General features: G+C 38.2%; 3 protein-coding genes across 6 annotated transcripts; all 3 read left to right on the top strand.

Annotated features, from left to right (window-relative positions):
- The first annotated feature begins 462 nt into the window (after positions 1 to 462).
- On the top strand, positions 463 to 17,259 carry LOC145989218 (SREBP regulating gene protein). Its single transcript, XM_083124524.1, has 4 exons — positions 463 to 734; positions 3,972 to 4,134; positions 11,193 to 11,344; positions 16,574 to 17,259. The coding sequence occupies exons 1-4, from the start codon at positions 633 to 635 to the stop codon at positions 16,775 to 16,777; spliced, it is 621 nt and encodes a 206-aa protein (XP_082980650.1). The 5' UTR covers positions 463 to 632; the 3' UTR covers positions 16,778 to 17,259.
- Positions 17,260 to 54,971: 37,712 nt separating this feature from the next.
- Positions 54,972 to 123,800, top strand: LOC145988538 (scoloptoxin SSD14-like). Of its 3 annotated transcripts, none has more exons than XM_083123449.1 (11): positions 54,972 to 55,028; positions 69,835 to 69,890; positions 90,248 to 90,475; positions 92,659 to 92,879; positions 93,696 to 93,888; positions 95,963 to 96,163; positions 116,404 to 116,632; positions 118,251 to 118,441; positions 119,130 to 119,370; positions 121,458 to 121,571; positions 122,753 to 123,800. In XM_083123449.1, exons 2-11 carry the CDS (start codon positions 69,883 to 69,885, stop codon positions 122,897 to 122,899), a joined length of 1,773 nt encoding a protein of 590 aa, XP_082979575.1. In that variant the 5' UTR covers positions 54,972 to 55,028; positions 69,835 to 69,882; the 3' UTR covers positions 122,900 to 123,800. The 3 variants fall into 3 exon arrangements, with proteins under 3 accessions (XP_082979575.1, XP_082979574.1, XP_082979573.1); XM_083123448.1 differs by lacking the exon at positions 54,972 to 55,028 and adding an exon at positions 59,409 to 59,741; XM_083123447.1 differs by lacking the exons at positions 54,972 to 55,028; positions 69,835 to 69,890 and adding an exon at positions 88,300 to 88,467.
- Positions 123,801 to 131,996: 8,196 nt separating this feature from the next.
- On the top strand, positions 131,997 to 250,865 carry LOC145988537 (scoloptoxin SSD14-like). Of its 2 annotated transcripts, none has more exons than XM_083123446.1 (10): positions 131,997 to 132,577; positions 141,359 to 141,592; positions 185,732 to 185,952; positions 191,734 to 191,926; positions 193,820 to 194,020; positions 200,096 to 200,360; positions 202,690 to 202,880; positions 215,700 to 215,940; positions 247,723 to 247,836; positions 250,433 to 250,865. In XM_083123446.1, the coding sequence occupies exons 1-10, from the start codon at positions 132,483 to 132,485 to the stop codon at positions 250,580 to 250,582; spliced, it is 1,905 nt and encodes a 634-aa protein (XP_082979572.1). In that variant the 5' UTR covers positions 131,997 to 132,482; the 3' UTR covers positions 250,583 to 250,865. The 2 variants fall into 2 exon arrangements, with proteins under 2 accessions (XP_082979572.1, XP_082979571.1); XM_083123445.1 differs by lacking the exon at positions 131,997 to 132,577 and adding an exon at positions 138,852 to 139,132.
- The last annotated feature ends 37,493 nt before the right edge of the window (positions 250,866 to 288,358 follow it).

Genomic DNA, 288,358 nt, shown 5'->3' with positions numbered 1-288,358 from the left:
TTCAGCTTACTAAGAACCATCGCAACACTGCAAACAAGAATTCACTTAACCGACCCTCCTCTGCACCTGCAAGCTCGTCCTGCGACCCCTCCTGGGGAGCAGGTAGCAAGTGCACATTGTCACTTTATCCCCTTGTTTCTGCTTTTGGTATGCTGTGTAGACCGAGGCGAATACGGATAGCGTCGATTCCAGGAAATGCGAATCTTTGTTCAGTTGCATTGCATCTGATCCTTGAAAGTTCACAGAAATGTGGTTCGGAATCGACGAATCGTTCTTAACAGTGAGGTTCGTGCGTGCTTGAGTTTCAGAAATTTTGCACCAAAACTCCCAAAAATTAAGAACCAGATTTTTTTTAGTACACAGCAGCACCTTTGTAAATCTAGCCCCTTGGATGTGAATTTTAGCTCCATTTTGGGTGCGATTTAGCCCGTTTTTCTCTCCTGCTGTTGGCAACACTGCAAGCAACTTGTACAACAAACAAATAACAACATGGCGTAGGCATAAAGAAAGCAATGGAAACATCATTACGAATTTTAACTATGTTAACTTACGAAGGCCATCGGAGTTCGATTTTTGTATACGCTATAACCTAGACAAAATGACGTTTTATCTGGAAGAGTGAATATGTAAATATGTGGGCTGCTCTGTTGATGCGAATAATAAGGAAGAGAATTGTTTTGGCTTTGATATTTGGATTTTCCCTTGCGTATTGTATATTAAGTTTTATTCGCGAGGTAAGGATTTGTGCCTGATGTTGTGATAATTAATAAGTATATCACATTTTTTAAAAAAAGTTTTGGTAGTCTGTATTAAAAGATCGTAGTTGAGTGAGAGTACGAAGTTTCCTCTCCAGGTGAACGCTATTCGCTACACAGAGGTGTTACCTTCTGTGTGTACGTACAGGTTTTATATTGGTATAATTAGTGCTCGAAGTGGCCCAAGTTCCGATTGTTTAATTCAGAATTAATCATGGTACACGAGCATTCTTACACGGTTCGATTTGTATCTATGCCTGTTAACACATACTGTAGACCTTAGTGATAACTGACTGTGTCTTGTCTGGAGAACTATTTGTCCCTTCCATACCCTCGTATATGATTCTGTAATCAGCAGCAGACATTTGTGTATTGTCATCTTGGTTGTGGATGTGTATGTGATGGGAAGTGGTAATCCGTGGCTAATGCTTTCGTTGTTAGGTTAGGCGGGTCAGGTTAAGGGCTCTTGGCATTAATAAAACATCCATAATTGCTTCCAACGCAATATGGTGTAAGATCTGGTCTCAACCATGAAACCGCCATCGAGCCTTGCATAAAAATGTTTGTCTGAGATGACCAGAAAACACGAATGGCTGCTCACTGCAAAGGGCGGATGCTCTACTTTCAAATCTCAATTTCTCAGTTAGTGGTGCTTTTAATGTGCTAATTAGTTTCTCCAAGCTTTAGACTTCCTTCCATAATCTTTTCCAGTATTCTAGAGCACTTCCTAATACTCCCGTAAAGAGTACAGAGGGTCAAGGGTACAAAATATCTTTTAAATTTGCAGTTTCCTCTGTTACTCCGAAATGCAGGATTTCTGAGGCCCTATAGGGAAGTCTCGGGAATTAATTTCTGTAACAGTATGGTATAGTGAAAATACATTTCACTCGTTTATTTCCTAATTATTTACATTTGTACTTACCTGTTATGCATAGCGGAACATTTTTGAACGTAGGATTTTGCTTTTTTCACTGAAAAAAGTAATTTTTCACATTACAAGCATTTATTGTTCGTTGCTAATTCGCTTTTGTTACACACAATATGGCGGGCAAATCTTGACTCATGTTGTCTATCGTCAGCTGATATGCAGTGTTTCCAAACTTATTCACTGAAAAATGGCGCACAAACTATTCACAGAAGGTTTTTAAGCAAAAATTGATCCACAAACTATCCACGGAAGGTTAGGTTAGGTTCAGTTCAAACAAAATTAAATTGGGAAAAAAAAACACTCGCACGTCATCTTGGAAAACTACCGCATGGTTGCAACACTAACAGGGGGTTACATAATCGAACGCACGGAACATTTGATTCACGTAGTCGACGGTAATGGTGGCAAGAGCTATCGTGTATCGGAGATATATTAATGTCGAAAAATACATGATTAACTGGCCGAATAAGTTGAACAAAGGGAGAAAACACTTCCCCGAGCTTCCAAAAGTCTACAGAAACTCATTTCCATAAGTAGTTTCTCCTGTAAATTTGAAGAAATGTGTTTTCACTATACCATACTGTTACCTTAATTTATACCTAAATATGATTTTGGAAAGAAAGTATTTATTAATGAAAACGTGTTGTCATCTTTGCATTGCACTTTGAAGTAGCAGGAACATGATGTTCCCGGGCTTGAACCCAGCCTAGGCATTGTTGTTCATTGTGAGCATTCTTTTATCTACCGTATAATCATTCTCATCCTCGCGATTAGCCAAAAACGTCAGATGAGATATGTAAAGTAAAAAAGTATGATAATAGGAGAAGGTTATTATTCTAAGAGAAATGTGTTTGCCATGCAGAAAATGTTCATGCTTCAAATTATGCTTAGCAGGGATATGTTTCAATGGTCAATTATGTTCCAGAGATGAATAAATTAATATTATGTCATGGGCGTGCCAGGCATTTTTGCAGGAGGGGCAAACTTAGGGAAAAACACCCTGTATAGTGGAACCACGAGCAAAAAAAAAAAAAAACAACTCATGTGCAATGTACTCTCGCATGGAGGGGAGGTGTAGAGTGGAGCATGCTTCCTTATGGCTCGAGTTGAACGGAAGAAGGGAAAAGTGCACATACCCTTTTCGCGGAAGGTTCTTTTCCTTGTGGTCGCTTGGTAAGAGTCTATGTCCTTTTCATAAGGAATATGTGTCATACATCGTTGGAAAACTTATTGTATAAGGAATTCAACAAACTAAATCCCAAGTCGAGGAAAAATTTCCTGGAGGAGAAAATCGAGAAAAACCGATGTTGTCCGGATATGCGTGATTGAACGTACTGAGGACATTTTTCGATGATGAAGCACATATTTAGGCATGAAATGAGTGCTACTGGAACTTAACGTAACAGGCCTAATCTAACCTCGTAGGCATACCTCGTTCCCGTGAATGGTTAGTGACAGAAAGTGTAAAAAGAAAAACTTACTTACCCTACTTACCCTGTCTGCTAGCACGGTTTTGTAAACGGGCAAGAAGGATGTAAACTAGACTCTAGCCGGTCGCTCTATAAAAAGTTGACTGAAGAAATAACGGCCATGATGTAGTAAGTAATTTGAATGATTCAGTTTTATACAAAATATATATATTTATATATATATATATATATATATATATATGTATATATATATATATATATATGGAGTAAGCAAGTGTAATTTATATTCATTATTTCTCTTTATGCATGATAAAATAATCAAATTGAAATAAGAGATGGTTTTGTACCATTTTCTAAACTAACAGGCAAGCTGTTGAATTTTTAACGGTAGACTATTGTAAATTTCAAGGTAACTTCTAACACTGAAGCGTTTCATTTATGAAACACTAAACGCAAAGCTAAATGTATGAACACATTATAAAAATATGAGGTAGACGAAAGTATTCTTTTACATTTTCTGATGGATAATTTTCACAATACAGTTGCCGTGAAGTGCTGGTACTACAGGTCATGTTAATACCACATCAATGTGCTCAAAAATTTATTGAACTCGAATGTACATCTCTGCAAATTTGCTGTTGGCATCTTTCCTGTCTTGCAGAATAAAAAAACACCAAAAGGCCAAAGGAGCGTTTGGTGGGTCGAAAATGTATTCACTCTGTCTTAAAAACCTATTACATTTAAATTAGTAAGATATATTATTTTAACAATTTTAATTCATCCAGTGTTGTACTTCTTTTTTTGTTCCAGAATCTCGAATGGATACTGTGATATTTCTAATGTGCACCTTTTTTACAGAACGATGACTCCTCTGCAGATGAAGTGGACACTGTGCCATTGCGTCGACTGAACCAGCCGTTTCTGTGGCATTCTGGGAAGGATGATTCCAACTCCACAAATACTAAAGTTACAACCTGCAGGAATTCTGTGCAAGGAAAAGTCCTGATTGTGGACGACAGAGGTGAAGTTATATCATTGTTTTGTTGATTAAACCAACCATATTTTCAGGAACACAAAATAGACGCCTAATTGTATTAATAAAAGTTAGCATGTGCTTACCTGATTTCAACATCATACACACACATTTGCTATACAAATTAAATTCTATATATGTCTACAAGCACGTATTGAACAGTTTTTCTGAGTAGTTAGTGCATCTGTTTTAAACAGATTGATTTTCCCCTTGACATTTTTCCTTAAGCGTACAATTTAGGTTAGGTAGGTCAAGTTTGGTGCTCTTTGAATTGTAATGAAGTTGCTAAATTCTTACAGTGTTACTGTTATCCACTTTAGGTTAAGAATCTTAGATATGATTGCCTTATTATTTTCATGCATATCTTCTCCTGCTTGTGTACACTGGCGAACTTTAAAAAAAAAGGTCTCCCTCCTCTTAGTTAGATTGGAAGGTAGTTGGAAACACTTCATTACTCCTGTATTGGATAACAAAGTGGGGGAAGGCAGTTGCAGACAAGGCCATCACTACCCTATGCGCACGTAAACTTGTTTCTGGAAAGCTTTCTGTTGGAGTCTTGTCAGGCATGATCTGGCCAGTTTGTGGAAGATTTTTGTGTTCCTACCCCCCAACCCCCTCTGTGTGTGTGTGACACACCCGTTTCTTTTTAAGTTTGGCGTATTTTTATTGCATGGACTAATTGCTGTTATGGCTGGGAATGAACCAGGTTAGCAATGGGCAAATAAAAAAGTATCAAAACTTCTGGCATGAGTTGTTAGTAGTAGCAAAGGTTAGGTAAAGTTCCTCGTGCGTATAGCAACGTACCATGAAGGCACATTTAGGGGATGTGGTAGTAGGGCACCGCATATTCTCGAGCTCGTCCATTTTAGAGGGGATATGATCAGCTCTACGCTCCAGCTGCCTTTTTTTCGCCAGGGTTGTAGTAGAAATGAGAAAATAGAAATGTTTTGCATTCTGCGTATGTGACAGTATTCTTCGGATATTGTCCCTAAGCAGCAGTTTTTTTCAGGATAAACTAGTTGGAAGGCCGCGAATGGTTCCTGAGAAGTAATGAACATATCACAGAATGTGCAATAGTTTAGCTCACGTTTCTTGGGGGGAGGGGGGAGAATGATATACAAATTTATTCTACGAATGCTTACGTCATTGTGACCATGGAGTGTATTTTGCAGTCTAACGAGGATCTGGCATCTAGACCAAGGTCAGTATAATGGTCTGTGGAGTTTGGGCTGTGTTCTACGTTTGTGATTGCCTGTCACAAATTTCATCTTAACACACCTTTCATCCTTATCTATGTAATTACTCAAAAGTGGAAGAAAAGCGAAGTAAAATAAATAAATCAATTGGTCATTGTGTCCCTGCGTTTTTCAATATTTCTTTCTGATCGAAAATTAATGTTTCACCAATGTAATGCATCACTATAGTCATGTGAATTATTATTTTCCGTCATCATAGTGTGCTTAATCATTCCTTAAAGCATAGATTTTAACGCTGTTGTCCTTAGTGTAAACGATCTTATCTGTGTGGAAGTTTTTATGTAGGCAAAAAAATGGGTAAGAGTAAATCCCCATTGATTGTTAGAAATTTAAAATATTATAACTCTGACGTGATGCATATTAACTGTTCTTAGTTCGCTGTCAAGGAACGATTTCTCCTAACTAAAAAGGATTCCGGCCTCCGTGGTAGAGTGCTTAACACAGCTTGCTCATCCTCATCGTCGCGTTTAGCCAAAAGTGGCAGAAAAGTGAAGTAAAATAAACCAAATCAAACATAAATAAGAAGCTGAAGGGAAAAATATTCCATTACCAAAAATAAAATATATAAATATACAGTAATTACTTTGTTGACACTGCAGTTTTTTTGGCAGTGTGTAGCTGTCTTAGGGTCGTATGTTCGAATTAGCTGACCTCAAAATATACGAAGAGTGAACGATTAATGGAAATGGGGATGCACATTTCTATTGCTTTAGTAAGCGTTCAGTCGTAAATCCCGTGGACACAGTGTGATTTTCGTGCAAGGAAGGGTTCCTGGGACATCAACTAGGTCGACGTTTACTTATAGCATTACGAGGGTATGGATTTCTCTCAACAAGTGCAACAAATGTTTATGGCCATGGAAATTATTTATACAATTTGTTTGAGTAACATCGTTTTGTACCTCTTGAAATTAATGGTGACTGGAGATGAAAAGACACACGTGGCAGATTGAAGACAGAGGTCTTAAGTTCGAACCATGATTAAGGCATGTTTGCCCCATCAATTGGTCAATCATTGTCATCGCCACGGATTAACCAAGAGGCAAAAAGGCAACGTAATATATCCTAAATAGAAAATAATACAGAAAAGGGGCAAGGAAATGCACATATCGTGCCGAGTCGAGGTTGTGTGTTGCAAGATGGAAATGTGTAACTATTATCGCAAGTTTTTCTTGTATGTACGCATTGCTTGCATGATAGAATTATTTTCCTGTAGTTTACGGTTATTACAAGCATAAGAAAACAGTTTTTTCTTTGTGACGTTTCAGGAGAACACACGCTCCTTTCATCAGACATTTATTTTCATTTTGACTAAAGATACAGTTATAACAATGGTTAGTAATTTTTAAACAAAAAGAATCTGTTATATAATGGATGTTGTCAATGTTACATTGTTGTAATATAGCAACTTAACTGTGAAAAAAGCAGTCTATTTTATTTTTATTTTAGAATTTTTTTTTTTTTTTTTTTTTAAATTATGAATCCCAAATATCATCAGGTAATTCAAATTCATCATTGTTTTCACAAAGTCTCTTGATGTTTTCTGTTACATTAAATTTTAAAGATGGTGGCTTACTCCATTTGTGAAAAAGAAAACTCCACACTGGATCTATGTTACCATTTTCATTATTTAATTTATTCCAGTGTTCTTCTGCAATGAACGAGGCTTCCCAGACATTCAACTCTGTGTTTCCCGTTAATCTTTTTAAAACCCTTCTCTTTTTAATCAAATGCTTCTCTTCGATGATATGAGTTGACAAACCTGTTCTTGGGTTTAGATTTATAATGTCCAAATCATGTTCGTGCCATCTTATTGCCATTTTCCTTGCTGTTTGTCCCACATAATCTTTTGAACATGAACAACTTATATTATATATTCCTGTGGTTTCCACATCTGGTAGCGAGTTTCTCATTTTGAATTCATTAAATGTACATTCCAAACTTCTTGGTGATTTAAAAACAATTTTGAAATTAAAACTTCTAAAAATTTTTGCAATTTTATGTGAGAATCCCTTGTGGAATGGAATGCACACACATTTCTTTTCAACAGATTTTTCATCTTTGTCTGTATTTCTCTTTTCCTTTAGTTTTCTTGCAACTTGTTTTTTGATTTGGTTTATTCTGTTAGTGTGAAAGCCATTTTCTTTTGCTATATTAAAGAGCCTTTCTTCTTCATTTTTGATATCCTCATTATTAGAACATAGTCTTTGTGCTCTCAGGAAAAAATTTAAAAATATGTTATCCATTGTTATACGTGAATGTTCTGATTTGGCATGGATGTATTTTTCCCCCGCTAATTTTTTTCTATGGACTGATGTTTGAATTGTTGAGTCAGTTGTCTTAATTTGCAGATCAAGGAAAGAAATTACATTGTTATTCATGGGTTCGCAAGTGAATTTTATGCGACGATGTGATTCATTTAACGATTTAAATACGTCCATGATGGTGTTCTCATTTTTAGCAATAATTAGCACATCATCTACATATCTGATGTAGAGTTTGATATCCGCACCTATCGCATTAACAATTGGAGATTCTATGTAATGAAGGAAAATGCTGGAGATGATTCCGGATACTGGGTTTCCCATTGATAGACCATTATTTTGCTGATAGATTTTGCCATCAAATATAAAGTAATTGTAATTTGCACATACAGTAAACCATCGAACCATTTCCCATGATTCTACTGGGTTAACCTTCATCTCAATAAGCCATCTGTGTAATGCATCTGTGGCACCTTCTATTGGGACACTAGGATATAAATTTTCAACATCAAAACTTGCAATAGTTTTATGTTTAATGTAACAGAAAACATCAAGAGACTTTGTGAAAACAATGATGAATTTGAATTACCTGATGATATTTGGGATTCATAATTAAAAAAAAAAAAAATAATAATAATTCTAAAATAAAAATAAAATAGACTGTTTTTTTCACAGTTAAGTTGCTATATTACAACAATGTAACATTGACAACATCCATTATATAACAGATTCTTTTTGTTTAAAAATTACTAACCATTGTTATAACTGTATCTTTAGTCAAAATGAAAATAAATGTCTGATGAAAGGAGCGTGTGTTCTCCTGAAACGTCACAAAGAAAAAACTGTTTTCTTATGCTTGTAATAACCGTAAACTACAGGAAAATAATATTATCGCAAGAACACGTTCAATTATATTAGGGCAGAACCATATATCACACAATACAGGTGAAATTTTTGTAGGTTGACGTGAATTGTTAATCTGCCTAATCTCTTAAAATACTCTAATATCAGGTTTTTTGTTCCACTTATTATTTCAATTTTGACGGCCTTCATGACCGAGTGCTTTGCATACTGCTCTATGAAACCGGAGACCCTATGTTTGGTTGATTCATTTGCTTTATTTTACATCGCTTCTTGTGCCACTTTTGGCTAAATTGCAAATATGGGGGAGGCCTCCCCGATGGCACAGTGGTAGCATCATCGCCTTGTGATCAAGGGTTCCTGGGTTCGATCCCCGGTGGAGGCACATAGTGGTTCGGATCCCACTTTAAACTGTAGGTTCAGTCCCGATTAGCCTTACTGTGCATAAAGTGGACTTCAAACAAAAACTCAAACAATCAAATATGGGGATGAGTGACGATATGATGAAATTGATGAATGGACACCTACAAATCCATGCCCAGGCCAGGATTGAAATGCAGGATGCCTGGCATCGTAGCATGATGTGATAACCACTCTGCCACTGAGGCCGGCATCTATTTTCGAAGCGTGGGTAATATTTAAGAGCTTATTGTGTTTGTCCATTTTTTCTGGTCACTCCAACATCCGTCCTTATCGTTGAAAGTAAACGATTTTCATTTTACAAAAATTCCATTTACTGTTAAAGTTAAATGAGAGGGCAACCATTGACTTATTGTTAATAGCCTGGATGACTCATGTGTGTATGTTTGTGGGGGAGGGGTACCTCTTCTCATGTGCCTCCCTGGTTGTGACATAAACTCTTCTTGCTTCGGATTTCTGTTATTTTTCCCATCGCATATTCAGTGCTGACTTTGCGATTATGTTTGCCAAAGTGGATGGGGAAGGAGTTTATTTATTCTTCAACCCTTCTCCCGGGCTAGGATAACACTGTTTCCAAAAGATTTTTTTTTATTGCATCATCAGCACTATTTCCGCTTCGATTATTCAAATTGAGTTTTTCTTTTGATTATTTAGTGTTGCTTTTCGTCCATTTTCGGCTACTCGCAACGATGAAGAGATACTCAAAAAGAACACCCATGCTCAGGCCAAATTCGAACCCGGGGCACACGCATTCTAATGCATTGTGATAACCACTTCTTCACTAACGTCAAGAATGCATTTTTTTTAAATATATTTTTCGCATTTACATTACTTTCAATGTAGATGTGTTCAGTCCAGTTAATTAATATTTACGCTGCAATCTTTCCGTTAGCCCTTTTCTTTGAGTCTGAGAGAGACAAAATTCCCTGCATGTGGTTAAAATGTTTGATAGTAAGCAACACTGCTGGTTTCCGAACACTTACTTCAACTGTACTGCCAGACCCGAAGCTGTACTTCAACTCAAACGAGTGCCACTTTCTGTCCAGAAGTGTACCAGACAACAACAAAAAAAAACTCTTGTCAATGTGTGAAACTCGATTTCTAGAAAAACACGATTCACCTCCATGTTTTTGTTAAGTTTCTTAAATCTTGTGTGTTAAGCAGAGTTGTCCGAGTGAACCATCACTGATCTTCTAGCTGCAGTTGAAAAGGGGACTTCCTTAATTGCATTCTTTATCTGAGAAACGTTTTTCAGTTTCACTGTACAGATGTCAAAGTATTTAGAGCCCTCATCACAATTTAGCCTGCGTTCTTTCTTACCCAAGAGACGTCACAGAACTCCTTCAGAGACTTCGGGAGATTTCAAATGAAGAGTTCAGTGAAATATTTGATACTGCTTCTGGAAAATGTGAACAGACATTCAATTCTGATATTACAATTCGAAGAATAATAAAACACAATAATAATAAACAAGATAACTATCATCATATTATTATATAGGGGAACACGCCATTGGCCTTGGCCCTGGCTGGACTCCCCCCCCAATTTTCTTTCTGAATACGGCCCTGCTGGAACAATAGATGATATATTATGTAACTCTTCTGTTATTTGAAAAGGTTAGAAAGGGAATTTTAAATCAAATTAGTAAATAATGTATAAATCTGCAATATTGTTTTATCTGATTAAAGCTTGGTTCACATGTGCCAACATCATAATACAGAAAAAGCACTCGCATTAATATTAAAATAGGTGTACTTGCATGTTAATAAAATAAAACCAGGTATCCATAGGGTGGTTAAAATTTGTTGGCTGTGACGCTTGTGGTTTACCATGAGATCTTTGTGAAATATTGGACTCTAATCTTATGATGTGGGTATTTTTTTTAATACTGATTGTGTTAATGCAAAAATTACGCAATGTTCAGACTATATTATGAAATTATGGTTATCGTTGTACAAGTATTAAATTTTAGATGAGAGATTTGAATTTTAGGCTTCTTTTCATTATTCATAATAATAGAAACATGTTTAGTATATTGTTTTTAGTGCCTATTACTGTACTATTTTTTTCCAAATCTATCAAGAAGCACCAGAAACTTGTCTCTACTGATATCTAAACAGCTAGCATTGACTTGTAAAGTCAAAAAAGTACACTTATTGTAACAGCAGTTTCTTTGAAAGATGAAATTTTATTATTATTATTATATAGAATAACTAATTTCAGTTGTTGTGTTTTTGTCCCTGCAGGTTACGTGTGCTCTCGTGCAGATGTTTTGCCGAGCGGTTGCTGTGACACAAGTTCTGAAAGCACGAAACGGTACTCCTGCGAAACGTGCAGGGACAACGGATGCTGCAGCATATATGAGTATTGCATATCCTGCTGCCTGCATCCTGATAAAGTAAGTGGAAGTAACAGGTCTTTGTTTTCAGCAAGATACCATACTAGTTTAATTTTTCACATGCCCAATTTTTACAAGACCCATCTATTGATGCATCATCGTCATCATCCTTTGCCGTTTCCTGCCTCTGGCTGGGTCGACATAGAAGTCAGTTCTCTCTTTTCCATTTCAGTATAAGTAATGGACTAAAACAGGGGCTCTTTCCCCACAGGGGCTCTTCATAATTACAATGGATGCAATATAAAGTTAAGATTACCATGCTTCACCTACTTAATCTTAGCACATTACTACTTATGGTAAAACTTTGATAGCGTCCCAACGGATTTCTTCATTTTTACACAAGAAACTACTTACCGAAATGAGTTTCTGTAGCATTTAGAAGTTCTTGTTGATATTTTCTTTAATCAAGAAAAACCAATGTTGTCCGTATATGCTAAATTGAACAAAATGAGTGCTAATGGAACCTAACCTAACAGGCCTAACCTAACCTCGTAGGCATACCTCGTCCCCGTGATGGTTCGTGGGGTAATCGTGAATTTTTGGGGCTAATGTCAATGGTTTTGTGGGTCTACCCGTGGATGGTTTTTGGGGCTAATGTCAATGGTTTTTGGGGCTACCCAAGGATGGTTTTTATGGCTAACGTCAATGGTGTAATAATTACTCTTTTTGTCAAAAATTCAACTTTTTTTTTCGTGAAAAAAGCAAAATAACACCTTGAAGAATCTTTCGCAATGCAGAATAGGTAAGTACGAATGTTACAAATGGCGAAATAAACGAGTGAGAGGTGTTGGGACACTATCAAAGTTTTACCCTACTTTTAGTATCAAAGATGACTTCCAGTCTTATTTTAAGTGAGTAGGTTTGAGAAGTCTGATTTGATGCCCATAGTTTTGTGTTTTGGTGATATGTGGAGATTACATGTACTAAAAGCATGGTTCCCACTTTTAAAATGCATATGTACATTTTTTAGCTGTATTCAAGAACTTCTTTTTAATTGAATAATATTTGGATAAGAAAACTTCTGTATTTTACACAGATGTCAAGTACTTTATTGCATTTAAAATAAAATGTGATATTTTGGAAATCAGCGTTGACACCACGGAGATAGAGTGGATTGCGATCAACTGGGAAACAGTACAATCCCTCTGAAACATCTTGTGTGAGAGATTTTGAAATGTTGTGAATCAGAATTTTAACAAATTAATTAGTGTTTACAATATAAGTAGCACAGTCCTTCATTTGATTATAAAGTCATTGCTCATCAACCACGTAGTGCTTGTGTTGTAGAATTATTTATCGTGTAATAACCATACAAGAGAAGAGAAATAACCATTCTTCATACAAAATAAGTTTATTTTTAAAAGATAACACAAATTTTGTCAAACTAGTCAAAATTTTTAAAATATTTTCTGAAGAATTTTATTTTCAAAAACTGTTATTCATGTTTGGAGAATAAAAGATGCAGTAGTATAATAAATTCATGTAAGTTAACTATCAACTTTTTCGGTGAGAATTACTTCAACGGCTGTATTAATTTCCACAGTGGGGGGGGGGGGGACAGGAAATTAATAGAACCATCACAAGTAAGTCTTTTGCAGAAAATAGTTAGTAATTTGCTTACATGTATTTTTAAAAACTGTTATGTTCTGTTCATATGGGTACCTGGGGCAACCCTGCAGGGTAAAGGTGGGTGAAGCATTGTACTGATCACATCACCTCCATAAATGGCTGAAATCAAGAATGTGTGGTGCCCTACCACAACACCCTCCCTAAATGTGCCTTCTAGAATATTGAATATTTAGCTCGTTCCAGTCTCCCATCCTTGAGTGTATGCATTTGAATATCATTTTAATGTGACAATCATGGAATCATGCATGAAAAATATTCGTCCTGGTAGTATCACTGTATTGATAAGATAGACTAAACTATATTTTAACATGGAGATGATGACTATGTTCACTTAAGTTTCAATTTCACTGCATGTTTCACTTTACGATCCATATTTGAAGGTCCAATATCACAGACAAATGATGGTTATACATGCACTACTGGGCTTCGAGTGTATACACCTCTTCTTTTGCCTGTTCGAGCATTATTTGCTGAAGCAAAGAAGCTCTCAATTCTATTTTGTGCTCGAGCAAAATCCTCTCACTGGAGCACCCTAGTGCCCTCATGGCACAGTGCAGTGTGCATGGGGACTTTGATTTTTTTGATTTATTTATACTGTAATGTACCATTTTTCCATCCCATAGCAGTATTTTAAAGTAAGTAAAATTCTTCACAATTTGAAAGAAAAGTTTAACCCTGGGGTGGACCCAGAATAAACTTTCAAGGATGTTAAAGATTGGATTGTTCTTACCCTGCAGGAAGAATTTGTAGTGTAAAAAATTCATGGTAGGGTTAAATGAAAATTGTAGCTTTTCTGGTGACGTGATTCGAGCAAGTGTTCTTGGGTTATCAGCCAGGTGAAGTTGATGTTAGCATCCAACGTTTCGAGCGCATACATTGCTCTCATCTCAAAATGGACGCTAACACCGAATTAACCTGGCTGATAACTCGAGAACACTTGTTCGAAGGTTAAATGGTTTAAACACATTGTGTTGCCTTGTCGTTCCTTCCAATTGATGTATATTCATAATTAATTTTTTTGCTTGTCATATAATGGGTTATATGAGTTCCTATTTTACTAGTTCTTGTTTTCATTTTTGCAATTCAATGTTTTTTTTTACAAATTACATGTGTCATGTGAGAAACTTATTTACCTGAAGGGGGCTCAGAGGCCCACACATTTTTTTTATCAGTATAATTCAAAACCCCATTTTGATACTGAATCACTGTTTCCTTTTTTCTTTACATAGGTTCAGTTGCGTAATGGTTACAAAAAATACCATCGTTAATAAAAAATAAGAACCACTTATTGCATGTTTGTCACACACATATTTTATCATTCACTAAACCTGGTAGAAAACATTAATGATTCATCGATGTTTTTTGTTGTTGATATATGTGTAGTTATATAGTAATTTTAATAATAACAAAAAATACCATCATTACCAACCAATTGTACACTGTTACAGGCATGAGTGTTATGTCAAAACACACATCTTGGAGGGGGCAGGGGGCTGCAAGGTCCACCATGGAAATTTTGCCTCCTATGTAGTTACCTTTATGGTTTTATGAACAAAAGAAACACAGAAATATTGGGAAAACACTAGGAAATATTGTAATTTATTTTCAATTTTTTATATAAATATTCACAGGTGAAAAATTATAACATAATAGGTGGCAGGCCTGGCATCCCTCATCCCCCCGGTAAACTAGGGTTAACTAACCCTAAGATGTATAATGGCATCAACATATGTTTTCCACCCAGTAGCATCGATTGGGTGCCTAAACGGGATGGGGAGGGGGGGGCAACTGCTCCCCACAGTAGCGTGCCCAGGATTTTCGAAAGGGAGGGGTTACGTATACTTTTCTTAGGAGTCAGCCTTAATTTTGTCATATTTTCTTGCCTTGGACATTCTTTTTTTTTAGGAATACTGGGACAAAGGGGGGGTTATAACCCCCACCAATTCCCTCGTGGGCACGCCACTGGCTCCCCACACACCCCCAATCGCTGCCACTGTTTCCACCTGTCCCAATATGAGCAAGATCAATTCACTGTTGACTTTCCTTGTTTTTCCTTCAGATCAGTCTTTTTCTTGTTGTGCACAGGAGTCTCTTACCATCAAATTTTCCCAACAAGTACTCTGTAAACTTTTCTATCCTCTGCCATGCATCGAACATGGCCTGTCCACCAGTCTTTTTGACTTCATTATTGCAGGGGATGAATATAGATTATGCAATTCAGTATTATGCAACCATCTCCACTTGTTTATATTACTACAGAGTATTTAAATGTAGAAAGCGATTCAATGAATTAATATCCATAATGAAGTTTAGTTTATTCCTCCCATTTCGTTTTAATCTGTATAGTAACCAAGTACAGAGAAACGTGCCTTAAATGAAATCGGAAGGCACCAGGTAAAATGCATAAAAATTGAGATGAAATTAAATATGTACTATATTCATGTACAGTATTTATTCACAACGTAATTGAACAGCAAACATTGAACAGAACAGAACACTATATTTTTTCTTGTAGTGAAGCGGGTTTTTCTGCACACAATTTACAGTCTTGGGTGCATGACTTTCCACAAACACTTAGCCTGAGGAATCACACTAAGCACATTTGAATCATTCGATTGTAGAGCAGATTGCTTTAATTTCTTCTGTAAGTTTTCTTTCTTTTCTTTTTCCATGAACATAGTTTTCTCGACACCTTAAAAATTTTAATTTTTCTTCTTTAGAAGATCTTACACTTGAATTTTACCGATGTCGAACATCTTCATAATTTGCTCAACAAATAATTTATCTCACTCAGTTGCATGAATCAGTTTTACTCTTACGTTAAGATGAAGCACGACTCTTTGTCTTTGTATTAGTATTCGCAAAATGCAGACATACACTCCTTCTTGGGTAAAATTTCCCAAAAGGGAGAACAATTGAATTTTAATGTGGATGCAGCTTGCTGCTCAATACATGTGGAAGACACGTGACCTGAAATCCACTGGTCATTGGTGTGGAATTTGGGATGAACAGAGGTAACATTTTTTCTGAAGAATGCATTAGAGAACATGGGAAATTTTCCATATAAAGGCATCTTTTGATTTCCGTTTCTGTGTTAGACAGTTTACAGTTAATCCAGGAAATTTAACATATTTTTCAGCTCTAAAGCCATGGGAGCAGGAATATTTCCGTTTAATAAAGGTGCCTCTTAAAGCAGGTTTCACTGTATTTAGTTTTCTCTGCACTATCTCCTTTGCTGCTTCTAAAAGTATTTTATTATTTATCTTAAACATATTTACATCATTCTCTAGTATGCCAACATCATCTGCATATGCTAACATCCGAGTTACTCCATTTTCATATTCTGAGGCTCAATTGGAAAGCAAAGTCAATAAAGCATCTCAACTTTCTGTTTCGTTAAGTTTACTCTTACTTGAGAAACATGTTTTCTTTAATATATATATTTTTTTAAATTCCGAACTCATGTAATGTTTCTCCGTTAACATAATCTATATGCAAACACATTGCAAACCCATAACTAACACCATTTGATTTCTCAAACTGTGAAAGAGAAATCTTGCAAATTCTGATGCACCAACGATTTAATTCTTTTCTTTGCAGAAAAATTTGCTCCAAGGTATCCTTGGGAAAGCATCCGAATCGTTCAATGTACTCTTTGCATCAGTGACGGATCACTTCGAGCTGTGCCTAGCCAAATGCAGGACCAGTTCGCAGAGCGTCCAGCACGAGAACTCGTATCGGGACCCAAAGGCCAAACACTGCTATGGAGACACTCCACCATCGATTGAAAGTGGCACCACATGAACTCTCGCATTCATATTTTGTACAGCGATACGCATTGAACCAATAGAAATAGACTTGATATCCCAGCATCTGTATAAACAATATAAATACATTGTACAGTTTGCAAAGACACCCAAGTAGTATGCAAGGTATGGATTTTAAGGTATATTGTTTTGTGATTCAGTTTTGACTTATTCGTAACTTTTTCTCCGTTCGTAACAGGATCAGTTGAAGATGGGTGATATTGTTTTCAAGAGATGAATCGAATATCCTTTTAGATTCTATTAATAGCTTGGGTTGTATTGTAGTTGTCTTGCCTAGTTAAAAGAAGACTTACTATTCGGTGCAGTCCAGTATTACGGTATTTATAATTTTTACTTGCATTTTTTAACACAAGGAAAATTTATTTTTCAAATAATTTGAAAGGAAGAGCATATTGTAATGATTGTTTAAAATGGTTGTAACATGTTTTATGAAAATAAACTATTAATTCTGTTACTGAAGTAAGTTGTTTATTTCTGTTGACGAAGATTCTCTCAGTTCATTGACTTCATTGTGACAGGGTTCAAAGTTGGGAGCATGATTAGCTCTTGGAAGCTTGGATGATGTTCCATGTCTCACATGGTTGGTGAACCAAGTGGATGGATGCATTCATCATTTGTCACCACGTCAATCTCAAAATATATTTTGTGTCATGTTTTCCCAGGGTTAACTTGGTATCTCAGTTGGTAGAGCAATGGTATGGTATGTCAAGAGTCCCTGGTTTGAGTCCTGATGTTTAAAATTAAGAAAAATTGAATCCAAAACAAAAAAAAAATTGGAATTTTGGCCGGGTTTTAGTGTCATTGGTCTAAAATGTACCAGCATGCAGGGGTGGCTCGAGATAAAATTTTCACTTGGGCAAGATGGATTTTTGGCATCTTTCTACCCTGGTCCCCCTACTTTCTACCTTCCTCCAATAAAATAACATGACCATGTTTTATGTTTACGGTTTTAATGATGAAAAATAATAGCCTTATTTTTTAAATACAGGGTGAGTCAAAAGTAAGTTAACACCCTCTATTAACACATTCGGGTCTGGCCTCATAATACAGCATTTTTACCTCTGGCCTACCGTTTTTGGTTGCTTTTCAAAAAATCATAGAAAAAAAATATTTTTTAATTTGTTTTTATTTACCACACATTTCTTAAATCTACAAAACTTCCTCTTTTCAATGAACAAAAATTTGTTAAATTTTCTTTTCATTTTCAAACATTTTTGAATATTTTTTTCAGCAATGTTTCGTGAAAAAAGAAAAAGAACAACATTGTAACAAATGTTAATATAGAGATATTTTAAGTTCGTAATCTGGAAACTTCAATAATTAACAATGCAAAAACTACATAAACTATCAATACATCTTTTTAATCTTGCATAAGAATACTTCTGATGTGCACATAACAAAAAATAATTACAAATTGCAGGTAATTAGCTTTTGTATGAAGAAGTTCGATACATTCAGGAATGCAGAGAGCAACGTCACAGCTGGGGCAGTAAAATGTTGTGTCTTTTCTTGCCCACTTGCCAGTTTCTTTTTTGTGCCTGTCTCCATAAACTTTACGTGACCTACAGGGCCTTGACTTTTTCTCTGTAAAGGGGATTTTCCTTGGAAAATGGCAGCCTGTTAGCCTATCTGCTGTAGTTGACATTGATGTTTGACCTTGAACTCTTCCAGAGACATATTATGATTTTCCCTGTTTACTTCTTATAAATTACATACGCATTCACCACTGACCTAATGAACAAATGGAATGCAGAATTTCTGCTATGCAGTCTGGATCTAACGACGCCATTCTAAACAATGCAAGGTACATCAACCCAACAACAAACAGTCGCAGGTGCGAGATAAAAATAGGACATGAGTCACCTAGCGGTCCGGAATTTCAACCAAGAGGCTTGAAGGAACACGCACATGAGACGAACTACAAACATAGCACCGTAGTTCAATCGGCAAAGCAATTGGATACCGCAGGATGGGCTATGCCAGTCTTTCGTCCACATTGACTTTAAGTACACTGTGGGTTATGCCCATCGTGAGACCCCAATGTGTTAAAATGTAAAGGGTTTACAATGCGTACAATTGTTCATGATAGAAATATGTCGGATCCAGGGGAAAACTGTGTGTCAAGCTGAGGTCTGCCATATTAACTTCAACTCAAAAATTTTAAATGGGAAAAGGCTGATGCAATGTATTAAATCAGGCTAGAATTTCAAGAGAAATGCAGTGGTAAAGGATTTTTCAAAGTATCTTTAACCAGTAAAACGTTGTGACCATTTCTCATTTTTTTCGTGCCGTTATGAAAAAAGCATTAGAATGCCTCTAATGTGTGAGGAACACATCGATGTCATACTGACATCTAGGGAAATAAGTTCACATGCTATTACAAATTATTTTAATCAGCGACTTTCCCGAAGAGATGAATATTGTGAATGGTGTGTCAAACAATTACAATGTCATGCTTCCTTTGGAATGGAGATTTCTTCACAAAGAGGAGGCTAATTTTTATCTTCTCTGTGAAGTTAATAAGTCATGATGGCTACTCACCGGGAATTCCTGGAATTATACGTGAATTATTGTCTCTGGGAATTATGCATTTTCATGAAAAATTGTAACTTTTACTAATACAAATCCCATTGAATTTATACTTATTTATAAATGTCTTGAGGCAAGTTTTTCACAGTTTAGCATTTATTTGTATCGAGAAAAGAAAATAAAGGTGCATGATACATGGAAAATAAAACAGAATACTTTCAATCCGTTTACTTTGTTAGTGTTGTTTGCAGAAGAATCTATCTGACAGACAGAAGATAAGATATCTTGAAGTTGGTTAGGTAAATTTTAGTTTGAAATTGTAATACAATTAACAATTTTTCATATATTAGTATATCCTGTAACATTTGTGACTTGTGTTTGTAAATGTATTGCAAGTCTTAGTATGTGAAAATATCAAATGTAAATCCAGCACTTTCAATTAAATATTTTAAATATACACTAGCGTGCAAAAGTCTTTGCCCAAAGGTAATGACTGTCAAAAATGAACCAAATATATGGAAAAATGAGATAAACTTTATTTGAAATGTTATATTATATCACATTTGAACAAAATAGAAATGTAGAGGTTCATTAGTTAACATAAACAACGTAAATAAACTTATATTTTGCTCTCATCAATATGACCCCCTTTAGCACGTATCAATGCTTGGCATAACTTCGGCATTCGAGACACTAAATTTTGCAGTGTTTTGTGTCCAATATTTTTCCAGGCATCTTCTAAACACTGCCACAAATTTTGAAAATTCGTTGGAGCCATCATACGAACCTTTCTGTCCAACTCGTCCCACAGCTTCTCAATAGGGTTGACATTGGGTGATTGTGGAGGCCACAACATCACTTTGAGAATTTTTTGCCTCTCCTTTGTTTTTAAATAGTTCGTACACAGTTTGGAGGTGTGTTTTGGGTCATTGTCCTGTTGAAATATAAATCCCTTTCCAATAGTCTTCGTTTCAGATGGCACTGCATGACGTACTAAGATATTATGGTACATGTTTTTGTCCATAGTTGACTTTATTTGCACCAAATCTCCAACTTTTCCTGCTCCAAAACCACCCTAGACCGTGACATTACCTTCTCCATGTTTAGTATTGTGACTCAAAGAACTGTCAAGCATTCGTTCTCCGACCTTTCTTCGAACGTATAATCGTCTTTTTGTTCCAAACAAATCAAACTTCGATTCATCAGTCCATAACACTTTGTTCCACTGTCTTAATGTCCATGTTTGATGTGTCTTAGCCCACTTCAGACGTTTCACTTTATTTTGAGGCTACAAGAAAGGTTTTTGACAGGATATTCGACCATTTAAACCTACGCTACGCAGTCGCCTCTTAACCGTATCAACCGAAATCGGAGTTTTTCAAATTCTGATTCTGTCTTCTACAATTGCAGTTGCTGGAAGTCTTCGATTTCGCGTGCTCATGACGAAAATATGTTTATCTTCCATTGTTGTTGTGCTTTTGGGCTGTCGAGAACGTTTCTTCGTCATATTTGTCCCTGTTGCTTTCAGACAAGCTAACGTATATGTAACACTTCATGCAATTTACGCATGAGTATAACCTTCTTCTGATAAAATTTGTATTTTACCACGCAATTCAGTTGAATATTCGTGTCTTTTCTTCATTTCGTGACTATTATATTATTTGACCTTCAATAAGAAAGATATAATTACAAATCATCTATTATCATTACAAAATGCACATTAAATGTAAATTAATGTTAAGTACATATTTAAAAAAAAAATAATAGAACATATTCGTCAATACACACACCGAAATTTGATATGAAACAAGGAACAAGTGCAACATTCAGGATACACATAAAGGTTCAACTCGTCGTCGTCACGACGTCTGTCTATGTTTTTGTATAAAATACGATTGTGTATGCTCCGAATTAAAATGTAGGCTGTTCTAACTTGTTGATATACATCCAAGACATTCCAGAATAGAGTCAAAACTGATATTTATTTGAGTTTCATAACATAAATCACAGATAATGACTTTGGGCAAAGACTTTTGCACGCTAGTGTATATACCATTTAATTTAATTGAATTAAATTTTTGAACACATTGGAATCACACAGACCCTTCATATTGTTAATATGTTTGTGTGGGTGGTGAGAGGTGGTACTACGTAAGGTTGAAATAGAAAGAACATCTCCTTGAATTTGGAAAGTTCGCCTTGAAAACCGGGAATTATACTTGAATTTTATCATGGTCCTAGAGTGGCCACCCTGTAAGCAGAATATGATACTGGTCATCTGATAATCGACATCAGAAAAATCCCAGCCAAATGGGAAACATGGATTTTCTTATGAACAGTTTTTTCATCCTTGCTTACGAATGCGGTGCTTTTCGAGTTTTTTCAACAGGATGGAATGCCACCACACCATGGGAACATTGCGAGACAGTTTCACGCTAAATTCCCAGTAGATGGGTTAGCAGCCGGGGGAAGCTTGTCCTATTGAATGGTGCCCACATTTTCTGGATCTAACACTTTTGACTTGTATCTCTAGGAATATGCACTGAAAATCCGTGATCTTGGCCATCTGAGAGAACACTTGTGATGTGAATCTGTCCTGCCTCTACATTGTAAAATATTCTGCTTGAGTGGGAGAAATGTCTGCAAGTGTGCATACAGGAACATGGACAGCATATTGAGCAGATTTCATAAGTGAAAGATAAGCATATAACTTTTTACTCGTTAAAGATATGTTGAAAAACCCTTCTTCACTGAATTTCTCATGAAATTCTAGCCTGATTTGACATCGCATCACCCCTTCCCATTTAAAATGTTTGAGTTGAATTCAATATGACGGACCTGCACTTGAGACACACAACTATGGTTCACACTGGTCCTAATATGTTTCTATCATGACCAATTGTACCCAGAATAACTCCTTTACGTTTAATAGGGGGTGTTAAGAGAAATCGGTAGGGATGGAAAAGAGTATATAGAACTTGCTCAAGATTGGGAAAGATGGAAGGCCTGTGTTGCTCCAGCCATGAACCTTCGGGTTTAAGAAGGCTAGAGAGTTAGTTAGGGGGTGTTAAGGGACTTTTGACTCACCCTGTAGTTTAAGTGTTGCTGTTAAAGAAGGTACTTATTTAATACGTACATAATGACACCATAATAACAGTAATCCCTCAGCTTAAATTGCTAAATGATTTGCAATATTATGTTATGCAGCAGTAACTTCAATTAATTCTTGTCAGTAATAAATATAATTCTTTTTAAAACAAATAGCTAGCAACACACATAGTGGTTTGGATTTCACTTCAAAGTGTAGTTCTAGTTTAAAGTGGACTTAAAAGTAAACTCAAATAAAGAAACAAGTAGCTAGGTTGTTACAAACAGTATTTGTTTTTTTGTTTATTTTTGTGTTTGTGTATGATTCTGTATGCTTGGGTTTCTTCCATGGTTCTGTGTAGTTTAAAAGAGCCAATAAGATTTGAACTTTCAGCCCTCCCCCATGGGACGTGGGAGGAAGTATAAACATGGCCTGTGGCAGAGGACAGGGAGAGTGTGTTTTTGAACTGGATAGCAGAAGGGAGAGCGATCTTCAGGCTCCAGTGGCCTCACTTGAGAAAAAGCATCCCGAGGCAGTTCTGCCGAAGCTCAGCTTTCCACTTGGCAGTTCTGCCGTGGGGCTCACGTTAGAGGAATGTAAATAATGTAACTTAGAGAATTATTGGAAGAATCCGAGCCTTGTTTTGTTAAATTGTAAATAAATGTATAAAGCCCATTTCTGCGAGTTTTCAGCAATCACCCTGCAACATTAATTTCAGTAAGTTCTTGCCTGTGATTGATTCTTTGGTTCCGAGCGCTCTGGTGAGGAACGGGATGGGAACCCAGGACTAACGAGCCTGTTTAGTTGTTTATTTGGGTTTTTCCTGCCAGTAGCGGCCCAGGAAGGGTGGAGTGTTGCGGAACAAGGTTTCAGTAATCAGAAATAAGGGTTTGGCACTGCCTCTTCCGAGTGCTCCCATTTACAGTCACCTCTGCCAGCATGTATACAAATACTTGTGTAAATTCCATACCATTGTTGTGTATGTAGTGTACATCTCAGTTCAAGGGTCTTTCAAAATAGCTGCTGCATATCAGAAGTGTGCTTTTGGTGACTGTCAAGGCCAAGACTCACTTCTAATCTCAAACGACTTAACACAGCTCTGTGATGCAGGTTCATTTGTTTTGTGTGCACAGTAATATCCATTATCCACAATGATATAGGCAAGGATATGCGATAAGCTACCAAGGAACGTCAGTATGTTTCTACTCTCGAAAGATGAAGTATTTTTTTAACGTTCAGACTTTTAGAAGCTTGACAATCGGATTTCAGCATGTTATTCATTTCACCTAATGACTTATCAACAAAGGTTACTTATCACTTGAACACCATTTTAGGCGATCTCAGTTTGCCTTCTCTAGTTGAAATGGAAAAATATTTTAAATTAGGGATTTTGTGGGCAGTAAGAGGGAATGTACATTTATTTCAATATGATTTCTTGTAAAATGCATGTCTCTCTTCTTTACACAAGGTAATACCTTAACGACTTCAGCTGAAAAATACATTTCACTTAAAAGTATAAACAACATGTGAGTTTGTACTCATAAGCAGAGTCCTAGCTAGAGATTATATTGTAGCAGATGGGTAGCAAAAAACGATCACACAATATTTCAATACTGTGCAAACGCAGGCACATATATTCTAGACTTGTTTTGCTAATGAAGTAGCAAATATCTTCTCCTATGACGCTGCAGCCAGATATCGAGCCCTGGCCTCCATAATAGAGCCCCTCCATGCTTCTCTGTCCGAAGCTTTCCTCCTCCAATTTCTCATTCCTAACATTCCTTTCACATCTTCCTCCACCGCCTCCATCCATCTTCTCCTGGGTTTCCCTACAAATATTCTACCTCCTATTGTACTATAAGCCACTATCTTGGGTATACGATGTGCATCCATTCTTTGGACATGTCCTGCCCACTCTAGTCTTTTAAATTTAATATAGTGGGATATACATAATTTTTTGTATAGATGGTACAATTCATTGTTATTGTCTCCATCCATCTCTGTCTCTTACTGGTCCCCATATTCTTCTCATAATTTTCCTTTCAAAAGCATCCAGGTCCATCTCGGATTTCTTATTGAACGTCCAGCTCTTGCTTCCATAGTACAGTGGGATCCATGAGTATTACCGTGCAAATTGTCCATCACCATGTTTGTGCACTTTATTTGACCCAATAAGAGCTTCAAGAATTAAAAGAAAATTCAAAACAAGCTGTTGACAACTTCTGCACCAGCATACATGAAAATCCATCGCTTATGAACACACAGGATGTAAGAGAATAATTAATGAAAATAGTCATGGACAATTTGCACGGTAATACTCATGGATCCCACTGTACAATGTTTGTCTGATTATAGATTTATATAGTTTAACCTTAGTTACTCTGTGTACTTCCCTGGTTTTGAATATCGCCGATAGGGAAAAATAAACTTTGTTTCCCTGATTTATTCTCCTTTTGATTTCATAGCTTTCATTTCCATCTTTATGTATTTTTGCTCCCACGTATACAAATTCTTCTACTAGGTCAATATCGTCATTATCTACTGATATTGTTTTTCTTGCATCATATGCCTTGGTCTTTCGACTCTGGATCATCATTTTTGTTTTATTTAAGTTTATTTGTAGGCCAACTGTTTTAGCTGCTTTTTTAAATTGAGTATATGTTTCTTCTGCTGCAGCCATTGTTCTTGAAATGATAATTACGTCGTCTCCATAAGCCATTATCTGAGTGGTCTTATATACTATAGTGCCATTTCTGTCTATGTTAGTTTGTCTTATTATATATTCTAAAACCATATTGAAAAGTAAAGGAGTAAGTCCGTCACCTTGTTTCAATCCCTGGTTCACTAGTATGTCTTCTGTGAGTTCATTCTGTATTTTAATTTGGCTTTTGGTTCTTGTCATTGACTAATCAGTTTTTCTGGTATTTTAAATGTCCGTAGTATGTTTTCCAATTGCCCTCTCAGTACACTATCATATGCCTGTTTAAAATCTATAAAAATCATATATCCACATTGTATTCCCAGCATCTCTCAGTAATCTGTCTTAATGTGCAAATTTTGTCTGTTGATCTTCCTATTCAAAAACCTGATTGGTATTCTCCTATGCATTTTTCCGCCAAGGGTTCCAATCTCTCTTTAAGAAGTCCTGATAATATTTTATATGCGGTTGACAGAAGTGGTATACCTCTGTACTTGTTACATGTTAGCTTTTCCCCCTTTTTATAAATAGGGCATATAATATTATTCTTCCGGCATATGTTCTCCTTCCCAGATTTTATATAGGGTGTTACTAAAGTCTGTTTGCAACGTTTAGGAGGTGATTCCACAAGTGAAAATTAACCGATAGCAGACACCGCGGGGTTGTTTGCTCGCACTAGACAATAGTTGATTCGGCGTTGTCATCTCTGCGTGGAAGTTAATGGCAGACAGTTTGAACATCGTCTGTGATGTGGTTCCCTCGGCACCTCCACTGTACGCACAGTGAACACATATGCAACCTAGCGCAGCACTACCACCATCTTTGTTTTTCTACATAATGGTGATGTCCACTACGGATATTCGCTTTCTTCTTAGTTGTCAGTCTCCACATATCACTTTCCGTGGATAACATATCTCACTAAATCCTTCCCTACCCCCATGATTTCAACACAGTGGCGTAGCGTGATTCTATGAAAGGTGTAAGGCTTCCTTATATAAACCTGATATGAATATTGGATAAAGAAAACCCAAAGATATTTTAACTAAATAGAATCTATTTGAATGTAAGTCATGGATGGACATACTCAATTTCAAACACAAAATGCACACACTCTATGTTAACAATAATAGCATATGTATGTATTACTTAATGAAAATTCTCATTTATACTGTAACTCGATCCTACGATCCTTTAGTCTGAACACCTCAATCACGTCGTCGTAAAATCGGGAGTTTCTGGTCAATGTCTTTAGCAGCTCCTTTTCAATGGATATCAGTCCAAGTCAGATTTCCTTGCCTGAGTGTGTGTGCTGCTTTGAAATGTGTGAATCCTCTTCAGTGCAGAAAACTACTTTTCCACCGACGAGCTTGAGGCAGGAACAGTGAGGAAGAATTCTGTTAGTTTGAACACTTGTTCAACAGCTTCATTCAAATGGGTAGTACGCAAATCAGTGGCGATTTCTCTGGGTGTGTAAGTCGTGTGTCAACGGCCAAAGGAAAATGAAATAAAGAAAGTATCTGTACTTTTATAAATTACGATTTTGAGCGTTTTTTTTTCAATTGTCAGTCTCGAGCGCCCGGTAGTTTTCGAACGCGGCGCAGTGCGCAGTGGTTATCAGGCAGGCAGATCGGTCCCGCACTGCCAGGGCGTTGGAGAGGAAATACAACGTCTTACCCAAAAAGTAATCTTATTCTCTTTGGTCTTACCACTGCCAAAACATAGGATGACCGCGCATGCGCATCCTGCCACCCACCACCATGGTTAGCTTCTCAAGGCGTTGTATTTCTTCCCAACGGTTTGGCTTTCATTCACCCCGCGTTCCGCGTTGTTTTGCGTGATTGTTGTGCATTATTTTTTAAACGTGTGGTGTGAATTTCTGTGATTATTTCAAGGTGGATAATAGTGAAAGTGTTGTGCAAAAGTATTTAAATAATTCATTTTCTTCGCTTTCGTATTCAGAGAAGAAACAAGTGACTGACAATGGTCGACCACGTCCGAATCTCACGATGTCAAGATGTGTTAAAGGAAAAAGTGGTGCTGGAAAAGGTTTTGAGAGCCATTTTCGAAAATAACTCTATGAAATTTCAGACTGGCTTTGCGAGTGTGATGTGGTGAATAAATTTTACTGTTGAACATGTTTATTATTCTAGACTAAAAAAGGTGTTGGGAATTATCAAGGGTATGCGGATTTGAATCATCTCAATACTGCAGTGAGAAAACACAGCGAGCCTGAATTGCATCTTTATAGTTTCTTTAAATTTAGTGGTTTTGTTGCCACCCCTACTAGAATTAACGTTCTTTTGGATACTCAACGAAGAGCTGAAATAGAGCTACACAATGAAAAAGTAAAAAAGAACAGGGAAATATTAAAGAGGTTGATTAACGCCGTCTGCTATTTAGCAAAGCAAGAACTGCCATTCCGGGGCCATGAGGAAAATGCAGCATCTCTAAATAAGGGCAATTACATGGAATTCCTTATTGCAAGTGCCGAGTTCGATCCCTCATTAAAAGAACATTTATTAAATTCTGCAGTTTTTCGCGGTACTTCGGCAGGCATTCAAAATGATTTAATAAATTCAGTTTCGGATGTTCTGAGAGATGAAATGTAAAATGAAATTCAAAACACAGACTTTGTGGCTATCATGGTCGATCATCAGACATTAGCAAAAAATCCCAGGTGTTAACAGTGTTACGTTTTTTTTTCGGCCTCACAGAAAAAAAGTCATTGAAAGATTTCTTGGATTTCATGACATGAGCGCCGATAAAACTGCAGGAGCTCTTTTTAGTCACGTGACTGAAATAATGGATAAATATAAGTGTGGGGATAAATTAATTGCCCAGACATACGATGGATATTCTGTAATGAGTGGTAATTTGAATGGCCTTCAAAGTAAAGTTTTGGAAAATTATCCGAAAGCTTTTTTTACGCATTGTTATGTTTATGTCATGAACTTGGTATTGCAACAATCGTTAGAATGTAACAAAGAGCTTAATGTGTTCTTTTGTGTTCTTAAATCACTGTCTACGTTTTTCTCTCATTCTCCAAAGAGGTTACACAAACTTTCTTCTTGCAGAAAGCTCCCGTCATTAGCTCCTACCAGATGGAATTTTACCTCTAGTCTAGTGTGGACAGTCAATGACAACAGAGAAGCACTGCTTATGTTTTTTGAACATGTTAGTGAAAGTGGAGACTTCGATCATTTGACTGCAGTGACTTCAAGAGGATTTTCTAGCTTCCTAAAGGATTTCGAAAATGTATTTTTAATAAAGGATTTATCCAACTTGCTTGCCTTTTCAGACGTATTATTCAGTATATTGCAGTCTAAAAAATGTTGATATTTTGTATTGCAGTAATAAAATAACTGAATTTCAACGACAGCTGAAAAAGAAAAGTGAGAATTTCGAAACACTATGGAATTCTATAACTGGTGCAGTAGAAGAGGAAGAGGTTGTTGAAATGAAAAGGAGGCGACTGAACAACGAATCACAGAAAGATCACTGCCAGAAGCTTTACTTTGAAATCATTGATAATATCAGCAACCAGATAATAACTAGATTCGCATCATTTGAAAAATTGCAATATTTTGATTTACTAAATCTCACAAAACGGGGCAACTTCAATAAAAGAGAAAACTTTCCTCACCATCTCGTACATAAATTGTAGGAAACTTATGGCAGTCTGTTTAATTTAACCAAACTGCAGAATGAACTTTATGTTTGGTATGCTTCCACTGAAGGATCGAGAAAACACCAGTTGAGATTGTAAATTATCTACTGGACACGAATCTAGGGATGGGTTTACGGAAATATATAAATTAGCAGTGTTGATCGCAATAATTCCTTCCATGACGCCATCTGTCGAGAGATCGTTCTCATCACTGAAGAGGATCCACACATTCTGCCGATCTACTCAAACTCGGAACCGGATGACGAATTTAAGTCTTATCTCCATCCAGAAAGAATTACTTTCTAAGCTGCGAGAAGGGGATAAATCCAAATTTTATGAGGCGGTGATCAGCGCATTTCTCTCTAAAGAAAGAAGAATGGAGCTGAAATTCAAGTAACTGTAAGTAATGAGCAGTTGATTTTTCAAAATTTACTTTTTGGAAGGATAAATGAAGGGGAAGGGGAAAAACCGGAAATGTGCATTTTAGCGATTTTTCAATGAACGGGTCATTCTTATGTCCACGGTGTTTTTCTAGGGGTGATAGGAGTTCCACCAACCCCTCTGGTTGCAAACTCGTGCTTTAAAAATTAATTGTATGGCGAAGTATTGAACATATTAATTTTCTCCTTACCCTTCAAATATATTAATACTTTAAATGAAGTATTTACTTCATTTACAATAATTTATGTAATTTAATGTTTTTCTAAATATTTATAAAATTACACGAAAAAGGTACGGAGAAAATTTGTAATATTGGTTCACAGAAATGAGGGGGGGAGGGGTTAACATTTCTTCTTTGCCAATGCCTGAAGTTCAGGGTCAGGAGACGCCACTGACGCAAATACTCATGAAGTTCAAACACACTCTTTACTCGATATTCGGCTTCAGAATAAATTACGTGTAGCTCAACTTTCAACTGGTAGCAATTGACAAATTTCGCATACAGCTTAGTTAAGGACACAAATTCTTCTTCTGGAAAGGCCATGTCATATTTTTATTCTTATTATTCTTTTTCTTTCACTAAAAAGCCATTTGTGAGAAATGCGTAGGATACAATTTGCAAATGCATTCGAGAATATTACTCATTATCACGGTTACGATATTTGCGCACATTTTGAAAAGCATATCAAGCAACTTAGTCAAAGGAAAAGGTAAAAGAAATCTGTAAATCATAACGCTAAGTAGTATTACGCGTATGCTTTTAACATTACGGGCAACTGGGATGCACGCGCCTAACTTTGCGGGCGCTGCCGGATCTAGGATTGCCAGACATTCCTCTTTTACCTTTAACTTCGCTGCTTCTAATGAAGGTAACATCCAACATTAAACCATCTCTTTGTGAACTTAATAGTTAGTTTACACATTTAAAATGACACCCGTTTTGTTAGCTACACCTCCCGTCAAGCATTGTTGAAACAACACGGGAGTCGATTTTCTTGGTTCTCTTCCGACCGTGGCAAACAGACGCAGCGGGGACATAAATCTCGTCAGTTAGCACCCACTCGTAATGCGTCTTACAGTGCGTGAGAATCGGGGCGCCCTGCGATTGGTTGAAAAGATACTACGTAAGCAAACACACCCGCCATGGGCGAGTCCAAATCATTTCTTCCATTCACCCGCACGTAAGTCCTCTCAAGAAGCCTTACAGAGAAACAACTCGAATCAAAACAAGTCCTCAATTGTTTCGTTAAGAGTTCTACTTCAAGTATGATATTGCTATGTGTGTTCAAGCGATAAATACGGGAATGAAATACGTTTTCTTCAATAATTTCAACTTGTAAGGTGGACTTACAAGCCTTACGTGGACACTACGCCGCTGCTTCAACAGACCCGTTCGCTTCGTTTGGGGAATCCCTTGCGCATCAACTTCACACATCTTCCATGTCCTCTTTTGAATAGAGCATGTCGCATGTCTTTGTGGAATGCCCTTCGCCGCGGTCATATGTTTGTCCGTTGTGCCACTATTTCCTTGTAAACATAATTTTCACACTTTTTTCCACTTCAATAACTCCGAATGGGTGCCGTTTTCGGCATTTCGTCACATGAACTTTTTTGTTTATTTAAAGTTGTAGAATCACCTCCTAAGCGTTGGAAACGAACTCTAGTAACACCCTGTATATCAACTGGTATATTGCCTTTATTAATTCCGGTCGTCCTTTTTCGAGTAGTTCACTGGGTATGTCATCTCTTCCCAGTGCATTTTTCCTTTTTTGTGTGTCCATTACTTTCTTATGTTCTTCTTCTGTTGGTGGTTCGATTTGTACTTCTATATTATCTTGCTGTGCTCTATTTATCTGTATTTCTATTACATTATCTTTTACGTTCAGGGGTAGGTTTAGTAGCTGCTCAAAATAGTATTTCCATATTTGCATAATCTCCTGTTTTTCACTTACTATTTCTCCCTCACTTTTGCGGATTACATCTGTTCTTGGTTTGTATCCTTCTTTGAAGGATCTAACTTTTCTAAAAGCTTGTTTTATGTTATTTGCCTTAAATTCTTCTTCTATCTGTCTCAGGTTATCATTTATATACGTATTTCCGTTTCTTTCTTCTACAAATTTTATCCGCTGCTCTTCTTGCTTCTTTATACACTTCTTCTTTTCCTCTAGTTGGTCTATCCTGGTATTCCATATATTTTCTATTTCTAAATTCAATCGCTTCCTTACATTCAGTATCAAACAATTCCTGTTGTTTTGGTTTCTATTGATATCCTAGGATTTCTCTCGCTGTTGCTGTTACATTCTCCCTCACTTTTCCCCACGTTTCCTCTATAGAGTCTCCTGGTATTATTGGGTTTCTTTGCATTTTTTTCCTTTATAACTCCTCTGTATTCAGTTAGTGTTTCTTCTTGATATAATCCCTCAGTCTTGTATTTGTCCTGCCTACTATTTTTACTTGGTTTATTTTTGTTCATTCTGCATCTATATTTGATTGTTACTAGGTGATGATCCGATCCACAATGTGCTCCTCGCATGGTTCTTACATCTAATATGCTTGTGGCGAATCTTTTATCTATTAGGACATGGTCAATTTGATTAAATGTTTGACCATCCGGTGATATCCATGTTTTTTTGTGTACATCTTTATGTGGGAAAATAGTGGAGCTAATTATCATGTTCTTACTTACTGCAAATTCCATAAGTCTCATCCCATTCTCATTGGATTCGTTGTGCAGACTATGCATACCTATCGTTCCTCCATATTCTTGTTCATTTCCAATTTTGGCATTCATGTCTCCTAAGACTATTATTGTATCATTATTGGGCGTTGAATCATAGACTCTTTCCAGCTGTTGGTAAAATAAATCCTTCGTTTCCTCATCCTTTTCCTCTGTTGGGGCGTGCGCATTTATCAAGGTTAGGTTAAAAAAACTGGTTCTAATTCTTAAGGAGCATATTCTTTCACTGATTGGTTTAAAATCTAGGATATTGTTTTTAATCTTCTTATCAATTATAAATGCCACTCAAAATGCTCTTCCTCCTCCTTCTTTTCCACTGTAGCAAATTGTATGAGTCCTATGTTCAGTGATTCCTTTATCTTTCCATCGTGCTTCTTGTATGGCTGTTATCTGGATGTCATATTTCTTAAGTTCTTGTATTGAACCTCCTATTGCCCCTGGTTTATAGACTGTTCGGACGTTCCATGTACCAATCTTCATATCCATTTTCCGTTGCCTTTGTCGTTTCCATTTGTGGCTACCATTCCGAGGCTCCTTTTCTGGTTTCGAAACCTTTCCATTTTGCGGTGTGGGGTTGTCAGCCCCACCCCAAACCCCATACTTGGAGGACCAGGATTTTGGATTGAGGTTTACTCCCCTAGAGAGACTGGCTTCACTACGCCATCGGAGCCCTCTCTGCCCCTTTGGTTTTCTGTCAGCGTTCCTTCCCTTAGCCTTTGGGGATCCTTCCCCTCCCTGCAAGGCAGCAGGGGCTGAGTTTTTTTAGTGGCGGCTCTACCTCGCCACATCACAGGATTTTCCTCGGAGTCTTGCAGTATTTACTGGGATGTAGATGCCACTCCACATCTCGCTGCCTCCTCTAATCCTGCTGCTGCTTGTCCGTGACTGTTTCCAGCTAGCCAACATATCTGCTGGCCGTTCCCCTATCCGCAACCTGGGGACGCGCCTGGTGGCATGCAGCTCTGCCTCTGGGAAGGTAGCCCAGCCCAGAAGTAGCAAATATGACGGATGCTTTACCCTCTCATAACGAACGCGGAAGAAACGTTACTTTATAGTATTTACTTTAAACTTCGCGACTTCCGCATGAAGATTTCCTCCAATGTAGTATGCACGAACGGTGACCTATTTGATCGTGGTGTTTAGCACAAGCTCTCTAGACGAGGGAGAAGTCCCATTCGGTGTTGCCAACAACTGGAATCCAAAACTCGCTAAAATTTTAAATCCGTTAGACAGTTGCTAAATCAATTTGTTTTTTGTTTCTTTTTTGTGTTTGTGTATGATTCTGTATGCTTGGGTTTCTTCCATGGTTCTGTGTAGTTTAAAAGAGCCAATAAGGTTTGAACTTTCAGCCCTCCCCCATGCGACGAGGGAGGGAAGTATAAATATGACCTCTGGCAGAGGACAGGGCAGAGTGTGTTTATGAACTGGATAGCAGAAGGGAGAGCGATCTTCGGGCTCCAGTGGCCTCCTTGAGAAAAATCATCCCGAGGCAGTTCTGCCGATGCTCAGCTTCCACTTGGCAGTTCTGCCGTGGGGCTCAAGTTAGAGGAATGTAAATAATGTAAATTAGAGAATTATTGGAAGAATCCGAGCCTTGTTTTGTTAAATAGTAAATAAATGTATAAAGCCCATTTCTGCGAGTTTTCAGCAATCACCCAGCAACATTAATTCAGTAAGTTCTTGCCTGTGATTGATTCTTTGGTTCCGAGCGCTCTGGTGAGGAACGGGATGTGAACCCAGGACTAACGAGCCTATTTAGTTGTTTATTTGGGTTTTTCCTGCCAGAAGCGGCCTGGTAAGGGTGGAGTGTTTCGGAACAGAGAATTATTGGGGTCTCGTCCTTGGATTTTTTGTGTGAAAGAATACAGGCAAACTGATTAACGGTTACTGTAAAAGGGTCGAAATGCTGACAAGAGCTCAGTCTGCGTTGTCGTCCGTTAATGGGGAAACGAGTTGGACGCCAACAATGGGTACAGAAAATAATGCAAGAATAACAAACCGGCCGAGGATTCTTCCAGACGACATTAGAGTACAGTTACCGACTTTTAATGGGGAAAGAAAAGGGATGGAAATTTATAGCTTTTTGGATGAACATACAGGGATCTTTTGGGCATAAATGAAGAGGAATTATTACTTTTTCACCTTCCGTTAGCGTTGAAAGGAGAAGCGAAGGAATTCTTTCATTTTGCAAGCCCGTTTGAAGGATATGTGCAATTCAGGGATTTGTTGCTCAAGAATTTTCATGGGTTGGATCACGAACGAGAATTAGAGCGATTCTTGGATTCTCGCTTTCAGCTAAAGAACGAATCATTGTCAGTCTATATTCGCAAGATAGATAGATGGTTCGAGAGGGCAAAATCCACCGTTACAGTTGAGGAGAAGGTTAATTTCATTCGGCGTAAATGTAACCCTGTGTATCGTGAGAGATTAAGATGTCAGAATTTCAACAGCATGAAAGAGCTTCACGCGTATGCTTTGAATCTGCAGGGAGAGATGTTGGAAAACGCTACGTTTCGTCATTATGAGACAGAACAGGGAATCATTAACTTTGCCTTGAGAGGCGCCACACCTCCTTAGTCCGAGGGACTGGTGGCCGTTAGAGGGGCGAGTACCGCCGCAGGCGAGGATCTGCTATGTGTTCTCGAACCTGGGAAATATTCAAGGTTAGGGAAGGAAACCCCTGCTGTTTCGAGGGAGACAAAAGCGCCTGACCACCCAAGAATGTCTGGCAAAGAACGCAAGTGTTACGTTTGTCAATCAACTGCACATCTGGCACGTTTTCACCGAGCTGCAAGGAAAGATAATGTTTCAGTGTCAAAAGAACGTCATGGACAGGGTGTGGTGACAGTGAGACGCGCCTGTAATTCGACAATAAAGATGTCAAATAGTAAAATTCAGGAACCTTTCGTCATTGGAGAAATAAATGGAATTCAGATCCAAATGTATATGGATACCGGCGCTAATATATCCTGCATGAGCTTGTCTTTATTTCGGAAATTGGAAGAAAAGGGGGCGAAATTACGTCATAGCAAGCTGAATGTACAGTTAGCTGAAGGGAAAACAACAACTGTGGGACATGTCTTTTTCAATGTTACTTTCTATGGTCAACGGGTCCGAGAGAGATTCTTTGTTTTGGAGAATCCCCAGAATGACCTGATCGCCGGTAGAAGTTTTATGGCGAGGGCGAAGATTTTAATTGCACCCGCGTTGAACGGTTGGGCTTTTCTGAATGAGAGGAACGATATTATTCCTTTTGACACAATTGGGAAGAAAGAGAAGAAAACTAGTAACGTCCTGTCTTCCACCGTCATTCACGTAGAAGAGAACCGCGACAAAGAAGTGTTGCAAACCCCCAGAGCCGAAAAAGTCAGGAAAAAGAAACGGTTATCGGCGAGGAAAGAAAAAGCAGATCATATTCCGATTAGCGACCTGAAGGATGAAGGTTATTTCCGTTTTGAACGCCCGGATGGTGGATATAAATATCACCACGAATTCGAGAAGGATGTGAATGAGAAATTCATCAAGTTGCAGGAAAAGGGGAAGAGAAAGAAGCCTACTTGCCTGGGAAGAGAGGACTCTGGTTCGAGTCCCGGTACTTCGGCTGCGCGGGGAACGAAACGAGAGAAAGTAACCTTAGTTAACATTGAGGAAGATGTGATGTCACTAGCTACTTCGGATGATGATGGACGGAACAGCGAAGATGAAGAATTGTATTGCTCTGTTTTCTTTAAACGTCTTTTGAGAGACAACCCTGACACCGCTTCTGTTGAACTCCTTGGTGATATAACACCCGAGCCTCGTGGCGAAATCAACAGTTGCACTCAATCAGCAATAGAACCTAATGCAAAGAAGTTGGAAGTAAACGAAATAACAACCGGAAATATCAACTTGGAAGATAAGCGATTATGGGCAAGAGAGCAACAGAAGGACCCATATTTGTCGTTGTTAATTGCGTGCCTTAAGGGAAAGGAAGTTCAATTGGATGAGAAATTGAACAAGAAAGTTTTCGATTTTCATCTGAGCACTTCTTACCTGGATGAAGATGGGATTCTATACAGAAACATAGAAGAAGGGAAGGGGATGTTTCCCGTGTTTGGACAGCAGCAAAAGATTTGGACACCGGATTCGTTGAAACCGAAAGTGCTGCGAATATCCCATGACGAAGTTCACGCCGCACATCCAGGGGCAGCTAAGACTCTGTTCAAGATTTTGAAACAGTTTACGTGGAAAAATGTTTACTCTGATGTTAGAGATTACTGCAGATCATGCCTCAAATGTTTAAGATACAATCCAGATTCTTCTAAAAAGATGGGATTCATGAGAAGTCGCAATCAGCCACGCCCAGGAGTGAAATTGTACGGAGATTTGTTTGGACCATTTCCGACCAGTTCTAGGGGGCGTTATCGCTACGTATTTCTCATTGAAGATTCTTTCACGAGACACATATTTTTGACACCTTTGACTACAGTGACAGCTAGGACAATTTTCAACGCTTTATTGAAATATTGTCACCTTTACGGTTTCCCATCGATATTTACCAGTGATAATCGAGGTGTGTTTCGTAGCCGCCTGTTTCGCCAAGTACTGAAAACCATCAACTGCAAACCCGTATACATTACTCCATACCGCCCACAAGCAGATCTCGCAGAAGCAGCAATTATGACAGTAAAGAGAGCGATAGCCAAGTTTTGCACGGAGCACAGCAAGTGGTCAGAAAACTTGGATTCGATCGCATTAGCAGCATGGACGTCCGCAGAATTTTTCCCAGGGAGGGGCAAGCAAGGTAAAATTTTTGCAGGGGGGGCAAAGGACACATATTTTCCTCCAAAATAGTGATGCCCCCTCAAAAAACACTATTTCAGTCTGAAATTATCATGTTTCTTCAACGAATTTATAATAATTAACATAAATTCCTGTGATTGAAATGAAATTATGTGTGAAATATATAATTTTTAGGTACACATTCATTTTCCAGGGGGGGCCGTGGCCCCCCCTTGCCCCCCCTTCCGGACGCCCATGATTAGCAGTGAACAACCAGGTGAAAAGATGCCCGAAGCGTGACGTACGGTTTCTGGTGGAAACGAAAGGCGCAGGGAAGAACGGTCAGCTGACCCAGAGACATCCCATGGAGTTTCGGGGGAAACAGCTGGGTAGACCATAACAAACCAGTGTTATCTCCTTTGCCGCATCCCTTAGAAAATAGTTCTAATAGAAATCTCCATTAGTAAAAAGGTTTCTTCTTATTCGGAGGCACATATTTACTCGCGAGTGTTTGCACTTTCTGTAGTAATTAAGCAGAAAAGTGCCACGAATTCACGTGCTGGATATTACTCCTACCCAAGGAGTGGATGGGAAGAGGATCGATCGCAGAACCTCACAGGAAGCAGCCTGGAAGAGGACGTCCTTGCCATGGATGTCAAACAGCCCACACCTGGAAATGGACTTTACGACGATGAATTAGGATGTCACCGGTTCCAGAGATCACCGGATACAGTGAAGAACATTCGGAGAGACTTATTCCGGAAAGTGTAAAGTCAGTGAAGTGAAGTGAAGTGGACGGTGTTAGTGTTTAATTTTATTTTCAGGCAAACCTCACCAGGACATTTGACTCACAGACTTACCTGGGTAAACCCTTTTTTTTCGGTGAGGCGAGTATAATACTGTTACAAACAGTATTTGTTTTTTGTTTCTTTTTTGTGTTTGTGTATGATTCTGTATGCTTGGGTTTCTTCCATGGTTCTGTGTAGTTTAAAAGAGCCAATAAGGTTTGGACTTTCAGCCCTCCCCCATGCGACGCGGGAGGAAGTATAAATATGGCCTCAGAGAGAGATCAGGGAGAGTGTGTTTAGGAACTGGATAGCAGAAGGGAGAGCGATCTTCGTGCTCCAGTGGCCTCCTTGAGAAAAAGCATCCCGAGGCAGTTCTGCCGATGCTCAGCTTCCACTTGGCAGTTCTGCCGTGGGGCTCAAGTTAGAGGAATGTAAATAATGTAAATTAGAGAATTATTGGAAGAATCCGAGCCTTGTTTTGTTGAATTGTAAATAAATGTATAAAGCCCATTTCTGCGAGTTTTCAGCAATCACCCTGCAAAATTAATTCAGTAAGTTCTTGCCTGTGATTGATTCTTTGGTTCCGAGCGCTCTGGTGAGGAACGGGTTGTGAACCCAGGACTAACGAGCCTATTTAGTTGTTTATTTGGGTTTTTCCTGCCAGAAGCGGCCCGGTAAGGGTGGAGTGTTGCGGAACAACTTTAAATCCGTTAGACAGTTGCTAAATCAAATGTATATAAAAATGATGGTAGAGCGTATTTTCCATGTTGACGATAAATTCACGTTAAAGATTGTAGAAGCCAACGTTTTCCTTCGTAACGTAATGAATGAGAGGAAACTGTAGCACTTGTATCCACTTGCAAGATATACATCTGTAGCTACGATATTAATCGAATTCGCTACATAAGTACACTCAAAGTAGCCTAAAACTCACCAGTGCTCAAAGTGAAAATTCCTAGCTAGGGGAAAGTTTTTATGGATCATCATGGAGACAATGCAGTAGGTTGGGGGTTGCTTTGTAAATCATTTTACCTGGAGGAGGGAATGCTTTATGCACATTTTCTTAACTTCCCCATTTCGAGCACTGCTGGTCAGTTTTGCATGTATTTCGTCGCAAACAAACATTACAAATCCTCCAGATTTAGCGATTCCCGCTGAAGTTGGCATATATGTTCCCACTGCACCTTGGAATTCCGGTTTTGTTATTTCAGACATTCCAATTACGTAAGCCGTGTTGTCGAAGTCGCAAAACATTTTTCCCCGTCAACATGTACCCCTCGCTCCCGGTGGGGGTTGACAAGGTACATTCTCTCGGCCCTTTGGCCACCGCGAGTGCAGCTTTTCTTTCTTTCTTTCTTTTTTCTTCGAATTTTCATCTCCTTGCGAAAAACCGCTGTGATATTCCAAAATCTGAAAAATTACATCTGCTTAGATTTCCTTCCAGAGCGTTCACGTGAATCTTCATGTGGTTTGCTTTCGCTCTTGTCTACATATTCAATAGTTTCACGAAAGTATATATATATATATATATATTACTGAATCGTCCTTTCTTATTCATTCAGAACGTTGCTTTCACTTCAAGAACATTTCAAATTTTATACGACATTACAAAATACGTGAATAATGTTGATAAAAGTAAAATCCAATCTTTACCGTTCTGCATAATGTACCTTTATTTTTCAAATTACCAAGGGCAAAAAATGGGATAGAGATAAAATACTTACTCTAAATTCGTAAAGAATTATCATCGCTAATATATAATAATTGCTATTGAATTGCTGTAGAATAAACACTTACGATTCAACATATGCATGCAAGATAATTTTGTAAAAGTTAGGTTGGGGAAAGAGCTTATAAGACTGGAATTTGGTATTAAATAAACTTTCCAACTTTGGAAACTGAATTCCCGTGTGTAACTTGAATACATTTTGAATTTTCTAGAAATCCGGTAAATATTTATTTGGCTGCACAAGTTTGACTGGTCTGGTTGAAGGTTAAGCTTACAATTTTTTTAAAATCATGTCTCGTATTAGAAATTTAACATCAAGCAAAGAGAAGAAGTGTACACATACTAATGTAGCAAACGTACTAGCCTAACCTATTCGAAATACCTGGATGCTAAGAACACTAACCTTAAATGATCTAACAGTAATTAAAGATACGGTTTAAGTTTTAGGAATATCAGCGTGTATTTCATTCATCCCTAACAAAGATAATTTACTTGTAACTGTACCTGGACGTGTATTGAAATCGTACCATGCTGACATATAAGTTCATATATATATTGCCGCTTGTACTTGGGATATTTAGAACAGGTTGGGATAAAATCTCGCTCTCCTACTTTTATACAGAGTATAAATTTAAATAAAGCAAATAGCTTGCATGAAATCACAATGACTGACTGTGCAAGTGTACGAAACGAATCGTTATTCAGATTCTTTATAAACTAGTAAATTTTCACTTTAGCAACTTGTCTACAGATTTTCGTTCTACATTTCCAACACCTTAAATGCTTGTGACGCAAGTACACATTTTTTAATAGTTCACTAACTACATCGCAATAATCATAAAGATTTATTCCTGTCTTTGACAGAAATAACCGACAAAGAGAAAATATAACATATATTACTGAGTATAAAGGTATAAAATTATCCACAATGTATTTGTGAAATAGGTTATTAGAATTCAACGAAGTCGTAAAATTCCATTGATATAGGCTGTGAAACGCCCTCCCTTGCCCGGGAAAACAAATGCTACCACTACCTAGATAGAGGCGGCAAAATCTCCCTCGGACAAGCGAAATAGCGTTACGGTCCAGGTTAAGTTCGTGTGTAGGAACCGGTGACCGACAGTGCATAGTGATAAGCCATATCGAATAAAAACAAAGACATATGTACTTTCAAATAACCACCTCTTTACCTGTAGCCGGGAAGCGGCTAGCTGCATACCTGAAAATCACGGGTAGCGACATGCGTACGAAATGATATAGCCCAAAATTAACATGAAAATAAAAAGTATATTCTATTCATAATCAACAAAGATCAATTTACTACATCTCCCCCTCTTTCACTCTCACTTTCACTCAGAATCAATCCTCACGGGGTCATCGACTCAAAGAATGATACATGACATGTACAGATGTTATGACGATAAGCCCTAATTATTGCATTCTCAACTAATTTTGCCTTACTTTTTGTCTAATCAGGTCATTTGTGATTTTGCTCCAGTGCTACTCAAATCCTAGCCAGCCCTTACTTAAGTTCACCTTTTTTAAAAAGAAACTAGTCGGCGCGGTGACAATACATTATTTGACCAGCATAAACAAAGGCGTCTCAACCAAGGTTATTAGAAGTAAGGTTGGGCCAATCCGTTGTTTACTCGAAATGACGAAACGACGGTAAGAAGTGAATTTATCCATGAAATGAATTCCAAATCTATGCGCTAGTGTTGCACTATGCAGATAGGAAAACCATACCAAAAAACTGAAAACACGAAATCGAGTACACAAATGAGCATTTCCACCCATTTACATTTTGTGGCTTCATACAAATTGAAAATAAATATCGATAGGTACTTATTGTTATGCGGGACAGAATATTATTGATCGGAACGGGAATTTTTTTAAATCCTGACATTCGGGACGGGAAATATTCGCAATTTCTCGACTAGTCGGGAAATTTTCGGGACGGGAAATTTCCGAAATTTTCCGAGGCACTGAAAATTTCAAATTTTACAGGTCATTTTCACCTTAATTGATTGTCTTTGCATTTCTGGAATGAAAACTAACAATTTCCGATAAGTTCCAGGCACTTGCAATGTAGAAAAGAAAAGAATTAATACCGTTTTAAAATGACCATTCGGTATTTCCCGACTGCTCGGTATCGAGAAAAGTAGGGAAGTCATTTGCTGGAGTCGGGATAGGGACGGAATTTTTCTTTCCGATCCCGGTCCCGACTTTTCTAGATAGCGCACACCACTTGTTATTATTATTTATTACAAGATACATCTTCCAAGTACGTTGAACATAATGTACTGTGCATACTAGGAAAGAAAAGTTCAAATGAGCATTTATGTACGCTATATTTACACTAGGCTATGCACTTCTATTTTTTTCTTCAGTGCACAACATGTTTCCGCGAATATATCAAAGTCTGCCTAACATGAAATGTAATATTGTACAACTTTGCTTTCACGCAAACTTGGCATAAAGTAATATTTCATTCTCACAGGCAGTGGCGTGCCCAAGGGGGAGTTGGTGGGGGTTGTAACCCTTCCCGTTGGCCCAGTATTCCTAAAAAGAAAGAACGTCAAATGTAGGAAAAGATGGTAAAATGAGGGATGACTACTAAAAATAGTGTACGTAACCCCAACCTTTCGAAAATCCTGGGCACGCCACTGCAGTCTCAGGTCAACATGCAAGGGCAGATTTTTTCCACCTTTCGATGTGTAGTCTTTAATTTCTGCAGTAGAAACCAAGTGTGGCTTCTTACCGATGTGTAAAATGATTAATACGACAACTTTCGTGTCGGTATTTTATAAGCACAAAATATATACGAAGTTTTGTTCAAAGCTAAGTTGGTTACTGCGAAGCCGTAATTAGATTTTGATAAGCTGTAGGAGTTTAGCTTAATGCTTTAATTTTTGCTTTGTAACTTGGTCATAAAGTACAATTCAATTGCAGAAGTATTGTATTTTTTAATATAGCTTATACGTTCTATGAAATAAATGTTAATGTGTCTGTAATGGTCTTACATAGTAGTATACATTTTTAAGAATAATTCAGTGAATTGAATACGTTGCCACAAATATTAAAAATACTATTACTAATTTGTATAATACATTTTAAACTTATGCTCTATAGAATCCTTAAAAATATCACCAGTATTTTTTTCATATAATCAAAAGAACATCACGTTATGAATCTCCTGTATGTGATTGAAGAGTAATCAAACAAACGCCAAATTATCTATTGTTCCATTGGCCGTTAAGGAACAAACACAGACACGCCCTATTTAACAGACCGCACAGAGCCAAGATACCATTTCCTGTATCATACACTCCCTCTTATCGTCTCCCTCCCCTCGTACAATGGGGATATTATATAGTTTTGCCAGTCAGAGTAGTATTTAATTTTAAAATTTGTGTGTATATGCAAGTTTGTGATCAGTGTTACAGTTCAGTGAAGTGAAGTATAGTATTGCGATAACTATATGACCACAACTACTACTACGTATTCAATTCTATGGTACTCCTCCACAATTCCCAGTGTTGTACACCTTCTTGACCAAGACTGGCACACACCCGGCGGTGAGGGTCACGAAGAAGAAGAAGAAGAATTACAAACGCTGTCTTGACTTTTTTATATTGTTTAATCAGCACTATAGTAACATCTGGAAACTATTGTCATTTGTGATCTGATTTTGTACCGTGTTCTCAGTCCTCAGTATAAAATGAAAAATGCCTTCGTGCGCAATAGTAGGATGCAGAAATTACAGTGCCAAAACAAAAGGCATTATATACCACGTTTTTCCAAAGGATTCTTCCGTCACCGAGCTTTGGATTCGTGTTTGTGGAAACTCTAACGTGAATCATGCGAATGCTAGAATCTGCAGTGCGCATTTCTGCCCACAAGATTATGTACGTGATCTGAAAAGCGAACTTTTAGGTTTACATCGGAGAAAGATTCTTAAGCAAGATGCAGTACCAACGATGAATTTGGTACCACCTGATGAAATTATTTCATTTACTAAAGTTGACAATTCCAACTTTGTGCCCATACATGGAGGAATCATGAGTGAGAAAAAAAAGCAAACAAGAGATAAAGAAATACAGGTAAATGAACATAGCTCGTTGATACAAAAAGCATTAGAAACTAGAATCAGAAACCTAGAAATAAAAAACAGGCGGTTGAAAAATCAAGTTGATCAACTTACAAGACAAACAAGGCGATTGAGGCAAACTCTAAGAAAGAAAAGTAATGAAATCAAGCAAAGTAAAATAAACGTCAAAGAAACTGCAACTAAAACATTGACAAGTATATTTACGGAAGCACAGGTTGACTATCTTGTTAATGGAAAGAAGAATGTTTGCTGGAAAAAGGACGACATAAGCCGAGCCCTAACGTTGAGATGCATTTCCAAAAGATGCTATAGTTATTTGAGGTCCAAAATGCACATGCCATTACCAGCATTATCGACTCTTAAGAGGTGGGTCTCGCGTTCTTTCCATTGTAATACTGGGTTTTTACACGATGTATTAACATTAATGAAGAATCAAGCATTTCAACTAGGGAAAAATGAAATATTAAGTGTTTTGTGCTTTGATGAGATGAACATTGACTCTCGAAGGTCGTATGATCAAGAGGAAGATAAGGTATATGGCCCTTACAGTCAAGTGCAAGTAATTATGGCACGTGGTTTGATAAGTAATTGGAAACAACCAATATATTATAACTTTGATGTGCAGATGACAGGATCATTGCTAAAGAGTGCAATTACAGAGATGCACGATGTTGGATTTAAAGTGGTAGCTGTAGTTTGTGACTTGGGAGGCAAAAACTCTAAAGTGTGGAACGATTTGGCAGTAACATACATGAATCCTTGCTTTACGAATCCCACAGAACCAAACTCACGAGTGTGGGTTTTTTCGGATATACCACACATGATGAAGCTGCTCCGAAACCACTTTGTAGATAATGGTTTAACTCTATCTGGAGGGAAGCATATCGGTAGGGAAATCATTGAACGGCTTTTAACTATCGATTGTGGAGAAATAAAGCTGTGCCCTAAATTGACACAGTATCACCTATCTGTGTCAGGAAGAGAACGACAGCGTGTATCCCTTGCTTGCCAGTTATTTTCGAAACATACTGCAGAAGCAATTAGCTACACAATTCCCGAAGAACAAGAGACTGCAAATTTCTTTCACCTGGTCAACGATGCATTCGACATAATGAATAGCAGAATCCCCCAGAAAGCTGACGCTTCTGTAGGAAGTGCTTTCGGACTTGAATATCAGGCTCAGGATGAAGTGCTAAAAAAATTCTACAACACGTGTCAGCATATGAGAGTAGGTAAATCCTTGTCACTTCTACCCTTCCAGAAAGGATTCATGACATCCATTCGCTCCCTCTTGGGTCTATACAATGATATGAAAAGTTGTAGTATAGATTATTTATTAACATCACGGTTAAATCAGGATTGTCTGGAAAATTTGTTTTCGCAAGTCAGGGCAATCGGAAGGACACACGACAACCCTCTCCCTGTCGACTTCAAAAACCGCCTTCGACTTCTTATTATGAGCAGGAATGTAGGGAGTATAATCCTGGAAAATACTTCGCCTGTTACGATGGAGTGCAACAATAACTCAGACTACTTTACTTCCCAACTTTTCACAGGCCTGGTTCCTGAAATGGCACAGGTCCTCTCTGTGATTGAGAGTGATGAAACAGAAATTCGCGATGTTACTGTGAACAATTTAACCCTAGAGTGCGTACCTTTCCCAGTCGTTGAAAGTGAGTGTTGTGAGGAAGGCTTGCGATATTTGGCAGGCTACGTAGCTTTCCGATGCCGAACAGTAGATAAAACTCTCGGGCATCCTACTGGCGAGGTTCTACAGATCTCACCACGTAATTTTTCTACCAGTGGTTGGATCGAGAAAATATCACGAGGCGGTTTGATCGTTCCATCAGAAAAATGGCTGGAGAAAGTGAAGGAATTCGAAGTTATCTTTGGTACTATGCACGGTAGAACAGTAGCTAAAGGACGGGGAATAATCAAAACACTGGCCAAAGCGTTAGCAGACAAGAGCCCCGAACTTGATCCTTGTGTTATAAAGGTGTACGCACGGACAAGAACCTTTATCCGTATTAGGCATTTAAACGTCGCAGATAAAGCTAAGAGATGCAAAGCGTACCACCGGAAGAAAGCAAGGAAATGGATAGCTTCTACGCGTTCCACTGACCTTGACGTGCTCTCTCTTGGACCTCAATGCAAGAAGCCGCACTTGGTTTCTGCTCCAGAAATTAAAGACTCCACATTAAAAGGTGGAAAGAGTGTGACATTGCACGGTAACCTGAGAGAATGAACTATTTTTTTGAGCCAGATGTGACTGATATTATTGTTGAACAATAAATGAGAAGAGAGAAGTTGTTATGTTTGGTTCCGAAAGTTCAAAGTTCTCATCTTTGCCCTACCTACCAGAAGTGACCCGGGTAAGGTCGGCGTGTTTACATAACACCTATAAATACTGCAGATCTTCGATACGTTATATTTTTTAGATTTAATTTCCAATCAAAGTTGTATTTTTGCTGTTTAAGTTGTGTTATGTTAATTTACGTGGTGATATTTCTTTAGTTTAGAGTGAGTGAGTGATTCTAACATTTTGTGTGCATCACATAAGGACAAAACACAGGACAGCACAAACACAGTCCTACGAGGATTATACGGGCTTTAGGTCCAGACACCAGAGCCTCGTTAGTCTGCAAAATGCAGTCCAAGATGTACTCCGTGGACGTTGGGTTGTTGAATTGGGTGTACTAACCTATAGTCTAGTTATATCTATTAATTAGTAAAAACAATAATACTTTAAGAAAGTTAAGAAGTAATTTAGTGTATTTTGTAATGGAAAATGTGACACAAATAATCTTCTATAAAACAAATGTTACATTAACAAGCTCTTTACTGTGGTTCTAAATTTATACGCATTTTTATTCATGAAGAGATAGATAATAGTAGGCAAATTGTCCATCGCTATTTTCATCTTTTTTGTTCTACATCCTGTGTTGTTTTAAAAAATGGAAAGCGGGTGTTTACCTCTGCTTATTTCAATTTGTAATCACCAGATTGGGGAAAACAGACTGGAGGAAAATGGTGATGGGGAAATTCGCCTACCATTTCTTTGCCATTGGTGTACAATTCTCTCTCGCTTTTCCCTACATATTCACATAAAGCAATAAAAATACAAACTGTTAACTTTTCATTCCATTTTGGTTATTTATTAAACGGTACGTGTTTGTATTTATATTTGATAAATTTACTTTGCTCTTCCGGCCATTTAAGTCAATTGAGATGATGAAGAAGTGATAAAATAGATGAATGGAAAATCACAGTTCCCCTTACTTATAAGAGCGACCACAAGAAAAAGAACCTTCCTCCTCTTTCGTTCAACTCGGGCTACAAGAGAGCATGCTCCACTCTCCCCCTTCCCTCCACACTGGAGTACGGTGCACAGGAGTCGCGAGTCTGCGCAGGTTTCTCTGCTTGTGGTTCCACTATAATAGTAATATAAAATTGTACACTGACCTCACTTACTTCTCCGGCAGTTTGTTTCTTTATACATCATATTTGGAGAAGATACAATCATATACAATTCAATCTATAGTTGTACGTACACTGTATATAACACACCTGGATGTACAGGGTCAAGAAAAACAAAGAAATGAGCATAATTTTCTCTTCGGAGAAGATGTTGAACCTAAACCAAAAAAAAAGAAACTCAAATAATGAATTCGACAATGTAAATTGATGAGATTTAGTAAATCATTTGATGAAGTGAACTAATTCTGAGTGGACTAGTCGCAAATGACATAATCAGCTCAGATCCTATTACTTCTTCATGGTATGTGACGTAAAGTTCCCGCCCAACCGTTTGACGGCGTTAGTGGCTATCGCATCTCCTTTTCCACAGCCTGTAGTACACATCCTCATCTAGACATTGTTCTTGTTCTGGTGTTTAATATCTGCATACTGCAACACTGTCGTTTTGTCATTTCACGTGACTTCACATTGAAGTGATGCATTCACTTGGCCGGTCGCACGTCATCGAAAGCAAAAACTTCAACCGTTACCATGGTTTTGGGCCAGGGCTGGTCTCAACGGCAATTACATTCACGTGGGCGGACGTTTTCCTTTTACAAGACCTCACGTGGTTCAAACATAACAAATAACCTCCCTTGAGTGACGCAAACATATACTCTCTAGCAGGCGGGACTTAAACACTTCGCCGCGACGAGCAATTCATATTACCAGGCAAATACTTTTAACAAATAATCACACATGCGGCCTGACATAGCTAGCAGCGACACAGCACTGACACATAAAAAATGAACAAACCTCCAGTAGATTAAACAATTAAGTGGGCGGCGCTTTACTCTAATGGTACGCACTTTAAACAAATACAAAGGAGCACAAACAACAATGAATTTAAGATCATTAAAAAAAATATCACAAGGAATAAGAAAAATTGACCTGAGACGAATAGATTACAAGTGACAAGCGCGACGGGAGTTTGATATGAAGTTTCGAGTTGAGTGGGCGTTTTCAAAAATGTTGACGAATTTCAAGGGCATTCTCTAAATCAATCGGGCCGTCACGTGCTGACAATCACACAGATGAATACATTACCATCTCTCAGCTTCCGAGGTGCATCCTGGCGTCTTTATGGGCGATTGAAAAACACATAGTATTCAAGCGAAAGGTTTCCTTGGTCGCGACGATGAAGATGCGAAAAATGTTCATACTTCTGGTTCCTCGGTTTCTCTTCCCCTCGGGATCGGTGAACATCTCCGTGGTCTGGGCGTCGGGACGTCAACGTGGCGGCTGGTAGGCGTCGTCGGAGTGTCGACAGGGCGGCGCTCGACGTCTCTCTCTCTCTCTCTCCGTGGCGGCGGGTAGGCATCATCGGCGTGGCTCGTCGTCTCTCTCTCTCTCCGTGGCGGCGGATAGGCATCATCGGCGTGGCTCGTCGTTTCTCTCTCTCTCCGCGACGGCTGGTAGGTATCGTCGGCGTAGTCTCTTCTGATATCGGGCGAATCGACGGTAATGCCCTCATCTCTCTTCTTCCTCTAGCCCGCCATAGTTTCCGGTGTTCCTCGTTTCTCAAAAATTATAAACGGCGTAAGGTAATCACGGAAACACGGTCTCGCTTCAATTTCTCCCAGCGGTTGAGGTAGGCGCACTCGTGTAGACTTACTGCCTATCACACACTGGTGTTCGCAAAACACAACAAAGTCCACTGTACACGAAGAGGTAGCACGAAGGTGCTCTCGTTACAAGAATCGCGGCAAAACTGTACACGGAGAGGTAGCACGGAGCTGCTCTCGCTACAAGGATCGTGGTAAGACTGTGTGTCGAAAAACCATGTCCTTCGTTTTATTTGGATTTTGAAAAGAGACGCTAGGCGTTCGTTGAAGGGACGCTTCCGAAGAGGTCATTTCACTTTGCTCTATTGTCTCCCAACTTGAACGGGCCGTGCTCGAAGTTGAGTTTCTGCGGATTAAGCCTCCGCCTCGCTGTCGCCATAGCTCAATTGCAACCGGTGTCCACAAACTGATCAATTACAACCGATTTGATCTGGCGTCCGTAATTGTTGCTTGATCGCGACGAAACTCCACACATCCGTCCTTGCACACATGCCGCTGCGCTGGTATAAGTTTCACATGAATCTGACCGCTGGAAACCGAGATATTTAAATGTTTGTCACTACGGTCGAATTTCCTAAGCTTTAGACGCATAACGTGACCCTTCAGGTAATCACCCTTGAGACACGCGAACGTCTCGTTCCTCCCGTCGGCTTGGCAAAAATCAAATATGTATCCTTACAAATTAAAACACTCAACACTTTGAATCAACACATCTTTTTACCGCTACAGACATGAATAATAATAATAATAATAATAATAATAATAATAATAATGACGGTAAATCTGACTGTCACAAGGCTATGTACATTACATTTCTTTCACGTGATGTATATCATCAAGATCGTAATTTTTGTAAACCGGAACATAGCTTGAAGAAGTAAGTGAATACTCCTCTACTATGGCTAGATAGTAAATTAGATGTTTAAGACGTGACTTTTGAACTTTGAACTACACAATTTCAGAAAACTCATGAGCATAGTAGTTACAAGTTCGGCATCTGTGTAATTAATATTACCATACACAAATTCTTAAATGTATCTCACGCTGATTGAACACACTTTTTTTTTTACTAACGTGTAATTAAATGTCGTATTACATATAAACGCATACATTTACGTATAACTGATCAGGACATAACTATGTTTAATTTGCGATAATAATAATTATTTTTACTGAAAATTGAAGAAATGTGTCTCCCCAATGTATGAAACTGTTACCATACCAAGGAACTCTTTTTAGAACAACTCGCTCATTCAAATATACGTATTTCGCCAAAACACACGACTAATCTTTTGACGTCATCAGGTTGCGGCCCGCATATACTGAGTATACACGAAGTATACGTATCTCGGAAGTCTTGGCCTACATCGTCACAACCCGAAGATTTTGCTAACAATTTTTTGTCACCATAGCAACCTAGCCACTACCGATTTTTCCAACTGTCCCCACCATCTCAAGCAGTGGCGTACGCAAGGGGGGTTACCGGATTTACCCCCCCCCCCCTTTTGAGCTTTTGAAATATTATGGAAAATGCTGTAGAAAAATTAAAAATTGCTCATTTATCACAGTCAAAGATCTGCGACAATAATAATAATACTAATAATAATAATTTGATTATTATTCCCATGCAGCATGGAGAAAAACACAACATTTCAAACACAATCTAAGCGGCCGCAAAGTTCAATTTTGCAATTTTTTTTTGCAAAAAGTCGCGCAGTGACTCTCGCAAGAATTGGCAAAATTCCTTGCTTCGTCGCAGTGTGCCGACCTTATTGCAAACGTTCTTCCCCTGTACTGATTTCACATCCCCTTGTGAACTCTCAAGTAATGCTGAGTCTACATCCACATCATTAAATAATGTTGAAGAAGTGCTTTGTGAATCACCTAGAAGTGATAAATGTGTTGAAACGTCTATTAACTTACTTCTGAACGAAAACATAGACTCAGTGGAATTTAGCAACCTGTACTCTCGCGCCTCATCATCATCCTGGGTGAGTTCCACAGGTAAAGGTAATGTAAATTTCGCCGTGCATATAGCACCGTGCCATGAAGGTACACGTAGTGGTGTGGTGAGCCCGACACATTCTCGATCGCGGCCATTTTGCAGGTGATGTAATCAGCACCATGCTCCGGCAACCTTTATCCCCCAGGGTTGCTCTCAGGTACCCATTGATATGAGGCTGGGTGCGGAGACAAGGCTGGATAAATTCCAACCAATTCCGGGAATCGAACCCGGATCTCCCACGAGGTTGTCAGACTAGACCACCGCGGCTCCTTGAATGAGTTTCATATTTCGATTATTTCAATACATTTAATATATTTGCTTGTTTTTATGGATTTTCTTCACACTTAAAATGTCTCACCTATCATACACAAATAACAGTTGAGGGTCATTCCATGTCAAATCATCCAGGCCATGTCACCCACCATCCCCGATTTTGATGAAATTCGGTATGCTTATAGAACTTTTGATGCTGATTACAATAATGACAACTTTTTAAAAATTGGTCAAGGGGTTCAGAATGGTATAAGCTTTCATTTAAATAACGTTTCAGATGAATGCATCAGTAAACATGTATTTTTATATATAGTTTTATGTATTTTTTCAGAAAAATAAATGTCTAACTTCAAGAGCGAATTTCATGCAATGCCCCCCTTCAATTTTCCACCAATTTTATATGTAGGTAGCTCAGAGTGTGTACTAATGCCTAATGAAAAAATTGGGATGGGCGGTTCAGAGACAGGGTGATAAAAAAATCATTTGCATAAAATTACATTAAAAGTAAATCTTATTAAAAATGCTTATGTATTTAGCACAAAGCCTGAAGTACAATATGTTTCAAGTTGCAATATTCAAAATTTATGTTCACTAAGCATAGGCGTAACCTGGCGGGGGCAAAGGGAAGCTTTTGCCCTCTCCCAAATTTATAGATTAATTTAAAATTTGGAACCCCGATTTAAGTTCCTCGATTTTACATTTTCCTTCATTTCGCATTCAATCTTGATGGTCTGGTTAGAAATTTTCCAAGATTTTACATTTTCCCGCGTATTAAGTTTTTTCAGCTTGGTCTCCTGGATAACGTAAAATTGAGGTTCCACTGTATCTAAGTTAGTTTCAACAGTCTTCATTTTTTAAAATTTTATATATTATATAATTATATATATAATTATTATTAACATTCCCAAGTTTAGCAAATTTATTTTCGAGAATATTCTTTTTGTGCATTTTATCTCAATATGGAAGTTTTTTTTGGCTACTCTTCATGGGGATACGTAATATGAAGTAAGAATTAATACTACACATTTGTGCTGATTGAAGTTTTTTCAAATGGAGCTTTTTCGCCACATACTACAGAAAATATCCTTCTGACGGGATGGTTGGAACAGTAAAAATAGATGTAAAGACTTCTATAGTATAAAGCAACAAGTACGGCAATTATGTAGAAATAGTATTCAAGGCATAAATTTCTTAGTATCATCTAGGGTGAAATGACAACAACCCACAGTACAATGTGTCAGCGATTGCAAAGTATTACAACAGTATCAGGAAGTATGCACTATTTTGAACTTACAGGTTCCGTAAGTTACTTTTTACAAGTAACTGAGTTACATTCAATCATTAAAAAAGTTACTCAGTTATTGTTACTGATACTTTGAAAGTAACTGAGTTTCTTTTACAGTTACTGTAACAGTAACGTACTGTTAATGATCATTGATTTGTGTAAACGTTACACAAAATCAATGATCATGAAGACTTCCGGGTTTTACTTATGTTTCTAGTACATAATATGTATTCATATATTTACATTATTACTGCTAATAAATGATGAAAAACTCAGTCAGCTTTACTTGAACGATTATAATAAAAAATCATTTGTATGCTGACCACGGTATTTTGAATGTGGTGTCATTGATTCCACTTGCACCTATTTCTTTCTCCTCCATTCCAAGTTCAACAATATCCAAAGATCCACTCCCTCGACAATGACTTTTCCTAGCTGGACAACAACATTCCAATCGAACGCAGCAGTCTACCAAAAACAATGGAGTTTTCACATGCAATTAGAAATGAATTACAGTAAAGCGTGGATGTTCTAAATTTAGCATGCAACAAAGTATAGCTTCCTTGCCAGCAATTCCAAGAAAATCCTTTCACGTAGCATCCGGAGAAGGTACATATTTTATTATATAGTCTGGAACAGAATTGTCCAATTTAGCTATTTCCCTACTGCAAAAAGTAACTCTGTTACCGTTGTTAACGTTACAGGTACTTACTTTTAAAAGTAGCAAGTTACAGTCAGAATTCATAAATAAAAAGTAACTGTACTTGTAACTTTGTAACTATTTACTTCGAAACACTAGTTGTTTAACAGTCAGAGCCAAAATAGTAAGTGCTGATGTGATATGTTTTGTATAACTGTATGGTTTGACTTTTGTGAAGAAGTGGCTTTCCGAAATCCAACAGTAAACAGTTATGTAGTAGCATGTGTGTGCGTGACTCAAACTTGTTTGTAGGATTGCTTCAAAAGTCCACGTGAAAATGGCGATGCAGCTATTAAATTCTTGCATCCACTTGGTCAATCAACTTCCCACTACTGGCCAAAAAGTATGCTGTGTCCAGTGGACATTAACAACACAAATGGATGGACATATGTAATTAGTGATAAGTCAAATACTTTAGCGTGTTTGAAATGGTCAAAATATCCATCTAAAATGTGAACGGCACAATTTATAGTACATGAAATTTTGGCAATGCATAGAGTACAATTTCTAGGTACTATCTTAATGGGTCACTTGGAAACTATCTTCGGGTTGAGATAATCACAAAGTTTTCCATCGCATAAAAATAGTGTCCAGGATTATTTGATAAATACATTTGAAAAATCACAATTATTACTCTTTATTCGTTTGTTCCTCAAGTACCAGGAGAATCACAAAATATATTTAACTTATAAATTTTCGAGGGGCAAGTGCTTCCCTTTGCCACCCCGCCAGGTTACGCCTATGCTTAGCGAACATAAATTTTGAATATTGTAACTTGAAACATATTGTACTTCAGGCTTTGTGCTAAATACATAAGCATTTTTAATAAGATTTACTTTTAATGTCATTTTATTCAAATGTTTTTTTTATCACCCTATCTCTGCACCGCCCATCCCAGTTTTTTCATCAGGCATTAGTACACACTCTGAGCTACATACATATAAAATTGGGGGGAAATTGAAGGGGGGGCATTGCATGAAATTCGCTCTTGAAGTTAGTCATTTATTTTTCTAAAAAAATACATAAAACTATATATAAAAATACATGTTTACTGATGCATTCATCTGAAACGTTATTTAAATGAAAGCTTATACCATTCTGAACAAAAGAAAACAAACTTGAAGTTTCTACGGCAAACCCGAGGGAAGATACGATCGTGTATAACCTAATGCGTGTGATTCAAAGTGGAGCCGCATGTGGCGTACACGGAGATCTTAAAAAGCGCGTAACTTCTGAACCCCTTGACCAATTTTAAAAAAGTTGTCATTTTTGTAATCAGCATCAAAAGTTCTATAAGCATACCGAATTTCATCAAAATCGGGGATGGTGGGTGACATTTTCACAAAATCCTGGATGATTTGACATGGAATGACCCATGACTAGATAATTGTTTCGTAACAAAGAAACAAAAATAATGTTATTTTGTTCTATTGCTTTCATAAATATACGTATTTACTTACTCTCTACTACTTAATAATAGTAGTGACATAAATATTAACAGCAGCTGCATTACTAGAATTATTAGTAGTAATTAAACTAATTAGTTAATTATAAGTATTATTAATTAATTATGATTATTATTAATTAATTAAAGTATAATAAAACAATGGTAATGTGAATTTGTAGAAAGTTTTCGAAATAACCCCTTCCCCTTGATGAAATCCTGCGTACGCTCCTGACTCAAGGTTCAAAAAGAGAATTTATCCAATGTCTTGTTGCGTGTGACGACACGAGATTGGAAAGTATTTTTTTTTTAAGTGACCGATGCCGTGTGTGAATTGCTGTACCCTGTAGGCCTACTTGTGGTAACTGAAAAAAAATGGATCTAATTCACGAACTGGTGCAAAAGACATCATCATTTCTTCTTCCTTACGGAGATAGACTTGCAATTGTAAAGACAAGCAGGCCTCTCCCATAAAGAAAATAATAAGATACATAAGATATCAGGTTAAAACCTGACAATCCGGGCCCTAATGATTAGATATGGTATCACCGAAACTTTAACACTTTCTGCCAAATTTTCCTCATTTGCCTTAATGGGTGGAACTTTCCAGTAGGTTTGCACGTGACCTTGTCCACTCCATTCATCCCGTCATCCCGTTCCGTTTTCTAATGGGAAAACCGGTTTTTTGTGTTCTGTTTTCTTAGAATGTGCATTTGGTCCTTCTTGTTTTTCATTTTTTTCGCCAGTCATCTTGTCCTCATATAATTAGGGATAGTCAAGGGAAGTTACCTGTCTTTCAAGTTCTGGGAATGCAAGATGCATGTCCGAACACAGGTGCGTCAAACAGAAGCAGTGACATGGCATTGGTTGACGAGAATTGACATTAGAAAGGTAAGTGACAAACATTAGTAGAAGCGCAACATAATTTACTTGGGATTCAATACAATGAGATGTGTAAATCAAGGCTACCATGTTTTCAAAGCGTGAAATCGGGACTTTTTCCGGAAATTCACCGCAGTGAAAAGCGCTCTCTATAATTCCGTATAGAAAATCAATCGCGGAAGAAGAAAACGCGATGACAGTCCGCTCCTACATTAAGTACATTACCAAACAACAGGAAGACCTACATTTATGGTTTCAACTGCTAACTTTGCAGTACGGAAGAAGTAATAAATTGGAAATCCTGAGGCGTGAAGTAGGTATATAAGGACATTAATGATTGGTCCGTGCCAAGTGAGATTTCCGTATACTTTTCTTGTCTCAAACGACGAATAGTATAAGGAACACGGAGCGTTCTTAATGGCTCTCCCAATTCCAAACACAGCGGGTAGATGAAAAAAAAAGTTGGAGGGGGAGCACAACTTAGAAACTCCATTAATAAGTCTAAGAGAACACATATATGACCAGAGCACGAATTGGGTTGAAATTTTCTTTACGCTTACCCTATCAAAATATCCAAGAAAGTTCAATAATGCTCTCTGTGTGTGTGTGCAAAGATAAAGCTCCCGTATAGCCCCTGAACCCCTTATATACGTCCTTGGACACGTACGGTCACCGGCAATAGTAATGGGACGATAAGTGGATTTTAATAGCAAATTTTCAATGACAACTTCTACCACCTCCTTAGAGCTAGGCAACACACATAACGCCTTGCAGGAAGCGAGTGTTTCAGGATGTACGTGTCCCTTTTTTATTGCCGGTGAGCGTACATATCAACTCTGTAAGAGTGCAAGCTAAGAAAGACCTGAAGTTGCTGTTTCATAATACACTGTTACAGTAGCTTATTTTCTTGTTTGACTTCAACTTTATACATTAGTGATAGTTCAATGCTCTTTTCATCGAATATTAATATTATTATCGTAAAAAAACATTTGGTAATTCTTTAATATACATAATGGTTGTATCGTGTTTGTCGTGAGGTAACATTGTTTTGTTGGTGTTTGTCAGAAACATAGTGGCAGACTTTTGTAATACTTTTTTGTTTTCCTTTTTGTGGCATGTGTCCTTAACACCATTCTCAAGGTTGAAGATGCTTTGTCTAAAATCTTTCCTCGCTGCAGAAAGGGCATGCTTGCATTCCCAGCAGTGATGTGCCGTAGACTATAAGTTTACGTCTACATGCGTTGTCTAAGCGTAATCTACACGAAGATTACATTGGCTTATTGTTTACATAGTCTACTGTGGACAATGAAAATAACAGGGGGAAAAATAAATCCCAGTAGTCTTTGAAAGAGAAATATTTTTTTTCTTCAAATATGTCGATAATCTGGGCCTATAACCAACTTAAGACCATTGGACGTAATCAAAGTTTTTGAATTTTCACTAACGAGGGGAAAAGGGACTACCGGAAGAAAAACATGACAGCCATAATGAAAGCTGACATTATTTTTTACACTGACCAAAGGGAAGACTAAGAATATTTTTTTGTCTTATTACTGCATATGAAAGAACATTTGTCTTTAAAGTAGATTTTTCCACGCGTGAAATGGTGGTAATAGAAGTAAAACAAATCTTATCTTTTTGGGGTATGTCGCGACAAGTTTATTTTGCAGTTCAATTAATACCTAGTGAATTGATTGAACGTAAATAAATACTTAAAACACTTATTTGTGGAGAGTTTAATACTTCACGCTCTCCATGTCCACCTGCTGATGCTGTTGCTGCTTCTAAAACGATGCGTGTGCCTTGCACGGAGAACGCCGAGCGCCATGTTGTCTAGTTAATTACGTAGATTACATAGTCTACATTGTCTACACGTAGAATGTAGACAATCGTTGTTAACGCGTAGACGCGCATCACTGCCTGACCCGTCACAATACACGAATTTAAGAGAGAAGAGCTTGTTTGATTTTGTTATTTAACGTCCCTTTTCTGCCATTTCTGGCCAATCGCAAGAGAAGAGAGAGAAGAAAACTGTGTCTAATGCAAACACACACACACAAAACTGCACAACCAGCAACTAGCACACTATCCATAGCCTATTTTTCAAATCTTGTATCTCGCCTATTCTTGAACGCTGCTCTCATATCTGGACCATGGCTTCTAAAACTAATAGCTCTTCTATTGCAATTCCTCGCTAGAATGCCTTCTCTGATACACTTCAATAAAACAGCCACCACATTTTTAGGGTGAACTAGCAAACATGAAACGTTTCCATAAAATTATCAATGGTAAAATTATATCTGAATTTGTAGTCAATTTAATTATCCAGTTCCTAAACGACCAACCAGAAACGTAAAACTTTTGCCGAACGCACTTTCCGAGCATCGTTAATAAAATGCATGTGTAATAATTTCTTCCTGTGTCATCTTTTGTTATTGTTGTTATACACTATGTACTTGCAGGGCCGGATTAAGACGAAATTGGGCATGATGCTGCATGCTGATAGCATTAACTTGAAATCGTCGGTGAACAATAAACACAACGACGTTATAGTTACGTGACAGCGCAAAGAATAATAATAATAACTGTATAATAAGTAACGCTGTGCCTAGGCGTCCGAAATTGGGGCTCCAAATTTCAGTCTAAGATTTATTTTCAGGTTAATATAGCAAAAGAAAACTGTCCAGCTTTCGGAAAATTCTCGTCTGTGACTGTGTACTTGTTACAGTTTCAGTGTAAAATGGTCGCAGAGTATACCGTATCTGAAACATTCAGTAAATAAATAAAACACCATGCTTATTCACATTATTTTACGCAAATACGAAGTTCAAATATTGCAATAAACCCTCTCCCCCAGTTCACAACCACTGAGCCAATATCAGTGAGCACAGTCCCATTTCTTTTGTGACTTTATTCCTGCCTTTTTTTCTTTTGCTGCAGTCGGGACGTAAAAACATCCCGGTGTTATATGTATTTAAAAATAAACGAAAAAACCGAAGAAAGAAAGCTAAAAAAAATATTTGAGGTGGAACGAAAATGTAGCACTCGATTTGGCGGGGAATTAATACACAATATTATATATATATATATATATATAGATAGATATACAGGGTGTTACTAAAGTTCGTTTCCAACGCTTAGGAGGTGATTCTACAAGTGAAAATAAACACAAACGTTCATGTGACGAAATGCGAAAACGGCACCCATTCGGAGTTATTGAGTTATTCGGTTTTTTCATCTCTGCGTGGAAGTTAATGGCAGACAGTTTGAACATCGTCTGTGATGTGGTTCCCTCGGCGCCTCCACTCTGCACTCAGTGAACATGTCGACACATATGCAACCTAGCGCAGCACCACCACCATCTTTGTTTTTCTACGTAATGGTGTTGTCCACTACGGATATTCGCTTTCTTCTTAGTTGTCAGTCTCCACATATCACTTTCCGCGGACAACACATCTCGCTGAACCCTTCCCTACCCTCATGACGTCAACAGACGCATTCGCTTCCTTTGGGGAATCCCTTGCGCATCAACTTCACACATTCACACACATCTTCCATGCGCTTTTTTGAATAGAGCATGCCGCATTTCTTTGTGGAACGCCCTTCGCCGCGGTCATATGGTTGGTCGTTGTGCCACTATTTCCTTGCAAACATAATTTTCCCACTTCAATAACTCCGAATGGGTGCCGTTTTCGGCATTTCGTCACAAGAATTTTTGTATTTATTTTCACTTGTAGAATCACCTCCTAAGCGTTGGAAACGAACTTTAGTATCACCCTGTATATATATATATATATATATATATATATATATATATATATATATATATATATATATATATATATATATATATATATATATATATATATATATATATATATATATATAGGCGTTGTAACTATGTGAGATCATGAAAATAGTAATCCATGTGTTAACTTTGGGATTAGTGCACAGATTATGAAGGATAGATCGTTTACATTTGATATCTTAACCACAATTACTAGGAACTTTTTGAAAGTCTTATACTTATACAGCTAGGTTAACCACAACGACAACCAGGCTATTATGATGATGATATGGGAGGCATAAACGAATCGAACGGAACGTGACCTTTATGACGCTTATCTGTCCAGATACACGTCATTTATGCAGGAACATTGCTGACCGTTGCACAATACGTTCTAAGGAAACCACAGGATGCTACGAAATATTAGCAATAGCTATCTCGTGTTTCGTACGTGGCAGAAGGAAAAACCGCAAAGAGGATGAGCAACAGCGATTTATTTACTCCTCCGAGAGACAAGTAAAAACATCAAAACAACAATTAATTCTCAATCACGATTGTCAGACGCTTCAAAAGTGCTCCCGTTGCTTTAAGCTCGACGCGCATGCGCGAACCCACAGATGTAAAATTGTTAAATGGTTCAGAAACACGCCGCTTTCCACACAGGTGTCGCTGCCGTTTAAAACCCCAGGTCTCAGAGAAGTGCAACATTCTACATTTGACACATCGAATCCTCACCGGAATTACAATTGCACTTGAATCTTGTTTTTCATGAGGTGCGCGAGTACGTTGTCACAGCTTAATATTGTTTAAAGAACAATGTGAGGTGCAAGGCATTTCGTAAAAGTTTGGCAAGAACCGTGGGATATCCTCAACTTTCACTAATCTTCGGACATTCACCCGTCAAGTCGGCATCAGCGAATTCACCTGTTGACGCGGTAAGTAGTGTTTTGTTTGCTTCGAATGTGGGTCAGCTGTCAGCTGCTGTAAGCATTTTAGGAATAATATACGTACAGCAAAAATATACTGTAGCGTAAGGCAGAAAATGTGTGTTCATTATTAGCTTATCTACGTGTGCTATTAGGTACAATGTTCAATAACATAAATCACAACTACAGACGACTTTTTGAAATGAATGTGCAAGGGGAATAAGGATACACAATTTGACTAGATTAGTTGTACATTTTCGCCATTCGAATTCATTCATTTTGTATTGTACAGACACCCCAATAATAGTGTTGTTCCCTCAAAAAACATTGTTTAAATTTGAATTTATCATATTCATGAAATAATTAACACATATTATTGTGGCTGAAATGAAATCATACGTGTGAATGTGAAATATATAATATTTGGTTGACTTTCATTTTCCAGGGGGACCACGCACCTACCCCCTTGCCCCCCTTCCGGACGATCATGGAAGTGTTATGATTATACGGTATCAAACTGAGTAAACTATAACAATCTTCACTTCAACCATAATTATTCGTAACGTTCTTTATGAGCATGCAATCGTTGAACTTTTGTATTATTGTCGCTTATTGTATATAGTGAACAGATTACATCCATTTATAGAGGCAGTATAAAAGTAGGATACTAGACATAGCTAGTTCATTATCTGAGGGTTCGAGATAATTGGTAGCGTAAAATTGAGAAATTCATAAACCGGTGTGTTGAAAATCAATGGGGTTGGTTGTTAAGGCAGGGAAGTCTGGACCCTCCCCTCCCCCCCCCCCCGTACCACGTTAGTTACACCTATGTATAACCGATATTACAATATGCTTTGCAAATTTATGCAATACAGACATTATATATACGTAACGCTGGTAAGTAAGGGAAAATTCAAAACTCTGTTTTAAGAGGAGCTAAAGGGCTCATTACATTTATATGACCATGCGTTGGGCCATAATATACCAATCTTCCGTGTCATTTAACCGCAAAAGCACAAGATTGGCGATGTAACAACGGGATGACGCGGAAAGTGACAGTAAAACTTTTTTTTAAAAAAAAAATAAAAAATCGATTGATTTGCTTTATTTTGTTCGCTTTTTGTGCCACTTTTGGCTAATCTGCGAAGATGGGGATGAGTGAAGATATGATTAAATTGATGAATGGACACTTGCGCAAACATTCATGCCCAGGCCGGGATTCTAGCCCGGAACCCCTGGCGTCGTAGCACCACTCCGCCACTGTGGCCGGCAAAAATTATTATACATTCGAACTCGTCACTCAAGGTTCCATTCGAGTCCCGGCAGAGGAAGGGAGAAATTAGTTTCTTCATGTATTTCATCTAATCATTCATCCTTATTGCACTTATCAACTTAGAGAGAGAAAAGCGATGTTAAGTAACCAACATACAAGTACGTCACTTATATTTTAGAAGTAGAAGTACGTATTTCTACGGGGAAGATATAATAAACACAGCAGGATCTCGATAATGAAGTCCCGGGTTCGAATCCCGGTCGGGCTTGGTTGTTTGTGAATGTCCATTCATCAATTTCATCACTCATCCCCATCTTCGCAAATTAGCCAAGCGGCACAAAACGCGAAGTAAAATAAACTAAATCAATCAATCAATAATGAAGTGTTTATTTACTCTTTTAAAGTTTTCGTTTATCTAAATTCGAGCTTGTGCCCATTGCCGTATTATAAGAGAAATAATTGGAAGTACCGGCACCCGTGGCAGAGTGGTTAGCGCAACGCGCTACGACGCCAGGGGTCCCTGGTTCGAATCCTGGCCTGGGCATGGATGTTTGTGATCTTCGCAAATTAGCCAAAAGTGGCACAAAAAGCGAAGTAAAATAAAGCAAATCAATCAATCAATCAAATAATTGGAAGAATTCAACTTTCAGCAATTCAAGGATAGCACAATTTTAGTAGCTAAGACCACCACCACAACCACTACTACTACTACTAATAATAATAATAATAATAATATAGTAATAATAATAACTATAGCTTGATGATAATGATTACATTTGCAAAAGGATTACTAATTATAATAATTATTATTATACACAGTTTACAATTAATCAATAATTTATTTCCTTTTAAACAGTATCATCGTATGTACTGTGTGCCTGTTCAGTAACAAGATAGCAATCATTATTCCAAAACAAAAAACAGTGTTGAGATTTGGCAATTACACAATAATCTCCCTGCAACTCCACACAATGTTTACATCTGTCATGTGTTCAAAGGCACGGTGGAAGTCCTGAACGGTATCTCCTTCAGTCGCTCTGTTAAATATCCTCAATGTCATCGAAACGTTCCCCTTTCAAGGCACACTTTATCTTGGGGATAAGAAAGAAGTCTGAGAGAGCCAAATCTGACGAATATGGTGGATATTAGAGCACACAGATCGACTTCGAAGCTAAAAACAGCTTCACAGGCAGTGCACGTTGCGCGGGACTTTTGTCATGCAACAAAAGCCAGCCAGCTATTCCTTTGGAACAGTTCTTTCCTGACACGTGACATGCGGTCGAAAAGACGTTGCATTACACTTAGGCAGTATTGTCAGTTTACTGCGGTGCCCTCAGGAACAAATTTGCGGTGGATCACTCCAGCAGCATCGAAAAAATCAAAAATAATCGTCTTGATGCGTGATTTTTGCAACATGACTTTTCTGCCGAGGAGATTATTTTCCACGCCATTCCATGCTTTGATGTGTATATCAATGTGACATATTATTCCTGATAATGTTTATTGTAGTAGTGCATTCAGTTTTCAATTATTGTACTTTTGAAAAATCTATAAAATATGTTTGAATTTTCACCTTTTGAGACTGCATACAATTAATGATTACCAATTACACAATATACTTTAGATTAGGTTAGGTTATGTAGAAAATAACATTATCGTAATTGAAGAATCTGTGACCACTTATTATAAATAAACCATAAATAACTTTATCAAAATTCTTCCAAGTAATATAATTAAATGGTTAATTGTTGATTTCATTATGTAATCAATGCAATGTGAAGGTGTGTAGAGTGGGACGCATAAGTATTACCAAGGAAATTGTCAATCACCAGGTTTATTCTCTTAGCAAACAAAAACGACAAACTGCGTAAAACCTCTGCACCAGCGTATAATAATAATAATCATGGACAAATTACCGAGCAATACTTGTGCATCCCACTGTACGTGAATCTTTTTCTCATGTGAATCAAATTCGTTCCCTGTAACACCCTTAACTTTGCTGAATCGCCTCCTTGCACTATTGCCCCAGTTTCTTAGCCTGAGGCAGACTGCCGCAATGCCTTGACCTTGAAAGCACTAACGATAGCCTTGAAGATGTCTTCTCATCGCATACGAAAATGTTGCAGATTCATTCTCACAGATGGCATTAGCATCGGTTAGATTTCTCGCCTGCAGGTGACTTCGGGCGGATGCATGAAGGTTGGTCATTATTAGTTGTTGCGGAAAGCATTGATTTGACAAGGAAATGGAAGCATGACGTCAGTGAGCAAAATAAATAGCAGTATAGGAATCGCAAATGGAAATACATTCTTAGAGATGAGACGAGTATCACTTTTGAACAGAACATGCGTCAGATATCTCAAGCTGTAGATTTCAGGAATAGGGAATACAAACATTCCTGGCACTACAGTCAAATTGACCCTAAACATGTATTCCAACTCAGCTGTATTTACTGCCGCATCTACTCTCGTGGACAACATAAAAAAAAATAATTAAAAAAACTGTGGCGTAACTAACAATTTGACCCTCCTTACATACACTTTCCTTAACATATTTAAAAATTATAATGTTTCATAAACGTAACCAAAGCAAATAAATGCAGCTGCTCTAAATTCATGGTAATATGGTAAAATGCGCTGAAAATTTTTGCTGAAATCATTTTTCTTATTTATTTGCTCACTTTTTCTGGTATCTGGCATGGGCCTACGGGCCCATTTATTACGCCACTGAAACAAACCGTAATAACACGTGATAATAAAATATATTTTCCCTCAAATCTAAATCGTTTCCCATATTTTGAGTTTGGTAGAAAGCGGAAAAGTGTTTCTGTTTGCTAAAAATAATGACATTCCATGATTTCTAACTAACTAACTCTGTAGCCTTCATAAACCCGAAGGTTCATGGCTGCAGCAACACAGGTCTTCCATCTGTCCCTATCTTGAGCAAGATCTATATACTCTTTTCCATCCCTACCGATTTCCTTTAGGTCCATCTCAACGTTGTCCCTCCATCTTCGTCTTGGCCTTCCTACAGGTTTCTTACCATCAGGTTTCCCAACAAGAACCCTGTAAACTCCTCTTCCATGATTTCATGATTATTTATTTCAAAAGTTGTAAAAAAAGGTGTTCCTTTGCTAGTGTCCCTTCCTTAATTCGTCTAATCATCATTCATCCTCATCGTCGACATTAACCTGAAGGGGAAGAACAGCGACGCAAGAAGATAAATACGAATCTAACCTGGGTGGACTCGGTACATTGCACAGTAGTTCGGATTCCCAATTAGCGTATCTGAGCATAAAGAAGACTTAAAAACAAATTTGACTTTGGAGCAGGTTTGTGTAAATTGTACGTACAGTAAAAGAAAGGGGGGGGGGAAGCATATCTGCCTGCTTCTGTTCAAGCTAAAAAAAATCCAAGTTTCTTTGTCCTCGCGCTTTCGACGTCCGGGGTAAAGAAGAACAAACTGGAAGTCGAATAGAATATCCTTTCCTGTTGAAACGGCGTAGTGTGCTATGGACTGTAGCGTGACGAATGAAGCGATATCCATACAAATGCTTTATCATCAGTGGCGTCACTGCAGGCATAAGAATGGCGCTGAACTTGGAATCACTGGCGTACGAGGGGGGGGGGGGGCTGATAAGGCTACAGGCCCTCTGAAAATTTTAAGCAGTAATGAACTCGGGAAAACGGAAACAGTAAATGCAAATCCCACTTATAATCCCCCCTGACTGCAATTTTTGTCTTTGAAGTACTTTTGAAACGAAGTTTTAAAATTGAAATTACGAAATATTTTATAGTGTATCGCTCCTACTTGGAACGCAGGTATATGATATCAACTCTTACAATTTCAGCCTCATCCCCCGAAAAAATCCTGCGTAGACCTCTTTCGCATGACGTACAGTGGGATCCATGAGAATTACCGTGCAAATTGTCCATGGCTATATTCATTAATTTTTCTCTTACATCTTATATGTTTTTAAGCGATGGATTTTTATGTATGTTGGTGCAGAAGTTGTCAACATCTTGTTTTGAGTTTTCGTTTAATTCTTGAAGCTCTTATTGGGACAAATAAAGTGCACGAACATGGTGGTGGACAATTTACACGGTAATACTCATGGATCCCACTGTACATTGGAGAAAGTCCAATCGAAATTGTGCAAAATGGGTGTTCGTGTGGGTATCATTTTTCCAATTAAGTCTTTCCAAGGTTAATCAACAAGTTAAGCTATTGCTACGTACGTGGTAAATTATTTGCATATATACTGTTGAAGTTATCATGTCCTCATTACTGACCAGGAGCTCAAAGACCACTACGTGACTTCAGTTCATTATTCCCGTAGTCAACGAAAAATCGTTAGCTACAATTATCCTCATAGAAATCTCATCGTGATTAGAAACAATGTAGCCTAAAATTTTAATATCTTAGTCCAAGGCTGGTACATAACAGGTGAGTCGATTAAGCTCTTCGTGTGTTTGCTTATGACATAATTGCATCTATCGACAATTCTGCAGCAATGTTTATAATTACAAGGTTCAGGAAGATAATTGATCAAAGTATATGGGAAATTTGTTGCATAATATTGTCAAAATTGCATTATAATTACTCTCTTGCACGAAAAATGAAACGGGTTAACAGCAGTTGTTAATTCCTTCCGCTACAAAGAATGTCATTTGTATTTTTTCTTATTTCACGTTATTTTTCTACAACTTCTGGCTAAGCGCGACTACGAGGATAAGTAGGAATCAGATGAAGTTATTAAAGCCTCACAAAGGAAACTTATACCGCCACTCGAACTCAGAAACTTCAGTAGCGAGATCGATATTCATGCTCAGGCACCGAGCCGGCAGCAAAAATTGGGTAAAAAAAATAAAAATACGATAGGTCTATACACACCACAGTATATCGTTTGAGGATATTTTGGACAATGTGTATTCGTTTTATACATCATCACGATTAGCCAAAAGTGACAGAAAAGCGACGCTAAATAACAAAGGTCAAATTAAAATCAAATTGTTTCTTACACTTTCTCTGATCTAACACTCAGATTTCTCCAAGAGGGTGCCCGTTTTGGAAAATACACTAAAAAGTATAATCAGAGATTTGAAGGAACTAGACACAGAAAACGTTTCAATTGTCCTGTCGAAAAACACAATCCTTTCACACATATATTGTTGTAGTGTGAAGCAGTGGCAGCAATTTGGGGCCAAAACTGTGGGGCGGGGGGGGGGGAGGGGCAAGGACAGTTTACTTTATCTTGGTAGACAATGCTTAGGATTGTGTATATATCGCCGCCACTGGTGTGAAGTAACAACTTTATCTGTCGAGACTTCCAAAACGACTTTGATACAAGATGGCTCAAACGTTTGAAAATATGAATATGGTAACAACAAAAGTTACTAATGTAACACTGTTAAGCCTTGTTTCCATGTTAAAAAAACACTAACATGCTGACTAAGGCATAGTATAAATAAATTATTTATTTACTTTATTTGTCTGAAGAAGACCCTGTTATAGGGTGGAAACGTTACGTTTTTATGTATATTTTTTATACTATAAAAGCTTGCCTTGGTCATCATTGTAGATTCTTTTTCAAGGGTTTTGTCGGTTTTGTGACATTTCTTTCGGTACGGTTTTTTTCTGGACTATTCGTGTTTATGATAATACTTGCTTATCTTCGAAGCATTCATAAACGTGTCTAGGTACTCTACATATGGCCTTGAATTCAGCGTTGCAACCCATGAGATTATAAAACCACTATGTAACAGTATAAAAATCACTAGTTTTCGCAATCGTGAGCCTGGGAGAGGAATGAAGCCACAAAATTCGAGAAATTTTTGAAACATTATATAAAATACCTTTTTTAAGAGAAATTCAATCACTCTCATTGCATAAAATTACTTCTGAATTTAAAAACTAGGAGGAATAGCCCTGCAGCTGCCATATTGGTCACAATATGATGAAAGCGCAGAGTTTTTGCTTTCGAAAATGGAAGTCGCTTCAAATTTTTTTAATTCCCATTTTCACTGTTATAATGAAGTGCAGTGAGTGTCGGTATCGGGAAAGTGGTGGTGGCCGCTACTGAGATGGGGACAAAGAGGGAGAAAAATTTTCAAAATTTGTGAAAAAATTAATCTTTGCATTAACTCTTGCTATTGGGATTTTGATCTCTATAACTTGTATATAGTTGATTATGGATGTAATTGCCGCTATGTTGAATGGAGATGGTGGAAATGCAAATTAAACAGCCTTTTGTGCATCTAAAATTAAAATTAATAAACTGTATAATCCAGAGGAATATTTCAATTTTGATTGATATTTAGCTCACAAACATAAATAAATAAAAATTAAACAAATACTACTCTACACTACGAGGTGCTAAAAAAAACTAACATGGCGTTTGAAACATTTTGTATTAAGTTTGTGCACAGAAACTGCAAATTATCGACTTAGTTTCCAAGAAATTTCAGTTGCAATTGTAGTGCCACGAAACCAAGAAATTATTCAAAAATGTTGGGTTCATTTAGAGGTGAGTCCACGTATCTATTTTTTATGGAGCAGAAATATCTATATTTTCATCAGCAATTACAGAAATTGACTTTGCTTTTTTTACCTCCTTAACTTAAAAAAAGCACTATAATTTTCACAAAGAAAAGAGAAAAGGAAGTAGCAGTGGATGGACGGAGAAGGAGAACCGGAGAGAGTGAGTGAGTGAGTATTTGTAGTCTGCACCACTGCGTTACTTGATCTAGTAACAAAATGTCTCAGATGGCACCTCTGATTGAAGTTGCTTCTATCACAATGTTGAACCGACCACATGTACGCTGCGTGAACGTGATTAGGACACCATTGCAATCCGCTTGTGCAATACAACCGTCCCAAAGTAACGTGTAGGAATTGACTACAGATGATGTGTACGTGTTTTATTTCTATGTTATTTAGCTAGCATCGCTTTTCTGCCACTTTTGGCTAATCATGAAGATGAGGATTCGTTACGATTATCTTGAATTCATGAAGAGACAATCACAAAGAATACCCATGCACAGGCCGAGATTCTAACCCGCGAACTTCGGTATGCACTCGACCAACGAGCCGGCTTGATGTGTACATGTAAAGAATGGGCGTCGTCAGGAATTTTTGTCGAAGAAGGGTCAGACCGTTGTCATAAAACCGAATACCAGCAATAATAATAGTCATTTTTTTATTATTATATGCTAATAATAGACTATCATTTTAATTCCAGTTTATTATTGTTACCATCATGATATTTTGGTAGTCTTCTACTCAATCCACCAGATGAAATGGTTTTGCAGATCAACTGTATCCTTGTGTCTTTCATTCTTATACTGAAATGCTTAGTTATTATGCTTTGTTATTCACTTTTACACATTTTTCCATTAAGTTGTGTGATCTCTTACATACAAATCTTACTTCTGAAATTTTAAAAATTCATTGAACCAACCATTTATTCTTTGGATTCAATGGTAAAATACGAAACATGAAGTTCTGTCTTGATTCCATTCGATTTATTCGATTTCTCGACGTAACATATCTTTACTTGGGTTATTCTGTTAGAATACCAATTAACTGGACTTTATTTCTGTTATAAACACAATACGCTTTTCACAAGAGAGTTTCTGCAACACTAACAGTGTATTTCCAAAGGAAGGTGCATTAAAACAACGTAATTTGCAACAGTGGCGCAATTTTCGCTAAAAGAGCAAGGAGTGGGGGGGAGAAGAGACAAGCATTTTATAGACTGAGGCCGTGTCCCAAAGGTGCAAGACCGTACTTGAAGCGAACATCCTCCGAGTATGGTCTTGAAGTCGTGGACTGGAAGTGAAAGTCTTTCGAATTGCACTTCGACTGCAGCGCCAAATACAATCCGTAGATAAAACTGAGTACTCGTTGTTTTCCCCGCGTTTTAAACACTTGCTTTTCACCATAGAAATCACGTTGCATTTTCAAATGTTCGTACACATACATTTTAAACACATTAGAAGCACTTTAACCAACAACTTGCTGACCCATAACGTATCTTTAACCTGTGTTGCTGGCTTTCTACCTCCGCGATTTTAAACAAACGAATAACGAGTGTGGAAATCACATGACCGAGTCAGCTTCCATCTGCACTGCGAGCTATGCACTTGCGTACTCCTGTTCTTGGCGCTTTCGAACTGTATTAGGTGACGTCACTTCCGCCAAAACGATGCTTCAAGTACGTACTTCGTACCTTTCGGACAGAGCCTAGATATGGCCTTGACTGTGAAACATCGTCATTGCACGTTGTAAATAGAACTTGCATTAAAATCCTCACTCCCTTGCCCTCAAGTCAGTCAGATCTATGAACATACGTCAGTAAGGTAAAGCTCTAGAGTGGCCGAGGCGTTCTTCCGGTTGAAGCAAATTGGTCGCCAAATCTTGCCTATGTAATGGAGCAGCTGCAAATTGTCTCCAAACCAAACTTGAGAATAAATTGTAATTAAGGCTATAAGATAGCCGACTCATATTCATTTTTCCTCAACAAAACACTGTCGATTTCAAATACACCGCCGCTCTGTCTAGTCTTCTACCTCCTTGATGTAATCCGAGTACAAGATCACCTTCCAGACACAATTTACCTTATCTGGAGCTTACAACATTGTTAAGGGAATTACACCCTGTCAGTTAAACAGGATTTTCAGAGATTATCCTGTTGTATTAAGATTAAAGGGCTGTTAATATCAAATTCCTTATCACATGCATTACGAGTGTATGTAGGTATAATTCTTGTTTTTGTGTATATTCTGTAGTGCAAGTTCGTAGTAAAATCGTGAAGATCTCTCTTTTCAGGGCAGTACTGGAACAAGGACGCCATCTGTGAAGAGGCTGGAGTAAACTATGAGGTGGTAAGTTTACCTTGAACTCAAGATATTAATATGTCTTGCTTTTTCTAGTTAAGTTGCGCAATTGAATTTTTATAAACTGACAACTTCTACGTGGTTAATGGTTCATGAAATAATACATAAGTAGCAGTAAAAAGAAAAAAAGGTAAAGTGCTCCCCTGTGCTTAGCACCACGCCATAAAGGCGTATAGGGGGTGTGGGGGTAACGCCCCACACTTTCTTGATCCGGTCCTGAGTGGGGGTGATGTGATCAGCATCACGTCCCTGACCGCCTTTACCCCTCAGGGGTTCTCCCAGGTACCCATGTCATTCGCTGGGTGGGCACCGGGGCCGCTGGCAACGTTAGAAAATTTCCCGGATTTGAACCGGCCGGGGATCGTACCCGGGACCTTTAGTATGGTGGTCAGACGCGTTACCGCCTGACCGAACCACTGCGGCCATTACATAAGTAGCAGTATTCTCGTCATTTAAAATCTCATAATGGGTTAAAACCATGGCCGTATTCAGAGGTTTTTTTTTTTAGGGTTCAACCCTCCCCTCACCCCTAAACTTCTGGCATGTTGGATTAATGGAAGTTCAGAAACCAAAATTCGTAACACATTTTCAAAAATGTATTCAATTTTACAAAAATACAACAGGGAGACAATGCTGAAATGATCGAGCTAGAATTTTCAAACATTTTTAATTATGAAATGAAATTTGATGGAAACGGGTTTAATTCTTGCAACTCAGCTGCAACCCCTTCATTTTCACTTCTGCTGTCCTCTTTCCAGTGCTGTTCCTGAATTTGACTGAAAATTCCCTTGTGATTGTTCCAAAATTTCCAATGGTAATACTGTTAAACCTTGTTTCCATGTTAATAAATCATTCAAATGCTGACGAAGGCATTTGAATGATTTATTTTTTACCAATATTCCCGTTCCAACTTTTTAATTCCGTGTTCTATATGGGTTTAAATCCCTCTTGATAAGAGTTCAAACCTAGGATATCCAGCTTCGTAGCGCGTTACATTCACTATCCTTCACCCAGTGGTCGATATAGTACATAATTTAACCTTTAAATGGTTACATACTTCTATAGTGCATAGTGGTTGTACATAATGCTGTTTGGTAAGTATATGAACAATATGAGCGTCGGAAAGTGGGATCGAACTGGTCCATAGAAGCCCCCCGCATCCCCCCGAATTGACATCGTTTATATTGCAAGATACAAAATAGCAGAACGTTTGTTACTTTCATTGTTAATAACGGAAATAAAGTAGTTCAGTTAGTTAGTGTTCGAACAGAATAACAAAAAGAAAAAACAGCGTTAGATCGAAAAATTGAGGTTACAATACAGGCTCCAGTTTACGTTTTACCATTTAATCCAAAGAATTACTGGTTTCCAGTTTCCAAAATTCCAAAAATTATGTTTTGTGAATGGTCAAACAACATAAACTTTATGACTAAAATTTCCCTCACTTTTAAAGCTTTTTCCTGAAGGTATCTAAAATTTAATAACAAAATATAATAACTGTGCATTTCAGTACACACTGCATGAAACGTACAAAAATAATAATAAAAACAGTTGAGCTGCATATTCACACTTCTGATCGATAGAGTAGAAACGTCTCCTCAAGGATATAAGGACAGCAATAATAATAATACATTTGAAAAAATAGTTTATTATGATTTTTTTATTATTCCTATTTAATAATAATTAATTATTTCTATTTTTCAAATTTCTTGCGACGCACATGGGAACAATTATGAATTTTTTTCCTGCCTACGGACATGGTTTTTGATTGATTGATTGATTTAGTTTATTTTACTTCGCGTTTTGTGCCTCTTGGCTAATTTGCGAAGATGGGGATGAGTGATGAAATGATGAAATTGATGAATGGACATTCACAAACAACCATACCCGACCGGGATTCGAACCTGGGACCCTTGGCGTCGCAGCGCGATGGCCTACGGACATGGTTAAAACTATATATTTACATAGATATCTTTGAATTATATTCCCCATTTCTACAAATTCTCATTCTTATTGAATAAAGCCTTCGTATAAACTGTGCAAATGTGACCTGCATTAGGACAAAACACACACACACACACACACACACACACACACACACACACACACACACACACACACACACACACACACACACACACACACAGACAGAAAGAAGGTACTTCATTTTGTATGTTGATAGTAACATGCAAAGAGGATTTCCAATGAAATTCAAGCAACTAAGAGTTCCGACTTCTACTGTATTTTGCTCTCGACGCGAAAAATGTGATGACATTCGCAAACAAACTCTATATATAAACTTATGTGAAATGTACGCATATTTTGCGAAGTAGTTGTATTTACGGTGGGATAAACCCGGGAAAGGAAGAGCTCTTCTCCAGCAGCTTTGCTATACTTAAAACAAGCTCAACATGAGCATATGAGCTTTTTGCTCTAGTGTGGAACTTTTCCTAACCCAAGATTTTTGTAAAAATGCCCTCGGGAATTTTTCAGAAAGGAAGAGCTCTTCTCATGCAGATTTGCTATACTTAAAACTTGCTCAACATGTCCATGTGAGTTTTTTGTTCAAGTGTAGCACCTGCCTAACCCAAGAGTTTTGTAAAAATGCTCTTCGGAAAGTATCAACCCCCCCCCCCTCAAGCAGATTTGCTAACATTTACAAAAATTGCATCAGCCAGATTTTTGTCTATAAACTTGTATCCATACCCACCTATACATATTTACTTATGGTTTAAGTTCAATTGGATACCAGGTTTAATTTGCTTATCTAATATTAAAACAAAGCAATATGTAGAGCCCCTCTAGAATTGCTTTGTGTTTGCATGTTTCCCCCTCTGTGGCAATGTGTGTAATTCCCGAGACGGTAGTATTGATTTTTTTCCTCAGCGCCAGTATTTACAGAAATTCCCGAGTATTGCATCAGCCAGTATTGTGAGACTGACTGAGGAGAACAGATGTGTTGATACAGTGCTTCTCATACTTACAGGCCTGTTTGGTTTAAATATTTGTTGTAATCCACCCATATTTAGAGTCAAGCTTATATTTGTCCCATGTCCTGCATGTTTGTGCTGGGTCAGTGTGAATGAATATTTCCACTTGTAAGCTATTGGCTTTACAACCTGTCATAATAAGCATAGAGATTAGATTTGAATCCCAGGAAATTTTATATAAATACCAAAGCCAAAAATATTAACACACCTACACACATATACACACACATACAAAGCACACAGCTGAACCCAACTGATATTTTTTATTCAGTATAAAGTTTTGAATTGAAACCCAGGAAATTGTATATAATAAACAACAGCAAAAATGCCGAATCAAAAATATTGTAATCAGTGCAATAAAAATATATTTAGCTCTAATTGGGCCAGACACCAAAAGATTTGTAACCCAGACAAATACAGAACTCCCACAAAAATTTGCCCCAAATGCAATAGAAAATACAGCATGCAATACTTCACATATACACATAAAGATACTTGCTCTGCACAATCATCAACACAACCATCCACTTCTGGTCTGAAAAGGAATCATGAAGCACCTCTTAATGCCAGAGCAGCAAAGCAGCCACGCTATGCACCCATCCGTAGCAGTTTTAATGCCCAACTTAGGGATTATCGCTTTGTATCAGAGCCAAGATGTGGCATTGAGAATTTCTTGAACAGTATAAATTCTGATCTGCAGGCAATTCTAAATGCACAAAATGGCTCTTATAAGCTCTCCCTTAAATTGTTTGTACAATATAAGAAACCAAATGATACAAAATTTACACAGCCCCACATAACAGAAACTGTACCGGTATATTCAAATGCAAATTCAGACAAAATAATAAGCAGATTAATAGTTCAATTAAATATCAAACACTCTGAATTTGCAGCAAAAGAGTCAGGATGGAGCCTATGCGGTTCATCACACAAGTTATATGTTAATATTTCTGAATTCAGCCCATTACAAGGTTCCACTTATGTACCATTACCTGCCAATATCAAAAACAAAAGAGCCGTGGTCAATATAAAAAATAATGACGCGAAATGCTTTTTGTGGTGTATTTTAGCTGCTTTGTATCCAGTTTCAAGGGATTCTCAGAGAATAACTTATTACAAGCAACATGAGCACGATTTTGATGATGCAATGGAGGGTTTGGAATATCCAATGTCAGTTCAGAATATTGATAAATTTGAAAAAAAGGCCAGGCATATCAATGGCAAACAATTATCTATTAATGTATTTATTTGTTCCACTGGCAATTGCTTGATAGCACCTCTCAGAATCAGTACACTTGATGATGATTCTGCAATTCCGATTGATCTGCTCTTAATTGAAGGGGATGATACATATCATTATACTCTGATACATAATCTTGAAGCTTTAGTGAGAACACAACTAGACAAATATAAAAAAATATTTAAGTTGTGCAGAAGATGTTTAACTGTATTTGATGGTCAAAAAATGGTGAAGGGGGTTCGGGAAGAGAATGCAGAAATTGCCAAAAACAAGTTAATTGAGCATCTGAAATACTGTGGCAACCATAAACCTGTTCATATGGTGATGCCAATGCCAAGTGAAAATTGCAAATTCAAAAAGTTTGAAGCCTTGTTGGAACACCCAGCATATATTGTCTGTGATTTTGAATCGAACGTCAAACCTCTTGAATTCTGCAATCCAGATCCCGAGGAATCTTCAAGTACACCATACCAGCTACATGAACCTTCCAGCTTTTGTTATACAGTTATACAGGATGGTGTAGCTAGTGAGCCACACTTATACATGGGACCAAATGCCATCAAAGAATTTGCACATAGAATAGAAAATGTGTGCCGTGACATAGCATCTAACATCTTATTAAAATCAAAGCCTATGTTGCCTTTAACAGAGAAACAGATTGAAGATTTCAACAATGCAGAAAAATGCCCGGTATGTGATTCTGAATTTTCAGATACAAATATCAAGGTGAAACACCATTCTCATACAGATGGTAAATTCTTAATGGCCCTGTGTAATAGCTGTAATATTAAGATCAAGAGACCAAGATTTGTCCCCATATTTTGCCATGGAGCATCCAATTATGATTTCCATCATCTGATTAGATACGAGGGGTTTGACAAGCAGAATTTAAACATTTTAGCTGAAAATGATGAAAAATATATATCTATTAGCAAGATAATTAAAGTTGATGGTGTTCCTATTCACATAAGATTTCTTGATTCTTACAGATTTTTATCTGCTAGCCTAGATACACTGTCCACTCAATTACCTGATGATCAATTCAAAATCACACGTGCCTTGTTTCCAAATCAGGACCTGAAATTAATTAGGCGGAAGGGTGTATATCCATATGACTATGTTACAGATTTTTCTAAATTTGATGAGTGTTCTCTGCCACCACAAGAAGAGTTTTACAGCAAAATCAGAGGATCTGGAATCACTGATGAAGATTATCACCATGCCCAGTTGATGTGGAACAATTTAAAATGCAAGACATTTGGTGATTATCACATGGCGTATTTAAAACTTGATGTCACCCTCTTAGCTGATATATTGCAGGCATTCAGAAAATCTTCTATGCAAAATTATAGACTGGACCCAATGTATTTTTACAGTGCCCCAGGTCTAGCATGGTCTGCAATGTTTTTGAACACCAAAAAGCAATTGGATCTGATCCACGATCAAGATATGTATCTGTTTATGGAGAAATGTATAAGAGGGGGGATGGTGCAATGTTCCCAGAGATATGCCAGAGCAAATAACAAATATATGCCTGATTATGATCCAGCACGGCCATCAAATTATATAACGTATGTAGATGCAAACAGCCTCTATGGTCATGCCATGATGCAAAAACTGCCATATGCAGAGCTTGAGTGGGTTGAAAATTACAATATTGAGGATCTTAAAAATTATGATGACCGTGAACATGGCCTCTTCTTAGAGGTTGATCTGATAATTCCAGATCATTTGCACAATAAATTTTCTGATCTGCCCCCAACTCCCGAGGTTCAGTGCTCACCTGGCTCTAAACAGAAGAAGCTCATGACGACTCTGGAGCCAAAACAAGGCTATGTCACATATTACAAAAACCTCCAGTTCCTGATGAAACATGGTGTTCAAGTGACCAAAGTTGGCAAAGTCTTAAGGTTCAGGCACTCAGAATGGTTGAAACCATACATTGATACAAATACAGAGCTTCGAACATCTGCAAAGAGCCAATTTGATAAGGGCTTGTTTAAATTGATGGTGAATTCAGTGTATGGCAAAACTATTGAAAATGTCAGAAAACATACCGATGTTAAAATAATTACTGACCCCAGCCTGAGCAAAAAATTGGTTGCAAAGCCCAACTTCAATTATAGAAGAATTTATGATGAGCACATGGCACTTTTCAACATGAAGAAAACAAAGATTAAGTTTGATAAACCTATTTATGTAGGGGCTGTGATATTGGATTTGTCCAAATTACACATGTTAACATTGTTTTATGATGTGTTGAAACCTTTTTATGGTGATCGTGTAAAATTGATGTACATGGACACGGATAGTTTTATTCTTGATATTCAAACAGAAGATGTTTATCAAGATATGTCACAGCCTGAATTGTTTCAATACTTTGATACCAGTGAACATACAAAGATTCAACCCCACAACAAAAAGGTGCCTGGCAAGTTAAAAGATGAGACACTTGGTGATGTTATTGTGGAATTTGCTGGGTTAAGTGCCAAGATGTACAGTTTTGAAACATGTGGTGGTGTTGCTGCCAAAAAGGCCAAGGGCGTTGGCAGAGTGACTGTGGAAAAAGATCTTGAATTTGAAGATTATAAAAATTGCATCAAATCCCAGAATTTAATCAAAACATCAGAAAATAGAATTCAGAGTGAGGATCGCTTATTGACTTCAAATGTTGTAAGAAAAGTGGCCCTGGACCCACACGATGATAAGAGATGCATTTTATCATGTGGCATACATACTCTACCTTGGGGGCATTGTGATTTGAAAAGTGGGAATCAATGCCCAATTACAGAGCATGATTTGAAATAAATAAACATGCCTATGAACTTATTTGGGTTCAAAAAACAGGCTATTATGGAGCTGCCAACACCACAACCCTCTTCTGATATGATATCTAAACTGAGTGGCTTGTTAATTATTCATCTGAACAGCATACTTACAGATGTTGATGATGAAACAGGCAAAATATTGTACATATTTAACAATAATTTAAATCATTACCAATTACCTGTAGGTGGGCAATTGCAATTTATTACAACCCCTGAGGGTGATGTCAAGATTTCAGTAGGGAGAAATATTTACAGAATTAAGCACTCAAACATGATTTCTGGCACTGTATATACTGTTTCTGCTGGTGACTGCTTATATATTGAGGTCCCTGGATCTTATGACAAGCTTATACCCTTTTTTATAGAATTAAGAATCAGATACTCTATAATAAATAACCACTAAAACAAAAATGCCTAATGATATATTTGGACATACAAGACATGAAGATCACAGTGATGAGATTCTGATGCTTGATGTCAGAGTCAAGAAATTAAGAAGTGATTTACAAGCTTTACAAACCACACTCAATGCCAGTCTTCAATTAGAAATTACAAATTTGCAATCACAATGCATGGACCCTCTTCTTAAAATTGATTCTGAACTCAAATTGTTGCTTCAGAAATATACTGATCTGGCCACATTGGATAATTTTCAAAGTTTGGAAGAGGCTGTAGCAGCTCTTCAAGCCAAATTTAAGACCCAGGCCACCAATTCTGAGCAATTGAAACAACAACTGGAAGAGCAGATAAATAATGTCCAGGCACAGCTCCAAACAATTGTCAAAAGCATAAAATCACAAGAAGATTTTGATCTAGTGATTTCCACTCTAAAAGAACAGATTCAGTCACTCCAAATACCTAATCTGGATCCTCTGCACAATGCCATAGCCGAGGTTAAAGAAAAAATTGAGACACTTGAAAATTTTATGAACAATTTGCCATCTTCTGATGCTTTGAATGCAATAACTCGGAGTGTAGCAAATATTAAGCTGCAACTTGAAACATATGAAGATTTTGGAAAAATTCAAAGTACCATAACCCATCTTGAAGGTACAATAGCAGCAGTGCAAAGTGATTTGGCAAATGTACTAGAATCCCGCCTGCCTGGTATTGTAGACACACTTGTCAGTGTCCAGCAACAGATCACAAAGCTTGAAAACCTCAACACTGAATCTGAGCTATCTCATTTTCATCACTTGATAGATGATATCCAAACAAAGCTTGAAATTTTACAACAATCAACACCTACTCAGGCAGATATAGCCCTGCTCCAAAATGCTATGCAAAATGTGGCTGATGCTTCTGAATTAAACAATGTGAAATTGGCACTTGAATTTTTGCAAAATACAGTATCAAATCTTCCCACATCACAGGAACTTAAAAATATTAAGAGGGCTGTGAATCGCATATTGAAATCAGAAGATATCAAGAATATCCAAGCAGAGATCAAACATCTCACACAGACAGTGGCCACTCTACCAACCAATCAACATATTAATGAACTGCATGCCCTGTTTGAGGATATCAGAAGACAGGTCCATGATCTTACTGCTCAAAATTCAAAATTGGCAGTTATTGAAAATTTGCAACAAATTGTAGCTAATATCAAGCAACAGCTAGGGACCATGGAATCCAATCAAGCAAATGCTCTGTCTGTTTTTGCCACCCAGCTTCAAGAAATTGTGCAACAATACAAGAAACTTATTGTGGACATAAAAATCAAGCCAGGCCATGATGACGTTGTTAGGACCATCAATGAGCACCTTGAATCTGTAACAAGCAGATTGCTTACAGCAGAAAAAGAAATAACCGGCATAATTGAGAATCCAAAACATACAGTAATTCTTGAATTGTACAGCATCCCCAACAAAGAATATGATTCTCCATTTACACCAGGTGGCAAAATATATATGCTGTCCCCTGCACAATTTTATTATCAATTTTTTGTTGGGGGCACATTGAGACCAATCAAGATCAAATATTGGCTACAACCACAGGCACACCACTACCCTACCTTATCAATAACAAATGCTGACAACAAAATAAAAATCACCAGTGTAGAGTTAGAGGATTTTACAGTTCCCAATACATTAGAAACAGCATATGTTGAAGATGATGGCTCTCTGGAATTTAAAATACAAATAGGGGACAAATTATATTTAGAAAATCCTGTAGTATCAGCTGCTGAACACCCCATAGTTGCAATATTTTTGTTTACATATTATGTCTAGTTGTTGATGAATTACACAGACAAGCCAGACATAATTATAAGAGACTCCCAGTAGTCACAAAAGGCATAGATGATTTATGGCAGAGCGACTTGATTGAAATGGCAAGTGGAAAGTTGAAAAACTTAGACAAAATCAACAAGGGCTACAAGTATCTACTCACTGTAATAGACACATTTTCAAAATTTGCCTGGGCTGTGCCACTCAAATCCAAGACTGGAAAATGTGTTACAGAAGCCATCAGAACAATCATCAATCAGAGTGGAAGATCCCCGCGCTATTTGCAAACAGATAATGGCAAAGAATTTTATAATTCAGTGTTTCAACAATTTATTAAAAGCCAGGCAATAAAACATTACTCGAGTTACAGTGATCTCAAAGCCTCAATTGTAGAGAGATTCAACAGAACCTTAAAAAATCTTATGTATAAACAATTTACACTTCAAGGTAATTATAAATGGGTTAATATTCTTCCAGAACTTCTACATAAATATAACAACTCGGTCCATTCCACAATCAACATGAAACCCTCTGAAGTAACTTCATCTGATGAGCAAAAATTGATCAGAACTGTTTATTATCCTAGATACCAGCCAACAACAAGAAAGGCCAAATTCAGGGTGGGTGATCAAGTAAGAATCAGCAAATATAAGCACTTATTCAAAAGAGGCTTTACCAGAAACTGGAGCTCAGAATTATTTACAGTGGGTCAAGTTAAACCTGGGACCCTTAACACATATAATAAAAGATCACCGAGGAGAAATTCTCAAAGGCAGATTCTATGAAGAAGAGCTCAGCAAAACTAAACAGCCTGACACATATCTCATAGAAAAAATCATCCGCAGAAAAGGCAACAAGTTATTTGTCAAATGGCTAGGACTCCCAGAACACAGCTGGATCGATGCAAACAAAATAATAATATGAGCACCTGGGATGTTATAAAAAGGCTGCCAGAACCTGAACAACAGAATAAGAGAAATGGCAACTTGCTGCCTGATAATATTAGGTGTCTTATTGTTGGGCCATCAGCTTGTGGTAAAACTACACTAATGATTGATAATTTTTTATTGGCCCCCAACTGGTTAGACTGGAAAAACAGGCACTTGTATGTTTTTTCTAAGAGCTTGGAACAATTAAAATATCAGCAGCTGATGAAGCTATATGATGGACTGGATATTGCCACTTTTGAACCAGATGTTAAGCCACTTCATGAATGTCTCGATAATTCTGTTGTTGTGTTTGATGACATTATACTGGATAATCAAAACAAGGTTAGAAATTTCTTTACACAGGGGCGGCACAAAAACATTGATTGCTTCTACCTGGCACAGACTTTTTCAAAAATACCGAAGCAGCTGATCCGAGACAACAGCAATTTTATATGTGTGTTTCATCAAGATCATACCAACCTCAAACACATACATGATGAATATGTAGGTGGGGACTTGAGCTACAATGATTTTTCCAAGTTTTGCAGCAGGTGCTGGAACCAGGACAGTTATGGGTTTGTCACAATTGATATGACAAGAACACCTAATAGTGGCAAATACAGAAATAAAATCAACGATTTTCTAGACGTTGAAACATATATAAATAACCATGAAAAGGCCAATAATTGACGATCTTAAGTTAAGAGATTATCTTGTAAAAAGATTTAAGGGATGGAAATCAGAGAACCGGGGAATTTATGAAAAACACAAACAAACAGAACAGCCTGTAATTGATGCTATTAATAATTTAGGTAAGAATATCAAATCTGTTACAGAGCAAAATCAAGATTTGATCACAGAGCTTGTACCTGTAGCTGCTAGGAACATATTAGATTATCCATTCACCCCAATTTCCAGTATTCATACACCTAGTCCTGTTGCTCCTCGAAGAATTGAAGCTACTCAGGATCCTATTGAATTGGGTCTTCTTGCTCAAAAATATTTAACCACACCTAAAGACAACAAAGATGAGGTGTTTGGCTTATATGCTGACACAGAGCTTGATGGCAGCATCATACATAGAATTGGCAATTTCAGAGTAACATTTATGGGAGATGATATAATTGTTTATTCAGAATCTCGTCTCGGAGAAAAAGGTGCTTTTGTTAAGTACCCCGGAACACCTGGATTGTGGGAACTGATGAATCGGAAAAGGCCTGGCAGCTATACAGATCAAGATTATGAACATTACAAAGAAATATTAATAAAATCAGATGCTCTATACCAGAACAATGATCCCACACAAAAAAAGGTTAAGTCGAGCAGTGGAGCAAAATACAATAATTTAATCAAGCCCATATGGTCACAGATCAAGACTGGCAGTGGAATCAAACAATACAACACCCTGCCTAAAGAATTTGTTTGGGTTGATGATGTCAGGAAACTTGTAGATAGGTTATTGGTGATAGCTGGGGAGGAAAATGCTGGCAACCACAATTTTTACAATGAAAAGGTTGGAATTATGGACATGATAAGCACAAAATTGTCTAATTTTATAGTGAATGACACTAAGGGGATTGGATATCTCATAAAAATTATTAATACTCTACCACCTAAATTTTGGAATATTTCTGAGGGCCGGGGGTTGGTTAATGACATTATAAACAAGCTGCCATTTGAACTACACATTCCAGGCTATCAGTATTGTGGTCCAGGCACAAAATTGGACCATAGATTAAACAGAGGTGATCCTGGTGTTAATCTCCTAGATGCTGCTTGTAGAGACCATGACATAGCATACAACACACATACTGATCTTGACAAGAGACATGTTGCAGACAAGAAATTAGAAGAGGCTGCATTTGGTAGATTTGTAAGCAAAGATGCTTCTTTGAGTGAAAAAATAGCAGCATTGGGAACCACCATAGCTATGAGCACCAAACAAAAACTGGGGTGGGGGCTGTGAATATGTATATAATAAACCTACAATGAAGGCCAAGGGTGTTATGTATCAAATACCTTATACAGGTCTCAAATCTCTTAAAACTATTGATAGTCTTTTAACCAAAAAGCAGCGCAAGAAAAAAAGCTCTTGTCTTGCAAAGGGCCATGGTATGAAATTGTTGCTTAAAACCCCCCAATTAAAAAAATTACAGCAATCAAGAAAAAAATCACATGTGGGGGGATTTATATTTACCATCCCTGCCATCTTAGCTGCTCTCGGGGCTGTTGGGAGCTTGGCCGGGGGATCAGCCGCCATAGCAAAAACAGTAATAGATGCCAAGAAAAATAAGGCAGAATTAGATGAGCAGAGGCGCCATAACCTGGCCATGGAGAAACAGGGCAAAGGTGTTAAGAGAGCCATGAATAAGTTTAAAAAAACAAGAGCCGCTTACAAACCAAGATATTGAAGCTTTAATCAAGCCACTGGGCATCAAACATTTTAGGGGTGTGTACATGTCTGATTCTTTACCAGAACAACCACTCAACAAAGAGTGTGGCATTGTTAATTTGGATAAGTACAAAAATCAGGGCACTCACTGGATCTGTTATCTTAAATATTTAAAAGATGAGGCATTTGTGTTTGATTCATTTGGAGGTGTTCCACCTGAAAATTTAATAAAATATCTAAATTCAGCTAATCTTTATTACAATAATGCCCGTGTTCAAAATTTCAAAGATGTTAATTGTGGACATTTGTGTTTATCTGTTCTTAGATATATGTCTCAAATAAATAAACCATCAATTGAAGATTTTCAAAAAGCCTTGTGGTATTTAAAACATCATGGGGGTATTTCATCTCACCAGCCAAAATTCAATATTGAAACTCAAATTACATGATGATATAGTGTATCCCAAAACAATAGCTCTCAGAGCATTTTACGGCATGTACCTGATCCCTAATATTACACACCACAACAACAAAATTGCAGTAGGGGATCAAAAAATTGTCATCACTCCAGGGCAGTATAATCTGTCCACTCTAAATGCTCAATTACCCAGAGGTGTAGTGTTAAGTCAAAATTCTGTCACTCACAGAGTAGAGATTGTATCTGCTACAGAAACAGTGGATCTGGGTACTATAGGAGAGCTGTTAGGCTTTGAGAACAACACAAAACTTGAACCAGGCATCAAACACACTGCTATTAATATACCCAAATTCTTAGCCATAGAGACTCTGAATATTCACTGTAATGTGGCTGAGGGTATGATCACCAAATCAAATGGCATAGGCACTCACAAACAAACTGGCATCATTGCAACATTCAAACCTAATTCCGAATTTATGGAGCCAATCATCTACAATCCATCCCCAACATTATATTTTCCTGTGTGCCATAATAGAATAGATAATATTGAATTGATGGTCACTAATGAAAAAGAAGAATTAGTTGATTTTGCTGGAGCCACAACAACTGCAATCATAGAGATTAACATTTAAATAAAAATACATACAATGGAAAATATTGAGAGTTATGAGCTACAATCATTCCCCCCAAACAGGAGGACATTTGCAAATTTAAATCAACCCAACACAGAAATTGAGGTTGATCTTGATGTAGGGGATGGCTTTATACACCCCCACAGAGCAGATCTATACATCAAATTTGATGTTGTAAAGCTCGATGGAACAGATTATCCGGCAAATTCAAATATAAGATTGGTGGACAATTTTGTGCCGCTTCTGTTCTCTGAAATTGAGATCAGAAAGCATGGCGTTGTTATAAACAGAATAGATTATCCCGGCATTACCTCCACAGCTTTGGCCACACTAAAATTATCCAAAACCGAGGCATCATACTACAAAATAGGCGGTTTTGAAGCTGGTGATAAGATATTATCTAAGAACCACACAGTGCTGTTCCCCATGCGCCTGTTGCCAGGATTCTTCTCAGATTACAAAGATATTATGTGGAAGGGTGGTTTAAGAATCACATTTAGAAGAGCTGCAAATGATAATAATGCATTGATGAGGTACAGCACATTAAACCCTACAGGAGAAGCTCTGCCTAATACCCTACCTGATGCAGGCAGATGCATTATTCAGACTATGGAGTTAAGAATCCCGGTTGTTGAGTATGAAGCCAGTTATGCTCTTAAACACAAAGCTGATATAATAAAAAATCCACAGATTCCTCTGCAATTTTATACATATCAATGCGTACAGAAGCCTGCCACTGGTACTTATTATGAGTTTGATGCTACAAATTCATTCTCCAGCATACAATATGACATGCCTGATTTTGTGGTGGTACTGTTTCAGACTGGAAGACACAACAATCAGGAAAAAAATTCAAGTAGATTTGATAACTGCAACATCAAAAACATATATCTTAAAAATGGCAGAAATGAGGTATTTCCTAGAGAAAATTATAATTTAGACATTTCCAAGGATGATTTCCTCAAGTTATATGAGGCATTTTCGGCTTTCAAGAGGGTCACTACTGGCAGTACTGATATATATTACACACCAGATGAATTCAAGGCACAGAGACCCATGTTTGTAATTAACACTTCAAAAAGGAAACAAGTTGTGGTGAATGACAGGACAAACATTAAAATTATCTGTGAATTCCATGAGGCATTACCCGATGACACCATATGTAGTGTTATTCTCATAGGAGAAAAATCATATGTTTATGATGTAAGAAATGAGAGGGTCACAGAGCAGTTCTAGAGACCCGATTCAAACACAGAAGCCCCTTGATTATAAAACAACACTTTACCGTCAGAAAATATATTACCTACCCATTTTATAGCACCTCTGCTCGTAGCAGAAAAGCTTTTACCTACCCAAATAACACAGCCAAAAGCTGAAATACAGAAATATTGCAATGATTATTCTGTAAGTTAAAGACTTGAGCCTATATTATTGCAGCAAGACCAAACCTTTGCATGACAATATCCGAGAAGGCAATTCCTCAATATGATGAATGGTCCCTGAAAGGGGGCACAGTACAGATAAGAATTTCTCTTTGAGTTCTATGACAAATGACATGTAATTTCCCTCGGAAAAGGCACAGTACAGGTAATGGCAACAGATATAATCTCACAGGCATTTACTAATGACGATGAATAACTCTGAAAAGACACAATAAAGATTATATCTGTTGACATTAATTTCCCAGGCAAGCATGATTTATTGTTGGCCGAAACATGGGACTGATCAAAAGATTATAAAAACATAAAAGCATGTTTGTTCGCTCGGGCAATTGTTTACGCACAACTCGGGAAGCAAAAATCAATACATAACCTTGTTATGGCTAGACTGGAGGGGCCTGGTATCCAATTGAACTTAAACCATAAGTAAATATGTATAGGTGGGTATGGATACAAGTTTATAGACAAAAATCTGGCTGATGCAATTTTTGTAAATGTTAGCAAATCTGCTTGAGGGGGGGGGTTGATACTTTCCGAAGAGCATTTTTACAAAACTCTTGGGTTAGGCAGGTGCTACACTTGAACAAAAAACTCATATGGACATGTTGAGCAAGTTTTAAGTATAACAAATCTGCATGAGAAGAGCTCTTCCTTTCTGAAAAATTCCCAAGGGCATTTTTACAAAAATCTTGGGTTAGGAAAAGTTCCACACTAGAGCAAAAAGCTCATATGCTCATGTTGAGCTTGTTTTAAGTATAGCAAAGCTGCTGGAGAAGAGCTCTTCCTTTCCCGGGTTTATCCCACCGTAAATACAACTACTTTGCGAAATCGCTGCATATTGCATAAAAAGTTTTCAGGCGGAGTGGTTAGCATAGCGCACTATGAAGCCTGGGAACGGTTGTTATTTGTGAGGTTCCTTTAATCAGTTTCATCATATCATCGCTCATCCTCATCTTCGTGATTAGCCGAAAGTGGAAGAAAAGCGAAGTAAAATAAACCAAATAAATCCAGAAGGTGTCTTGCAAACTAGTAATTTTGAAACTATATTTTGCTCAGTATATTATTTGTTCCATATTTTTCACAGTAATCCCGTGTATACCTAGGTATTATAGTGTATCTAAAACTGTTTCAGCGGGCTCAACGATCTGGCATTTTAATTGGTCGAATTTCGATCTCGCCACCAGTGTTCTAGGGTTCGAGTCCCGGCTTGAGCGTGGGTATTCTTTGTAAGCGCCTCTATATTAATTTCATCGTCGAGATTAGTCAAACGTGGCTGAAAAGCGACGTAAATACAGGGGCGATGGTTGAGGCTTTTAAAGATCCAGCGAGGAAGCATCGAGGGGTTCCTACAATCAATAGTGCCAACCCCAACAAAATGGTACTAAACGTAGCACAGAGGGAAATCTAATTCAAAGGAATACGTTTCAGGAAATAGAAATAAAATTACGTCCAAATCTTATTTATACTTCATCAGCGGACTTGTTTCAAATAATAGGGCGTATACATGCACAGCGACACGTTTTTTTTTTTACAACCATGCGACGATCCATCCTCTCTCTTTTCTATATCCTGTGGATTTTGTTCCTGAGGAGATTTTACGGCAGTAAGTCGATAGATGGTTGGGGGTAAACAAACCATTTTCTCAAACAGTTTCAAGTCCTATGCTGAACCCATTTAGTTTGTTGAGCCATCTACACAATTTTGTGTAGTGAATAATAAGTAACGCAAGTTCAAAACTCGAAAAGTATATGCATAATTGAACTTAAAACTGCAGTTATCCGAAAAAAAGTAATTAATAATAAATCCTAGCACAATTTAGAAGCTTTTAGCATAATTTCAGAGTTTAAGCAGCACTTTTTATTATCCTCAATCCACACGACAGGGAGACGGGACAAAATCGAAATTCTTGCAAAATCTGAAATATCGTCAATACTATTTTCGTTGGATTTTATAGGTTCACATTAGAAAATTTCATGGTTCAAGGGGGCAAGGGTCCCTTGCCCTATCTTGTGCATGGGCCTGCAGGTAACATTCTAAATGCAATGGATAGTTACGAGCTATTTGTGCGACTGTAATTGAACGCATTTTTTAAACCTTCCTCAGTTTACCATAACTTCTTCCTAGACTCCAAAAAAGCCACGAGTCGCCACTGCGTAAATATACGAAAAACTTAAAACTGTTTCTTGATTCAAAGATAAGACAAAATTTATCAAAACCTATAATCTTCATGATACAGACGAAGAACAAGTAGAAAGCGGGGAACGTAGTGGTTAGTCAAGAGACAAGGAGATCGAGTGAGAAAAAGAAGGAAGAGAAACACACCTGTGATTGAAATAGGGATGATAGATAAGTAAAGAGAATGTGGTTCGGAAAATCAATTATTAGAAAGAGAATGGAACTAGAGAAAGAGTGCGTATGTGATTGAAATCATATAGTAGCCCATGTCTTAACTATGTAACAGACAAACAAAATCATTCCTGTCTGTTAATGGTACTGTCATAAAAAAATCCCTACCAAAGAGTATGCAGCCTTGTTGGTTAAAGAAGGACACCATTCTGAAACTGACCTACCTTACCGAGCCGAAACTTATCATGCCATAGTGCTGATATTTTGCTAGTATGGAAATGTTCACGAGAAACTTTAGGTAGATTGGATGGACATTAATTTTGAACTTGGTAATAGAAATTTGATCAAGGTTTCGGTGTTACTGCTACTAAATGTTTCCAAATTACGTGTAAATCTTAGGTTAGAACCAATTTTCTGTACAATCGCAAGGCAGAATGGTTGATTGATTTGGTGCTTCAAGTCCACTTTATGCGCAGAAAGGCTAATTGGGACTGAACCTACAGCTTAAAGTGGGATCCGAACCACCATGTGCCTCCACCGGGTATCGAACCCGGGACCCTCGCAAGGCAAGAGTTTAGTTTACTGACTGGTAACATATGCAAATTTGCATACGAAAAACTTACCTCCAGAAATAAAATCACCGAGTGGGCATCAACCCCCCCCCCCCCAGCAAAAAAACTTAATTCGTACAGTGGGAACGGATAACACGAACAAGAAATGCTAAAAATAACTGAATAAGGAGACACTGACGTAAATGGGGCAGAGATACGAAGAAAATCGGTGGTGAGAAAGGTTTTTGAAATTCATATAACTCGACTGCACCTACCCACCTTCATTTATCAATATATAGCTCCTGCCCTCCCGGTCAATATTCTCTGGCGCCGCCGCTGAGTGACCTTGAATAGACATTTTTGCTGAGCGTTTACAGCTGCAGTTTATCAGAGAGTGGGAGTAGATAACTACACCGGTTTCCGTAACTTCGACGCTGCTGTTTTTTGCACCGTAAATGAACTTCGAGACAGGTAATGTCGTGCGAGAAAATGAAATTATCTGGCAATAGTGGTGTGGATCGCCCAAATGTAGCCTACAGCCCGCTTGAAGGGGAGCCCGAATCGCCAAAGAGGTTTGTACACGTTTCTAGATACTAATTCATGGTTTTGCAACGCTCAGTGACTTGCGTGTTTATTGTACGACATACATTCTAGGTTATCGTTCAAGTGAACAAAGTTTAGCGTGCGTGGAATACATTCATTCCAACTAAGCTGTGTGTGTGTGTGTATTTTTTATTTTGTTTTATCCCTCTTGCGTCGATAAGTTTTAGAGTAATTGTGTAACCTTGTAACATGATGTAATATTTGCATATGCCTCCCCTATCGGGTTCGATACCCTGGTGGAGGCACATTGCACAGTGGCTCGGATTCCACTTTAAACTGTAGTCTCGATTAGCCTATCTGTGCATAATGTGGACTTAAAACAACAATTGAACAGCAGAAGCATATATGCAGAATAGAGGCATATTTTCTATTTCCTGCTTTGTTGAAGCTTTTGTTTTAATTTTTTACCCTCGCAATGAATAGGCTGAAAAAATTTAATGAATATGATGACGACCAAATAACATTTGTTTTATAAAACCGCATCCTACTACAATTTTTTTAAAATGGAGATTTTTAAAGACAAGTTATAACAATATTTTCCGAGTTCGAAGACATTTCGTAGGTGAGGGTAGCTAAATCCCATTAGCCAACTCTGAAATAAACCAATAATGAACTGAATGTTGTGATACGAGTTATATACTTCCAGTTTCATATGCCTTAAATATGATTACTTACTATTTTGTTGGACAGACTGGAGATTGAAAACATACATGTCCATAGCATGGTTTTTGTGCTCGAAAATTTTGGAGTGACACAGGTTCACGACCGATATATTGATTTCAATGTCCCCAAGAAACAAATTCCCCACATATACGTGAACTTGCATTGAGTTATGATTGAGAAAAGTTAATGCAGTGAAAATACATTGAAACAACCGTTTCATGTAAACTTGTGAGGGCCCCCTTTCATAAGATCATGAAAATTGAGTGCATGGTACTGTTTCCACTTAAATTTCTCTCAAATTCACATACTTTCTTGGCGACAATTCTCGTCAGCCACTGCTAATGCAGTAGCTCTGACCGACACAGCTGTATATATTTGCCTTCCACAGAAAAAAAATGCAAGCATCAAGAAGTTTTTTCTGGGTATAAACAGGCAAATATAAAGCTGTATGTCCAATAAAGTTGTTTATGATGATGATGATCAAGAAGTTTATGGAGATCTACTGGCTGTTTCATTTATTTAGCGTCGCCTTTCTGCTACTTTTGGCTAATCACGACGATGAGAATGAGTAATGATTAAATAAAATTGACAAGGGGACACTAACAAAGAACACTAACACAAACACCGCTCTCCACGTCGTTCTTACAACGTATCTGGTAGACGAAATTTATTTAATTTTTATTTGTTGCATTTATTTGGGATTACCGCTTTTGTACTGTAATGACCTTACATATGTTTTTTTTACTTTGTCTACATGATATTGCACATTTTCTAATAAAATGTATAACAATATACATCCAACTGTAATGTTCATAAATCAAATATTCCAAACACTGTGGAAGAGGAATTTCACAGTTTATAATTATTTTGTAGAATGTCTCTCTTTCTTGTATGTATCTGTTACATTCAAATATAATATGGTGTATATCTTTCTTATTGCCACATAAACATTTTGGGTTTTGTACAATTCGAATCTTTTGTTAATCACGTTTTGTAGGTGTATATTCTGACCTAATGTGTGATTTAGTAATACTCTGGTAGACGCAAGATAGAAACCTTGATGATAATTTTCCTTCTTTCTTTCAGGATACCAATCAGGAGCCCTATCGTCGTTTGCGTCACGGCGGTGGTATGTCTCTGCATAATAGCTGGCATCATCGTCGGCCTCTTCGTCGGGTTGAATACGAAGGAGGACTCAAGTCAGCTAGACCCTCCCAATCCTCAGGAACCCCTCCCACCCTCTCCCTCGCTCGTCGGTCACTTTTGGGATGCGGCGGTTACTTCTAATGGATACCCATGCGCAAGAATTGGAAGGTAAGCAGCGAATGATTAAGGTTGCCCCTATTACACAGAGTGTTTCATAATTCTCTCCGGGATTTCGGAAGTCTGTTTCCAACTCAGACATAAAACGAACAGGTAGGCCGGGGACATCGTCTGAGACTGTGGACCCCATACGAGCAAGATTTCAGAATTGACGTCTGTCGAGTCACCAAGGCAGGACATATCGAACATTTGTAAGGTGGGTTAAAAACTTGTATATTTACTCTCTTCGCTGACATGCTCTCATCCCCGTGGGTGAGTTGGCCTCTGAGCAACGGACTTGCAAAATCCCGGAGAAAATGATTAAACACCCTGTACATACATATTTTATAACTAGAGCAAGGATTTTACTTTTTTCAAAAATATTTTAATATTTAAAAAAATATTTAAATAATATGTTTCTTGTTTGAAATTAAGTAGACATAGAAGTCAACGCCTATTATAATGTGTTATTAATTCATTATTTAACTCCAATTTAGTGTCTGTTTATCTACTTATGTCAGCAGTTCTAGTGCCTAGAAATATGGGGTATAGTTAAAACTGACGTTCTCAACAGCATTAGCAGTTACCTGTCATATTACACCTAGAAGTGAAAAGAATTACGCTGTACCATTGTCTTAGCTGCCCCTTGCAACAGTCAACTCAGGCTTCGTTGTAAGGCTGTCAAGATCAACGGCGGGGATTAAAGAACAATTGAACATCTCCTTACAGTAGACGATGTACCGTGTTGGCGACATAATCGTGGCAACGATCATTAAAGTCTCAGCTCTGTGGTGAGAAAAGTTGTTTTTTCTTACTGCCCAAAATATAGCGTGTCCACAATGAGACTCCAACATTTTGAAAGTCTATAACTTTTTCATTTCAGATTGTACAGCTGTGATTCCGGAAGCAGCAGAAGCAGAAACTCAAAAAATTTATGTGGTAACGTTTTAGTGTGTGCAATAGCCGTAGTGGCGCTGCAACAATCGATTGTTTGAAAATGGAGATTCCAAACGAGCGTGCACAGGCTGTGTGGTGGTATGCAGAAACGAAATCACTTATTCAAGTGCAACGAAACTTTCGTCGTGTGTACAATAATGATCCTCTGACATTCAAGACTATAAAGAAGTGGTGTGATCAGTTTTTGGCGACCGGCAATGTTTTGAAAGGACACGGTGGTGGTAACCCCAGAATCCAGGAACAGGTTGTAGAAAATGTGCGGAGGTCATTCGAAAGGAGTCTCCACAGACGTCAGTAAGACTAGCAGCAAAAGAACTTGGTATGAAACGGTCGACAGTTCACACAGTTCTTCACTGCTTGTCTTAGCGACTTCTGTGGACTCCTTTCGAATGAACCTGTGCGCGCTCGTTTGGAATCTCCATATTCAAACAATCGATTGTTGCAGCGCCACTACGGCTATTCCGCGCACTAAAACGTTACCACATAAACTTTTTGAGTTTCTGCTTCTGCTGCTTCCGGAATCACGGCTGTACAATCTGAAATGAAAAAAGTTATAGACTTTCAAAATGTTGGAGTCTCATTGTGGACACTTACAAATCACATTTCATTAGGCCCTATTAAGTCATTTACATACTACGACAAATATCATAAGGACGATACATATACCGATATATAAAAAATTGTTGACGATATATTGTGATATCTAATTTCAGATATCGTCCAACCAGAGTAGGAAGCACAGATAATAAGAGCGATAGTAATCTCTGATAACAAAGCATTGTTCGAAGTATCCAACACCATGCATCACATTCGTGTTTGAAAAATGAAAACATAGTCGCTCGAGTGTGGAGGAAAGCTGAACACAAATGATTGTCAAACACCACTGTGTATAATATAATACGTTTGGAATATAATACAATGCAAATGAAAGTGAAATATGACATAGAATATGCTTTGGCATCGAAGTGTCATACAGTTTCTTCACTTTACACGGTAGAATTCTATCGTTGCAGAAATATTCAGAAAATTCCAAGAAAAATCACCATTCATTCTCACCTTCGAGATTATCTAAAAGTAAGAGACAAGCGAAGTAAAATAAATCAATCAAATCGGATTCGCCCAGGATTCAAACAGCCATGCAAGTTTCCAAAGTCACCGCCTATAGCCTTGGTAAGGTTTTGCTGTATTCATATTCCTGTTCTTGGTGATGGTTATTAATTTCATTTTAACGTTTCCAGGGACATTCTCATGAAAAATGGATCCGCCGTAGACGCAGCCATCGCGACCCTCTTCTGCGACGGCGTCGCCTGCCCCCAGAGCATGGGCATCGGGGGCGGATTCCTCATGACCATCTACACGAGGGAGGATCGAACGGCGGTCACTCTCAACGCGAGAGAGACTGCTCCCGCAAGAGCCACGGAAGACATGTACCAGGGGAACTCCAACATATCACAAAGAGGCAGGTAGCAATCCATTACTTTCACGCTGGCTTACTTAAGTGGGCTCTGCCCCAAGATGTAGCATACAGGTAGTGCTGGGAATTTTTGTGTGACGTACGTTGCACACCCATCATCATCATCGAACCTGTGGAATTGTATCTTGGGCTGGATATGTGTGGCATTTTGAACAGATTCTATAAACTTCCCTATGATACTGACTTCTACAAATGTGTATTTCTTTAGCTAATACAATGTTCAAGCCTGTGTGGGTATTCAACTGTCATTGTATGAATCTTCATATTTACTACATTGAACCAAAATGTGTCAAGAAGATATCATGTTTTAATCAGCATACTGATACGATAGATTTGTTTCATTTGGATTATGTTTAGACATTTCTAATACCTCTAATTTAGATATTTATAATATACAGAGTGATTCAAAAGTCTCTTGACATTTTAATCAAAAAGCATTTTATTGACAAAATTCACATTACTCCTCAAAAGTACTCTAGAATAGAAGACAAACTCAGTACATTTCAATGTGATGGTCGTGTTCTTTCTTATATTGTAAGCAGCGTTTCAAATCACTTGTAAATGAAAACCATTCATTAGCGATATAAGGAAAATGTCGAAACTTTTGAATTGACCTGTATAATAGATTTGTGTTGCCAGGAAGTACTTATTTTGTTCACAATTTTGAGTATTGAATCACTTTTTGGAAACGGAAGTTTTTAAAAATGTCCAAGTAGGTAGAATGGAAATTCGACCTGCATTTTGCAAACATGTATGCTCATTTTTAATATGATCTGTGCATAAACGATTACCTCCTCATAGGTGGCCTAGCTGTAGCCGTGCCCGGAGAGCTACGAGGCTACTGGGAGGCCCATAAAAAGTTCGGAGTGCTTAACTGGACAGAACTCATCGAACCAACAATCAAGTTGTGTCGGGAAGGAATCGAAGTGTCAGCATATCTTGCCAGATCACTACAGTCCTACAAAGACATGATAATGAAGAGCGACACCATAAGGTAAACTGCTTTCTGCAACATCTTAGTGTGCACTACTGCTGTGAATATTTGTGTAGCGAAAAGGAAAGTTTAGCTATTATATTGACAGTCTAAACACTGCAGAGTAGCAGCCCTCTGTGGGCAAAGGCCTGCCAGGGGACATTTCGTTGTGTATGCGTCGCTACTGTTTTTGAATTTCAAGATCAGTCTCTCCTATTATTGCTTTTAAGTAGTTACTCAATTGTTTTTTTTGTTGTTGTTGTTTACTTCTGATGCCACTGTAAGGTTTTCGAACAGGCGGTTATCATTTTACATTACTTCTTTTTGAAAAACTAAATATGCTGACCAAGGCAGTAATTTATTTTATTAAAAACCTAAACTAAACGTAACGTTTCAACCTTCTAGCAAGGTCTTCTTCAGTACTTCAGTACTACTACTTTTGTACTTGATACAGAGTCTGAAGAAGACCTTGCTAGAAGGTTGAAACGTTACGTTTAGTTTATGTTTTTAATAAAATAAATTACTGCCTTGGTCAGCATATTTAGTTTTTCATAATCATGGAAACAAGGCTTAATGGTGTTATACTTCTTTTTGCATGCAACAGTTGTTACTAACATTTTATATAGGTTACAGAAAACAAAGTGAAAATCCGTCTCTCATTTTCTTTTCACCATTGCCCCTCTTTTATTTCAACAATAGGAAGAAACACCAACAACTTCCTACAAGAAAAGAAGAGATTGTCATTTATAGTAACAAGAGTCACTTCTTGTCTATATTTTCAAACCTTCATAAAAAAATAATTTCTTGCTTCTTTTTAACAACACTCGTTCTACCAGCTATCTTGTTCCTTTATTTCAGTCCTAGGTCATAATTCTGATCAGACAAAATTTATAACAATTCAGTATAATCTATGGCAGAGGACACCTGCTGTTGTTTCAAGATGTTATGTGCATTGTAAGATGAGTATTTTTAAGAAGTTTTGGGCGTATATTTGTTGCTAAGATTTGCCTTAGGTTGGCTTGCGCCTGGTGTTGGTGAGCACACCTCTTAGATTCTTGGACATATTTATTCTTCCGTTGGCTTTTTTATATTTCCAATATATTGTTTGTAATGAATGTAATTTGGATCTTTGAATCTGCGAGGAGCATAGAAATTGGTGATGGAAATGGAATTCTTAACTTCATTAATACTTTTGTTAATGCTTGTCTGTCATCTTGATAATTTGAACACTGTATCTTCTCTCTGGAGGACGGGAACTGCTATTTCTAATTTGTGTAGGCGTAATGTGTTCTCATATGTACTGACTGTATTCTTAAAATATTTACTATTTGTTTTCTGGGAATATTTAAACTTTTATACCATTTTTTTAAAATTTAAATTGTTCATCTATTTGTGTGTGCTTGGAAAGTATGTACAGTAGTACATTGTTAGCAAGGAAAGTATTGTATCTGCACAAGGAAGGACGTTAGCCTATTTTAAAGTCTTCTATTGGGAATCTTAGAAATTTCCAAAAAAATGACGTTTGGAATACTGTTCTTTTAACTTAAGGTTGTCCAAGGAAAATTCAACCCATAAAGGCTTGTTCACACATAGACTATGAGTAAAATGAATTATACATCTCAAACTACTAAATTTATGATACTATGATTTTAGAGATAGTTGACACTGTCTTTCTTTATGTGACGTCATTTAATCGAGTTCTTTCATTATTCCGGACGAGCCGCCACTATGTATATATTAAGCATCATTAAAAATTAAGGTACTTTTCCAAGAAATGTGTTCTCATTATTATACTTGCATTAAAATGGAATAATTTTGATAAAAAGTCCATGTATGCAAATATGTTATTTATGAATATATTTGAATTTCATGACTAAAGTATTAGTATATAGCTATATATTTATGTATTCAAAGTGTGTACTGTGGAAAAACAACTAAACGTATAGCTGTAAGACGGTGATACAATATCATAAATCATGATTAAGTCCACAATGATGAGCTTATCAATATTTTACATAGGCTAATGGAATTATTAGAATTTCTAATAAGGGAATGTAATGATGACAGAATATAATTATCATATTTCCTCATCCAGGGAAATCATGACACACCCCGAAACAGGAGAGCTTTTGAAGGCAGGGGAGAAGATGAAGAGGCTGAAACTAGCCGAAACACTGGAGATAATAGCTGAGAAGGGAGGAGACGAACTGTACACGGGAGAGCTCGCTAAGCAGTTGGTTAGCGACATCAAGAACTTTGGTGGAATTATTGATGAGCAGGACTTGGCTAACTACAGGTGAGCGATGTTCATTTATTATTATGAGTAGCATGTCCTAATGGTGATCCACATTTAGTAGCGTAAGAATATAGTTTTTAGTCAGGTTTACAGCCAATAAAAATGGACAGTTTTGTTTTCCCCTTCATACATATAATTTGCTAGCTACTGTGTGCGTGTGTATACCTCCCTCCTCTCTCTCTCTCTCTCTCTCTCTCTCTCTCTCTGTCTCTCTGTCTCTCTGTCTGTCTCTGTCTGTCTCTCTCTCTGTCTGTCTGTCTGTCTGTTGCTGGCTCGATGAACGACTGTTAAGTGGTTGACTTTCGATTTCGTCATTGAAGTACTTTTAACACCATTAAGCCTTGTTTCCATGATATGAAAAACTAAATATGCTGACCAAGGCAGTAATTTATTTTATTATAAAACATAAACTAAACGTAACGTTTCAACCTTCTAGCAAGGTCTTCTTCAGACTCTGCACCAAGGTACAAATGTAACAAGGTACAAAACAGGACGATATATATACACAAACAACACTCCCCTCCAGACTATTAGAAAGTTGTTCTGGAACATTTTAGCAGGTGGCTTTCCCTTGTCAACTGTACTTCCACCTAAAAGGCTAAACATATTTACTTCCATATAGAATGTGGTTGGACTTTATATCTCACGCTCTTTTTCCTTCATTTTTCTTCCTTCTCCTCTCCTCTTTCTCTCTTGTCCTTTCCACCCTTTCTAACACCTTCTTCCATTCTTTGTTTATCTTCAGTCCCCCATTCCAGTTCATTGTGTCTTCTTCACCTTTCTTCTCTATTTCCTTGGCCTCCTTCCATTTTCTCACTAGCATTCTCTTCTTCCTTCCTATCTGCTTAGCCTCATCCCACTCTATGTCATGTCCTGTTTCTCTCGTGTGTTTATATATCGCATTTCTCTCTCTCTCTTAAGTCGTATATCATCCCTATGTTGTTTCATTAAGTTCTTGCATTAAAATCCAGTTCTGGGCATGAGTGTTATCTGTGACTGTTCCTTCATCAGTTTCATGATCTGATCCCCATAGTCGTGAATCGTGATTGGCCAGAAGTTGAACAATAGCGGCGTAAAACAACAGAAAGCATAATAGTACAATACTCTCTTTTTTCCGCTTATCTATCTCCGCTTTCTCTCTTTCTTCAACTTCGTTTTCTGTTTCCTCCTCTTTCTTTTTCTAATTTTATTTCTCTTTTTCTTTCTGCATCTCTCTTTAATTCTGTCGCCGTTTCTTTCAATTTCTCTATCTTTTCCTCTCTTTATTCCCCTCTCGATCTCCTTTTCTTTCCATATTCGTCTCTTTCTGTATCTCCCTCTCTTTCTCTCTCCCCCATATTATCAGATTTCTCAGATCTTACCAACTTAAAATATATTTACCAGCGCCGTATACTCAGGGTCATCTAGGTAATGGGAGATGACCCGGCTTTTTCATTCATGCATCTCTTTGCTTAGAGCGCGAGAATGTTTTATTTATTTATTTATTAATGCCTTGTTTTAAATGGCGGAGTTAAGGCCGTACAATGCCTTTTCTTCCACTCAACCATACATTTAAAATTATACATTATTATATTATACACAAAGTACACTAAGTCATTTCACATAGGTCCACACACACACATTATACTCATACACACAAGTCTTAAAGCCCTGAATATAACACACAAAATACAAAATATATAATACACAAAAAACTAAATATGGAATGAAAGAATGCAAAATTTAAAATTGTATTTAAGTAACTGCAAGGTATTTTAAGAATTCGTTCACTTGCACATGCTTTTTAGTCTGCTTGACAGGGGAAGATCTAACGACTACTCTGAAGAGAGTGGCGAACACGTCTGCTAAAGGAACCGACGGAGCTTACTGCTCTAGTGCTTTCTGGCAGCTGATTCCATAGTCTTACAGCCGATACGGAGAAAGAGTTGGAGAAGAAGTTTGATCTGTGGACAGGGATAGAGAGAACTGATGAGCTGCGTGATCTGGTGTCGCGATCGTGAAATTCGTGTAGAAATTGGAAGCGAGAGAGGAGATAGGAAGGTGACTTGAGGTTGAGAACTTTGTAAAGTAAAATCAGAGTGTGCAGCGTTCGTCTTTCTTGCATACGTAGCCACCCCAATTTGAGAAAATAAGGTGATAGGTGGTCCCAATATTTTAAATTAAAAATGTATCGTACGCAGGCATTTTGAACACTCTGCAGACGTCTAGCTGACTCACCTGTTAAGCCGGAATACGCTACGTCACAATAATCTAAATGGCATAAAACTAGGGACTGACATAGTTTGGCCTTGATAGAGGTGGGGAGGAACTTGCCCATGCGTCTTATAGAATACAGAGATGCGAAAGCTTTTCTACACGCCGAACTTGTGTGATCTGACCACGATAAATTTCCGTCTAATACAATTCCCAGATCTTTAACAGTTTGGTTAAATGGAATGTGAGTCGAATCTACAAGAATGGAAGGCAGAATGTTAAGATCTACGTAACGTTTTAGTTTATCGGAAGCAATCAAAATTGCTTGCGTTTTATTAGGGTTAATATACATGCCATTGTCTAGCGACCAGTTAACAATCCTCTCTATATCTTCATTAACCTTGGAAATACCATCGCTTAACATTACTGGGGGTGCAGAATAGTACAACTGGAGGTCATCGGCATACAGGTGATAACGGCAGTGTTTCAAGATATTTGGCAGGTCATTAATGTATAAAGAAAATAATAAAGGGCCGAGTACGCTTCCTTGCGGAACGCCACAAGTAATCTCAGATAGCGCCGAGCACTTGCCATCATAAACCACCCTTTGTTTACGTCCAGTTAAGTAGGATTTGACCCAGTCGGTTGCAGAGGTGGTGAAATTAAGAAATGATTTTAGCTTGGAAATGAGAATATCATGGTCGAGTGACTGGAAAGCTTTCGTGTAGTCCAATAAAACTAAAACTGTCGCCTGTCTGCAGTCCATAGCTTGTCTGACGTCGTCGGTTATGTGAGTCATGGCGGTGCTAGTGCCGTGATTAGGTCTAAATCCCGACTGAAACGGAGCCAGAACTTCATTTGTATGTCGGCTGATTTGGTCGTGAGCAATGTATTCTAATGCTTTCGATAGCGCGGGAAGAATACTGATAGGTCGGAAATTGTCAATGGAAGTGGCGGGGTCAGTCTTGGCGAGAGGAAGAACGTGTGCTATTTTCCACTTATCTGGAAAAATACCAGAGCGCAGAGAAAGATTAAAAATGTCAGTGATGTATGGCAATACATGAGGTAAAATCAGCTTTATTAGTCGCAATGGGAGGTTGTCGGCTCCTTCAGAACCAGATTTGATCCGACCGATTGCAGTTGCAACTTGGAACTCATAGACTGGGTTAAAATTGAACTCTATCATTTCTGTTTTGTGGTTTGCTATAGCTCTAATAGTAACATTTTTGGCATCGTTATTCATTGAATTAGAGAGAGAGAAATGTGTATTTAATTCATCAAGGGACGAAACACGAGTAGGATCTACGTTACGTTTCTCTCCTAGCCCTAGATTTCTTAAGTTATTCCAAAACATTCGGGGGTTGCCTTGCATATTTAATAATTCGTAAGAGAGCCTCCTCTTTGCGTTGCGCACGGCCTGATTACATCGATTTCTCAACACGCGGTAGTTATTAAAACTGTTTAAAGTATTTGGAGATTTGAGGCGCTTGTCAGATTTAAACCTGCGGTGAGCCGAATCGCGCTCCGCCATAAGTGCGAGAATGCTGTCGGTCATCCAGGGGGAAGCAGGCCGCGTGACGCGTTTTTTCTTGAGTGGAGCATGTTTGTCGAAAAGGTGTAAGATTAGACTATTTAATTCATTAAGCTTATCGTTAATATCAGTGAAGCTGTTTATTGAATTCCATGGGGTTCTTGTAGCATCTTCGTTTAGTGAAGCGGGGTTGATTTTCTTTAAATCGCGGTATTCAATTATGTTTGGCTTGGATTTCGGAACATTGAGGGAGTAAGCAACGTAAATAAGATCGTGGAACGAGAGACCGCAGGCGCTCGTTTGTCCATGTTTGGTGATTCGAGAGCAGTCTCCTGTTAAGATGACATCTAGCCAAGAATGCGACGTAGCCGTGTGGAAGGTAGGATCGAGCTTCAAAATATTTAGATTGTAAGAAGAGATAGCAGCGCGGAATTTATTTACTTCGGGTTTGTCAGTTTCTAAATGAAAGTTCAGATCCCCAAGTAATAATACATGCGAGTACATGGGAATGAGTTTAGCCAGTTCCTCCTCACAATTTACAAAGCACGTTCCAGGTGGACGGTACGCAACAGCTAGAAGTAGCAGTAGTAGTATTTATGATACTATAAACTCAGGAAAGGAAGAGCTTCTCAGGAAAGGAGAGGCTATTTGATTGAACAATCCGATTTGCTTACACTTAAAACAATGCCAAGAGGGGCCTATACCCCAATTCTTCCAGTGTGATATGCTCTTAATTTTAAGAATTTTGAATTCTAGTGTAGAAAGGGTGAAAGCCTCTCAGACAGATTTGCTTATACTTAAAATTATGCCAAGTTCCCATATGATCTTATTGCTTATAGTGTGTTTTTCTGTCAAAATCCCAGGAATTGAATTTTAGTGTAGAAATGGTGATCCCCCCCCTCAGATTGATTCTGCCATGTATATTAATATAAAGCTTATAGCTACTGGGTTCTGAGGCCCAGTGGAGTGTGGTGCATAGCCCCATGGTTTTTATTGCCTTGCAATCAGGAGGCCTCTGGGTTTGAATCCTGATAAAATGTGAAGCCTCTCCTGATGGCAAAATGTTAATATTGTTGCTTTGTAAGCAAAAGGCTCGGGTTTGAGTCCTGATAAAATGTGAAGCCTCTCCTGATGGCAAAATGTTAATATTGTTGCTTTGTAAGCAAGGGGCTTTGGGTTCGAGTCCTGATATAAGATTGAAATATATACAACTGCCCACACATAAGATATTCACTGCTAGCTGATAATACAGTTGAGGTTTGTGTGTTGTACAACAGGATAATAGAACAAATATCTTCTAGAACTGCTCCGTGACTCTCTCATTTCTTACATCATAAACATATGATTTTTCACCTATGAGAATAACACTACAAATGGTGTCATCAGGTAATGCCTCGTGGAATTCACAGATAATTTTAATGTTTGTCCTGTCATTAACCACAACTTGTTTCCTTTTTGAAGTGTTGATGACAAACATGGGTCTCCGTGCCTTGAATTCATCTGGTGTGTAATACATGTCAGTATTGCCTGTAGTGACACGCTTGAAAGCCGAAAATGCCTCATATAATTTAAGAAAATCATCCTTGGACATGTCTAAATTGTAATTTTCTCTGGGAAAGACCTCATTTCTGCCATTTTTAAGATATATGTTTTTGATGTTGCAGCTATCAAATTTACTCGAATTTTTTTCCTGATTGTTGTGTCTTCCAGTCTGAAACAGTACCACTACAAAATCAGGCATGTCATATTGTATACTAGAGAATGAATTTGTAGCATCAAATTCATAATAAGAACCAGTGGCAACCTTCTGTACGCATTGATATGTGTAAAATTGTAGAGGAATCTGTGGATTTTTTAGTATATCTGCTTTGTATTTAAGAGCATAACTGGCCTCATATTCAACAACTGGGATTCTTAACTCCATAGTCTGAATAATGCATTTGCCTGCATCAGGTAGGGTATTGGGCAGAGCTTCTCCCGTAGGGTTTAATGTGCTGTACCTCATCAAAGCATTATTATCATTGGCAGCTCTTCTAAATGTAATTCTTAACCCACCCTTCCACATAATATCTTTGTAATCCGAGAAGAATCCTGGCAACAGGCGCATGGGGAACAGCACTGTGTGGCTCTTGGATAAAATTTTCTCACCAGCTTCAAATCCACCGATTTTGTAGTATGGTGCCTCGGTTTTGGATAATTTTAGTGTGGCCAAAGCTGTGGAGGTAATGCCGGGATAATCCACTCTGTTTATAACAACGCCATGCTTTCTGATCTCAATTTCAGAGAACAGATGCGGCACAAAATTGTCTACCAATCTTATATTTGAATTTGCCGGATAATCTGTTCCATCGAGCTTTACAACATCAAATTTGATGTATAGATCTGCTCTGTGGGGGTGTATAAAGCCATCCCCTACATCAAGATCAACCTCAATTTCTGTGTTGGGTTGATTTAAATTTGCAAATGTCCTCCTGTTTGGGGGGAATGATTGTAGCTCATAACTCTCAATATTTTCCATTGTATGTATTTTTATTTAAATGTTAATCTCTATGATTGCAGTTGTTGTGGCTCCAGCAAAATCAACTAATTCTTCTTTTTCATTAGTGACCATCAACTCAATGTAATCTATTCTATTATGGCACACAGGAAAATATAATGTTGGGGATGGATTGTAGATGATGGGCTCCATGAATTCGGAATTAGGTTTGAATGTTGCAATGATGCCAGTTTGTTTGTGAGTGCCTATGCCATTTGATTTGGTGATCATACCCTCGGCCACATTACAGTGAATATTCAGAGTCTCTATGGCTAAGAATTTGGGTATATTCATAGCAGTGTGTTTGATGGCCGCTTCAAGTTTTGTGTTGTTCTCAAAGCCTAACAGCTCTCCTATAGTACCCAGATCCACTGTTTCTGTAGCAGATACAATCTCTACTCTGTGAGTGACAGAATTTTGAGTTAAAACTACACCTCTGGGTAATTGAGCATTTAGAGTGGACAGATTATATTGCCCTGGAGTGATGACAATTTTTTGATCCCCTACTGCAATTTTGTTGTTGTGGTGTGTAATATTAGGGATCAGGTACATGCCGTAAAATGCTCTGAGAGCTATTGTTTTGGGATACACTATGTCATCATGCAATTTGAGTTTCAATATTGAATTTTGGCTGGTGAGATGGAATACCCCCATGATGTTTCAAATACCACAAGGCCTTTTGAAAATTTTCAATTGATGGTTTATTTATTTGAGACATATATCTGAGAACAGATAAACACAGATGTCCGCAATTAACATCTTTGAAATTTTGAACACGGGCATTATTGTAATAAAGATTAGATGAATTTAGATATTTTACTAAATTTTCAGGTGGTACACCTCCAAATGAATCAAACACAAATGCCTCATTTTTTAAATATTTAAGATAACAGATCCAGTGAGTGCCCTGATTTTTGTACTCATCCAAATTAACAATGCCACACTCTTTGTTGAGTGGTTGTTCTGGTAAAGAATCAGACATGTACACACCCCTAAAATTTTTGATGCCCAGTGGCTTGATTAAAGCTTCAATATCTTGGTTTGTAAGCGGCTCTTGTTTTTTTTAAACTTATTCATGGCTCTTTTAACACCTTTGCCTTTTTTCTCCATGGCCAGGTTATGGCGCCTCTGCTCATCTAATTCTGCCCTATTTTTCTTGGCATCTATTACTGTTTTTGCTATGGCAGCTGATCCCCCAGCCAAGCTCCCAACAGCCCCAAGTGCTGCTAAGATGGCCGGGATAGTAAATATGAAACCCCCCATATGTTATTTTTTTCTTGATTGCTGTAATTTTTTTAATTGGGGGGTACTAAGCAACAATTTCATACCATGGCCCTTTGCAAGACAAGAGCTTTTTTTCTTGCGCTGCTTTTTGGTCAAAAGGCTATCAATAGGCCCAAGAGATTTGAGACCTGCATAAGGTATTTGATACATAACACCCTTGGCCTTCATTGTAGGTTTATTATATACATATTCACAAACCCCACCCCAGTTTTTGTTTGGTGCTCATAGCTATGGTGGTTCCCAATGCTGCTATTTTTTCACTCAAAGAAGCATCTTTGCTTACAAATCTACCAAATGCAGCCTCTTCTAATTTCTTGTCTGCAACATGTCTCTTGTCAAGATCAGAATGTGTGTTGTATGCTATGTCATGGTCTCTACAAGCAGCATCTAGGGGATTTACACCAGGATCCCCTCTGTTTAATCTATGATCCAATTTTGTGCCTGGACCACAATACTGATAGCCTGGAATATGTAGTTCAAATGGCAGCTTGTTTATAATGTCATTAACCAAACCCCGACCCTCAGAAATATTCCAAAATTTGGGGGGTAGAGTATTAATAATTTTTATGAGATATCCAATCCCCTTAGGGTCATTCACTATAAAATTAGACAATTTGGTGCTTATCATGTCCATAATTCCAACTTTTTCATTGTAAAAATTGTGGTTGCCAGCATTTTCCTCCCCAGCTATGACCAGCAACCTATCTACAAGTTTCCTGACATCATCAACCCAGACAAATTCTTTAGGCAGGGTGTTGTATTGTTTGATTCCACTGCCAGTCTTGATCTGTGACCATATGGGCTTGATTAAATTGTTGTTATTTGCCCCACTGCTCGACTTGACTCTTTTTTGTGTGGGATCATTGTTCTGGTATAGAGCATCTGATTTTATTAATATTTCTTTGTAATAATCATAATCTTGATCTGTATAGCTGCCAGGCCTTTTCCTAGTCATCAGTTCCCACAATCCAGGTGTTCCGGGGTACTTAACAAAAGCACCTTTTTCTCCGAGACGAGATTCTGAATAAACAATCAAATCATCCCCCATAAATGTTACTCTGAAATTGCCAATTCTATGAATGATGCTACCATCAAGCTCTGTGTCAGCATATAAGCCAAACACCTCATCTTTGTTGTCTTTAGGTGTGCTTAAATATTTTTGAGCAAGAAGACCCAATTCAATAGGATCCTGAGTTGCTTCAATTCTTCTAGGAGCAACAGGACTAGGTGTATGAATACTGGAAAGTGGGGTGAATGGATAATCTAATATGTTCCTTGCAGCTACAGGCACAAGCTCTGTGATCAAATCTTGATTTTGCTCTGTAACAGTTTTGATATTTTTACCTAAATTATTAATAGCATCAATTACAGGCTGTTCTGTTTGTTTGTGTTTTTCATAAATTCCCCGGTTCTCTGATTTCCATCCCTTAAATCTTTTTACAAGATAATCTCTTAACTTAAGATCATCAATAATTGGCCTTTTCATGGTTATTTATATACGTTTCAACGTCTAGAAAATCGTTGATTTTATTTCTGTATTTGCCACTACTGGGTGTTCTTGTCATATCAATTGTGACAAACCCATAACTGTCCTGGTTCCAGCACCTACTGCAAAACTTGGAAAAATCATTGTAGCTCAAGTCCCCACCTACATATTCATCATGTATGTGTTTGAGGTTGGTATGATCTTGATGAAACACACATATAAAATTGCTGTTGTCTCGGATCAGCTGCTTCGGTATTTTTGAAAAAGTCTGTGCCAGGTAGAAACAATCAATGTTTTTGTGCCGCCCCTGTGTAAAGAAATTTCTAACCTTGTTTTGATTATCCAGTATAATGTCATCAAACACAACAACAGAATTATCGAGACATTCATGGAGTGGCTTAACATCTGATTCAAAAGTGGCTATATCCAATCCATCATATAGCTCCATCAGCTGCTGATATTTTAATTGTTCCAAGCTCTTAGAGAAGACATACAAGTGCCTGTTTTTCCAGTCTAACCAGTTGGGTGCCAATAAAAAATTATCAACTATTAGTGTAGTTTTACCACAAGCAGATGGCCCAACAATAAGACATCTAATATTATCAGGCAGCAACTTGCCATTTCTCTTATTCTGTTGTTCAGGTTCTGGCAGCCTTTTTATAACATCCCAGGTGCTCATATTATCACTTTGTTTGCATCGATCCAGCTGTGTTCTGGGAGTCCTAGCCATTTGACAAGTAACTTGTTGCCTTTTCTGCGGATGATTTTTTCTATGAGATATGTGTCAGGCTGTTTAGTTTTGCTGAGCTCTTGTTCATAGAACCTGCCTTTGAGAATTTCTCCTCGGTGATCCTTTATTATATATGTGTTAAGGGTCCCGGGTTTAACTTGAACCACTGTAAATAATTCGGTGCTCCAGTTTCTTGTAAAGCCTCTTTTGAATAAGTGCTTATATTTGCTGATTCTTACTTGATCACCCACCCTGTATTTGGCCTTTCTTGTTGTTGGCTGGTATCTAGGATAATAAACAGTCCTGATCAATTTTTGCTCATCAGATGAAGTTACTTCGGAGGGTTTCATGTTGATTGTGGAATGGACAGAATTGTTATATTTATGTAGAAGTTCTGGAAGAATATTAATCCATTTATAATTACCTTGAAGTGTAAATTGTTTATACATAAGATTTTTTAAGGTTCTGTTGAATCTCTCTACAATTGAGGCTTTGAGATCACTGTAACTCGAATAATGTTGTATTGCCTGGCTTTTAATAAATTGTTGAAACACTGAATTATAAAATTCTTTGCCATTATCTGTTTGCAAATAGCGCGGGGATCTTCCACTCTGATTGATGATTGTCCTGATGGCTTCTGTAACACATTTTCCAGTCTTGGATTTGAGTGGCACAGCCCAGGCAAATTTTGAAAATGTGTCTATTACAGTGAGTAGATACTTGTAGCCCTTGTTGATTTTGTCTAAGTTTTTCAACTGCCCACTTGACAACTCAATCAAGTCGCTCTGCCATAAATCATCTATGCCCTTTGTGACTACTGGGAGTCTCTTAAAATTATGTCGGGCTTGTCTGTGTAATTCATCAACAATAATTTGTCTAGACATAATATGTAAACAAAAATATTGCAACTATGGGGTGTTCAGCAGCTGAGACTGCAGGATTTTCTAAATATAATTTGTCTCCTATTTGTATTTTAAATTCCAAAGTGCCATCATCTTCAGTATAGGCTGTTTCTAATGTATTGGGGTCTGTAAAATCCTCTAACTCTACACTGGTGATTTTCACTTTGTTCTCAGCATTTGTTATTGATAAGGTAGGGTAGTGGTGTGCCTGTGGCTGATGCCAATATTTGATCTTGATTGGTCTCAATGTGCCCCCAACAAAAAATTGATAATAAAATTGTGCAGGGGACAGCATATATATTTTGCCACCTGGTGTAAATGGTGAATCATATTCTTTGTTGGGGATGCTGTACAATTCAAGAATTACTGTATGTTTTGGATTCTCGATTATGCCTGTTATTTCTTTTTCTGCTGTGAGCAATCTGCTTGTTACAGATTCAAGGTGCTCATTGATGGTCCTAACAACATCATCATGGCCTGGCTTGATTTTTATGTCCACAATAAGTTTCTTGTATTGTTGCACAATCTCTTGAAGCTGGGTGGCAAAAACAGACAGAGCATTTGCTTGATTGGATTCCATGGTCCCTAGCTGTTGCTTGATATTAGCTACAATTTGTTGCAAATTTTCAACAACTGCCAATTTTGAATTTTGAGCAGTAAGATCATGGACCTGTCTTCTGATATCCTCAAACAGGGCATGCAGTTCATTAATATGTTGATTGGTTGGAAGAGTGGCCACTGTCTGAGTGAGATGTTTGATCTCTGCCTGGATATTCTTGATATCTTCTGATTTCAATATCCTATTCACTGCTCTCTTAATATTTTTAAGTTCCTGTGATGTAGGCAAATTTGATACTGTATTTTGCAAAGATTCAAGTGCCAATTTGACATTGTTTAATTCAGATGCATCAGCCACATTTTGCATAGCATTTTGGAGCAGGGCTATATCTGCCTGAGTGGGTGTGGATTGTTGTAAAATTTCAAGTTTTGTTTGAATATCATCAATCAAATGATGAAAATGAGATAGTTCAGATTCAGTGTTGAGGTTTTCAAGCTTTGTGATTTGGTGCTGGACACTAACAAGAGTATCTACAATCCCAGGCAATCGGGATTCTAGTACATTTGCCAAATCACTTTGCACTGCTGCTATTGTACCTTCAAGATGGGTTATGGTACTTTGAATTTTTCCAAAATCTTCATATGTTTCAAGTTGCAGCTTAATATTTGCTACACTCCGAGTTATTGCATTCAAAGCATCAGAAGATGGCAAATTGTTCATAAAATTTTCAAGTGTCTCAATTTTTTCTTTAACCTCGGCTATGGCATTGTTCAGAGGGTCCAGATTAGGTATTTGGAGTGACTGAATCTGTTCCTTTAGAGTGGAAATCACTAGATCAAAATCTTCTTGTGATTTTATGCTTTTGACAATTGTTTGGAGCTGTGCCTGGACATTATTTATTTGCTCTTCCAATTGCTGTTTCAATTGCTCAGAGTTGTTAGCCTGGGTCTTAAATTTGGCTTGAAGAGCTGCTACAGCTTCTTCTAAACTTTGAAAATTATCTAATGTTGCCAGATCAGTATATTTTTGAAGCAGCAATTTGAGTTCAGAATCAATTTTAAGAAGAGGGTCCATGCATTGTGATTGTAAATTTGTAATTTCTAGTTGAAGACTGGCATTGAGTGTGGTTTGTAAAGCTTGTAAATCACTTCTTAATTTCTTGACTCTGACATCAAGCATAAGAATCTCATCACTGTGATCTTCATGTCTTGTATGGCCAAATATATCATTAGGCATTTTCTTTTAATGGTTATTTATTATAGAGTATCTGATTCTTAATTCTATAAAAAAGGGTATAAGCTTGTCATAGGATCCAGGGACCTCAATATATAAGCAGTCACCAGCAGAAACAGTATATACAGTGCCAGAAATCATGTTTGAGTGCTTAATTCTATAAATATTTCTCCCTACTGAAATCTTGACATCACCCTCAGGGGTTGTAATAAATTGTAATTGACCACCTACAGGTAATTGGTAATGATTTAAATTATTGTTAAATATGTACAATATTTTGCCTGTTTCTTCATCATTATCTGTAAGTATGCTGTTCAGATGAATAATTAACAAGCCACTCAGTTTAGATATCATATCAGAAGAGGGTTGTGGTGTTGGCAGGTCCATAATAGCCTGTTTTTTGAACCCAAATAAGTTCATAGGCATGTTTATTTATTTCAAATCATGCTCTGTAATTGGGCATTGATTTCCATTTTTCAAATCACAATGCCCCCAAGGTAAAGTATGTATGCCACATGATAAAATGCATCTCTTATCATCATGTGGGTCCAGGGCCACTTTTCTTACAACATTTGAAGTCAATAAGTGATCCTCACTCTGAATTCTATTTTCTGATGTTCTAATTGAACTCTGTGATTTGATGCAATTTTTATAATCTTCAAATACAAGATCTTTTTCCACAGTTACTTTGCCAATGCCCTTGGCCTTTTTGGCAGCAACACCACTACATGTTTTAAAACTGTACATCTTGGCACTTAACCCAGCAAATTCCACAATAACATCACCAAGTGTCTCATCTTTTAACTTGCCAGGCACCTTTTTGTTGTGGGGTTGAACTAATGTATGTTCACTGGTATCAAAGTATTGAAACAATTCAGGCTGTGACATATCTTGATAAACATCTTCTGTTTGAATATCAAGAATAAAACTATCCGTGTCCATGTACATCAATTTTACACGATCACCATAAAAAGGTTTCAGCACATCATAATACAATATTAACATATGTAATTTGGACAATTCCAATATCACAGCCCCTACATAAATAGGTTTATCAAACTTAATCTTTGTTTTCTTCATGTTGAAAAGTGCCATGTGCTCATCATAAATTCTTCTATAATTGAAGTTGGGCTTTGCAACCAATTTTTTGCTCAGGCTGGGGTCAGTAATTATTTTAACATCGGTATGTTTTCTGACATTTTCAATAGTTTTGCCATACACTGAATTCACCATCAATTTAAACAAGCCCTTATCAAATTGGCTCTTTGCAGATGTTCGAAGCTCTGTATTTGTATCAATGTATGGTTTCAACCATTCTGAGTGCCTGAACCTTAAGACTTTGCCAACTTTGCTCACTTGAACACCATGTTTCATCAGGAACTGGAGGTTTTTGTAATATGTGACATAGCCCTGTTTTGGCTCCAGTGTCATCATGAGCTTCTTCTGTTTAGAGCCAGGTGAGCACTGAACCTCGGGAATTGGGGGCAGATCAGAAAATTTGTTGTGTAAATAATCTGGAATTATCACATCAACCTCTAAGAACAGGCCATAAATTCTGTCATCATAATTATGAAGATCTTCAATATTGTAATTTTCAACCCATTCAAGCTCTGCATATGGCAGTTTTTGCATCATGGCGTGACCATAGAGGCTGTTTGCATCTACATACGTTATATAATTTGATGGCCGTGCTGGATCATAATCAGGCATATATTTGTTATTTGCTCTGGCATATCTCTGGGAACATTGCACCATCCCTCCTCTTATACATTTCTCCATAAACAGATACATATCTTGATCGTGGATCAGATCCAATTGCATTTTGGTGTTAAAAAACGTTGCGGCCCATGCTAGACCAGGGGCACTGAAAAAATATATTGGATCCAGTTTATAATTTTGCATGGAAGATTTTCTGAATGCTTGCAATATATCAGCTAAGAGAGTGACATCAAGTTTTAAATAAGCCATGTGATAATCACCAAATGTCTGGCATTTTAAATTGTTCCACATCAATTGGGCATGGTGATAATCCTCATCAGTGATTCCAGATCCTCTGATTTTGCTGTAAAACTCTTCTTGTGGTGGCAGGGAACACTCATCAAATTTAGAAAAATCTGTAACATAGTCATATGGATATACACCCTTCCGCCTAATTAATTTCAGGTCCTGATTTGGAAACAAGGCACGTGTGATTTTGAATTGATCATCAGGTAATTGAGTGGCCAGTGTGGCCAGGCCAGCAGATAAAAATCTGTAAGAATCAAGAAATCTTATGTGAATAGAAACACCACTAACTTTAATTATCTTGCTAATAGATATATATTTCTCATCATTTTCAGCTAAAATATTTAAATTCTGCTTGTCAAACCCCTCGTATCTGATCAGATGATGGAAATCATAATTGGATGCTCCATGGCAAAATATGGGGACAAATCTTGGTCTCTTGATCTTAATATTACAGCTATTACACAGGGCCATTAAGAATTTACCATCTGTATGAGAATGGTGTTTCACCTTGATATTTGTATCTGAAAATTCAGAATCACATACCGGGCATTTTTCTGCATTGTTGAAATCCTCAATCTGTTCCTCTGTTAAAGGCAACATAGGCTTTGATTTTAATAAGATGTTAGATGCTATGTCACGGCACTCATTTTCTATTCTATGTGCAAATATTTTGATGGCATCTGGTCCCATGTATGAGTATGGCTCACTAGCTACACCATCCTGTACAACTATATAACAAAAGCTGGAAGGTTCATGTAGCTGGTATGGTGTACTTGAAGATTCTTCAGGATCTGGATTGCAGAATTCAAAAGATTTGACGTTCGATTCAAAATCACAGACAATATATACAGGGTGTTCCAACAAGGCATCAAACTTTTTGAATTTGCAATTTTCACTTGGCATTGGCATCACCATATGAACAGGTTTATGGTTGCCACAGTATTTCAGATGCTCAATTAACTTGTTTTTGGCAATTTCTGCATTACATTCAGGAACCCCCTTCACCATTTTTTGACCATCAAATACAGTTAAACATCTTCTGCACAACTTAAATATTCTATGAGTTTTGTCTAGTTGTTTTCTGACTAAAGCTTCAAGATTATGTATCAGAGTATAATGATATGTGCTATTCCCTTCAATTAAGAGCAGATCAATCGGAATAGCAGATTCATCATCAAGTATACTGATTCTGAGAGGTGCTATCAAGCAATTGCCAGTGGAACAAATAAATACATTAATAGATAATTGTTTGCCATTGATATGCTTGGCCCTTTTTTCAAATTTATCAATATTCTGAATAGACATTGGATATTCTAAACCCTCCATTGCATCGTCAAAATTATGTTCATGTTGTTTGTAATAAGTTATTCTCTCAGGATTTCTTGAAACTGGATACAAAGCAGCTAAAATACACCACAAAAAGCATTTCTGGTCGGTATTTTTTATATTAACCACGGCTCTTTTGTTTTTGATATTGGCAGGTAATGGCAAATATGTAGATCCTTGCAATGAGCTGAATTCAGAAAGATTAACATAGAGCTTGTGTGGAGAGCCGCATAGGCTCCATCCTGACTCTTTTGCTGCAAATTCAGAGTGTTTAATATTCAATTGATTTATCAAGCTGCTTATTATTGTGTCTGAATTTGCGTTTGAATATACCGGTACAGTTTCTGTTATGTGGGGCTGTGTAAATTTTGTGCCATTTGGTTTCTTATATTGTGCAAACAATTTAAGGGAGAGCTTATAAGAGCCATTTTGTGCATTAAGAATTGCCTGGAGATCAGAATTTTTACTGTTCAAGAAATTCTCAATGCCACATCTTGGCTCTGATTCAAAACAATAATCACTAAGTTGGGCATTAAAACTGCTACGGATGGGTTCATAGCGTGGCTGCTTTGCTGCTCTGGCATTAAGAGGTGCTTCGTGCTTTCTTTTCAGACCAGATGTTGATGGTTGTGTTGATGACTGTGCAGAGCAAGTATTTTTATGTTTATATGTGAAATATTCCATGCTATATTTTCTATGGCATTTGGGGCAAATTTTTGTGGGAGTTCTGTATTTGTCCGGATTACAAATCTTTTGGTGTCTGGCCCAATTAGAGCTAAATATATTTTTATTGCATTGATTACAATATTTTTGATTTGGCATTTTTGCTGTTGTTTATTATATACAATTTCTTGGGATTCAATTCAAAATTCTATGCTGGATAAAAATATCGGCTGGGTTCAACACTGTGCTGTGTGTGTGTGTGTATGTGTGTATGTGTGTATACACTTAATATTTTTGGCTTTGGTATTTATATACAATTTCTTGGGGTTCAAATCAAAACTCTATGTTGGATAAAAATATCAATTGGGTTCAACACTGTACTGTGTGTGTGTGTGTGTATGTATGTATACACTTAATATTTTTGGCTTTGGTATTTATATACAATTTCTTGGGATTCAATTCAAAATTCTATGCTGGATAAAAAAAGCAGAAATAGGCCACAACTTGGCCACAAGTGGACTGGAAGTAGGCAAACCGGAAGTGGACCGGAAGTGGACCGGAAGTGGACCGGAAGTGGACCGGAAGTAGACCGGAAGTAGACCGGAAGTGGACCGGAAGTGGACCGGAAGTAAATATGTGTGGGTGGGTGTGGGTGTGTATAGGTGTGTATGGGTATGGGTGGCCTAGTTTTAAGTCTCACAGAAGTGCCTTTTGTAAGTGTAGACAAATCAATCTGATAGGGGGCTCTTCCTTTCCGAAAAAGCTCTTCCTTTCCGAAAAATTCTTGAGGGCATTTTTTACAAAAATCTTGGATTAAACAAAGTTCCACACTAGAGCAAAAAGCTCATATGCTCATGTTGAGCAAGTTTTAAGTGTAGCAAATCTGCTGGAGGGGAGCTCTTCCTTTCTCGGGTTTATAGTACAGTCAATACCACTACTAGTAGCTTCTGTTTGTTGATGGTAAGTTCCAGGAAAAGATATTCTGTCATTCGTGCGTAGTTACCGTCAGATTTAGCCACAAGCACCGCAGTAATATCTTCCCTTATCAGTGCCATCACCCCGCCACCTCGTTTCCCCAACCTGTCGTTTCGGAAGACGTTGTAGCCTCGCAAGGAGACCATGCTGGAGGGTGTGAGGGGATTAAGCCATGTCTCCGATACAAGAATGCAGTGGAGATTCAGGGGGGAGAAAATAGCTTTGAAGCTATCGAGGTGCGCTTCGATGCTCTGTGCATTCACGTGTGACACCAACAGTGAGTTCGGACAAGTCTTCAGCTCGTTTCCGAGAATTTCGGCGTGCTGACCGCGGGGGGCGGAGTGCCAGGGCAATTAGCAGAGCGACGACCCTCTTCAGAATTTCGTCCACTGTCACCGAGATGCGTTGTTGCCAGATTAGCCATTTTTAGAATTGAGGTTTAACGAACAGAAACAAGATGGGAGAAGAAACATTAGCATACCAAAATTAAATTTAGAATTATTACTTACCCTGTCAAGCAGAATAGCATGGAGGAAAGCATCAGGGAATGACACACGCACACTCACATTAAAAAACGATAACATAAACAAGAACCCGGACAAAAAACTCACACTAAACACACATGATTTGAACACATCACACACACAATTATTCATACACAGCGTATCATAACGACAAAAGTCACATATGCTCTTCATTACACTTCGTACTCAGTTCGCGTTGCACCCCATCTCAAGGGAGAACGTCAAGATCCTCGGGGGAAGATATAAGGTAGCGACGACCTCCGTGAAATACGAAAATGCGCCCGTCTTGGCTCCAGGCATTGCGTGTCCCTACGCGATCCTTTGCCACCCGCAAAACCCTCTGTCTGTAGGGAGTTAGGGACTCTGTAATTAATAGGGACGAGTTCTTTAGCATCTTCTTTGATTTCCACACCTCGTTCCTGGAGCGGTAGCTTACAAATTTCACTATGATGGGGCGTTTTCCCGATCTCAAAACTTCCGCAGACGATCTTTTCGGAGGGCCAAGCCTGTGGCACCGGTCAACGTGCTCGAGCTTGATGTGCTGCAACTGAAGCTTATTTTGTAAAGTCTGGAGCACGATGCTGTCCACGTCTTCGTTGGTGGTTTCGGGGACCCCATGCAGCAAAATGCAGTTCCTCCTAGAGTACTGCGCTAGGTCATCTATTTCAATGGTGTTCGTGCGTATCTGCTTGTTCATGCTCTCTAGGTCGCGCCGCAGCTCTGTCATGGAGTCGCTCGTCGATCTCTTAAATTGCACAAACTCCTCTCTGAGGTTCAGGAGTGACTTGCGGAGGTCAGCCTCTTCTTGCACCGATCCATGGTTGTCTAGCAACTCATCAAGTCGTTGCTGGAATGCTTCCATAGTTTTGCCTATTTCTTCAACTTTGGTCGAAACAACTGATAGTGTAGGCTTGGACATGATAACAACCCCGAAGATCCACACGGTGAAGCTATTGACCTGGCGGAAGATGTGGCAACGTACAGCGGTGGAGAATAGAATGCCAGGCTAGCTGAGGGGTGAAAGCGCGGAGCTCTATTCAAGCACGTCCATCCACTACAACTCACAACTCCTCAACCGCTTGCCGCGGAATGTCCGATAGGCTTTCTCCAGCTGCTGGAATCTCGGCAGGGTGAGATTCCACGGGCTCCCTTTAAATCCCTTGACGGGAGGGAGGGGAGAGAGGGGGAAGAAAACACTTCTTCTCAGGCGGGTGATTCCGTGGCCAGGGTAACCTCTTTGTTGAGAGAGTCCGCCAGTCGCACTCTCCACCCCCAGAGTCTTTACCGTTCCTTCTGCTGGCGCCCTCTTCTGCTATTCTTCCCTGATGGCGTTTGTATCCTAGGAGCTGTGTTGTTTACGACAGGGGAATTTCTCAGGAACGGGAATTCTTGGTTCACAAATTACATACTGAAAGGGGAAGTAGGGAAAATACACCTGAAAGTGCGCGAAAAACTGAAATTTGAAAAACATTTGTAAACCAATACCATGTTAATTCTCATTTTACATTTCTTGTGTCTTCCTCGTCTCGGTTATTTCAACAGAATTTGTTTTGACAAAAATTTTAAATATTGAAGATGAAGATAATTAAATAAATTAGAATTTAAACTAAAATTCAAGAAATTACGCCGACTTCCGTTGAGGAGTGTTAGCGCAGTTCCCTACGACGCCAGAGGTCCAGGGTTCGAATCCCGGCCTTGGCATGGGTGTTCTTTGTAAATGTCCCTTCATCAATTTCATCACTCATCGCGATTAGCCAAAAGTGGCAGAAAAGCGACGTAAAAATAACCTAATTCATTTAATCCAACAACATGGATTATTTCACTAGCACATTCCTTTCATATTCTATGTTACAGGTTTTATTTATAGGTTTCTTATACTTTCTTGTTTTATTATTTGAAATTCTAAACGTAGATTAACTGCAATCACAACAATTAATCGATAGTGGTCCCAAAAATAAGGTAAAATTTTCCACATATATGATATTATATTCCTAAATCCTGTGTGGATGCTGAGATAAATTTGCAGAGAGACTTCAGGAGTGGGTGGATGAATCAAGATTGTCCACTCGTTATAACCAGTATACGCCACTGATATTTACCACCAATCTGTGATGGAGGCAGGGTGCAGGTGTTCAGATTCTCCTTAAAACTACAGCTCCAGCCTCCTCTGTCGGCATGAAAATTGACCTGAAAAAAAAAAAACTTCTTACTCTTTCCTGCCCCGATTAGCCAATAGGAACATGGAGATGGACTTTGAATGATACCTTCAACCTGTGATGCCATTCTTTCAGTGTTCGGTGGGAAGCTCCGATCAGTGCCAAGTTAAGAGACAACATGACCCTCCACACCGTCCCTCCTCCGGGGTCTGGAGTCCTCCTGACCTTCATGATGTCCCTGCTGGATGACCTGGTCCCTGCCAAGGACCCTGTGACGACCTACCAGAGGATCACGGAAGCCTTCAAGTACTCCTACGGGAAGAGGACCGAGCTGGGAGACAGGCACTATGTCGACATCGAGAACGTAAGTGTAATTGATTGATTGATTGATTTATTATTCATCTTACGGGATTACAATGATCCATGGTTTCGTCATTTGCATGATATCATATTACATTGCATATTACAATAGAGTACATTCTTGGATCCAATCCGATACATAATATATTTGAAGATTGGATAGATTATGAGGGTATAAACATATATTCAGAACAATATAAAGATTATCAGGGTAAACAGATATGTTTATCACTCTTTATATTCTATCAGTGGAGTAATTTATATTAATTTCGTTCCTTTATTTTTCTAGGAATTCATTCACTTTGTAGTACATATTTTCTAGGAGGAGTTGCTGGATATGTTTTCTGTATTGCTTTCTGCACATTTGCTTGTAGTGATTAGGCAATTTATTGTAGGCTATATTAACAGTTCTGTATCATCAATACTGTTTTTTGATGTCTGCAGTCTTGTTGATTTCTAGTGAAAATTCTGAGCTGTTCTTGTGTTATATTTGTGAAGGTCACAGTTTTTGTTAAATAGGTGAGAATGTTCATGTATGAAAGTGATTGTTTATAAAATCTACTTTCCTTTATGAGAGCTTAACATGCTGTGACATTAAGCTTATTATAAAATCTTCCAGATATATTTTTAAAGAAGTTTTGTATTAGTTTTGGGGCTTTTAATGTCTGTTTTGGAGGGTGTTGTTGCTTTTGGAGAAGGGGCTTAATATATATTTCAGGAGGCAAGAGTCCTTGATTAGAGATTTCGTTTTTTAATGTTTCTAGTATCGGTATTGTGGGACACTGTCTATTTTGAGTTTGTAACATTTGTTTTAGGCGTTTCAGTGTATATTTTTCGGAATTTGGTGCCTGGTTGAGAGTTTTTTAGTATGTATTTTGACTTTGGAGATTTCTATGCCTGTTTTGTTCTGAGGCATTTAAAAGTGCAGTGCTTGGTGTAGATTTAGTCTCTCTCTCTCGGAAGTTCACTTCTTGCTTTTGAGATTTTTTGTTGTCAATTTTTGAAGTTTTAGTACCAGTTACACTAACATCCAAAACAGTAAAAGTATTACTTTTTAGGTTTTTTTTGGGTTTTTTTTGCCTATTTTGGCAAAAGTTTCAACGTGTACAGATTCTTAAGATTTTAATATCTGTCTTGATGGTTTTACAGTCTGTTTTGGAATATTAGTAAGCCTACTTGTTTTGTGTATATCGATGTATAATTTAGGGAATTTACTATTTGTGGTTGTTAATGTACATTTTGTTGATTCTTTATTTGTGGGTGTTCATTTTTAGGGTTTTCATGTCATTTTTGGCAATTTTAATACATACACACATACAGTTTTTTGTCTCAGTGCCTGTTTTCAGGCATTTCTATGTATATTTTTATGTGCCTACCCATGTGCATATCTTATCGACGTATAACCTACCGTGAAACACATGCATTTTGTTTACAATTACCTTGTGATAATATGGAGTGAAATTTGCAAAAGTGTAGGTGAGGACTCAAATTTACTGTAAATTCACACTTATATTCTACACCTTTCATCTAATAACAATTGCTACCTTGCCTTCGTTGGGTTAGATTGAACAAAGGGATGGATGGGTGAAATACCTGATAATTTCTCTTTGTTTCTCATGCAGATAATTAAGAACTTAACATCAGAAGATTACATCCAGAAAATCCAGCAGCAGATAAGCGACGTGAGGACATGGAACGACCCAGAGCATTATGGCGCCGTCTACATACAGCCCGAGGACCATGGAACTGCCCACGTGTCTGTTCTGGCGCCAAACGGGGACGCTGTTTCTGTCACGAGCACTGTCAACCTGATGTGAGTAGGCATAAATGAATTTTAGATAATGCTCCTGTTCTGATTCTGATCAGAAGGCATGGGAGAAAGATGTTGCTATAAATAAATACTGACTTTCACGTTTGGCGAATGACAGCTTTGAATCCTTTATCTCGCAGGTATAAATCTTTTTAAAGCACTAAAATTCAAGAAACGATTTTGTGATTGAATTTCTTCTTGTTTTCTTGTTCATAGAAGATTAGTTATTTATTAATTATTATGATTACAAAAATTACCATCATTAACAAAAAATAATAACCAATTATTGCATGAGTTCGATACCATAACAATTTTTTATTAATGCTTCTTTGTTTATATAGGGGCAGTTGTTTATTAATTATAATAATTACAAAAATTACCATCCTTACCAACCAATTGTACACTCTCACTAGCATGAGTGTCTCGAATAACAAGCTTCTAAAGATGGCGCCTGATGCGCCCTCCAAGTGCATTTTGCCTCCTATTTATATTTTTGTGAACAAAACTAATAAAGAATATTCAGAACACCCTACAGAAAAATGTAATTTATTTTCAATTTTTTATAATAATTTTCAGTAAAAAAATTGAAAAATAGAGGTGGTGGTCTGACCCCCCCCCCCCCCTCGGGTATGCTAGGGTTAAGTAAGTTATTTTAATTTTTTTAAATTATATATATTATGGATAATTCCAGACTGGGTGCGATGATCCGTTCTCCAAGCACCGGCATCATCCTGAACGACGAGATGGACGACTTCTCTGCGCCGAACATCGTCAATTACTTCGGGGTGCCTCCGTCGCCGGCCAACTTCATAGCCCCTGGGAAGAGGCCCCTCTCCTCCATGTGCCCAGCCATCATCGTCAACGGAAACGGAGACGTCAGGCTGGTCGTCGGGGCGGCGGGTGGGACCAAGATCACCACGGCCACTGCGTTGGTAAGTGCAGACGAAGGCGGTCGGAGCGTGATGCATCACCTCCAAAGTGGCAGAGATCGAGAATGTGTGTTGCTCTACCCCCCATATCCCCTAAATGTGCCTTCATGGTACGGTGCTATGTGCACGGGAACTTTACCTTACCTTATCTATCCATATTGTCAGCGTCACGATTACCTACAGGTGCACGCAAAAACTGTAGATAAGAACACTTGGCATTCCATACCAGATATAACTAACTAACTCCCTAGCCTTCTTAAACCCGAAGGTTCATGGCTGCAGCAACACAGGCCTTCCATCTTTCCCTATCTTGAGCAAGATCTATATACTCTTTTCCATCCCTACTGATTTCCCTTAGGTCCATCTCAACGTTGTCCCTCCATCTTCGTCTTGGACTTCCTACAGGTCTCTTACCATCAGGTTTCCCAACAAGAATCCTGTAAACTCCTCTTTCCTCTCCCATTCGTGCCACATGGCCTGCCCACCTAAGTCTTCTTGATTTAATTATTCTAATAATATCTGGACATGAATACAAATTATGTAGTTCTAAATTATGTAACCTTCTCCACTCACCTGTCTCCTCATCCCTTTTAGGTCCAAAGATTTTCCTAAGGATCTTATTTTCAAATACTCTCAATTTGTGTTCCTCTTTCAATGTAAGGGACCAAGTTTCGCATCCATATAATACTACAGGCAAAATTACTGTTTTGTATATTTTAACTTTTATTTTCTTAGATATTAAACGAGAAGACAAAAGTTTATGAAGAGAGAAGTAACATGCATTTCCTGAATTAAGCCTACTTTTTATTTCCTCTTTAATATAATTTTCATTTGTTAATATTACTCCTAAGTATTTGAATTTGGAAACTGGTTCAAACGAGTTGTTATCAATAATTAGATTTTGATTATTACCTAACACTTGGTTTCGGCCTGTAAGCATATATTTAGTTTTCTCTTTGTTAACTTCCAAACCTATCTCTTTAGCAGTTTTGAAAAATATTTTAGCATTATTCTTAATTGTATTCACATCATCCCCCAGTAAGTCTACATCATCTGCATATGCTAACAACTGAGTCACACCATTTAATTTTAGTCCTTCTTTCTTAAGTTTCTTTTACCTTCCTAACAACATATTCTAAGGCAAAATTAAAGAGCAATGGAGATAATGCATCTCCTTGTTTTAACCCATCATGAATTTTAAATTTGTCAGACATATTAATACCCACACGAATTTTACTTTCTGTTTCACTGGTGCATACTTTTATCATACTAACAAGCTTCTTAGGTATTCCAAACTCGACTAATATATTATATAATTTATCTCTTTTGACCGAATCATATGCTTTTTTGAAATCAATGAATAGCTGATGGACATTTTGATTATATTCCCACTTTTTTTCAAGTGTCTGTCTGATGTGAAAAATTTGATCTGTAGTTGATCTGTTACGTTTAAATCCACATTGATAATCACCTATAATTTCATTAGCATATGGGGTTAGTCTTGTTAAAAGAATGTTAGAAAATATTTTATATGTTGTTGAGAGTAGAGAAATTCCACGGTAAATATTGCAGTTAATTTTATCACCTTTTTTAAACAAAGGATACCATACCAGATATAGATAAACTATTTCTTATACACATGGTTATCTGATAAGTAGTATTCACTGGCGTCTCTTGAACGCATTCGGTGCTTGCTGCGCATTCGTCAATTGTGGGAAAAAAGACAGCTTGCTCTGCGACGACATTAATGAGCATTTCTACATTCTAATTTCTTCATATAGGAGAAGTATTTATTTTACACGAGAGCTCTCAACTAAGATTATATTACATTTCTTGGATCTGAAGTGGGAAAAGAATTATTACTTTCTTTCACTTCAGATCCAAGAAATGTAATATAATCTTAGTTAAGCGCTCTCGTGTAAAATAAATACTTCTCCTATATGAAGAAATTAGAATGTAGAAATGCTCATTAATGTCGTCGCAGAGCAAGCTGTCTTTTTTCCCAGAATTGACGAATGCGCAGCAAGCACCGAATGCGTTCAAGAGACGCCTCTGGCTAGGATTATAAACATATTGCTGCTTAATTTCAGGTTTCCTTGTTCAACCTCTGGTTCAACATGACAATAAAGGAGGCCGTGGACGAAAGCAGGGTTCACCATCAACTCTTCCCGATGGAGCTGCAGTACGAGTATGGACTCCTTGATGTGAGTGCAATGAGAATGATTCGGTCGTGAAATTATTATGCTTACTTCTATTCTAAATCAAGCGGTGGCGTTTAAGTGTCATATTGTGTACGTTGAATGTGTGAAATACAAATTTTCTGATTTCACAAAGTACCAGCACTATAAGGTCACCACCATAAGGAAAATACCGCTACGACGCCAGGGGTCCCGGGTTCGAATCCTGGCCTGGGTATGGATGTTTGTGAGTGTCCATTCATCATATCATCACTCATCCCCATCTTCGCAAATTAACCAAAAGTGGCACAAAAGGCGAAGTAAAATGAACAAAATCAATAAGCAAAATACAAAACACACTGTTCCAAAATGAAGGACATACTCATTCACGGTGATGCATGTATGCAGACTGGGAAATATTATTAAATAATGTGAATTTGACACATTTTAGAGTTAAAAATAATGCATTTTTACAGGAATTCTTGTCAAAAATTCCTAAATGAATAATAAGTACTACTGCTACATACTTTTCCAATGAGCCAATGTCCTCACCTTTCCATGTACTTTTCTGTTTCTCCAAATTGAAACATGTATTTTTCATAATGCAAATTATGTGATGCCCAAATTGTACTTTTCTTCAGAAAGTTACTTTAAAATTAACTTTAGGTTACTTTTACGGTTACTATATAACATGTTCTGTGTATTAACTGCAAGCAAGCCCTTGTTTCTATCACTGATGCTCTTCTGAAATTAAAATTTTCAAGTATTATTAACCTTCTACTTAAATATGAAAACATAGAGGCAACAAAATTCAAGACCATCCAACATTCTTACATTCGAAAACATAGAGAAAAGGAACGGTTAATTTAGATTCTCAATGGTTGACAAAAGTGAGTTACAGTTACTCATTTTAGGAAGTAAAGTTACTTCGCTACAGAACTGTCACTGCATTTACATGACAAGTAACTTGTAAACAAGTTGAGACTGGTTTTGAAATATATACCAGTTACTGTAAATCATAATTATCATAGCTCTATCTTGTGTAACTTAGTTTTATTCCGTGCTGCAATTATAGGGCATCAAGTCATTATTTGTATTAATATTGTTCAAAATGAAATGTTGTATGGTTTAATTGTAACCCTATAGAGATAATAACTAATAATAATAATAATAATAATAATAATAATAATGTATTTTCTCTCTTGCAGTCCTACGTCAAAGGCCTCGAAGAGATTGGCCACAAGACATCAAGATTTAAGCCTGGTGGATCGGCGGTCACAGTAGTCGCAAAAGTCGATGATCTCATCAGCGCCAACAGCGATTTCCGTAGAGGGGGAATGATAGCTGGCTTTTAACGGTATATGGTCTAGGTTTCAGTATTCGCCCTTGTACACATAAAGAACGAACAATTACGTTTCCCTCACCGTCAGTTTTTATGTTGCAAGATGTGTGGTCTCATCGTGGCGGGTTGCCTGGTTTGTGTCGAAGAGATATATTTCGGAAGTGCGATTGTGGTTTTTAAAGAATTGAACATTGAGAGAATGACCCTAACAAGCTGCTTTACAAAAAGTTCACATTGTAGTGGGCGCTGGCGCAGACTTTCAAGAAATTTGGGGGAGGGAGGACAAGATTGATAAAAGCGATATATGACAAAAGGTGTGCAAATTTTATGAGGATGAGTCAGATACTAGCTTCCCATAGCTTTGTAGTTGAGCATTCCACCCATGGTTAACCACAATTTTCCATAACAAAAAATAATTTATTGAAAGTATTACTTTAGAATTGGAAAATATTGGCATACTAAACAGTATCATAGTAATCTTGAGATTATGTACTAGACGAATAGATTCTTTGCAAAGGGGAAACATTTCCAACGTTTCTGTTGTGTTCCCAACCACTCAAAATAAAAATTATTTGAGGCTGCTTATTCGGAGGGGCAGACATGGTACTCTGTCCCTCGTACAGGAACTTTGAGGAGGCACCCCCCCCCCCAACCCCAAGCCGAAGGTCGTCGCCTGTGGTTGCAGCTCATTGAATAACTTGCTGTCTGCATACTTCATCGAGGAACTTAAATATTTTTGCCATAAATATTGAACACAAGCTAAACATCTTTAAAACAAGTTCCAAAAACGTCATTGCCACGTTCGTGGCAGTAAGAGCTAACATTTCTGGAATGAATTATGCATAAATAATTCTCCGTCCTGTGACCAGTGGCCGAATTGGAAATAAATTACTGCCGGTATGCTCTTATGCACAGCCCTGCCTTTTGATACAATCGCCCCCTTTGTGCGTGTGTGGGTGATTTCTTAAATAATAGCTATATCGATTCTCATTCTCTCTCTTTTATCACCACTAGGAGGGGGGAGAGAGAGAGAGAGAGAGAGAAAGAAATGAGCGAGTACATTGTTGGCCATTGCGTAGCTACTTGAGCGATCAGCTTCAATAAATAAGTGCGAATATTAAAAATTTACTACCGGTATGCCATACAGGCTAATATTGGCCCAATTCGATCACTGCCTGTGACAAATTTGATCAAACATTGATAATGTATGATAATTTTGAACGAAACCTGTGCTTTTGGAATAGCGAACACATGAGGTAGTTACATCAAGATGTACTTAGCAACTTCAAGACTCGGTTCAAGGTTGGATACATACATGCAAATCTTTTTGTGTGGGATTTTCAAGTGACTTGGGTAGACAGTCTTTAGAACTTTGCACAAAGTATTTCTGGAGTGTCTTTTCTCCAAGAATAATTAAACGTAAGTGGGAAATTAATTTAAGCCAACTGTTTAGAATAGATTATCATTGTTTGAATTGAATAAAATAGGTTTGGGGACACTCCAGGAACTTCTTTGTCCATATTTAGATATTTGTCAAAGAGTTACTGGATCTAATGGCAGTGAATTAAAAAATGTGCCGTTACAATAATAACAGCAACAAATTTGCTATTTTAAGGATATTTATTAAAAGCTTCAGACCATTTTTATTAAAATTACAATTTTTCTATAGTTACAATATACATACATATATATATATATATATATATATATATATATATATATATATATATATATATAACAAATATTTTACATACCAACTCTACAATCATGTCCTTCCAAAATTAAAAATTAAATGCTGAAACAATTTCATGAATAAGGAGAAGAATTATAACAGTATGTATATTTATAAGAGGGAAATTGTTTTACCCCCCCCCCCCTTTCGACACGAACATGTACTACAATTATCCTTCACAAAGTCAACGAACTTGATTATGACGTCACATGGTGGACTTTTTGTATTCACGGATGGACCAACCTTGTATATTCCATTTTGGGTCTATTCCAGCAGAACAGTATTTCTGAAAATGTCTCAGTTGCGAAAAACTACGGAGATATTTTATTTTTAAAATAATATCCTCGGGAATTACTCACGTGGATTGTACAGTGGGATCCATGAGTATTACCGCGCAAATTGTCCACCACCATGTTCGTGCACTTTATATGACCCAATAAGAACTTCAAGAATTAAAAGAAAACTCAAAACAAGCTGTTCATAACTTCTGCATCAACATACATAAAAATCCATTGCTTAAAAACACACAGAATATAAGAGAAAACTTAATGAAAATAGTCATGGACAATTTGCACGATAATACTCATGGATCTCACTGTACCAGCTGTTGATCAGATATTTGTATTATGACATAGCCTTTTGGAGTCAGGACAATATTACAAATATTTAGAAAACAAAAAAGGCAGTTCATATGAAGATTTTTCGGAACACACTAGGACAAATTCTGAACACATCTATGTATACGAGCAGCGTAGATTTTCAAATGGATGCCTTTTCGAAAGTTTCATTGTGATACAGAATGAAGATTCAATGAAAGTTGAAAATCAGTATGTATTTCTTGTCGACTGTGTTAATGTAAATATATTTTCAAGTGTTATTTTGTACATGTCATCAATAAAAATATTATTTTAATAAATATTGTTTTGATGAAAAAATATTAAGATTGAGTACTTATCCCAATTTTTGTAAATCAATTAAAAAGAGAAGAAAGAAACTATGTTCAAAGCTGAAAACACGTGAACACGAAGCAGGTTTCATTCTGTGCTTGGAGGCATCCTTGGTTCATGCTCTAGTTGAGGTGATGTTCTCAGAACCATGCTTTGGCTGCCTTTACGTTACGTACTAGGGTTTCATCCAGTGAACCCCAAGGCCCTTATGAGTCATTCCATGCCAAATCAAAACAGATATGTGCAATTTCCAACCTGACCATTTTCGATTTTCATGAAATTTGGGGAGTTGAAACTATGAATGGAACTTAGTAACTATGAACATTTTTTAGTTTCGTGCGTTTTGTAATTGTTAAATTATTCAAGGTCAAAGTTAGCATAAATTGCCCTTTTTGAGCCCACTTAGCTATACTAAATCTGCTGTAACTCCGCCCCTATTTCGCCTAGGAAGCTCAAATAAAGCTTATTGTACAGGGAATTGAACAAGATTTCCAGTGATATAAACAAGCCTACCTTTGGATAAAAATATAATTTTGTCACGTGACCTTGACCTTGACTATCTCAAAACACGTCGTCACCAAAAATCGTGGGAAAAAAATATTTCGTCCTTCATACCATACTCTAAAACATATCAAAAAATCATTCTGGGACTGCAATGGGATCAGAAGATACAAAATAATATGTGTAACTATGTGACTGATAAAAGCCCCATTATATGATCTGTGACGAGTCAAATGTCCCTTAACACCCCCTACAAAATGTAAAGGAGTTATCCTGGGTATAATTGGTCATGAAAGAAATAGGTTAGGCACAGGGAGATCCCTAGCCGCGTGTGTCAAGCACAGGTCCGGCATATTGTTGACCGCCATATTGAATTCAAACAGGCGCGTATATTCTAGGCTATCTAGGCTATCGACGAAGCCCAGATTAAAAACAGAAAATAATCGACTATCAAATGTGACTGATGCTTCACTCTCAAACAACGACCGCGGGGAAAAAAAAATGATAGTATAAAACCCGCGACTCCTGTGCACCGTACTCCCGCGACGAGAGGAGGGGGAGAGTGGACCATGCTTCCTTATGGCCCGAGCTGAACGGAAGAAAAGGTTGCGCGGGGATTTTTCGTCCAAGGTTTGTTTTCCTTGTGCTCGCTCTATACATGGGGATGGACTCCTTTCCTTTAAAACTACCACCAGACTTCAGCGGTTAAATTCTTTCCCGACCAGCGCCTGGAGGCGGTCGGTGACTTACGTATTTGTAGTGGCTTCTTAGACAGGGAACTCTTCGTTTTACAACGGCGGTAAAACCTTACAGCGATGCCAATGAGCTAACCAGCACGGGATTTTTCCCAGGCAAGGGAAATTTTGAAACTAAACTACTCTTACAGGAACGGGAAAAGAGTGGCTGGCATGTGATAGGGAATTTGTCCTCTAGGCCAAAACAACACTGTCCCATCGAACACATGCAGAACTCGCAGGCCGCTCACCTTCAACCAATCACGCTTTACGATGTTTTCAACCCCTCAGCTGCTTTGTTTATGACTGGTTGGGGTAGACTGACTGGCTGCAGATGACAAAGGGCATTTTGCGAGTGGAAATCGCGTTGAAGGAAGTTTAAGAAAATTAGGTTTCTTACTCCATGAATTTTCCTAAGTGTACTGGGTGAGTGAATTACGTATATATGTTTTGAATGATCTGTGCTGCGTTGTGTAGTGAACGAAAATGAGTGACATAATTAACGAACTATTGACGAAACAATTTACTCGGCTTTTGCATGAGGATAAGCTTCAAATCGTGAAGATATGCAGGCCTCTGGCATCCCAAAGAAGAGAAGAATGGATTTGATTTGTTATTTTGCGATGCTCTTCTGCTACTATAGCTAATCGCGACGATGGGGATGAGTAACGATACGGTGAAATTCATAAAGGGACATTCACAAGAGAATATACACATGTCCAGGGCTGGATATGAACCCGGGACCCCTGGCATCCTAGTGCGCTGTGCTAATAACCATTTTACCACAGAGGTTGCCAAGAGAAGAATGGAGTTCCTGTCCAAATTAAATATTCAAGGTAAGAAGTTTATTATACGCGTATATTTTATTCTCGCACGTAGGCCTACATAAATATTTCACAATATGGGCCTCTATATTTTATAAATAACCATGAAATATTTGAAATGTTTTCCTTATTTTTTTATATTAATGAAACTGGTATTTTTATAATTATTAGTAAATTGTGATGTATGTATTTTAATCGCAATGTCACATCATCTTAAAATCCAAGAAATTGAACGAAAAAGAGCCTCCCATTTGAACATTATGATTAAAAGAGATAGCCCAGGTTTTAAACCCAGCATACGCCACTGAATTCAACGCAAAAATTTCAAAGGAAAGGGGGGTGATGTGATATATCAAATCAGGCTAGAATTTCACGAGAAATGATATTTCGGGAGAGAAAGAAGTATACACACCATTGCATATGATTTTAATCAGCTACATTCACCAAATAGTTGAATAGTGAAGAATGTTGGGAAAAGTATCTCAAACAATTACGTGACACTTCCTTTGGAATGAAAAATTCTTCAGTGACGAGGCTAATTTTTATGTTCACGATGAAGTTAATAAAAATAATATGCAATACCTGTGATTTGCCGAACCGAATGGTTGTTGCTGGTAAGCTAATGATGTGGTATAGTGTATGGAGAACTGGAATGGTTGGTCCATATTCAACAACGGAACCTTAAATGGTGAGGGCTTCTTGGATTTGTTAAGTGAACAGGTTTTTCATCCTTGCTTATGGGATATGGCACTTTTCCAGAGTTTTGAAACAGGACAGGGTGTGACCACACTATGTGGACATTGTGGCAATTTCTTCATGGTAAAGTTCTAGGTAGATGGATAAGTAGACAGGGATCTATTAAAAGGCCTGCACATTCCACAGATCTAACATCTTAGGAGGACTTTTACTTTCACTAAAAGTCCGTGATATTGACCATCTGAGAGAAGGCATAGTTGCTGCTTGCGATGTTGTTGCACCTGCTACATTGCCAAATGTTCTATGTGAGTGTGAGAGACGTCGACGAGTGTGCTCACAGGAACATTGACAACATTATAATGTGCATATATCGTAAGTGAAAGATATGCGTATAACTTTTTGATGGCTAAAGATACGTTGGAAAAACCTTCGTCACTTCATTTCTCGTGAAATTCTAGCCTGATTTGATATATCACATCACCCCCTTTCCTTTGAAATTTTTGCGGTCAACAATATGCCGGACCTGCGCTTGACACACACGGCTAGGGATCTCCCTGTGCCTAACCTATTTCTTTCATGACCAATTATACCCAGGATAACTCCTTTACATTTTGTAGGGGATGTTAAGGGACATTTGACTCGTCACAGTTCATATAATGGAGCTTTTATCAGTCACATAGTTACACATATTATTTTGTATCTTCTGATCCCATTGCAGTCCCAGAATGATTTTTTGATATGTTTTAGAGTAGGGTATGAGGGACGAAATATTTTTTTCACGATTTTTGGTGATGACATGTTTTGAGATATTCAAGGTCACAGGTCAAGGTCACGTGACAAAATTATATTTTTATCCAAAGGTAGGCTTGTTATATATCACTGGAAAGTTTGTTCAATTCCCTGTACAATAAGCTTTATTTGAGCTTCCTAGGCGAAATAGGGGCGGAGTTACAGCAGATTTAGTATAGATAAGCGGGCTCAAAAAGGGCACTTTATGCTAACTTTGACCTTGAATAATTTAGCAATTACAAAACGCACGAAACTAAAAATTTTCATAGTTACTAAGTTCCATTCATAGTTTCAACTCCCCAAATTTCATGAAAGTCGGAAATGGTCAAGTTGGAAATTGCACATATCTGTTTTGATTTGGCATGGAATGACTCATAAGGGCCTTGGGTTGTGGGCTGTGTTGATTTTATATGGAATGACTCTTATGCAAGAATATCGACAAAAACAAATCCTACCTATTAGTAGGGTTTCGTAAAAATGTATTCATTACAATGTGCAGAGGGACTTTTCTCATTGGAATTACGTAAACTTCTTATCGCAATGTTTATCTGCAATCTTCTATTTATGTACGCCATGTGAGTGTGTGTGCACGAGTAGAGAAAAACGAATATAGTGTGGAAAATAATAGGAAAATTGGCAGAAATGTAGAATGTCGTCATAGAAGACATACTGAAAGTCGTAGGAAATCCGACTGAAGCCCGTACACTAAGAGAAAGATATTTATAAATAGCTCCTAAATGAATTCTCGTATTCTTTTAAAAATAGTTATTGATTGATTTGCTTTATTTTACTCCGCTTTTGTGCCACTTTTGGCTAATTTGCAAAGATGGGTATGAGTGATATGATGAAATTGATGAATGGACACTCGCAAGCATCCATGCCCAGGCCGGGATTCGAACCCAGGACCCCTGGCGTTGTAGCGCGATGTGCTAACCACTCCGCCACGGGGGCCGGTTTTAAAAAAAGTTATATTTTACCAAATAGAAAGTAAATGAAATTCTTGAAAGAAGGCATCTGAACTATTTTCTGCAGCCTAGATTCCAAAACGACTACTTAAGCGAAAGTCTGCTATCTTTGCACTCTGGCGTTTATTCAGAATTTTCCATTCGTGGCACTGCCGTACTCGGGGGAGAGCTGATGGTGCTACAGCTCTTCAGAAATTTTGAGAAAATCAAAATTTTCAAATCAAGGCAGTAAAGAACTCTGCGAAAACCAAATTAGTAAGTGTGAGACTCCCTTAAAATGGCTCACGATCACCACCTTTGTCCTGTGGGGGAGGGGAGGTTAAAAATGATAATTACGAAATATTTTGTAGTGCATTCTGCCCAAACCCTAGAATGCAGATATATAATATCCACATTTACATTTCCAGCCCCTAAAAAACAACAATAATAATAAAGAAATAAATCCTGCGTACGCTACTGATCTGAGGCCATGCATAAATTGGACCATTGTGAAAAATGTAGGGGGTGTTGTGCGTAGGTGGATAAATCGCTGTATGCACTGTTGGGTTCAGTCGGATAACAATGACTTTCACACGGAAACATATCCCGCCGTGGGGGGGAGGCATTTGCAGCATTCTGAATTGAGTAAGCAACAATTTAACATCCGGACAGATGCCCGAGAGAAAAGTGGACGTTTGAAATCTCTCTCTCACCCCCCGCCCCCCCACACACACACACTCACAGACTGTGATTCAGTGGAATGTCGTTACGACGCCAGAGGTCCCGTGTTCGAATCCCGTATACTACATAACTGTGTTGGTTGTTGATGTTCAGAAACTAATAGAGGAAAGGAAGAAATTCGAAAACTAGGTATCAAGTGAGGTATAATAATGAAAGACATAAAAAAAATAATTCTTTGTAGTTACGGACAAGTCAGTAGGGCGTCTAACTGCCCCGCGGGAGAGAGAAGTTTGTCCCCGTGATGGATTATCTCGGGCGGAATTTTTACTGCATGAAGTTGCTCCGACATTCGCCCGATCTCTAATAAAATGGACAACACTGGGGTGTAAAGGTTATTGGAGTGTGGTGCTAATCACATCACCGATGACCGAGAGTGTGAATGTATTGGGCGAGGGGACTACCTCTCCGCTACCAATTTGCCTTCATGGCACGTGGCAATAAGCATAATAATGTTTACAACGTTTACATAAATTCTCTCTCTCTCTGTCACTTTCGTTCTTATTTATCTATCTTCCTTTACATTTATTTCTCTTTCTTTCTACCTTTATTTCTTCAGTTTGCTTTTCCCCCTTCTGTTTCTTCTGTTTTGGGGGGGTTGAGCCCCCAGCCCCCCTATAGCGCCGTCCCTGCTGCCAGCGCTCCGGTACTATTTATTATAGTATTACGTCACTGAGGGCAACTTTCGTTGTCGTGTTGCAACTAACATTAAACTCTTTACAATCACTATTTTAATCAGTTAACCAGTGCATTGGGGGATAAAAATTTGACCAAAAATATAAAACAAATGTAACTGGTGCAGAGCTGAAAAGGTAAAACCAAATAAATACATAAAAACAAAAAAGAAAAGAAAAATCGATGCCTATCGGCTTGAGATATTTCGCGTGAACGTTAAAGGTGAGTTTGATCGGTTTGTGCTCGGCATTTTTTGTGTTACGTAAGTTGGATATCTTAACAAATTTGTACAAATAGACAATTCGGGAGTGCTCCATACTTTTTAACACATGTATGGAAAATTTATTTGTATACATGGAGTGGAATATTTTCGGGAACTCGCATGCCTTCACATGAAGTGACGTCATAAGAGAATGCTAGTTGAACTTTGCTTATGGTTCCACCTCTACACCAAAGCTCTTCCTTGAGCTATTTCTTTGTAGAGCCAGTAGGTGGCCAAACTATTGGGAGGCTTTACACCCAGCCCTTGCACAGATAACCTTGAGGTTTAAACATACTTCGGTGGGGAAATTTGCCACTAGCATTTTATACCGCCGCGATAAATCAGTTTCTAAACATACCTACAGCATATTTCGACAACAGTCGGGTTTTCCTTGCACGTAGGTCTATTACGAACTTCGAATTGTTTAAACAAGATAGCCATTGCCGTAAATTCAAAGGCTGCTACATCTTCAGTGCTGTAATGGCCACCCAAACTGTGCACGTAGTATATCGGGAACTAGTTTTCAGATAAGACGCAGATAAAGAGCCACTTGAAAGAAATCAGTATGATGTGTCTTAAGTTTCGTTTCAATACAAATGTGGTGAAAGTTTGTGTCATGCTTTGCAATAAGCGTTCGATTGTGCTGTAGAAAGGTTGTGATTCGATTTCGTGCATAGTCCGAGTCTGTCTTGAGTGTTGAACTCACTGAAGGAACAGGAAGTATTGCGATTGCGTGTGTGTGTCTGACGGAACAATGCTCAGTGAAAAGAGTAAATTAACGTCATTTCGGAGAACTAGCTATGGGTCTACGCCATACGTGCCGCTGGAGAATACCGCAGAATTGGAAAGGTGAGTTATCGTTATGTGCAAAAACTACTATGTTACGTTACGCTTGTCTTTGAATTTTTGTTTCGGACCTGTGCTGGCGATTCTTTATTTATGCAGTGGCCAAAATTATTTAAATGCCATTTTTCAAAGTGTGGGGTTAGTGAGCGAGATTTATCGCTAGACAATCGGCAATCATATCAGTTCATCGTTACATTATCTGTGCTTGCGGTTAAATGACGCTTGCGAAATAGTTTGATCGATTGATTGGATTTATTTTACTTCGCCTTTCTGCCACTTTTTGCTACTCTCAAAGATGAGGATGAGTGATGACATGATGAAATTGATGAAGGGACACTAGCAAACAAATGCATCCATGCCCAGGCCGGGATTCGAACCCTCGACCACTGGCACCGTAGCGTGCTTGCGAAATATGATTTCTTGGTTTGAATCTGGGCAAAGCATGAGCGTGCCCTTGCGATCTAGCGGCCAGTGTAACGTGCTAGCAGCCGCTATTTGCAATTAATTTTCCTCGTTTCAGTTCTCTTCATTGTATTACAATTTTTTCTAACTTTCTGTCGATTTTTAACTACTCGACAGTGAAATGTATAGATAGGAGAACATGTATTGATGCATCATCCCCCGGCTAGTCTTTGCCGTTTTTGGAAGGTAGGGTAAATTTTAAGCCAAAAAATTACAAAAGTGAGAAACTTCTAAAAGTGTTCATGCCTCTCCTCCAAAGCTCAACAGTTGTTTTCCCCATACCGTAGAATGTTGCGAGATTGAATAGAGACAGGATTTTGCAACAGACAAAAGCACTGTTGAGCAGTTTGACTACTAGCTTTGAGGGGCGACACTTTCTCCAGACACCCAAATGTTAACCTCACTTCCACATCACATAGTACCCCATGGACTGCATTTTTCAGACTAACGACAGACTCGTTTGAACCCTTGACCAGTATATTCTACTATAGGACTTGTTGTGACCTGTCCATATGTATTTGTCCCTTAATCTATTCTATCTTATCACCATTCATCTTCATCTTCGCGGGAAGAGCTGCTTGCAAAGATGTACTTGACTCCGGGTTCAAGCGGCGATGGGACTCTGCACTGATTAGTTGCCCTTGATTGAAATCGATTGATATAGAACCGATTAATTCAATGCTTGGCATCAGCAAGCAGAAAATTTGGTAACAGTTTCATATATCGGAGACACTTTTCTTCATTTTTACAGAAGAAACTACTTACGGAAATGAGTTTATCTAAGATTTCCAACGTTCGTCGAGGTATTTTCTTTCATCGTGGAATCTATTTGACCGGGAAATCATGTATTTTTCAAGACCAATATCTCACCGACGAACAATTGCCATTGCTTTCCCTACGTGAACCGGATGCTGCATACGTATCATCACGTAACCCCCTGTCAGTGTTTCTAACCCCCCTTTTTTAACTATGCTTGCCTAACCTAACCAAACCTAACCTAACCTTATCGGAATAGTTCGTGGGGCTATCCGTCAGCTACCCATGCATAATGCACAATTTGCACACGTGACGAGCACGATAGTAGGTAATTTTCGGTGAAGAAGGTTGGAAAGTCTGCATACCCATTACGGTAGTCAAGTTATGCCCTCCATATTGTGTGTTAAGGAAGCGACGAAAGAAATAAAAAACACTACTCTATATGTGAAAAATTGTGTTTGTTTTCGTGTAAAAAGCATAATGGCACCTTGAACTACAGTAGTGGCATTAATTCTGGACACTTTTAGTAAAATGTTATTTTCTAAAAAATCTCGAATGTAAAAACTAAATTCTGAATAGAAATATTAAACAAGTTTAAATGACATCGTTCAGTAACTTCAATAATTGTATCTGAGTGCAGCATTGTAGTCTGATTATTATTGTTATTGTTGTTTTCAACTAACAGAATGCTTGTGTGCGATTGTTGTATAGGAGGTCAACTGTGAGCATCATTCAGTAACCTCAAGAATTGCATCTTACTGCAGCATTCTTATCTGATTGTTGGTATTTTCTGTACTGTACTGTGGGCCAAGTGTGACCTTCATTGTTTACAGCAGTTGGTAACTGACTTTTGTGAAGTGAACATCTAAAAGATGATGCTCACAGTTGACCTCCTATACAACAATCGCACACAAGCATTCTGTTGGTTGAAAATAAAAATAACAATAATAATCAGACTACAATGCTGCACTCAGATGCAATTATTGAAGTTACTGAACGATGTCATTTAAACTTGTTTAATATTTCTATTCAGAATTTAGTTTTTACATTCGAGATTTTTTAGAAAATAACATTTTACTAAAAGTGTCCAGAATTAATGCCACTACTGTATGTTCCGCAATACACAATTGGTAAGTACGAACCATGCGAAACACAAAATATCCGATTTTAATGTGTCTCCGATATATGAAACTGTTACCGAAAATTTTTCACTTCATTGAAATTCTGACAATAAAATGAAGCAACATTGAGGAAGAAAATTTTGAAATATGAAAACAAACTAACTCCAAACCAGAGGTTTGTCCATCATTTTCCATCTGGGAACGGGGGGTGTAAGGGTAAATTTTGAGGCAAAATGGCTATAAATTGGACTATTGTGAAAAATGTTAGGGGTAATAAGAGGTCGGTTAGTTCGTATGAACTTTCCAGCCTAACTATTGTCTATTTATGTGGGAGCAGGAAAAGGTTTATTAGCCATTATCCAATGTTAGGGGCTTGTGGAGGAAATTTGAGCGATTCTGATTTCTGGAGATATAAATTAATGTAGAGAGATTATAAAATGAGGCTACAGAAGGAACGAGGCACTTCCTTCGCATTTTCGTGATGTAAAGAATATGTTCACCACCCATGTCATACGAACTACGGAAGGGTGTGTTGTACTGTTATATTTAGAATGACATTAGATAAATGTCAATTTGTAGCACATTTTCTTGTGGTTAGAAACTCGATCACTGCACGCTACTTCAGGCGCTTCACCAACATTGCATGGTTACATGCTGCCATTTTCCTCGTAATAGTTCAGCACACCCCTGCGATAGAAGTTTGAAACCTTCAATGGAGAAGCGGGAAAGTCTTATAAGTGCAATGTATGGTTGCTCAAAATCCAAAATGCGTTTACAAGGTAACAAAGAAAATAAAAACATAGGAAGCTTTACTTTTCAGCACGCCCTCGTATATATACTTTATTGTAGATCCATTTCAAGATTGTAATGTTGTTGATTGACATTCCAAATTACAGTTTGCAGAATTTTAAAACAAAATGTTAATAAGAAATGAAATTAGGCATGCCATATTTAATGCAAAATATTGAATTTTTCACGAGTTTTGTATCTCTTAAACCAATTAAATCTCAAACTCAAATTCTTTACTGAAGTTACTTATCATGGAGTACTGTATTGTGTACAAATTTCAGATTTTTAAACAACTGCCCACCAGAGATATTTAACCCTGAACTTGGAATTTTTTAACAAAAAGTACTTGTTTATGACCTTGTAGAAAAACAAATATTAAAGTCTCAAGCTTCAAATAATTTTGACATACTCTATTGGTACACAGGTACTTGCACAAAAAAATTCAAGTGTGAAACAAACTGCCTTTCCCCCGCCAAAAAATGACCGAAAATGTCATTTTGAGCGATTAAAATACACAATTTTGACCTTAAAATGTATTATGAAGGAATAATATTTAGAAAATTACACAGAAATATAATTGTAGCCTATAATGTGCTTAACATCACAGATTTTTGTCTCATTGTTATAGGACTTACCAGAGCTGAGAAAAAAAGTTGCCGCTGATGCTTAGGAATGGACAAAATGACGCGCGCCATGATAAAAAATGCCCGCCATCTTCAAATCCGTGATAGTAAAAATAAAATAACAGTGGTTCTGAACTGTCAACATATGAAGCTCACACCACACAAAAAATAACCTTTTTTAAAAATGGTCAAGCAACCATGTTGTATGACTTCATATGGATTGACCCAGATGTCAAATTTTAATGTGCCAAGCTAGGTTGCTAGCATTCATGAAGGGGTAATTCCCTCGGAGCAGAGAAATTTAAGTATATTTTTAGGTGAAGGGAAAATTGTATCAGATCGTATGTTACGTTTAACTTCTTTGAAATGTGAGAATTGTTGTTCTTTCTATAGAAGCGCAAACCAGTACAATGAAGGACAATTTAAAATGTGAATTTAGTTTGAGAAACTGAAAGCATTCGAATTATTGTAACAACGTAACTAGTTAAATGATTGTCTTTAATACTGCCATGAAATTTTCGTACTCCGTTTTGTTTTCGAAAGATAGACAATTTCACAAATCAATAATCCTATGTTTCACATTGCTTCCTAATTTACTCATTCCATTAAACATGCATTTTATTCTTTCGTTGGATTCATGTTTTCATCTTTATGAGCATAGATCAACAGAAATCATATTAACAATAATTATTTTGTGATTCCTGATTTCAATGTTTAATCCCAAAACGTGAAGTAGGAAGGACCTCCCTTTTTTTACATTATTTTTTCCTCAGTTCGAACAATACAGTATAGTAAGATAGCCCACATCTTGAACTCTGCATGTGCCACTTGTGCTTGAATAGCACAAGAAAAAACACTTATATTAACATGTTCAGACTCACGGTTTATCCGTGCGAGATATCCTAGGTTCGAATCCCACAGAAGCGTTACTGCCTTTCCCCTAGCGGGAGAATACGCAATAAAAGATAAAAACCAATCGCATTCTGCCCCAAGTAATAACAAGACACGTGTTGCCCTTACACAAACACAAGAAGCATGGCCGAATAAGTAGCTGATACTAGATAACAAAGTTTACATGTTGCGATAGTCTGAGCTTCAGGGAGCAAATCTTGAAGGTGGGTGAAGAACAGAGAGGCTTTCTCAGTCTGGCTTCAGCAGGAGATAAGAGAAGTAGCACAAGATTGCCGTTGAACTAGCAAGACCTGCATTAATATACTTGCAAACATGCATCCTAATATAATTACTCATTAAATGACAATCACTACACATATTTTATTTTGATGGAGAGGAAGCCGAACTTGCACCTGATAGCATCCTATAGAAGTCGGTAAAATTTCCAACTCCAAATGGATTTTCCCTTTGCTTACACACACACACACACATAATGGGTATATTCCAGACAAGAGTTTCTTGTTTTGAGCTTGTTAAGTCCACTTTATGCACAGACTGGACTGGACCTTCAGTTTAAAGTGGGATTCGAATAACTTAATGTGCCTCCACCGGGTATCGAACGCGGGACCCCTTGGCGGACGTTAACATTGTGCCAACGGAGAGGTTCCTGGACTCTAGAAATTCAGATAACAGTAGTGATTATATGAAATTAGATCAATTCTGTTAAAATAATGTAGAAAAAAATAGAACATCAAATTCTAGTTCATGGATTTATCCTATTCTTGAGGTGGATTATTAAGTTAGGTGAAGATTATCGAAAATATAATTAACGAATGTGTTTTGTATTACTTGCGGAGGATGAAGGTAATCACAGAAGATTTTTCGTAACAGCCAGTTCTTCAACACCTCTTATTGCAGCTCATATGCTTTGGGGGATTACACTATGTATCATGCTCGTAGATTACTTTTAAAATAGTACTTCCAGTAGCCCTCATGTAAAACTCAAGCTTCCATGAGACACCGGCGACTCTACACCTTGCCATCCGTGAAAACTGTGCCTTAAAAACATTAAAATATCGTATCTTTCAAACGGAAGAGTGGTTGTTAATAACGTGCATGATGCAACTTGACAAAATTTGAGGAGTGTTTAATAGTACACTTTATTATGTTCATTTTGTAATTTTATTTATAATATATTATCTTGCAATCAACTTAATGCAGCGATACTTACTTTATAAAAAGAAGAAATGTGCTAACGTCCTTTTCCTTACGTTTACTTGCAAATTATTGACCTAACTTAAATCACAGATGATCAAACCTACACCTCTGTTGATACTAATTTTCACCAACGTGCTTTATCAAAGCTTGAGTTCCACCTGAAATTAATACTGGCCACATTCCCCCGATATCAGAACTTTGACTTCACTCGTTAGGGAGCGGCTCATTTATCTATATAAAATGTATGGAAACTGTCTATGGAACTTTGCATAAAATGATTGTATTCCGAGAACAAGTATAACTTCACATGTTGACGTCATCTCTCCTCAACTAATCGCCTATCCCTGCCAGCGATCGACCTACCTGTATATACCAGTCTTTGGTTCTGGGAAGAAAAGGTTTATATTACCGGTTTTGAATCAGCAGAGTACAAGGGGAATCGTAGAGACGTGTGATTATAATTCGTTTTAGGAAGTTAAACGTAGACTTTGTAGCTCTGTGTCGAAATTGCAAGTGAATGTTAATGAAATTCTTTTACAAATGGGATATGAAGCAGCACTCGTTTGCTGTTGGCCATTCGGACAGTATACTTTAAACGTGGAGGTCCCGAAAAAACTACCATCCCAGCGAGGTGAACAGCCTTGCTTGTCTAAAAAGAAGGTGAAGTATAGACTAAACCATTTGGCTTTCGACGACTGGTAAGCCTATATTTAAGCTTGTTCAACATAATGTTATTTCATTGTGTGTAATTCCAGTGAGTGGTAATACATATATTTGAGGATGTATTAACTTTAAATTTATTGTGTGAACAAAGGCCCAATTGAAACGATTAAAGTATTACATGAACTAACCTACCTTATCCAAGCAAACTCATTTGCCATTAGAAATATACCACCCTGTCTGTTCTCATCGAACCAGCTCTAAACAAGAACAACTCACGAACTCAATCTCAAGTAAGGTTCTTGGTTCAACTCCCGTGCACAAATAGGATGTTACTTTGCGAGTGTCCCTTCCAGTGGTGATTCATCCACACCCCCTTAACACTTCCCATAACTTCCTCAACATTCCCCTAATTTTTTTCACAATTTATGGTATTGGCGGGTCGGGTACCCTATTCTACACCCTCGAATTTTCAATTTTTTTTTTTCATTATGAAGATTATGTGATCCTAATTGTGAATATAAAAAAATTGGAGCGCGGAAAGAAGTATTTACGACTGTACAGGCGTTTAAAGTTGAGATTTTGTCGTTTGAAATTGTAGAGTCCAAATTTCCCACCGATTCCGGGCTCTGCGCCTGGGGTAATTGACTTACCGCCCCCTACGGCTACCGCGGCCCCGCCTTTATCTATAGAGTCTCTTTAAAGGCATGTTAGAAATTGGCCGGAGTCACCTGCCCCCAACACTATTTCTCACTGTTTTCCGCATTGACACATGAAGATACCAAAAGTGAAGGCTAAACTGAAACCTAAGAAGGTAACTTACCTCTTTTTACCAAGGCCAGGTATTGAATTGTGGGTCGAAGTTCAATTTGTAAGTCCAAAAATGAAGTAACTCCTACGTTGAAAGTCCTTGTCCTTTTCCACAGAATACCACCCTCCACTCACTTCCCATCATAAAAATAAGAAGTCGCAAATTATCCCATCCCACAAGTCATTTAGAAAAAAACAACTCTCCCCTTTACGGCCTGCAGTTGCCAAAAAGAAATAATTATTTCCAATTTCTGAAGTCGCATAAATTAAATCCAATGTCTGAAATGTCCAATCCGCCAATATATCACACAAATATCATATCGCAATCGCAAATGTTCCTATTGCACAAGTCAATCATAAGAAGAAAAAGAAAAAAATCAGACGTGCGCTTGTGACATCAATCGATCATCCGAAAACTTCAGACTTGCGCCTGTGACATGAATCCAAGATGCGCCATGATGAAATCGCTGCAAAACTGTTTTGACGTTACATAAGGAATGGAAATATTGAAAAACGTATGTTTCCTAGCACGTAGATCTAAAAAAAATACTTTCCGCGATATTAAGAAACATCGTTTCTTATTAAGAACTAATTTTTGTAACGAAAACATTGGAAGAGTGCGGAAAATCGAGGGTGTAGAAAAGGGTACCGGAGCCAATTTGGCTCTACAATTACCCCTGTACTGCCATAATTATGAACTTAATCCCCTAGATGGATATTTCTGATAATTTCCTGCCCTTCATCATTTCAACGAAGGCAGTAAAGCAAAATATAATAAAATACGCTAGTGACAGGGCCGTAGGGAGGCAGGGGACGGATGCCCTTCTAACAAATTCCTAGTTAAAATAACTTTAATTCAAAATAGGCATTTGTCATGTTATATTCAGGGGCATAAAATGTGTACGTATCCACAAAAATCATTGCGTCCTTCGTCTCTCTTCTTTTTCTGGCAACGTTGATAAGATAACTAATCTGTGCTCTAATCTAAAGTTTCATGAATACATTATAACCAACCATAACAAAAATGAACAAATTTTCTTCCTGATCCCTGCATTGTTGTTATTTTTGTTTCTATTATTATTAATATACAGGGTGGTCATAAATTATTGAACAAGTTTCATTAATGAGTAATATTATGAAACTTCTTTTTTATGTGCAAGTATACATAAAAGAAACATGCAATACAGTTGAAAACATTACAATACGTGCTAAATTTCTGACAAATGCAATTTCATTCGGTCAGTTTTTCAGCATTTCGGACGTTATTGTTTTTGACTTTTGTTCACGTTGTTGGAACTCAACAATTGAAAACTGTTTCAGTTGTTCCCTGTGAATATGTAGAACAGTGGTTAAGTTCTCTCTTTTTTTCTAATCACAACTAAAATACGTTCAACAATTAATGATCTTGGTGAATAATTATAGATTCTAATTCTTTATACCAATTTCTTTTCCAGGCAAAGGAAGAAGAAGGTTCACAGGCGGGCGGTGTGCCTGATAATGATATTCACAGCTACAATGATAACGGTCAGCCTATCTCTCTGTATACCGCCCCTTCTCAGCAAATGGAACACCTACACGCTTAACCCTCCTGACGTCACGACGGCACCAGCGCCCTCTAGCTCGCCGGAAGGGACGTACTATAAGTCTGCCGTCTCAGCAGACGCTCAGCCATGTGCACAAGTTGGCAAGTAAGCGAACACTTCAGTTGTTTCTTTTTTGCACAGCCCTGTTTTTTTTAATTATTATTATTATGTCTATGACAAGAAAGGAAACCCGGTACGAACGGTCAGCATGACATGGCTTGCTCCTAATGGGGTCACTTTCTATTTGATTTCCCCAAAATCATTTTAACCTTTCTGGGATATAATTTATTTTGGTTTAGTGTTTTTCAGGATAATTTATAATTTATTTTTATTGCCTTCCCTTTATCTTTGGCTTGATTGCTCATAAGCAGGGAACGGATGTATATGCAATAAAAATGTGCTAAATATGCAAATACATATTTAGTTATTTTTACCAAAATATGGAGTTATATATGGACTTAATATTGTAATAATTTTCCATTTTAATAATATGATACTACACGAGCTACATAAAATACAGTACACTTACATTGACATTCATTGTGAAACATCACAAAATGTGTTTTCATTTTCGGTTTCCAAAACAATGGACAACAAAGTTTTGTTGTTCAAAGAGTCCGAACGTGAATTTCCTTCTCTTCTCTCTTAAAATGGATTTATATTGACTAAAACTGCTTTTAAAATCGCAAGGAGTAATGGGAGTGTATTTGAAATTTGTCAGTTATTCGCAAGAAATTCACCTAACTCTTTCGGTCATACGGGGACATGTAGTTATTGCGCGAATATGTAGTATATCTTGAGAAATATTCTGAAATATGGCAATAAATGCAAGAATAATTACAATATGTCAAATTTGAGCCAGAACCTAATATATGTAAAAATATGGAAAATAAAAACTGAATTTTTCGAGTCTACATGGCATGATGCGCAAAGATAATAAAAAAATATAACTGATTTCAGCTTCATATATAAATATGTTCTTTACATTTAAATCCGTTCGCTGCTCATAAGTAATAGCCAAACAATAAACAGCAGAACAACATAAATCATGATCTACTACAGAGCATTCCCTGACATTCGCTACGAGACTCGGCGCAAAGCTGCTCGGCATCAGCGCTTGTCTTTCCCGGTGAACGGGTCAGCGACAGTCGCTAGAATCGGCTATTAAAATTAGTTTTCATATTGTCTACTAACCTTGACTACAGAAGGTGTTGAAAATGATGTCCCTCTGCTGCAACACATTCCTGGCATCTCCCAAGGAAATTGGCATTTACACGTGCAAGTTCGTCTACTGTAATTCTCCCGATTTCTCGTACGATACTATCTTTTAACTCACGGATGGTGTGCGGATTGTCTTTGTATACTTTATTTCCCAATTTTTCTTTCCACTTTTATTCAGAACTGACCCTGTTACTCTAAACTTTTTTACGAGGTTTAATATAAGCGACTGTCGCGGACCCGTTCACAGGGAAAGACAAGCGCTGATGCCGGACCGCTTGCCGCCGAGTCTCGTAGCGAATGTCAGGAAATGTTCTGTATTAAGGCAAGGCCACCACTTATACCTCATATTATCATTGTCATAATTCCTATTAAAACAAGACCTATTTGCCACTCTGACTTGAGTTCCTTGCATCAGCTGGAAGACACGCACGAAAAAGATATCGTGATTTATATAGTTATAAAGCAACCACAACCAAAAGAACCTTCGGCCAAAAGCCTACGCGCATCTTCCCCTCCATCCGTTCAACTCGGGCCATAAGAAAGCCTGCTCCACTCCACTCCAACCCTCCCCTCCTCGCGCACAGGACACGCGGCCCAGTCGAACGGGTCCGTTAGCCCCCCCCTGGATATTTTAAGCGACTTCAATGGCAGATTAGTTATCATAGCGCACTATGACGTCAGAGGTTCCGGACCCGATACCCGGTGGAGGTAGTTTGCACACTGGTTGGTTCGCGGGTTCCACTTTAAAGCGTAGGTCATGTCCCGATTAGCCTACATGTGCATAAAGTAAACTTCAAAAACAAAAACTCAAAACTTAAACTCAGTTTACAGGCATCTTGCATAACCTTAAAATTTAAAACCACTCTTCCTTACCAGGAGCTTGGCAACGCTGGCATGGCCTCTCATTCCCTGCGAATGGGCGCTGGCATTTATAGCGATCAAGATATAATTAATCTTGCCCTTGGCGAAGTTCTTCCTTCCCTCGGGAATACAAAAACATATACTTCTTTCAGTAAATTAGTCAGCAATGGCCAGGTTGAACCCTTCCATTTGTCAATGTCCGACGAATCCCTTAAAAATGTCCAACCCTTCACAAAGTTCCTTGATTTAAGATTCTCCAAAAATGTTCAGGCGAAAATGCTTTTGACCCCCGGGGTCACGCGAGTATAAACAACTAGAGATGGGAGAGGCGGGTGACGTCGGAAGTAGGGGCTGGGAATTTACGTATAGCCTATAAAGGTTTTCGAAAGAGATTTTTTAACAATCCTTTGAAAGAAGATTTATTTCTTATTCACTGAAAATTATATATTTAATTAAATTATAACTGTCATAATAGAAATGCGACGCTAAATCAAATCAAAATCAAATAATTATTAGACATATTTCCCAATACATTAAAAAATGTAAATAGTTCATTCACGCATGTAAAAACACCAGTAAGTTCTGAATCCCATAGAGTTGCTTTAAATAACAGTCACCCTTGTTATTATACAATTTACAATACTATGAAAACTAAATATGCTGACCAAGGCAGTAATTTATTTTATTAAAAACATAAACTAAACGTAACGTTTCAACCTTCTAGCAAGGTCTTCTTCAGACTCTGTATCAAGTACAAATGTAACAAGATACAAAAACAGGGCATTATACTCTATGTGATCAAAAGTATCCGGACACACCGCGAAATGTGTGTTTATCATAGAGGGTGACACAGTACTGCCATCTACCGCGTGGAACACATAGTCAGCAAACTCAGTAGACTACAGACAGTGTGAGACAGCAGTATGGGATGGTTTGAGGAACTCACAGACTTTCAACGTGGTCAGTTGGTTGGGTGCCACTTGTGTAGGAAGTCTGTGTGTGAGATTTCCACCCTCCTAAACATCCCTCTGTCCACTGTTTCCGATGTTATAGTGAAGGGATGTGTACAACCCAAAAGCGTGCAGGCCAACCTCCCATGTTGACCTCCAGAGACCATCGAGTGTTGAAGAGGGTCGTACTGCATTATCGTCAATCATCCATCGCCACCATCACACAGGAATTCCGAACTGCATCAGGATCTACTCCAAGCACCATTACTGTTGGGCGCAAGGTGTGGCAACTTGGTTTCCATGGCCGAGCAGCTGTCAATAATTCAAGCATCACACAGACAAATGCCGCCTCGTGTGGTGCAAGGAGCGTCGAAACTGGGCCATAGAACAGTGGAAAACTGTTGTGTGGAGTGAGGAATCACAGTACACAATGTGGCGATCCGATGGTAGGGTGTGGGTGTGGCGAATGCCTGGTGAACAACATCTACCAGCCTGTATAGTGCCGACAGTGAAATTCGGAGGTTGCGGAGTTACAGTGTGGTCATGTTTCTCCTGGAGGGGCTTGGCTCCCTTCTTGCTTTACATGGCAATGTCACGGCACAAGCTTACGTTGACATTTTAACAGTTTTCATGCTGCCTACCGTCAAAGACCAGTTCGGGGATGACCATTGTGTCTTTCAACACGACCGAACACCCATCCATACTGCAGGGCTTGTGGGAGAGTGGTTTGACGACAACAACGTCCCACTAATGGACTGGCCTGCGCAGAGTCCTGATTTGATTCCCGTAGAACATCTCTGGGATGTTTCGGAATGCCGACTTCGTGCTAGACCACACCGATCCACATCAATACCTCTTCTCATTTTGGCGCTCTGCGAGGAATGGGCTTCCATTCCTCAGGAAACCTTTCGGCACCTGATTGAAAGTATGCCTGTGAGGGTGAACGCTGTCATCAAGGCTAAGGGTGGGCCAACACTGTATTGACTGCCAGTGTTCCGGATTGAGGGTTGTCCAAACTTGTACTTTATTTTCAGGTGGGTGTCCGGATACTTCTGATCACATAGAGTATATACACAAACATTACTCCCTCCGGACTATTAGAAACTTGTTAGGAACTTTCTAGCAGGTGGCTTTCACTTGCCAACTGTACTTTCACCTAAAAGGCTAAACATATTTACTTCCATATAGAATGTGGTTGGACTCTTTACCTTACGCTCTTTTTCCTTCATTTTTCTTCCTTCTCCTCTCCTCTTTCTCTCTTGTCCTTTCCACCCTTTCTTACACCTTCTTCCATTCTTTGTTTATCTTCAGTCCCCCTTTCCAGTTCATTGTGTCTTCTTCACCTTTCTTCTCTATTTCCTTGGTCTCCTTCCATTTTCTAACTAGCATTCTCTTCTCCCTCCCTATCTGCTTAGCCTCATCCCACTCTGTCATGTCCTGTTTCTCTCGTGTGTTTAAATATCGCATTTCTCTCTCTCTCTTAAGTCGTACATCATCCCTATGTTGTTTCAACCTGTCTTTCAGCCTTTTTTTCGTTTCTCCTATGTACACACTCTGACATTCTTTACATTTCACTTCGTAGATAATCCCTTCCTCTTCCTCTTCTCTGTTCTCCTCTTTCTTGCTTGCATTCTTCGCTATTCCTAAGATGCTTCTCCCTCCCTTCCTGTAAGTTTTAATGCCCGCTTACCTAAGCACTTTGCATATATTTTCTGTGGTCTTCCCCATACTCCTTATTCCAAATCTCCTCTCTTTTTCTTTCTCTTCCTCATTTTCTTTCTCTTCCAATTCTCCCCTGCCCCTTTTCTTTCTTCTGTTTATGTCCAGTCTATCCTCCTCCTCATAGCCAATCTTTTCCAGCTGTTTCCATAGGCTATTTATTTTGCCTTCTTTTTCGCATTCTTTCGTGCATATTTTCTTTATTCTGTCCTCCATATTCTTTATAAAATTTATTTTTGTCATCTCACTTACATCACTTCTTTTGTGGCAGAATACCCCTCCTGCACACTTCTTCTGATGCCAAGCGGTTTCAATTTATTGTCCTCTCTTCCTTTTCATCAATATATCTAGTTAGCTTAACTTGTCTTGTCTTCTTCAGAAGAGGAAGAGGAAGGGATTATCTACGAAGTGAAATGTAAAGAATGTCAGAGTGTGTACATAGGAGAAACTAAAAAGAGGCTGGAAGACAGGTTGAAACAACATAGGGATGATGTACGACTTAAGAGAGAGAGAAATGCGATATTTAAACACACGAGAGAAACAGGACATGACATAGAGTGGGATGAGCCTAAGCAGATAGGAAGGGAGAAGAGAATGCTAGTGAGAAAATGGAAGGAGACCAAGGAAATAGAGAAGAAAGGTGAAGAAGACACAATGAACTGGAATGGGGGACTGAAGTTAAACAAAGAATGGAAGAAGGTGTTGGAAAGAGTGGAAAGGACAAGAGAGAAAGGAGAGGAGAAGCAAGAAAAATGAAGGAAAAAGAGCGTGAGATAAAAAGTCCAACCACATTCTATATGGAAGTAAATATGTTTAGCCTTTTAGGTGAAAGTACATTTGACAAGGGAAAGCCACCTGCTAGAATGTTCCAGAACAACTTTCTAATAGTCTGGATGGGAGTAATGTTTGTGTATGTATAATGTCCGGTCTTGTACCTTGTTACATTTGTGCTTGGTGCAGAGTCTGAAGAAGACCTTGCTAGAAGGTTGTAACGTTACGTTTAGTTTATGTTTTTAATAAAATAAATTACTGCCTTGGTCAGCATATTTAGTTTTTCATAATCATGGAAACAAGGCTTAATGGTGTTACAATTTACAATACTATTTTTCTTTCCGTTATTTTACATCGCCTTTGTATCTCTTGTGTTAAGCATAAGGGTGAACATAATCATAAGATTATGAAATGGGCGATACAACCACACTGCCTCACCTGGGACGTTTGGTAAGGCGTTACACCGATTTCCGCCAGTAATTTTTCACACTATAACTTTCGCCACTGAAATAAAGTACAATAAACAACTTTCAAATTTCCCAATTTCCCACAAATTCACGAATTTTTCATATTTCGTAAGGTAGTGATTGCTGCTAAGGTTTCAAGCATTCACATTGGCTGGTAGCCTTTTGGGGTAGTAAATAATATGTGGTGGTTAGGTTAGGCTTATTGGGTTTGGTTCTCTTAGAAGAAGTAAACAACGAAAAATGGTTGTAACAGCAATAATAATAATAATAATAATAAAATCGTATTTTTTAGAGTGAGCGTCTTTCGGCCCTCGAGGCCGACCCTTACAACAGACTCTTGTCTGGGTGATTATTTCAAAGTAAAGTAGAAATGGAATATATGAACATATCCTGATTACATGTATGCTGGATGAATATTGAATAAAAATAAGAAAGAAAAAAGGATTAGATTGGACATAGATATCTAATGTTCGTCGCTTTCATCTTTAGTAGATATATACATGTATGAAGTCAGGTGTAATAATGAATGAAACAGCAATAGCAATAATAATAAAAAATAATAAATTGAAAAGACAAAAGAAAAATTATGAAATTTAGAATGCTAATAATAATAATAATAACAAGTTACATGAACAGAGTTGCCAATTATTTCAATGGATATATATTAACAGAAAAGTTGCTCGTGATTTATGTGATTAGCTGCCTTGCTAGTAGATGATTTTTTAAACTGCTTATGACACTGGATGGATGTTAGAAGGGTTGGAAGGGAATTCCATTCTTTGGTGGCAGTAGTGTAATTGGCCCTATTATAAACCCGAGAAAGTATGAGCCCCCTTCTGGCAGATTTGCCTACACTTAAAACTAGCTCAACATGCCCATATGAGCTTTTTGCTCAAGTGTGGAACCCTGTCTAATCCAAGATTTTTGTAAAAATGCCCTCGGGAATTTCCTGAGAAAGTATGACCCCCCTCAGATTGATTTGTCTACACTTACAAAAGGCACTTCTGTGAGATTGTTGTCCATAAACCTGTCAAAAATATGCCCCCTCTTGATATTTTTTTGTCCACACCTAAAACTACGCAAAACGTATTAATACACCCACACCCACATACACACACACACCCACACACACCCCCACAACCCCCCCCCCCCCACACACACACACACACACACTGATCTTGACCTTGAGATGATCTTGACCTTGACCATTTTTTCGATTATTTTGACCTTGACCACACCCACCCACATACACACCCACACCCACCCACATACACACCCACACCCACCCACATACACACCCACACCCACCCACACCCATACCCACACCCACCCACACCCACACCCACCCACACCCACACCCACCCACATACACACCCACACCCACCCACATACACACCCACACCCACCCACATACACACCCACACCCACCCACCCACCCACCCACCCACCCACACACACACACACACACACACACACACACACACACACACACACACACACACACACACAAAGCACATTGTTGAACCCAACTGATATTTTTTATTAAGTATAGAGTTTTGATTTGAACCCCAAGAAATTTTATATAAATACCAAAGCCAAAAATATTCACACACACACACACACTAAATATACAAAACACACTGCTGAACCCAACTGTTATTTTTTTATTAAGCATAGAATTTTGATTTGAACCCCAAGAAATTTTATATAATAAACCAACAATAAAAAATGCCAAATCAAAAATATTGTAATCAATGCAATAAAAATATATCCAGCCCCAATTGGGCTAAGCATCAAAAGAATTGTAATCCAGACAAATGCAGAACTCCCACAAAAACATGCCCAAAATGCTATAGAAAATATAACATGAAATATTTCACTTATACTTGTTCTGCACAGTCATCAACATTTCCAAACAAAATTGAATGGAAATATTTGTGTGATTGCCCTCTATAATTTAGATTGCAAGGCCATATTTTGTAATTTTCTAGACCAGGAGCTAGACCCTCTGCACCAGAAACAGGCCATAAAATGCCTCTCCACAAATTATGTGAGCATCATGGAGCACACAATACACTTTACAATTTTGAGAATCTCAATTTAAATATGCACCAGTGAAACAGAAAGTAAAATTCGTGTGGGTATTAATATGTCTGACAAATTTACAATTCATGATGGGTTAAAACAAGGAGATGCATTATCTCCATTGCTCTTTAATTTTGCCTTAGAATATGCTGTTAGGAAGGTAAAAGAAACTAAAGAAGGACTAAAATTAAATGGTGTGACTCAGTTGTTAGCATATGCAGATGATGTAGACTTACTGGGGGATGATGTGAATACAATTAAGAATAATGCTAAAATATTTTTCAAATCTGCTAAAGAGATAGGTTTAGAAGTTAACAAAGAGAAAACTAAATATATGCTTACAGGCCGAAACCAAGTGTTAGGTAATAATCAAAATCTAATTATTGATAACAACTCGTTTGAACCAGTTTCCAAATTCAAATACTTAGGAGTAATATTAACAAATGAAAATTATATTAAAGAGGAAATAAAAAGTAGGCTTAATTCAGGAAATGCATGTTACTTCTCTCTTCATAAACTTTTGTCTTCTCGTTTAATATCTAAGAAACTAAAAGTTAAAATATACAAAACAGTAATTTTGCCTGTAGTATTATATGGATGTGAAACTTGGTCCCTTACATTGAAAGAGGAACATAAATTGAGAGTATTTGAGAATAAAATCCTTAGGAAAATCTTTGGACCTAAAAGGGACGAGGAGACAGGTGAGTGGAGAAGGTTACATAATTTAGAACTACATAATTTGTATTCATGTCCAGATATTATTAGAATAATTAAATCAAGAAGACTTAGGTGGGCAGGCCATGTGGCACGAATGGGAGAGGAAAGAGGAGTATACAGGATTCTTGTTGGGAAACCTGATGGTAAGAGACCTGTAGGAAGGCCAAGACGAAGATGGAGGGACAACGTTGAGATGGACCTAAGGGAAATCGGTAGGGATGGAAAAGAGTATATAGATCTTGCTCAAGATAGGGAAAGATGGAAGGCCTGTGTTGCTGCAGCCATGAACCTTCGGGTTTAAGAAGGCTAGAGAGTTAGTTAGTTAGTTAGTCAATTTAAATTCAGGAACAAGAGATTTGGATTTGATGTATCTGGAAATATCCCTTTTTTCAAAAAATGTTTGCATCTTGAATCAACCTGCAAACAATATTACATGTTAGGCTGGGCTATCTCAACAGCAGAGGCATGCAGCTTAGAGGTTTCCCGCACTCACACTCTGTAAATACATTCCATGATTTTATTATTCTATTAAAGCACCCAATGCTGCAATTTTTAAATTTTTGCTGAAGAAGATACATGATTATCTCAGTCATGTTCAACATCTGAGAATTGTATGCATCAAAATATTGCAGGTGATGATCAGAATCTGCACCACTATACAACATTCCACTATCTGTTGTAACAAATTCTGTCTTTTGGAACCTATCCAGATGCATCATCAAAAATCTAAAATGTTTCCAGTTCGAGCTCTGATTGGGAAGAATCTTAAAATTATAGAATCTCCCCACACTTGCATGATTTGAAAACCATCCTCTATAATAGGAAAAATCAATATAATAATAAAAAAACAACAAACTGTCCCACAATTCTCCTTCAAGAATTATACTTGTGGCACTCAAAATCAGTGATGTATCTCAAGTTTAGATATTTGAAGCTTTGTGTGCTGTGCAGTGCCCAGTGGAATTCTGTTTCATTATTGATTGAAAATAAATCATACTCTGAGAGTGTTGAGAATCTAATTTTGAAATCGGGAAGAAGAGATTCAGATCTAATATATTTTGCAACATCTCTTCTATCAAAAAAATGACATGAGCATTGATCCTATTGTGCACCTACACAATTGTGGAGATCAATCATGTAGATATAAACAGAAATTGTACATGGCTCTGTGTACCTCCCGATCAGAATTTGAGGTTGAGATTTGAAGATTGCATAAAATTGCAGTTTAAAGGTTCAAAATATCTCAAATCATGAAATTTTATCTTCAAACTCAGCAAATACAGAATAATCTCATTTGCATTTATGACCCCTGAGATATATTTTTCTCTTCTAACAAAATCCGCACCAGAAAACACCAAGCCTGTATCTGTGGTTACAAATTCAAAATCATCATAGGATTTCAAATAAGTATCATAATTTAAATGTTTCCAGTTCTCAGATATGTCAAATGGGATATGAAAACAATACATTGATTCAAAATATTTTGTTGTGAAGCAATAATTTTTTCTGTAACAATCATAAAAACCTAGAAACAGCCCAACAATTCTCCTGTGCAACAGATATATGTATTTTTCCTTCTTGCCCAACAATCCCAGATGTATGCATCCAAATTCATGGTCACTGTCAAGCACCCACCTAAATTCTGTATTATTTCTAACTGCAAACACATCATATTCACATAAATCGGAAAATGCAAGCTTGAACCTTTCCAACAGTGATTCCGATTGTATATATTGTGACAAATTTCTTCTCTCAAAAAACATTGCAACAAGTGCTGTGTGCTATCCTTCTAAAACAATGACACATTCAAAAATGTAATGCTGTAATTTTTTAAGAACATGCCCAACACTATACTTAATAATATTATTCCTTTATTGCTGATAATCCCGATTTATTTCCAAATCACACTGCCCGGGATACATGTTTGCTGAACAATATTGCAAAATTAGAACTATAGCAACTATATATGTATTATTGGGAGCTTAGATAATTGTTCCCCACACCTGCATGTTTCATTCCAAGAGGTTTTGTCTAGACACAGTGCAAGGCACTTACTGCTGCAATTTCTGAATTTTTGCCTCAGAAAATACAGAACAAGCTTATTCAGGCATTTGTGCTTTATATACCCAACAAGATCCGGGTGGAAATCATCTGCACTGAACAAGTGCCCATCATCTGTGGTCACAAATTCAATATTCCTATTAAACAGATTGGGATTGGAAATTATTCTGTTCAAAAATTTAAAATGCACCCAATTTAAGCTCTGATCAGCCATGAGCTCTAAATCATAATCTTCATACCCATCACAACAATTGCTGTACCAACATTCATCAAACAATTTCAACCTGCAGAAATAATAATAGCTCCCAGTGTGGTGATGCACAAACAATCCACAAATTCTCTTAAACTTGTTGTACATAAATTTTTCAAACTTGCTTACATCCTTCAGTGATAAGTATTGAAAATTCTTCTCTTCTCACTGTTAAGAACCCAGTGCATTTCAGTCTCATTCTGAACTGCAAACAAATTATACTCGGACAGGTTCAGGAACCTAAGCCTAAAATCTTGAACAAGTGATTCGGATTTTATGTATTTTGAAATTCCCCTTCTGTCAAAAAAATTCTGCATTATGACAAGCTTAGTGGCAATGTGAACAATTCCCTGTCACATTGGCATGTATTTTGTATGTTGTGCGCTTCAAGTGACAGGCATATGCATTTATGCTCACAATTTTTAAATTTTTGCCTAAACATATACATTAGAATCTCACTGAAATTTGTATATTTTGAAAATTTGTTCATGCCTGGCTTAAAATCTTCAAGTCGATACAAATTGCCCTCATCTGTGGTGACATATTCAATATGATTCAGGGGTAGAGGTACAGAAATTCTGTTGGTGATATTATAGTGGATCCAGTTTAGACTCTGTGGCATAATTATGTCCATTCTGTATACAAAACAATTCTTATTGCAATTGTTGTACCAGTAATCATCATACATTGCAAATCCACAATGCCAATAATAATACTCTACAGAATAATGCATAAAAAATCCAACAATTCTTTTGCATGTATTGAACATGGATATTTCAAATCTTATTAGGGATTTCAGGGACAGGTAGTGAAAGGCAAAATCACTTGAAAGCACCTATTGCATTTCAGTTTTATTCCCAACAGAGAACAGGTCATGCTCGCTCAGACAGATTCAAGAACCTAAGCCTGAAATCCCCAATAAGTGATTGTGATTTGATGTATTTTGAAATTGCTCTTCTGTCAAAAAAATTCTGCATATTTAATAATTACACACTGGCATGAATATGCAAGGAACAGAATCATGAAAACCCATTACTCAATGCATTCCGATACAGCATCATTGTTTATGATTGTTGCAAATTTTGAGATGAAACTGTTTTTATGTGATTCAAGGCACATCAAAGATATTACACAGTGAACAATTACAGTGTCACTTGTTTCATCCAAAACAATATTGTATATGAGATGGGGTATTTTTTTCAATTTAATATATTCCAATCTGTCAAGTTGCATGAAGCACTCAACTGCAAGAACCCTCTCGGTGTTATTTTTTGCTGTTCTGAAAAGGAGGTAGCATGAAACACTGGCATTTACAGATTCTGAATTGTATATAATTTTTGTAGAGAAACAATCAACATAGTTGATAGAGCTCATATAATTAGATTTTTCTGCTGAGGTCTTGGAATTTTTGATGAATGCATATCCTATATTCTCTATGTATTCATATGTGATGATATTATCAGGTGCTTTGTCCTGAAATTCTACAAAATATATTTTTGTTGTTCCTACAAGGGTCATAACATGAAAATCATCATAGTACCCAACCTCAGAGTATACATACCTGAGCAACTGATTGTATTTGTGGGTATTGAGCTTGAACAGATTGATCTTATTTTCAGGGGGGCTCACAATGTTGTCACAGAACCTGAGGATCCCATCACTGCTCAGGGATGTGCTTAGCTCAGGTCTGAAAATCTTGTTGACATAACATTTTGTGCCTTTATTTGAAATTTTAACAACAATTTTGAAATCTACAAGGTTTATCTCTGTGACATAATTCCCCAGGATGCTGACAAGTTGTTGATTTGTATTCAATGCATCTATGATGCTTACTTGCATAATTTGTGTGGGGACATATGGGTTCTCTTCAAAACAAACAGTTCTGTGATTAAAATTATCTGAAAAATCTCTTGCATTTGTTTCATATATACTGTAGACAAGATACTGATTGTTTATATATTTTACAATATAATCTTCAGACATCTTGCAAGTGGGGGCAACAGAATATCTATGGGTTATATTTATATCTAGGCTTTCACTATTCTGTACAGTCAATATGTTGGGATCAAAAAATTCATTCTATACCTACAATCCTGTTTCTGCTCTATTTCTGCCCTCCCTGCTGTCTCTGCTGTGTCTGTTGCTTCTGCTGTGTCTGTTGCTTCTGCTGTGTCTGTTGTTTCTGCTGTGTCTGAAAATATTTTTAATTTAAATAATTGTTTCCCACAATTGCATCTTCTGCTAAGATTATTCCCACCTAGAATTTTTGCAATACAATCAGAATCACAATCTTTGAATTTTTGTCTTATAAAATACATTATAATCTCATTCAGGTATATATGTTTAGAGTACCACACACAATCAGGATCAAAATCATCCCCACTATACAAATGGCCAGCATCTGTTGTGACAAATTCAATATCATTATAAATTGTAGATATTCTAAATTTGTAATGTATCCAATTCAAGCTTGGATATGAATCAATCCTCATCCTATGCTCTGAAAACAAATTGTAGCAATTTCCCCACCAGTGATTCCTATGTTCAACATACGTTGAAACGTTTATATAGGAACAATGGTGGAAAATATCAGAATCAGATTATCTGGATTCTCTGAGTATGACCTGTTTGCAGTTTGCAATGAAACAGAGATGCAGTGGGTGCTTAACAGTGAATTGCCTTTTCACTACCTATGCCTTAAATATATAAGCAAGTTTGAAAAAATTGTGTACAATAATTATGGCAGAATTGCTGGATATTTTGTGAATTTTTACACAGATGATTACGGGTATTATTTCATGCTCAAAGTGTTTAGGAATCACTGGTGGGGAAATTGCTACAATTTGTTTTCAGAGCATAGGATGAGGATTGATTCATATCCACGCTTGAATTGGATGCATTACAAATTTAGAATATCTACAATTTATAATGATATTGAATTTGTCACAACAGATGCTGGCCATTTGTATAGTGGGGATGATTTTGATCCTGATTGTGTGTGGTACTCTAAACATATATACCTGAAAGAGATTATAATGTATTTTATAAGACAAAAATTCAAAGATTGTGATTCTGATTGTATTGCAAAAATTCTAGGTGGGAATAATCTTAGCAGAAGATGCAATTGTGGGAAACAATTATTTAAATTAAAAATATTTTCAGACACAGCAGGGAGTGCAGAAATAGAGCAGAAACAGGATTGAAGGTATAGAATGAATTTTTTGTTCCCAACATATTGACTGTACAGAATAGTGAAAGCCTAGATATAAATATAACCCATAGATATTCTGTTGCCCCCACTTGCAAGATGTCTGAAGATTATATTGTAAAATATATAAACAATCAGTATCTTGTCTACAGTATATATGAAACAAATGCAAGAGATTTTTCAGATAATTTTAATCACAGAACTGCTTGTTTTGAAGAGAACCCATATGTCCCCACACAAATTATGCAAGTGAGCATCATAGATGCATTGAATACAAATCAACAACTTGTCAGCATCCTGGGGAATTATGTCACAGAAATAAGCCTTGTAGATTTCAAAATTGTTGTTAAAATTTCAAATAAAGGCACAAAATGTTATGTCAACAAGATTTTCAGACCTGAGCTAAGCACATCCCTGAGCAGTGATGGGATCCTCAGGTTCTGTGACAACATTGTGAGCCCCCCTGAAAATAAGATCAATCTGTTCAAGCTCAATACCCACAAATACAATCAGTTGCTCAGGTATGTATACTCTGAGGTTGGGTACTATGATGATTTTTATGTTATGGCCCTTGTAGGAACAACAAAAATATATTTTGTAGAATTTCAGGACAAAGCACCTGATAATATCACCACATATGAATACATAGAGAATATAGGATATGCATTCATCAAAAATTCCAAGACCTCAGCAGAAAAATCTAATTATATGAGCTCTATCAACTATGTTGATTGTTTCTCTACAAAAATTATATACAATTCAGAATCTGTAAATGCCAGTGTTTCATGCTACCTCCTTTTCAGAACAGCAAAAAATAACACCGAGAGGGTTCTTGCAGTTGAGTGTTTCATGCAACTTGACAGATTGGAATATATTAAATTGAAAAAATTACCCCATCTCATATACAATATTGTTTTGGATGAAACAAGTGACACTGTAATTGTTCACTGTGTAATATCTTTGATGTGCCTTGAATCACATAAAAACAGTTTCATCTCAAAATTTGCAACAATCATAAACAATGATGCTGTATTGGAATGCATTGAGTAATGGGTTTTCATGATTCTGTTCCTTGCATATTCATGCCAGTGTGTAATTATTAAATATGCAGAATTTTTTTGACAGAAGAGCAATTTCAAAAAACATCAAATCACAATCACTTATTGGGGATTTCAGGCTTAGGTTCTTGAATCTGTCTGAGCGAGCATGACCTGTTCTCTGTTGGGAATGAAACTGAAATGCAATAGGTGCTTTCAAGTGATTTTGCCTTTCACTACCTGTCCCTGAAACCCCTAATAAGATTTGAAATATCCATGTTCAATACATGCAAAAGAATTGTTGGATTTTTTGTGCATTATTCTGTAGAGTATTATTATTGGCATTGTGGATTTGCAATGTATGATGATTACTGGTACAACAATTGCAATGAGAATTGTTTTGTGTACAGAATAGACATAATTATGCCACAGAGTCTAAACTGGATCCACTATAATATCACCAACAGAATTTCTGTACCTCTACCCCTGAATCATATTGAATATGTCACCACAGATGAGGGCAATTTGTATCGACTTGAAGATTTTAAGCCAGGCATGAACAAATTTTTCAAAATATACAAATTTCAGTGAGATTCTAATGTATATGTTTAGGCAAAAATTTAAAAATTGTGAGCATGAATGCATATGCCTGTCACTTGAAGCGCACAACATACAAAATACATGCCAATGTGACAGGGAATTGTTCACATTGCCACTAAGCTTGTCATAATGCAGAATTTTTTTGACAGAAGGGGAATTTCAAAATACATAAAATCCGAACCACTTGTTCAAGATTTTAAGCTGAGGTTCCTGAACCTGTCCGAGTATAATTTGTTTGCAGTTCAGAATGAGACTGAAATGCACTGGGTTCTTAACAGTGACACGAATTTTCAATACTTGTCACTGAAGAATGTAAGCAAGTTTGAAAAATTTATGTACAACAAGTTTAAGAGAATTTGTGGATTGTTTGTGCATCACCACACTGGGAGCTATTATTATTTCTGCAGGTTGAAATTGTTTGATGAATGTTGGTACAGCAATTGTTGTGATGGGTATGAAGATTATGATTTAGAGCTCATGGCTGATCAGAGCTTAAATTGGGTGCATTTTAAATTTTTGAACAGAATAATTTCCAATCCCAATCTGTTTAATAGGAATATTGAATTTGTGACCACAGATGATGGGCACTTGTTCAGTGCAGATGATTTCCACCCGGATCTTGTTGGGTATTTAAAGCACAAATGCCTGAATAAGCTTGTTCTGTATTTTCTGAGGCAAAAATTCAGAAATTGCAGCAGTAAGTGCCTTGCACTGTGCCTAGACAAAACCTCTTGGAATGAAACATGCAGGTGTGGGGAACAATTATCTAAGCTCCCAATAATACATACATAGTTGCTACAGTTCCAATTTTGCAATATTGTTCAGCAAACATGTATCCCGGGCAATGTGATTTGGAAATAAATCGGGATTATCAGCAACAAAGGAACAATATTATTAAGCATAGTGTTGGGCATGCTCTTAAAAAATTACAGCATTGCATTTTTTAATGTGTCATTGTTTTAGAAGGATAACACACAGCACTTGTTGCAATGTTTTTTGAGAGAAGAAATTTGTCACAATATATACAATCGGAATCACTGTTGGAAAGGTTCAAGCTTGCATTTTCCGATTTATGTGAATATGATGTGTTTGCAGTTAGAAATAATACAGAATTTAGGTGGGTGCTTGACAGTGACCATGAATTTGGATGCATACATCTGGGATTGTTGGGCAAGAAGGAAAAATACATATATCTGTTGCACAGGAGAATTGTTGGGCTGTTTGTAGGTTTTTATGATTGTTACAGAAAAAATTATTGGTTCACAACAAAATATTTTGAATCAATGTATTGTTTTCATATCCCATTTGACATATCTGAGAACTGGAAACATTTAAATTATGATACTTATTTGAAATCCTATGATGATTTTGAATTTGTAACCACAGATACAGGCTTGGTGTTTTCTGGTGCGGATTTTGTTAGAAGGGAAAAATATATCTCAGGGGTCATAAATACAAATGAGATTATTCTGTATTTGAAGATAAAATTTCATGATTTGAGATATTTTGAACCTTTAAACTGCAATTTTTTGCAATCTTCAAATCTCAACCTCAAATTCTGATCGGGAGGTACACATAGCCATGTACAATTTCTGTTTATATCTACATGATTGCTCTCCACAATTGTGTAGGTGCACAATAGGATCAATGCTCATGTCATTTTTTGACAGAAGAGATGTTGCAAAATATATTAGATCTGAATCTCTTCTTCCTGATTTCAAAATTAGATTCTCAACACTCTCAGAGTATGATTTATTTTCAATCAATAATGAAACAGAGTTCCACTGGGCACTGCACAGCACACAAAGCTTCAAATATCTAAACTAGAGATACATCACTGATTTTGAGTGCCACAAGTATAATTCTTGAAGAAGAATTGTGGGACAGTTTGTTGTTTTTTATTATTATATTGATTTTTCCTATTATAGAGGATGGTTTTCAAATCATGCAAGTGTGGGGAGATTCTATGATTTTGAGATTCTTCCCAATCAGAGCTCAAACTGGAAACATTTTAGATTTTTGATGATGCATCTGGATAGGTTCCAAAAGACAGAATTTGTTACAACAGATAGTGGAATGTTGTATAGTGGTGCAGATTTTAATCATCACCTGCAATATTTTGATGCATACAATTCTCAGATGTTGAACATGACTGAGATAATCATGTATCTTCTTCAGCAAAAATTTAAAAATTGCAGCATTGGGTGCTTTAATAGAATAATAAAATCATGGAATGTATTTACAGAGTGTGAGTGCGGGAAACCACTAAGCTGCATTCCTCTGCTGTTGAGATAGCCCAGCCTAACATGTAATATTGTTTGTAGGTTGATTCAAGATGCAAACATTTTTTGAAAAAAGAGATATTTCCAGATATATCAAATCCAAATCTCTTGTTCCTGAATTTAAATTGAGATTCTCAAAATTGTAAAGTGTACTGTGTGCTCCATGATGCTCACATAATTTGTGGAGAGGCATTTTATGGCCTGTTTCTGGTGCATAGGGTCTAGCTCCTGGTCTAGAAAATTACAAAATATGGCCTTGCAATCTAAGTTATAGAGGGCAATCACACAAATATTTCCAATCAATTTTGTTTGGAAATGTTGATGATTGTGCAGAACAAGTATAAGTGAAATATTTCATGTTATATTTTCTATAGCATTTTGGGCATATTTTTGTGAGAATTCTGCTTTTATCTGGATTACAATTCTTTTGGTGCTTAACCCAATTGGGGCTGGATATATTCTTATTGCATTGATTACAATATTTTTGATTCGGCATTTTTGTTGTTGTTTATTATATAAAATTTCCTGGGCTTCAATTCAAAATTCTATGCTTAATAAAAATATATCAGTTGGGTTCAGCAGTGTGTTTTGTATATTTAGTGTGTGTGTGTATGTGTGTTAATATTTTTGGCTTTGGTATTTATATAAAATTTCTTGGGGTTCAAATCAAAACTCTATACTTAATAAACCTATGACAGGTTGTCAAAAATTCTGTCTATTAAATCAAATAGATTTGTGTTTCAATTTATACAAATCTGCAATATTTTTGTGTTTAAAAAAATATGAGCAGCACTGCAACAACACACCCTTACTCTTCAACAACTCTCACAATACTGGCTGATATGCAAATGCAAAATCTCTTTATATAGCCTAAGCACAGACCGCATTGAAAACATCTGAAACAATAAGCCAATCAGAATATAACACATCATCACATTATGTCATAACCAACCAATCAGAAAACAACACATGTCTAATAATTTTTTGCATAATATTAGGTAATAATTTGTTGCAAAACATGATGCAATATAAATAAACCAGAAATAGGCCACAAGTGGACCGGAAGTAGGCAAACCGGAAGTAGGCAAACCGGAAGTGGACCGGAAGTGGACCGGAAGTATATATGTGTGGGTGTGGGTGTATCTTGGCTTAGTTTTAGGTGTGGGCAAAAAAAATATCAAGAGGGACATATTTTTAACAAGCTTATGGACAACAATCTGACAGAAGTGCCTTTTATAAGTGTAGGCAAATCAATCTGAGGGGGCTCATCATTTCACAGGAACTTCCCGAGGGCATTTTTACAAAAATCTTGGATTAGACGGAGTACCACACTTGAGCAAAAAGCTCATATGGGCATGTTGAGCAAGTTTTAAGTGTAGGCAAATCTGCCTGAGAGGTGCTCATCATTTCTCGTCCTGGTTGTAGTACAAAACACACTACTGGTGGCAGATACGGTGTACGATCTTCTATAGGTGGTTGTATTATGAACTGGGACTACCAATAACTTTTCCCGTCGCGTTACATGTTGATGCCTGCTCGAATTTGTATTCAGTTTCTCAATTTATGTATGTATTTAAAATGTAACTTCCCACAAAATATTTCCAAGGGGGCCTCAAGCCTCAATATGAAATTAAAATAAGATCCGAGATAAATTTCCCACATTGTCCACACCTCTTATGTTTTACTTCAAAGGGGCCCAAAAACTCAGGAGGTTGAACCCAGGGGCAATTATCCCTTTGCCCTTAGGTCCAGGATCCCTTATTCCGTCATGCTGGGTGAACATTTCCTAGCTGCGAATTTGCTTGTTCGAGTTAGGGGATAGAAGGAAGGATCCTCACATGGATCAGCAACTTGAAGGCAATGCAGTAGGTGGAGAAGGATGCTCATGCAAATTATTCTAGCTGGTTGGGGAATGCTTTATGATTTCTTCTTAGCTGGGGATATAGCATTACCCTGAGTCCCTTACACTCCCCTCCCCCCCCCAACACACACATACTCACACAAGCTCTTCGAGTACTGATGATCTATTAAAAAAATGGTCCTTGTTTCATGAAAAAGGCCTTAAGAAATATCAGTGGTATATCGAAAAGAAATGGCATCGTTAAAATTATGAATAATACTATTGAGACCCATACTAACATCAAAATTAAACACCGTGCCCATGCGGCAACAAACGTTTTGGAAAGGGGGGGGGTTCCAGTCCATCCTATTTATTTCATTAAGTGACAAATTTTCAGTGAATAATGTCCCATCGCCGCTTAATTATCTATCTCTCAAGACTGGAATCTGTTCTTATTTCTTCGCAGCAGATTGCAATTGACCTTATGATGTTAGGTCACCATCGACAATCTAGAGGCCCGATTCAACCCCCATAACTGAAATGATAAGTTTGCTTGAGTATATAACTCAATATTGGTATTAGATGCGTAATCTGAGCAACTCTTGCGATGAATCTTGTCCTGGCGCTGCCAGGGGCTGGCGCTTGGAGCTGAAGGCGCATCCACCTCAAAATCCATTAAAGGCGTGTTTACTATCCTTTTAACAATTTCCCCAAGCAGTATTTTTTAAATATGTGTGTATTATATGTAACCTATTTTTTTTTTAAAAAGTTTCGAACAAAATATACAAAGGATCTCGAACAAAATATTTAGCTGTGTGTGAAGTCTCCCCTCCTCCAAAAAGGAATCCTGGCTGTTCCGCTGCGTTGAAGTAATAGAAAATATTTTAAATTTCTACCCTGATTTAGTTTCGAGAAACTACTACACTGATATATACAGGTTAAGTCGATGACAAAATATTGGAAGGCAGAGTTCTTGCGGCAAAGGTTAATTTATTTTACAACTCGGTGGAAGGGGCGAGGTAGTAGCTAACTATTGTGCGTACATCCCACTCTGGCATCTCGATATATTTCCCCCACCCCCAATATTTTACTTGCAGGGGGCCCCCAAAGAACTGCGCTACGCCACTGACTTTCACTTTTTTTTTCTTAACCTCAGTGCCTACAATAATCTTTAAGTGGTACAAGGCTCGAAGAGATTTGTTGGCTTTCTTTATCTGCGTTGATTTATGATCTGACCATTCTATGTGGGAATCCATGACAAAGCCTAGGTTATTAACGACCTTTTCTAAAGCAGTGACGTGCACTGAGGAGTAGCTAGTCTAGCAGAGATAGATCAATCAATCTCACATCTCTAATTATATTCAAATCACAATATTTATTGTCTTGTTAAAGCCACCACAGCTCATATGCAACACCTTTTTTCCACGCTCTTCTCGTCCATCGGTGTTCTCCGCGGGTAAAGCTGGCTGGATACCCTAGCTCGCTCTTCTTCCGCCTGACCAGTTTTCAGGTAGAAACGGACGCCTAAAAGAAAAGGAAGATTTTTACCTCTACCTCCCTTGCCCCCTCCCCCGCTGCAATGGTTGAAAGCCCAGGCTTTCAGGTCCCACAGTCTATCTCCTATAGGACAGATAGGGGATTGGTTTCTCATAGATTTTTTTGTAAATCCACGAAAGAACTCAGGGTAAAATTTTCTGCAGTTCTCTGTATTTACACAACATTTTACACGTTGTACAATATGTATGTATAATATGGGATGTAGTTTTATTATTTATGAAATGGGAACGTGTTATGTGCAGACAATAATGTTATGCTTTCTTTCGTTTTCTTCAAGTATCGAATATATAATGATTAAATTGCAAATATGTGCTCGAGCTCTCTCTGACTCTCGTTTTAGTAGTGTTCTATTTAAATATACTACTCTTGGCCTCTAATAACAGTCATAAATACGGATGTATTTATTTGGGCAACAGAACGCGCGTTCATATTGTTGTTGGATTGGTTTATTTTACTTCGCTTTTCTGCCACATTTGGTTATTGCGAAAATGAGGATGAGTGATGATATGATGAAATTGATGAAGGGACCTCATATGAACAATCCAGGCCAGGATTCGAACTCGTGATGAGTGCGCATTCTTGTCCTATGTGTTGTACTCTGCAGTGAATAATGAAATAATTTGGAATGAAAAATGTATCTCAGAACTCAAAAAGCCAAATGAATATTATTGAAGAAACTACAAAAAGGTGTGTTTTGTTTCCTGTTTTGTTTCTGTGCATAAAGTGGACTTAAAACACCAAATGAACCAACTGTGCGGGAGTGGTTATCACAGCGCGCTACGACACCAGGAGTTCCGGGTTTGAACCCCGTCCTGGGCATGGGTGTTCTTTGTGTTTGTCCCTTCATTAATTTTATCGTATCATCTTCGCAATTAACCAAATGTGACAAAAAAGCGACGCTAAGTAACAAAAATGAAATGAAATCAAATCATTGAGTGATTGCTCGATTTGGTTTATTTTACTTCGTTTTTCCGCTACTTTTGTCTAATCGCGAAGATGATACGATAAAATTGATGAAGGGACACACACAAAGAATACCCATGGCCAAGCTGAGATTCTAACCCAGAATCTCTGGCTTAGTAGTCAAACCAAATCGTTTTTTATTTTCGAATGTGGGTGGGGTTTACGTGTACTATTTTTTAGTACTCATTCATCATTTTGTAATCTTTTCTTGTTATTGACATTCTTTTTTTAGGAATACTGGGCCCTAAAGGGGGGAGGGGTGTGACGCACGCCAACCCCACCCCCCTTGAGCACGCCACTGACTGCTACCCCAAGTGTCGACGTCACCGCACGTCACTGTTCTAAAGTTAATGTGTATTTATTCATTTTAGAGAGAAATACCAGCCATTTTGTAATTTCATATCTCATAGAATAGTGCACGTAGTTCAAGTGAACTTGGTAATTGTAGATCATGACAAATGTTACTTTCCTACGAAGATCGTCTGAAAAACGTCCCGAAACATCGGCTGGAAGTACCTCACAGCGCACGTAGTTCTTTTTCTCCTGTATAGATGTCTCTGTACGCTGCTGCAAAGTAGCACCCTCTTGCGCCATGTCTAGAAACTACTTCCAGGCAACCCGCAGACAGTACAAAATACAAATGCTCCCAGTAGTGATATTTTGTTTTCTTTTCCCGAGCTACTGTCAGATGCCAGCGCGAATACCTTCTGGTTTTGTTCGTAGTTTTTCTTCCGCTTTGGAGTAATCGCGACGATGACGATGAGTGGTCATGAGATGAAAATGATGATGAACCACTCACGGGGTACACCCATGCCCAGGCTGGGATTGGAACTCTGAAACTTCGGGGACAAGATCGAACGCCGTCCGAGAAGTTCGTAGGCGCCCGCTACCGGGGATGGGTAGAGGTCATGGTGTAAAGACTAAAGAGGTGGATGCAAGACGATCCTGAAAACTCTCCCTTCCGGCGCATGACGTCATCATCGTTGCAGAAGAGGACCGAAAGGAGTCCGTTCGCTTTACAGTGAAGCGTTCTTCGTGAGACAAATTTCAACTACAGACTCAATATAACTTCAAAACACGCGGAATAACCATAACCATGGTGTACTGAGCCAGGCACGTATCCAAGGAGAGGTCTTAGTGGGCTCGAGCCCCCCCCCCTCCCGAAATTATAAACCTTTCTGGTGAGTTGTTTTTAAAAATGTGTCCGAGATAAAGAGTGGCGTGCCAACGATTTTCGGCAGGGAGAGGGGTTACGCATACTATTTTTGGTGGTCAGTCCTCATTTTGCCATATTTTCCTGTTTTTGACGTTTGGGCACGTCACTGGAGATACCTAAATGAGTAAGCATTTGATCATACTGGGAGACGAAACATTAGATGTGTTGGGAACGGAAGGGTTTTCACTGTGCAATAATTGTTTCGCAATCCAGCTGTATTCTATAGAAGACTTCCTTCCACGGGGGAGGGGGGGAAGGCTGCCGGAGCGTGGTAGGGATTACATCACCTCCTAAATGGCCGAGATCTAGAATGTGTGGGTCCCTACACCTAAAACCTCTAAAATGTGCCTTCATGGTACGGTACTATATGCACGGGGAACTTAGAAATAAATTTCAGGCACGAAAGAGCATATAACTCAGACTGCATTAATAACCCTATATATACACGTATGTATAGTACGTATAATACATATACGTAAATATACACACACCTAAGACTGCATATATACGTGAGTCGCTTCGGTGACTGAGGGCGCCGGGTTCTTGACTCGCGATATTGCCACGGAAGTTACCGGGTTCGAATCCTGAACTGGGAATTTGTGTTGGGCAATCAGCCCAAGTAGGCAGAAAAGCAACGTAAAATGTGATACGTGAAAGCACACAATACATGCACATGTATAGTATATGTATGTGTGTGTGTGTATGTGTGTGTCTGTGTGTGTGTGTATATATATACAGGGTGTCGCAAAACTCTTTCAACAACGCTTGGGTGCTGGTAGATATCATAAAAACAAGTAACTTTTCCCTATAAAGTTTACCTGGAAAGCGCTTAGTTTCTACGCTATAAGCGCTTAAAATCTATCCTGTACGTATGCAACCCAACACAGCAAACGCTTGCTCTGACATAACTAGCAGGGGCGCGTGGCAGGGTTGCCACTAGCGTTCCTCGTTAAGAGAGACGACTTGAAATCAACAACTTGGGATGCTTGCCTGAGCAAAATCCAAAACATTAATGATACTTGCGATGTTGTAAGAAGCATTGACGGTATTTATAAACTGAGCAAGGCAAATAATGGGCAGACTGAAATTCAAGATGACGTACTCATTCTAAAATATCTCCATAATTGATCGATTGATTTGGTTTATTTTAATTTGCTTTTCTGCCACCTTTGTCTAATCGCGAAGATGAGGATGATATGATGAATTAACAAATGACACCATTGTCTAGGCCAGGATTTAAACCCGAGACACCTGGCGCCTTTGCGATCTTTGCTAACAACATCACCACGGAGTGTTTCGTGTATCATGCAATATCAACAATTGCAAGGGACACGTAAGATACGGGAAATCCACTAACGAACAAATATAAATAATGCGCAAATGTGCAATACGAGTGCCCTTTACAGTTCAGCGCTTGACATAAGTATGCATTTCTTGGCTTCGGTTTTTAATAAGCACTAGTTTTAATGTGTGAATTTTGTTCATGTGTAAACGACGTTTTTCATTAAATTGAAAGTCGGCGTCTGTGGTGGAGTGGTTAGAACATCGCGCTACGATGTCAGGAGTCTTGGATTCGAATCCCGGTTTGGGTATGAATGTTTGTGAGTGTCCATTCATCAATTTCATCATATCATCACTCATCCCCATCTTCGCAAATTAGCCAAAAGTGGCACAAAGGTGAAGTAAAATAAAGCAAATCAATCAATCAATGAATCATTAAATTAAAAGAGCCTTGCAATTATTTCCTTATGATTGATTGATTGGGTGTTTTAATTCCATTTTATGCTCAGTAAGGGTAATTGGGACTGGAGCTACAGTTTAAAGTGGGATCCGAACCACTGTGTCTCCACAGGGTATTAAACCCGGGACTCCTTGATTACAAGTCGACGACGCTACCACTGTGCCATCGGGGATGCCTAATGAGACGAACACGATTAGCATTAACGGTAGCACAGATAGGAATAATTTTCAAATAAATTGTAATAACATTACAGCCTGCGTGTTCGAAACGAGGCAGCAAACACATCATGTTTACATTTGTTCGTTAGTGGATTTCCCGTATCTTACGTGTCCCTTGCAATTGTTGATATTGCATGATACACGAAACACTCCGTGGTGATGTTGTTAGCAAAGATCGCAAAGGCGCCAGGTGTCTCGGGTTTAAATCCTGGCCTAGACAATGGTGTCATTTGTTAATTCATCATATCATCCTCATCTTCGCGATTAGACAAAGGTGGCAGAAAAGCAAATTAAAATAAACCAAATCAATCGATCAATTATGGAGATATTTTAGAATGAGTACGTAATCTTGAGTTTCAGTCTGCCCATTATTTGTCTTGGTCAGTTTATAAATACCGTCAATGCTTCTTACAACATCGCAAGTATCATTAATGTTTTGGATTTTGCTCAGGCAAGCCTCCCAAGTTATTGTTTTCAAGTCGTCTCTCTTAACGAGGAACGCTAGTGGCAACCCTGCCATGCGCCCCTGCTAGTTATGTCAGAGCAAGCGTTTGCTGTGTTGGGTTGTATACGTACAGGATAGATTTTAAGCGCTTATAGCGTAGAAACTAAGCGCTTTCCAGGTAAACTTTATAGGGAAAAGTTACTTGTTTTTATGATATCCACCAGCACCCAAGCGTTGTTGAAAGAGTTTTGCGACACCCTGCATATATATAGAGAGATATATATATAAAATTGTTTATTTTGTTCTTCCGCCTGCAAGCCAATACCCATTCGTAACAAAATTCTTCTTTTTTAACAGGAAACCCAAAATACTTGATATTCGTTCCTTTCGTCTTTTTGTAATGATTGCTACAGCCGTAAAAGGCACAGTTAGGCATATTTTCTTTCGCAATGAACTTATTCTTCTCACTAGAAGTGAAACGAAGACAACAAAAAAGAAACACCAGTTCAATGGTCTACAGAAAAGAACAAACCCGGAAAATCAACTTGTTACCCTCTGAAAAGCACCCCCTCTCCTGGCTGTGGCCACTATGTTGACGTCAGAGCTGTGACGTATGGCTGAGAGCCATGCGCGTGCATCCACCTGTTTGTCATTCCACCATGGGTAGAGGTAAGGTGGAGGGCTTGACCCCACAGCAGATCTAAGTTGAAATACCCTTCGATGCCTCACAGAAAAACGTGTCTGTCATCTAAAATGGCGGATTCACCATACTGATTCACATGTTTTCATTTCCTCCTCGGTTCAATCCCTAGCGGGGGCAAATTTCGCAGTTCTTCGGATCCTGTTTAAACTTGTCGGTCTAGTCCCGATTAGCCTATTTGAGCATAAAGTGACATTTTTTTCGTAGATTATTAGCATACGATTACGTCTTCGGCGCCGAACGTGCAATAAGAGAAAAAGTTGTTGGAAAATTTTAAATAGCGCGGCATCCCGTGAAATGTCGACGTCCTACGGTATTAATACAACACAACAGAAGAAGAATGTGCATTTCATGAACTGTTCGTGAAGCATTATGATACAGCTGCAGTATGAGACATGAGCAATATTCTTAGTATTGATTAATAATGTAAATTCTAAAATACAAATGTTGGTGTGAGCGGTCCCAGGTTCGATTCACCACACACGTGATGCTGATGCAGCGCCTCGGGACGGTTGTGGAGCCACTTGGAAGGATGAAGCTGCGAGCTTCAGTCTCAATGCGGCCTCTCCGATAGCGTAGTGGTAACGAGGTCGCCTTGTAATCAAAGGGCCCCGTGTTCGATACCCGGTGGAGCCACATACTGGTTCGGACTGTAGGTCTAGTCCCGTTTAGCCTTTTTATGCAGAGAGTAGGCTTAAAAACAAACTCCAGTCTCAAAAGACAGACAACAACTGTGATGAGACTCGACATGACACTATAGAGTATTTATAGACTTCCATTTGTACAATGTTATTTTGAACATTTCTTGCCTTAAAACTGCCAACATTGTTTGTGACCTTGGAGAATTGTTTAGGTCTATAGACGAGTCTCCAACCAACCAAGACAACCAAGGATAGTTGTTGTTATTGCTTTTTGTTTGGGGTCTCATTTTCCATTGCAGCTTCTCTATTTTTCTTTTTCCAGGTGTTCCTCGAAGGAGGATACTTGCCAAGGCAACACCTTCATTTCTTTCGTCGTGTAGGGAAAATTCAACGGGACCTTATTTATTATCTGGAGCCCGACTACTGGAGAAAAACGATTTTTGAGATTTTGGGACTGAAAAACAAAATAATCCAAAGGCAAGATTAACCAGCGTTGCCAAAGATTGGAATGAAAGCAAACATACCAAAATACCCTGACATAGGGGATGCAATGTTTAGGGCTTTAACGGCCCAGAAATTCGGCCAACGTATAGGAAATGTCTAAATTTCTTATTCGTTGGTCTTCGATCACAAGCCAAGAGATTCAATTATGTTTCACAAATTAAGAAATCAGGACACTGATTATAAGTGACACTAGAAGTTTAATTCATGTTGCGAACATACAAGATCTCGTCCTATTACACGCTCACCTTCTTCGCAGTCATTTGTTGACAAGCGAGTTAACTACCCATAGTGCACTGGGTCAGAACAGATGAATACTTCTAGCCGCTGATAGCCAGCATTGTGCACAAAACAACTTACAGAAGTAGTGTTTTTATGGACGCACCTTTCCTCTTCGTGATTTTAAATAACTAACTTAAAAGCACAGTATATAAAATGGAACTTTTGATGCACAGAGTCCAAACTTGGTCAAGTGAAGAGATTTTTTTTCCCCTTGAAGTTCTGGCCGTGTCCGAAAGGTGCAAGACCGTACTTGAAGCGAGCATCCTCCGAGTATGGTCTTGGAGTACGGTCTTCAAGTCGTGGACTGGAAGTGAAAGTCTTTCGAATTGCACTTCGACTGCAGCGCCAAATACGATCAGTAGATAGAACTGAAGACACATTGTTTCCCTCGCGTTTTAGAGACTTTTTTATAACCATAGAAATCACTTTGCATTTTCAAATGTTTGTACACATACACTTCCACACATTAGAAGCACTTTAACCAACAACTTGCTTACCCATAGCGTATATTTAACCTGTATTGCTGACCTTCTACCTCCGCGATTTTAAACAAACGAACAACGAGTGTGTAAATCACGTGACCGAGTCAGCTTCCATCTCCATTGCGAGATATGCGCTTGCGTACTCCTGTACTTGGCGCTTTCGAACTGTACTAGGTGACGTCACTTCCGCCAAAACCATGCTTGAAGTACGTACTTCGTACCTTTCGGACAGAGCCTCTGTCTTTTACCCCCATTGTCTGAGTACACTGTTACCGAGAGGGATTGTCCTCGTTGGGATTGACCCATAAACTTTAACTCCTCCCACACGTGACTTAAAGTTTGCACTGAGGAGTGATAATCGCGTAGCATGGAAACACAATAACTCCTTGTTTGCGGGGTTGATTTGGAGGGCGAAAAGTATCTCGCTCTAATTAAATTAAGTTCCTCGTGAGTCCACTGCGAGCACTTTCCGTTGACAAGGGGTTAAATGTATGCTTTTCTTGGCTGTCATATCTCCAGTGGCGGAAAGAAATATTCTCGAGTAAGGTCGCAGTTCACTTTTTCGTCTCAGACACTTTGACAGGGAAATGTTCAAACTATAGACTGGCTGGCGCGCTCGCAGGAGTTATGTCGTCTGCTCCGGTCTGTTATGTGCAGAGCTGTTGTTTTGATTCCGGGCCTGGGCAGCTGGATACTCCCTCGAGAACAGAGGATCGTTGTTCAGGGCGAGAGTAGCGTTGGGGGTTTTAAATTTTAAAATGCCTCAAGCTTCGTGATTAGCTGCGTCTCACCGTTGGACCCCTGCTTCTCTAAATTTCAACCATCAAGCCGAACGTGAATTGATGGTGACATGAACCGAATGTAGACTGGGTGGATTCAGAGTTTATTGCGATAACACACTGGCTTCCTTCTCTTGAAGTAGGCCCAGTGATTAAATATAGGCCTGGCATTTTCTCAGAGAGCAGAAAAATGAGATCTTGGGGAAGTGCGGAGAAAGACCGAAATGGTAATTGGTACATGGGTCATAAGACCCCGTCGATGTTCAGTGTACGGGGGCGAAATGGGGTGGGGAGGGGGGGGCAGTTGCTCCTACTAATATTTAACGATTTATTATAAAAGGATCTTATGTCCGTTGCGTTCACAAACAATATCACACCCTTCAAAAAGAGATGAAGCATTTGCAAGCCGATTAAACTTACAAGCAACAAGGGGCGGATTATTTCTTATGTAATTGCATGTGTCAGTGATATGGTGTGTAAAACTCTTGCACCAGCTGAACGAAAACTAACATTGTATGCTAGGTTAATTTCATAGGACTATACAGTTATTCTAATGTTAGATCGACAGTATTCCATGTCCCATGTGGTCAGTGACGTGTCCAAGGAAGGGTTGGTCGGGGTTATAACCCCTCTTTTTGCCCCAGTATTTCTAAAAAAAGAACGTCGAAAGCAGGAAAATATAGTAAAATGAGGACTCACTACTTAAAAATTGTACACATAACCCCACCCTTTCGAAAATCCTGGGCACGCAACGGCAACTCGCCCTCCATGCGAAGGTCACGTGACCACGTGTCAGGCGGAGAGTTGTGATTCAGAACATGACCTGTCCTAGAGCCAAATCGCAGAACCATCGGGAGCAGCACGCAATAGATTCGAAAATGTTTCGCCTAAAACATGTTGAGTCAAGCACTAAAATAGTTATTGCCTTTCGACAGGGGTACCCATCCCCCTTCAGGCCTATGGCGCATCCCCCCCCCAAATCACATCATTCGCGCCCTTAAACCATATCGTAATCCCCACAAAATATTTAATTCCGACAGCGTGTCTACTGAAAGTAACTTTTTCCTTAACTTTACTGAACATTATAATTGATCTGCCCCTCCTCCCTAAACAGGAGTGCCATCACTCAAGACCACCCCTAAAATCGTTCATCATAATCGAAAATATCGCGTGGATACCATTTTAAACTGTAGGTTCTTCCCCATTAGCCTTAGAGTGCATAAAGTGGACTTAAAACACCACATCAATCAATCAATCGAGAATATCGCTTGTCTTGTAATGCAGCTTTAGTATAAAAAACTTCTCATTGAAGCGCCAAACACACATCGTAGCAACAAATTATTACGAGCGAAGCGAGCAAGAAAATTTTTACATCCATTTCTATGCAGGCTTTGAAGAAGATTAATTTAATTGGGTGTCAATACTTTCTTAAGATGCAGAGATATTTAGTCTTTTCCTTTTCCAGCTTTTCCTTTGGCACATTCGGGGTCGAAAACGTGTGGATACCATATTGCTAAATACAATCTCCAAAATGTAATGTCCGAACTCTCTCTTTCCACTACAGAAATCCGTTGACAATCTAAGATTTAACAGTTTATCACGAGCTTTCTATCTCCTCCTTAAAATTAATACTAAATCCTTCCACCAAAATTTCAATGCCAAATTTAGACTTACTCTTAATATTGAAGAGTGGATATTGCCTCCTCCAAAAAATTAATTCACCAGAATTTCCGTAACAGACAATAGTAATACACAAGAATGGGATACCCCCTTCAATTTAATGCTCAATCCCCCTCTAACTAAAGTACTCGCCATAATCTAAGACCTAGAGTTGGATACTGTCCCCCAAAATTTAATTCAGAATCCCCCTCAGAACCCACGTGTCAATTAAGGCCTAATATGTACGAGTTCGATATCCCCCCCCCCTCCTTTTGATAATGACACTTTCATTTCTTCATCTAATGGATTAAATATGGTGCATTTAAGGTGTAAAATTTTTACATATATTTTGGAAAATATATAAATGTTGAACTTTATATTATTTGAAGGGAACCCCCCTCCCAAAAAAAAAAATCTCGATGGCGCAACCTCCTTCACAAACCCCCTGTGGGCAACCCTGCGTGTTGATTTAGTTGGGATAGAATTTCCTAATCTCTAAACAGACTTTTTCACAAACGTCTTATGGATGTGAATATGTCCGGATTTATAATTTAAATAATAGGTAAAGTTCTCCGTGCATAGCACCGTGCCATTCCGACACATTTAGGGGATGTGTGGGTAGGGCCCCACACATTCTGGATCTCGGCCATTTTGGATGTGATGTGATCAGCACCATGGTTCTGCCACCTTTACCCCGACGGTTGCCCCCAGCTAGCCATTTATTTGAGGCTGTGTGACTCCCAGAGCCGAATAAATTCCGGGCTTAGATCACCCAGCCCGGGAATCGAACGCGGGTCTCCCGCGTGGCAGCCAGACGCCCTACAGGCTAGACCGCTGCTGCTCTTCTAGTTGTAATTCAAACATGCGAGGTAAACTGCCGAAATAAATTTGCAGTTTTTTTTAACAAATTGAAACTTTTTTTTTTATTACTTACAATGCTAATGTCTCCGATATAGGCGAATACTTGCTATTCTATTAATATAAAAAGTTTTCGCGAAATTTGAAAATTTATCTCAAAAGGGAAGCTATCAGACCTTCCGAGGACAATCTCCATGAAAATTGCAGGGATGGACGGACAATCATGGGGACAAAACAACAGGTATGACGTGTGGCATTTCGCAATCGCTCGCAACTCTCAGAACAGGGCATAGAAAGCGCGGCATGCTCCTGCAAAAGATATGCAGCCAGAGACGGGCATGCAAAAAGGAGCTGCGAGTTTCGAGACAGTCCAATGCCAGCAGAGCACATCAGAAATTTGCTTATCACACACAGTTGCATGGTAATGTGGTGCGAGAAGACAATGCTGCAAGCAAAGGTCCTGTCCTGTGCGCAATACAGGCAGATAATGACACAGCACTGGGCTTCCAGACATGTCACCAACACATACGGAACGGAAGAGGCGTATCCTGTGGCACGTATCACGCTGCTGGCCAAGCGCGTTTAGGTGTGGACTCATTTTCTTGCCACCGAAAATACCGTGCTCAATCCTCGGTCTGGACACTTATTCCTTTTCTTTCAATCTCCAGCAGGAGAGATTAAGCAGCAGGCTATGTGGAGACTAGGAGATAGAACCAGGGTGGTATTTGTAGGTGAAAATGGGGGTGGGATTCCCCCTTCTGGATACTTGTGTCCCCCTCTCTGCTTGATAAATTTTATCCCTGGGGCGAATGATATTTGGGGGGGGGGGAACAAGAAATTATTTAACTTAGTTATTTTTTTCCACTTAGCCATCCAATTGCAATACTTTTCTGTCAGACAACTGGAAGCTTCATTTGGCGAATGCAAATGTGGCCATCAAATGCTGCTCCATTCCTGGAACTGTCAAACAAGTGGCCAGGGTTGAAGATCACGTCCCCTCTTTCCTCTTCTTTGTCCACAGAATTTGGCAGGAAGATGCCTCCCCAATGAATGAGAAAGTTACAAATTTGTTGTCACAAACTTCTTCTTTTTTATTATATATATATAGACCTATATTTCTTTGTGAAGCTAAAATGTTAGTGAAAGAAGTGAGCATTACGAGTTCCAGACTATGCAATATCGGGAGTCTGTCTGCCTTCAAAATGATTAAATGACTAAAATCTGAAAGCTGGTGGAGGTGAAGAATGTGCTGATAAAAGGTTTGATTTTTGTGCAACTTTTTGGCTAATTGGCGAAGATGGGGATAAGTGATGATATGATGAAATTGACGAATGGACACTCACAAGAATCCATGCCAGGCCGGGATACGAACCTTGGACTCCTGGCGTCGTAGCGCGATGTGCTAACCATTCCGCCACGGGGGGCGGCTGCTGATAAAAGGATATTTTCTGAAAATGTGTAAAGTGGCGAGTTCCTTTTGATTATTGGTTGACAGTGAAAATTTAACAGATGCAAAATTACAGGGCCACGGCTTGATGTATTTAGTGATGAAGTTACACATGTATAATCTCTTTTGCAGTGAGCTAAACATTTTTATTAAATATAATGACTATAAATACAGAAGAATCGATATTGAATTAATTCTCTTTATCAGTTCGTTAACAATTGATCATGAAATTACGTACACAATGGTGGGCGTTAGATATATATTAGTGGTAATCGCTATTGTCTTGTATTTAAGGAGTCCCGGACTATTCAGGCGTAACTTGGCGGGAGTACTTGCCCGCCTAACAAATTGTCAGAATTAAGAAGCTAATGGAACTTGTGTGACCAGAGAAGAAAATTAATGAGTAATTTTTATGATTTAGCAAATGTAACCGTAATTTAGCAAAGTAGTCTTGGGTGCTATTTTTATGAGGTAGAAAACGTATCGATTCTGCCCTCCCCCAAAGTTATGCCCAAATTCGATTCAGTTCCCCAAAAGTTGGGTCCCAGACTAGATTTCTGGACGTGGATGTCAAAATCTCAGTTTTAAAACTGTAGGCCCAGTCCCGTATAGCTGTTCTCATCATGACGTGGACTTCCCCTTTTCTTTCTGTCAAGATAAAAATTTAAATCGGCAATTTTTCATCAATTATTAAAATATGTTTCGCTTAAAATTCTCTCTTCTTTTTGAGTGGCATAAATCCAAGTTTGGAGCGGCCTCATTTACAATTTAAAATTATCGAGATACCTCCTGCAACCCCTCTCACCTAGCGACCACAAAGGCGCACACACGCACACACACACACACACGCACGCACACGCACACACACACACATATCTACATACACACACATATCTACATACATACATACATACACACATACATATATAAGCATTATATCATCCTGTCTGTAGACAGTCAGTAGAATCTCTCCCTCTGGAAATGTCTTAAATACTACACTGAAAAGAACATGGAACTTAACAACTCTCTAGTCCTTATCTTGGCTTCTCACCACAGATAGTCGAACGCTAAGTTCAGTGTATGCGATAGAACCTGGAACTTAGCAACTCTCTAGTCCTTGTTTTGGCTTCTCATCAGAGATAGTCGAACGCGTAGTTCATTGTATGCGATAGAACCGGGAAAATAGCAACTCTCTAGTCCTTGTCTTGGCTTCTCATCAGAGATAGTCGAATGCTAAGGTCGATGTAAAGCGATAGAACCTGTAACTTAGCAACTCTCTAGTCCTTGTCTTGGCTTCCCATCAAAGATAGTCGAACGCTAAGTTTAATGTATGCGATAGAACCTGGAACTTAGCAACTCTCTAGTCCTTGTTTTGGTTTCTCATCAGAGATAGTCGAACTCTAAGTTCAGTGTATGCGATAGAAACTGGAACTTAGCAACTCTCTAGTCCTTGTTTTGGCTTCTCATCAGGGATTGTCGAACGCTAAGTTCATTGTATGCGATAGAACCGGGAAAATAGCAACTTTCTAGTCCTTGTTTTGGTTTCTCATCAGAGATAGTGGAACGCTAAGTTCAGTGTATGCGAAAGAACCTGGAACTTAGCAACTCTCTAGTCCTTTTTTTGGCTTATCATTAGAGATAGTGGAACGCTTAGTTCATTGTATGCGATAGGACCTGGAACTTAGCAACTCTCTAGTCCTTGTTTTGGTTTCTCATCAGAGATAGTGGAACGTTAAGTTCAATGTATGCGATAGAAACTGGAACTTAGCAAGTCTCTAGTCCTTGTTTTGGCTTCTCATCAGAGATAGTCGAACGCTAAGTTCAGTGTATGCGATAGAACCTGGAAAATAGCAACTCTCTAGTCCTTGTTTTGGCTTCTCATCAGATATAGTCGAACGCTAAGTTCAGTGTATGCGATAGAACCTGGAACTTAGCAACTCTCTAGTCCTTGTTTTGGTTTCTCATCAGAGATAGTCGAACTCTAAGTTCAGTGTATGCGATAGAAACTGGAACTTAGCAACTCTCTAGTCCTTGTTTTGGCTTCTCATCAGGGATTGTCGAACGCTAAGTTCAGTGTATGCGATAGAACCTGGAATTTAGCAACTCTCTAGTCCTTGTTTTGGTTTCTCATCAGAGATAGTCGAACGCTAAGTTCAGTGTATGCGATAGAACCTGGAAAATAGCAACTCTCTAGTCCTTGTTTTGGCTTCTCATCAGATATAGTCGAACGCTAAGTTCAGTGTATGCGATAGAACCTGGAACTTAGCAACTCTCTAGTCCTTGTTTTGGTTTCTCATCAGAGATAGTCGAACTCTAAGTTCAGTGTATGCGATAGAAACTGGAACTTAGCAACTCTCTAGTCCTTGTTTTGGCTTCTCATCAGGGATTGTCGAACGCTAAGTTCAGTGTATGCGATAGAACCTGGAATTTAGCAACTCTCTAGTCCTTGTTTTGGTTTCTCATCAGAGATAGTGAAACGCTAAGTTCAGTGTATGCGAAAGAACCTGGAACTTAGCAACTCTCTAGTCCTTGTTTTGGCTTATCATCAGAGATAGTGGAACGCTTAGTTCATTGTATGCGATAGGACCTGGAACCTAGCAACTCTCTAGTCCTTGTTTTGGTTTCTCTCCTTCTTTTGGTTTCTCATCAGAGATAGTGGAACGTTAAGTTCAATGTATGCGATAGAACCGGGAACTTAGCAACTCTCTAGTCCTTGTTCTGGCTTCTCATCAGAGATAGTCGAACGCTTAGTTCATTGTATGCGATAGAACCTGGAACCTAGCAACTCTCTAGTCCTTGTTTTGGTTTTTCATCAGAGATAGTGGAACGCTAAGTTCAGTGTATGCGAAAGAACCTGGAACATAGCAACTCTCTAGTCCTTGCCTTGGTTTCTCATCAGAGATAGTGGAATGCTAAGTTCAGTGTATGCGATAGAACCTGGAACCTAGCAACTCTCTAGTCCTTGTTTTGGTTTCTGATCAGAGATAGTGGAACGCTAAGTTCAGTGTATGCGATAGAACCTGGAACTTAGCAACTCTCTAGTCCTTGTTTTGGTTTCTGATCAGAGATAGTGGAACGCTAAGTTCAGTGTATGCGATAGAACCTGGAACTTAGCAACTCTCTAGTCCTTGTTTTGGTTTCTGATCAGAGATAGTGGAACGCTAAGTTCAGTGTATGCGATACAACCTGGAACCTAGCAACTCTCTAGTCCTTGTTTTGGTTTCTCATCAGAGATAGTGGAATGCTAAGTTCAGTGTATGCGAAAGAACCTGGAACATAACAAACCTCTAGTCCTTGTCTTGGTTTCTCATCAGAGATAGTCGAACGCTTAGTTAATTGTATGCGATATAACCTGGAACCTAGCAACTCTCTAGTCCTTGTTTTGGTTTTTCATCAGAGATAGTGGAACGCTAAGTTCAGTGTATGCGAAAGAACCTGGAACATAGCAACTCTCTTGTCCTTGTCTTGGTTTCTCATCAGATATAGTCGAACGTTAAGTTCAATGTATGCGATAGAACCTGGAACTTAGCAACTCTCTAGTCCTTGTTCTGGCTTCACATCAGAGATAGTCGAACGCTAAGTTCAGTGTATGCGATAGAACCTGGAACTTAGCAACTCTCTAATCCATATCTTGGCTTCTCATCAGAGATAGTGGAACGCTAAGTTCAGTGAATGCGATAGAACGTGGAACTTGGCAACTCTCTAGTCCTTGTTCTGGCTTCTCATCAGAGATAGTCGAACGCTAAGTTCAGTGTATGCCATAGAACCTGGAACTTAGCAACTCTCTAATCCTTATCTTGGCTTCTCATCAGAGATAGTCGAACGCTAAGTTCAGTGTCTGCGAAAGAACCTGCAACTTAGCAACTCCCTAGTCCTTGTTTTGGCTAATCATGAGAGATAGTCGAACGCTATGTTCAATGTCTTCGATATAACCTTGAACCTAGCAACTCCATAGTCCTTGTTTTGGCTCCTCGTGAGAGATAGTCGAACGATAAGTTCAATGTCTTCGATATAACCTTGAACCTAGCAACTCCCTAGTCCTTGTTTTGGCTCCTCTCGAGAGATAGTCGAACGCTAAGTTTAAGGTATGCGATAGAACCTGGAACTTAGCAACTCCCTAGTCTTTGTCTTGGCTTCTCATCAGAGATAGTCGAACGCTAAGTTCAATATATGCGATTGAACTTGAAACTTAACAACTCCCTAGTCCTTGTCTTGGCTTCTCATCAGAGATAGTCGAATGCTAAGGTCGATGTAAAGCGATAGAACCTGTAACTTAGCAACTCTCTAGTCCTTGTCTTGGCTTCCCATCAAAGATAGTCGAACGCTAAGTTTAATGTATGCGATAGAACCTGGAACTTAGCAACTCCCTAGTCTTTGTCTTGGCTTCTCATCAGAGATAGTCGAACGTTAAGTTCAATGTATGCGATAGAATCTGTAACTTAACAACTCCCTAGTCCTTGTCTTGGCTTCTCATGAGAGATAGCCGAGCGCTAAGTCCAATGTATGCGAAAGAACCGGGAACTTCGCAACTCTCTAGTCCTTGTCTTGGCTTCTCATCAGATATAGTTTAACGCCATGTTATGTGTCTGCTATAGAACCTGGAACTTAGCAACTCCCTAGTCCTTGTCTTGGTTTCCTATCAGAGATAGTCGAACGCTAAGTTTAATGTATGCGATAGAACCTGGAACTTAGCAACTCTCTAGTCTTTGTCTTGGCTTCTCATCAGAGATAGTCGAACGCTAAGTTCAATGTATGCGATTGAACTTGGAACTTAACAACTCCCTAGTCCTTGTCTTGGCTTCTCATCAGAGATAGTCGAATGCTAAGGTCGATGTAAAGCGATAGAACCTGTAACTTAGCAACTCTCTAGTCCTTGTCTTGGGTTCTTATCAGAGATAGTTGAACGAAAAGTTCTGTCTAGACGATAAAACCTGGAAGTTGTAACTCTCTAGTTCTTCTGTTGACTTCGCTGGGGAGTGATTTCGCTCAACTGCAAGCTTGCCTCAAGCAGCTTCACCTTTAACAACACGATATTTTTGATCAGCACGCGTATGCAATTAGCTAGATTGTTTGATAAATGTATCTGCATTGCGACAAAAAGAAAAACATTACACAGGAAATTTTGTACGATTGATTGCACGTTAATACAAGAGTAAATTATAGTACAGACGAACCAATCGCTGGGGATAATTTATTTTCCATAGTCATGTCATTTGCGAAAGCTTTTTGCTTCGCGTGAAGTTAGGACAATTTCATGCCATTAGCTAGCTAGGAGGTAGGTCAATAAAGCAGTACATCATGGGGCGCGCGAAGTGGAGAATGACATGTCAAATACAAGCATATTAGGTGTAGGAAATTATATGTCTCGTTACAAGGGCTCCCGCGTATCCAAATGGATATTGTTCGCATTGAAGGCGACACGCTTGTTGCAGAGGGGTTAGGTCTCAATAAATGCGTCAAATCAGGCTTTGTTTTTTTTAAAAAAATGCGCAATATTATCTTAATTTATATCATGCGCGTGCACTCCGGTTCAGCAAGGCCAGCAGTGGTGGCACACAGCATAACTGTTACAAATTAATTCTTTAACTTTTGGTTTCTCATTAGTTCTTCCGGGTTACCTCAACAGAATATCAAGCTGCAAGCGTCCAAGGTTCATCCTTATCCTATATGGGGCCATCAACACCCTCTCGCGACCTGTTTACAAAACATCTGCGTAGTATCACCAATCTGGAAGTGCCATCAGAAACCCGAAAAATACCCCGGCGATTTTCAAGGATCCAATGGGAGGGGACGTTGTGTGGAGACAAAACTTGTTTTCCAACCCGTAAGGGCTGTAAGAGAGCAGAGAGTGCCATCGGTCAGCCGGCTGATGTCCTCAGTGTTGCGAACTGCACGATTAAGTATCCAAGTGTACTGTATACTGTCAGCGATGTAGCACATCCACCAAGCTGGTTAAAATTTATATTCATAAATAAACTATAAAGTTTCAAAACACAGGAGAAGCACAAAAATATGATTGCTGACCTACGGATGATATATTCTATGTGAAGATAAAAGTTACCGAGCGTTCTGTCTATTAAGACAGCTAACATGTCCATGGATACATCCGCCAAATAGAGTTGGTAAAACTCGCTGGCCGCGGTCACACTTTTTCAAGCGCTTTGCGAGGTGAAAAGTTATGGCTTTTCAGACGGTTGAATTTCTATTTGTTTGCTTCAAAAACGTTAGTGTTGGCACTGTTTACTATTTACTATGGAAAGAACTACGTGGTGCCAAAGTGGATTTGTGAATATTGCAATGTGTGAAAATCTTGAAAATTGTTTCAATCATCCTCGATCATCTGTTGCATTAAATACGTTTGACAACAGACCAACTGAAATTCGAAAAAATGAACAACTTCGCCAGGACATTCATCTTTCCCTTAGACGTTATGGAAACAGTATCAGGTAGAGTGCTAATTTTTTCATTATAACGTACCATATAGAATCAATGAATTCTTGGTTTTCTTAATTATTCGGGATCTGCTAACCCAACGGAAAATGTCACCGCACGCCACTGACTTATATAGTGTGGAAATCTCCAATAATCCCATTCACAAATGATGCGCTACTCTTCCAGTAACACCACGCCTCGTCACTGTGTGTGTGTGTGATGGTGTGTGTGGGTGTATACACATATATAAATTGTGTGTGTGTTTGGGAACAACTCTAGCTTCACCAATAACGTTATCCAGACATGATTTCTAAAATAAGACTTGATATGTGACTTTTAGTCCCTTTGACCAAACTTTCCTCTCTCAGATGAAATTGCTTGATTCTACTTGATAAATCTCTCCAATCTTATCTAATACTGTTAGTGCAATATTGGCTTTGTCATTGGCCACACTTATATCATAAAACTTACGTCTTACATGTGCCCAACATGCTGTACTGTGGTGATATTGAGGAGCAGTGATTTATCCACACTCCCCTAACACCCCCAACAACCTCCCAAATTTTGATGAATACCCCAAGCAGAAAAGTGGTGTAAATATGGATTTTTATATCAACAATATGATGACAATACTTCAACATTAACAGAAACCATTTATAGCTCTACAAGAAGCGTAGTCCAATAGGGGAACATCGGAAATAGCATTTTAGAACAGCAAACATGGGTTTCTTGTTTTATAATGCACAAATTCCCATAAATAGTTCTTTTTAGGCTATATATTTACGTATTTAAAATTTTATGATTATTTCAAAGATGTTTTTAAAGCCTGTTGTAAATGTTTGTTCTCCTTCTCGTCTCAGTCTCGGCTCAAAAGTTTTTTTTAGGTCCAGTTTATGTTCATATAGGCTAGGCTAATCAGGACAAGATCTAAGTTTAAAATTGGAACCACTGTGCATGTCTCTCTTTCCGGAATCGATCTAAAGACCGCTTAAAGGGCAAAGAGGATCTTTATCTCGTCTCAGTCATGAAATATATAGTTTAAGCAATGTATACATTGTCTCACAACGTATAGAGGTCATTAAAGCAAACATTTTTTCTTAATATTTTTCTGCTTGATGCCTCATTTCGATGCTGTGAACTCTCGAAAAACTGAGTTTTATCCTGAATATTTGAAAGCAGGCATCACAGGTTTACAACTGTAACTGACTGATTAACTTTGCAGTTACGATAAACAAAATATCCGACTTATCTGTTAATAATCAGGTAGATATCCGCTTTGTATGTCTGAATAACTCGCATAGTAATGTAAATTCGAGGCGAAACCGAGAATCCGAAACTTGTATTGCAACATATTTATTTTCAACACAAACTTTTTCGAACATCCCCTGACAAATCATTAAATTAGGTACACACAGGAGATGTACTACGTATATTTTTCAGCGAAAAACGTGTGCGCCTAAATAAATGAATTGACATCTCTACGCTGGGAGGAACCAGGCAACGTCGACGTCTACAGAGACGATTCCACACTGGTAAAACAGCGCCAGCGAGAAATCAGGCGAAGACAGGCCGGCTCGGTAGCTCAGGGGTAGAGCAATTGCACGGTATGCAAGAGAGCCGTGTTCGTGTCCTGGTCGAGCCTGCATTTTTCGCTGAAAAATAGACGTATCCTCTGACAAAGTTAAGAAATCAACTATCTCAGGAAAACTGAAGAAATGAGCTGCTGAATACTAAATGTGACATAAGACCATGGGAGTATTTCAGTTCGTCTGTTCATTCTTTTGCCTTTCATTATTCCACGTTGGCTGTGTAGGATCATAAAAATATTTGCAAAATGATTTATTTGTTAATATTACATGGCATTTTCAGTGCCTTATTCATGCGCAAAATGAGTAAAATATGAATTCTGCTTATAGTGACGGAATATGAAAAGCTTTAATTTTCGAAAGTAGTAAGAATCCACAATTACTTCTTTTGTTACAATGGCATCAAAGAGATAAAAATGAAGAAACTTTTCACCAAGAGTGACTTGAAAAGTGAACTTTTGTTATTAAATGGTTAGTTATTTCTTATTGTTTTATGGAAGTTAAGAAAACAAAATTTCATGGTCTCTCTACGGTTCTTGGTGTCTGTGATGTGTCAGTCGCATTTGAATGTCCATTATTGGTAGGTGCAGAAAATCGGCAAAGCCTAAAAACTTTCTGGCATCAGGGAATTGCATTAAAATGCAAGAACAGTCACTTATTATTTCTTCAACATTTCACTGTAATAGTGAGAAGAACGCCAAAGGACCACATTCCTAAAATGCCAGTGGTATATTTAATTGTTTAGTTTTGAACGTTGAATACTTACACGAATTGATAACAAATTTTACCCTGATTTCCTATTTTTCCAGTTTAAAATGAGCTCAGAACAAACTTTCTCATTTACTAATTCCGATTATAATTTATTTCCTGAAACTTATCATACAAAAATTTCATTTTCAAAATTTACCTTCGAAAAAATGAAACTAATATTTTATAGTGGAACTGCATAGTTTCTAAAAATTATATTTCAAAAGTTCGAAGGTGAAGTTCAGCGCTACTCTTCTGAAGCATATTATCTTCCAATCCATTATCTCTTTGGAACTGTGTACCCCTCTCCCCCTACACAGAGAAGCTGAAGACTAATTTCCTAAAATCAAACTTTATCATAATCAATCATTTTACACTTATTTTCATGCCCTTAGAAAATATAAAGCAAAGTGTAGATCAATGTGTCTCTTGGCTAATTTGCGAAGATGGGGATGAGTGATGAAATGATGAAATTGATGAATGGACATTCACAAACAACCAAGCCCGACCGGGATTCGAACCCGTGACCCTTGGCGTCGCAGCGCGATGTGCTAACCACTTTTTTTTTTTTAAAAAAAAAGGAAATACCCCCTACACGGAGGTATCCCCCACCATTCACTCTTTTTCTCACTTTTACACTTTTCAATTCTTACATTTTTCTTTGTTTCTTATCAACTGGACGAACACAAATACCCATGCCTTACCCGGGACTCGAACCCAGAACCCCTGGCGTTGTAGCGCGCTCTGCTAACCACTTCGCCACGGAGGTCGACGCCACTCGGCCACAGGGTCGGGCTGGTGAGTATAGAAGCAGTGACACTATATGTAGGTATAATTTCTCCCAACGGATTCATAAAGTACCAATATAAAATTTACTGACAGTGTGTTCGACATAAAATGGCAAGTATTTCATGAAGAACCTAAGTGATTCATTCACGTCTATAGTTCATGTATGTGACCATTTTTGTGGTTCTAAGAGTTCTTACTTTTGTAAAAGAAATTATATATTAGAAAGAGTGTTGTAAAACAACGCCAAGTATATTTTCCAAAGTTTTGTAAGGGTATAAGGCTTCAATATGAAATTCTTGACCGATTTCGTTCAAAAGCAATACCAGGTATCTATCAAACTTGCATCCCAACTTCCCACTATATTCATGCTCTAAATATACAGTTTCATCACTTTATATCAGTTTGTGAATCAGCAGAATTTGGAACTCACTCGGAACATAGAACTATTAAAATTATATATACGCATATCTTCTAACTGAAACTTGAAGAGGAGGGGGCAGGGAGGATGTGCTGAGCTAAAGAGGACGCCGAACGAGCAAAGCAGGATTGTAAAGAGTAAACATCGTGAGATACTGTGAAATGGAAGTATTGTCGCTATGTTTAATTAATAGTATGCATTACAGTTTGCAAAGAAATAGTTTAAAACATTTTCTGAGTCATATTATTTCTGCATTCCGAAGGACAAGCGCGCACGCACCCATGCAATGCATTCTCGTAGATATTTGATCGATGAATTGAGCACCCCCCCCCCCCCCATAGGAACTCCGAGTTATACATACGACAAGAACCATACAAATACAGTTAGAAAATATTGCGCAAGTGTTCTTAATTTCTTTATAACTAGCTTAAGAATTGCATGAAATGATTTCTGGTAATAATATGTTTAAATCTTGTGTTTTCAATGTCATCTCTTGTCTTTTGTCTAACGATTGATTAAATCAAGTGAACATTATCGGAAAGCAATACTCGAAACGTTAGATTGAAATGTTAACATTATCACAAATATCTGTTTTCCATCTTTTCCTGGGGTAATCTCTGAAAACATCTATGAAAAAGTTGAATTAGAAACTGTCCAAACACCCCTGTTGAGGAGTACCACACCGTGACCAGCCTGTCTTCTTTTCTGCTTCAGGGATATTCTTCAGAAGAACGGATCCGCCGTGGACGCAGCGATAGCCACCGTCTTCTGCATCGGCGTCGCGGAGCCTCAAAGAAGCGGTGTGGGCGGCGGGCTCTTCATGGTGATCTACCAGAGGGAGAACGAATCGTGCGTCGTGCTCAACGCCAGAGAGGCTGCGCCGGCGAAGTCGAGTCGAGACATGTTCGGAGGCGACGCATCTTTGTCTTTGCGAGGTAAGATAACACCGAAGATAAGATTCCTGGACTCTATTACCCCATGTGTCATATTTTCACTGCTGTGTCGTAGCGCGAAACCAGTTGGAATTCAGCACGCTTCTTCTCATTGGTTGCTCATTTTCCACAATCTACAAACCACAGGCCTACCTTGGCGAAGACAAGAGGGAGAACTTGCCTCCCCCCAATTCCCAACTTTATTACATGTTAGGAGTATTATCTTCTTCTGGAAATTGAGGTTCATGTTCTCTCCTCTCCGCCCCAAAGTTTGGCCCCATGGTACGCTGCTGCTACAAGCTGAGAGTTAAAATTTCTCATGTATGCAAGAGTTCGAGTTTGCAGCTGCTTCCGAGTTTCTGCGCAGACGAGTCTCATTTACCTTCGTAGACAAACCGAAGGGAGCTTACTTACGACGTATTTCGAGTTTCTGCGCACCTTATAACAAGTTTCTGTTGCTTCTGCATTCAAACCTTACGGAGTTTACGGCGCATGGCTAGCATTCGTAGTTCCTCAGAACTTCGAGTTTCTGCGCACATCGCTAAAACATAACGATTCTGTTTTGCCTTTTGGAATATCGTCGTAAATACTGACTACTTCGAGCCAGTACTGGATCATATATGTGAAACCTTTGACATTAACAACCTCCTCCCTCATTTTTTTTTTTTTTTTAGAGTAATATAATCATTAGACGAAGCAGCTGCCAACACTCTTGCGCTCCTAGGGCAAAAAAATATACCATTGAACCAGACGGGCATTAACACTTCAAGTACACGAGATCATGGCAGATGTTCTTCCCGTGTGCGTGCGAAACTACGCAAAAAGAACCTGATCACGGTTCCAGACCCCCCCATCCCTCCCTGCATCGTCGATGCTGCAAGTTTTCCACACCATATTATTTCCAGAAATCGCTGGAGAACATCACACGTGCATTTTCTTTTTCATCAGCAGATACGTGCTTCTCTCGAGGCAAGCGAGTTCTCTTTCCTTCTCTCTCCTCATATGATGGCGCTGCAGATTTTCCTGCTTCAATTTCTAGCTCTGTTTAAGCACAGTTTTTTCTATACTATCTCAATGCTATGCTATGGAAATTGTCTTCTTTTCCTCGTCTTTCGCCGTTTCTCTCCTTTCTATCTTTATTTTTCTTTTCCCCCTACCACTCTCTCCCTTTTTCAGCCTTTCCTAACTTCTGTTTCTTTTTCCATTTGTCTTTTTTCTTTCTCTCGTCTTTTCCTCTTTCTTTTTAATCTTTCCTTCTCATTCTCCCTCTTCCTTCCTCTCCCGTGATTTTTCTTTCCAACTTTTGTCCGTTTTTCTTCTTCTTCAGTTTGTGTTTCTCTGTTTCTTTTGTTTATCACTTTTTTATTTCTGTTTACCTTTCTTCCTCAGTTTTGTCTTTGTTTCCTTTCTTTCCCACTGTGACATTCTTTATTTCCCTTTCTTTCTCACTTCTTGTCTTCCTCTGTTTCGTTTATTTCTTTCTTACTTTTGTCCTTTTTCGTTTCCCTTTCTTGCTCACGTTTGCATTTCTCTGCTTCCCTTTTTTTGACGTTTCTCTTTTGTCACGGTCCCCCGTTCATTCATGGGTATCACTTATCGCAGAACACTTGAGCAACCTTGTGTTCTGACGTCAGGGGAGGAAGCTTTTTAATTTTAGGCTAAATGCCTACGTTGTTAGGTTAGGCTAGCTATGCTTAGTTCTCTTAGCCTAAATAATAATTTTTCATTGTATTAATGCTAATGGAACCTAACCTAACCTTGTAGGCATTCCTCATCTGACGTCAGAATACTATACCTAAAACTGCTTGAGCTTGTATTTATTGTCTCTGTGCTTGTACAGGCTTTCAACAATGGACCGACTGTCAATGTAGTTAGCGAACTCTCATGTGAACTCAGAGTTAACACCATAGAACTAAATGTAGCTAAGTTCTCGGAATAAGTAACTGTCTTAAATATATTTCATTGATGACTCGGCCATACTTTGGATAATTTTTAGGGTTAATGAACAACTTACATACTAGAACAAAATACAGGATTATTCAAAAAGAGCTTCCTGGTTTTAAAAAATGTTCTATTTATTGCATACTAATACTAACGTACAAAGAAAATATGTAGAAAAATACTGAAAGAAGGTTTGTTTGGTTGTTTTTTTTACTTCCACGACAGACGTCAGTGCGATATTCTCATTCTCCCCAAACACGGTCGCAGTATGCCCAATTCCATGGAGGCGATTGCAGTGCTTCATTCGCATAAGTTTTTGAACAATTATCCTGACAGTTTTTTATGGCAGTTGACGGTCTAAACTTGCCCGGTTTGTTCATTTCCGTAGGCTTGGTAATACTGATGATGGCCACTAGATTTCCCTTTGCACAGACAACCCGAACACTTTTCTCCGTTGGTTACTTTCTGAAATTCCGTCCTCCTCTGTCGTCGTGCGGTCGTAACAGACTCTGTTTCGTTGAATTGCAGGACATGGATTGGCTTCTTTTCTCCAGATGCAGCAATGTTGCCTTGCACACTCCTAGCGGCGAAGTGTGGAACCATTGCGTGCGGAACTATTCGAAGAAAAACTTCTGACATCATGCCCTGAAGTACAACCATAAAATGACGATATGTTCTACAGGGTGACTCAATAAGTCACTTAACACCCCCAGTACAAGGCCACTGCGGCATGGAATTTGAAATTGGCGATGACGAATCGTTATCTGGCCAAGGGGGAACCACATTGACGCCACCCACACGGTCGGCGGCCATCTTGATGTCCGCCATCTTGAATTCAACTTCAGAATTTTAAATGGGAAGGGGGTCGTGCGACATATCAAAATGAGCTAGAATTTCACGAGAAATGCAATGGTGAAGGTTTTTTCAACGTATCTTTAACCAGTAAAAAGTTATGACTGAATTCTTGTACCAATTTGCTCCTTTTCGAGGTGTTAGAAAAATGCCTTAAAATTTGTTTAGCGCTTCGGTAATGCATCGAGATCAAAGTGACGTTTATGGAGAGACGTTCGCATGCCATTGCACATTATTTTAATCGGATACATCCATGAAAAGCTGTGCATTATGAATGGTTGTCGCGAACAATTTACAGTGTGACGCTTCCATTGAATTAAGTCCTTCACAGTGACAAGGCTAATGTTTATGTTCAGAAGAAAGTTCATAAACAGAATATTCGATGCTTTTTATCTGATAACCCATTTTCGACAGATCAAAGCTGAATGGTTAGTGTTGGTAAGTTAATGGTGTGGCGTGCTGTGTGGAACACGATTGGTTAGTCAATTTTCCATCAACGGAACCTTAAATGCTTAGGGCTACTTGGATTTGTTAAATAAACAGTCTTTTTCATCCTTGCTTATGGAAGAAGGTACTTTTTACAGAGTTTTTTCAATAGGGAAGAACACCAGAACACTTATGGGAACGTTATGAACCAGTTTTTGTCCAAAGTTAGTTATCAGATGACAAGGGTCACATATTCTGTTTATAAACTTCCTTATGAACATAAAGATTAGCCTTGTCACTGTGAAGGACTTTTAATTCAATGGAAGCGTCACACTGTAAATTGTTCGCGACAACCATTCATAATGCACAGCTCTTCATGGATGTATCCGATTAAAATAATGTGCAATGGCATGCGAACGTCTCTTCATGGACATCACTTTGATCTCGATGCATTACCGAAGCGCTAAACAAATTTTAAGGCATTTTTCTAACACCTCGAAAAGGAGCAAATTGGTACAAGAATTCAGTCATAACTTTTTACTGGTTAAAGATACGTCGAAAAAACCTTCACCATTGCATTTCTCGTGAAATTCTAGCCCATTTTGATATGTCGCACGACCCCCTTCCCATTTAAAATTCTGAAGTTGAATTCAAGATGGCGGACATCAAGATGGCCGCCGACCGTGTGGGTGGGGTCAATGTGGTTCCCCCTTGGCCTGATAACGATTGGTCATCACCATTTCCATGTTGCGCGCTGCAGTGGCCTTGTACTGGGGGTGTTAAGTGACTTATTGAGCCACCCTGTATAAGGTACCCACAATAAAAATCACGAAACCAGGGAGTTATTTTTCAATAACCCTGTATAGCATTCTTTGACAGAAATATGAGATTACATTGCTTATAAAGTATATACAAGTAAATTCGAGTGTTCTTCCATGATTAAGTGGTCTTGAAATTGCAGTTTTAGAATAGTGCAGTGTGAAAATTGAACAGTTCTAATCTTTAGAACGTAAATAAAATATGCATGTTGTACGTACCTTCTAGTTAGAGAGCCTTACGGATTCATCAGATTAACTGAAACATCAGAAGTTGCTTCAAGCTAAGGTGGAGAGAGGTGTCACAGAAATCCCTAACCCTGAATCAAACGGAAAACCCATTTTCCCCCCATATATTCCTGTCCCTTATTCCTTTGGAGCATGAAAACTTTGAAAATCTTCTTTCAGTTGAGAATATGTTGTCTTATCACAGGCTTTCCGCCCACAGAGCGGATGTAGCTTGTGACAGCAGAAACCAATTATCTTTATCAGTATTTGTCGTGAAGTGTGTGTTATGCGGGCATACACATACCTTGTTTATCAACATTTACGGGAAACCAGAGTGACATGTGCAATGGTAATTATGGCATGTGATAAATCCCTTAGCAACCTTTTATTGCGCACTTAATTCTCTACAAAATAAGGAGATAGATGAAAGAGGACGTTTTTTGATAGTTCTATTCGATTTTCGACTTCGAGTGACAGCCGATTTGCAGTCCATAGTTCGAATTCCGGAACTTGCAGTTTGAGTTTAAGCATTTGATTGATTGATTTGCTATATCTTACTTCGCTTTTTCTGCCACTTTTTGGCTATTTTCCGAAGATGTGGATGAGTGATGATATGATGAAATTGATGAATGGACACTCGCAAACATCCATGCCCAGGCCGGGATTCGAAACTGTGACCCCTGGCATCGTAGCGCGATGTGCTAACCACTTCGCCACGGGGGCCGGCTTGAGTTGAGCAAAGGCATGCTCGATAAGCAGGGACTGCAATCAATGGGGGCGGGTTATGTATATCTTTTTAATAGTCAGCCCTCACTTTGCCACCTTTGACGTTCTTTTTTTTTTAGGAATACTGGGCCAAGGACGACCCACCAACCTCCCACTCTTTGGGCACGCCACTGACTAACATATAGTATAGAAGAATTCTCGTCATTATGAGTTATAAATATGTTTAGCAGTGGCGTAGCACAGTTTTCGGTGCGCCCCCGGGTGCAAATAAAATATTGGAGCCCCTCAGTGAAGAAAAAAATGTCGGGAATACCATAACATATATTTGTATATGTCCCATTGAAAGTGCCAATGAGGTAGACGGGCTACAATATTTAGCTAGTCCCGTTGTCCCCCCATTGTACCCCAAATACCCTGCCTTAGCATTTTTAGTTATACAATATCAGGGAAGAAGGTCCTCATTTCTTTTTTCAAACGTTTGCGTGGCATTTTCCCAGAGCTGCACACAAAAATAAATTTCACTCTTCCGTTTCCGTAACGCACTACGAACAACAATTCACAATAAACCGAACCAACAATCACCTATTATTGGCGCTAGCGACTTACAACTTGTACTAGCGATCAATGACATGTTAATCTAGTTTTCGCGTGACCGACGAGCCCGCAGCATTGTCAGCTGGGGCTGCAAGGTTGCCAGTCTCATTACTTTATTGACAGACCTTGTATGTAATTGCACAGTTATAATACCTCGTTGCTGATGTTTGAATGAAGGTGTAATGCGTCTGTGCTTCCGCAGGAGGACTCTCCATCGCCGTACCGTCCGAAGTCCGGGGCCTGTGGGAGGCCCACAAGAGGTATGGCGTCATCCCATGGGAAGAGCTGGTGAGCCCAGCGATAGATATGTGCAGGGCGGGGATCCCCGTGTCCAGAAACCTGGCCCAGAAGCTCAGGGAGTACCAGGAGGCCGTCGTGAAGAATCAGCCCATGAGGTAAGTGCCGGTGGTGACTATTGTCGAGAACTTATCACTCATTCTTTTAGCGCCATCTGTTATAATCAAGGTGTGCTGTTATAGATGTAATTTACACCAGTGGCGTAGCGTTATAGTACGCCCGTACGCCCGGCGTTCCCAGATTTAAAATTTCAAAAATGCTTAAATGCTGCGATTATAAAGTAAAACGTGACTAATTTCATATATGTTTGACCTTCATGGCATTATAATGGCTATTTTTCGCGATCCGCTTGCAACGCTCCACTCTCAACACTCGTTCTAGCATCTCTTTTCAATGCCTTTCCCGGCCGGACGCCGAGCAGGTTCGGCGTACAGGACTCCTATATTCCTTGCTGCCTTTATGGAGGGAAAGCTTCCATTTCTACAGCACGCGCGTAAATAGGCTCTCTTACGCCGGCGTACGAGAGGTCTACCGTGATTGGTTCATGTGACCCTTCCTGCCTTCTGAAGCAGACGACAGCGGCAGAATTCCTACCCGGTTCTTCGCTCTTCACGCTCATGCAACTCGTGCTGTGTGATGCTACAATACGCAATATTGACTGACGTAACTTTACCAATCTCAAATATACTGCTTCTTAATGCCCACTGCATTGTATAATTTATCGCACGAACAGCGATGTGTATTAGAAACTAAAAGATAAACACAGTTTTTGTCAAATAAGTCCTCGTGATAGAAATTCAGCCTGTGGCTGCTCTACCAATTAACCCGCAAAACTATTATTTTTTTATTGTATTTTTTCGTTATTATCTAACTACTTAATATTGTGTGAATGGAAATGTTTAGTATTCATTTGAAAACTCTTAACATCGAATGGTCTCTGGAGAATGTTTATCAGCATTCTCAAGATGTAATAAACAGTGGTCTGAATTACTAATCGGCACTGTTACGTCAGTAGAGTGTACGATATTTGGATCATCCACTCTGCTTTTCACAGTGCGCCAAGACGACAGAGGTCCCTGGTTCGAATCCCGGCGTGAGCACGGGTGTTCTTTGTCAGTGTCCCTTCATCAATATCATCACTCATATTCATATTCGCAATTAACCAAAAGTGGTATAAAAGCGAAGTAAAATAAACCAAATCAATCAGTAGTTTGATCGCCCACAACAATGACGTCTACTGTTGTGCAGAGGCGCTTGTGATTCAGGTAGGTTTTTAATGACTTGCGTCATGCAGAAAGATATAAAAAAAAGGTATAGAACACCAGAGTTCAAAACATCTGTGGCATAGTGAGGCATCTAATTTTCTAGCTAAAACATGCAAAGATGATGTTTTATTGAAAACCCAGCTTACTTCAGGCAAATAATACCCGTGGCGACTAATACCATAAGTAAATTATTAAGCAAGAAAGTGCCGACTCTTCCTTCGGACTTGGCGTTCCCACCCGAAATGTCCATGCTACGCCACTGATTTACACGATATTTTTACTTCATAAGAATAATACCAATAATAGACATCATCTTAATAGTAAAGTTATTCATCTTAATTCAAAACCTTATTGTAATAATTTATTTGCAGTGTGTCCGGACTGTGACAATTAAATTTTTGGAAAGGTTAAGTGTATTTAAATATTCTGCATAATGTTGTACGAGTTTCACACCGTAGTAGCTTGTAAACGCAATATGTGTGTGTGTAGAACTGGCAAAGGGATAGAAGAAATGGAACAGAATTGCTGGACCCTCTCTAAATTTTATTTCTGGATTCGCCCATATTTATTATTATTGTTGTTAGGGTATGCATTTAGATATCGTTCGAGGACCCATCCCGATCCAGCTTCCTCTCTGTATAATAATAATAATATAAATAAATAAATAAGGTAAAGACTTCACAACCTACTTACATCCGATAAATATCAAAATGCTTTTCTTTCAAGGAGCTTCTTCACAAATCCAGAGACGGGAAACCTGCTGAAAGAAGGAGAGCTGATGAGGAACGCCGCCCTGGCGGACACTCTGGAACTAATCAGCCAGACGGGCGACGAGGAGCTCTACAGCGGCGAGTTGGCGCGAAATCTGACAACAGACATACAGAAGGCTGGTGGGATAGTCACTGCAGAAGATTTGAGCGCGTATAGGTACGTACACTGTGCGAATTGAGCCATTTGTTTTGGGGGGGATGCCCACTCAATGGGGTATTTGTGATTTCATTTTGGGAGGGGTATGCAAATTTGCATATGTTACCATTTAGTAAAGTACGCTATTGCCTTGCGGTTGTAAGTACCTTCGAACTTTGTATCTCACCTAGGTCACTAAATTGTATGATAATATTTACACGTAATTTAGAAACTCTATATTTACATTCTACGAAAACCCAAACTGATTCACAATGAGAGCTATCGAAATAATAACAACAAAAATTCTGCCAGTTGCAGAATGGTATCCTCCTTTAATCCTCAAGGCAGGGGCGATTCCTTCATGTACGAAGTGAGGAACTTCCTACATTTGATTTATACTTCCAGTTCTGTCTGTACTTTTCAGAGTTTAATGAGCAGTAGATTCGCTACTCAACTGTCAAGAGTCAATCTGCTGCCACTCGCTCGCTCCAGATCTGCTGTCCAAAGACCGTCTTTCCCTGCCGCTGAGGAAGTTTCTCGTCATACTACAGCCAGATGGGTGAGGGGCAGTACAAGGGAGGGAGTGGGCTTTCCCAGTTTTACGAGATCGCGAGGAAGCTCCAATGGTTTCCTCAGTCAGTGATGCCAACCCTAGAATAATAGTTCTAAACCTAGCAAAGTTTGAACTTCGTTGGCACCTATAGCACTCTTTGTTTGACATAATGGTAAAATGCAGCAGCATCTCAAAAACGGACGTGCCTGGGAAACAGAGAAATATAATTCTAATGAAGATATTTTGAGGAAACATTAATTTTTAAAAAATCTAATCTTGTTTGTACTTCTCCAGCGGACTTGTTTCAAACAAAAGAAAGTATGCAGACCAAAGAACAAGCTTTTTCAGGCTCATCCTCTTGTTTTCATCTTTTCTTTATCCTCCCCTTTAACAAGTGAGAAACATTCTATGAAAGGAAATCTGTAGAAAGTTGGGGGTCACAAATAAAACAAACTGACGCCGCTACCAGTCGTCGAATTTTCTTCAACATTTTTCAAGCACTATACTGAACCCATTTTATTGAATGGTTGAAATTCCTAATGTTGCTTAACTATAATCAATAACGCAGTTCACCGCTCCAAAATGGCTGCATAAATTAAATTTAAAACTACCACAGTCATCAGAAAATGATAATGATAAATTAATAATAATTATATAATGATAATAATAGATCTTAGCATAATTTTATCGCATTTAGTGTAATTTAACATTTGAAACAACACTATTTTCTTATCTGGAGATTACAGGGGCGATTCCTCCATGTAGGAAGTGAGGAACTTCCTACAGTTGATTTATACTTATTTCCAGTTCTCTACTTTTTAAGAGCTCAGTGCACGTTATAAAATGATGAGCGCAATGGAGATTCGCTACTCAACTGTCAAGAGTCAATCTGCTATCACTTGCTCGCTCCAGATCTGCTGCCGAAAGACGATTCAGTCTGTCTTTGTCTGTCGCTTAGGAAGGTTTCTCGTCATCCTACAGCCAGATGGGTGAGCGGCAGTGTAAGGGAGGGAGGGGGTTGCCCAGTTTTATGAGACCACGAGGAAGCTTCAGTAATATCCTCAGTGATGCCAGCCCTAGCATAATAGTTCTAAACCTAGCAAAATTTGAACTTCATTGGCACCTAGCACTCTGTGTTTGGTATAATGGAAAAATCCAGCATTATCTAAAAAAAACGGGTGTCCCTGGGAAACGGAGAAATTTAATTCTAATGAAGATATTTTGAGGAAATATACATAAAAAAAAAATCTCCAGATTTTCATTGTACTTATCCAGCGGACTTGTTTTAAACTAAAGGAAGTATGCCGATCAAGGGACAAGCTTTTACAGGCCCTGGTCCATCCTCTTGTTTTCATCTTTTCATTATCCTCCCCGATTTAACAAGTGAGGCACATTTTATAAAAGTAAATCGGTAGAAAGTTGGGGGACAGAAATAAAACAAACGAACGCCGTTGCCAGTCGTCGAATATTCTTCAACTTTTTTCAAGCACTTTACTGAACCCCTTTTATTGAATGTTCGAAATTCCTAATGTTGCTTAACTATAATAGACAATCAACAACGCAGTTCTCCGCTCGAAAATAGCTGCATAAATTTAACTTAAAACTACTACAGCCATCAGAAAATTATAATAATAATTGTATAATAATAATAATGGACCCTAGCATAATTATATCACATTTAGCGTAATTATGAGTTGAAACAGCACTTTTCTCTTATCAGGAGTTGGTATGGGCAAAGCTGTCCTCAATCCACACACGACAGGTAGGGAGGGCAGCTAACATTATATATGCAATGGCTAGTACAAGGTACACATACAAGCGATACGTGTGATTGTGTAATTGAACGCATATTCGAAAACCTTCTCGGTCTGTTTACCATAACTTCCTACACCCAAAAAAATCCACGAATCGTCACTGCCTCAAGGCTGCATACTTTTCGGTAGGGAAATCTTTGATGACTGAACCATTAATGGGCACAAATGATTGTCAGTTGTGTTTCGTACATAGTTAAGAAATGGTATATCATATACTTTCAATTTCATTTTCTTTGAGGGGGATAGAATTGTTTGTGCCGGAATCCCCCTGTTAATTCGCACACTGGTCCTGTGCAAATACACTAGGGGGAAGGAGTGTGTTCCGAGATACCATTCCTCCCCTATCTTCCCATGTAACCAAGGGACATCCATAGGATTTATCCACAATGTCCAGATTAGATCCAATTTTGGATATGCAGGAGACATCATCTGGATGTCTAAAATATTTAAAAAATCGGGTAACGATGTATTACAACAGTTTACAGCAGAATCAGTGTATCGATGTGTAGAATTGATGTATCAGTTTATATGTTGTGAATTGAATATTTCTATCAAATAATTGGCTAGAAAATACGACTTTAACCATTTAATGTAAGATTCAATGACTGCATTTAATTGCTGGCTTCAAGTTGCCTCCGTGTTTGGTCTGTGCATGAAGAGAATGGATTTGCAGATCGCTTTGTTGCAAGGTGCTCCACGCGAGACCAAATTCCACGGGCCATCGTTGTTTTGACGCAAGCTATCTCTTGAGCCAAATGTTTCGTCTGGTACGTTGCCTTTCATAAGCCTAGTTTCTATTCTGACAAGTTCCAGACTCATGACGCGCAACACCAACGCCGATTATTTCGAAGTTCAGATGAACGAGATCAATTGTAATCCACTCTAAATGAACTTGGTTTAAAGATTTGCATTGCACCAACGAAAAACGACGTTCAGGAGATTCCGTTCAACTGATCCGAGATTAATTTCTAAGGCTATACCTGATTGGTTGGCTAAAACAAATGACAATCAAGAACCCCATAGAGTAATGTTATGTGTTAAAGTATCAACATGTAGGAGAAGAAAATAATTCGGGCTGTAAACTTCTATGAATTTGATAGATGTACTAATCAACCTTGTCAATATGTACAAGGATGTAGTGGAGTGTAAAAAAATAATAATATTAAAAAAGAACTGACGGCACAACACACAAGGAGAAGGAGAAAGCATGGAACCTTCTTCTACGGGACTTTAATGCCTTACCAAATACATTCGATTTTGAGAGAACAGCGTATGCTGAACATCGCCCGCTCAAATAAAGATATATTATTATTATTTCTATTATGACTGTACTGTGGTAAGTATTTGTGAGGGCGTTACCCTCACACCCCCCTATACGCCTTCATGGCGTGGTGCTAAGCACAGGGGAAAACTTTACCTTTTACTTTTTTTTAATTCTTATATATTTATATTGTCGTGTCGTGTAAATAGCCAGTAACATGTATTTTCGTAAATTTATACAATCATAATACCATGTAGCAATATCGTAAACATTGCTGTGTTATAATTTACCTTGCACATAATATATGCCATTTATATATGTTTTGTGTTCAGGGATAGAAAGTACAGTATTTATAAACATTACGACTTTGCACCACAGAACCACAAATTATTATTATTATTTTGGCAGTTTTTAGTTTACATAGTTCTCGAATTATCAGCATTGTACATCCAATATCTCTAACGTTTGCACGTCCTCGATATCACTTTCCGCTCTTTTTTATATTAAAAAGAACTGCCTGCAGTCGAAGCGTCAGTATCATGAACCAGGATCAGACACCAAAACGGTCGCGAATGGCCGATCAGAAGATAAACTCGTTTTGATGTTCCTAGATCGCGATCAAGTGTTGAACCGTCTTCGTGCAATGGAATTTTCCAGTGATCCTTTCCCGATCCGAGTTTAAAATTTGATCTTCGTTCGTGCACACGGCCATTAGTGCACTGTTTCCAATTCGAAACTACTTCTGCAAAATACGCCCGCAACAACACTGGAGTCCAGGACCGCAGTGTAGCTTTAGAGACGTTCAGTGTTTCTTCTCTTGTATTGTAATAATTTGGTGGTGATTTAACTTTTGTGAAAATGGACAATACAGCTATGGCGAGTTTTGTGGTTATGGCAGCCGCGTACTGGTGACATTCCACAACACTGACTCCTGTTCATATTGCTCTATAAGTTTTACTACTTTATCTTTCGACCACTCCATATTGTCCACAAAACAAACACTCACGAACAACTACACAACCAACTACAACAACTACGCTCAAATAACAGGACGTTGTGTCGTGACGCCGCTTCAGTCCGAACAGCGAGCACGTGGTTGTAGTCGCGTCGTCTGTTTCTAGTCTAGTGCGCATGACGCGGCGCATGTTGTGCGTCAAAATCGTTTGGGGCAATTTTGTCCCCGGCACTTGCGCCGCGGCATGTTGCAGACAGTTTCATTTGCAACGGGCTACATTTCCATTTTTTGCCCAATTATACCCTGTAAAGAAATCGTATAATAATAATAATATAATCGATCAAATAATAATAATAATTTGTAGTTTCAGCAATATTTTCACATGTCCATGTTTGTGTAGAAAAGCGACGTATTCAGTAAAAAGAAATAAGACTTAATAGCAAAAAGTTATGGATATGAAAGTGGAACTAATATAATCTTTAATACGTCGCGGCCTTGTAATCTTGAATACCTACAATCTGTTCCAATATTGAATCTGATGTTTTCAAATTTCCCTGAAGTTTTTGGTATTTCATTTTCCCTCCAAAAGTGAAATTTCCCTTCATGTGGCAACACTGACTCGTCACGTCGTGTCGTGTTGTTTCCGGTGCGCGACTGGCCTAAACGAGGCATCAGTCAAGAGCGTTATTGAGAAGAGGTGCTTGCTTGCTGCGACGCGAAACAAGACAGAACCTTGCTTGCTCTTGAGACCAAGACGAGAACGAGACGGGTTTTTATAGACCGACACGAGAACAAAACAAGCATTTACAAGTCGAGACGAGACCGAGATACCTGGCACATATCTAGAAATATATTTCGGGGGAGAAGGGGGACCGAACCAAGTGCCTCAGGAATAATAATAATAATAATGTTTAAATAAAAATAATTATAATTACCTAGGTATATTAAATTAAATAAATATTGATTAAAATATGTTGATTAATTAATTGATATTGTTATTGCACGAATAGGTAAAAAGACTGTTTAGGAGAATAGAAATATTACAGCATTTATTCATTATCTAGCTCACCTGTAGTTAAGATCGGCATAAATTGCATAAAAACAAGTGCTCTGGCAAAGATATCATGTCAACTAGATGAATAATTATATATTTTATAGAAATAAAAGATGATGTTAGATCAAGTTAGCAAAAAATGAAGTTCCTGATTAATTTTTGATGCACATTATCATAAAAAGTAGTGTGCAAGCATAAATCTTTTATTATGCCCTTCAAAAGCCATCTGACGCCAATATGATCTTTGCGTTCCCAAACGTTCTGAGGAAATTAAAAACCACCTATTATAAAACAAATGTTAAACAAGAATATTTTCATGATTTAATTTTAGTTCTTCGTAAGTCTTCCGGGGGGGGGAGACCTCCCTAGATCCACCCCTAAATACGTCCTTGCGAGACACTTCCAATTCTCGCCCTGTCTCCAGCTGTAGATCTGATCTTGGTATTTCCTTGCTTCCAGGGTGAAATGGGAAAGTCCCGTGTCCACCAGCCTCGCCGCGCGGGGTTCCAGGGAACTCCTGACCCTGATGTCTGCCCTCCCTCCAGCCGGAGGTGTCGTCCTGGCCTACATCCTGAACATCCTGCGGGAGTTTGACCTCGCATCCTGGAGCGGCGGGAACATAAACGACGAGGTCCTCCTGCGGCACCGAATGGCGGAGGCCTTCAAGCACGGCTACGCACAGCGGACGCACCTTGGAGATCCCGACTACGTCAACGTAACGGAGGTAGGATATTGACGACTGAACTTATCGCTTTGGGACAGCGATGGTTGGTTGATGTCCCAAGTCGGAAAGTCCCAATTCAGGAACTACGACGAAAGTTCCCAATTCAGGAACTACGACGAAAGTTCCCAATTCAGGAACTACGACGAAAGTTCCCAATTCAGGAACTACGACGAAAGTTCCCAATGCAGGAACTACGACGAAAGTTCCCAATGCAGGAACTACGACGAAAGTTCCCAATGCAGGAACTACGACGAAAGTTCCCAATGCAGGAACTACGACGAACGTTCCCAATGCAGGAATTGATACTCTCATTTGCAATGCTTGAAATGGAATGTTTCCAACTCAGGAACCTTTGCCTCGGGAGGTAAGAACCGGTTTTTGAGAGGTTCTTATGATTGAATTAAATTTATTTATTTTATTTCGCGTTTCTGCCAGTTTTGACTAATTGCCAAGATGAGATATACTTGTATATGAAGGAACAATCACAAACACACATGAACGAACGCAACACCAAGTCCATATAGGATTATAGTGGCCATGGGTCCAGACGCCAGGGCCTCGTTAGTCTGCAAAATGAAGTCTAGGATGTACTACGTGGAAGGGAGGTTGACATTTGGGTATACACTGCAAGGGTCACCCCCTCTTACACCCCAAAAGAAGTTATTTTCGTTACTGCACGTTACCCTGTAATACTTCGTACATATATATCCATATCTTTCCTCTAATATATTTTCAGTATATTACAGATATTTTGCTTGTAGGTAAAGACCAGTTACTGAGATAACCAGGCGCGTCGCCTGATAATGTTCGCATGAGCACGTGAACACTCACGCGTATGTTTTAAATTACGTACATATTAAATGCACACGCACATGCGTATATTTATTAAAAAAACAACTATGTATGATGTACGAGTATATACACACAATTTACTCAGACACGACTTCTTTCATGTCTGATAACCTTTCTAGTTACTTGGCAACACTGACTCTCAAGCTGTTCCACGGAGGGCGTTGAACACAATTGCTGTGCGTGTTGCATAGAGCTGACAGCTAAGGGGCTGTTGTCACTATACCCAGATGTTCACTTCGCTGTGCGAACACTGATGCAAGCGGCAATATTTCTTACATTCGGCACCAGAGTGCAGCATATACAAGGCATGTCTAGAGGGACTCGAAAAGGTCTGTGCTACATACTTGCAAACTTTAGCGAGAATTCGGTAAACCTGGCGGATTATAAGGGGGAGACAATTTCCCCTAGGTCCTTCTTGTATTACTTCAAATATAGAGTGAGTTTGGAGGGAAATGGTTGAAAATGAATCAAAATGTTATTCTCACTTTTTCAATTGAAGATGAAGTTACAAGGGAGAGGAGTAAATCTATTATTGTGAACACTCGTATGCGAACCGCACGCGACGCCACTGGAGATGACACAGTTTGTATTGGAATTTCCATAGTTCCTGAATTAAGAAATCTTGAATTGGGAATAAGTCTATGGTTGGGGCACATATTATTCATTAGGTAAAAAGAAAAATTGTACATGCAAGCTCGTGCTATCCAGAGCTTCAGTACCGATTGGTAGATCACATAAAAACACACATTTTCAAATTTTAAATATGTTAATACAAGTTTCTAAATATTTGGTTGTATGTATATAAAACTAAACTTTGTCCGTGTGATTTGTTTTCAATGGGATCATACAAGACGTTCCCTAAAATATAAGAAACTGCTTAAGTCTGGGCGTCCCAGATGGTATTGGAAACTCCTTGATTTTTTTTAAATCACACGTCCAGTTCCAATTAACCTATCCGTGCATAAATTGGACATAAACAAACGTGACTGTGTCAGTTTGAAGGCAACGTGTTCCTGCAATGGTCTGCACCAGTTCTCACAAATTACTCTGACGAAAATGAAATTATACTTTTGTGAAGATGAACGTCTGGAACTCATGGTTTTCCCTTGGACAACGAAATTCAACCTAAAAATATATATTTCACACATATTTAATTTGTCACAGTATTTTAGGTTAATTATTATAAGGGCGTTGCAGGTTGCAGGAACATAATTTCAAGATGGAGTGTTTCTTGAGGGTGCAAAAATATTGCTGGGAGAAATATGCCTCGTTTTCCCCCCTGAGAAAATACTTTGCTTGCCCCTCCTGGAAAGAATTCTGAGGGCGTTCATTTGTGTGTGAAATATATAAATTTACACTGCCATTCATTTGCCAGCGGGAGCAATGCCGGAACCCAAAGTTTGTGTGACTTTTGGACCACCCTGTACACGAGTCACTGTTAGCCAAACAGTACATCAGATATGTCCTTTCCTCACAGGTTATTGAGAAGTTGCTGTCTAAGGAATTTGGCCTGGAATCTCGGAGGAAGATAAGCGACACGAAGACGTTTCCAGACGTGTCTTACTACGGAGCCCTGGGCGCTCAGGCGGAAGACGGTGGGACCAGCCACGTGTCGGTGCTCGCCCCCAATGGCGACGCCGTGTCTGTCACGACGACTATCAACCAATAGTAAGTGTGTGTGGCATTTTCTGCCCCAGCGGCATGGAAACACTTCATGTCCATGTACCATCATCTCATTATGCGTACTTTCCATTTTTTCTATCTCTATTTTCTCTCGTTCTTCTTTTTCTCTATTTCTTTCTCCGTCTCTTTCTTTCTCTTTATCTCTTACTTTCCAGGACCTCCTGGATAGCGTAGTGGTAACGTCGCCGCCTTGTAATCAAGGAGTCCCGGGTTCGATGCCCAGTGGAGGCACAGGGGTTCGGATCCAACTTTAAACTGTAGGCCCAGTCCCGATTAGCCTATCTGTGCATAAAGTAGACTTTAAACAACAAATCAATCAATCTCTTACTTCCACATTTCTCTCTATTTCACTATTTCTTTCTTTCCTCTTGAGGCTCAAATGTTTAGATTATTTCTTCATGTAATTATGAGCTCACAATACCAATTCTTATCGTGGTAACCATAGCCTAAATGCAGATTCTTTATTTCACGTAGAACTCATATTTTCCAGATAATTCTTAATATTTGCTTGTACCTAGGTATAACTCAGTCAGTGTTTGCCCACAAAATTCCAAGTAAATTTTATAATTGAGTAAGATTTTCTCAGAATTTTATAATTTGGTAACATTTTAATTTCTAGTAGATTGATAAATAGACAGTAGTCGGGTAATGTCATGCTGCTTACACTAATACTGAGGATGAACTAAACTAAATGTGATTAGCTTTATCTAAAATTCGAAAGACTTCTGGTCGCGAAAGTTAGCCTTCCATATATAGAGCAGGACCAAGGAAAAGCATTCCGGCAGAAACAAACTCTAGCCTAGCCCTAACGATGGGCAAAGTCTTACGGAAGCAGATTTGTGAACACATATTTGCGAATGCTTTTTTGTTGCAAGTATAGTCCTATATCAAGGTGATAGAAAAGCATTTTCTAAAACTCGTCCAGTTGAAACAAAAAAGTTTTGAAGTTACTCTTTCATCTTCCGAAACAGAACATTATAATCTGTTCAGTGAACAATGTACATAATTAGTGTTTTTATCTTATTTTCCTTTTTGTGTATATGCATCAAGTGTAAGTGATTTTATTTATGTGTAAGTTAGACATGTGTGAAGTGGGTGGGAGTAAAAAACTGCAGAACTTCATGCAGACTTTGAGAACGGGAACTTACTCCCACAAGTGAAATTCGGGAACGTCCCAAAAGCTGAGCCAGGTTTTTTTTCTGGGCGTTGCCAACAGTCAGTCGCGTCGTCACCGAGAGTCGTCGTGAGAGGGACCGTGACGCACGCGTGCTGTTACAAGTGCGCTGTAGATGCACATTCTACAGCCGAATTGACAGTCCTTCGTGTACTTGTATATAGTACTTAACAGTGACGTGCGGTGACGTCGACACTTGGGGTAGCAATGAGTGGCGTACCCAACGGGTCATAATCCCCCCCCCCCTTTTAGGGCACAGTATTCCTAAAAGAAGAACGTCAAATTGCAAAGTTAGGAATGACTACAAAAAATTGTACACATAACTTCCACCCACTTTCGAAAATCTAAAACGATTTGATTTGACTACTGAGCCAGAGATGCTGGGTTTGAATCTCGACTTGGCAATGGGCTGTGATCATTTGTGTGTCCCTTGCCCTTCATCAATTTTATCATATCGTCTTCGCGATTAGCCAAATATGGCGGAAAACGAAGTAAAATAAACCAAATCAAACAATCAACCAATGAATGATTTGATTTGATTCGCTATTTTATACATTTGGTTAATCGCGAAGATGATACGACAAAATTAATGAAGGGACAAACACAAAGAACATCCATGTCCAGGTAGGGGTTCGAACCAGGAACTCCTGGTGTTGTAGCGCGCTGTGGTAACCACTCCCCCACGGTTGGTTGATCTGATGGTTGATTTGACGTTTTAAGTCCACTTTATACACAGAAAGGCTAATCGGGACTAGACCTATAGTTTAATGTGGGATCCGAACCACTACATGCCTCCATCGGCTACAGATCCGGGACCACTTCCACTCCCCCACGGAGGTCGGCCGACAACAAACATGTGAGGAGGGCGCTAACCATTCGGATACGTGGGTATCGGTAAAGCAAACTGCATTTCTCCTGAGTAGTAATTTTCAATTGAATTTTTTAAATACCATCTTTATATATGATTAACGTTTTTTTCAAATTTTGCATTGCTTGATTTCCCTAATTTCCCCATCTCACGATCTCGTTACTGAAGGATCTGGGCTCGAGCCCTGGCCTTTGCATGAGTGTTTATTTGCAACCACTCTTCACCCGTTTAATTTAATCAACGTTCATCGTCATGGCAGAAATTAGGTAAAGCGATGGAAGAGAGAAGAAAATACAAATAATTTCTTCCCAGTGCATCTGCAGGGCACTGTGAAATAAGAAGCCTAGAATTCTCTGTTTATGATTGTTCCTCACGACTTTCCAAGCTCTTAGCTACTTATTCCGATTAAATCTATACAGCTAGAAAAAGCGATGAGTAACAAAACACAACTTTAAACAAACCATTTTTCTACTTTCTTCAATGATAATCATTTGGCTTTTTGAGTTCTGGGATAAATTTTTCATTTCTAATTTTATCATTATTCACTGCAGGCAGAGTGCAACACATAAGAACAAGAATGCACGCTCGTCACGAATCCCAGCCTGAATTGTTCTTTGCGAGGTCCCTTCATCAATTTCATTATATCATCACTCATCCTCATTTTCGCGATAACCAAATGTGGCAGAAAAGCGAAGTAAAATAAACCAAACCAACAACAAGAATTAGAACGCGCGTTCACTTGCCCAAATAAATACATCCGTATTTATGATTGTTTTGCTTATCCATTTTTTATTGGAGGCCCAGAGATTAGTATATTTAAATAAAACACTACTAAAACGAGAGCAAGAGAGAGCGTGAGCAAATATTTGTTATTTAATCATTATATAGCTTTTCAGACAATTGATCATGAAATTCTACTCGCTAAATTATCATCGATTTTCAATTTTTCCGACTCCGCGGTTAATTGGTTCTGCTCCTATCTACAAGAACGTCGACAATGTGTCGTTGACCTATATGGAAAATCGTCGTGGAAAAACATTCCATGTGGTGTCCCTCAAGGCACTGTACTCGGCCCCCTCTTATTTGCTCTGTATATAAACGACCTCCCGACGGTGCTTAACGGCTGTAAATACCATATCTATGCCGACGATTTTCAGTTATATTTCTCTTTCCCCCCGCAAGAAATACTGCATGCAATAGAAATTGTGAACAATGACCTTAAACAAATAAGTACTTGGTCTGCACACCATGGCTTACATCTAAACCCGACTAAAACCCAGTGTATTCTTGTGGGTTCCCCTAGAATTTTGAGCAAAATAGATAAATCTAGCCTCCCTAGACTCAACATAAATGACATTCATCTGCCCTTCTCCACTACTGTTAAGAATCTGGGTGTGATACTCAACCAACATCTCACCTGGGCAGAGCAAGTTAACTCTGTATCTAGAAGAGCTTTCGGTGCATTGCATTCACTCTATCGGCTCAAAAACTTCCTCCCTGAACGCATAAAAATTAAACTGGTCCAGTCTCTTGTATTTCCCATTGTTGACTATTGCGACATTGCTTTCTTGGATGTCAATCACGAGCAATCTAAACGACTGCAGCGAATTCAAAATGCCTGCATTCGTTTCGTTTTCGACCTAAAATATTCAGACCATTTGACATCGTACTTTGCGAAGGTCGAGTGGCTTAAATTAAGCGATAAACGTAATTTTCATAAGTTAATTTTACTGTACAAAATCCTCCAAATAAAAGACCCGCAATATCTCTATAACCGATTTCAACATCTTTCCGACTTTCACAGCCACAACACCAGATCGCGCGAAAGGTCTCTGCTGTCCATTCCACTCCACAAATCCAACTTTTATGCAAATTCTTTTACTGTTACCTCAGCAGGCCTTTGGAACAAGTTGCCACCTGAAATTCATGTCTCTTCCTCAATTGTGACGTTCAAAAAATTGTTAAAGTTACACATATTATACAATGAAAATTAAATGTTTGATTTCCCTATTAATATGGCGGGTGCAGAGAATGATAGAAGGACGTAAGGCACTAAAATGAATTAGAGTAATAGTTAAGATGAATTATCGTCAAAGTATACCGTATTGGACTGTGTTTTAAGTATGTGTAATATTGGACTGTGCTTAAGTAAGTGTAGTGTTATGTATTTGCTTGTACGTGTGTAAGGGCAAAGATATGTATGTGTGAGTGTGTGTGTCCGTATCTATAGGTTAGATTACCTTTCTTATATGTAATTTCTCTTTGTATTTTTTATTTCTCCTCTGTAATTTTTTATATATTTTTTCTTCCTTTTTTTTCAAAATTTTAATTATTTCATATTCAATTTTTTTGTAAACATGGTCAAGTGGAAGAAAAGGCTCCACAGCCTTAACTTCGCCATGTAAAAGAAGACGAAATAAATAAATAAATAAATAAAATAAATAAATTATATATTCCATATTTTTAAAAAGAAGCATAAAATTTTTGTCTGCACATAAGACGTTCCAATTGCATAAATAATAAAAGTACATCCCATATTATACATACATATTGTACAACGTGTAAAAAGTAGTGTAAATACAGAGGACAGAAGTACTGCAGAAAAATTTCCCCTTAGTTCTTTAGAAGGTTTACAAAGGAAGCGAAGGGAATCCAATCCCCTATCTGTCCTATAGGAGATAGACTGGAGGACCTGAAACCACGGGCTTTCAACCATTGCAGCGGGAGCGAGGGGGCAAGGGAGGTAGAGGGAGAAATCTTCCCTTTCCCTTCGAAAACCCGTTTCTACCTGGAACTGTGAGGCGGAGAAAGCGAGCTATTTTTTTTTTTTTTTTTTTAGGTCGCTGAACGCACCGAGGGACGAGAAGCGCGTGAAAAAAAAGTGTTGCATATGAACTGAGGCTTCAACAAAACAATAAATATTGTGATTTGAAAATAATTAGAGATTTGAGAGTGATTGATCTATCTCTGCTAGACTAGCTACTCCTCAGTGCACGTCACTGGTATTTAAATATATGTTGTATGTGTATATCGTCTTTGTGCGTCTGTTACTTATCCTGGCACCGTGCAGGAACAATTCGGGCGGTGGAGTTCAGGCAGTTAGCCAATGTAGTGCGGTGTTTTCTTTGAAACTGACACTCAACATAATCACACAATAAAATGTTGCAACATAATGGTTGGCCGAACGCGATTAGTGCTACCGAACGTTCCTGGTTCCTGCATGGGTCTTTTTCTTAACCTATTCCATTCCAAAACTTCTTTCAGAAAATTTGCTCCGGGGGGATATTCCATAGAACCGGGAGTTCGTTGTGAATCTCATCTGCGAAATACAACATATGTGAGTTGAGAATTACCAGTGGTCGTTCGTGGTTCGTCAATGAACTTGACGCTGAGCGTTACAGGTGGGAAATGACGTATAGTAACAAAACTAAAGTAGGATGCGGTGACCTAAGTATACTTAGTAATTCAATGTGGAAAGGCATAGTTTTTTTTTTCCTTTTTATTTGTCTGTTTCTTTTTAATACTCTGTTGCCTAACATTTACAAATACCGTGCGTCCATTTCGATCTGCAGCCGAGAGATCGGGAGAAGCGTGGCGGGCGGCGCTGGCGGAGTTGCCGACATTTGCGGCCTGAAATGCCCGCTTATTTTTATGGACATATGCAGACATTTATATAAATATTGCAAAAGGAGCACTACTAACCTGTGTTATAAGAGTACGGTTTTAATTTTAGTAGCTTAGTGGCTGTATGTGCTGATGATTTTGACACTCCCATCTCCTGTGAAACACGGCGTAGAGGTTTGTTTGGATAACTTTCTAACGCTGCCTCAATTTCATCGAGTTCATCGAGGAGGCTCACGAAAACCATCGACTTTTAATGGTTTCGTCGGCAGCGTAATCTTGATACAGTGTTGCACATTCGAAACCTCCAAACGATCCCCATCGACACAAAACTCTTTCAAGGATATAAACTTAAGCAGGACGTTGCTGGTCAAAACTATGATTAAAATGTTTTATTATCTGTGATTCTTATCGTCACTTCTAAAGCGTATTTTTTTGTGTATATAATTACAGAACTTGGATGAATTACAGATGATGAATTATAACCCAGGTTAGTGCTCGTTTTGCAATATTTATATAAATGTCTGGATATGTCCGTAAAAATAAGCGAGCATTACAGGCCGCAAATGTCGGCATCTCCGCCAGCGCCGCCCGCCACGCTTCTCCCGATCTCTCGGCTGCAGATCGAAATGGACGCACGGTATTATCTTCTGCAATTACCATTACAATAATAAATAGTAAATTACAAGACATCACCTACTTTTATATTTTATCATCCAGAACAAATTCGACAATGGTGAACAGGGATAAATATCACAATTATTAAACTCAATAGAACACATCATGCAAAGCTTAAGATGGCATGAAGAATTTTCAGCCATCTTATCCTGCGAACTTTCTTCGTGGCATATAAATCTACTGTTTTGTCCAGAAAATCATCAGTTGGAATCTTAGGTCCCTCAATGCTTATTATCATGCAATGCATTAAAGTTCCTGGTAGCATTCTGCTAGTATCCTATTCATAGCACTGAAAGACCTTTCTATGCCGGCTGTCGTTACGGGAATGTTTAGAAGGACTTCAGAGTTTTTTCAACTCGCAATATTCCACGTCACCTAAGATTTTCAACAATGGATTGTCAGCTTCTGTATATATTCCATTATCAAGCATCGACTTGACAAAAAAAATTGTAGGACTTGAGGACAGCAAGAACACCTTCCACCTTAAGCATAGAAAAATTAGCACAAAACCTTTTCACTTCTGTGTCTTGCGAGTCTACTACTGACTGAAAGATTTCAAATTGACTTGCGAATCTCAAGGTACCAATAGATTGATCGTTGAACCTGTTTTCAATTTCTTCAATATCAATTACACTTTCCGCGTATTACTTCATCCCACAGAAAGTTTTCCTAGCATCTTCATCAGCAACCAGGTGCGCTTCAGATCCGATATTATTCAGTTCGGTCCGAATACTTTTTTGCAGATCACTGTTGATGTTTTCACACTGATTTTCAATATCCTGCAAATGCAATTTGGTTGAAGTAATTTAGAGGGATGACTTTAGCCAGACTCAAATGCTTCTTTTTCAAAGCGTTGATGAGGATAGAAAGTGCACTGAGGATTTCATTCATCACATTGCAAGTAATAATGAAACTTTCATGGGAGAAAGGACATAAGGCTAGTGCGGTTGTAAGTTTTATTCTGCAGAAGTGTGGGCGTTGTTATTTACAGAGGAAAATATAAAGGCAAAAATATTCGCCACACAAAGTAATGCGGTCCGATGCAAGGGAAACAACGGTAGCAGAAAAGTTTTATACTTTGGTTTTGTTGTACAATTTTGCCCCGGGGGGGGGGGGGGGGGGCGGTAGATTACCAGGAAGGGTGCCTGAAAGAAACACTGATTCCATGTCATCAGTATTCATCCTCGCCAAGTAAAATACAAAGTAATTGACGTCTAGCCCAACAGTTCAAGAGAGGCTCTTAGTTTCGAATTACGGGTGAATGAAACATATAATAACAGTAATAATCGTAAGTTAATTGAGGCACTTAGAAGTTGTAAAAGCGGGATTTGAAAACGTGATTAGCTGGCCTGTAATTCCTGATGCTTTGTTTCATACAAGTTCTTTCTAGCTAAAATTTTAAATATTGACACTTCACGGCGTGAAGTTTACGCACACGCTATAGCTGAAAACTTGGACGCAGCGCCAGTTCGGTATCTTTGACACAACTCCAGAGGAAGCCGACCGGACACGTATATGGTTTCGAGCCACCACCTGTTTTTCGTCAAAGCGGTGTTGTCCATTTTGCCCGCATTGTCTAGACAACCATTTATTCACTGCGACGTTATACTCCTAAGGATTTTGTATTGTATATAAAAAAAAGCACAACACAATAACACAACCTAGCAAAGATAACGCAATCGCAACCTCACGTTCAGAAATTTCCAAAGAAACTGAATGGGCAACATCTGTTACTTCACGTGGACGTGACAAGTACTGTCGTTTCTTGGACGGACGGTATTGGTTCGAAACGTTTGAGGGGACGATTTACTAGATTCCACGTGGACTTGACATGGCCGTAGGCAGGAAAAAATTTCGGGAGGGGTTCATTCATAATTGTTCTCATGGGTGTTGCCAGAAATTTGAATAATAGAAATAATAACAATTATACAATAATAATTAAAATTTAATAATAAAACAATTATTTTCCATAATAATAATACTAATAATAATAAATAATAATAATTATTATTATTGTTATATCCTCAAGGGGGCTTACTCAATGCAGCAGATGAGTGAATATCCAGCACAAGGCTTTTTTTTTACGTTTCATAGAGTCCGTACTGAAATGCACAATTATTATACTTTGTTATTAAATTTTAGATACCTTTTAGAAAAAGCTTTAAAAGTTAGATAGAAATTTTAGTCAAAGTTTTTGTTGTTTGACATTAAAACTTATTTTTTGGAATTTTGAAAAGTGTGGAACCAATTATTCTTTTGAAAAACTTAGCCTGGTGCATGGATTGTATAACCTCAATCTCGAATGTAATGCGCTACGAAACTGGAGATCCTACGTTTGGACTCATATCAAGGGGGATTTTCGACTTTATAGGACAGGGAATTTAAAAGTTGGAAAGGGAATTTTGGGACAATCGTGAGGAAATTTTCAGTCTATATTACTTGTGACGCAGGAACACTGAAAGAGGACAGCACAAGTGAAAATGGAGGAGTAGCGGGTGGATTACGATTCTGAGAATAAATCCTATTTCACTCAAGTTTCAGAATTCCAAATGTATGAAAATTCTAGGTCGATCGTTTCAAGATTGTCTCCATGTATTTTTGTGATGCTTCAAAAAAAAAAATTGAAAATGAGTTACAGATTTTGGTTTATGAACTTCCATTAATCCAACATGTCAGAAGTTTCGGGGGGGGTTTGAACCCTAGAAACCCCCCCTCTAAATACGGCCATGGGACTTGACACATGGTTGTGAGACGGAAAACTGATCTTTCGGAAGTCTCTTTGAAGTAAAGTGGCGTTCAGAAGCGGACGACAACTTTTTTCTACATATACCAGGAGAGTTTCTATGCTTCTGACCAGCCAGTTCGCTCACTGTGAACTCATTGTCTTGTTTGTTCGCTGCTGTGTGTCAATCAGGAGAGAGAGAGAACATCTGTACTCCAGCTAGCTCACTCAATGCAGGTGGAATCCAGTATCTGTCGCCAGGAGACAGAGAACGAATTTTGGTGCCCAACCGGTCAGCTAGTTCACTGTGTATTAGAGTGTTGGTTCGCTGCGATGTACGTCATTCTTTCTCCTCTTTTCAAAGCACCTGAAATAACGATCTCCCAACACTGATAGCCTGTGCGCTTTCTATGAGGTCACGTGGGGTTATCATTTCCCCGTATCTGGAGCTGGGCGGACCTCTCCATGTCCATGGGAGAGTTGCGTGTTTGTCATTTATTCTTTCCCCACTTTTGCCAGAGCACAATTTCCGCGAGGCAACATTAATCTTGCGTGCCATTATTATTTTCCTGTGACATTGATTTATTGATGGGTGTAGCGTAGAGGTCAACGTGGGTGATCGACCTAACTGTGCTAATCTTTGACGCATATATGGATTACATCCACATCACGGTATCTAATGGGGTAAAATTCATGTTCTCTCACTAAAAAAAACAACAGTTTTTTTTATGGAGTATCAGAGGCGCAACCATGAATAGGTTCAGGTTCTCAATTTCTCAAAAAAAAGTTTTTAGCAATTTAGTATTGGTTAGTCCTACAAATACAATATTGGTCTTGTTTTGAAGCCCTTTGCATTTGTTTCTAAAATGCATTATCATTATCAATTCACATTGCGAAACAGATTTTATTCAGCGGAGGAAAGTTGTTCACGGAACGTGGCAACACTGCACATAGCGATGTCCGCTGAAATGTCAATTGACAATGATAATGCATTTTAAAAACAGAAGCAAAGAGCTTAAAAACAAGACCAATATTGTATTTGTAGGACTAACCAATACTAAGAAAACGTTGTTTCGTAAAATTGCTAAAAACTGTTTTTTTTTTTGTTTTTTTAAATTTTGAGAACCTGAAAGTTAATAATTGTGTTTAAAACCTTTCTGCCTGCACCCTACTAAAATTTCATAACGATCGGACAACCTGTTTTTGATTTACAGAATTTCAAAGATAGCAATCGTTTGCAAAACTCAAAAAAACCGGCCCTTTTTTGTTCTCACGATAAAAAATAGAAGACATACTCGAAGAAAAAATTGGTTAGCATAGATTAACGCAGAATTGAACGTTCTAAATTTCGATGTAACTCGTTTTAATGTAGGTCTACTGGTTAATTTTTAATTGGAAGTCCAACTCGAGTATCTATAATTTTTAATCCGATAGTACGCGCATGCGCATTGACGAGAGGAATAGAGTATCGTTGGAGTTGGCTGTCTAAAGTTGTGTAGTCAGAAGCCCACTAATGTGAAAGTTCTGGTGATTCTCGCCGTACCTCCAGAACAGACCGTCAATGCGCAGTGTTACTGTTCATTTTTTGAACATAACCTGCGACCTACGTTGCAAACTGTGGCTGATTTGTTAGCTCGATGAGGCTGGCATATGCTCTACCAGCCCCTCTGACTTTGATTTCTAAGATGAAGCTTCCGAACAGGCAATAGACCACTCCATTCAAACCACCAACAGAACAGGCACTGCTACAGAAATTCTACGACTTCCACATCGCTGGCAACAGTTGTACACAATGCTGGTGACTATATCGAAAGGCTGTAAAAGTTCTCTTTTGTATCATGTGAGAATAAATAATTGCCACTATTAAATTGAGCTATATACAGCTTGTTTGAGACAAAGTATATGAAACAGTACAGACAAAACCACTTTTTCAATTCCCCATTTTACACCTTCTCGCAATATAATAAAGAAACATGTTAATGGTTTTGTTACCCCTCCTAGAATTAGGATGGCCAGAAATTTTCGTGTACCAGATTCTTACAGCAGAAATCCCCCCCCCCCCCACCCCAGAAAAGAACACCATGTGTGTGTCAAAGGCTAAAACCAATGAAGAGAAGAGTAGTGTATTACAGAATGATCACTTTCTCTGTTCCATTTGATCCTTGTTCGATTCGTTGTTCGTGAGATTTTAGTGTTTAACATTGCAAGGAAATTAAATAACTTCCTTGTTCATCGAGTAAAAAAGTACGCAGTCCTATCCATAACGGAACCTTTGCCGTGATGCAAGATTTGATTGTTTAGTTTACGGAACTGGAAAGGTCCTGTCGCAGCCCTTCATGTAAACTCCTGATTTATTAGGGCTGAACAGATACTGATGTAACCACTATGCTTTGCTAGGACTAAATGCAATATACAGGGTGTCTATAAAAGAACTCCGGGGTTTTAAACAGTCATAGTGCGCAAACGGTATTAGGTAACTCAGGTTAGTTAATTACTTTGAAATCAGTAGCTCATCAAGTTTTATTCACGCCGTTTGGAGTTTATTCGAACAAAGGTTGGCAACGCTGCGTAGCGTTGACCTTGAAGTGGCCGAGCCGAACATAGTGCAGTTCAGTGTAACGGCGACGCCGCAACAGAAGGAGCAGTGTGTGATATGGCTTGTAGAAACTGAATCTGTTATTACTGTACAGCGGAACTTTCGACGCGCGTATGGTGGTGTTTAGCCTTCGGACAAAACCATTCGTCAATGGCTTAAGGCGTTTAAAGAATCTGGAAGTGTGGATTGGAAGGCAAGGGGCCATTCCATGGCCTCCAAGAAGTCCGGACCTTACTCCCTTATACTTTTTCCTATGGGGACGTGTGAAGAACATGGTCTATGCGGAGAAAATTCAAGATGTCAACCATGTAAGGCAAGGAATTATCGCATCTGTGGCAACCGTCACCCCAGGCATGCTGGCCAGGACGTGGCAAGAAGTTCATTATCGATTTGTTGTGTGCCGTGCTACAAACTGGGCACACATTGGAATTTACTAAATTGTAAACAAAACTTGATAACATTACCTTCAAAAATATGTATTTACTTTTTCCTGAGTTTCAATTTTTAATAAAATATTTAGCTTCAAAACCCTGGAGTTCTTTTATAGATACCCTGTATTTGCATGTTCTACATGAAAAAAATTACATTCTATAATGCGGTTAATATTATCTTCGCTCTGAGATTAGGGGAGAGCTTATTATTACGCGTCAAGGGAACAGGTGCTGGCAATTTACTCCTGTTAAGCCTCATCACACGAGACAAAATTCCTGCTGAATTTGCTGCTTGGACTTAAACAAGCGGTATGGTACTTTCTCACCTGCCAGTTTCCTCTCACACTTGTTCGTAGACTTTCGTTCCCACAAAGCATTGCGCAGAGCAGACAAGCTGAGAAGATGGACGAGCGACTTGAGGATGAACTTAGCAGGGAAATGGATACTGATACTACTTTTCTTACAATTGCCAAACTTGAAGGTTTGAGAAGAAAGATAAAAATATAGGATAGATATTTGCTCGAAAGAAGTGATAATCAAGGTGCACCAACATGCTTTCTAATGAAGTCACCCATGAGTTTGCAAGATTCATTAATTAGAATATTGTTCATGAGCTAAACATTCAACACACTGATAATAATAAAGAATACAGCCTCGTCTGATTCAGCCAGCATTGTATGAAAGTGGACTAACAGTTTTCTTTTTCTCACTCAGCTTCGGCTCGGGGGTGATGTCTGCAAGCACCGGGATCATCCTGAACGACAGCATGGACGACTTCAGCTCCCCCAACATCGTCAACACCTACGGCGTCCCTCCGTCCCCCAGCAACTTCATAGACCCCGGGAAGAGGCCCCTGTCCTCCATGTCGCCCACGATCGTCACCGACAACAACGGCGACGTCAGACTGGTGGTGGGGGCCGCCGGAGGAACCAGGATAACTACCGCAGTGGCTCAGGTTGGTACTATTTGGATTGTTCTTCTTGGTGTTTTGTTTCCAAGTCCCTAGGCAGTGTGGTGTTTGAAGAAATTCCATTGGGATGAAGGGGATATTTATTATACATTATATCAATTGTGCTCCTTCAAAATATAAAAAATTAACAACCAGAGGGGATGCAGCAACACGGAGGTGAGTCTGGCAGTGGTGGATCCAGAAGTTCCACTTTGGAGCATGGGTGTTCAGAAGAGGGGAGTTGATGAATGGATGGACTGGTTGAGTTGATTTTATTCCGCGTTTCTTGCCACTTTTGGCGCATTTTGAAGATGAGAATGAAAGGTGATATGATGGGGTAGATGAAGGGACTATCACAAACACATATGGACAGCAAACAACCAGGCCCGTAGACAGATTTTTGTTCCGGCGGGGGCCTCATCCCTTATCAGCGCGGGTGTCGCCAGAAATATTTGTAGAAGGGGTCAGGCTATAAATAAAACTTGATTAGTATAAATAATAATAACAATAATAATTGTATTACATTTGTATCCAAATGTATCGTTATTATTACATAAATGGAGAGGCTTTGCTACTCGATCCACCGTATCAGTGAATATCTAAAACAATTGTTGCCCATTATTTTTCTTAAATTTTGTACAGTTAGTGTCCTGAAAATTCATAGTTATTGTATTTTGTTATTGACTTTTACACAATCGTTCACAAAAAGGCTTTAACGGTTAATGGTAAATTTTACTCATAAAGTTTATACTCTGTGACCTTTCACAAAGAAAATGGAAGCTGTGGATCCATTTATTATTTTGATTAAATGGCAGAATGTAAAAATATAACCTCGTTCCTCAATTATACACTAAACGTTTCTCGATGTAATGCAGTTTTTGCTGTGGTTATAACTTTATTTCTGTTATTAACAATAAAAATAACATTTACATTAGAAATTTGTAGGATTTGGGGGGGCTTCAGCCCCCTTAGCCCTCACCCTGGCTACGTGCCTGCACACAACCAAGGGTCAAGACGCCCGAGCCTGGCTAGTCTGCAAAATGCAGTCTAGGATATACTTCGTGGAAGCGAGGTTGACATTTGGGTGACACCCTTTACAATCCCTAGAAAAGGGGGGGCAATGTGCAACTGTCCCCGGTGTGGAGCAGTTTGTTGCAATATTTTAAATAAAAATAACTTTTCAAATGTTACTTAACACATTAGTATATTAACCAATTTTTAGTCACTATAGTAACGAACAACAAACAAAATAACATCAACATTGAATAGAGTAGCACAACAGAATTTTCTTCATTCTTTTCAGATTATGCTCAAAACTAAATAACAAAGTATAATTGCAAAAGAATGTCTTTGAATTAAAGAACTGTTGCAAATGAGAGCCACAGCCTCACTGAAAAATGAATGTCGACCTAAAAGTATATATTTTACGGATGTAATTTGATTTAACCATAGTAATTTATATCAGTTACTAAAATAGCGTTGCAGGAACATGAAAACTTCAAATTGAAGGGGTAAAGCTATTATGGGTCTCGTTTTCCCCCCTTGGGAAAATTCCTTGCTTGCCCCCCTCTGAAGAAAATGTGGGGGCGTCCATGGTTGGGAGGGCGGAATTTTAGTCTGGTACAGTGGGATCCTTGAGTATTACCGTGCAAATTGTCCATGACTATTTTCATTAATTTTTATCTTACATCCGATGTGTTTTTAAGCGATGGATTTTTATGTATGATGGTGCAGAAGTTGTCAACAGCTTGTTTTGAGTTTTCTTTTATTTTTTGAAGCTCCTATTGGGTCAAATAAAGTACACGAACATGGTGATGGACAATTTGCACGGTAATACTCATGGATCCCACTGTACCTCACCTCACCGAGAATCAATTCTAGCCCATAAGTGCAGTGTTTCATATAAACAAATTATAGTACTGTGAACAGGAAACGATAACTTCCATGTTCTACAGATTACACTGTTCTACAAATTTTCACCTTTTTTCTGCTACAAAAAGGAAAGTAGCTGTTTCTTACTGAAATTGACCTCCTGAACACGAATATGAACTTCATTTTCTAAGATTGGCTCTTAATTTGAAGTTATGGCATAATTCATGGCTCTTATTTTCAAGATAAGCATAATTCTTGATACATAACAACCGGTAGTATATAATATGGGCAACTTTAACTTGATAAATACCTCAACAAACAAAATCTTCGACAACAACATTTTTGTAATGTATGGGAGTGCCTTTTCTTTACTGAAAAGATCCCTTGAACAGTAAATATCACTAACAGCAAAGCACTAAGTAATACTATGAATGTTCAATTCCCACCCAGTCATCTCGTAAGACGTCAGAAGATTTCCCAGAAGACCATGACAAACTTGTCGAAATGCATTTCGCGCAGTTCACTTACTATCACAACTAAATGGACAACAGTAATTGAAGGTAGAACACTGCCGTTGTGCAGCAAAACTACTTTAACAGAGAACTTGGAGGATTCCATCTCCAGTCTTACTCTTATGATATATTCTTCAATGCAAAGAGGCTTTCGTCATGGCACACAGTCAGGTCCCCTTTTGTTTCGAAATATAAAATAAATTCTTTGTCTGAAGAGTGGTACATTCGCGTCATCCTCCAAGTGATTCCATTCTTTGCAGCAGTTAGGCCAACAATTCGGCTTTATTTTTGGGAAGTTCTAACTCTCTATTAATTCGGCCTGCATTATCGAGGACTTCACTAGCAGCCAAGGATGGTGAAATACTTCCCTGAATACATGATATGTCGCAATGGAGTTCTATTGTTGGGCCTTCACAGTGTTGCCATATATACTTGAGTTGAGGTGGGTTGCTTTAATATGCCACATCCCCCTTCTGTTACGCCAAAACGAGAGCCAATCGAACTTTTTTTAATGTCATTTCCGGCTTCAACACCTTCAAATTAGAAAGGAATGGGTGTTTTCATTTCTGTAACAGAATGTCTGTAGAGTAGTATTATCGTTGTGCAAAAATAGGGATCCAGGACTTGGAATACGTGGTTGGTTATTATTGTGTCGTTATCATAATTCCTTCCATTGCCACGCCAAACTGAACGATTAAATCTGAGGAGTAAATGAATAAACAAGGAAAACAAAAAAACTATTATCAAGGAGTATCGAGATCGAATCCCAAGCAATATTGCACAGTGGTTCGGATCCAAATTAATTAAACTTTTAAATTTAAAAAAAATATATATCACCACATTTGGTGATAGTAGACAGAATATTTGAATCTCCAATCCTTGGTTCGAATCCCGGCGTGCATGTTCTTTGTTAGTATCCCTTCATCAAGTTCATCATATCATTACTCATCCTCATCTTCGGTATTGCCAAAGGTGGCAGAAATGCGAAGTAAAATAAACCAAATCAAAAACAATAAACGAGTTGAGTCTTCAAAAATATTAGGCATGATAATGTATCCAAGAACCTGGCTGTTGGGAGGGGCGATCTGCAATATGAAGAAAATGTAAAGATGAATTTGAATATGGCCGAAAACCTTGTAATATTCGAATCCAGGACCTCCGGTTTCTGAGTACACTCTTCAAACTCGTAGATCATGGAGGCCTGAAAACTAAAGGTAACAAATTTTCATTGCGACATTTGAATTTGTACAATTTTTACTCCATTGCCAAGTGTTCCTATTATTTTATAATAAATTCTTGTTTGGATCAAGTAATAACAATGTGAATATCTGGAGCTGCCGCTTCAGCGACCACACGGGAAATTTTGCTTCATTTCCTCCTTCCAATACCACCCAGTTCGTGTCCCAGTGTTGCCATATGGTGGGAAATTCCCCTAGGCGCGGGAAAACAAAGGTTTTTAGGTAAAAAGGGAAATTAATGGGAATTTTATATTTCTTTGATAGTATAATTTATACCATCTTCCATTATTACAAATCAACACATGATGGTACCGAGGCGGTGTTGTAAAAATCAAGACTAGAATGAGACTTTGTGCACGGGCCTGCGGTCTCATTCGACACTTTCTTGTGATACTGAAAAATTTACTAAATCAAATTTTCCTTACTATGAGACTTCAAGCGGATATCTGCCTGATTATTGAGAAAAGTAATAATTGTTTTTGTTCATAATAAGTACTAGCGCTCGGATAATTATGCATGTCGTACAGTGGGATCCATAAGTATTACCAAGCAAATTGTCCATCACCACGTTTACTCCCTTTGTTTTATGCGATGAGAGCTTCAAGAACTGTCGCAAAACACCAAACAAGCTGCTTACAACCTCTGAACCAGTACACGTAAAAATACAGTCCTTAAAAATATGTAGAATGGATATAAAAACCAACGAAAATAGTCGTGGACAATTTGCTGAGCAATACTTATGGATCCCACTGTACATGTACTTTTTTTCTGTTGACGTTTTCATTCAGATCAAATCAGTGAAATATTGGCGTTTCATGCCAAATGAAACTTAGAAACGCTCATTTTAAAGTATATAATTACATATTTTTCTCCATGAGCACATACATTTACATATTTCGTGACATTTTGCTATTTAGGTAGGCGCACAAATTTTAATATTTTTTAAACATACTTGCACACATACACGACGGTTCGAACTTATGGCTCAGAACAGGTAACCTTGAAATTATTCACTAATCAGTCTCTTCTCTGGAGACTGCGGAAAGATCACTTGGGGACGCTGTGCATGAAGAGTAACAAGGTGCTAAGTGGGGCCAATAGTTTCAATAGTTCCTTGGAAACTTGAGTTCACAAAAGATTTGTGCAAGTTCAAATATGCACCATTATTTGGTGCGAGAAGGAAAGGTCATTTGCCCTGTTTTCCTATAGCAGGAGAAATTTCATATTTGAAAATTTGAAACATACTTTTTGTTGTTGCGGGAATCGTGTGTTGGCCGAGATATGCCTCTGTGGATTCGTATCACGTGAGATTAAAGAAAAAAAAATGGACGGAACCACCTTTGATTCAGCATTCCTAAACGTCAAAGGCAGGAAAGATGGCAAAATAAGGACTGACTACTAAAAAGAACTATAAGTATCCCCTCCCCCCATTCGCCATTTCGAAAATCCTGGGTACGCCACTGAATGGTTTCAGTACATAGTTTTCTGTATTTTCAATACGTAAAAGATATGTGCATGATTTACTGATTTTTAGTATATAATTATCCAGGTCCTAGTACTAATTGCAGTCAATACATTAGTGGCAATTGTTAAATAGAGCGAGATTCTCTCGGCTGAGTCAAATTGAAGCTCCGTCAGCCAATGACGTCATCGACCGAAGCGCCAAAGTCGCAAAGTGTCTGCATTAATTACGGTGGAATCTTTCCAGACTTGATTCTGTCCTCAGCTTTTTCCTCGCCATTGCTCACCATAGAATACATTCTCTCAGACACCTCTATAAAACAGAAATTATGCCTATTTTAAACATCCAGTCACAGGGTGCGAAATCATTGAAAAACTGGTGGGGGGAGAAAGTTCTCCATCTTCAAACACCCTCCCCCACAAACATATGTGTACGTATATTATACGATATACATACTATTTGTAATGTTAATAAAAGTAAAAATAAATTACTCAATTAAAATATATTATTATTATTTTATTTTTATTATTGTTAATACTATTATTATTAATTACATAAAGGAAATTAATTTTGTTTCTTTTATGCATATCAGATATTGCAAAGAAGCTAATTGCTTTACCAACTGGTTAAAGATGTTGATAAATTACGAAATAGTTCAAGTTGTTTTATTATGTTAATATAAATCAATTAGATTTCATATTTATTATTGTTTTGCATTCTTGTTTTAGGTACTTTCATTGTGCGTATTGATATAGATTTGTTAATGATCTCTTGAGAGAGAATGCATTCAATACTACTCACAACTACACTAATTTGTGTGCGTTTTCGATATTATTCTTAGTAAAGTATATTTGAAATTATAATTAATTGCTTATCTTTTGATTGTTATAGCAAAAACTCTACCCCCCGGAAATTTTTTGGGGGGATTTTTCAGGGCAAGATTGTTGGTGAGGGAAATCCCCCCCGTCCCCCCCCCCCCCCCAAGGATTTCGTACGCTGTCCAGTCACCAAACACTCGTCACGAACTAGCAGACATGAAATTTTTTGCCTAAAGTCGTTAATGGCAAAATTAAAACCAAATTCCTTGTCAACCAATATCATCTACGAGTACCCGCACGGCCAACCCGCAACGTGAAGCTCTTTCACATTCTCTCTACAAGGCTCTCTCCTACAGCGGTCTCTTTACTATAGGCTCCCCCACTTATATAATAACCTGCATGTAAATGTTGATATTTTCTTGTCGGAACAATTTCCGACAATCACTAAGAATGTACATGTAACAATTTTTTTCCCCGTCTGCCATCTTGTATTGTCTTGTTTTGTTGTTGTTATTTTTATTTTTTTCTTGTTGCTACAGTTTAAGTATAAAATGGTATTTCAGTATTGTATCTGAAACTTTAAGTAAATAATTAAGAAGAAAAAAGTATCATTTAGGCAGTGAACAGATGGGGAGTATACGTTACTTCTAACCTGTTAATGATGTTCATATGCAATTCGGAATATTGTATTGGTGTAAATAAGTATATTATTACAAAGGTGACCGGAGTGTTGGTCAGGTATGGACTTAAATGTAGCCTTTATGTAACATACGGACATGCACACAGTGGCGGACCAAGGGTAATTGACACAAATCCCCCATTTACGAGCGTCGGAAGGAGTGTTCGCTCCGTCGACCCCCCCCCCCCCCCGCCTGGAATTTCGTTCATTTCAATCTACAAGAAAGGAGAAAGCTTGTTATTGTTAATAACAGAAATAAAGTTAATTAGTTAGTATTGGAACGTAATAACCAAAATAAAAACTGCGTTCTTACGAAATAATTAAGTGTAAAATGCAGGAACAACGTTATATTTTCATATTCTACCGTTTCGTACAAAGACTATATTGATCACGGTTTTGAAAATTCCAAAAATATTAGCTTTATGTGAGAGGTGAAACAACATTATCTTTATGACTAAAATTTTCCCCTAACTTTTAAAGCAGCTACTTGAACGAGGCATGTAAAAGTTAATAACAAAATAGAGTAACCATGCGTTTCAGTACACTAAATGTGTGTAATGTAAAATAAATAAATGGAACCGTTGTGCTGGATATTCAATCATCTGGTGCATCGATTGGAAAGTTTCGCCAAGGAAATAATAAAAATAATAAATTTTAATGAAATTAGTTTATTTTTATTAGTTTATTTTGTATTATATAAAATTAGTTATTACTTTATTAGTTTTATTATTTATTATATTAAAAACCACGATAATAATTATTATTTATACTATTCAAGTTGTTTTTTTTATCAGTGGTCTTAACAAAATTTTCTGGCGCACCCTTGCCCCCATTGGCCTAAAATTGGCTAAAAAGAAGAATAGAAGTCATATACGTGAAAAGATGATAAAATATATGTTGATTAGCTTTAAAGGGTGGGGTGGGGGGGTCGTATTCCTCATTTATGGCCACTTCTTTTCCATTACAAAAAAGAATACCTTGCTCTTACAGGACTTCGGCGTTACGGGCGCTTATGTCATAGCTGGCGCAGATGCAGCCATTGGTTGCTCTTCAGCCACTCCATTGTTGTTGAATTGAATTGAAAAATCTTTTTATTTACTACAGAGCGAGATTCAGCTTTGGGCTGCTCTACCACCTAACTCGGGTGAATAAAAGTTACAATACATATATTTATAATACTGAAATCAAATATATAACATAACATGAATGAATTTGACATAATTGAAAAATAATAAAATTATAAGAGAATACAATGACAGATACATTAACACACACACACACACGCACACAACACACGTGTACATACGCAATTTCCAAATCGATACTAAAATAGCATGCACACTTGTTGAAAATATTCGTTGTGTCAGATAAGTGTTTGCAAAATACATGGTTTTACTTTACTTGATTCCTGTTGCTTAGCCGTACGAACTAATGCTCAATTATTGTCTTTGCAATAAAAATAATGCGACTTGTTCTTTGAAGTTATTGGATGTTGTTGCAAAAGGAACATAAGCGCCAAGAGCATTCTAAACCTTTGCAGACCAGAGGGAGAAGGAGCCTTCGAAACTGACAGCCGAGTGGCGGGGAATGTCTATTTTTCGCCGACCTCTAGTATTGTATGGATGTATGGAATTTCTAAATGTCAGTTTCTCGTGGAGATAGCTAGGTGTTTGCAATTTTAATAGCTTATATATTGTAGAACACTGATGCAGAAGACGTCGCCTAGACATGTTAAGGATTTTTTATGTATGTTCGATATTTTACGTTGTAAATTCGTGCCGTACACCACATCACAGTAATCAAACATAGGATATATTAGAGTTTCGATGAGATATAATTTCGTTTCTCTAGTGAAAAAGTCTCTCTTCCTGTAGACTGATCTCATTATTGTTAGTGCTTTTGTGCATTGCGCCGAGATATGCGCTGACCAGGAAATATTTGCACGAAAGTAAGGCCTAGATTTTTAACCGTTGATGCATAAATTTTGGTTTTTAATTTTGATGTTAATTGTATCATAATTTACATTTTCAAGATAAAACTTAGAGCCTAAAATTGTGTATACGCATTTATTCTGGTTAATTGCGAGTCCATTTGCAGTGAGCTACTTGCTAAGGGCATGTAAATCATTGTTTAGATTATCTATCTTGTTTAACAAATCCGATGGTGATGACGATATCATCAACTGCGTATCATCCGCGTAACAATGTATATTACAATGGCTGATGGTGTTTGATATATCAGCGACGTATAAGGTGTATAAAAGGGGGGCCAGAATGGAACCTTGCGGGACTCCTCCATTTAATGTTATCGGTGTTGATCCGGTGTCGGCAGGGTTAAAAACTCTTTGTCTTCTATCGCGTAGATATGATTGGAACCAGTTTATTACAGGCTTCGAAAAACTATAGTATTTCATCTTTGCTAGGAGAAGGTTATGATTGACAAGATCGAAAGCTTTAGAAAGGTCTAATAATACTAGTATAGTTAGTTTTTTATCGTTAATCGAACGTAAAATATTGTCCGTGACAGATAAAAATGCCGTGGTTGTACTATGAGAAGTACGGAAACCTGATTGAGAATCAGGTAAGATTTTATATTTTGCAATGTACTCTTTTAATTGTATAGATACTATCTTTTCTGTGACTTTTGAAAATATTGATAGAACGCTGATTGGTCTTAAATTGCTTAGAGAGGTTAACGTCTGCTTTTTGGGGAGCGGAATAACTCGAGCTTCCTTCCATGCATTTGAAAATTGGCCGTTTTTCAGAGAAAAATTTATAGTATGCGTGAGTGCCGGAAGTATGAAGGGAAGGGCCAGTTTAAGCATTTTGTATGTAATGTTGTCCACTCCTGCAGCATTTGATCGGATGCTGTACACTGCCTTTTCAACCTCAGAATCTTGAACCTGGCGAAAGGATAATTCTTTTGCATCGATTCGAAAGCAGTTCTCTAAGAAATTCTTGCACTCCTTTGCAATAATGGCGTTGTCTCGAGGAACACTGTCGTAGACATTTGCAAAATGTTGATTAATTTCAGAAGGACTGCTCAGGTGAGGCGGGAGTTCTCCCGCGTTCCGTTTGCTACCAATGCCTATTGTTTTCAGGCTATTCCACACATTCTTTGAATTTCTCTTATTGTTATTTACAATAAAAGAAAAATAAGCTTTTTTCTCTTGCCTCATAACAGAGGTGGTAAAATTTCTTAATCTTTTATATTCGTCCCAATGTAAAATTAATTTACTTCGCTTGTATTTACGCAGCGCACCATCCCTCAGTTTCATGAGCAGCTTAAGGCGAGGAGGGACAATTTCCCCTAGGTCTTTCTCGCTGGGGCAGCTGCTGATCACTGTTGCCAACTTCGCTCTTTTTAAGCCAGATCTGGCTCTTTCGTGCACTCGTTTGACTGAACTGTGGCACCCGCCCTCTGCCCCACTATGATGCCACCACTTGCTCCGACCCATAAATACCAACTTTTGCCATGAGTGTACATTTTGCACGTGGCGTGATATTCGTATAGCTATAGGCTGCGTCACCCACCTCTTCTTTCCACCCCATGTATTTTTATATATCGCGCTGTGGCTAAGATGAAGATGACAATTTTATTATCCGGGAACCCTTTATTTTCGATTTTATATTAACATCATTGGATTATTGAGGTGGGTGATGCCGCCAAATCTAGGCGGTGAAAACTAAGAATAAATTGCCATCACTTTAAAGCTGACGGTAATAGCAGCACACCCACCCCTCTGAGAACTAAAATTACCCTAGTAGGCACTTTATGCAGCCTTCGTTAATCTAGCTCCTTGAAAGTCCTCTTAGCTGGTGAAATTTAGCTCTATTATGCACATAAGGTTTGGCAACACTGCCAGGATGGCCGTAGGAGGCAAGGAGAAATGCACTAGGCTTATGGGACCATTATTTTATTCGTTCTCTCGGGAATATCAAACATCCGATGACGTAGAAAAGTACATGGACGGAAAAAGGACACGTTGAACTATGTCATAGTAGTAGGAGAAGTCGAAACTCCCATTTGATGAGCCGTAAGTCGAAGTTGATGTCCCATAAGGAATACATGGGATTCGGTAAATACTAATTCATGATATTTTTCAAAAATCGTATAAGGCTTATTAAGCAACTTGGGAAACCGCTTCCACTTGTTACATGGGGAGAAATTAATACTCTTCATTTCTGGCGGAGATCTTTTTACTAGCATTGCTCATTCCGACGATTTTGGAATAAATGCATGCCTGGTGCGTAATTGTCCCTCTTCACCTTAAGATTATCCGTTAGCCACGGCCCTGGCTCTTTCGTCACCCTAACCGTTCGTAATGGGGCGTGAACGTTAAACAGGTCGACGAGATTTTTCTCAAGAAATTCTATTTTAGAATCGATGTTTCCAAGTTTAAACGTTTCGTTCCAATTGATGTTTACAGCATCTAGACAAAAATTTTCATATTCAAATTTCTTAAAATCTCGGTACGTAACGTACTTGGCTTTATCCTTGGGTTTTGCGCAATGCAGTGACACGCTAGTCAAGCAGTGGTCTGAAGTTCCGATTGGACTAGCGATTTCGAAAGAAGATCCAATGTTGGGGTTGTCAACAATTATTAAATCTAACAAGGTTTTGGAAGATTCGGTTATTCTAGTGGGTTTATCAATCAATTGTGTTAAACTGTACGGTTTCATAATATCTTTAAGAAACAGGGTCTCCGCCTTTTGTGTGCTGAGCATGTCGCAATTAAAATCGCCTAGCATAAGGAAAGTGTCTACACTGGCATAGTTATCTGAAATAATATCTTCCGTGATGGCGAGATTTGTATAGGCTACATTCGGTGGACGGTAAAACGCGCAAATACAAAGTATTAAGTCGCTTACACCTGCTTACACTAACTATCATGCTAATATATTCAATATCATTGGCTTCGGATGGTCGGAAGTCTGCGCCGAGCGGATAAATATGGCAATGTCCCCGCCTTCTTTCTTGTTTCTGTCGTTACGGAAAACCGAGTAACCGGTGATGTTGATTTCGTTCGTCCCGTCTGCGCTACAGAGCCACGTTTCCGTTATAACGATATCGTAAGCACGTTGGCGTACCACGAACCTCAGTTCGTGTACCTTCGGGATTAAAGAAGGAACGTTTGCGTGTGCTATGCCGAGGTCGGATCAATTTGGCAACCTCTGCTTCGGAACCAGGGTGTCGTGGGTCTTTGGATTGAAACTGTTTGGTCAGGCGGGTAGGGGTGGCTCCCTCTCATGACGTTTTCACCCATTCTTGACAGAAAAAGGCTCTAATACTGTTTCTCCTTCCCTCCCCTCTCTCTCCGGCCGATCGGAATACGTAGCCATACATAGACTACAAAGGTTCCCACAAGGAGAGATGTTCTGAAATTGTGCTTCACCCGTCCCGATAACTCAGGCAACTTGACACCCCAATCCCGGATTTCAAATTGGGGTCCGGGAGGTTGTGAGAAACGTCCAAACGACCTGACCCAAATTCCCGGGCGACAGGTTTATTATGTCTTCCAAAAACAGACCTCTCCATCTGGACGTAGATTGGGGAAAGATTCCAACAAAGCTTTGATTGTTTTCGACTCGTTGGAGCGTTGGGGGACAGAAATCCTGAACAAGTTGGTTCAAGCAGCATACGCGTAGGCGTGTGCACGGGGGGTGCCAGGGGTGCCTGGACTTCACCTAATGTGTCTTCAAAAAATATATGTAGTTTCTCTCTCCAAAATATTGTGATATTGTTTACTATAATAATCAATAATAACGTAGCAAAGAAAATGTTTTTCTCTTTATAAATCGCACAAAGTATTATCAAGTGACGAGGCACAATACTACATTTTATATGTATTGCGCGTTAGAAAACTGAACCTACAGATTTATTTAATTATGTGTTCAGACTTGACAGTGATTCCCTTCACGTGGACCATTGCCGAGTGCAGTCTAGAAATAAGAAATCAGGCTAGACTTAGGTGGTTAAATAACTCTGATGATACAAATCTAAGCAATTAGAATAGAATAAAGCGAGAAGTTAACCGCACGTTTAGAAGTAAAAAAAGAGAGTACTTGAAAAGCAAAACTAACGAAATTGAAACAAACAGCAAAAACAAAGATATCAGAGTTATATAAAGGTGTAAATGAATTTAGAAAGGGGTGGCAACCCAAAGTAAACTTGATAACAGATAAAAACGGTGATTTTTTGGCTGATCCAAGTGATATTTTAAATAGATGGAAGAACTACTTGAATGACCTCTTAAATGTTCATGTAGGAGATAAATCAGAAGTAAATGAAGTACACACAGCAGAACCTATAGTTGAAGAACCTAACTTGATTGAAGTTAAAGATGCTATTAAAAGGCTAAAGAATAACAAAGCACCTAGCATAGATTTGATACCAGCTGAGTTAATTAAATATGGTGGAAATTCGTTAATATGTCAGATTCATAAATTAATTTGTTTAATATGGAATAAAGAAGAAATCCCTCAACAGTGGAAAGAATCCATAATTGTTCCTGTGTTTAAAAAAGGTGATAAAATGAACTGCAATAATTACCGTGGAATTTCTCTACTCTCAACAACATATAAAATATTATCTAATATTCTTTTAACAAGACTAACCCCATATGCTAATGAAATTATAGGTGATTATCAATGTGGATTTAAACGTAACAGATCAACTACAGATCAATTTTTTCTCATCAGACAGACACTGGAGGAAAAGTGGGAATATAATCAGTGTCCATCACCTATTCATTGATTTCAAATAAGCATATGATTCGGTCAAAAGAGATAAATTATATAATATATTAGTAGAGTTTGGAATACCTACGAAGCTTGTTATTATGATAAAAGTATGCACCAGTGAAACAGAAAGTAAAATTCGAGTGGGTATTAATGTTTCTGACAAATTTACAATTCATGATGGGTTAAAACAAGGAGATGTATTATCTCCATTGCTCTTTAATTTTGCCTTAGAATACGCAGTTAGGAAAGTAAAAGAAACTAACGAAGGACTAAAATTAAACTGTGACTCAACTGTTAGCATATGCAGATGATGTAGACTTATTAGGGGATGATATAAATTAAATTAAGAATAATGCTAAAATATTTTTCAAAGCAGCTAAAGAGAGAGGTTTGGAAGTTAGCAAAGAGAAAACTAAATATATGCTTACAGGCCGAAACCAAGTGTTAGGTAATAATCAAAATCTAATTATTGATAACAACTCGTTTGAACCAGTTTCCAAATTCAAGTACTTAGGAGTAATACTAACAAATGAAAATTATATTAAAGAGGAAATAAAAAGCAGGCTTAATTCAGGAAATGCATGTTACGTCTCTCTTCATAAACTTTTGTCTTCTCGTTTAATATCTAAGAAACTAAAAGTTAAAATATACAACACAGTAATATTGCGTGTAGTATTATATGGATGCGGAACTTGGTCCCTTACATTGAAAGAGGAACATAAATTGAGAGTATTTGAAAATAAGATCCTCAGAAATATTTGGACCTAAAGGGATGAGGAGACAGGTGAGTGGAGAAGGTTACATAATTTAGAACTACATAATTTGTATTCATGTCCAGATATTATTAGAATAATTAAATCAAGAAGACTTAGGTGGGCAGGCCATGTGGCACGAATGGGCGAGGAAAGAGGAGTTTACAGAATTTTTGTTGGGAAACCTGATGGTAAGATACCTATAGGAAGGACAAGACGAAGATGGAGAGATAACGTTGTGATAGACCTAAAGGAAATCGGTAGAGATGGAAAAGAGTATATAGATCTTGTTCAGGGTAGGGACAGATGGAAGGTTTGTGTTGCTGCAGCCATGAACCTTCGGGTTTAAGAAGGCTAGAGAGTTAGTGTTTCCAACCTCACCAAAGTCTATTTGATCTAGTTTTAACATACAGAATTGGAAATATTCTCTAACACTATTCCTCATACTTATGTTTTTTAAAGTGTTCTAATCAAGTTTCTGACTTGATACTATAAGCAGGGATGTAAATCTTGATTGGATTGATTGATTTTCTTTCTTTCACTTCACTTTTTTGTGCCACTTTTTACTAATTTTTGAATATGAGGATGAATGATGTGATGAAATTGATGAATGGACACTCGCAAACATTGATGCCCAGACCGGGACGGGGGCTCAGATAACTTTTGGTGAAGTGTCCAAGTGCAGGGCTCTTGAGCCGTGTTTACCTTACATCAAGAGAAACGGCGCTCTTTGGCCCCGTCATAAATTGGTTCGTAGCACCGTGGTGTGTGAATGCAGACAAACATTTTAATTAGTTATGTCTGGGGTTCTCTAGCCAGACAAGCATATTTTTTTTAATACGGTTTGGGAGATCCTTCGCAGACTCAGCACGTGCTTATGAGTTATGACGCAGGGAGACGCTGTTATCGCATACAGTGTTTCAAAATGAAACTACGTATTATCAGGATAAAGAGACGTTTAATTAAAGTGTTGTATCCTCAGGGAGTCGAATGGGGTGCTATCATAACGTTCACAAAAAGTCTGTTCGTCGGTTATAGCAACCTTCAAATAAAATGATAACTTCCACATTGTATTTTTCATGATTTGTATATTTTACTGTGTATAAAGCGGACTTAAACCACAAACTCAATCAATCAAATCTTGATTGGCATATTCCCACAGAAAATCACAAGTTGCAAAAGGATGAAGATATGTGCGGTCCTAGGTTCAACATCCAGTGGAGGCACATAGTGGTTCGAATCCCACTTTAAACTGTAGGTCCAGTACCGATTAGCCTTACTGTGTGAACTTAAAACAACAACTCAATAACAATGAAGATATGTCCTTCACAATTATATGTAGAATCAAGTTAATTAGTAACAAGCCACAGAGACAAAACACGCCGCTGAAACAAGTACTGAAGCAATGACTTGAGACAAAGTCAGATCGAAACTCTCCACAGTGCGTCGATCTAGAAACTGGATGTTGAACTGTGCAGCATTACCCGATTACCTTCTTATTATAACAAGTTGACAACCTTGAACTCTATCTTTTGTTTCGGAAGTTTGTATGCACAATGATGTCCAGAGCACTACGTGATAGAACGCTCGTGTTTTGTTTGTATTTCGAAACTAGTCGAAACTATAGTTACACTGGTTTGTGTGATAAAAGCTTTGCCCTTCTGTTATCCTGCTTTGTGCATTGACTTCTTTACATAGTTACGTACATCAACACATTCATTTACATTTTTTGCGTAACAGTTGTTTATTATTCTTATTATCGTCTCGGGCAAATCACTATGTGTCATTTTGATAGACAAGACCAACTGCGACTAGGCAACTGCTTGTATAAACATCTCATCTCCATAGGTCAGTTCTGATAACCCGTACAGCGATGGCGCAAGATCAAGCTTCTAAGAGTATATTTTAACGTTACCCAAATATATATGAGGCCCGTACACAGGGGAGGAGCCATGCACCTCCCCCCCTCGAGCCATGAAATTGTTAAGTGTGAACCTACAAAAAGCTATGAAAATAACCGACGATTTTTCAAACTTGCATAAATTTTAATTTTGTCCTTGCATAAACGAATTAGTGTCTTGTGTAGAGAGGGGGTCTCCAGAAGTACTGCGATATTGGGTACTTTTAGTTTTATAACCACCGATGCAAGGATACTAGCAGTGGCCGCGATTGGAGTAGGTCCAGTTCCAATTCGTCTATCTGTGCATAAAGGTGGGCCTAAAACAAAAACTCAAACTTGTCTACTAACTAACTAACTCTCTAGCCTTCTTAAACCCGAAGGTTCATGGCTGCAGTAACACATAGCCTTCCATCTGTCCCTATCCTGAGCAAGATCTATATACTCTTTTCCATCCCTACCGATTTCTTTTAGGTCCATCTCAACGTTATCCCTCCATCTTCGTCTTGTCCTTCTTATAGGTCTCTTACCATCAGGTTTTCCAACAAGAATCTGTAAACTCCTCTTTCCTCCCCCATCCGTGCCACATGGCCTGCCAGCTAAGTCGTCTTGATTTAATTATTCTAATAATATCTGGACATGAATACAAATTATGTAGTTCTAAATTATGAAACCTTCTCCACTCACCTGTCTCCTCATCCCTCTTAGGTCCAAATATTTTTCTAGGGATCTTATTAGTAGTGGTAGTTGTGATATTACTGGTGCAAAAAATCATACAAATGATGAGTCCCCCTCAGGCTGATTTGGCTACACTTAAAACAATGTCAAGATGTCCATATGAGCTTATTGCTCAAGTGTGCTACTTTGTCTAACCCAAGATTTTTGTAAAAAAGCCCTCGGGAATTTCCTGTGAAATGATGACCCCCCTCAGATTGATTTGACTACACTTACAAAAGCCACATCTGCCAAATTGTTGTCCATAAGCTTGTTAAAAATATGGCCCTCTTGATATTGTTTTTGCTACACTTAAAATTAGGCCAAGATGCTCATAAAACCCACACCCACCCACACACCCACTTCCGGTTTAAGTTCGGAGTAGTAATATGTTAACCCGAATATTTAATTGGGCACCAGGCTCAACTTGTATATCTAGTACTAAGACAATGTAATATGCAGAGGTTTTCTAGAATTGCTCTGTGACTCTCTCATTTCTTACATCATAAACATATGATTTTTCACCTATAAGAATAACACTACATATGGTGTCATCAGGGAGTGTATCATGGAATTCACAGATAATTTTAATGTTTGTCACAAAAATCAACATAATTTTCAAAATTGCAGAGCCACACTGAGAATCCCCTCTTTCAGGATTAATAGGGCAATAGCAACAGTCCTTTTCCACTCTATAGGGTGGAGGTGGTTCTTTGTAATATTCCATAGTGTGTATGTATACAATATTTACCTGCTTTAGAAAAGCACATCCACTTGGTAGGTAAAATTGTGAAGAAGTGAATCTAATACATCCCCTATACAATTAATCACATATGCAAGAGCACTCAAGAATATGTGTAATTAATTGCTACAAGTGAACATGTAAAGGTCAATCCTTTTTATATAATTAATTGCTCTAAGGAAACATGCAATCTATGAGTCAATAATTAATTACTCCAAGGGAACATGTAAAATTCAATTCTTTTTATATAATTAATTACTCCAAGGGAACATGTAAAGTTCAATCTTTTCTATATAATTAATTGCTCTAAGCAAACATGCAATCTATGAATCAATAATTAATTACTCCAAGGAAACATGCAAAGTTCAATCCTTTCTATATAATTAATTGCTCTAAGCAAACATGCAATCTATGAATCAATAATTAATTACTCCAAGGAAACATGTAAAGTTCAATCCTTTCTATATAATTAATTGCTCTAAGCAAACATGCAATCCTATAATTAATTGCTCTAAGCAAATAATCAATCTATTAAAGGGAACATGTAAAGTTCAATCCTTTCTGTATAATTAATTGCTCTAAGCAAACATGCAATCCTATTAAAAGAAACATGTAAAGTTCAATCCTTTCTATATAATTAATTGCTCTAATCAAACATGCAATCTATTAATCAATAATTAATTACTCCAAGGAAACATGTAAAGTTCAATCCTTTCTATATAATTAATTGCTCTAAGCAAACATGCAATCTATGAATCAATAATTAATTACTCCAAGGAAACATGTAAAGTTCAATCCTTTCTATATAATTAATTGATCTAAGCAAACATGCAATCCTATAATTAATTGCTCTAAGCAAATAATCAATCTATTAAAGGGAACATGTAAAGTTCAATCCTTTCTGTATAATTAATTGCTCTAAGCAAACATGCAATCCTATTAAAAGAAACATGTAAAGTTCAATCCTTTCTATATAATTAATTGCTCTAATCAAACATGCAATCTATGAATCAATAATTAATTACTCCAAGGAAACATGTAAAGTTCAATCCTTTCTATATAATTAATTGCTCTAAGCAAACATGCAATCTATGAATCAATAATTAATTACTCCAAGGAAACATGTAAAGTTCAATCCTTTCTATATAATTAATTGCTCTAAGCAAACATGCAATCTATGAATCAAATAATTACTCCAAGGAAACATGTAAAGTTCAATCCTTTCTATATAATTAATTGCTCTAAGCAAACATGCAATCCTATAATTAATTGCTCTAAGCAAATAATCAATCTATTAAAGGGAACATGTAAAGTTCAATCCTTTCTGTATAATTAATTGCTCTAAGCAAACATGCAATCCTATTAAAAGAAACATGTAAAGTTCAATCCTTTCTATATAATTAATTGCTCTAATCAAACATGCAATCTATTAATCAATAATTGAACATGTAAAGTTCAATCCTTTCTATATAATTAATTGCTCTAAGCAAACATGCAATCACTCAATAGGGCCTGTATATATTAATCAATATATGGATTCTGCACCTGAGCAATAGTCCAGTGCTTTAGAATTCTCCTCTCTTGATTTTTAACAATACACCTGTTGTCAGCCAGCAATTTGAAAAATGTATTCATGTACACCTTCAAGGCTGCCACCCGGCTTGCATCTATGTTGTACTCATCCATATAATCTGTTAGAGATTTTAACAGCAAATCCTCTACAAACTTATCCTTGACATCTTCATCTGCATCCTTTAAATGCTGCAGTATGTCATATTTTCCAAAAAACCTACTGCAATGTTCCCTGCTTGCTAATACAGAGGTTCCGGGCACTGTCCTGTTCTTGTACCACTGAGTTTTATATTTAAATATGTTCTGCTGGAATTTGCAATCTGCAACAACAGGGCAAGCCGAATTGTGATAGAACACAAATCCCTCTATCTGATCCAAGTGTGGAAACAGAATTGACTTTTCAGACTCTATGTTTGCCCAGAAATTATCATCTATGTGCACTATTCTGCCTTTAATTGTATTTTTGAACCCAGACTCACTCAATGCATCAAGGGTTCTCATGTAGGGTCTTGCAAACAATTTTGTTGTTAGGTTGTAAATGTCATAGACATAAACCTCTGATCCCTTTGATATGTAAGATATGTTATTTTGGATTTTAGGCCCTATCACTTCCCCATGCACAACAATTGTATCCCCCACCTCTGCATTGATAATCTTGAACAGTTTTTGCATTACAGGGTGCATGCTGTCTGCATACCCTTCCAGGTTACAGAAATTGCTTTGAACATTGTATGTATTCCTACTGCAGAGCACAGTGGGTGTACCTTCTTGGTACACAAGGGAAATGTGAGATCCATCCAGCTTGTCAGTGATGACCCACTCATCTTTAGGATCTATGGGGTGCATATATTTTGCATAATTTACCATGTCTGGGTAGTACACATTTTTTAATTTTGTTGTTTCACCTGCCATTGTTGATAGAATATAATTGTACTCAAAACAAACCTCTATAACATATGACAGCCTGCAACAGTCTGGGTGTGTGAGATGCTTTATTGATTTTATGTTTGTATATATTTCAGGGGATCTTGTTAGAAACACCTCAATGTTTTTCCTGTATGTATGCTCTGCCACATATGGACCCCCACTAAGATAATACTTTCTGCCTGTTCTGTGATTATAGGACCATATGACAACAGAATTTAGGCAAAAAAATAAACCAGAAAAAATATTCATAATCAGAAACCCATCATTTCTGCACAGAGAAACATTGTCCAGCCTCAGCATCCTAATCTCCAGCAGGCTTCTCACATCACAGTAATAAATTTTTTTTCTTGTTTTGTATGAAAAGTACAACAGCTGTATATTTCTGCCCTGCAATGCTCTAGAAATATCTGCCAGGCTCTGGTCTGTATGCAGAAACAGAAACTCAAATACTCTCAATTTATGTTGCTCTTTCAATGTAAGGGACCAAGTTCCGCATCCATATAATACTACACGCAATATTACTGTTTTGTATATTTTAACTTTTAGTTTCTTAGATATTAAACGAGAAGACAGAAGTGTATGAAGAGAGAAGTAACATGCATTTCCTGAATTAAGCCTGCTTTTTATTTCCTCTTTAATATAATTTTCATTTGTTAATATTACTCCTAAATACTTGAATTTGGAAACTGGTTCAAACGAGTTGTTATCAATAATTAGATTTTGATTATTACCTAACAGTTGGTTTCGGCCTGTAAGCATATATTTAGTTTTCTCTTTGTTAACTTCCAAACCTATCTCTTTAGCAGTTTTGAAAAATATTTTAGCATTATTCTTGATTGTATTTATATCATCCCCTAATAAGTCTACATCATCTGCATATGCTAACAACTGCGTCACACCATTTAATTTTAGTCCTTCGTTAGTTTCTTTTACCTTCCTAACAGCATATTCTAAGGCAAAATTAAAGAGCAATGGAGATAATGCATCTCCTTGTTTTAAACCATCATGAATTGTAAATTTGTCAGACACATTAATACCCACATGAATTTTGCTTTCTGTTTCACTGGTGCATACTTTTATCATAATAACAAGCTTCTTAGGTATTCCAAACTCTACTAATATATTATATAATTTATCTCTTATGACCGAATCATATGCTTATTTGAAATCAATGAATAGCTGATGGACATTTTGATTATATTCCCACTTTCTTTCAAATGTCTGTCTGATGTGAAAAATTTGATCTGTTACGTTTAAATCCACATTGATAATCACCTATAATTTCATAAGCATATGGGGTTAGTCTTGTTAAAATAATGTTAGATAATATTTTATATGTTGTTGAGAGTAGAGAAATTCCACGGTAATTATTGCAGTTCATTTTATCACCTTTTTTAAACACAGGAACAATTATGGATTCTTTCCACTGTTGAGGGATTTCTTCTTTATTCCATATTAAACAAATTAATTTATGAATTTGACATATTAACGAATTTCCACCATATTTAATTAACTCCGCTGGTATTAAATCAATGCCAGGTGCTTTGTTATTCTTTAGACTTTTAATAGCATCTTTAACTTCAGTCAAGTTAGGTTGTGGAACTAAAGGTTCTTCTGTGTGGACTTCATTTACTTCTGATTTATCTCCTACATGAACATTTAAAAGGTCATTAAAGTAGTTCTTCCATCTATTTAGAATATCGCTTGGGTCAGCTAGAAAATCACCGTATTTATCTTTTATCAGGTTTACTTTAGGTTGCCACCCCTTTCTAAATTAATTTACACCTTTATATAACTCTCTGATATTTTTGTTTTTGCTGTTTGTTTCAATTTCGTTAATTTTGCTTTTCAAGTAATCTCTTTTTTTACTTCTAAACATGCGGTTAACTTCTCGCTTTATTCTATTATAATTGCTTAGATTTGTATCATCAGAGTTATTTAACCACCTAAGTCTAGCCTGATTCCTTATTTGTATTAGATTATGACATTTATTATCAAACCATGGCTTACTTTTTCTCGGTTTATGATATCCTATACTTTCTTTAGCTGCTGATTCTATTGCATTACGTATATGCTCCCAATTCTTATTTACGTCTGTTTCATTTATATTTTCATCATCATTTAAATCCTGCAAAACATCAAATCTATTTGTCAGTTTAATTTGGTAATCTTTCTTAATTCTTTAATCAGCAAATTTTCCTGTATTAAATTTTATAACTTTTAGATTTTTTTGCGTTATGATTTATCACTGCGAGTCTTTCTCTTAATTTAGCAATTACTAAATAATAGTCACTGGCACAGTCAGCAACTCTATGTGAACCAACATCAATTATACTAGCATGCCTTCTCTTATCAATGAGAATATGATCTATCTGATTATGAGTTTTACCATCTGGAGAAGACCAGGTATATTTATGGATATCTTTGTTTAAAAGTGGTACTTTTCTCAATTAAATTCTTTAAGGTTGCAAAACTAAATAATCTTATACCATTATCATTACTTAATTCATGAAGACTTTCTTTACCAATCGTGGGATTAAATGTCTCCTCTTTACCAATCTGTGCATTACAGTCACCTAACAGAATTTTCATATCATACTGGGAAAATTTATCAAAGACCTGTTCTAACTCCGCATAAAATTGATCTTTAGTATTGTCATCTTTATCTTCCGTTGGTGCAAGCATGTTTATTAAAATAATTTTACACCACGTACTCTGTAAAACTGCATATGATATCCTATCATTAATAAATTCTACTGTTTTAAGAGCCGAGATAATTCTATTATTTATGAAAAAACCTGTTCCAAAATTATGATTTTCAGTACCACCATAGAAAGAAGTAGTTTTACAATTCCCTTCTCCTGGCCACTTAACTTCCTGGACAGCTACTACATCTAATTTATACTTAACTATCTGATTAACTGTACACTGAAATGCCCCAGGCCGGTAAAGGCTCAAAACATTCCAGGTGCCTAATTTAATATCCTTATTCCTAATGTAGATCTTATCCTTAGTCCAGGGACCTCCCAAAGTAGTCCCCGCCCGGAGATCCGAATGGGGGACTATTTTACCTCCGGAATATTTTAGCTTGGGAACATCCATGGCCTCATATTGCTGTTTCTTGACATGTCTTTTTATAGTGCAGAGTTGTCAGCTCTACGCCTAACCTCCAATATGAATGGAGGACCGCACCTGTCGTTGGTCAGCGGATCCCTCGAATCTAGCTGGGAGGATCACATTGTAGTCCACCAACCATACCCCACTTCTGCCGATTGTGGGACGCTCATTAATACCTACACACTACTGAAATGTATGCATTATAAATTAAATAATAACTTTACCTGAAATTGTACACGTACGCATCTCTTCTCCACAGAAAGTGTTGTTTCGTCATTTACGACCTATTAGCACATTATCTCCGTATTATCAGAGATTTTCCGTATCCGAGGTAGTCTCGGTCCCAATTAGTTCGGATAATCGTGAGTCTACTGTATGACGAAAAGATTATCCGTATCAATCAGTTTAATGTCACTGCAAGATATTTACAAAGAAGTATATTTTTAGTTGTCCTGGTCCATACTGCTACTGTCGTTTGATTCACTCTCGGTTTGTGTGGCTTGAAAACCGGTTCCAAATTGCACACACAAAAAAACTCTTTTTAACACTTTTCCGAAACTGAATTTTCGATTGCTGATCGAACTTGCTAGTTGATAGATTCCAAGAATGTTTAGCAAACAAGGATGATATTGTTTCCATTAGTGTACGATTTTGTGCATCAACTCAGATTGCAACTTATTTTGACCAGGAAGAGCAATACCAATTCCTTTTTCGTCGAAGTTACGTCACAGATTGGTTACGTCTCAACAGGTCGCGGAATACAACCAACCATGTCAACCAAATGTTCCTGCTTCTCCCCTTCGCCGTTGTTGGCGCTAGTGATTTTAACACGTAATGAATGGGGGGGGGGGTGGTATCAAGGAAGTTAGCAATGAAACACTAGACTTTATAAACAGTGCCATCAATAATAATACGGTCCTCTTGAACAGGAGGGTTTGTTTAACAGGAACACTGAACATGTTCGAAGAAACGTGTTTAAAGTACGGTTTTTCAGGGGAAGTTCTTTGATGTAGTGTGTATTTATTTGTCCAATTCTAGGTGAAACTGATGTACAGCAACTGATACAATTTCCTAAGCGTCAGTCAACATCTGTTCCGCAACGAATTGAACGACCAAATTTCTCGGTTCCGTACTGTTAGTGTATTTTCCAAGAAGGCGTGTTTGAAGAAAACCTAACCTATTAAACTATAGCACGGAAACAACTTCATTGACAAAGGAATTTATTGAGCCGCAGTAAGGCTGTAACCTCAATGTTTACACGATTTTTACGTCACCACTCATTGTTCAAAGCACAGGTCGTGTTAGACACATGAATTTCTTATAATTCTTACACTGGTATGAAATTTCTGAATTTGTTTACTTCGTATCACGACAAAGAGACATGATAAACCACGCAAGAAAATAAGTAAGTAGGTTTAATCCTAACATACGCTATTGATACAATATTTATTTTTGCCAGAAAAATATTTCGGATGCTATAAACAAAATATTCCGTGGACCTTAATTTGTTTACTTGTCTACTAAGAGAAAGTAAATTGTTCTTGTCCCCCCCCCCAGTTTTGGCACCCAATCGCCGCTACTGGCTACCAGGTGAAAATGCCTCTCTCCCATCCTTCGTAGCGGACTATGGGTTAACTCATATTTAGAATCTTTTATTGTTATAATAATTGCTAATGCGTATAATTGTATTTATAAATATATTATTTTCTAAACATGGAATTATCGTGGCTGTTCAATGGTTCTGGTATAAGAAAATAAAGGAAATTTGAAAACATTTTTAATTTGCGAAACTCGGAACTATCCCAATACGTCTGACCAGTATCGGCGATTTGGTGCCAAAACTGGGGAAGGGGAGGGGGCAAGGGCCATTATTTTCTTTTGATAGACAAGCAGGCCATAGTGCGGGGTCAAAAGTGGCAAGAATAAGTAAATTTTATATATATCTGTGTTCGTGTGTGTGTGTGTACATACGTGTATATATATAAACACGGATCTGGCCCCTCCCTAAAAAAAATCGTGGGTACGAGCCTGATATATATATAAAATGACAGCCGTACCTCCACTTTCCTGTTTCCAAAAAAGAAAAATATATATTTAGTTATACATAACAGGACTACAAATGGAATAATAACAACAACAACAATAATAATAAAATCGTCTTTATTAGAGCGGGCGTGTTTCGGCCTCGAGGGCTGCTCTTACAACAGGCCTTGTCTGGGTGATTATTACAAGGTAAAGTAAAGTATAAATGGAATATATGAACATTCCCTGATTACATGTAAGAAGGATGAACACTGAATATAAATTGAATAGAAATAAGAATGAAGAAAGGATTATATGTATAAACTAATGGACAGATATCTAATGTTTGTCGCTCTCATCTTTAGTACTATACATGTATGAAGTCCGCTGGAACAAAGAATGAAACAGCAATAATAATAATAATAATAAATAGAAAAGTCGAAGGAAAATTATGAAATTTAGAATGCTAATAATTATAACAAATTACATGAACAGAGTTGCCAATTATTACAATGGATATACTGTATTTTTATAACAGAAAAGTTGCTCGTGATTATGTGCTTGCCTCGCTAGTGTGTCATGAGAAGAAAGTAACGCTTTAAGGGATAAAGAAGAGAATACATATAAGAATATGAAATAGGCGATAGAGAATGAGGGAAGGGAAAATATTAAACGTGTGATACATAGATGGAGAGGGATAAAATGAAGCCAAAGAAATAAAAGAGAAATTAAAAGACAGAGAGAGGAAGAGACAAAAATTTCTGACGAAGGAAGGAAGAGAGAAAAAGAAATACAGCAGGAAGAAAGGAAAGAAAGCCGTGAGAGAGAGAGAGAGAGGAAAAAGAAATAAGGCAGTGAGAGGTAGAGAAAAAAAGCGATAGTGAAAGACAAAGAGAAGAAAGAACAAAATCGGAAGGAAAGACGCAGAAAGAGAGAGAGAGATATACAAGCGAATGCAAGGGAAAAGGTACAGTCGCGATTTTACAGAAGCTTTTTTCGTTCTCAGACTTGTCTCGACAAGTGTCGAAGTTGCAAACGCTGTCTTGAAATGTAATAAAATGTGTGACCTCCACGTACAAAACCTAGGGCACATTTTGAAAATTATGGTTTTTGAAAATACTGGCACAACTTCGAAACGAACTAAACTAGAGACAATGTGCTCGGTTCATTTCGTGAAGATAAAGCTCCACCCTGTGCATTGTGAAAAAAAATGTTCCAAGTCTACTGTATACACATGTACAGGCCCATACCCAGGGGGGGGGGCAAGGGGGCCATGCCAGCCCCCCTCGAGCCATGAAATATTTTGATGCGAACCTACAAAAATAACATGGATAATTTTTATTTTGCAAGAATTTAGATTTTCTTCTTATATAAATGAATGGGTTGTCTCTGAAGAGAGGCAGGCTCCAGAAGTCTGCAGTCTACTATATTTAGTAATTTTAGTTTCATAACCATTTATGCGAAGCTTCTAAATGTTCCAATTTTGTCGGGACAGTTCACCATATTAACTCCCTGTTTTCACTTTTTTAGAACTACAGTCTTGATGAGAAGATATCCTTTTTTGTGGTTAATTCACGATCTTCATTATAAGGATAATTCCATAGCGTTGGTGGCCACATTCAGGGTAAGGGGGATCTCCCACCAACGATTTTGTTCTATTAAAAATTTCTTCAATGTCTAAGTATGCCAGCTATATCTATGCAGTGGGGATGCAAATTCGGTGCAGAGAGTGCAAGAAATTATTCTCATCCTGGGCGCTGAAATCTCTAGCTATAACTCTGATAAGGAAATACAGTATTTCCTTTCGAGAGACGATTAATACATTTACACCATTATAAAAACATAACACAATAAAAGTATGATAATATAATTATAATTTTTAATAAAAAGCAATAATTAAATAATACCTAACACTTATTAAAAACATTTCACCTATCGTCTAATTTCTTGACATTTTGAACCAGTCGTTAAAGGAATTAATTTGCTAGTTTATAAATGTAGCATATTAATTTTTTTATATATGTTTATAAATATAAATGTATATAAATTAATTAATTATTTAATAATTGACATATAGCCTTCCTGTGCACAAAGTGGACTTAAAACAGCAACTCAATCAATCAATCAATCAATAATTGACCTATATTTCATGGCAATTGTATGTGTGTGTGTGTATATATATATAACCAAGGTTTAAGGCTTGGCCCCCTCAAAAGAATCCTGGGTACGGACCTGCACATGTAGGTTAATCGGGAATTTACCAACAGTTAAAAGTTTGATCCGAACCACTGCGTATTGTGTCTCCAGCTGGGATCTAATCCGGGCCGGGACATGAAGACACGATTTGGGGCGTTAGGGGGGGAAGGGCGCACATGTTCTCTATCTCGTTCGTCAGCACCACGCTCCAGTTTTCTTTAACTACCAAGGTTGCCATCCAGATACCCATTTATTAGAAGCGGGTGAGTCCCAGAGCCTCTTTACCCAGGGACAACGCAGGAAAGAATCCTACTTCAGATCACGTACCCGCAAGAGTCGAATTCTGGTCCCTCACGCGATAGCCAGATGTTCAACAGACTGATACACGGCGGTTTTTCGGCGCATTCTTTGCCTTTCAAATGGACTTATGAATTCAAACCTCGGTATGGCTCTACGATTCAAGAAGTTAGAAATCGGTTCATTTCACTCAACATGATACACTGGATCCGAAAATGCCCATTTCGGGTATCATCGTTTGATAATAGATTCCGTCTGAGATAACATCGATAGTTCTGTGAGTTGTGGCGTGCCCAGGATTTTCGAAAGGTGGTGAGGGCTATTTAATTGTCCGCCCCCATTTTGCCATCTTTTCTTACCTTTGATGTTCTTTTTTAGGAATAATTGGCCAAGAAAGGGGTGGGGGGGTTAATACACCCATTTGGCACGCCACTGTCTGTGTGTAAACATTATATAGTAAATTACAATTATACGTTATTCTGAGATATTATGTATTATGTATATGTGTGAATAAGGTAATTGCGGGAAGGTATTATTTTAGGAATATTGGTAATATAATTAATGTTTAAATGGGGGGATATATATATATTTTATAGCTATCTAGGAGGCAATTTATTTATATTGTTGGTTATTTTTTACCAATGCCTGCTAATCGCGACGATGAGGATGAATGATGATGAACTGTAAATGATGGGAAATGTACAAATAAGATCTATGCCTAGACGGAAACTCGAATCTAGGATTTTATCAGTCAGCTAGTTAAAGCGTTCGCCTCTTTTAGCAGAGAAATTTATTGCAGTCCCTAAATTTAAATTCCAACCACCAAACCTTTTCCCCCTTTTCTCCACCACTAGATCTTATCTTTCCTCACATATAACACACACCCTCCTTTTTTCAGCTACTTAATCGTCTTAAAAAATAAAATGTCCGTTCCTCTCATTTTTTTCTATCGTAAACACAATCGCTTCCCCCTTTTTTGTCGGCATATTCCCCTCTGTCTGGGAGAAAAAAATATTTCAACTGTTATATCCGTACCCATCACACGTAATCAATTAGATCCCTTGGCTGGGTTACACCCACTCTTTAATCTTGCATCGTTGGTGGTAAAAGAAAAACAGTTACTTCGTCTAGCCGTCCGACATAACTTTCTACCCCCTCACGTTTCTCAGCTTAGGGAGCGTCTCAGACAAAACTCAGTGATGTGCCCAATGGAGGGTTGGTGGTGGTCATAACCCCCCTTTGGCCCAGTATTCCCAAGAGAAAAACATCTATGGCAGGAAAGATTGGCAAAATGAGGACTGACTAATAAAAACTACACGTACCCCCCCCCCCCTCGCGAGGCCCTCTGCGAACTATGCCTGCGAGGCCACTTTATTTTGAATAAAAGTTAAAATATAGACTTTCTACACACAGTAAAATTCTACGTTGAAACCAACGTGAGTAGTGGTGATTGGATTCCTTCAAACTAATACTTGGTACGAGGCCTATTATTTTTATTAATTTAAGCACAGTGGTAAACCTATTTTGACTATGTTTTTGTCGATTTTATAGTATTGCAACTCTGTGATTTTTCATCTCATACTTCGTACGAGTGTCATAATTTCTTTCGAGTTAAATTACATAACATTACGTAACATTGTGATGACCCATATTAAGCTCTCTTTTATTGTATTTTTATAAGGGTAAATTATTGCATCATGTTATGCAACAAGTTATTACGCAGCATTGCGATGGCTTGTAAGGTAGTAGTTTTAGCCCCTTCCGTCTCTCTCAGAAACACACATTATAGGATCTCCCGTGAACCATTCGTAACGTTCTCCTAGGAACGTGGGATCGAACACTTAATGATGTAGCTCATTGATCATTCATCCTCTATTCTAGAGCAACTCGCTGCTGATGGTGAGCTTGATGGTAAGGTGCGAGAGGTTCTAATTACACACTTATGGCAAAACACAACGCTTGAGTTCAAACCTCTACAGACTGGACCAGCATGGTGATTGGAAATACCTGTCTCTCACTGAAGCTGACGATCTACCATGAGAGGTTACGCTCGGAACCGTACAATTGAGTCTCACTTGCGACTCTCTCGAAACGTCCTTCCCCAAAATCTTCTGCCTTCTCTCCCTCTGTTCGCTGTAATCTGACTGACCACTGACCCCTCTCTTCCCAGACATTTATTCCAATTCAATTTACTGAATAATGCCGAGTCAGACGTCTGCCCCCTTCCTTGATTGCTGCCTGTTTACAACGATGGCGATCAAGGAAGCCTGGCAATGTCTGACGAGATATTCCTTAGATAGTTCTAGCAAATTCCTGATTGGAAATGTGGTGGCTAAATGTCTGGGATTTTAGAGTTCGTTGAACGTTAAATTTAAGAGATCGTTACGCATTGAAGTAATTGGCATTGTGCGCAGGACATAGAGACAAATTTGCCACTTCACGCCTTGTATAGGTGCTAGTCGCCATCGGGAATTGAACCAGGGTCTCCCGCGTGACGGTCAGAAATCCTACCGACTGGACTGATTCACTTCAAACAAGAGAAGCTCCGTTCGGAACTCGCAACTTAGCAGATTTTTTCGTACATTGCATATGTAATACTTGCATGGAAGGATGGATGCCCCAAGCAATACTGTTTCAAACGATGATGATTTGGCTGTAAACTTGACAAAATCTTCGAACGGCAATTCTGTAGGAAAGATTTTGAGGAAACAACAATAGTAGAGGCGGATGCATTCCATGTAAAAATGTCCCTGAATTTCAATTCTTGAAATGAAATGAAATCTTGCGAGTCAACTTGTTATTTGGATAAACATTCTAGTACTATACAGAATGAAGGTAGAGGGTATCGTACATATTGTTCGTTTATGTTAACTTTTTGTTTTGTATTGTGTCCCCCACCCATGACGCCAAAAAACAATGTCTCCGTTAACTGTTATACTTCCCCGTCAAAGAATATTCACAGGGATTAAAATAAATTTCTTATTAAGTAAAGAGGCATTGTTTTATCTGGCCCACCCGTGATACCAAATTGTTCACTTATAGATATACATCTGGGAAAGTTTATTTTCAGAATAGTTATGTTTCATCAATAGTGTTTAGTTTCATAATTCATTGTACAGAAACTGTAAGAAAAATGTTGCTTAACTATCAGTAGAGTAGTTCCTTTAATGTTAAAAATGTAGTCTGGGCGGCCCCTGACAATGAAATGTCCCAATAGTATCTCTAGATCTTTATTTTTATATATTCCAGCGGGGAATTTGTTTCACACATACGGGAATATGCCCAACGGGATACTTTTCCCTGCCACGGTCTTCCTATTTTCCTCCATATCGCGGAGGCAGCACACACTCGCATTTTGTCTCTCTCAGCTTCGGCACAAAGAAGCACGGTGTCTGTACAATAATTTATGGCGGGAAATCGGTAAAAGGTTGGGTCGCAGACAAGAGAAGAGATTGCACTGTGTGAGGCAGCGGTCCCCAGTTTGGAACGTCGGTTCCTTTTTTTCTACACTGTAAATGATCTCTATGGCTTCTTGTCTTCCTTCTATTCTAATGTGAGCACGTTTTCACAAAAAATGAATGTGAATAAAAGATTCAGTAATATTATATACAAGTTTTGAAAGCCTGGCACGCGTCGTAAACCCTGCAACATTGTCCTTGTGTTCGTAGTCAACCCTTGTTGCTCAAAATGCTTGCAACAATATAATAACAATTCGGACTCCCGCGTGGCAGTCGCACGCCCTACCCACTATACCACCGCGTCTTCCGGGGGGAGTGATCTAAAGTGGGAATTATTCAGTTCTTTGTCCCCGCATAAAGCTTCTATGGGGTTCACTCTGCCTCACATAAATCACATCAGTGTGTGATAATACTTGATATGGCTTCACAAAATATAGCTGTTGCACATAATATAGATGCAAAATCAATGGAATTTTCAAAACTTCCAGAATAATTAGCATCGGTATCGGCTCATCCCCAAAATTTACATAAGAATGATTACAAATTAACCCGTAATTAGAAGCAATTATATCAACCATGTATGTATCTAGGCAGTCTTCTTGTTCTTCCTCTTGCAGGTTGGGGTAACTAAAGCCCATTCTCAAACTACAAAAATTGACCATTCCATCGGCGATATGGTCTTCCTAATTTCTTTCTTCTTTTTGGTCTGCAATTCAATAATTTTCGAGGCAAACGGTAATCTATTAATTTATGAATTTTATCTTTTCCAGGCTGTTGTGGATAATATCTGGTTAGGGAAGAGCATCAAGGAGTCTATTGATGATAGACGAATCCACCATCAACTGTTGCCAGATACTTTATATTACGAATACGGAGTCACAAAGGTAAAATACCTCTCTATTTTGTTTTCGGAAACTTTCGTGTGACGTAGGTTGAAATGCAAACACTAAACTGGTGTGGCGGCCACCCCCAAGGTGTAGGAATCCCACAATGTTCTATCTGTTGCTTCTGAAATTTAATATAATCCAAGAAATCAAACAGATAGTGTCGTTTATTTAAAAAGTCTATTAACGAAAGAGATGGGAGTCAACATTGACGCAGTTCAAACTGAAACTCCTTCGAGTCGAGCACTGCATAGAAAGACCCGCGTTTTTTTCCTGCGATCTTAAAATACATATCAACAGACGTGGCTGTGTTGTGAAAGTCACCAGCAACAAATTACTTCACCACTCAATGTTCATTATTATTTTTGTTAATATGTGGAAGGTGGTCGAGTGGGTTTGCAGTGACATATCATAACGCAATGTCTGAGATAATAATACCCGGCTTTCTTGTTCGCATATGGCCATCAATAGGGAGGGGGGGACGTGGAGAACTTACCTCATAACATCATTGGTCGTAGACTTATAGAGTGTAAATTGTCTACAGTTACGAATCCAGTAGGAAGAAACATCATAATTGATAAACTTTTACCACTAATGTTAGTCTTACGTGCGGTATTTAAAATGTAACTTCCTTCCCGTATGTCAATTAGAGCCAAGCCTTTTTCATATTCAAAGAAAACTAAGACAAATTTCCAACATTTTCCACTCCTGTTGCGTTACACGTTATTCTCGATTTTTAGCTATACTGCGACAAGGTAATTGATTTTTCTTCTAACTTCAAAGGGACCTGAGAAATCAGTAGGAGGTGCAATTATGCCCTTGCCCTAAGGGTCGTACCTCCTCTTCAGTCGCAGAGGGTACATTATTTTGGGAGATTTTGGGAAATATATTTTTCTCCAGTATTGAAATAGTGTGAACAAACCAATTCTTATTTTCTAATGTCTTAAGATTTTTTTTGTGATATGGTCGATTTTGGGGTACAGGAGGGAGGACGCTTGTAATGATCAACATGGAGACAGTGCAGTAGGTGGAGGATGCTTATCCATATGACCATAGCTAGAGGGAGGAGTGGTATTAAAGTTTTCTTAATTGAGAGGTAGCACCCTTCCCCCTCCCATTTTGCTATCATGACGAACGGAAGTTTCAGATATTCAGGAACCGGAATTCAGTTCCAGTTTGCTCCGGTGCATTGCGAGCCCTGGTAATAAAACTAGGGCTCGGAAATTGATGAGCTAAAAACGGTAAAAAAAAATGACCCAAAAAGAATTTTCGCTCTTAAAATAGTTTGCTATTTTCATAAATTACCCACAGGAGGGTTTCATGACTCGCCTGCGCATTGGGATTTTTTTTTTGGGGGGGACAACATTTTATACCAATTCTATATATCTTCACACAAAAATGGGTGGATCGTTTCGTTTGATTGACTTGTTATTGATTTTTAGTTTTGGTTATTATGTACAGTTTCTCTACCTACCTGTGGATGATAGCGGCGATAGGTTTGAAATGGAACACCACCTCTTATGCCTTTAGAATCGGTTTGGATGTGGGGGGGGGGGCGTGTTGTTCGCATTAATACAAGGGTAGTCGAACAGACAAACTGTGCATAAGGTTCAGTACACTAAGAATGGCAGAGAGGCCTGAGCAGTTTTGTACGTTTTATGTTAGCAAACATGAAAGTGAGCCTAATGTATCTAAAGTAAACATATATTGCTTAAATATGTCTGAATTATATTGTTCCACAAATGTTGTCTGACCAAAATAGTTTGAGTAAATAATTTGGCAGAAAAGGGAGGCGAGGCGGGGCGAATGTTCTACCTCTTTTTTGGGGGAGTGCGTCATAGGCCTTGGGGGTGTTGGGCACCCCTGCAACAGAGTAGTTGAATAAATAGACAAAACATGTTGTTTGGTGTTTTAAACTACTGAAGCAAAAAGGGGGGGAAGCAATTAAGTGCTAATGGTTTTCTTTACTTTTACTTGAAGGATTTTCTGTGTAAGTCATTCATCTCCTTTCAGAGTGGGCCTTGCGGGACACAGTAGTCGGTCAGCATCTGAAAATACAGATGTTTCTCGTACATCAGATTATATTTTTTTTTACATTGTGACTAAAAGTCAAGATTAAAGCGATTATAGTGGCCAGCAAGGGAACTTCAAGGTAGACTTCACACAAAGTACTTGATGTGCTGGAGGAAGAACACCAAACGTAATTATTTAACCCATTGCCAAACTTTCCATTAAAAATAATATTGTCTATTTCCATTGATCGTATTTTCCATTAATGGCGAACTTGCCAAACAGACCATGTCAGGAAATTTAAACATAAATTATGCTAGCAAATGCATTTAAAATTCACGAAATGACCTAATGACCTAAAAGCCAAAAACAAAACGCCTAAAAATGCCAAAAAAATTGCAAAATAAAAATAATGTTTTCTGATTCTAACTGAAGGGAAACTGATTGATATCAGGATTAGAATTGTTTTCAAGGCTCAGAAGAAAAGATGATTTGTCATCAACTTCCGACCCATAGTTATAACAATCATAAGTGCTGACATGGGCCCAGCAGACAACAATAACTCTGCTCTTCCATTTCCTTCCAGCAAGTGGTGGCAGGCTTGAGACGGAAGGGCCACAGCCTTCTGCGGCAGGACCAGCCCTTGGGCGTTGTAAACGGGCTGGAAAGGGGTGCCGACGGGTCCATCAAAGCCAACGCCGATTTCCGGAAAGAGGGCTCCATAGGAGGTTTCTGATTCCAGAGGACTCAAGACGATCAACTCTCAAACTAGCATTGCTCAAATGAAGCGCCCTTTGTAACTTTCCCCCCAATCAAGTTTTATACAAGTATTGTAAATTGGAAGTGTTTGTGTCGTGTGTTCTTACCAGCGTGTTTTATAAGCTTCCTTATGTAAGACCAATGTATTTTTCCCCTGTATCTGTAAATGTAAATGCGCGCGTGTGTATGTGTGTGTGTGAAAATTATGTTTACTCATTTTAGTAAAACGTGCATGAATCATTATCTCGCAACTTTATTCATTTATTTATTTTGCCGGACCCTGTGGCCGAATGATAGTCGGCCCCCGTGACGGAGTGGTTAGCACATCGCGCTACGACGCCGGGGGTCCCGGGTTCGAATCCCGCTTGGGCTTGGTTTTTTTATTTATTTATTAATTTATTTGTCTCTTATTTATTTGTGGCGGAGATTAAGGCTCATACCTTTTCTTACACTCAACCACATACAAAAGTTCATAATATAGAACATATTCATAAATTGATTCATATATAAACATTGCAAATAACGACCACACATATACCTTTCATGTCAAACCAACAGCGGTAAAATATCTAGAATTCAATGAAATACATAAAACATATATATACATGTACACACACTCATACATAGGTTTATAAGAAAAAAATCACTCCATGAAACTTTCTCTTAATCTTGTTTTGAAGATACCTATGAAAATTGATTTTCTCATTTCATGCGAAATTCCATTCCCGTCCCTAACCACTGATACATTAAAAGAGTTACTAAAAAATTGAGTTTTGTGAGTTTTAATTGTCAGAAGATTGGAACTTTGGGATCTCGTGTGTGATAACTCTGGGTTTCCTAAGGGAAGCAATCTGTCTGTGAGATATAAAGGACTTCCTGTATAAAGTAACTTATATAGTTTTCTGTACCTCCGTCTTTCTTTCATTTTAATCCAGCCTAATTTATTATAATATTCAGTTAAGTGGTCATACTTCTTAAGGTTAAATATATATCTTATGCATGAGTTCTGAATATTTGAATTCTCATTGCCAGCATTTCATTACAATCAGCATATACACTATCGCAATAGTCAAGATGTGAGAGGACCAAAGCTTGTACAAGTCGTTCTTTAATAACTGGCGGAAGATTTTTTTTTTATTTGTATAATAGATTGGTTTGATTTGATTTGGTGTTTTAAGTCCACTTTATGCACAGTAAGGCTAATCGGGACTGGACCTACAGTTTAAAGTGGGATCCGAACCACTTGTGCCGCCTCCACTGGGTATCGAACCCGGGACCCCTTGATTACAAGGCAATGACGCTACCACTGAGCCATCGGGGAGGCCCTTGTATAATAGATGTAAGGAGGCATAGGCTTTCTTACATATATTATTAACATGTTCACACCAGGTAAGGTTTGTATCTATAATCACCCCTAGATTATTTACAGATTTAGAAAATGGTATGCATGCACCGTTTAGTTGTACAGTTGGGATATTAGCCGAATTTATACGTGCTAAAAGCTGACGTGATCCAATTAATATGCATTTTGATTTATTGGACATTGGACCCATGACGGGCAGCCCAATTATTAATATTTGACAGTTCCATGTTCATCAGCTCAATTCCACGTGATAAATTCGACAATGAACTTGATATACACATCAGCATACATATGATGTGTAAGATTTCTTATGGTTCTTGTTATATCGTTTACATACATTGAAAATAACAATGGACCCAATACACTACCCTGAGGAACACCAGAGTCTAAAGATGTCCAGTCAGATTTTCCAGACGATGATGCAACGCATTGACTTCTACCAGATATGTACCATTTAACCCAATCAATCAACTGCACCCACAGAAAAATTAAAGTAGTATCCAAGTTGTTTGTGAATGTCCATTCATCAATTTCATCACTCATCCCCGTCTTCGCAAATTAGCCAAGAGGCACAAAACGCGAAGTAAAATAAACTAAATCAACCAACCAACTATTCATTTATTTGTAACGTTTTCACAGACCCTTGGTGCAAGGGCTTATATTATATGAAAAGTGATGATCAAGGACGTATTTATAGATCGACCACAAGGAAAAAAACCTTGGGAGGAGATGTCCCCGCGCAGCTTTCCCTTCTTCCCTCCACCTCGGGCCATAATTAACGCCATGGATCAAGGAAACGACTTTGCCACCCTTACGTCTGAGACATCTGGTGGTGAAACTTCCGAATTACTAGCAACCACCGACGATAGTTTCGCGAGCGGGTCCAACGCAAGACTGTGACTTATTCCGCGACTGAATATAGTTCCCTGTTTGATTTGCATTTTCCTCCGTCGCTGAAGTTCTTCCTCTACAATTTACCTGTACTTAGTGCAACACACGAAACGTAGATGTACTTTGGCTGTATGTTATGCATTAGAATAGACAAGATGAGAAAGGTTGTTTTATATTTCGATTTAATTTAGCTAAAAAAAATAAAAGATGTAGTTGAATGTTTGCAAACTACTGCAAGGAAGTGTTATGGTGTTCTCTGTGTACAATGTTACCATTTGATTCATTTCCTAAAATATAAGTTAATTACTCTGTATTTTACTTACAAACAGCGAAAAATAGTATATGCTAAAATAAAACTTTCACCCACAAAATACGAAACACGTGCCGACCCTCGTTCAAGCTCCCCTCCCCAAACTTCCGGTACTGTAAATTCCTTCCTCGCAGAACATTCAACCAACACCCTCCGACTGCTTTTGTTTTGATTTTGTCTGTCCCCGACCCCGAGGCAAGGTTGACCACTGAACTGTATTGTATTGTATTGTATTTATTTACATTTTCCTTGTGCGAGCTGTACGCTGTACGCACTACATTAATTTTACATTACACACACTTTCTCTTCCCTCAAAGTCATGTATTAATGAATGTCTGTAGTGCTAGCCCTTAGCCAGCGACTCAGGTTGGGTTGGAATTTCCTATGTGCGATTGTTTTGGTTTTGGTGATAGCAGGGGTGGAAACTATTCAAGTGGTCAAAATTATTGAACAAAGCAACAAAAAACCGACCAAATACTGACAAATTACTGACCACTTACTCACTTATTTATTGTAACGAACCAGTCTCGTTACAAATTGTATGGGCTCGGAAACTCCACTACTCCAGTTCCGATTTGCCTATCTGAGCAACTAGTGAACCAAAAACTTCGTCACTTTCCACGGCAAGGAGATGTGCCCTTGCACTTCGCCCCCTAACCCCCAACTGAAGTTAATGAAATATCGAATAATAAGATAGTTCATTTCTAAGAGTATGACAATTTTCACAGTTTTCTAAGTGGTGTATTCTGTATGCTATCACTTTTCCTGCTTATAATACCAACACCACTATAACAAAAAGCAATTTTGTTTTAGTATATATATGTGTGTGTGACTTTCGTTCAAGATTCCAACGCCGGCCTGGGCATAGGTGATATTCATTTATGTCCTGTAATTTTCGCAAATAATCTTAGTTTTAACCAGTTTTAAGAACTGCAAAAAGTGTTAAATTGTTGCAATCTACACTCCCTTCCATTTTATAAGGGGTGGTCACGGTTTTGACTCACCCTGTATATTGCAATATGTATACTTTACATATGTTTCTTCATTGAAATTCGTCCTACAGGACAACTTCAGTTAGCCAACTTAACGTATAGGGTGTGTCTTACTGAGTTTATGTTTGCGTAGCGCAACTGTAATTGTTGCAAAACTTACCTCAAGTTCTCCAAAAATTAACTTTTGCCCCAAATTTTCTTATTTTCTTCTTCTTCTTATACAAATTGGGCGTGATGGAACCTAAATGTACTTCGTTGGAATCTGAGTTCCATAAGCTTTCCAACGAGGTATCATTTGTGATTCTGGGATGATAGCCCCGTCTAGTTGGCTGCACTTTTAGACTCGCTTTGACTCTCTTTGCACCGAAGCATCTAGTTGGTTGAACGGTGCAACACCGAGTCCTCTAGTTCGTTGATTTCGAGTCTAGTAGTATATTTGGTGTCTGCACCGTCTGCAGTACCTTCCGGACCGGTGCAAGTGTGGTGTATGGTGACGTGGTGCGTGCTAGCTAATCAAATGACCGTTTAAAGAAGCAGACAGGCATTTGTTGAATCTTTTGAACTTGAAAACCGCTTTCCGTCTAGTTGGTTGAACGGAAGACTTCTAGTAGTCTTGGGTTGAACGTCATTTCCTTGCACCACCCTGACACTGGATACACCTGCACTGCACCGAGTGTTAAAAAGTGCAGCCAAGTAGATGGGGCTAATTAGTAGAGGGGTACAAAGGCCGCCAACATGAAGCTCTGCAATTTCCTTCAAATTTTGGCCGGGGTCTAAAGGTTGATACTATAACTGGCATTAATTCTAAACCTGAGGTTGCAGGACAAAAACCAAGTTCAGATTCGTCTTCAGCAGCTCGAAAAAAAATCACTGTCGACCAGTGTTATCATTCATCCTCGTTGTCGCGATTAGTCAAAAGTGGCGTATAGAAGCGACGTTAAATAAGAAAAAATATAGATATAGTTTTGTCTGAATAAGAAAATTCTCAAAACTATTTCTTTTTTAATCACTGTCAATACAAGTAATTGTGGAACAACTTCTAATTCATCAAATTATTCTAACGCTGGCGCCTTTCCTTTCCCGTATAATCAAGGGTCCCGGGTTCGGATTTGGTGAGATGTAAAAGTGGATGTAAAAGAAAAACAGTTGTTTCATCCTTGCATTTGTCTTGGAATCTTGTGTCTGTCCATAATCTTCTCAATATTACATCCTGTCGTATCTTTACGGCATATTTTGTGACCCTCCCAGGAAAATTTTATGCATCCACCTATGCTTGCAGTCAGTCTATTTCGTATCTCCTTTGTCTACAATTATTTTTGTAGGATACCGTACATAAGCAGTACGGATTTCGTGAGAATACGTAAACTATCATTTGTGAAATTATTCAAGGGAAGCATCTAGGTGAAAGAAAATAATTTTACACAATAATAGAATATGCAGCTTATCGTGCAATCAAAACAATAATTATTCGCACATTTTGTAGAAACCCTTTCCCAATGGACAGACGTAACGGTTTCCAAAAAGAGGAAATGTTTCTGGTTGTATCGCCTAATCACTGGGATCTGTTGTATCGTAAATAAACACACCGTTGTGTCATTCCGAAAAGTTGACCTTGACCACTCTCAAGTGAAGTGACAAACATTTGGAGCTCGCTCCTACCGAGGGACGGAAGAACCATAGCGGTATCCCTCCCTCAGGCAATTTCTAGGCTTCAGACCAGCAAGGTTTTCTACGACCCATGAATTTGCGGACAAAATTGTTCGCGTGACGACTGCGCAGTTTTAAATTATCTACATTACAGGAAGTAATATAAATACATATTTACATTTATCTATATTGTTTTTGTTATTCTCGCCAAATTTTCAAGTTAATTGCTCGCCTCGTCTTTCTTTTCCCTGACCTGATAGAGACAATCTTCTCAATTTTTTGGCGATTGTGTTGGTTGACAGCACTCGACGAACGTGAAGCTGCCCAACTCAAATATCCCTCCGCCTCCTGGAAGTTCCAGGAGTAATGGTAGGTGGCAGCACAATATGCTGCGAAAAAAAATACGCTGCAGACTTCGAATATTATAGTAATTGCATAATAATACGCAAAGTTCCCAGTGACAAGTATACATCAATCGCAGCATAAATGTTTCCTCTAGTGAACTATTATGTTGGATTTATAATATTCTTCTTGTGAAATAAGAAAATTAAGTGGAAAGGCATGTCAGCTGCATTTTGTCAGTTTTTGATTATTTTGCTCTCAATATAATTATAAAATTTATGCTTCGAAGTATTAGAACACAGGGGACGGTTACGAAGAACAAGGCCCTACAAGCAGATGGTCGAAGTTCCATTTCAGAGCAACGGAATTATGGTAACAATTTACCATGTAAATGAATGGGACGAATTTTCAAGATGGCGGCCGTAGTCCATCCCGTTAAGCATGGTCCATTCTCCCCCTCCCCTACTCGCGGGGGTACGGTGCACAGGCCTCGAGGGTCTGCGCAGGTTGTTTTGCTCGTGGTTCCACTATAGGAGGGGGTATCCAGGGGGCTCGGACTCCCCCCGGACGGCGCTACAGGAGGGCTGAAGTCCCCCCCCCCCAAAGGACTCAGCTCCCCCTGGAGCCCCCTAGATTTTTGTAGTGCGCTGTAGTACGGTAAACGCATTTCGACCAAAAAACTTAAAAAGTAGAAATTTACATTTTCCGTTGTAAAACTTCCACTGGGGCAAGTACGAAGTTCAAGTACATTTTCTCGTTCAGTTTGAACGCAAGTTTCCTTTATTTACGATGTGTTCTAAAATCAAGGGCTATAGCAGTTGCAGATATGCCTGGATAACAGTAGCCACTTATCATTTGATACTTAGTAATTGGCCAATCGAGTCGCCAAAGTTTCTACGAAATCTGCTTCCTGTCTGGTAGGTGGACGTATTAGTGGCTGGGAGTTTGTTCTTTGATTGTTGGCATATACAGCTAAACGTGTACAATTATTAGTCTCTATAAATCGTGTCACTATATTCTATATTTGTCACACGTGCGACAAATTAATTTTTATGAGTAGGACGACGTTCAAAGTTTAAGAAGCATTATGATTCTCTTTGTTAGTTTTTCATTTGAGTACCGACAATTGCATGAGTGTTGGCGATGTTCCCTCATTGGTTTCATCGTTATATCTATCCTTATCGCTGCAAATATTCGAAAGGGAGAAATGCGACGTTCAAGAATCAAAGAATGCACAAACTACCTAATTCTTAAATGCTAAGAAATTGAAAGATTAAAATTGGGTTCCCAGTCCCGATAGTCTAGCGATAAAACTGCTTCCTTGATATCAAGAGGTTCCAGGTTCGATCCCCAGTGGAGGTAACATTTCATTAAGTGCTTCGGATTCCACTAGAAGCTGTAGCTCTCGCCCCAATTAGCCTCTTTCTGTGTATATAGTGGACCTTAATACAAATCCAATCAACTAATCATTGCTATACGGTGCGACGATCAGCACGCTTGGACAATTTTATTGCTCGCAGTCCTAGCCCTACATCTTAAACAATTGTAATTTCTGATGTTAGAAAAAAAATTCTGCTGTTCCGTCATAGAGGACAATTAGATTCCGTGGAGGGGAATCAATTTTTGAAGCACATCTAAAACTGATCAGCCTTTATGCTTGTATATTACAGCTACTCATAAAAAAATAACATGTGTTATCATAGTTTCTTGCTGTGATTAATTTTCTCATTTCGGCAAAAAAGTATTCAGGCTCTTCACATAGAAATAGTGTTACATGTAGTATTTTAAGTAATTTATTAAAAAATAATAAATATACTTATATCCTGAGAATTGAGAGCGAGTCTACATATGTAGCAGAATCAATCTTTGAAGCACATCTAAAACTACTGATCCAATTCTGATCAATATTTATGCATAATATATTCTGAAATAAAATTATAATCTTCAGCAGTTATTTTCACGAATCAAAATACCCAGCGCAAGAGTTGCAACTATATCCATTGCTTTTACGTTAATGTATTTGTCTCTTTTTTTCTCATTTTAGCAAAAAAGTACTCACTTTACATAGAAATAGTGTTACGCGTATTTTGCGACTTTGCGTATATCCAGCAAGTTGATAATGAGTGTAGTTCTTATGTTCTTGCGATATTATTACACTTAATAATGGCTTAGGAAAAGAAAACAATATAATTATTTCATTTTATTTGGCGTAAAAGAGTCGTAGCTAAAAGTACTTTTCTATATGATGGAACAAAATGCAACATCTCAGTGATTTCTTTTCCCGTCTGACTGTAAAATATGTCACTGGTAAAATTATATCACGTAGTAAAGTATAAGTAAATACCTTTTAGCCAGTATTAGTTAGCCCCCCAAGAATTTGACTCCGAAAACTGTACTTTCATATCAGGTTCCCAAAATAAGTACCCGGCTCTCCCCGGATCCAAACATTTTTTACCATCCCTACCCAGTACACCCATTCCTTGCCCTTTTCGTCAAACTAAACAGCTCTAAACTATTGATAGACTCGCGCATTCAGTTTTACGAAATGTTGTGATGTGAGATGTTAGGGGCGCCGACTTGTCGAAATTATTGGCGGGGCTCTGATCACTGAAATAAATTAATGAATGACTCACTCTCTCCCTTTTTTAAGATTTGGCCTCAGTGTTCGGAATATCATAAAAGCCCATGAATTCCTCAAAAATATCATTTTTTTTTATTCACAGTTCGAATGCAGAATATTAATTGTCCACGGATGGATATGTCACAAGTTTCGTCAACCATAATAGCAAAATATTTTAATATCTGCTATCACGGAGCGCAAAACAGATCTCCCTACTATATCAATGATCTCGTTCTGAATGTCATGTGAGAGCCATTTGTAGCCCGAACGTCCCATCCACTACCCTAGTTCATGCTCATCGTCTTTTCAAACTGTTTTTAGTAAAAATGTTAACAATACTCATAATTACATACTTAGTATATAGTAATGAGTCATGTGTTTTGCTGTCTCTGGTCATAGCCCTCCCCCGCCCCACAAAGTTGACGGTTTAGCGGTCTCAGCCCCCAAAAGTTGCTGGTCTAGAACATTTCAAATGTGTATTTAAAGTTAAGTTCATGTGGCACAATTCAGAGTAAACTTTACAAGAGAAGCAAAATAATACATTAGATATTCTTAAGCAAAATTATTTGGGGGGCTCTGCCTCCACATCGTTAAAATGGGGGGCTCGTTCCCCACAAGCCCCATGGAGTCTGCGCCTATGGAGAGCTTACGAAAGTAATTGGACTCTACAATGTTTATCACAAGTTCGTAACAGAGCCGGATTCAGGGAAACATATTCTAGCCTCCATATGCAGAGATACATCAATGACAGAGTGCACTGAATGCTCGACTCTCGATCTGATATCGAAGGTTCCGAGTTCGATTTCCCGCCTACGGGGCCAGTCCCCTATTTTAATGATAGAATATTAATTGATTGATTAGTTAATTTGGTATTTTAAAGTCCACCTTATGCACAGTAACACTAATTGGGACTGGACTTACAGTTTAAAGTGGAATCTGAACCACTATGTGCCTCCACCGGGTATCGAACTCGGGAGCCCTTGATTACAAGGCGAGGACGCTACCACAGCGCCATTGGGAGGCCTACAGAAGATTAATGTAATAATAAGTAGCATTGGTCGGATTTAGTGTTTAGAACTAAATCATAAGCTTTAGAACAAGTTTAGACAGGTGTTTAATTGTGGGTTTTAGGTAGTAATGTCCCCATTTTTTTATATATATGAATATTTATAAGTTTTATAAATATTTGAATATTAATTTATGAATAATGTACAAATATATGTAATTAGAAACTAATTAGAGGTAACAAACGAAACGCCATGTACGTATGTTAATTATCGGATGGTTGGTATGTAATGTATGCAGTGGCGTGCTCAGGATTTTTGAAAGGGAGTGGTTATGTACACTTTTTCTGGTAGTCATCCCTCATTTCGCCATCTTTTTCTATCTTTGACGTTCTTTCTTTTTTAGGAATACTGGGCAAAAGGGGGGTTATAACCCCCACCAACCCCCCTTGGGCACGCCACTGAATGTATGTTTAGGATATTGAAAATAAGGGTTGACTATTGTTTAAACGAAATGAATGGTGGTAAAGGACAATAGTAAAAGTACAATTATAATTGAGAGTAATCCTGGGACTCGAACCAAGGACATGTATTGCATATTTTTAAAATTATATATTATGAAAGATGATATCCGAGATTCGTCCCGCACGACAGCAAAGTAAGTAAGTAAGTAAGTAAGTATTTATTGCTCATCTCATGTGCGAGCCATCGGCTACATCTATTCGTATTACACAACTATGATTTTTCTTACACACTACACTTTCCATTACATTTCGTATAGGTGTAAAATAGCACTTCTTTTTCCCCTAACTGTTTATAAATAAACCCCCACTTTTTCCAATAGTTCCATGTTCCTTTGCACTACGATGTATTTGAACACAGTTTCCAAGCTGATGTTGCGTAGCTTCTCCTCCTGCAGAACGCGCGTGTCCTGACATAAGAATAAATGTTCTGTCCCATCCTCACCATTGCATAATACGCATTTATATATCCCTTCCTCATTTTTTACTGTGTTGTGTCTCCATCCCCCTAGCCTGATCCATGCCAACCCCTTTCTTGCCACCATGCTCACCTTCTTGATGTACGGTACCTGTCCCCATTCCCGCGGTCCCCTTCTTTGGAGTTCGAGCGATCTCTTGGTTTCACATTCCGCTATTGTTTCCTGCTTATCTATATCCTCTAATCTTTGTTTCACTAATTGCAATGTCCCCTGGTCGACGTGTTCCCCCTCCCAGATCCATCCCAGTCCAATTTCGTATAGTTTACCTCTGATCTCTTTCGCCCATGTTCCCATCAGTGTTGCCAACAGCACGAGAGAGAAACGGGCTAGATCGCACCCAAAATGGAGCTAAAATTCACATCCAGGGGGCTAGATTTACAAATCTTGGGTGTTTTGGTGCAAAATTTCTGAAACTCAAGAACTAATCAACTGTCAAGATGAGAGACATACGCTCAACTAAATTAAATTTTCTTACCTTAAATAATTTATTTCCCCCGTAAATTGTGGTGCAGTAAATTACACAAAAGCATTACACATTTTCGGCATATTCCTCCTTCATATATATGCACACGCACACACACACACACGAACTAGTCTCTGGTCGAGCTTCACTGTTACGAACGATTCGTCGATTCCGCACCGCATTTCTGTGAACTTTCAAGGACCAGATGCAATACAACTGAACAAAGATTCGCATTTTCTGGAATCGACGCTATCCGTAATTCGCCTCGGGCTACACAGCATACCAAAACCAGAAACAAGGGGATAAAGTGACAATGTGCACTTGCTACCTGCCCCCCAGGACGAGCTTGAAGGTGCAGAGGAGGGTCGGTTAAGTGAATTCTTCTTTGCAGTTTACTTTACTGAAAATACCAAAAAACATTTCATTACTGAAAGGGCTAGATTTGTAGCAAGATTTCTCTCTGTAGGGCTAAAAAGCCCCTTCGGGCTTTTGCTGAATTTTGGGGCCGAGTACGTACTCAAAAGGGCCAGTTCTGGCCCCAAAAGGGCCAACTTGGCAACACTGGTTCCCATTTCCTCCCCTTGCACCTGTTGCATCAGCGCTTGCCCTTTTACCGAGTTCTCCCTTCTCGATATTAATGTCGCCCAGTATTTAACCCTTCTCAACATACCCCACGTATTCTCCCTTACCAATCCAAGTTCCCGTAGTAGAGTGCCACACACGTAAATTTGCCGTTGCGTAGAAACGTATTTTCGTTTCGTCTCCCTCTCTCTTAGCATCACGTGTTCTACCCTGCTCGAAAACCTTCGCTATTGTTGCCATATTGTCATTCCATTCCTGGACACACTCGCGCAAACTTCATTGAAAACAATTGAACAGCGCTCCAGCTCGCGGTTCCCACCGGTCAGCAGGGACGGCAATGTGGCAATATAGCACGGCGTAGTCGTTGCTTCTTTTATGCAGTGCATGTTCATTGGCTAGCTAGTAACTAGTGTTGCCAACTGTAATAATGAAGCACTATTTCTGTCACGGAAGGGGAAAGCAGGTAAAGTGGCGGTGAGTTTTGTTGGATTGGAAGCACCATATTTTTATTTTATACTAAGTATTTGACCGGTTTGACGTTGTGTGCGTGTATTGCGTGTGTTTATGTAAAAGTGTGTGTTTGCTGATGAACGTTAAATTCCATAATGCCTCCAGTTCTGTCGAAGTTGAAATCAAAAACCTTGCATAGCCAAGCTCGGGAAATTCTAAGCAACGTGCACGAGTTCATGAAGGAGGAAGCCAGTCATGGTGTTAGCATCCCAATAAAGCATTTTGGCAAGAGAGCAGCGAACAGCAGCAACAAATTGTTCATATTTCATAATTTTGGAATTATTCAAAATAAATAAATTATGTGGCTCCAACATCATTTCAACTCTGGCTCCGGCACGTGTTCTTGTAGAAATTGCATAGAGGAGGCTGTCATTTTTGCTGCTTAATGCGATACATATTGTTTTCTGTGTTAAAATTGCCATGCTTTGATGGGTGACCAAGTTCATAGCAGGGCCGGCGGAAGGGGAGGGCGAACCGTCCCATCGCCCAGAGCGGCAAAATTTGAAGAGAAGAAAAAAATAAGCCTATTGAAAACTGTGATCGAGCGAGATATTCTTTTGCGCTGAATAGTATTGAAATAGCATAAGAAGTCTCATTATTTATTTTATATTTTGATGTTTTAGTTAGGAATATATTGATTTTCAATTTTCCGTTGCTGCGTAATGACCGGGGGGGTCGAAATAGAGCGGCATCTGCCGCCACCTCCCAGAGAGGCAAAATGACTAGCGCCGGCCCTGGTTCATAACAAAAGAAAAAGCCGCGCAGCTTATCGTCTAGTGGCAGTATATGTACTTGTTATTGTTGTGGAAGCCGGCATCCTTTGTAAATGTACAACAAAGGCAACCGACTGTCGCCGATCTCAGAGAGGAAATAATAATACTGCTTCAGGAGGAGTGTTATGGTGCAATTGTAGCGGTTTAACACGTTGCCATGTTATTATCTGCCGTTGCAGTTCCATACCAGTGTATACGGGTTTTGGGAGTGAAAAGTTAGAACGCCACCAGTGCATTAATGCAATGAAAAATAATATATATATTTTTTTATTTTGTTTGAAATCACTCAAATAAGGAATCGTATGAAGAAGTCTTCTTTGCAGCATTTTTGGTAATTTTACTTATGTGTTAGTTCATATTTTGCGAATTTTTAGTCCATATGTATGTAGCTACATACATAGTCACTTGTTAGTACATATTAATCCTAGTCCTGGTATAATGCATGACGTTTAAAACTCAACGTTAGATAGACCTGAATTCTCTAATTTTATTGTTGTACGTAACAGCTGTGCATCGGCGCACCGCAGCGATTTTTCTATCTGCTCCATTAGCAACACTGCTTCTTTAGTTCTGTCGCGCATTGCACGGCAGAATTATCTGCGCTGGACTCTACGCCGCAGTTTGCAGTGCCCATGCTGATATGCAAAGCCCTCTTGTAAAATGTGCATTGGATTCTGTTTAGTGCATCGCCCCCCTTTGCTCCCCATATCTCCCTCCCGTACCCTATTGACCCTATTAATAATGTACGATACAGTTTTCCCACAAAATGTATATCGTATTTCTCCAATTTCCATACTGTCCGCATTATTTCGTTTGTTATTGCCCCAGCCTTTCCTTGTACCGTTTGTATATGTCTTGTCCACGTCCCTGCCATAGTGAGAACTAATCCCAAGTATTTTATTATTTTTACCCTTTCTAATTCTTGCCCTCTGAAAGTCCACCTTTCGTCTTTTAAGCGACAGCGACAGGCGTTATTCAGGTCGGGTATCAAGACCCAAGCGTCTGTTGTGGTGGGTCAAGGTGAAATGATTCTGGTTTGGTTTGGTTTGGTTTGGTTTGGCGTGGCGGACAGGGCTGAAAATGGATTGTGCGGGACGAAAAGATAGGCAAATAATTTGGGGAAAAGGGTTAGAGACTGTTTATCTTAATCGATCAGATCTTGGGGGGAAAAGGAAATTTAAGGTACGGGGGAAAATTTACCGGCGGGTGTTTGTGTCCCTTTAACGGACATAAAATGTTAATCTCTAAAAACGTTTCCAGGTAAGCAGGAAGAAACCGTGTGGGGTTGATTCAGGTTGAAAGATATTAGTCGGCAGGTATAAAGAAGGTAGAGAAAAAAAGGAATGTTTAAAAGGACTCTCAAGGACAGGAACCGTAGGGTTTTTTTTTCTTACAAATTTAATGTGGAAATTAAATTATGTTAGTGTCCCTGAACTTTTGGCCTCGTATTCAGCGGTATTTATATTCAGAAATCGGAACTGTCAGATTTTGTGGAGGTTTTGCTGTGATTATCATGTTTTTTTGATAGTGACACATTTGCTGTTCTGCATCACAGAAAAAGGACGGATCACTTGTAGCGATATCGTCGTAAAACACAGCCCTTTCACACAAATCATCATAACCGTCAATCAATTCTAGTGGGAAAATTGTGTAAAATCTCTACGAGGTACTCTCCGCAGTGTGGTTAGCTTCTTCGCTGGAGCTTGTTTACGCCATTTTCATTAACAGCGCCGGAAACACTGCGCCATTGGGGGGTTGGGTCCTGTAATACTCTGACGGCATTGTTTTACATTATTTTATTTTATAACCGGAGATATTACATGGATTCCGACAACCTGTGATTCGTGCAAAATACCAGTCAAACATGTTTATGTCCAGGCGGAGCGACTTTGCAAGGGGTTTGTCTTTTTCAATACTATAAAATAATAAAAAGGGCTGCATATCGGTCAGAATCGCTTACTAGGCCCGCCTGGCTGGTCGGGCGGGCGAGTTAAACTATATACCTGGGTTTCGACCCGTCAAGCATCGAAAGGCCACGGGTAACTGGAAGGCCTTGCAAGACGAAGCTCGCTTATCTTCAGCGTACGCTCATTCCGGATTTGCACCGTCTCCAGATACATGAGTCACGCAGTCACCGTTGCCAACTTTTAGATTCTAAACTGTTCTAGGAACACTTAAAATGTTCATCACTTTTATCAATTTGAAATTGCTGACATTTATTCCTTGGTAGAAAACATTTGTATCACTCAAACCCAGTGGCGGCGATTGGATTCCAAAACTAAGGGGCCAAGGTGCAAGAGTGGGGGGGGGGAGGACAGTTTAATTTCTCTTGATACATGAGGTTAGAGTGGTGCAAAAGTTTCAAAAAGTCGGGGGGAGGGTCAACTGCACTTTCTCGGCCCCGCCCCTAATTACCGCCACTGCTGACACCTGTAAAGGAGTACGAACTAAGTTTCGCAAAAAGTGCCATCGTAAATATTTTGGAACTTTGTGTGACTGGTGGTTGTTCTACATTATACTTTTGGGGGGGGGGTGCTCCCCTATGGCGCAGTGGTAGTGTCGTCGACTTGTAATCAAGGGGTACCGGGTTCGATACCCGGTGGAGGCACATAGTGGTTCGGATCCCACTTTAAACTATAGTCCAGTCCCGATTAGCCTTATTGTGCATAAATTGACCAAATAAATGAATCAATCAATCAAACAGATTTTCTCTCTGGTGTACTTTTGCCAATTCAATATCCGAATTAGTTGCTCAAGATTCCCCCCCCCTGAAAACTAATCGTCGTTCGCTCATGTTGTTGTAACACCAGTTACCCTTGATATGAAAAACTCAATATGCTGACCAACGCAGTAATTTATATAATTTTAAAACATAAACTAAACGTAACGTTTCAACCTTCTAGCAAGGGTTTCTTCAGACTCTGTACCCAGTACAAAAAAAATGTTGTTGCTAGTTATCTAGTTCTACAGACCGCATTGATAGTAATACGATGCAAAATATAATTATTGTTAGCTTGTATCTTTATATGGGTGCAAATAGCAGGCAATGCTACTTACACATTCCAACAAACGAACAACGTAAAAATGAAACCGAGAGGAGATTTACGATTTCAAGACAAGAAAAGTGACATAAAATGAACAAGAGACACAAACCTATTTGAAGACCTTCGAAACAAATTTGGAAAATGTGTGGTAGTTGGTTTGACATAATAATGAAACTAATTTGAGGAGTTACAAAAATCTTAGGTACAGTGGCGTAGCAACATATCGCGAGGCCCTGGGCGAGATTAGAATGCAAGGCTCCATCCGTTCTTTAAGTTTGAAATATCAATGTGAATCGATATACAGTCATCAAGGAAACGTCAGCAAATTATTATATTTATTTAATAGCCTATAATAATAATTAATTTCTGACGAAAATTATATTTAATAATACGCGACAGAGAAATTTACACTTGCAGAGCTACAGTAACACGTTGCTGGAAATTTCATTAACCAAAGTAGTAGTAATAGTACGTTTTTAAGATGTTCTTTAGACATTAAGACAACTAAAATATCCTTAAATAAGAACCTTTAAATATAACCTATATATTATTTAATGAGTCGTTCTTTGTTTCCTCATTTCAAAATTTGTTGGATGTAAATGTCACAAACCATGGCTTAAGTAGAAAATATCGAAGGACGCACATAAAATGTCTGTGCTTGATAGAGCGGGGGGAAGAGGCTGCCCTAAACCACAATCCTGCTAGGGGACCAAAGTATCTACCTTCACATTTATTTGTTGAACATTAATTGTACCAGTTTACTTTGAATTTTAGGGCTTAGATGATAATAATAATTGTGAATCTCATTTTGTTGTTACGTCTTAATGTTCTTGCAATATTAAATATTTTGAAATCGTAAAGTACGCGTCCGCAAGAAACAAATTTGGGTCTCTCAAGTACAGTCAGATTCTTCCAGGAAATGTATGTAATTACTTAGAATGGCTGGTTGTGGCTACACTTACATTAATAATTATACAAATCGATGCTCTACCTCTGAATTTTCACATATTAGAACATATCTTTCTTTGACATTTATGTATTCAAAAGAAGAAAATACAAATACTTACTTATCCCCTTCCCCGCCCCTCTTAACAGCTGGGTGGATAAAAATAATGTTTTTTTATTATTTTTTAATTTTTTAATTTAAATCGATCTTTTCTTTGGCATCGTACACATAGACATATTTTTTTAAATAGAAAGGCTCTTTCTGATAAACGGCCCTGTAAAATATTTGAACAGTTTGATTAAAGCAAATAACAAATTACATGTAAATATGCATTTCTCTATTTCTGGAACTGAACATAATGAACCTAATATGAAAATGTTTGTTAAGTGTGTTAATGCAACTATTATAATTTCAGTAACGTTTCTTGCAGTGCAAATATAAATTCTGGATATAGTTTATAATTTTAACTTAAAATAATATTTACAGTCTTTGTAGCCGAATTTTGAGGTTTTAATGATAGTTAGCCAAATATCAGCTGCCATATTTATTTACAGTTTAATGAAAATGACACTATTTACGGTTTAACGTGATTATTATTTTGGATATTATTCTATTTAAAAAATGTGCTATTTTTGCTTATAAAAATTATTGAATTTTAAATCAAGGGAAATTTAGATTGTTTTTTTTTTCAGATGACATATTACATTTATTTTCGTATGAGCTTCACCCCATCAGGACATATATTTTGTTTCCTTTATTTCCTTTCTTAGAGCATAATAAACACCATTAAAAGAATACGAGATTAATATACTTTCATAAAAAGTGATTCTGATATCTACAAATTTCTTGTGTACATTATTCTGTAATTTTATTTAAAGTGATTTCAACAAGTGATTTTTTAAAATAGAATTCCCCAATTTAAATTTTGATTTAAATCAAACCACCTTGCTTAACAGAAAGCTGGCTTCTGGGCAGCGAATGATACTTTTACATTAGATCTTGCCCTTTCTCGTTCCAAGAGTGATATTACTGAGCCCGGTAAATTTGGGCTGAATCATACCATTCGACACTACCTTCCAGAAGTTTTTCCTAAGTTTCAATTTTGAAAATATAGTTATTTTTTCGTGGTTGTTACTTGAAGAGTAGGAAACAAACAGAAGGCGGTACAGGATACAGAGAACACTGGAAGCTAGTGTAGAGCTATCAAGGAGTAGAAACGTTGCCAAAGCACTTGATTTCAGATTTAAGCACATTCCTGAAACGTAGAACTTGATCAGGAAATTCGGAAGATAAATCATATTCGTGCCCGTTACAGAGGGCAATAGCTGCATCTCAAGTTGTAGGAACGAAGGATGAACTGCTAATATTATCCAGTTTAAAACAGCGGAAGCATTTAAATGCCACAACATACTTTGCTCCGTGGCAGTTTGAGGTGCTTTACCGTTAACATATTAAAATCGTGTAGGCTATGCAAGGTCACGAGACAGAAGAAAAGCCAAGACAAAGCGCATTCTATTCAAGAAAATAATAATTGGATAAAATTGTCCAAGCAATTTTTGCGTTAATGTTTCACATGAGAAATGAGAATTGTTTTGACTTTTTGGGGCCCCTTAGGCTTAGAGCTCCCACCCGCCTCTGATTTGACGTATTCATTCAAATTATAACGTTAAACTAGAATATAAAGCCAGATAAAAAAATGTTTTAATTTTATTGCCCACAAAAATTAGCCTGTTCTATCTTTCTCACTTCCATTTATTACGTTTTTCGTATCAACCTCATGGGAGGCGAGGCCCCTACATGCGCGAGGCCCAGGGTGGTCGCCCACTTCACCCACCCCTTGCTACGCCAATGGTTATACAACCTCAAGGCACCTGTGCCTAGCAGAAATTCAAATATTTCCATGCGTAGTGAAATATAATGGCCGTTGGCAACACTGACAGCAGTGCTCGCGTCTACTTGCAAGAACTACATCGAGTCTCACGGGTCTTCTTAAGACCCGGGTAATAGAAAAGCCTGGCAGGCATCGATGCCTGTGTACAACTGTGACGTGAAGCTCGCTTGCGCGATGTCGAACACCTGGGCTTGACGTGCGTGTTGCATATTATTGTAGGCGCGCCTCCTCGCGGACGGGTTTTTTCCGGGTCTTGTGCAGGTCTCTAGTAGTAATGTATGATGAAATAAATTGGAGGGTGCCTAAATGTGTTACTTTTTTCCTACCAAGCTCATTAATCGCGGCCACGAGGATGAACCGATGAAATGGATGTGGTGCAACCAAAGTTAGAACCGGAGAACTTTTGAGTTTGTAGTATGTTATTACAATGACCATTTATTATTAGCTATGCTCGAGCACTGAACCCATGATTGCAATTTTAAATAATATTACGAGCGCCAAATGCATATTTGGGAGATACTAAGGTATTATATTAACAAAGGGGCAATCTTACTTGCACTTGTGGAATCAGGATGGTCAGTCGATAGCATCTCAGACTGGCATGTGGAAGACCTAATCCCCGCGACAAGTTAAGTTTGCAGCAACTTTTCGCCCATGTAGACCCAAACGTGCGCGCAGAATATAGTTCCGCTGCAATACTGCCGATTTTCTCAATGTCTGTGATATGAACGGCTCGGCGGTTGAGGCAAGACTCGCACGGGAGATGCTGATCGTCGTTCTCGCGCGGTTTAATACATAAAACCTGCTGCACACTTAACTTGTCGCGGGGTATAGATTCGATTCCTATATCTTCACTTTATTGTAGGTGACAACGTTTTTAGTTTGTATTTTGATTTAACCCTCCTTTGTGATGCACAATTATTCTTAGTTAAAAAGAAGAGAACTACGGCTGTCAATGTTTGTGTTAGATTTAAGGTAAAAGGGTAGCGAAAGTGATTTAATGTAATTATAGTTCAGAGGCCTCTTCCTCTTGAACGGAACCTGGAACCGTAAAGTTCAAAACATGTTTTGGTAACCTTGACCAGGTAACCCTCAGGTGTCAAATGTCAAAACATGGAGCTCCGCACGTAGACCCGTCGAAATAGAAAAACAGAAATAACTTGTAATAGATCACGTAAATGACCTAAGTTTTGTATAAGAAGCCCAAAATTCTGTGTTAGGATACAGTTGTACATCCATACACCATTCCAGTCTACTGTGGAGCTGCCGGGTAAATATCTTTGGAAATTATTCCTTGCGCTCTGTCTGAAAGACTGCCTGCAAAAACTAGGTGTCTACAGTGATTTGTGAATATCTACGTGTGAGTGACGGTAACTGTAATCAAACTGTAATTGTGGTGTCTCCAGTGACTTTGTTCAATATACATATATATTTAAAACCTCAAGTACGAACTTTATTTATTTGAAGTTAGCTACCAAGCTTTCACCGGACCAACGACACGTAGCTTCACAGGACATCTGCCGCTATATCCGCAGTAGGATATCGTCCAGAACGCCACGATATCCTATTCCCCATATATCTACCGTAAGCAGAATATCAAAGCTATCTTTGTTACCACAAGAAGGAGTGCAGAAACTTCCCACTACGAGACACGGTGGTGGTTGAAGGTGGAATTCAACACACAAGGAAGACTACGAGATATCGAGCTTCAGTTTTTGGTGAACGACGGACAGTTTCACGCCATCTTCCAGACAGGATTTCAAACTCAGGCAAGGCCAGCCTGAAGCCAGCTAACCGCCAGCTTGGTGACCAGAGAGCGACCAGGTACCAATTTTAAAAACAACATTAATCGCCGCAGTTACCAACCTGGTGGTCCGCAAATAAAGTGCAAACTAGCAAGTAAGCAAACCAATAACTTTTACAACAACTTAAGTCTCTTTGTGCTTGTTGGGAAGAAAGCCAAAATTACATCTATAACTTTCGAATTTAAGTGCCAGTTAAGGTGTAAATGGACTTGGACCGAAGTAGTAGATTATATCCGTGTCCCGAGGGAGGAGGTGTTACCCTTGTCACGCTCTAAGGAGAAAGTGTTCCATAACTTAGTTTATGGGGGGAGCTACTCTTACGTTTTAGTCTATGAATAAGAAGGTAGTGTAAACAAAGAAAGTAAGTAAATATATTTATATTTATTAGCAGTCTGTAAGATATACAAAGGTTTAAAGTGTCCAGCAATATGCCAAGGAATAGGAAAGAAACGGACACACATGCTCCTAATGATCTTTCCGATTATTGTAGTATTCCTGAAGCGTTGAAACTGATTACGACTTCGTTTTCTGGAAAAAGATAAAATTTGCAAAAGTTCCTATCAAATTGTGACTCAGCCTTTGAATTAGTTCACACTAGTAAGCATGACCAACTGCTAAAATTTGTGAAGGCGAGAATTACAGGAGATGCTAAATCAAAATTATTAGTCCGTAGTGGTACAACCACCTATAAGGAAGTTAAATAAATTCTGATAGAAAATTACTCAGATCTCAGAACTATAGATTTTTATGCCTGTCAACTCTTTAACACTAGACAGGGTAAGGCGGAAAGTGTTGCTAATTGGGCTAGTAAAGTAGATAAGCTACAATCAGATCTTAGACATGCAATAGTTAGAGTTTTAGAACCTGCTAAACTACCAGGGGCAATGTCATTAGTTGAAATTCTCGCCAAAGCAAGTTTTATGCAAGGGCTCTGCAATGATCGAATTCAGATGATAGTACGTAGTAAAGCGAAAGATTCTACATCGTTAGCATCAATTGTAGAACTGGCTCTACAGAAGGAGATACAAATGTTAAAGCAGAGAGCGAACACGATGAACCTGGGTGCGAGACCCAAGGATAAAATGACAATCACCTACAACACCTCCCCCAATTTTCCTGTTGTATCCTCCGGAAGGAGGGGGGGATACAATTCCTGGAAGTTACGTGTCGTTGGTCCGGTGAAAGCTTGGTAGCTAACTTCAAATAAATAAAGTTCGTACTTGAGGTTTTAAATATATAATGTATATTGAACAAAGTCGCTGGAAACACCACAATTACAGTTTGGTTACAGTTACCGTCACTCACATGTAGGTATTCACAAAACACAGTAGACACCTAGTTTTTACAGACAGTCCTTCAGACGGAGCGCAAGGAATAATTTCCAAAGATATTTACCCGGCAGCTCCACAGTAGACTGGAATGGTGTATGGATGTACAACTGTATCCTAACACAGAATTTTGGGCTCTTTATACAAAACTTAGGTCATTTACGTGATCTATTACAAGTCATTAAGTTCTTTCTGTTTTTCTATTTCGACGGGTCTACGTGCGGAGCTCCATGTTTTGACATTTGACACCTGAGGGTTACCTGTCAAGGTTACCAAAACATGTTTTGAACTTGATGGTTCCTGCTCCCGTTAAGCAAGAGGAAGAGGCCTCTGAACTATAATTACATTAAATCACTTTCGCTACCCTTTTACCTTAATTCTAACACAAACATTGACACATAAATTGACAGCCGTACTTCTCTTCTTTTTAACTAAGAATAATTGTACATCACAAAGGAGGGTTAAATCAAAATACAAACTAAAAAAGTTGTCACCTACAACACTCTCCCCCCCTTGATGAATTTTCTTTGTTTTTTTGTAATGAAAATTCAACAGTAATGAACCTTTATCTCTCTTTTCTTACAATTGAACTTGGGTTTGATTCTACCGTTAACGCTTCTGTTAATTCACTCATTTGTATGTCAGAATCATATTTCTTTTGGGTTACCTTGTTCAATGTCAGACGTTTTACACATATTTGCGGACACCATAAATTATCATTGTTGCACCACCTTTTACAAACATTCATGCAATTACATCTGTAGCAGCAGCAATATAATATTATTACAATAATTAAGATTATACCAACATAAGTTATCCAAGATCATTTATCAATTTTTGTAGAGTGGAGTATTTTCCACTGCTGTTCTTTAATTTTATCTTCTATTTCCTGAATTTTCGAACTTGCTAGATGCAACTCTGTTGCCGAGTTTGCAATGGGCTTTATTGGTAACTTTAACTCTACTTTATCTAAGGCAAATGATACATCATTAATCTCACAACAGTTCATTGATATATTAATTTTTGGAATAATATCCTTTTGAGTAATATTTCTTGCATACACTGTGTGTGCTTGAATTTGAGATTTTGAAGTGTAGACTTTGCACTTATTTTCTAAATGAATTATACCAGAATCTTTTAATACGACATCATAAGGTTCCCGATGTTCGCATATTAGTTACCTTTTCATTATTTGGGGTTACATCTATCCAATCATTCCATTTTAGTGACAAAAATATGCAATATTCGATTTCTGTAATGTGTCGATTACAATCTGCTGGAACTCTATGTGGTGCTTGAAGTAGTTTGACTTCGCATTCTACATGGTTATGCGTATTTTGAATAGCAAATACATGTCTACAAAGTTTCCAATTTACTTTTACCTCTTTAAATGCCTTATATTCCTTTTCTGAAATTTTAGCATAATATTGCTTTGCCTCATCTATCAATAAGTATGGTTTCTCGGGTTGAATGAACATGAACTTGTTAGTAGTGTTCTGAAGCTTACTCGGGAAAGGCACTAAGTTATAAACTTTATACCGTATGTTGTCGATTAAAGGTAACTTAATTACATAAGCCAAAATTCCATTTTTGAGGAATACATCTAATGATATAATTTTAAGTAACATATACCCACGAGATTTGGTCAAACCTGTAGGTATTGATAACCCGTTGCTTATTGTGCTTTCGCTAGCATTAAACTCTTTGAGTATTTCATAGGGAGTTATGACATGAACTTGTAAAGTACCCTTTTGAGCTTCAAGAACTGCTTGTAATACATTTTCATATTTGTCTTCTAATTCTCTTAAATAACTATTAATATTCTGAATTTGGGCATTAATAGCTATCGTTAAATCTAAAGAGAGGAATGCTTCTGACAATTTCTTTTCATTTTCCGTAACATCTTTTGTTAAATTCTCTAAACCAGAGGTGATCATTTTTTCATTTGCGTCAATTGCAATTATTGTCGTTTACACCTTTTAATGCAGATTTCACTACAGTTAGTTCCTCTTTACTTAATCTAAGAAAATCTAATTGTTCATTTTCTAACTTGTGAATCTGTTCGGAATAGAAGTCTGCATCTTTCTCGTCTAGAGTACCAATTAGTACTTTAGAGATTTCTCCTACAAAATTGAAAACACCTCTTTTCCTTCTTTCATGGTTCGACATATGAGTTACTTCTAAAATTGATGGTTTAGTTTCTTTGTTTTCAACGATTCTGACTTATACCCTGTTTGCAAATACTGTTGAGCAGGGAGTTTTATTATTACGGACAATTGGATTCATGCATAAGTCTTTTGTCTGTTCTACAATCTTTTGTACCTTTAAGAAACTATTAACTCCGTAAGATTTACAAAGGTTAGCAATTTCCATTCTGAGGAATATAATTGGACTTCTCCTATATGGTCGTAGTATAGTCCTGAAGTGTCCTTTGAAGTGTTCTATTCGAACTCCTAAACAAATCACTGCTCTTGTCAAATAAACGTTTAACACTATGTGCAACCATATCTTCCTGCAATATAAAGAAAATACACTAATTATCTAACGTGCTACTTGTTAATAGTATAACTTTAATCGATTTGCATGTACTGTGGTAACTGTTTTACCTTTCTGCAACGTACAATTAACACATTTGACTGCTATGATTTTAAAAGGGCCTCTCCACTGAGAGTCTAATTCCTTCGACCTTCCTCGTCGAACGGCTTCATCATATAACAAGACATTGTCTCCTTTCTGAAAGAGATATTTATTTATTTATTTCGTCTTCTTTTACATGGCGAAGTTAAGGCTGTGGAGCCTTTTCTTCCACTTGACCATGTTTACAAAAAAAAAATGAATATGAAATAATTAAAATATTGAAATAAAGAAAGAAAAAATATATAAAAATTACAGAGAAATAAAAAATACAAAGAAAAATTACATAGATTACCTTTCTTATAACCTATAGATACGGGCACACACACTCACACTCACACATACATATTTTTGCCCTTACACACGAGTAGATGTGATTGGATATGTTCAAACTAATACTTGGTACGAGGCCTATTATTTTTATTAATTTAAGCACAGTGGTAAACCTATTTTGACGTGTTTTTGTCGATTTTATAGTATTGCAACTCTGTGATTTTTCATCTCATACTTCGTACGAGTGTCATAATTTCTTTCGAGTTAAATTACGTAACATTACGTAACATTGTGATGACCCATATTAAGCTCTCTTTTATTGTATTTTTTATAAGGGTAAATTATTAAATTATTGCATCATGTTATGCAACAAGTTATTACGCAACATTGCGATGGCTCGTAAGAGTAAACTATTGCGCAATGTTTCGCAACAAGTTATTATGCAGCATTGCGATGGCTTCTAAGGTAAACTATTGTACAATGTCTCGCAACAAGTTATTACGCAATATTATGATGACCCGTATTTAACGTGGTGTTTTTCTGATTGGTTGGTTATGATGTAATGCGATGATGTCGTGTGTTCTGATTGGCTCACTGTTTCAGATGTTTTCAATGCGGTCCGAGCTTAGGTTACTTAAATGGTTTTCGCATTACAGATCAGTCAGTATCGTGAGAGTAGTTGAAGAGTACGGATGTGTTGTTGCAGTGCACCTCATATTTTTTTTGTTAAAAGTTAAGTATTTAATTTATTTTAAAGCTACATACTATTTATTATTTTAAGTTTAATAGTGTATCAAGTGATTTTTTTCATAGTAATTTCGATAAGGTTGAGTTTTGATGTGATCAGATGTTACTTGCTGTCTCCAGAAATTTGGTATAAATAACATAGCTGAAAATTTTATCGTAATAGCTACAATTAATTTATTTTGAACGTGGTTCAAGTTGTTTTTCACACTGATTGAATTTTGACTTGATTGTGCGTTTTGTATTTTTCCCTGAGAAAATTTATATATAAATACCAGAGCTGAAAAAAATATTATTATTATAACTATTGTCTTTTAAGTTACATTCTATCAATTATCGTAAGTTTAAAGGTGTTTTTTCCTAGTAAATAGAATCTTATTGAATTTTGAGTTGATTGTGCGTCTTATTGTTATTTACTTAATTTTTTCGATTTGTGTTTTTTCTAGAAAAGCATACTAAAAAAAATGTCATCTACCAATTTCATCGAATGTGTTATTTGTGGGAAATTAATCTCCAAAACTAATATTAGCAGGCATAAGGCAAGATGTAGCGAAACAGGTTCGAAACTAAATCGTTTGTTACCTACTAAGCCTTGTACTCAATGCGGAAAAATAATTAGCAATGCTAATTTAAGTAAACACATGAAAATTTGCAAGGCATCAACCGGACATGGAACATTGAAAAGAAAAATTGATCATCCTGAAGCTGAAGCTTCTACTTCCAAACAAATTAAGATGTCTAATGACCAAAAGCCGATTAGATCTGCATTCAACAACCAACTCCTGGATTTTCTTTTTAATTCGAAACCAGGTTGTGATATTTCTAGTTTCTTGAGTGAAATTAAAACATCTATCATAAATATTTTGAAAAATAAACTGGAAAACAACTCCATAAATGTATATGTTGATCTAATCTGTAAATATGAGGAAACCAATGGTATAAGAAATTTTTTTTTTCACAAAACGAAAAACCAAGTTCTTTATTTGGCAGACATTAATAATTTGAATGTTTTTTATTCTAATCTTACTAGTGAATTGATTAGGAAACACGATGAATTCGAGGCTAAGGGATCAGGTTGGTATTTATGTGGAAGTCCTCACAGATTAATCGCTTATGTAAACACATTTACACCTTTTTCTGCTTCGAGCTACGTTCCACTTCCGGTAGAAATTCAGCATAAGAGAGCCGTGCTGAACATTCATAACACTGACAATAAGTGTTTTATCTGGTGTGTTTTGGCGGCGCTTCACCCGATTCATTGTTCAAATAATCCATATCAGGTTAGTCATTACACACAATATGTAGACGAGATTGAATATGCTATGCTATGACAGGCATCGAATACCCTGTTGCTATTTCTGACATAACAAAGTTTGAAAACAGGGCACGAGATGGAGAAGGAAAACGATTAGCTATAAATGTTTATTCATATACTTCAGTTAAGCATTTTGTGCATCCCGTTAGGATAACTAATATTGTTGATGACGAAGCCGTGGAAATCAATCTGCTTCTCATTGCTGACGATGATATTCATCATTACACGCTAATTCGTTCACTCTCCCGCTTGGTCAGAAGCCAAACAACCAAGCTTTGTGCACACATCGAAGTTTGTCCAAGGTGTTTAACCGTATTCGACGATCGTGACCGACGTAATTACCAACATTTCCAAAATCAAGAAATTGCCAAACAAAAACGTGCTGAACATAAAGTCTACTGTGGAGTCAACAGACCGGCTCGCATGTTGATGCCCAAAGCAAATGAATTCGAAGAATTTAAAATGTACAAGGCCTTGTTGGAACATCCGGCCATTATCATCGCAGACTTTGAGGCTTCGATATGTCCCTATCTTGAAAAGGATCTATATACTCTATTCTATCCCTACCCATTTCCTTTAGGTCCATCTCAATGTTGTCCTTCCATCTTCGTCTTACCCTTCCTACAGGTCTCTTACCATCAGGTTTCCCAACAAGAATCCTGTAAACTCCTCTTTCCTCTCCCATTCGTGCCACATAGCCTGCCCACCTAAGTCTTCTTCATTTAATTGTTTTAATAATATCTGGACATGAATATAAATTATGTAGTTCTAAATTATGTAACCTTCTCCACTAACCTGTCTTCTCATCCGTTTTAAGTCCAAATATTTTCCTAACAATCTTATTTTCAAATACTCTCAATTTACGTATATTCCTCTTTCAATATAATGGACCACGTTTCACATCCATATAATACTACAGGCAAAATTACTGTTTTGTATATTTTAACTTTTAGTTTCTTAGAGAGAAGTAACATACATTTCCTGAATTAAACCTGCTTTTTATTTTATTTACTCTATAATATAATTTTCATTTGTTAATATTACTCCTAAATATTTGAATTTGGAAACTGGTTCAAATAAGTTGTTATCATATGCTTTCATTAGATATTAAATTTAGAATTTTTCAATTAAACGAAATAAGTTTGTTAAAAAAATAATTGTTAGATCATATGATATTATTTCTTGTGATACATGTTTGTTGTCCGTGTTGATGTTTTTTTGTTTGTTTATTTTAACAGGATTCGAATTCTTGAAGGGAGGGAAGAGGGAGTTAAGTTTTTCTAGAATATCACGCGTTCCATGTTTATAAGTAATTACATATTTAATAGAAAGCGTATATTTTATCAACGTTTCATGAGATTTCGTTGCCTGCAAAAGTTAATCCGTTTATCTCCTTGTTCTATCACGATAAGGAACTCAAAATGTAAAATTTTCCTTATCCTCTGCTTGCACATTTTCTCTTTTCTCACAATCTCTATCTTGATCAATTATATCCCTACCTCTTAAAAACATGTTCCTTACCTTCTTTAAATATACAACAGTCGCAGCAAGGGCCAAAAAACGAAGTAAAATAAAGCAATTTAATCAATTAAACACTACAAGAATAAATTTACGCTGTGTGTTTGTGTTAAAACTCCAAAAAACATCCATAAACTCAAGTCACCTTCTTTGGAAAAATAATTGCAATTAAGAAATTATTAGCTCCGTCTAGTTCGTTACACTTTTAGACATATGGTCGAGTGCAGGTGCATCCCAGCACCAGGCAAGTACAGCAAAACTGTGTTCAACCAAATAGACGAATAGCTGTATTCAAGTTCAAAGATTCAACAATTGCCTCTGCTTTAAACATTTATTTGTTTAGTCAGCTCGCACCATATAACCATACACCACACACTACACCGCTCCAGAACGCAGTACTACACATGAAGACACTAATTCACGTAACTCCGTCACAGGGGGGAGGGGTCATGACATTCCCGAGTCAGTATTATTGATGTGACATTCTTAACAGGCTAATGCCCACAAATAGCTGTAAGTACATCAATCTCTATACTTCGGAATGTTTGGAATGCAAAGAATTCTCGTGACAAAACAAGTAATCGGGAAATTCCCCTTAGCCAACCAAATAGACGAATACCCGGTAGCTGTATTCAAGTTCAAAAAATTCAACAATTGCCTCTGCTTTAAACATTCATTTGTTTAGTTAGCTCGCACCATGTAACCATACACCACACACTACACCGCTCCAGAACGTGGTACTACACATGCAGACACCAAATACACTACTTAACACGAAATCAACAAAATAGACGAGTTAATGTTGCACTGTGTAACCGTTTATCTGTAGTGTAAAAAACTAGACGCACATAATTAGTAAGAATATATTATATTTATATCCTCAATTTACTAATCGGGAAATTCCCCTTAGCGAACCAATCCGCACAATTCACGTGACTTCGTCACAGGGGGAGGGGTCATAACATTCCCGAGCCAGTATTATTGATGTGACATTCTTAACAGGTTAATGCCCACACATAGCTGTAAGTACATCAATCTCTACACTTCGGAATTTTTGGAATGCAAAGAATTCTCGTGACAAAACAAGTAATCGGGAAATTCCCCTTAGGCAACAAATCTGTACAAATCACATGACCCTCAGAGAAGAGAAGGACATAACATTCCCAAGACAGTATTATCGATGTAACATTCTTAACAGGTCAATGTCTTAATGTTTACACACATACATAAGCGCATCATTCTCTACACACATACACTCTCTCACACATACAGGAATATTTAGAATGGAAAGAATTCTCAGGAAATTTCCCTTAGCCAAGCAAGTTACATGACCCCCCTCTCTCTTTTTTCTATAGAGAAAAGGGAAGGTCATGACATTCCCAAGCTAGTATTATTGACGTGACATTCTTAACAGGTCGACGTCACATCTACACACACGCACGCACACTCGGGGAATGTTTGGAATGCAAAACTATTGATTTTGTCTGAGTAAAAACAACTAGGTTACATGATAATTCTTGCCAATATTTCTGTTAGTATTCAATTTGGTTAAAGTTACTGGTTAAGGAAAAGTTTGTTTTTTTTAATTAGAAAAAGAAACACTACGAAAACCTATGACCTTACTTATACCGTGTTTGTTAGAACCTGTCCCGTTTCCCGCGTTAGCGATCGCTCGACAGTTTCGGTGCCAATGAGAAACAAGGAAAAAATCGTCTGTTGGGCAGCGAGGAGCGAATGGAAGCCAGAAGAGAGGCGCTTACGTAGACACTGTTGAGACGTTGCGTATTTTAATTGGCTGCCTGGCTTTGACTTTCCCCAGCACGGAGAAAAGCGAGCGACCAGCTAGCGCGGGAACCGGGACAGGTTGTAACCAACGCGGTATAGATTCATTTCCTTCTTAACAGGTCAATGCCTCAATATTCACACGCTCCCGTAAGTACGTCAATCTTCACACATACACTCAGGAATGTTTGGAATGCAAAGAATTCTCGTGACAAAACTATTGATTTTTGTCTGAGCAAAAAAAACAACTAGGTTACATGAGAATTCCTGCAACATTTCTACACATTTCAAACGTAAAATAAATCAGAATAAACACATTTGAAAAATAATTATATACGCAGCACTGTACAGCATTGTAAAATAACTCAAAATCATGAGAGACAATTATTTTTTACAGTTAAAGAAAGTAATGGATTTCGCTTTAGTTATTTGAAAAAAAGTGAAATTTTAAAAAAATTGGATGTCATAGGGGAAATTATCTAAATCTTAGAATTTTTATACATTAAAATTGAAATTTAAGCTCTTGCGTAAAACAAATTTTCAGTTTTTTACACTTGGAAAATCAGCTAAAATCATGATTTTCAGTTAAATTACACTAAGAGAGCTCACTATGAAATTGTTAGATTTTTGGGGGGGGTGGCTGCTCGTGCCCCCTCTACGACTACTTTTACCTTACGAGCCATCGCAATGTTGCGTAATAACTTGTTGCATAACATGATGCAATAATTTACCCTTATAAAAAATACAATAAAAGAGAGCTGAATATGGATCATCACAATGTTACGTAATTTAACCCGAAAAAAATTATGACACTCGTACCAAGTATGAGATGAAAAATCACAGAGTTGCGATACTATGAAATCGACAGAAACATCGTCAAAATAGGTTTACAACTGTGCTTAAATTAATAAAAATAATAGGCCTCGTACCAAGTAAGAGTTTGAAGAAATCCAATTACACTTCTGGGCTATCTAAAATCACTTGTTTACAACGATCGTCCTAGGACCCTGGCTCACCTGAAGAACAACATTCGTCAGGCTGTCGCCAACATACCCGTCGATATGCTGGAAAGAGTTGACCAACGACACGTAACTTCCAAGAATTGTATCACCCCCACCCCTCCTCCTTCCAGAGGATACAACAACTTCTCCCATCTACCCTATCACTTTCCCTTATTTTCTGTTCCTTTCCGCCCTGTCCCGTTCCTCCTAATCCCCTTTCGCCTAATTGCTTAACAGCAAAATGTAATGTAATTTACAACCTTGCCGCTATTTTAGGAGAAACGGGATATCTCATTTCGCCAAATCCCATTTCGCCTAAACTGGTTGAAACGGAAATATTCCAAATCAGGGAAATTTAACGATCTCTCAACAGGGAGATACTTGTTCTTTGTTATGCAACTTAAGTTAATTCATCCTTAGTACTCCTTGATGTCACACACCTTGTCCAGCGAACAGGAAAAGGACAGGTTAGGTTAGGATCCGTGGATATTTATACTTTGTGTATATTTTCTTTCATCTTATAGATAATAACAAACGTTGGTGGATTGTAAGACAATGCTCCTTTTTAGGAGCAACACATGACTATTTGGCTCATTATTTACAAAGTTTAACCCTAATTCACTACAAACAATCATAGCTACCAGATTTTTTAATTTAAATACTCTGGACACATGTGACACATTCTTCAAAATCTGGCAGCTATGATCGTTTATAGTGAATTAGTGTTAAACTTTGTAAACCACACTAAATCCATGTTATTTAATTTACACTATCCATTCCATACCTATTTCCTGTTAGCATTTTTTTCTTAGCTGTAATCAATAATTATTAATACGAATGACGCAAAACATATCCAATTAAAATTCTATGAATGTATATGTAAATGTATGTATCTATATATAAGTGCCTTAAATGTGCGTACATAATATGTTATCCGCTCTGAGTTATTGTGTTGGGATATATTAACAAACTGTGCACTTTTACTGTAGCAACTTGACGACACTTGTCAGTCATTAAAGTTTCGAATAGTGGCGACCAGTGCACGTGCTTTGAACATATATGTTATATACGAAAAGACACAGGTGGTCCAATATACTGTATGTGGAGAAGAAATAGGGGAAGCTGATCTTTAGTGAAAGAGGTTGAAAAAGGGAAAAGATAATGCACATGGGAATCACTGCATGATCTATGATTGTCTCCATACAAGCTTTTGCGTTGAGTTCAAAGTTTGTGTTACCGTATGCTTTATGTAGCGAGGGTGTTCGGGACGGAGACAACTGTGCCTCCACTCTGTATCGAACCCGGGACTCATTAATTACAAAGCGCACTGTTATTACATCGGGGGAAGGTTGTTATTTTAACTTAAATGTTGGTTCGCTAAGAAAAGTTTATCTTTTTAGAACAAGAAATTGGCCAATCCTCGTGTTGCAAAATCAGTGAACGCTTCCGCAGTATTTTTGTTGAGTGTGAGAACTGGAAATTCTCTTCGATCCCCAAACAATCAAGAGAAAATACAGCCCGTGACACTTTTGTGCTTTTGAACGGGAGCTTTAGTACAAGGGAGGCATTATTACCCCCAAGCCTTTGTGAGAGATCACCCACCACGCACCATGTATCAAATCAAGAGAATTTGAAGCGAACGTGGGGGTCTATGAAAGGTTAGAAACTCCGCGACCCCCAAGTACTGTAGGGTGGGAAAAAAGTGTTCCAGGGGGCAGTGGAGCAACCGCAGGGGGACATTGCCCCCAACCATCAACGGAAATGAGTTCTAGGGGGGAAAGGAGGGGCAAACATTGACGGTCAAGTGTGCCTGCAGGGGGCAATTACCGCCCACAACTTTTTGCAAATAAAAATACTTTTCCTAAAAAAATTTTTCTCGCTTCGCTGGCAATACCTACTTTTCTTAGTCTTATCAAGTACAGAACTGTAGATAGGGGGCGGCGGGAGACGGCCCTGGGCGCCAAACGATTAAATGGAAATAGTTGTAAAGTTGATTGATTGATTGATTTGTGGTTTAAGTCCACTTTATGCACAGAAAGGTTAATCGGGACTGGACCTACAGTTTAAAGTGCGATCGGAATCACTATGTGCCTCCACCGGGAATCGAACCCGGTGCCTCTTGATTACAAGGCGACGACGCTACCACTGCGTCATCGGGCATCGGGGAAGCCCCAGAGACTGAGGAGAGGACAGTCACGTTAGACTAGTAGAATACTATTTATTTACAGAATTTTTCTTGGAGTGATTATCGCAGTGCGCTACGACGTCAGGGGTCCAGGGTTCGAACCCCGGTCTCGGCATTGGTGTTCTTTGTGAGTGTCCCTACACCAATTTCATCATATCATCACTCATCCTCATCTTTGCGATTAGCCAAAAGTGAAGTAAAATAAACCAAATTGATAATTCAATCAAATAACAAAATGGATAAAGACGTAATAAAAATAGAAAGTTCTTGTGACACCAAATATCCTCTTATGGAAGAGAAGCATTACCTAGTTTTGAATCTTCCTAATTAAAAGGCTGTGATCATTTATATGTGAATCATCCTATAAATGCATAGGTTCAAGCAATCATTATTCAAATTATTTTCAAGCTGGGTAAGAAGTGCATCAGTTATCAAAGAAAGTGAGCAAGTTTCAACTCGAACTGAACGAACAAGTTTCATACATACATAATGAACAAAATTAATCGTCCTTACACTAGATAATTTCTCTAACTAACAGGTTAAAAAGGTATTGCTTCACTTTTGAAATGAGTATGTACTGTATCAAAACTATAAATTGTTGTACGTATAGTTAGTGACAATAATGAACATGAATTTTCTAGATATACCTGCTAATTTTAGAGATCAGAATATAACTTTCTCAGAACTACTAACTTACATTATATTATATTATATTTTTATATATTTGTCCTACACATTCTTATGAAACTCGGTGGGATTGGCTAATATGCAAAACTATGAACCAGAAATAAAAATATAGACATTGTGAGTTCCCCTCTCCTCTCAGTAATGGTGTTCCCTACTTTACTCGGCTTTCCTAAGAAAGCCTCCGTGGTGGAGTGGTTAGCACAGACCATACAGAGCTACGACGCGCAGGGTCATAGGTTTGAATTCCGGCCTGGGCATATAGATTTTCTCTGTGAGTGTCCCTTCATCAATTTCATCATATCATCACATCATCACTCATCCTCATCGTTGCGATTATCCAAAAAGTGAAATAAAATAAATCGGCTTCCATAAAAAAAAAACATACATACTCAAGGCGGGGTTCGAACCCGTACTTTTGGTGGCGAGATTGAAAGATGAACACTTAACGCGATCGGCCACCGAGCCATCACTATAAAAAAGAAACTTCAGAAACGTAGATCCTCTGTTCGAATCATGTGCATGCATTAGTATTTTCGCTGTAGTTGTTGCGTAAACCACTTCATTTATTCATCTTCATCGCAGCAAGCAATTAACCTAAAGATGAGGAATTACATAAACAAAAAGGCAAACTTCTAATTGTATAAACGAGTTGAAGTAAGGAAAGAAAATATTCTTTGATCTGGCAAAACTGCTGAACGTCAAATATTTAAATATGTACATCGCGAAAGTTCGCAGCAGAAGAACCTTTGAATTTGTGTTGAAAGTATACAATAATATGTGGTAATCTTGTGAATTGTGCATCGAACTGAGGTTTGCAGTTTACTGAATTATATATGTAACAATTATAAATGAAATATTTCATCATATTTGTTTTCGGTGACAGTCAATACGAGAAACCTTTTGTTGGGAATGCTTGACAGTTTATGTGTATTATTTATCAAGTTTTTGCAACTTATTGCAGCTGAGACAGAAGTATTTAATGGCAAGTGTACTCCGTAGGATATTTTGTTTGGTGAGTTCAAATTATCATCATTATTATTACAACTTTTCGTTGAAAATGACTGCTGCCAAGGCTGTGTATTATACTTTTTTTAAAATGTCCGTGGAAATGCAAGTTCATTTGTTTTACCTAAGCTGGCAGAAATTAATAGATATTCAGCACAAGTTGTGTTCGTAATGTAGGTAATCAGTATGTTGCAAGATCAACTTTCGCTTTATTCGTTCAGCAATAACGAAGTGTCACTACACTTTCGAGTCAGGTAAATATTTCCCCTTGAACTTCTGTCAGTCAATTCCATTATTCTGCAACAAGGTGAATCGGGGCAACTGAAATTTAAGTTGTATTTTTCAGAGGCATGTAGTAACATTTTGTTTAGTGTCTAACACGTGCTCAACGGTTCCGAATGTTAAACAATTTTTCACAAGTTTTATAGAAGTTTCTCAGAATGCTGGACAAGATTGTGGGCGGAAGTACGAAGTTTGAAGAAACTAATTAGCACAGTTGAAACCTTCACCAAGTATTATTTACTGGAGAAATTATGATTTGAAATTTAGATTACGCAAGCAGGCTTTATTGGTCTCTGGTCGTCTTGGACACAAGTTCTTGCAAATGTTCATGCGAGGTTTCGTGTTCGAGACCAGATATTACGTGATCAGGTGTTTAAAAGTAAGAACGTTATTTTAATGCTAAGAGCCCTAAACCTGAATAACCTAACCTAACAACGAAAGCATTTAGCGATTTAGTATCTCTTTGCACCCTATGCATGTGAAGTAGATGGAGCAGCAGTCCATAAGTTGTGAAACCAAAATTGGTAACATATTTTTCAATATTTATCCAAATCTTTATAAAAATTTCCTTTCCGACCTTTAAATTCTTTGTTGTTGGGTGAGTTGTTTTCATGAGACCCCCTCCTTTGACAAGATAGATTGATTGATTTGGGTCATTTAACTTGCTAACCACTCTGCTACGTTTGACAAGAGTTCGAACTTGGGACCACCACCCCTTTCATACACGGCGGAACACATTCTTGCATAGTGAATATAGGTGTATGTAATAGTCTTGAGCAGTGGTGGCAGCAATTAGGAGTCGCGTGGGCAGGGGCGGCGCCAGTAATTTTCGAACGGGTGGGCAGAAGCTGTATATTGATAGATTAGGGTGGGCAGGTAGGTATAAATGTAAGGTCATATATAAATACATGTTCCTGATTTTTCATCATAAAATTATGAGTTTTGACTGAAACTTGGGGGTTAATGATCACTTTTCTTGGCTTACAAGGTTATTGCAACTGACAAATGTATCTGAATGTTTGCAGTAACGGCGATCGGGTGTCAAAACGTGGGGGCAAGGACAGTTTACATTTTTGGTATAAGAGTCTTAGCATTAAGAGGTCATAGTGCGGAGTCTTAGCATTAAGAGGTCATAGTGCGGGTGCAACAAGTTGCAAAATGTGGCGGGGGAAACTCCCCCCTCGCTCCTCCTAATCATCGCTACTAAGTATTTGGATTAAAATTAATACCTTATTGGGAATGTAAACACACACACAAATGGAAAAACGAATTCTTCGTTCATTCTGCATAAAGTACCCCTAGGCTCATGAAAGGCTATTTTGATAAAATTATCGCCCAAAAGTAATAATCAAGTAACATTGAAAAATCTGTTAAGAATTGAATACATTTCCTAAGTTGATATTCGTTTTCTGAAGTAAGTCTTCGTTACTCATGCGGGAGAAATAACGCACGTATGGTTAGATGAACACATGCACTGAGGGGGATCATTGACGCACCTGCGTCATAGGAAATTTTGGGGGGACAAGATTTTATATCAATTCTATAAATCTTCACACAAACCAAAAAAGGGGGGGTCGTTTCGTTTGATTGACTTGTTATTGATTTTTAGTTATGGTTATTATGTACAGTTTCTCTACCTACCTGTGTGTGATGGCGGCGTTGGGGTTGAAATGAAACACCAGCTCTTATGCCTTTACAATCGGTTTGGATGGGAGGGGCCATTAATTAATTTCGCATTAATACAAGGTTAGTCAAGCAGACAAACTATTAAGAATAAGGTTCAGTACACTAACAATGACAGGCTTTATGTTAGCAAACATGAAAGCTTAAAGTACCTAATGTATACATATATTGCTTAAATATGTCTGTATTATATTGTTCCGCAAATTTTGGGGGGATGAGCACACCTGCATGCACTAAGGTAACAAGTCAGAGGCGAGGCGTCTGGTCATCGGGAGATGCGGCGATGACCAAGCAGAATAATGAAAATATTGCATTTTGAATATTTTAGAGAAGAAGTAAAAAATAAGTAAGCATACTTGCATAATTGTGCGAAATAATCCAAGCGACAGCATGAAACTGCTGGAAATACGCAATAGATTAGCTAATCTTAGCGCATCGATATGAGGCCCCAGTACTACCCCTCGCGCCGAACCCTCCCGCCAAGTTTTACATTGAAGGCAATGGTGTTAGTAGCCTCAGCTCATCGCAGAAGTGGTGCGAATCCCTGCTGTCTTTGTCGGTGCCGAGAACAGCCGAACGCTTCCGAACAGGCAGACCCTACGACAAGGTCCAACAACCTCTACTTTCTCCAACTCTTGAAGGTCTGGGTCATAACAGGTCCTTTTTTCAGCCCGCATCACCATGCTTACAGCCACGGCAAGGTTTCTCTGGAGTCATCAAGATTCTTCCGAGTGTACAGTGGATTGCTCAAGGAGGGGTTGGTGAGGGTCATAATCCCTGCTTAGGCTCAATAATCTTACAAAAAAAAAGAACGTCCGGACAGGAAAAGGTGGCAAAATGAGGAATTCATGAATGACTACTGAAAAATACATGTAACCCCTCCCCCCTTCGAAAATCCTGAGCACACCAATATGAATGTCTGCTATTTCCACTTGTTAAGAGGAAAAGCACACATTGAACGATATGAAATCTGCTTTTCATTATCAAAACAACAATTGACAGCGGACTATTAAAACGTGACAATTGAGGTGTTTTCATTTCAGTTTTGACCATATTTAATAATTCTCATCGTATGGGATAGAATTATGTGTCTTTTGTAATCGTAAGGTCTGTAGTATGAGCTTTTACATTGA

This window comes from Lepisma saccharinum, chromosome 6 (assembly GCF_977018435.1).
Source record: "Lepisma saccharinum chromosome 6, izLepSacc3.1, whole genome shotgun sequence".
Taxonomy (NCBI): Eukaryota; Metazoa; Arthropoda; class Insecta; order Zygentoma; family Lepismatidae; genus Lepisma; species Lepisma saccharinum.
Note: the sequence above shows the minus strand (reverse complement) of the source record. Positions and strands in the feature narration are given on the sequence as shown.

What these genes read in the sequence shown, in the direction of transcription:
- LOC145989218 (XM_083124524.1), top strand. Translation starts at nt 633, where the DNA reads ATGTGGGCTGCTCTGTTGATGCGAATAATAAGGAAGAGAATTGTTTTG. An exon ending in CCTGATTGTGGACGACAGAG is followed by an intron (nt 4,135 to 11,192) that starts GTGAAGTTATAT and finishes TTGTCCCTGCAG; the next exon opens with GTTACGTGTGCTCTCGTGCA. An exon ending in GCTGCCTGCATCCTGATAAA is followed by an intron (nt 11,345 to 16,573) that starts GTAAGTGGAAGT and finishes TTTTCTTTGCAG; the next exon opens with AAAAATTTGCTCCAAGGTAT.
- LOC145988538 (XM_083123447.1), top strand. Translation starts at nt 88,370, where the DNA reads ATGTCGTGCGAGAAAATGAAATTATCTGGCAATAGTGGTGTGGATCGC. An exon ending in CCATGCGCAAGAATTGGAAG is followed by an intron (nt 90,476 to 92,658) that starts GTAAGCAGCGAA and finishes TAACGTTTCCAG; the next exon opens with GGACATTCTCATGAAAAATG. An exon ending in ACGAGCACTGTCAACCTGAT is followed by an intron (nt 118,442 to 119,129) that starts GTGAGTAGGCAT and finishes GGATAATTCCAG; the next exon opens with ACTGGGTGCGATGATCCGTT.
- LOC145988537 (XM_083123445.1), top strand. Translation starts at nt 138,975, where the DNA reads ATGGGATATGAAGCAGCACTCGTTTGCTGTTGGCCATTCGGACAGTAT. An exon ending in ACTACGTCAACGTAACGGAG is followed by an intron (nt 200,361 to 202,689) that starts GTAGGATATTGA and finishes CTTTCCTCACAG; the next exon opens with GTTATTGAGAAGTTGCTGTC. An exon ending in ACGACGACTATCAACCAATA is followed by an intron (nt 202,881 to 215,699) that starts GTAAGTGTGTGT and finishes TTTCTCACTCAG; the next exon opens with CTTCGGCTCGGGGGTGATGT.